General features: G+C 41.8%; 1 protein-coding gene across 2 annotated transcripts; it reads left to right on the forward strand.

Moving 5' to 3' along the window:
- The first annotated feature begins 81508 nt into the window (after nt 1-81508).
- Nucleotides 81509-221998, forward strand: RGS6 (regulator of G protein signaling 6). Of its 2 annotated transcripts, XM_061376384.1 has the most exons (17): nt 81509-81619; nt 113012-113111; nt 146623-146673; nt 148026-148132; nt 150209-150260; nt 153070-153134; nt 156116-156192; nt 160791-160872; nt 161387-161461; nt 162754-162852; nt 165692-165753; nt 170095-170205; nt 173353-173478; nt 182029-182215; nt 196256-196345; nt 203849-203902; nt 217476-221998. In XM_061376384.1, exons 1-17 carry the CDS (start codon nt 81593-81595, stop codon nt 217524-217526), a joined length of 1416 nt encoding a protein of 471 aa, XP_061232368.1. In that variant the 5' UTR covers nt 81509-81592; the 3' UTR covers nt 217527-221998. The 2 variants fall into 2 exon arrangements, with proteins under 2 accessions (XP_061232368.1, XP_061232369.1); XM_061376385.1 differs by lacking the exon at nt 203849-203902 and having other exon boundaries at nt 217476-221997.
- The last annotated feature ends 3421 nt before the right edge of the window (nt 221999-225419 follow it).

Below are 225419 nucleotides of genomic sequence, written 5' to 3' on the forward strand. Positions count from 1 at the left end.
AAGATGGCTAAAGGAACTGGTGAGGATAGATCAGTTTTAGCCTGCATAGGAATGATGGAAGGAGCATAACAAGGGAGCAACGTTTGACCTTGAAATGCTCTTGGGGTTCATGTATTTCATCTGCTGGGACTGCAAGATCTGCTACAGTCCCTTGGAAAGAAGGATTGGGTAATGCCAGGCTACTAAGTCTCGTGATCTGTTGCTAGAAAAATAATTCATGTTATGAGTAACTATTAAAATATCTTTTTTTCCTAATCATTGGAAATGTGCATCCCTCTGTCCTAGCTGGGGCTTTGCACTGAACAGCTGAACAAGCCTTTGGTGTCAGTGTGAATGGTGCATTTTGACAAACAACGGACCAACACTTGGCTCTCTGTTATTTTTGCAGAACTGATTAAGTCTTAAAGTGAAACCAGTGGTGCCAGAACTGTGTCAGAGTCTCATGCAGCAGAAACTGGAAAACCCAGGGCTGCTTAGTCTTTAATTTTCACTATGGAATTAGAAGACATGATAGCAGCAACGTCTAATGTGTATCACAAGTGGTAGTACAGTTTATCACAAATGGAAACAAACTCATTTCATGTTCAGTAGACTATGGAATGAGTCACAGCTGTTCTCTTCCTGTCACACAGTAACACACTGCTCTCATTACAGAGCACCCACGGTATGGCTCTTCAGCCACTTGCATCCCTTGCTTTGAGGCATGCTCCTGGGTTCCTTTCTGGGTACCAGAGGCAGTGGGTCAGCTCCTGCAGAATGGACCAGTGTGGTTCATTATTTTGGGGCTTGGGTAAATGGCTGAGGAAGGTTTTTTTTATAAAATAGTAATTGATGTGCTTTTCTGCTTAGAAATTTGAGTGTAATAATAGAGCTTTAAGGTGCAAAATCTTTCCAGTGAGCTTTTTAAGTCATAACTAACACTACTTCTGTAGCGTCTCGCAACCAAGTGTTGTTCCAGTGCGCTGGATGGGGAAGCTGCAGCTCCTGGAGTGGCTGTATCTCAGGATTTGTGTAGCCGCATGACATATAAAAGCCCTGGGCAAAACTCTCACTGCTCTCCACCTTTCTTGTGCTGCTGGCCCTGCCTTTACAAGATGTGGTAGTCCACAGTTTCGTATCTTACCTATGGCAGTTTTGCATGCAGACAAGAGACTCTTCCCCTTGTTTTCCTCATGTTTCTGCTGTCACAATTCTTGCACACCACCTATGCAGATCCTCCTGATGACTGGAAACTGTTTCTCCTTTCGGGGTTTATGAGGCTACTTGCTAACAAGCAGCAAGAATAATTTAGCTCTGTTACTCAGCAATCCCAGCTGCCCTGGGTCTGATCAAGCCAGTGAAGACATTAAGGTGTTATACGTTAACTCCAGCTTGTTTAAGCAGTTTTCAGTGCACAAGCACTGATTGTGAAGACCAGTGGTACTTTGCCAGAAACACTCATAGTCTCTGCCTTCTTTAATTTTGTTTCTTCCTTTAGCTCCAGCAGTCATCTAGTCCTGTTTGCCTTGTAATGAGATCAGCTTTTGGTCGGTATTGGAGGATTAAAAATAATCGCAGTGAAATAACATTCCGATTGCAGCACCTGGTGCTACATGCTTGCTCTTGGATACAGGGGGATGACAAGTATTCCCTGATTTCATATAGCTGCGCAGTTAATAAAGATGCATTATCCAAGCTGTGTAATTTTACATGAAATAGAAGCAGGATCAAGGTCCTCCTGTGTTTCTGGACTGACCATGCAATACAGAGATGATCCCGTGTTGCAGAAAGGTGCTCTTAGTCTTTAGATTCTTTTCCTTTTCTTCTTATTTGCTCCTTATGCTCTCAGAAAAAAAGCACTTGAAAATGTGTGCAATCTGGAACATGCCTCTGAGCTTTCAGCCTGCAAGGAGTCTGAAGCAAAGTGTGAAGGTGTAATCTTTCCTGGTGGTATTACAGACTTAGTAGTGAGCTATGCTGATGTTGAATGATTTTCCAGGCTATTGGGAACTGAAGATTTTGTGCCGGGGCCTGGACAGCCCCTTAGTTTAGATGGCAGCACAGGCTGCCCTCCTGGGTCCTCAGGAGCTGGATGGAAGGTTCAGTCAGGATCTAGAGTTCAGGTGGTGGCTGGGGTCCTTCAGCAGCCTGTACTGTGGGGTGAGCTGAGTGTGCCTAGGGAAGGCATGAGCTCTGAGGATGCCATCTGCCCCTTTCTCGTCCTGTAGGAAGAGAGAAGGAAGCCCTAATCTGAACTGCTTAAAGTCAGCAAAGTATAAGAATGTGTTTCTGATTCCAGTCCCTGCTTTTGCATCTCATATAATGTCTTTCATAAAGTAATCAATCTCAAGTTTAAGCCTGTTTAAAAATCCTCTTCATGTTTCCAGTCTAAGCTTCTTAATGGGCAAGCTTACACCCATTTACTTCAGTGCTGTCATTGTCCTTTGACTTAATCACACTTCCCCCTCTCCACTGGTTATGCTGAGAGAGAAATTTCTTGTCTTTCAGTCTGCAGGACTAAACAAGTCAAGTTTCTAATCTCTAGAAAAGTGCACTTCACTTCTTTGATTATCTTCAAATCCTTTCTTTGCAGTTTTTCCAGTTCAGATACTTTTTTTATGAACACAAGTGACCTGATTAAAAAGTATTTCAGATGAAGGCTTACCAAAGTCTTGCATGGCAGCATGTCTTTGGTGTACCAGAAGGTCATTTCAGGCTGGCATACAGCATGGTTTTCTTTTCATGTTGAGCAGGTATGTTATCCTCTACGCTTGATGGCTTGGGTGAAAGGTGCAGAAACAACTGCCCAGTTTTTGGAACAAAGTTGTGGTTATCAATTCCTCTGTGCCAAAAATATGGGGGTGATCAACATGGCTGGCTATCATAAGGTTAACTAGAAATCATCTTTGTGGCCAGTCAGTTGCCTAGTGGTTTCTTGTGTAATTTAGATGGGCTGTTCTTAACAGATGCATCAAGAACTGCTAGCCAAATATTGGGATTATTAAATGCACAGAGGTCTAGAGTGATGTAGTCCAAGTCACTCTACTGTTTCAAGTAATGAAACCTCAGAGCAAAATTGTACATATATATTATATGCTGAGAGCTGCTGGGTGTCCTTATAGCTTTATGCAATTGCCTTTCTTTACGAAGGTAGCTCATCTCAGTAAATACGTGGATACGTAATTCTATAAAGTTTTGAGCTATTTTTGAGTATGCGTTTATATCTTGATTTTCCTTATGCACTATCATTCCCAATATAGCACAGGATCATTAACAAAAGCACTTCATAAAAGAAATATAGAAGGATTAATAAGTAATGGCATACTCAGAATTCAAAATGAACCAAGACTGAGGACTTGCATTTCTGTATCATTAACCCAAGCAATTACAGGGAGAAGATACTGCATCAGTTAATCATGGAGAGACCCAAAACCGTACCTACAGCAGACATAGATTATTTATGTGTTTATTTTTTAAAAAGTCTATAATCCAACTTGCAGTCTGTGGGATGGCACATTTTGCATTTTTTAATTTTTCTTTTTAAGACTGCACTGCATAAAATAAGATTCATGTTCTTATGGCATTATTTACTTTCATCTTGCTTAATTATAATGTTCACAGTGGAGTAGTATGTGAGGTAGTGAATGGTGTTTGCCCATGATTAAATGCACAGTGACACTAAGATGCTAGATAATGACAAAAGCTGTTGGTTGTGATTATATTCCAGCTCTGCAAACATTATTAATTTGTATGAAGAGGGGAAAGATAAAGGTAAACTGCAACAATTTTTATGCCTTTTTCTACTGCTTATGTTACTTTCTTTTTGCCCTTTTCTTGGGTACCACTGTAAGGGCAGGTGGGTTAATTAATAAAGTATATATTTAAAAGTTCAAAAACTTACCTGACAGACTGAATCTTTCAGAGTCTGGTCCTTGCCTGAATATGAAGCTGATTCTTCTTAAGGTGTGGAAAAAAATGGCTAGTGTTAATATTCAGTAAGTTACGGTACATAAAATTTGCACATTTAGTAGGAAACTTATCAATTTCTCAGTTTTTATAAAAATCTGCATCCTTTTTACACAGTTCCATATTCACCATGCTAAAACCTGAAGTACTTGCCAAAGATAGCTGGCAAAATGGAGTGGATGTATGGTGGTATTTCAGACACAGGATGTGTATGGTGGGGCATGGTTGGGCAGAGTATGACCCTTAGAAGGGGAACATTATGAGTGGTACAGAGCTTCAGTTTAAGATGTTTGGTAATGGGATTGCTGGAGTAGCCTTAATGCTCTCATAACCATTGATTTTATTTTTTAAAAAGCTTTTTCACTTGTAGAAACAGCAATACATTATGCTGTAAGAAACGATACCTTCTATTTTTAAAATTAAAGCTGCAATTCAGCTGACTTGGGGAAAGGTGGCCTCTTTTGGTGATGCCCATCCCTTTCTGATGTCCAGATATGTACATCCCTATTTAACATTTTCCTGGTTTGACAAACAGTCCAATGGCAGCTTCAAACACTGTTGAACCATGTGAGGAGGACTGGTGCAGGGGGCAAGATGAGAAGTCCTCACTCTCCAGAGACACAACAATTTAAGTCCTGCAACCTCCACTTTCTGTGGGGAGGAGTAAGAAAAGTGTAATTTCCTGTTTAGGTGGTACCATAGTCCATATCAATCTAACTACTGTTTTGCTAAATTTGAGCCTCTTCTGCTCTCCTGTGGTTGCTGGGGTGGACATGATGGGGAGAAATACTTTTATTTCTCACTGCTCTTTCTAACTTTGATTTGGAGAGTTGCGGAAGGTTTCTGTTAGTGAGTAAGCTCTGACTTTCAATGTACCTGATGGACCTTCTCCTGACTTCTTGTGACTGTGCAATGGTCCAGTACAAACTGAGAGGAGGAGTGCTACCCATTTTTAAATATAATCTGAAATCATTATGCATCTGCTACAGATTATATTTCATTTTCAGTGTCATTGTAATGCTTTTATCCTGCATCAACCACATATGAACAGCTCATCATACCTGATGCAGTTTCAGGTCTAATACATTAAAAATAGTGGAGAGTGTCCTTACTACTTTGTTTGCTGAAGTGAAATATAAGTGGGAATTGCACTTACTGTCTGTCTAGCCCTTTTTTTTTTTTTTTTTTGGTCACAGCAACAGTGATGACACAGAACAGTAAAGTAATCCTCATTTTGGAGATTATTTTTAACAGGAGCAGTGATGCCAATAGCACAGTGGGCCTTGATCTTCAGGTATTTGTATTCTTTCACCTCCTTAAGTACTGTCCAAAGCTCTGCTGGAGGATATATTCTCTCAGCTGTAGAAATATCTCATGGAATAGGGAGTATTAAGGGGTTAGAAGTGATCACTGACTGAATCTAATTTACAGAAGGTGTGTGAAAACCATTCTCATTGTTAAAGTATGCAGATGATACCTATAAAATGGACTAGTAATAAAAACCTGTTAGGTTTTCTTCCTATCCCAAAATGCAAAAAGGCAGAGCAGAAAAATGGGGGGTGGCGGTAATGTTCGTTTTGTTTTGAGCACATCCCCAAATTTCAAATTTTTGGTTTCATCTATTGGAAAGTTTTGCATGTAGCTTTCAGTCATTCTTCTCCCTGTGCATTTCATTCTCCTTCCTAGATCTTCTACCAGATACTTAGCAGTTTCATACACTAGTGCCTACTTCAGGGCCCCAGGGAGCTTTTCGTTGAGCTCACTTACAGCAATTTCTGCCCCACCAGCCCAATTAGAGTAAGAGCATACCAAGATATAAGCAAATAATTAGTAGCATAGAGCTATCTGGAAAGTGAGATTTTTTTTCCTGTGCAGGACAAAAGTACACCTGTACCTTCTGCCCTAACCCAGGTTAAGACTGACTGCCCTCTTTAAATTAAGGTTATTAAAAATATACTGATGAATGAGTTAAAATGACATACTGAAGTTGTACATCCTTCAATAGATTATATGTTTTATTTCTGATTCTGAAAAGCAAAAAAATCCTCAGAAGAGCTAATTGTATTGATCAGAGGATAACTTTACCTTGAGACTTCTTCTGGTTTACCACCTACTTATCATTTAAAATACAGTGGCAACCTAAGTTATTTACTGACTTGTACCACAAAAATATGCCAAATTTTGGAAATTCCAGTAAATGTGTAATTTCTTACACTATAAGACTAGTAAGGGGTACGAGGTGAGATGATCTGACCACCTGTGTGTGACAGGCAAATGTGTTTTATAAAATTACTTTCTTATATTAATCTCTACATTAGAATAAATCACTCCATCCTCAGGAGATTAAACACAGGAAGAGGATAGGAGAAATGATGCTGTGTAAAGCTTGTTAATAAATGAGCCTTTTCATATACTGTTTTGGTGGATAACGTTTCTCAGGTAATCATCTCTACCCACCTTTTAATTAAGCTATTTATAAAATCTTGGAAGGGTTTTTATTAAAGCTAAAACTGTCACTGTGAATTCATTATCTCAGAGTTGCTCATATAATCCTTCCATGGAACAGCAGCAAAACTACCCAGACAGGATATATTTTGGAGGAGCTGGCACGTAGATGGACACAGAGCAGTCTCATCAGTGCCTTCTGAGTGCTCCAAAAATGTCTAGGGATGTAGCTTAACAGCCGGATCTGCTGCACTTCCCACCCATGCCATCTGGAAGGGATAGCTCATCAAATGACAGTGCTCAAAGAAAAGTCCCTGTAAAAGTTCTCACAGATGAGTAGTTTGGCCTCACCCTGGGTGTCGTTGACCCACTGCCAGCATAGGAGTGTGTTTGTGACTACTGGTGTTGCAGCAATTGGCAGTGTCACCTTTGCCTTGTATGGGATTCCTTTCAAATGGCAATATTTTGCAGTACCTGCATGACTCACTAGATCAACGGGGAAGAACCGTTTGCAATGTATGTTTGGTTGAGGAATTCCAGTGCCTTATGTCTGGACCCTCCTATACACAGTAAACCAAAATCTTCAGACACGGAAGTGGCAAGGGTGGACACACTAAATACAAGTTTTGAGCCTCTAACAGTGCTGGTTTATTTGAAACCAGTGTGGATGTTCATAAGGGTTGCAAGCATAGATAAACCTTGAGTAGCTCTGGCCTTTCAAAACCAAGTGAGTCAGTGCCTAACATGTATGAAAGATTGCATATTGGGTTAAGGGTTTAGGATTATTTAGAAACCTCAAGGGTATCTATGTGAACATTCTTTTAAAACACACAACAGTTGACCATTTCTTTCTGTAGAGAATTAGTGTTTGTCACTAGCACTTTTAATAACTCCATGATGAGTGTCTTCTGCATTTTTTAGATGCTTAAAACCTAAATAGTATTCAAATTTAACAAAGTTGTTGTCACAGAAGTAAGGGTAGGTAGAAACATCCACTGTTTGTTATGCCACAGTGTTGAAGACCATGCAGTCTGTACTGTGCATTCCTGAAGGGCTCTGCACACATGCCCACCCAGTACCTGCAGTCAGCCCAAGCAACTTTTCCTAGCTGCACTGTGAAATTAATGTGTCTTTGGGCAGGCAGTCGTTTGCTGTGGAATGACATGTCTGCTCAGGAACACTTCAATTTTCAGTTCAAAATTCATTTCATTCCACCGTGGGCTAAGCTAACTATTATAGGAATGTAATGAGCTCCCAGCAGCTACCGCAGTTGTTGTGCAGCAGAGGATGTCAGGCGTGGGTTAGCAGCTTGTGTGAGGCTATTCATCATGATCACACAGTCTATGAGCTGTGGGAGCTACAGGTCTCTTAGTTGCTGAATTTTTTCTTTACCTTTTTTTTTTTACTTTGCTTATACTGAGACTTTCTGCAGAGGTGCAGTGCTTTTGGCAGTGGCCTTTTTAGGGCTTTCAAATTCTGCAGTGTTTTCTTATTTTAAAGCTGATTTGGTGGCAGATTGAGCTCTGCTGTGTGCTCAGTCATAGATTTTGTTGTGACTTTTATTCTAACCTTTTTGTTTATTTCCAGTTGGAGAAATACATTTTTGTGCTGTTTAGTGATGGATGTTTTTTATTCTGCTGCTATAATCAATGCTTGTATTTTGATGCTGTGGAACAGTTTGAAGAGATATACAAATACTTCAGTTGCAGGCTATGGTTCTCTGAGTCATCAGAGCTGAGAGCAGTGCATGTGTTTATGCAAAGGCCACAAGGTAGAGGTGTAGGGAAAGCATCATTTTCTGTGGTGAGAGTTTCAGTAAGAAACTAGACTGGGAAAGAAAGAATCCCTACATCTCTCCTATCCTAATCCAACATATATTCAAGTCGAATCCTGCTTGTGCTGTCTGAAGGGTAGGTAAGAACAGGGTGTATTGCTAAGAATAATAAGAGCAAATAAAGAAAAAGGCTTTTTTTGTTTGTTTGTTTTTGGAAGGACACACAGTTTGACTACACAGAATTTGTCAACTGCCATTGAGTTAATTGCAGCTGAGCACAGGAACAACGAATTGCCTTCAAGGACGCATTCTGCACAAACTTTTAAATTTATTTTCCAGCTTCCCTGGCTGTCTTGGGTTGATTTAAAAATTATGCTTTGAGCTTTTCATCACCAAAAATTCAGGATTTACTGATTTTTAAGCTTTAGGTTCTGTACTACTGTGGAAACTTCATGCTAGAGAGGTCTTAAGCATTTCCACCTTAAAACTCTGGCCAAGTTGGGCTTCTGCCATGGGGGCCACTTAGTTCATCTGGTCACGGGAGTATGAAACTAAGCTTCCATGGAATCTTTCACCAACAGACCTTGCAGGCTGAATCCTTGGGGTGCAAGTGCAAGCATCTCATGACTTGAATACTGCAAGATTCATTTAGCTCCATGTGTATTTCCTCTGTAGAAGCAAGGTACTTAAGGAAAGAGGAGCAATGCTTTTTTTTTTTTTTTTTTTTTTGGTAGTTTTTCTGTTCTTTTAAATCAGTAAAACAACTGCTTGTCATGTCTAATCCTTACTGTTGGTTTGGAGTTTGAAAACTTTTATAGTCTCAATTAACATTCATATGGTAATGTTTGTATGGAGCACTAGACTTGGTGAGATGGAATATGCCTCAGTCAAACAGGATGCCTTCAGTTAGTTCAAACAGTGTTAGTTATTTTAAATAATATTTTGGGCATGAGGTATTGTCTCTAGTATGGCTATACCTGCAAGTAATAAGACAGCTTTTTCATGGGTTCACATCTCATTGCACCACAATTCCTACCTCTTTTGACCTGTACTTATTGCATGATAAAAGGTAGCTTACTCTGTTTTGAGTCTTGAATTTATAGTAGGGTAAGAGTAGGCTGAACGTTACCAGTTCACCAGCAGCATACCCAGAGCATCCCCTAAAATCTCTCAACTTTATTTCCCTTTTATCAGACTGTGCCATTATCCAGCTGCAGCAGAAACCTTAAAAAACCAAGCTAAATGAAACAGCAGCTTATAATATCTTAATGAAAGTAAATATCCTAGTCCAGACTTGAAAAGGATGTTTACAGCAGTGAAAAATACGCATGGGTAGTGTTGCACAATCAATCTGTCTTGAAACCTTTCTTGCAGACAGATATGTTCCAGGTCTGACAAGTCAGGAATAAATTTGTTTTGCCAAAACTGCACTGTCTGTAGCAGAAGCTCACTTGGTGGCTGCAACATATTAGCTGTTGTTATCATACACTCACAACTCCTCATTTCCATTCCTGGCTCCAGTGAGTTTCTGTTGCCTGGTTAAATCAGACCTTGACTAAATCTTTTAAAACTTAATTTAATAATTGATAATAATACATTTAATGAAAAATAAGATTAAATAAGAGATGTCTTGGTCTGTTTTGCTACCTCAGTTTGAACTTGGCTGTCATGTTGTGTACATTTTGGATCTGAATGAAGTAAAAATTGAAGGGACATGTTCTGGACATAAATTGCACGTTAGGTTTAATTTCAAGATCTCTCAGAGTAGACGAAATTCTGATACACACTGCAGAGGACCTTACCAAATGTGCTTCCAGAAATCACACTGAAAGCAGATGACCTACCTTGATATTTATCTATATTATTGTGGTTTCCGTTCAAAGGCTGGATAATAAATACTGACTGGTGAAAATTAATCTACACTTTCAGGTTTTTTTTTTTTTGGGGGGGGGGTATTTGTTTGTTTGTTTAACTTAAAGATTAAATCTATGTATTCCAGAAAGCCTTTCCCTCTTCTTATCCAGTATTTTCCTTCTCTGCATGTCTTCTCTGTGAAAGAATTCCAGAGACATTACTGTTCCAGTATTCCTGCCCTGCTGTTTCTTCAGAGCTGAACTCTTTTTCCTTTGGGCACAGTACTGCCCAAACACAATAATATTTGCAACAAGGAAACATGAAGAAAAAGAAAGTTATTCAAAAAAAGACTACAGATAGTTTCTAAAGAACAAGTTTGTTAATTGTTCTCTCTGATGAACTGACTGCAAAGTGCTCAGATGGTGCAATAGCAACAGCTTTAGTCAGTATGGGAAAGGACTGAAGGATGCTTTAGAAAGAGCTGGGAGAGATTAAGGATTAGAGCAGTAAAAAACAAAGAATGGAAAAAAAAAAAAAAGGAATCTGTGGAATTTACAGGTCCACGCTGCAAGCCTATGCATGTTAAATCAAAACCATGAATTTCTTCCTTCATCAGTAGCAAATGCATCCTTTGAAGAAGTTGAGAGTGTAGCAATTGTAAAAGAAGCCGTGAAGGACCGAGGACCAACATGACACAACGAACCAGATGAAAGTACGATCAGACAATCTTGTAGATAAGTACTGAAAATGTAAGGCAAGATTGCTGTACTTGAACATAGTTCTCAATCCAGACCTCATCTTGAGCACAGGACTGAATGGGCTCATGAGGTTTCTTCTGGTTTTCTGTCCCTAAAAATACACAGCAGTTGTTGATTAGTCTCTGTATTTGGCTGAGGACCTATGCTTAGTTTTAGAGGGTTGTGTGTTGGAAACGTGTGCAACTTATTCTGTATTCAGTTAATAACATCCTCTCTGTTTTCTGCTTTTCCCACAGAAATTTGTGCTTTACCAGATTAGCATCTTTCAGTACAAAAATTGAAGTATTGTAATTCTTGCCTTGCTGTTGTGGGGACAAACTCAGAGGAAACAAGATAAAGAAGTCCAGAGCTGTAAAGCTGCAACTTCTGGTCTGAGTGTTTATAGTTCTAGACTTTTTGTACCGACAGTAGAGAGAGAAATTAGCTGAAATCAGCTATATGCACTTGAATAAGATGAGAGAAATCGGTGATGAATGCTTTTGTCAGATATACATGTTATCAGAGGAACATGCAACCTTTATATGAGCACTCCTGTGTAACTTGCAATCAGTAATTAAAACTGCATTTAGCAGTAGACAAGAAAAACATTCTCTTACTAGTGAGCGTTTAGCTAATTGTACTACTGATCATTCAACTGCTTGTCTGTGCCCAGATTTTTTTGCCATATACATAAAATGTGTAGAAGCAGAGCAGCCCTACAGCATATCATTGGATGAAATACTGAATTTCTGAATGCTTACTTCCAAGGGCAGTCTGTTTCATTTTACAATTTGAGTTTGACTAGGAAGACGATTTCAATAAAATGCTTCTCCTCCCTCTCTATTAGTAGCTTTCACTGTTTGCAAAGATCTTATTTCAGTGTATTCAGAAAACATTTGACCAGTCTAAGCAGATGATTTAGTGACACATTTTGAATTTAGCTTATAAATTAAAGGTTCCGAGTTCTGCAAGAAAACTTGAATGTTTCTACAAAGGTTTAGCTTAGAGATAGGAGGACAAGTTTTGTTCAAAATGATGGCTCAGTGAAAATGAGATTTTTCATGAGGATATGTTGCTTTTGAATGTTTTTTGTTTGTTTGATTCGGTTTTGTTTTTGCATAAGATTTTGAGGTCTGGAGTGAAATACCTTCCCGGGCACTGAACTGAGATTAACCTGTACCTGTAAAAATACTTTAACTTCAGAATGATCTGCTTAATTAGGAGCCTGCTAGGATTTTGCAGATGTATTTTCTACTACTGTGGAGGAAAGTAGTGGACTTCAGGGTTAGCACAGATGTGAGGCTCTTTTTTCTGAAAGTCTGTGTAATCCTGTGGTTTAGGGTACATCTAAGTTTGCACGGGATGTGTGTGCTCCTTCATTCCGGAAGAAAAGACTTCAGAGCTTCCTAGATGTTAGATGCTAGGTGTTAGTTCCTCTTGACATTTGGGAACCTTTCAGATACTGCATACTGAAAGGTATGGGTTGGAGCTGGCTCAGAGCTGTATGGAAGATGGCAGGATGTATCTTTGTCTCCTGGAAGATGTCTGTAATTAGTGCTCTGTCCACTGATGCTCTTGTACCACCCGTGAGAGTCTTAAACTAGGCTTACCAAAAAGAGTAGTGTGATAATACAGTGGCAGTTGTGATAGAAGTGACTGATTCTTAGTCAGGCCCTACTTCCAGGTTTTAAAGCTTTCATGACTCAGAAACTGAAAACCAGGCTTCCATCTTTCTTCAGAACCAGCTGTTCTCATGGTCCTGTCTACAGAATGTAACAGCAGCAACAGCTCCTTGGGCATGAATGGACAAAGAGGCACTGAAACCTGGGTCTGCCATAAGGGTACTGCAAAAATCAGTCCTATGCCAGGGGCAATTTGATTTTCAGGTTGGCTAAAAATAAATTTACTGAAAATGGTCATTTCATGAAGATACTAATTTTTCATCTTTAGGGGCAAAACCAAAATTCTTCTATTGTTTAAATATTGCCATTCAGCACAGAAAGGATGTGCTTTCTCTGTGTGGGTTATTTTTAGGTGTTGTGGAGAAGTCTACCTAATATGGTTTATTTTCTCATGTTTTTAGTTGAAGGGGATGCTTAGCAACTCTATGACTCTGCATTCATTTTAGATGTAAATGTTGTAGAGTTCTGCTTATACTTCTGCGTATTAGCAGAAGCTGTGTTTCTTGTTTGAGTGACATCTCTAATTAGAGACATCCTCAGGTTTTATTAAAATCTGAGAATAATCTAGATTCAGAATTTTGGCCCTATTTCAGAATCTGGAGTTATATTTCTGATAATGTTTCTTTCTTTTAAATTAATTCTGAAGTTGTTTAACTATTTCATTTTAATTTGCCTTGATTCTCTGACAGCTTGCTATGGCTTTGATTTATTATTATAAAATAATTAATTTTTTCCTATAGCTCTCTGTTAACCAAATCCCAGTCTTTTCTGTTCTCACCCTGAATTAGATTTCAGTCTTGGCTTTGATAGCTTTCCTACTGTCATCATCAGTTTCTTCTGTATAGACCTATTCTGAATATATCCCTGGAACTGAGGTCAGACTGAAAGGCCTGTGGTTCCCTGAATCCTCCTTCTAGCCCTTTCATTAGATGGGCATCATATTTGCTAACCTACATTACACTGGGACCTCCCCAGTTAGCTAGGACTGCTGATGAATGATTCGAAGTGGCTAAGGGAGCACTTCCCCCACAAGTTCTTACTTTCAAACAGACGTACCACTGGATCTTTCTTTTCGAGTAGAAAAACCAAATAAAATGTGAATGAGTACTCCTGCCTCCTCCCCCAAACAAATCTAAGTGTTAGAAGTTAAAAATACAAGAGCAAAGCAGTGATTTGGGACATTTTTTTAATTAGGAAAATCCAAGGATATTTTTCTCCAGCATGTTCCATTTTCTGTATGTGCCAGCTATGTTTAAGCCAGGAGTTTTAATCTGAAATACACTGAAATTAATCCCATAGAGCAAGAAGAATCTCTCAGGCGTGAAGGGTAATAGTATTTCTTCACTGTAGAGAAAATTATTTTGTTCACTTTCTAAGGAGACTTTATAGAGTGGCTCATAAGTACTTTATGAAAGAAGCCACAACACTTGTCCTTCATGGCTGAGAAATTTTGTGTTTCCTGGGATTACTGCCTTTCGGTTTGTTATCAGCTATTGTGGGAGGAAAAGAGCAGCAGGGGTTTTGGGTCTTTCTGCAGCTGAAGAAATGCCAGTCTCTAAAGGAATCTTTCAGGCACAGTAGAACCCAGCAGCTATGGTAACGATCTGATCCTGGTTTGAGAATGGATGGGAGCCCTTGCCATCTGTTGCAAAGAACAGCCGTTTCCCATGACCCACTAATTAAGACAGCACCAGCATCATTAATGGCCCTATTTGTACAAGACAGTGGGTCTGTGGGTATGTTGGAGTGTGAGTCTGACTGAATCAGAAGAAATTGTTCCTTTACCTCTGCAGCAACTGGTGTTCTTGCAGAAATATTGGCCTTGATGACTGGTGGTGTTTCAGCCAGGTGTGTGCAAATGTTGACTGGACACTTGCGCATTGCACGGATGGTCACCCCTGAAGAAATGTTGGCAGATCTCTGAACTCCCTCACCAGTGATTCAAGTTTCTGCACACTGTTAGAACAGAAAGGCTCATGGATGTGGATGAACTGGTCTCTGAAATAATGGGCTTTTGCTGGTGATAATTTCTGTGCACATGTCTCCTTTGGATTTGAGAAGTGGGCTACCACAGCATGGAGTTTTTGGAGACACTGTCAGTGCTGTGTTCAGGGATCTCCTCTTGGACTGTTGGGGTCCAACTACTGGGAAAAGTCTGATCAATCTGTGGTTTTACTTATCTTACAGTGAATTCTAATGCACAAGAGTGGGAGGATTCTTTTAACCCTCATAAGGGAGGATCAACAAGTCTGAGTTGGATGCAGAGTCCTTAAGATACTGTTACTCCTGGAGGATTTAGCAGGAGAGCTGTCTCTTCCCTGACAGCACAACGATTAAAAAAATACAAATGTCAAAGTATCCTAGTTGGCATCCAAAGTGAATGAGTCACTTCTAATGCAACTAAAAAGCTAATTCTGCCTTGACTTCAAAGAAAAACATCAAAGGCAATTTTGCTGTTTATCCAGGTGTTAAAGAAAGAGCTTTTCCGTGCCTCTGCTACTCTAGCTGAGAGTACGGAGGAGTGTCATGCTTGCTTGCTATTGATATTGAAATCGTTACATTCAAATGAAGCTTATTGAATGTGTTGCTGACACAAGCAAGGGAACTACACCAGCAGTTTGACAACTGCTCTGTGATGTTTAAGGAAGATAAACCACAGAAGAGAAATGAGATAATACAGCAGGAAATTAGGAGGTGTTGCATGATTTTCCTGAACAGCAAAGATAATATTCTTCATGCAATCATTCCCATAACTTGCTGGTATTGCATGTTTCTCTTTTTTTTACGCCTCAAAAGCCTACTTGGCCTTCTGCATCTCTTGGTGTTTATGCATACACTTTCTTGGCTGTGTGTGGCAATGACCATCAGGCGCAGTAGTCTTGTTGGCACAGTTTCTGCAGACTCGTGGTGTGTCCTTAGCAAATGTGAGGCTCTTGAAGAGAAGATTAATTAAAGACACAAAGCCAAGTGAAAACTGGCACTTGGAAGGTTCTTCCTGAAAGGTAATACTTGAAAGGCACTGGTCAAGTAGAAAGAGATGATGATGATGATGGTGAGAGAGAAATAAAGGAGCAACTTTCTAGTTTCAGCTAGGACTTCACTCAGATGCTGGGGCTAGAAATGTGTACAAGACATCTTCCAGAAGAGACATAAATTATGAGGATATAGGAAAAAAATCTTTCACATTACCCTCCTAGTAAAAGTGATCAATTATATGAAATAGTGACTGTTCAGCAAGCCTGAAAAGAAATGAGCTGCCAGTAACATGGGCAGTGGGATTGAGTGCACCCTCAGCAGGTTTGCTGAAGACACCAAGCTGTGTGGTTCGGTTGGAACCGAGGGGAGGGAAGGGATGCCATCCAGGTGGACCTTGACACATGTGAGACGTGGGCAGATGCAAACCTTATGAAGTTCAACAAAGCCAAAGCATAGTACTACACCTGGGTCGGGGCAATCCCAGGCACAGCTACAGGCAGGGAAGATAAATGATTCGGAGCAGCCAGCATAGTGCTGGTCTATGAGAAACTGAACATGCAGTGCTCAAGGCCAGGTTGGGCAGATCTTTGGACAACATGATCCAGTGTGAGGTGTTGCTGCCCATGGCAGGAGGGTTGGAACTAGATGATCTTAAGGTCCTTTCCAACCCTAACTATTCTATGATTCTATAAGAATGAAATTTGTTTTCTTCCATAATTAACACTTTATCTTTGACTTGAATGCTGTTGGGATAAAACATGAATTTTTGCTGTTATGCCCATTTAAAGGTATTTTTAAGACTTTATTTCATGGATTTTCTTTCTTTTTTTTTTCTGATTTTTATGTCTTGAGAACTTGTGAGTAAACGTAGCACTCTGGAAGTGAGAAATTCTTCTGTTGCCTGGTGCATGTGAGCTCTCTGCTAACACAACCTATGCTCCCATTCTCTATATTGTCTCCTTGCTGAACTCTAACCTAAGATGCTGGTTTAGTCCACTAAAAGATGACCCATGACTGCCAAACTGATTCTCTCATATTAGTGACACATAGATTGATCTCATGATACCATTATTCATGTTTCCCTTCAGTAGTGACCACAGCTGAATCTGAATCTGATCCATGGGGTGAATTGTGTCAATTCTATACTCTTGTTTCTCTCCAGCCATCAGTATTTAAAATCCTTTCTACTGTGTTTCAGCTTTTTGCAAGAATTATTGTCTGTGCTTTGTATCATTAGTAATAAAGATGTAAAGTATGTTCACTGTATGAGTGGAAAAAGTAGATGTCATGGTATACAAAAGCATTTTCAGGCAGGGATTTAAATCAAGGATGGAGAAGTTCTGAAAAATATGAATAATATCAAAGCTGCCTTCATCTCTTGAAGATAAGGTAACACATGCTGCAAAAGCATTAGATTTTGGAAATGCAGCTGCGTCTTACCAGCACAGATAATAACTTTGGAAAAGTTAAATTTCTACCATGCACTTTAGCTTACTTATCTCTGGATTAGAGGATAGTATTTCTCAAATACCTGCTGAAACTTCACAACCTTTTGCAGAATCTAGGAAGAAGCTCAGCTGAAGGTGGTCTGAAAACTTCCAAATTCAGTGTCAGCTCTCACTGTTGTAAAGTCAGTTTCTATTGCTCAAATTCAGGGCCTGAGAAGGAAGATTGCATGTTAAAGTCAGGAAAAATAAAACACGGCTTGACTCAAGGGGGTTTAAAAATGTGCCTCATTAGAGAGGTTCTAAATAAAATCTGCAGAGGAAAGAGCGGAGCCAGCCGGTCTCACTGTTTAATTTCATTGTTTCTTGCTCATCCTTGCATGTATATGTGCAGACAGTACATTTTTCAGAGCTTGCTAAGCTCAGGAAGCTTTCAAAGTCCACGTACACTTTTTTGGAAATCATTGTATTTATCTATATCACATTTGTAAAGAATAGAATTACTCTAATATTTGCAGGAAAAAAAAATTCCCCAAGGTGATATTCCGTCTTTGTTCATACACATGCACATGTATATTATATGTACACTTTATGCTAATAGAATTTTCCTGCCTACATGAACCTGACCACATAAAATGTACCATAGATAACAGTTGCAAATATGGGGCTGGAAGGAAAATGACAATTGCTCTGGCCCGGCATTCAAGGCAGGATCAACTGTAACTGCATTATTCCTGATGAATTTTTGTTGAACCTTCTTATCTTGTAGTGTGCTGTATATTGCAAAGAATTTTCTAATCTATCACTTGCATTTGTGGTGACCTGCTCAGAATTTGCTCACTTGCCCAGTTTCAAGGCGGATAGACAAAGGATATGCTGGGGGGGAGAGCCAAAACACTATGGGCTTGGATGGGAGCATGCCTGAAGGGAAGGGGAGGAATGAAAGAGTATGTGTCCATGGTGTGTGGAGTGAGCAGGAATGAAAGGACATGTGGAAAGGAAGGACAGCGTAAGTGCCATGAAGGAACGCTTTGGTGTCTTGCGTGCTTCCTGTACCCACTCTTGATTTGGTAAGTCACTCAAGTGGAACTACTTAACTCAAATCAATTGCCTAAAGCAGAGTCTTCCTGCATGTAGAACATTTTCTCTGTTGGGAGTTAATTTTATAGGCTGAATAATTGATGTTCACTTTTGGTAAATTAGATAAAATAACAAAGCAGATTTTTATATAACAAAAATACTGTTCATGTGCAAACAGAAAAGCTATAACAGCAAAAGAATCAGGATATCATGATGTTTAAAATTATAAAAAGTATGTTTTGTTTTGTTTTTTTTTTTAAATCCAGGATCACCTTAATTTTGTTCTCACTCCAGTAAATGTTATGTGCCCTATTACTGTAGAGTAGAATTAAATGAAGAACACAAGGTGATGTTTATGATCACAAATGCATTTTCATACATGCAAGCTACTAACAAAACTACTATGTGTAAGAAAGAAAGCAGTATAGAAATAAATTTCATTTACTTGAATTGATTTTATCGTAGTAATACCTGAAGTGGTATTTGGCAAGACCATCACCCAGAGATCAGGTGTTTCATTCTGTTTCTGCCACTTCATATCTTGCAATATAAAGAAATACAGCCAAGATCACTGTTCATGTCTCTTGAAAAATAATCCTGGGGATTATTTTAATTCTCTTTAGAGTCTTCTGTAGAGGAATATTAATACCAGTGAAATGAGTAACAGCTTTTACTGTTCATTTATTTTTGGGTTTGGGTTTTTATTTCGAAATTTATCTATATTTTGGAAGACACAGAATGTTTACAGTAAAAATTCTAAAAAGCTGTCAAATGCTTGATCACATTTTGTGATGTTGCCAATGTTGCCAAATACTTTCTTTTTTTCTGGGGGGGGGAATAATTCTAAAGGGACAGTTAATAATTTATGGCTTACAAGTATTCCTCCCCCAACACTTCAGCATTGCCAGGGTTTTTTTCTGTCTATTTTGAAAGTAATATTTTTACAGCAGATTTCACTTGATTTTTCTATCTGTTTTATTACATTTCTCATGCTTTCAAGATTTTATGTTAATTGAAGCTGTATCGGTCACCTGTTTCTGCCTTGATTATATGGAGCTATGTGCCTACTCTTAAACGTACCTAGTGGGAGCAGCTCATGTTTAAAAGGTGAGCATCTCTCTGCCTTCTTGGCTCCAGTTTAGGTCACTGCATCTGCTGTGGGTAGGCTCTCATAAGCATCCAGAACAGTCCACCATCTTAATGCATATTGTGATAAATTCCTTTTGTAATCAGTTTTTGGGGTCTATAGAAACAACACCATAATGTTTCTGAGTCAGTTGACTCTCCTGTCCTTAGATGGGTGGCTGCAGAAGGCTGTGCTGAACAGACAGAAGGAGAAAAGGTGGAGTTTGCTGGCAGTTGGTTGTGTTCATTCTACAATCTTAGTACCATGCTTTCTGTTTAAAATCTGTGTTAGAAAGGTACTCTAAGTGTTTAGAAGCAGGAAGGAATAATGCATGTAAACCCAAAGCAGTATAGAATCCAGGTCAGTTTAGAAATATTAATAAAGGTATTTCATTCCACCACTCTAATCTTCCTATTCCTTGTTTTCTTCTCTGCTGCATGCCCAAGCAAACACCACAGACATGCCAGTGGTGTCTAGTAGGATTCACCTTGCTCTTCTTCAAAGCATTGGTACTGTTGATGCTACTACAAAATATGAGTCTTTCTGGATTAATTATACCCTTCTGGGATCTGAAGCTCTGAACTGTATGCTATTTTTTTTTGTATTTGATTTTTTAAATACAGGTTTGCAAAGAATAATATTTAGTACCTGTTCTGGTAACTGATTATTCTTGTATCTCCTGTTTCAAGTGGGTTGTAGAAAAATATAGTGTCATTACAAATAGAAATATTTAAAGAATTAAAATTGAGCAGTACTATTTTCATGCATTTCAAGTGTATGGGTATATATAAGTACTTTAGGTAAAACATTTCACCTTCTTCTTCAGAAAATTGCTATTAAGATCTCCAAGGCAACTTATTTCTACCCAAGCAGAGAGTGCTGGAATCTAACAGGTAACCATGACACAATAATCCATTACAGAGATGCAGTTCCAGGCATGTGTAATGAATTAATAGAGTCACAGGATAGTTTGGGCTGGAAGGGTCCTTTACAGGTCAGCATTCCAACCTTCATATTGCTTACTCTTTTCCTCTTTCTCGGTGTTGTAGTTTGGGGTTGGTTTCCTCCCATTCCCTCCTCTACTGCAGGAGAAATGATGTTCTGCAACACTTTGTTTTTTATCCATAGAAGGTAAAGGTTTTAGCTGTAGATGGACTCAAAACACATGGTTCCTTTGAGGTACTTCGTATGGATCATGTTGTACCAGGGATGCTTTATAGCCTGCCCCAGGGCACTGCTTTCAGTTAAAAACTTGTAACATCAGCATTTACAGGTGCTTGCTTATTTTTAATAAGGATAAGGTAGGGAAATTCTGTCTACCAGGTAGGGTTTCACACTGTACATTGTGTAAGGAAATGCTGCTGGGTCTTTCCTCAACAATCCAGTGTCAGCTGAATAGTTATTACTGGCTGATCCGTGCTCTTTAATACCAATAGTTGGAAATTTTCACTGTCTTTCCTCTTTCTACTGCTCAGCAATATATTATTATAACATCGTGTTAGTGAAAACTCAGTTAATGTTCAGATGCAATTATAATTGACACTGAGTCAGCTGTCTTATTTGGGGTGGAAGGAGGACATTCTTTGCATGTAATATCTCTTAGTGTTACTACATTAATACTCCCACTCCCTTCTATATATAGGTCCTGCATTAAACCAAGCAGCACAAGTGCTATTCTCTCTTTTGAGAGTTTTATACTAGGTGTTTTGTGAGCCATGCTGCCCATTAGCTGTTCTGATATAAGAAAATCCATTTATTCTTAGGTGTTTTTTTCTTGTTATTATTATTCTGCTATATAAATTCTGTCATATTGTCTCTAAATCCTGATTCTATTTCTACTCCCATCAAACATAAAACAAGTTCAATGACAAATTTTTTGAGAGTAAGAGAGCATTCTGGCCAGGTATCACAAAATCATAGAAGAGTTAGTGTTGGAAAGGACCTTAAGATCATCTAGTTCCAAACCCCTTCAGATACTGGAAGGCTGCTCTGAGGTTTCCACGCAGCCTTCTCTTCTGCAGGCTGAACAGCCCCAGCTTTCTCAGACTACCTTCATACAGGAGGTGCTCCAGTCCCCTGATCATCCTCATGGCCCTCCTCTGGACTTGTTCCAACAGTTCCGTGCCCTTTTTATGTTGAGGACACCAGAACTGCACACAATACACCAGGTGAGGTCTCAGGAGAGCAGAGTAGAGGGGCAGGATCACCTCTTTCGACCTGCTGGTCACGCTCCTTTTGATGCAGTCCAGGATATGGTTGGCTTTCTGGGCTGCAAGCGCACACTGCCAGCTCATGTTCATTTTCTCATCAACCAACAAACACCCTGTCCTGGCCTTTTCACTATTCCTCAGACGTTTGTGCCTGTCTTGTGTCAGAACAGTGCTACGCTGGTCAGACTCCTGCCTCCACCACAGGTGACCATTCCTGTGTTTCAGTGTTTTGATGCAACCTTTCCTCTCACCCTGTGGAAGGATACTGACTCTATGGGAGATCTGAGCCTGAGATCTAATATTTTAGATTTTTTTTATATTTGACATTTATGAATTTTACACAAATTATTGTGACTGACTTGAAAAGAAGATAAAGGAGGAGAATGGGATTTCCCTTCTCAATGAAACAAATCATTGTGCTGGACAGGTGGATTTCACATAGATCAAGGGCTGCTTGCTTTCCTGCTGAGCCTTGGAAGTTTTTTCTACTGTAAAGTTGCTCTAAACTCTTAATGTTTAAGATTTAGCATGTTAAACTAGCATTGTTTTTTTTTTTTGTTTTTTTTTTTTCACATTAAGCTTTTAAAAAAGGAAGGAATTCCAACTAGCAAGCAAGAAAACATGTTTTTTGTTTTTTATTTGGTGGGGTTTTTTTGTTTGTTTTTGTTTTTATAAAAAAACCCAAATGTCATTTATTTTGATGAATAAATGGATCGCAAAATGTTAAAATCAGATTTGACTAGTGTTTGTACCTGAGGGACTCTGAGGCTTGTTTTACCAATGGAAGAGGGGGAGGGGGAGAGAAAGTAAAAGGAGGGGGTAGGAATTATAATAGTAAAATTACTTTGCCATTTCATAAATTCACCAGTTTGGTTTTTTGTTTTGTTTTGGGTTGGGTTTGTTTGGTTGGTTTTTTGTTTTTGGGGTTTTTAATATTAATAAAGCTAATTAGGAAAACTAACTGAAAAGGATTAAAGAAAGAATATTTAGGTTGTTTCTAAGTTGCTTATGTCAGTGTTTCATCAGTATCTCTATATTCAGGTTTCTTCTGTTGCTTGTGTCAGACTTCCATATAGAAACAAGAAAGGTGTATTTTTATTTCTTTCTATACCTGCCTATGTAGTGGAACTGGAAAAGTCTGGACCTGGAGGATGTGAGCTTAGAAGGAAAGTTAGGAGCTGGGTGGCTGAAGCTCCCCTGTCAGGAATGGCATTCCATGGCACGCAGGGCTTCTGCATGTGGGAAGGGAGCTGCTGGGCCAAAATTCACTTCCCAGTTCACTGTGCCAGTCTGTCCTGTCCTGCTGCTTTCCCTGTGAGAGTTCCGTAGACATTCAAACCCAGTAAAGGTCACATTAAAATAAATGTTTTGGGGATTTTCTTGTTGTTAGGGGGTTTTGTTTGTTTATTACAAAGGAAATAAAACCTTTGTGCGCAGGCAGCTTGCACTAATCCTTGTTCTGTGTATGTTCTGTATACTCTAAACCAGAAAGTACCCAAGTAACAATGGGAGGTGAACCATGCAGAAAGTGGCTTCTTCCCCAGTCTTCCTCCATGCATGGCTACAAGAACTTCTGCATGATCAAAATTTGCTGAGGAGCTATGCTGAGATTGCTGAGCTAAAGCATAACATGTATAACAACATGTAGTTGTGTGGATGTGGTGCTACTTCCCTCACTTTCATAGTAAGCTCAGTAGTTTCACAGCACTCAGCGCTGTGAAACTGACGGGTACTGTCTGTCTGCATGAGATCATGTGTGAACTGGAATTTCTGGCATGGGGACTGCCAAATAGCTGACCAGAATATGAGATCTTTAACAGCAGTTCAGGTCTCCCTGGCTGTGCCCTTCAGTGAAGGGTTCAGATTTTGATGAGGAAGCTAGACACAATGGCTTCATGGACAGCTGCTAAATACAAGGACTTTTGCTCAGCTAAATCTCTTTATTTCCAAAAAACTGTCTAGAATCCATGATTAATATCCAGGATCTTTAGAATAAAAAAAATAAATAAGATCAACATTTGCCTCTTGTCAGAAACCGAGCTGCAGTTTAGTTCTCTGCTGTGTGAGTGCTGTCCATGCACAGCTTTTCCAAGCCATGTTCAGAATGGTTATTAGTAGGATTTAGTTAGGTCAGTGTCATGCCTGTAGCTCTAGTTTCTCTGGAGGGGTAATCAAGTTGCACAATATTACTGCTATTAGGGTTCTCTGTGAGAGTTATTTCTGCTGAATTTAAACTTGCCCATTCTTGTTTTGCCCTGAGGAGCTGAATGTCTTCTCGCCATCCTCTTGCAAGTGAATTCTCAAACCAATTTATAAATGCTGATAAATCTATGTGCTGTTATGGGATAGAAGGTTGCTATAACTGCAACACAGATAGGGAAATAAAAGGTAAAAGAAGCTTTTATTCTGAATTCCAATTTTGCATGTTCCTATACTAAGATGGTGAATATGCAAGTGTACACAGATCAGCAGTCATACATGTAATCACATAAAAGCAATTAAGTTTCTGAAACTGAAATACTCTCTGTTTTGCAGTACTGGAGCAGAGTAGGTATATCTAATGGCATTCAGGTGTGTACTATTCTCTCACTACCAGTGGCTCCATGCTATAGCCAGGTGATGGTGCAGAGCTGCATCCCATATCTCATGAAGTGAGTCTTTCCCCCTCTTCCACATGGCTGTATGTTCTGCTTTTCAATAAAGCCATTGTGTGTAAAATTTAATTTATTTAAAAGTTGTTGCTTTTAAATGGAGCCCACTGCAATTCAAATGAAGATATTAGTCATGTTCTTACGAATATTCAAACCTTTTAAACCCCTCTATTTTTTTGCCTGAATGATGTCCTTTGGCAGTGAATTCCCCTGGTTAATCCTCCTCTCTCCTAAGGTGTATTGTGGGTTTTGTCTGTTTTCAAAGTTTCTGCCTTTTAGTTTTGTTAGTGCCTCCATTTTAAGTTTTTCTGTAGAGTTGGTGTTTGACTCACCACTTCATGAGAAATCTTCTTGCCTAAGGAAAGATACTTGATTTGGCAAAGTGGATTGGGTGGATATAATGTCTAAACGGCTACACGGAGCTGTCACTGGGGCTCCTGCTACTCTGTGCAGGAGGTGGAATATTTCTTAATGAATTAAATCCCTTGAATCAGGTCACAGCAGGAGAATTTTATTTTCCTGCTGATCAGAAATGATAAAAAATCTCTATTTACTCGCAGAGTTTTTAATTTTCTATTCCTGTTCTCCTCATTCAATGGGGATGCTAATGAAGTATTTTTTAGCTAGGCAAATGAAGGGACTTGAATGGAAGTGTATCAGTCTTTTATACATCTGTAGAATAAAGCAAATTGCATACATCTGATCTGGTCATAAAATGATTCAGGTGACTGGGGAAGGGCTGGTTATCTGGAGAGCCGCTTGCTGAAGTGATGCAGAAGCCTGTCCAGAACCTCACAGGTGTTAGCTGAGATGCCATGTCATTATCCATTCCTGGGTAAAGGTTGAAAGCAAATGGCTTGAAGGCAACAGCCACCACACAGTGTGTGGTGGGAAAAGTTCATACCCTGAATAAGCAGTTCTGAAACACAGCAGCTCATTTGAGGGCATCAGAGGTCTTTGGTCAAATTTCCCTAATGTACAAATAACTGCTCTTTTAGAGGGGGAGGGATCCCTGACACATGAGGTAAATAGTTTCGTCTGTCTTCAAACATCTGTGACAGGTGTTTGAATAGTCCCACTTTAACTTAATAATTTTATTGTGTTTAAAATGCACAATTTTAATGCGTTTAAAATGCACAATGAAAATATGGTGATTCTATCACCATAGAATCACAGAATGGTTTGGATTGGAAGGGACCTTAAAGGTTGTCTTGTTCTACCCACTTTGCTATGGGCAGGGACACCTTCCACTAGACCAGGTCGCTCAAAGTACAGTCAACGGAGAGAAAGAGGCACGTTTAAGGGCTGCTCTCTCTGATACTGTTATGCTTCTGGCAGGAGGTGGGTAGAGCAGCTGAGGGGTGAGCCCCTGCCCTCACTTGTTGGAATGCTTGCCTTGCGTCCATCCATGCTTGCTGCCTGCCAGAGGGATACTGGGGTGTTGAGAAACACCTAAAGTTGTTAGGAAAAATGGAACACTAGTAGTGATCCTGAACTGGTCTGGTAGCTTCATGCTAGTGCTTCCTCCCTCCTTCCTTTCCTTCTTCTCTTCCTTCCTTCCTCCAAAGTGGTGCTGTTGTGTTTAATCACCTACTTTTGGAGATGGAGGGTGCATTTGGGAATACTTATATAGCGATAATCAAAAGAGAGGTTCCTATGCTGTGTACAGATGATGCAGCTGCAAACGCTTTCTTATGCCCCCAGTGCTTTTGTTCTTTTTTTTTTTTTTTTTTAATCTCTTTGGGTCCATGGATAGCTATAAACAAAAATCTTGTTTCTTCATACTGCACTGTTGCCTCATCAGAGTCCAATATAGATTAGTCTTCCATATCTTTGATTTGCATTCAGTTTTATTTATAGATATCTTTGGTCTCTCTCCACACAAATATGTGTGTATATGTGTGCTCGCATGCATGCTCGGAGTGTAGTGGTGCCTGACCATCTGCTTTGAATTACTGGAAAGGAAATTGTATATAAAGGCCATCCAGGGACTACTAAAGAGAGAGGCAGAGGGAAAGAGTGCTCTCTAATCAGCAGTTCATTAAATAGCAACAACTTGTGGCAGAATTGTACTTATGAGACTGCTGAGCACTTAGGTATCCTTAATTGTTTAAATTGGGAATTTGAAAACTTAGAATCATAGAATCATAGACTAGTTACGGTTGGAAAGGACCTTAAGGTCATCAAGTTCCAACCCCCTCTGCCATGGGCAGGGACACCTCACATTAGACCATGTCACCCAAGGCTCTGTCCAACTCAGCCTTGAACACTGCCAGGGATGGAACATTCACAACTTCCTTGGGCAACCTATTCCAGTGCCTCACGACCCTAACAGGAAAGAATTTCTTCCTTATATCCAATCTAAATTTCCCCTGTTTAAGTTTTAACCCATTACCCCTTGTCTTATCACTACAGTCCCTAACGAAGAGTCCATCCCCAGCATCCGTATAGCCCCCTTCAGATAATGGAAGGCTGCTTATGAGGTCTCCACGCAGCCTTCTCTTCTCCAGGCTGAACAGCCCCAATTTTCTCAGACTATTTTCATACAGGAAGTGCTCCAGTCCCCTGATCATCCTCGTGGCCCTCCTCTGGGCTTGTTACAACAGTTCCATGTCCTTTTTATGTTGAGGACACCAGAACTGCATGCTATACTCCAAGTGAGGTCTCATAAGAGCAGAGTAGAGGGGCAGGATCACCTCCTTCGACCTGCTTGTCACGCTCCTTTTGATGCAGCCCAGGATACGGTTGGCTTTCTGGGCTGTGAGCACACACTGAAGCCGGCTCATGTTCATTTTCTCATCGACCAACACCCCCAAGTCCTTCTCTACAGAGCTGCTCTGAATCTCTTCTCTGCTGACCATGTAGCTGTGCCTGGGATTGCTCTGACCCAGGTGTAGGACCTTGCACTTGGCATGGTTGAACTTCATGAGGTTGGCATCAGCCCACCTCACAAGTGTGTCAAGGTCCCTCTGGATGGCATTCCTTCCCTCCAGCATATCAACCGAACCACACAGCTTGGTGTAATCGGCAAACTTGCTGAGGGCGCACTCAATCCCACTGTCCATGTCACTGACAAAGATGTTAAACAAGACCGGTCCCAACACTGATCCCTCAGGAACACCACTCATTACTGGTCTCAGGACAGACATTGAGCCATTGACCACAACTCTGCATGCAGCCATCTAGCCAGTTCTTTATCCACCGAGTGGTCCATCCATCAAATTGATGTCTCTCCAATTTAAAGACAAGGATGTCGTGTGGGACAGTGTTGAACGCTTTGCACAAGTCCAGGTAGATGATGTCAACTGCTCTACCCCTGTCCATCAGTTCTGTAGCCCCATCATAGAAGGCCACCAAATTGGTCAGGAAGGATTTCCCCTTAGTGAAGCCATGCTGGCTGCCACCAAGCACCTTGTTGTTTTTCATGTGCCTTAGCATCCCTTCCAGGAGAATCTGCTCCAAGATTTTGCCAGGCACAGAGGTGAGACTGACTGGTCTGTAATTCCCCGGGTCATCCATTTTCCCCTTCTTGAAAATGGGGGTTATATTTCCCTTTTTCCAATAATTGGGAACTTCACCTGACTGCCATGATTTTTCAAATATGATGGACAGTGTCTTCGCAACTTCATTCGCCAGCTCCTTCAGGACCCGCAGATGGATTTCATCAGGTCCCATGGGCTTGTGTACATTCAGGTTTTTAAGATGGTCTTGAACCAGATCCTCTCCTACAGTGGGCCCAAGGTCTTCATTCTTACTAGGTTCTTGTATAGCTGCTTCTGAGTTATCCAAGAAAGGCAAGGTAAAAATCTTATCAACATATAAAAAGTGTCAGGTAGCAAACAAGGGTGAAGCCCTGTCAAAGAGAAACATGAACATTTAGGAAATTGTTTAAATGAGACAGAAAGGGCAAAAATCAGCAAGCAGAAACCACCTAAAGGATGTCCCTGATGCAGTTTTGTCTCTAGATGGATTTATGAGTTTGTGGAATAAACCTCTTTGGAGAGTCACAAAGGTGCTGAGGTGTGTAAGGGTCAGGGAACATATTTGGAGTCTATAAAATAAAAATAATCAGAATCAGTGAGGCAGGCTTTCCTGAAAGTAACTGTAGTCAAAGATGCAAAGTCAGCTGTATTTTTAAAAACACAAGTCACTCAGTCAAAGTCATAATATTTGCAGTGTTATTTAAGGAAGACGAAGATAAGGGTACTGTAAAAATACTGCTTTCAAGTTTAGAAGGAAAAAGTAGGTCAGGGGATTTTCATCCTTCCTTTACTTTTGCCTCAAAGGGATTAATCTTATTTAAGATCTAGCAATGCATATAGACCCATAATCTACAGAATATTTTATGTAGGAAGCTGTAGAAAGCGTACAAGCAGTGTTTAATCTCAGTCTTGGTGGCTTGAGAAATATATGCATCAGATGAATGCTGAGTCATTAACTCAACATTAATAATGTATTAATAGCCACCTTATAGACTTCAAATTTGCAGACATTCCTTCCAATGCTGGGAAGTCTGAAAGCTTAAACAAAACATAGAAGGAATACTGTACCCCAAAACTGCCTTAAACAGAAATCCTGAAAATAGGATTTGAGTAAGAGACAGAGTATTTTCAGTACATGAAATGTAGACAGGATGAAACTCTGGAGTGGCAAACCTAACTCTAGCTACTCCATCCTTGTTTTATGTCCTGTCCGTAAAGATCTTATTTCATAAGAGCTAAGACCAAATTTCTAAATGTTAAAGCCTGAGTAGCCTGACTTTCATGTAGGTGCTGGTTGAATGCTTTTGACTTGAATTGGCTTTGAACTGTGGAGAGACATGTGCCACTTGTTTTTCCCCAATATAGGACCACTTTCATAGGTTTCCAGAAACGGGTTTCACTGCAAGAAGCTGTAGACTCCAGACGCTGAAAGCAGGGGGACACATGGAATCTCCTCTGTGTGGTAGTAGGTTGCATTGCCTCCTGTTGCTTCCTCTTACACTCTGGGGAGTAACACAGTACCAGCTGTCACAAAGGTGGGCAGTTTGCTGAGTGTTAAGGTACATTTGGGGTAACAGTGCCCAGATTTGTCAGCAGAAGAAATTTAGAAGAGAAGCAACAGCTGGGGAAATGGAGGTCCCTGTATTTTCTGTCTAAAAGCTTTCTTCCAAATTCAAAGCTAAAAACGTGGTGATAGAATTTCTGGTATTCTCTCAGGTGCTTTGTATAGGATAGTGAAGCAGGATGTATGGGTTGTTCAGGAAAGGTCAAAAAGGATTTGAGGGATAAAAAATTGCTCCCATCCTTCTTTATAACTTGCATATTTCCTGTCATGTTTGAGAAGCTCCAACCAATTCTCAGTCTCTCTTTTGAAATATTCAAAGACTGGGAGATTTTGTCCTTATTTAACAATTTAAAATTAACAATTAACAGCCAGTATTGCTCTGGCTACCTGGCTGCCTGGCTTGAGAAGCTGGGTAGGAACATTGCTGGAGATTTTATGGCCATGATTTCACAAGCAGAATCTTCCACTCTCTGAGTTACCTTTGCATGATGGACATATGCACAGGCAACCTTGTGGTGCCACCAGTCTGATCCTGTGAGATGCTTGTGGAATGAGAAAGATAAACAAATTCAAACTGACAGGTAGGCACTTCAGTTTTCAGTTGGTGAGGGATTGTTTCAGTGCAAGTATTGATACCCAGAGTGGTAGTATGCCTTGGATTTACTTCTGAGAATTCATACCTTGCTCCATAACTTCCTGGTTCTTGACACAGTCTTTTCCTTATAAAGGAGGTCAGAGATTGGCCAGAGGGGTGAGGAGTTCCTACAGCAGAGTTCCTATGGCAGCCCCTCCTCCCCAGGGGGAAGATATGGTTTTTTATTTCACAAATGTGTTGAAGTGGTATCACTTTTTCCTGTAAAAACCTGCAAAATCTGCATACTGAGCACCCTGCTTATCATTCCCAGGTAGGGAAGTAGTTTCATGGCAGGCAATGAAATCAAACCTGGTGAGGTGCAAATAGATTGCCCTGATGATTTAACTTGCTTTCATTTTGATGGGTGAACAACACAGGTTAGTAACCCATACAGGGAAGTGTTTTCTGACAAAAATAATACACTGAGATGCCCATCATATGCTGTAGAAAACACTGAAAGTTAATTGGTCATCATAAAATGTGAGAGTTTTTATAGATCATTTCTGTCTCCCCTGAAAGATCTGGGAGACACATAACTGTGGTGTAGGTGGTCACATTGCCTTTGGGTTTTTTCCCTTAAGTCACAACATTTCACACTTGAGTTAGTGCTGTCTGGTGCTGTACCTTTGGCAGACAAGAGGTGAAAGTTGCTCCAAGCCCAGCAGTCCCTCCTTGTTTGAGGAAAGGCTGAAGAGTTTCATTGTCTGGCAGGTGGCTGCAATTTTGAAAATAGCTTCTTAAAAATTGCCTTCCCCCTGGTTTTTGTCTGACATGCTAATTAAGCTCACCAGGGAAGCGAGTGGCTTGGATTCCTCCTCTGCTCTCAGGCTTCTGCAAACAGGCAACAAATGTAGATGCCTTTATGCAATTGTGGCAAGGGGGAAGGCATCCAAATTCTTGACCTGTGAATGTACGTTTAATCTGAGAGAAGGAAAAGAGGAGCATGCTGTTCCTGAGGCACTGTGGGCAGGGCAGGGGTGCTAATGAACTGGAAAAGAAAAGCTAGGTGCCCCAGAAGAGAGTGGCAAGTGTGTGAAAAACAGATTGTGTGAGTAATTACTTTTGCATGCCTTCCTGACCGTTATCAGCAGGACTGGATTTTTGATGGGAAAAATTAATTAAAAAGTTAATATTTTTTTTCTCTTAAGAAAACTGTGTGCAAGGACTCATTGGTGGGTGGAATTTGGGACACTGATTAATTGCTTTCAAGAGATCAGCTGTGTGAATCCTGCTAAAATGAGAGAAGCAATAAAAGTTGGCAACCTGCTGGGCTAATAGTATAAATACGTGAGCACCATTTCTAAAGTTAGGCTTTTCTGGTGACTTACCCATTGTTGCTGATGCAGGTAGGTATTTGCTGGAAGAAGGGACTCTGGCATGCAAAGGCTGCACCCATTTTCTAGTCTTATGTCCCCTGATTATTCTTGTCTGATTATTTCTCTACCCTTAGTAGCCTTCCTTTGCTGTAGCCCCTGCATAAGTTGCTGTGCAAATGCAGACCTGGCATCTTTCTTCTCTGCTAATATATCACCCCCTGAGCCTTGGTATGTGGCTGTCTGTGGCAGGGGACCTTGGAGCAGGAGACAGGATTTAAATGGATGAGGTCCAGGCTGTGCTGCAGATGGATGTGAGGAGAGCCAACTCTGTCTTGTATCAGATAAAAGGAATTTGACAGATCTGTGAATACCAGGCAGAGATCTCGACTTTGAGACCTCTCTGCTTAACAGAGGCTTTTATAGGCAGAGGGACACTGATTGCAGTGGTTTTCATGTCTGTAGTAATAGAAATGTAGTAATTAAAACAGGTAATAAAGCACAGCAAGGCTGTGTGTTGTATATGGAATATTCATGACAGCATCCACTCTTGAGAACCGTGGGTTTTTTTGTTCCTTCCAGGTTTACATTTTTGGTCCATTTAAAATGCTGTGGAATCATTCACTCTTCATACAGGTTCTTGTGGGTATGAACCCCACCATGTTACAACACAGCAAGTCCAGGCCAAATTTAAATGTATTTTTCCCTAGTATGGGCAAAAGCTGAAATTGAAAGGTGTGATAGTTTACAGATGCTCAGTTTCATCTATTCAGTCTATTTCTTGAAGACATCTGAAGTAAAGTACAGTTGTCACTGACCTCAAAGTGAGAAACATAAACATTTGCCAGACTTCACACAAAGAAATTGGCAACTGTGGTCCCCTTTGACACTGGTCTCTTGCATTGCATTTCAGCTTTCCAAACTGGAAGACAGTCACACCATAGCGGGGAGGGAACACCAGTTATCTCTGTCACCTTCTGCTGCTTTTTCCTCCTCAGCAATGCTTCCTTCTTTCTCTTGCAACATATAACAGCAAACTCAGGGAGCACAGAGCCCTGGGAGAAGACAGGAGGCAGCAAGCATGCCTTTCCACTGCTGCAGCATGCTGGCAGTCGTGCTGCTCTGCTTTCTACACTGCGCTCTGTGGCTGTAATTATTGCCCAGCAGCTCCCTCCCTCCCACTCACCCTGCCCCAGCCACCTCTTGCTAACTGGGAAGGTTAATAAGTGCCTCCTATGCTGCTCCAAGTTGCTGTGAAGCAAGACCCTATCCTGTGTTATCTTCTCTCCCAGAGCTGTGTTTCCAGAATTTGCCCTCCGACACTGTTTAATTCGTGATGATTTACTAATATCTCCCACTCTCTCACTTGCATTGCTGTAGCTAAATATTTTTCTGCTTGGAAAGAGTTAATAGCACTGGGATTCAGGCCACGGTATTACAAATATTAGTGTATTTAATTCTTGCTGGTGTCTGGAAACAAGAAGAAAATCATAGTAATAAGGCATAGTTTGAAATCATGCTAATAAAGTGAGTGAAGTAAGCAGCAATCCTGATTCAGTATGTATACATTCAGAGTGTACCCTCACTGTTCTCCTACCTCTGTACTTAAGTTCCCCTTGTCAATATACATAACATCAAGAAATCCATCTCTTGTAACTGGAGAACATCATTGTTGGTTGGAAAAACCTTCCTTCCCTTATTCTGTTATCTTACTGACAGAAAATGTACTGTATCGTCAAAGTTAAAACTGTGAGATTTTGTATATTTAACTTTCTGTAAATAAAGGGTCCAGCTCACACTGTAGATACACTCTAGATCTGGCAACACACTTATGAGCACAAAAAGGCCTTTTTATATGGGAAAGGCATACTTGAATTAACTCCTCCCCCACGTCCTTTTCCATTCTTTCTTCCATCCTTTTCCTAATGATCTGCTTGTTTATAGCAAGCCCGAGGACAGAATAACAATTCCTAATGTTTCAGGGGCTTGATCTGAAATTCTAGCTGCATAGCCTCTTGTAGTAATGAAACACCTGAGTTTAAATTCTCTTCAGGATGTCAGATGAAAAGCACATTTCAGGCAAGCTTAAGGATGCAGTTACATACAAAATAAACACACTTTGTCTCCAAGTGTACAGGGAATCAAATGACAAAAGGGCAAACCTTATTGTGGCTTCCATAGGTTTAGGGAAACAGCACTGAAATAGTAATTCTCCTGTATTGTTTTTTCTTCTGAATAAATTGAGAAACTAGACAGTTCTGTAGTTCTGTTTTTCTCAGTAATTCAGAATGATCAGATAAGCCTGTTGAGTTACTTTTAGCCATAGTTACTGGATAACGAGGTGGTACTTAAAAAATGAACAGTTTCCCGTCTATAATTCCCTGCTGTGAAACAGCTTATTTCAGAAAACTGATGCCATCAATGATTTTAAGCCTGTCAGTGTTTTATTTGGTGGCTTCCCATGCTGTGAATTTGAAGCTGATGTGAATTTAGAGTCACTGCTTATAATACTTGAGTTTGTGCTGGTGTTACTTGTTCTCTTGAAAAAAAGCAGGATTGTTCCCTACCTGAAAAGTCGTGTATTGAAAACTCTCCTTGTAAAGCTGGAATGACGTCCCGAAGGTGTCTAGTCCAGCTTGCTCCTCAGAGCAGGACTAATGTCATAGTTGAATCAGATGTATCAGAAGAGACTACAGAAACAACAGTGTATAAACACATTAAGGATTGGAAAACATGTACTGACTGTGTTGACTAATCATTAAGACCCAATTTTCAGGTACTTATAATTCTTGTCACATTTTTGGATCAGGTTTTCCATGCTAATGTTTATGGGTCTGAATGGATGGCTCATTTCTGAAATAGAATTACAGAATACCTTTTCTCCCCCATGTAAATATTTTCATTAATTTACCTTTGAAGAGCTGCAGCAATACCCTGCTTTGGAGCAAGAGTATGATTTTCAGCTAAGGTTTTGGTCCTTGCGTCACCTAGGTGAAAATCCATGCAGTATGCTTTAAATTCTTTTAATTTAATAACTAAGATTTCACAGGGCTGACCATTACTGTCTGTACTTCTGCAGCCCTGGGCTCCAACTATGAGTCTCATTCTAAAACCCACAGTGAGGATGAAGCCTCCTTCATTCCTGGGTTTCCATGCAGTGTCTAGGAAAAGGCTAACTTGATTGCAGATACCACAACATTTAAACTAGAATTGGGTATTGATTTTATGCCACATGATAGAATCTTTGGGTCTCTTATAAATTCATTCTATTAAAACCCCACAGAACTTCCTAGATTGTTATGCAGGTAACAAGGTAGCTCCAATGAATATTAATAAGGCTATAAATGCCAGTGCTTACAAGACTGTGAAATCCCAGAAGGAAGGGTATCTCCATGACCCTGCTTTCCCCCCTGTTGTTTCTAACTTGTAATATAGTCTTTCTAACTGCATTCTGATTCTTCCACAATACTTTGTTCTCATTTATAGTATTGAGCAGAGGCTGTTTGCACTTCATTTGCTTTAGCAGCTGAACAGCGCACAGTGATTGAAACGAGTGACTGTGGGAAGAAATAAATTACATACAGGTGAGTGATGCCCTGGAGAGCTGCATCCTCTTTCTGCTTGTTGCATCATTTTCCTGAAGTAGCTTAAACCAAACTTATGACTCATTAGTAATGATAAGATTCTCTTTTACTGAATGAGTCTTGAGTCCTGGTTTGCAGAAAGATGCAACACCACAATGCCAAATAAAGTCATAACTAAACCAGAGAAATCATGTCCTGTGCTTCTCAGCTGAGGTTCCTGAAAATCAGTGAATATATTTTTGACCTTTATCTCTTTCTAAATTAGTCACAAATATGTAAAATAAGGATGATACAGTGCAAAAAAATAACTAAAATTTGTGAGGCAGGTGGGTTCAGTTGTGATGGTAATAAAGGCATGGTCAGCAGGAAATTAATACTTCAGGCTTCTGAGCACAATGTGGATAGTGCACAGTATGCAAGGCCTGCGGCTGAATGTAGAAGTATGATGAGAAACCAGTCACATTTAATAGTTGTCTAGTAGCTATAGAAACTATACTTTCTATGTACTGATTGAAGGAAGGACCCTGTAGAGTAAACCATATTTGAGCATTTAAAGCTCACAGTCCAAAGTATGCTTGATAGCTAGATTAAGGCTGCTGAAGCAGCTGTAAGTCTGGTATCTTTTAAAGCTTTAAAATGCAAGCTTTAAACTTTCATGGTCTTACAATGTAGGGGTCTTTTAACAGTGTTCTCATGTGTAAGACATATTTGTGAACTTTATAGAACAGTATTAATAAAAGCTGACTCTGTCCACTCTAGCTGTCTTCTTCCTATCCTAACTTTCTTTTTTCATCTATGTCAGTGGTTTGTTTTTCATATGCGTACACCTGTGCATTGTCCAACTGATTGACTGTATTGTTTCTTCCAAAACACAAGAGACTTGCACCATTTGAGACACTTACAGCAATGCAGAAGACTGTCATGTAGGTAAAATGCTGCTACATCAAAGATGTGCTTATTCAGACCATTGATATGCTTCATGCTGATGTAAATGACTGCAGAAGATACAAGGCCACAGGGAATCAAACTCCTTATTAGAACAAAACACATAGTTTTGCTCAAAGTGATTTACAGGCAGAGTTTGTTTATTCTTCCCCTGCCATAATGAATAAACAGCACTGTTCGGGATGCTCCATCAAAGAGTGTTGGAGGTATGTGAAATATTGGGCTTGATGTAACAAAAGACAGTCTCTATTTTTTATTTTAGAATAGTTAGCGGTTAGTGAGTGAGCTTCTTTCACAGGTTCATTTCACTGATTGTCTTTGTAAGTTTTATTTAAATACTTGGGGGAGGAGAGGAATTTTAGCTTGTGCTAAAATGTGCTCAGTAGTTTGTCATCTAGAGAGGGAGAAACAGTCCTTGTTCCACATTATGCATTATTATCTCCTGCTTAGGGATGGAGATAGGTTTGAACAGTGTGGGAACTGTCTCCCAACTTGACTTCTGAGAAGAAATCACTGCTCTGTCACTGTTTCCCACTTACAAAGTAAGAATTATATTGCTTAGCGCATCCTGACTTAAAAAAAGTTTGTTTGTATAAAAGTTGGTGCTGGAAAGTGGTTCATGTTGTCACTTACTTTTAGTTCCTTTAATGTACTAGACTAGCAATCTAAAGGCCTAGAAGAAGCTTACAAAATAGAAATCAGTCAAAAGAGAGTATAAAATTAACCAGGCTCTTTATTTTCTTTCTTTCTTCTCTTGTTAACACATTTCCTTCCATACTCTGGCCTCTCACACCATTTGTGGGAACTTGGTCAACACAGGTGGCCACCTGCATGCCCTGGCCAGAGCAGGGGATCACCAGCCTGTCGTAGTGTGGCATGCTAAGTTTCTTTCTGTCTCCTGGAGGAAAATACAGTTTTGGAAGTGTCCTCAACTTGTAGCTACTTACAGCATGCCTGCTGTGAAGGGAAGGGTTTGAAGGAAGGGTTGGGGCCATCTGTACTCTCTAGTCAGACTCAACTATTAATGCAGTGTTGTCCCCCCAGGAACTGGGGACTGAAATGGGGGAGCAATTTCTGAAAGAAAAATGCATCTGTTTAATTACTGCATAAATTGTATGTGCAGAAACTTAACATGTTTCCCATCTCTAGCATTTTTCATTCATAAGAAAGGTGACCTGTATGCTGCTATTCATTAGCTTCTGTTCTTGCACATATGCAGCTCAGGCATGAACTAGAGCTGAAAGGTGGAATACAAAAAACAGTATCTAACTTAGATAATTAATTACTAAGAATGTTACAGGTTGTTTCCTGGTGAGGGTGTATTTGAATCTGAAATGGAAAATTTCTCCTATTCTCAGTAATTGTTCAGGTGAGCAGTAAAGCCTTTGGGTCGAAGTAAGTACAGGATTAAGTGGTGAGGTAATAGCAGGGAAAATTTCCGAAGTTTCTGCAGAGGATAAAAGCATGCGCTGAGTTTAAAATTAGGGCAGATCTAATTAGGGTAGATCTGCTGACATGACGAAACCCATGGCTAAAAAATCTATGTCTTAAAATATAAACACGTATCTGCATAGAAACATAGCATGGTTAGGGTTGGAAAGGACCTTAAGAACATCTAGTTCCAACCTCCCTGCCATGCCCTCATTCTAGATCATGTTGCCCTAGGCTCTGTCTAACCTGGCCTTGAACACTTCCAGGGATGGAGCATTTACCACTTTGGGAAACTTGTTCCAGTGCCTCACTGTCCTCACAGTAAAGAACTTCCTTATACCTAACCTGAACTTCCCCTGTTTAAGTTTAAACCCCTCACCCCTTGTCCTATAGCTGCAGTGCCTGATGAATAGTTCCTCTCTGGCATCCTTGTAGGTCTCCTTCAGATGCAGCTAAACTTCTGCATCTTAAAATATAATTAAAGAGTAAGGGAGTGCTAACTGAAAACATGCCACTTGTGGTGTAAAGTCTGTTTTTTATCACGTAGAGGAAGCTCGTTACGTAAACATAGAACAGGCTCGCTAGCTGGCCCATTCCTGGCTCATGGAGCAGGTTCAGTGTGATGGCACTGGTGAAAGCAAGGGGAATTTAGTGGATGTTCTTTCTGTGTCTCACCCTGATGGGGCAAGAAGCACTCTGCTTGTGAGATGGGCATGGTTTCTGCTGGGCACTTTTTCTGTCAGCAGCAGTGTCACTGATGCAGAAGCAGCCTGTGGAGATCAGGCTGTGTATGTGTAGCACAGTCGAACTGTTACCTGTCTGCTCTACTTGCACTTGGAAATGCGTTCCTGCAAACTGGGTTCTGAAGTTGCATCTGTGCAAGATGTGCTCAATAGAAAGTGAATGGCACGAAAGGAAGTTGCTCTTAGCACTGAGTAAATATTAGTAGAGCAGTGCTTTGTTGAGTTTTTTCTTTTTGTCTGTTCCTCAAAATTCACCCAAGTCTCTTGCACAAGAGAGATGCAGTTAGAGTGGAGCAGAGTGACGTATGGAAAATGACAGCACTTCTTCAGTAGCAGAAAGATTTTTTTTACATGAGACTCCAAGCTGTCAAGCCTGCTTCTCCTGATGAGAGCACCGCTGGGCTATGACTGACAGGTTACACTGGGAAAACAATCATAATCAACAGCAGAAAGGAAGCTGATCTGAAGGTTTCTCCTAAACTCAGTCTTGATCAGAAGTGTTTGCCTGACAGCTACTGGAGCTGGCTACAGCTAACAAAGAGGCCTGCCAACAGAAGCAAGAGGGCTTTTGTAGAATTACATTTCCTTATCTTATAAACATTCTGGATACAAGCCTCTACTGTCTTACCCAAGAAGGATTATGCATACTTGGGGAGCTGAGTAATGTTTCACTTTCCAAATGCAGAGTTATGCGAGTCACATCTCACAAGATGGAGGAGTGTGGGGTATTGGAGGATTAGGATAGTTAAAACACTGCAACTCCTTCAAGAGTTTTATTTCAAGCTGTTCTAATTGTGAGTGTTTTTCACAGAACAGAGGATGAGAAATAGTTAGTGATGCTGTTGGGTTTGTTTTTCTAAATTCTCTGCTTCCATGACTCCCTAACAGTGCCTGTCATGTACCAGGGTATTTATTTTGGCCTAAAACTGGTTTTCCAATTTCTCTTGGATAAATAGAGTAACTTATTGACATTTTAGTTCAATCAAGTGTTCAGAATCAAGTTCACTAAAGTCTCCAGAAGGCCCAAAGAGTAGGCACTGTAGTGCTGATCATCAAGGTTTTCAGCTGTCAAAGAGACAACTCTACTATTTCACAACCATTATTGGAATGTGTTATATTAGATTACAATTCTGTTGTAGATCTGGAGACCTGGTAGACTTATGATGCTACTTAAAAAAAATGTTTCTGTTTCTGATGCTACATCGGGATGAGTGTCCTGGACTATTGGTTTGTTTGCATAGACTGGCTGTGAGGACAAGGTGATATGAACATTGGTATATCTGCGTGGCAGTTCTTGGAGGAAGGAGGTTCTTTGGAGGACAGACAGCCACAGGTGAGATGGGAAGGACAGTGAACCTGGACATCCCTGTTCAGCACATCTCTTCCAAAGCGTCCACTGGCAGTGCTTCAGGAACAGGAGGAATGACAGAACTGCAAGGGTTGGACTAGATGACCTTTAAAGTTCCCTTTCAACCCAAACTCTTCTATAACTTCATGAAATGCTAAATCTTCTTCATTCTCAGAGAGAGAGAATTGCGTTTGCATTTATTTCTTTGCATTCAGTAGATCCAGATGTTTACCTAGAGATACTATTGCCAATAAAGTCTCTGCATGCACATCTCTATAGGGGGTATTGCTTATGGAAGAGGGTTTCTATATATCTACTACATGCTTCATACTGTATATGAAACCACCTGCTTTGAAAGCTCCTGAATCTAGATAACCCTTATTTTACAGTAATACAAGAGGCTTTAATTAATGAGACAGAAAGTTTGGTGGTCAGGAAACACAGCCAATTTTCATTTCATCTCTGTTACAAAGCTGGTATAATTTAAAAAAACTGAATGCCTTCCATCTTCCAAATGCATGAAGTCTCATTATATTTTAAATATCTTTAGTGATGTGTGACTCAGAAGAACATAAACAGTATTCTGCCACTGTGCAATTTTTTGTTCCAGCTTCATCTGACTCAATTGCATTTGGCATGATTTCACCAATTTTAGTTTTGAGGTTTGATGAGCACCTAGCTAGCTAGATATAACAGTACCTCATCTCGAAACTTTGGCCTAGATACAGAATAAAACATACTTGTCTGATCTACTATAATAAAATAAATCAAGATGAGTAATGCAGGAATCCATTGTATAGCTTGTTTAGTACAATGCATACCACTTTCCAGATGATGTTATAATAATTTTAATTATTTGATGATTGCCATTAAGAAAATAATTCATCAGAATTAAAGGAATGAAAAAAAGACAAAGGTAATAAAAGATGCTGAAGCTAAGGAGTCTTACTGTCAGATGAAGGCATTTGTGTAAACTGCTGGGCTGCTTTCTAATCCTCAGGCTATAGAGCAGGGATGGAATCTTATGCTGGCAAAAGTGCCCTATGAAAATAAAAGAGTCTGTCAGGATAAAGGAGAGCATGTGGTTATGATGATTCCTTCCCTGGGCCAGCTCCCTTTTTGCTTAGGGGTAGTACTGCTGCTGCCAGGACATGCATTGGCTTTCTTAGATGCGTTAGTCATATTCCAGGTCCTAGTCTTGTAATGTAATGCCTCCAATTATATCTGCAGCTGTGAGCCACCTTCTTACATTCCTGACCTGGCTCTCCAGGCAGCAGCGGCATCAGTCAACAAAGACTGCTTCTCAGACCTGCCGTACAGCCGGAGGTTTTCCCCATGCCCATTCTGATTTTCTGCTAAGTTGTGCCTTGGTGTGTTTTTCATAGCAGCAGCCTGGCTCTGCTATGTTTTTTGGAACACCCTTAAAACCCCTGCAGAGAAGGGGGAAGAAAGGATGACTTCTCTGCACCAGCTGAAGGAAGCCAGGGACGGGAACAGCTGAGAGAGAGATGGAGGTATGGGGGTGTTTGGAGCAAGAGCTCAGGTGTATGGGTTAGGAAGTAATTGTCAGGCTAAAGAGCTTTAGGGGATGGGGCCGGTGGGTTCAGAAGCCCAGGTAGTCCTAGGGGGATCAGTAGAGTATGATGCATATTTTGGAGGCCAAAGAGGTGAGGTGATGGTAGTGTCCAGGGGGGAGAGTTACTGGACACTGACAGTGGGCACTGCCAAGTGGGATGCTGTTTGGGGGCACGGTCATGCAGAGCTACTGTCAGGTAGTGAGTAGCTAACTTCCTGATATTAATTACTAAACTACAAAAGCTTGCATAAGCCCCTAAATTAATATAACTGTAATTCATATAAATGTTTCCTGTTTTGTATTCATTGTAGGTGTTTGGGGAATTCAGGACAGCTTCTAAATAAGCAAGTCTGTCTTGAAATTTGTTTTAAAGGTCATGAACATTGGATCAGCTTTAGCTCTGTTTCAGAAATTGGTAATGAGACTTATTTGTCAGTTCCAGGATGAAATGTCTTTCTTTTTACAGCACTAGTAAGAAGTTTCTTGGTTTTAAGCAAAATGATACGCTGAGGTGATACTATGCATGAAGAACAAACTGGGTTGCTAACTGCAGGGTCTTTGGTTTTGCCTTCTGGTTAGAAGGGGAGACGGGGGAATGATGTTAGGTGTGATGGAGGCTTTAGCAGCAATAACTTAACATCTCACAATTGCTTGGGAAATCATTCATAATGAGTGTGAAGATGGATTGAGCTCATTTACTTATCACAGAGTTTTGCTTCAGTGGTCTGTTCTCTTAGATGGTGGTGGTGATAGCTATTATCATTTCAGTTCTTCTGTGTATTGATGTTGTGCTGCTGTACATCTTATTATTATCAGTGTTTCAGATAAGCTTGACTTAATCCAGCAAATCTATATATCCTGTAGTGTCCACATGAATCTATCTAGAAGGACATTTACAGATTTGCCCTCCAAATTCCTAACCAAACTTTTCTGAAGTATTTGCTAACCTTCCTTGGGTATTTGTTCAGAAAAACAGATTCCCAAGAAAACAAAATTATTTCTTGCACAATTAGATTTACCCTTCAGTAGGGAAGTTAGGATGGAGTGTGTACAGAACAATTAATTCATTGTGAATGTGGTCATCCTATCAAAATCACTAAAAAGTGGTGGAGGGAACCTCCAGCCTTCCAAAGCTGGAAATTTTCAGGTGAGGTACTATGTGGATGACCTGCATTTTGCAGGTTAATTTATTCTTTATCCGTCGAATGTATTGATACTAAATGATATACACCATGTTCCACTCCTAACTATTCTATGATTCTATGTTTGTCCTCTTTGCTGTCTGAGATCCTATTCAGACATTCACATACGTATTGAACAGATGAATTTTGGAAAAAAAAAGGAAGTTACTATCCTCATAAGGTTCTTGTTATAACTTGACCATTTACAACTTGTATATAAATTCAAATGGAAGATCACAGAATCACAGAATAACAGAATCCCAAGGGTTGGAAGGGACCTCAAGAGATCATCTGGTCCAACCCCCCTGCAAGAGCAGGGTAACCTAGAGTACATCACACAGGAACTTGTCCAGGCGAGCCTTGAATATCTCCAATGTGGGAGACTCCACAACCCCCCTGGGCAACCTGTTCCAGTGCCCTGATGAGGAAGATTTGTATGTTCCACAGATTCCATGGAGGTTAACTGCTTTCCTTCTTCAAAGAGCTCATGCCATTCAGAAATAGAGCAATCCCACTGAAGAGCTAAGTATTTGCGTCTAGCTTAAGCAGCAGCAGAATGCAAAATGTCTTGAATGAAGAAAGGTAGTGTAAGTTTGAACTCTTACCAAGCTACAGTCAGGTTTGCTTGAAGTAGATTGCTGATGTTATTGATCTGACAATAGAGAGATAAATTAGGCATTACGTTCCTGCAGCTGGCATGAGCACCTCTGAGGAGTTTAGTGAGCCAAATGTCACACTCCCTGTGAGAAGATGGAAATGTTTTCCTCATGCAGTTTTCAAGCTCAGATAAGTAGGTTTAAAAGCTGGGCCATTAACATTGTTCCAGCTTGTACATGTCACAGGCCATAAAGCTTCATGTAGTAGAACCAAGTAGAGGATTTGGGGTTTCATTTGATCTCGGAGAGTATTATGGAGATTGAGGGAGGAGTAGTTGAGTAGTCCAGTTCTGTGTGTTTGTGGACTCTTCCAAGGCCACTCACCTTGGAGCCTTTCTAGCTTTGGAAAGGGGTAAGATGTTCTTACGTTCTTACAGCTGCTAATTTCGGAATTACCATTTTTTTACAAAATACATGTGTTTGGTGATTTTCTACCAGCATCAGGAAAACATTTTTGTAGTTTGAATCCAAAAGAAATTCAGTTTTGAATTTTTTGAACACAGACCCCCATCTCTGGGTGCCATCATCCCCTTCATCCATCTGTGGATGTGCAATTCTAAGCTTTAAAACTGCTTTTTATGCAGGTAAGTCTGACATTGCCATAGTTCATCAAAGACCCTTCATTAAAACCTGGTACCTCCTTTCCCATCCTCTCCACCCACAGCTTTGCTATAAATATCAGTACATACCTGGTATGTGAATCACCTGTGTTCTGTATGGACTTCTGCGGATTTTTTACAAATGGTCCTAAATATATTCTCTGTAGTTTCAGTCATTTTTCCTTTTGCAATTTTATTTTTTATTGAACCCTGAATATAAAACGGCCCATGGGAGCACTTAAGCCCTGTACTTGTGTGGATTGAAACCTGTGATCTCTTCACACTGTGGGCAGTGTGAGGGAGAACCTTATGAATTTGATTTCACAGAGGAGACATTTTAAAGTCCTCTTGAACCAATGTTAGTAATATTGAATACCTTGAATACCTTAATGGAGTCAGCTTGCCAGCTGCTGACTGTTTTCAGCAACCTACCATCTCGCTCAGCCAGAATCGTTTGAGTTGACATGGTGCTGAAAATGAGGCTAAGGAGTCCAGATTTGTTGACATGTCTGTATATGGGCGTGCTTTAAATACATCAGGATAATCTTGCTTGGAGATTATGCACATCTAGCTCTGTGTTTAGTGCATTAGAAAATGGGATACTTGTATTGGGGTGCTTGTTTCTAGAGGCATCAGAGCATCTACAAATACTTTCCTAAGGTATTTTGAAGTATTAAACTACCCTTTGCTGGATGGGACATACCACATTGTTTATCTTGTAGGGAACTGAATTACTGGTTTCATTTCACTAGGAAGAAGTTAGGGGATAGAGAATGTATGTTCTGCTCCTGAAGACCCCAGAAATTCACCATCTAAACAACTATTTCAGCTATAACAGCTACAAGATCATGAGAACTTTTGCCAAGTGAGTTTGACAGTGAATTTCTCATTCTGTCTTATGTACAGTTTGATTATTTTATAACCCTTGTTTTGTTGTGGTTTTTTTTTTGCTAAATAGTGATTTTTATTATTTTTTTTATATTCTTACTTCAAAAGATGTCCAGTGAGTCTGCAGACTGTTTTGAATAATTCAGCATGAGTATTTTTCAAAGTATAAAGAGTTAAAAGAGGCTTTTAATATTTGGGGAGGCCTGGAATATGGCAAAACAAGCTCCGCTAGATGTTAGAAAATCACAAACGCTGTAGTCTTTCTCCAAGACATATGTACAAGGGATACCTTGATACCTGGGTGATGGGTATTACTTTGCCCATCAGAAGAAACACATAGCGTTTCAAGAAAGGGCAATTCAGAGGAAGAGATTAACTTTCATTGTTTTGAATTTCCCCTTGGAGCAGCCTCTCTGTCTTCAGTGACAAGAGAAGGCTCTCGCAAATTAACCAAAGTCATTGCAAATGCATCCATCTGTGTCCTGAACATGAGAAATGACACACACATCCCTCAGTGTGACAGTAAAAATGCTCAATTCAGCATCTTGGCCATGTTTCAGTTGTGATAACGGCATCATTGATTCACCTTCTGTTTTAATTGGGTGAATTAAATTCCAGGAAGGGTACTGAATTGTGTAACTACCTAGCACAGAGTTATAGGATCCATCATGGAAAATGGAAACTGCAGCTTATTTTACTGCTGTGTACTGACAACAGTACACATCTATCACAGGAAAGGCTGGTCTTTTATTTGCCTGGTTGTACCAGACAGGTTTGGGATGGGAGGCTTGGGGAGGTGGGAGAAGAAAAAAGGGGGAGGTAGGATGTAGCTCAGTGATTAAGATGTACATGAGTCACCCTCTTCTACCAACATCAGAGATGGAGAAGGAAACCAGTCCTTTAATCCTCTTCATAGTTTCTGTGGCCACCCTCATTCTCAGAGGTTTGAAATAAAGGATCAAATGTACAACCTGGGAATCTTTCCGGATATGATTCTGAAGCACCGTTTGACTGGTACAGAATGGGTTGTGCTATGCAAAGTGCAAACTCTCTGTTCCTGCACTAGTGAATGGACACTTCTGGCTGGAATTCCTTATCCCATCATGGATTTTAATTATTTTTCACTGAAAGATCCATGTAATTGAGTCGCAACCCAGAGGTCCTCCCAGCTTCTTGCTGTTCACCTTGGTGCTTGTCTGCTGTGCTGTGTGAGGAGATAGGACTAGACAAATACTCAAAAATCCTCTGATCAGTATCAATGCTAGATAGTTATTCATTATTGCTAACCAATAATACAGTGAGTGTTGAGATGTAACAATGAGCCTTGCTTCTACTTCCTCGTCTCTCCAGACAGGTTAGCCTATCTGGGCCACAGCTGCAGAAGGCAGCATCTCCTGCCTGAAACATAAAGCTGAGCTCTCATTAAAGAAGCCTTGTAAACAAGGAAGTTTTAAATCTACAAATGGGTTTTTCTTCAGTTTCATATTAATTTTCTAAAATCTCCTGGCACTTTAAATAAGTTAAGTTGCTCTCCAAATCTCATGTTAAGCAGCTGCATAACAGCACTCCATGTACTATCACCCTGGAAGCAATTTATTTTGATTGATAGGTGAAGTGGTACCTACACAACCTGCACCATCTATTTCAAATATACATTGGCATAATGCTTTTACATCAGCTGAGGTTGTGGATAGAAACTTGTCTATCATTTTTGTTCTCTGGGGATTTCTGTCAATATGCTGACAGTGATAGAGCTCTCAGCATAGCAGAGTGCCTTTTGTTTACCGGCCTCTGCAGCTCTGTTACTGTTCTTGCTGAGCATAATAGTAATATGCAGTTCTTGTAGCATCATTCCAGACAGTGCTAGACATAGGATAGCACTCGAATGAATACAAACTTGAATTGTTTCTTTGATGTCCTCAGACATCCCACAGGCTGCTGTTGCAGGCTTTTTCAAGGTCATCAGGTGTTGGTCATAAAGAAGATGCTAGCTTTTGTGTCTATAGTTGGCTGGATAGAAAACACACCAGTCAATGAGGTGATGGAAAAAAATAACTTTGTCTAGATCAGACACTCTTTGGGCATGAGGAAAAATACTTGAGGGCAAATGGTATCTTCCAGGTATAAATATGGCCCATAGCAAGCAACTTAGTGTCTGGAATACTTCTGGAGTCATGATCACTCTGTTGAAATGAGCTGTGATTTCAGTAAATGATGCTGCAGATGTCCCTTTAGCTTTTACGTTTAGGTGGCCTTAAGAGAATAAACGTCTTTGGCAGTATAGTCCAATTATTCTACTTGGATTTATAGGCTTTCTGCTTCAGTTGAATTTTACCACTGAAAGAACAGGAAGAAATCCAGGGTATTCATGTATTCCCAGATGTTACTGTGAGATAACTCTTGTTCCCAGCTGTTATGAATTCTAGTGAAATAGCCTTTTCATTCAACCTAGCCAACAGCCTTTAAGGCAGAGATGAGACTTCAGCTGTTTTATTCTTTCAAAAAGCACAGGGAATATGTCTAAATGTTAGTTTGAAGGAAAACAGAGTAGTTATGTTAAACCAGCAAGTGATGGTACTAAAGTACCTCTCATTCAAGTGAAATTTTGTTTGCCAGTTGTACTGGGACATAAATCCTGGGACTGCTAAACAAGAAATATGTTACAGAGAATGCATTGATATTCGTAAAGAGCTTTGTGATTCCTGGAGGAAGGGTGCATTATAAATACATGCATTATTGTCAGCAAAGCTTATATGCTTTGAACACATCATTTGTCAGAATTGAATTGCTGCAATGCTGAGTTCACTGTTCTGCCCAAAGTCACAATGAATCTGGGCACCATCATGCTGCACTTAGCCCAAGTGGTTGGCACTGCTTGGGATCCTGCTGGCCAGCTCCATTTAATCACCAAGTGTAATGTCACGGCTGAACTTGCCAAGAGCATGCTTGTGCAATGGAAGTGCCCTGTGTAAGGTATGTTGGTGTCCTAAAGTTATGTGGTTGCATAAATATCTCCACCTCTTTTTACAGAGAAGCCTAGAATTAACAAGGCTAAAAGGAGACCTTTGTGGTTTTTTTACAGACTTTAGTAGGAGGGGGTGAAATGTTTAAATACAGAATTTCTAGCTATTTCTGGGGATGTGCTGTTCTTCCGATTTTGTTGTCTCCTTCCTTTCATACAGGGGCAGCTTCTAGTACTGAACTGCGGGTAGAACACTCCAGTAATTTTAGTGGTGTTTCTTCCAAATAGATTAAAAAAAGGTATGACTTAAAACATTTCCTTTGGCTAAAATAAATTTCCCCTTTAGATACATTCCTAACAGAAAGGCCTCAGTGTCTTTTCAGTGAGATATTGAAATAACCTTTTATATGCAACATGAACAAAACTCAAGCTGTATTATTCTGATCTTTGGGAAGAAGCATAGGTGAGGATACCAGAAAGTCCATCCAAGGTATATTAAAATATACATTTTAAAGTAATTCCTAAGTCACCAAACAGCATCTTTTTCATCAAGAAATAGATGCAACTGACTCATAAGTTAGCTTTAATTGAACTCAATGTAATTGTAAACTTATGGGGAAAAGTGATTTCTTTCTTTTCTTCTTATCAGCATCAGAAATTGTTTTTTTCTGGCTGCAGAAATTTTCTCTTGGTGCATCCTGTACAGCTTTCTGGCAGTCACAATAACCAATCAGCCATCTTTTAGAATGTGTTGTCTCTTTATCTGTATTCAGCCTATCTAATTTACTGCCTTGAGAGAAGGAAATACTCATCATCTTAATTCATTTCCCTTGCTCTGTGCTGTTTGTGTGACATTAATTCATTTCTTTGCCCATTTCACATCTGATTGAGGACTACTAATTTCGGTGTAGAGATGGAGTTGAGGAGCTGGGATTTCCTTTCTTAGGAAGAACAGCCATGTAGTGGTCAGGTAGTACTTACAAGCAAGTGAATGAATTAGTTTCTGACTCTCAGCCAGTGGCAACATTTTATCTATAAATGGTAATGTAAAAGTTACTGTGTAAAAAGGACCTGAAATCGCATCCTGGGAGGCATCAAAAAGAGCGTGACCAGCAGGTCAAAGGAGGTGATCCTGCCCCTCTGCTCTTGTGAGACCTCACTTGGAGTATTGTGTGCAGTTCTGGTGTCCTCAACACAAAAAGGACATGGAACTGTTGGAACAAGTCCAGAGGAGGGTCACAAGGATGATCAGGGGACTGGAGCACCTCCTGTATGAAGATAGGCTGAGAAAGTTGGGGCTGTTCAGCCTGGAGAAGAGAAGGCTGCGTGGAGACCCAAAGCAGCCTTCCGGTATCTGAGGGGGCTTATAAGGATGCTGAGGAGGGACTCTTCATTAGGGACTGTAGTGATAGGACAAGGGGTAATGGGTTAAAACTTTAACAGGGGAAGTTTAGACTGGCTATAAGGAGGAAGTTCTTTACTGTAAGGGTGGTGAGGCACTGGAATGGGTTGCCCAAGGAAGCTGTGGGTGAGATGGTTTAGTGCGAGGTGTCCCTGCCCATGGCAGGGGGGTTGGAACTTGATGATCTTAAGGTCCTTTCCAACCCTAACTATTCTATGATTCTGTGAATCTATGATTCTAAATCTTTTTTTCAGGTTAATTTCTAAGGCAAAAGAAACATGCCAAAAGTAGTGCTATAATCCCTAGATCCCCAGGGGAAAAGGTCTTCTTGTGACATCAAAGAAATTTAGACTCAAGGCAAAATACATGTAATACTGTTAAAACTTATATTGTTTTCAGATCCTTTCTTTAATTGTAAGCTTTAACAATGAATTTTGTGTTTCCAAAGGACAAAAAGGCAGCTTTATTCTGTTGGCATTCTTCTAAATCATCTCACATATATAGCAGAAAAGAGACTTTGAGTGTTACTTTCCTCCTGCTAGTTCCTGTGCTTGAGACTGGACATAGTCATATTCTACCAAGTGATTCATACATCTTGAGATTTACAGAGTTAAAAGTTTAAAAAAAATAAAATAAATTAAAGTAGAAAATACAGCTCTTACTGTAGTGTCTTAGCCACTGTTTGGTACCATAACTGCAAGGGAAATCAAGTTAGTATTTTAACTTCATAAACTGAATGCAGCTTCTAAAAGGGCAAAAGATAAAAACAATTTCAGCCTGCCCTGAAGACCCTATGAAAAGAGCTGGAAGGTTTCTACAGTCTTCCACCAGATCTCAGCCAGAGCCACGCATGCTGGCATGAGGCACTCTCCCTTGACAAGGTCACCAAGCAAGGCCAGGATGGAGCAGCTCTCCAGAAGAAACCCGACTGCTGGCTGCACTATGCACCTCAGCACCTGTAGCAGGAGCTGGTGCCCTCTCTCTTCTCTTACTATGGTTGCTTCATTTTGTCTCACTGGAGTTGCACAATGTGGCAAGTCACACATGGACCTATCTCCATGGCAATGATTTGTACCCATACCCTGGTTGAAGGCCAGATCAACTGGAGAACAGTGTATGATAAAACTGTTTTTTTCTGGGAGCTGGGAGAAGGGCTTAGTACCCTGCACCTTTCCAGCACTTGCTTAAAGCTGCTGTTGATTCCCTTTAACAGCTGGTCATAGCTGTATCAAATAGCTTTTACAGCTCTCAGTTCCTAACTCAGCAGAATAGTGGATGTTCTCTTTGAAATTAGCTCTTCAGTTTATCACTGAGTTAAAATCTTTGGCTTAATGCACAGAGCACTGACCGTAGACCTTCACTGGTATCTGCCATTGCCATCCTAAGGTGATGTTGTTATCTACCCAACGGCTAGGGCTAGAGCAATATTCTGAATTATTTTAATGCCATGTTTACAGAATAATGATTTTTTTTTTAAAGTGAAGGCTTTCAGTGAAAATTCTGATAGTATATTAAATCTTGAAAGAAATATTTAGTAATGCACAAAGTTTTGAAATATATGTACATTACTGTCTATTTTTTTATTCTAAAGTATGAGAGTAATTCCAGGCAGTATATCAGCAGCAGTTATGAGCTGTCACCATTTGTTTGACTAATTGTTCTATTTCAAGCAAATGTTTTCAAAGTAGGTGACACAAATAACCAACTTCTGCTGTTTATTTGGAGGCTGTTTGCTTCATCACAAGTAATTCCAAGAATACACAAAACTGGCCAGTTAAGAGATTAAGACAGCTTTATTTTGTGTAAAATCTTTCATGCAAACTGTATTCCCAGATGCCTCAGGATTTTGTCATATGGTCTTTTTTTAAAAAAACAAAAAAGAAAAAGAGGAGAAAATAAAAGAAAATTGAACTTGATCTCAAAGATCTGGGTTTTGCTTTGTGTGTCTAGTTTTCAGTAGGGTGCTTTATGACAGCAGTTTAGTAGTACACTTGAGAGTAAGGGACAAGCCAGCCCTACATGCAGTGGTATCACTTTCTTAGTGATAAAAAAAGGAATTTAGTTTTGAGCAAGGAGAGATAAGATATGCTTCCAGATTTTTAAAAGCAAGTCATTTGCTGAAATGTAAGTAGAATAGTGTTCCAGATGTCAGGATCTGCAGAGGGGAAGGCTACTGCATTTCACAGCAAGATTAACTGTATGGATCAACAAGAGCCAAATGCTAAATCAAAATGGGAGCCAAGAGACTACACATGCTGAATGTACAAATTGTCATGAGTTACGACTTGAAATCACTGTCTGACTTTGAAGTTGTTTTGAGAGTTGTGCAACATTGTTGTGCTTCTGTGCAAAAGGAATAATGAAGGGAATGGCTATTTACCGTTTTAATCAAGCTGAAATCTGAAAGGGGAGTTGTAATCAAGAGTGGATGGGGAAGGTGCTGGTAAAGGCGAAGTCCAACACCTAAAGAGGTGCTGAGTTGCAAGAAGAGAAGGAAAAATAGTGGCCTTTATGTTAGGATCTCTAGGAGGACCTCTTTTCAGTTTACTTTTCAAGTAACATGTATCTCTTTGTCTTCAAAAGTCATAAGGGAGGCTAAAGGTAAGCACACACATGATTTGAAAGTCTGTGATGTTTTCCAGAGGAGCTGCCCTGTGACCAGTGCAGTCGTTGAATGAAGCCCTAACCTCAGCCCTTCCCCTCATCATTGAGATGACTCCTTGCTCATCTTAGTCGGAAGGCCCAGAGTTTTGAAAGAAGTAGATACGTGAAGTAACCAAATGTCATACCAGTCTAATGGAAGTTGTCATCTAACATCTGCAGGTCTCCCAGAATGCTTGCATAGTGTAAGGGCCAAAGCGATGGCTGCATTTACTGCAGTTGTGTTACCCTAGATCAGGGAAAGGAAGATGTGTGAATCCCTCCATCTAGCCTCCTACATTTATGCATGCACATAAACAGAAGCACAAAGTTATATATGAGAAAAGGTTAACATGTGAAAGGTAAAGTTACAATGTTAGTACCACCCAGTATAAAAGGTTCAAATGAAAATATTCAGTATTTGCATCTCTGATGTTCCCTTTCTGTGCATTGATTTTGGTGTCTGGATCTATCTGAATTGCTTTTACCCTCAAAACTGTCTCTTATGTCTGAACTATGTGTTCATGTTTACTTAGATCAAAACATGAAGTCACAGTTTATATCTGTGGACTTTCTTGTATATATAGTTGTTTGTGGGCCAGTGATCTGACCTATAACTGGCAGCACAGGTCTGTGAATTGCTATTACACTACTAACAGGAATAATTGGAGGTGGTAAGGCTGGTAATAAAAACTGCATTTTTATGTTATTTAGTAACAGCAGTGTTTTATCACTCCTTTATTGAGGAAAAATTACTAAGTATGATTCCTGCCAAAGGCACAATGTGCAGTTCACCATTTACATGTAAGTATTATGTCAATTTATAATATTGTAGAGTAAAAAGGCAGTTTAAAGGATATGAATAATCTAACAAAAGGTTTACACAATTAAAAATAAAAGCAGAGCGTAACAACAGTAAACAGTCTGAGCTGTATGTCCTTTGCACTGATGCAGTGAGCACACTTCTTCCTTATTCATCTCCATTCTGCCTACCTGTAAGCTCTGCATGTTTCAGTTCTTTGCCTTTGCAAAGTATATAATGATTTCTAAAAGACACAACAAAGCAAAGGCTTGGGGAGTTCATAGAGATGGCACGAATTTTCACTACAGGTGCTGTGAAGAATCCTGATTGATTTTATACCTCCTGCCCTCCAAGGATCGCTAACCAAATTACAGAGTAATGGCTGACAAGAATTTATTATAAGAATTAAAAAAAAATAAACTTTTATACGTGATTTTAGGATATACAGAAGAAAAGAGCTTATGATACTCATGCATTTTGCTAAAACATGGTCAAATTCAAAAACTAAATGTTCTACCTTGCTACCAAGTTAATGGCCTGTCTACAAAAATAGGGGCTGGGAAGCTCTTGTGTATGGCCAAGTTTTGTACCTCGGGAACTGTAGACTTGATTATGATCTTGTAGAGCATGTAACTATGGTGTCAGTAGTAAGAACCAAGATAATGAGTGCATTTTATGTTATATGTAATTAATGAAACATTATGCTTTTCTTTTCTCTCCCCAAGCTATGCTGTAGGTAGTCAGTTTTAGCCATAACAGCCCTATCCTTAGCTGTTACTAGCACAAATGCCCAATGCTACTGGTGTAGCAACCAATTCCCACAACACATTTATGCCTTCTTTTCCATTGTGGAAAGTCCTTGGGTTATCCCCACTACAACCTGCTGAGAACATAAATGCTGTATATGTCAACAGGTGCTCCCCTGGGGGAAGAAAAAGTGTCTGGCTTGAACAAGGACTTTGTGGTAAATTCCACCATATCCGTGGCCAACTGCATACGGAGGGAAAAATCTATGGGCTCAGTTGTTTCCCCTTTCTCTTTCCACTGAAACAAAAGCTTGCTCCTACACTAATCAGGATGAGAGGGAACAGATGTCATTGAGGACACATCTTGCTCCTGAACAAGTTTGTGCAGGAAAACCAGAAACCAGATTAACTAATGTCCCATGTCTCATGGTTAAATTATGGTGATGCCTAACATAAAGATACTATTTCAACTGCAAGGTCCTACAGGTGGGTCGAAGCAATCCCAGGCACAGCTACAGGTCGGGCAAAGAAGAGATTCAGAGCAGCCCTGTGGAGAAGGACTTGGGGGTGCTGGTTGATGAGAAAATGAACATGAGCTGGCTTCAGTGTGCGCTTGCAGCCCAGAAGCCAACCGTATCCTGGGCTGCGTCAAGAGGAGCATGACCAGCAGGTCAAAGGAGGTGATCCTGCCGCTCTACTCTGCTCTTATGAGACCTCACTTGGAGTATTGTGTGCAGTTCTGGTGTCCTCAACATAAAAAGGACATGGAACTGTTGGAACAAGTCCAGACAAGGGCCACGAGGATGATCAGGGGACTGGAGCACCTCCTGTATGAAGATAGGCTGAGAAAGTTGGGGCTGTTCAGCCTGGAGAAGAGAAGTCTGCGTGGAGACCTCATAGCAGCCTTCCAGTATCTGAAGGGAGCCTATAGGGATGCTGGGGATGGACTCTTCATTAGGGACTGTAGTGATAGGACAAGGGGTAATGGGTTAAAACTTAAACAGGGGAAATTTAGATTAGGTATAAGGAAGAAGTTCTTTACTGTAAGGGTGGTGAGACACTGGAATGGGTTGCCCAAGGAAATTGTGAATGCTCCATCCCTGGTGGTGTTCAAGGCCGAGTTGGACAGAGCCTTGGGTGGTATGGTCTAACGTGAGGTGTCCCTGCCCATGGCAGGGGGGTTGGAACTTGATGATCTTAAGGTCCTTTCCAGCCCTAACTATTCTATGGTTCTATTTCAGCAGAACATGTTTGCCAGTCTGGTGTCTGAGAGGATATGCTAGCACTCAGTAATAGCCAGTAAGGATAATATTCAGTGCTGTAAAATGCCTTTCTCTGAACCATTTCATCATTTAAATGCTCATATATTCAGTGATGCACCTCAGTTCAAGACCAACATGTTTTCAGACATGTTTCTATGAAGTTATGTTAGAAGAACACTGTCTGGTAAAATAGGATAACTTTTGCCTAAACTGTGAAGTATGAAATTAGCAACTGTAACTGATCAAGTGTTTGAGGTAAAGTTTTATTCTATGGGCTTTCTGGAAAGGCGAACAGGGTGGAAATGTTAAGCCCACTGTCACGGAGATGGTTGAAGCCCTGTTGCATGATACATTCACTTGTCTTGGCATAGGGTCTGTGCTCTAGTACTTGGTGGAATAAATAAGAAAACCATCAGTGAAGTACAGTCATTGCAACATGGCAAGTTAAAACTACCATATAGTGTTAGGCATGTGTTTGGTGGCTGAAACACATAGGTACCCCTGATCCACCAGGTTCCCATCTCTCCCGTTCCAGAAAGAAGGCAAATTTCAGAGTCAGTGCAGCCATCATCTCACTAGGAAAAGCTTGGCTCACATTTCATCTTAACTGCTTCTTTCCTGCCCTACTTGCTATCTTACACTACTGGTTTTATGATATTCTCAGTAAAATTCAGTCTTTGAAATGCCACAAGACTTGTTTCTTTTAAACTAAAAAATCTGAGCTAAAAATGGGGAGGTGTTTTGAGTCAACCTGTTTCTGGCTGGAGTGCAGGACCATTTCAGCCATGTGTTCATCATTAGAGCTTGACCTCATTTTAACCTGTCAGAGCTGCTTAATAGTGAAACTATGCCTTGGAGAGGAGCTAACGGGTAAATAAATAAAGAGATAACTGGCTACCATAAGGCAAATCTACGCAAATGCCTTCAGATACAGGTTCTATGCATGAAACAGTATTTTTCAGACTTTTACTAAAAACCTTTTTCCATGATGACAGACAGGCAGGGAATGGGTTGCCCAGAGATACCATCCCATATCCATCCTTAGAGGATTTTAAGACCTTGCAGGCTGGGGCAAAGCCCTAAGTAGCCAGGTCTCACCTCACAGCTAAGCATGGCTTCAGGAGAAGATTATACTAGAGACTTCCTGAGGTCCCTTCCAAACTGAATTTTCCTATAATCCTATAAAGATCTTGAAAGTAAATTAAACAATGAAAGGCTGACTACTTAGGAAGAGATGTGTGCAATGTTCATGAACTGCAAAATTCCTCTATAACTTGTGTAACAGCTCAAAACAGCAACTTCAGGAAAACTGTATTGATTGTGTTCAGCATCATCTTAGCAAAGCAACCTTAGAGACTTTCAATCCTTCCATTTCAGTTGCAGTGTTTCTAAAATTTGTTACTGTTGTATACACAGGAACAATTGCAGAAGTGATCTCTAGATATATTAACAGCAACTGTCTTTGTATCCCTGTGGAAATCAATGTGTTGGTCCAAGGTACAGCATGGTATCAGTGGAGAAGAGCTGAGGACTGACTTTTGATACTGGAAGTGGCTTACATATTCACAGCTTTCCTGATTTGCACTCCTCAGTTGGCAGGACATAGTGATTTGTTCTGTGATGACTTCTGAAAGTCAGGCAAAGGAAGATGCTATGAAATGGATTTTAACAATAGCTGTAGTTAACCCCTTAGTGAGGATTTTCAGCAAGGCATTTGGAGTGGAGGTGGTTTGCAGACTTTTGTGTTTAAAATAGAGAAATGTGAAAAACGTGAACCTGTCCCCTGCAAACCCCATTTACCAAGAAGCCACTTGGAACAGATTCTGGAGCTATCAGACCCCACCATTAGGAAGATTTTGTTCTGTTTCTTTCCTTGCTTCAATTCTATTTTGATATTTTTAGTTCCACATCCATGAACCATTTGTTTTCATCCTAAGGCATGGTCCATTATGTGATTCCCGTTTTCAACTTTGCTGGGTCAAACTTCACTTCTTAATTTTTAAGCTGTCCTTGACAGATGATCCCTTTCATGCCTTTAAATCATTTTTATTCTTCCTGAAATACCTCCAAACCTGAAAGCTTTTACACAAATCAGCTCCTCTACTATAAGCAAATGATAAAAGTGAAAAAGGCAGCTTAGAAATCCACAGGATATACAGGTTGTTGGTGATGGAAACAGATTAATGCTTCTCTTCACACAAAATCAAAGTTGTGTAAGTGCATAAATTGCTTGTGGTTTATGTTTGATGAATAAAATTAACAACGTGATAATGTTAGTGAGGTGATCACAATGAACGTTGCATATGATTCTGTTCTTTTCAGTTAGCAATTTTGTTCAGGAGCAAACTGGCCTTTTGAAAAGCAATTAGTAGACCTAAATGTCCTTTAAGAGATAAAAGAGCCACTGTGCCTTGCTTTGAGATAGCAGCAAAAGTTCATTGCAAGTCTGCTAACAGTTCGTATCATAGTGAAGGGACATGGGAGATAATTTTTTAATAACACAGATCTCAGAATGAAGCCAGTGTTACATACCATGTCCTGGATGCTTTGGACATGCTGCTGGATGCTTTGCATGAATAAGATGTTAACTAAGTCGTTGCCATCCATTTTGACCTGACATGGAAATGAAGCCATACTCTTTTCTGTAATGTCTCACAAAGCAATTATCCTCCTTTCTATGTGGAAACAGCATGGATTTCCTTTTCAACCCAACCAGTCTGTACAGGGGTATCATCTGTACAGCTTGGTATCATCTGGAAACTTGATGAGGGTGCACTCAATCCCTCTATGTCATTGATGAAGATATTAAACAGTACTGGTCCCAGTACAGACTGCTGAGGAACGCCACTTGTCATCAGTCTTCATCTGTACATTGAGCCATTAAACACTACCCTTTCGATGCAACCATCCAGCCAATTCCTCATCCACAGAACAGTCCACCCATCAAATCCTTATCTCTCCAATTTAGAGAGAATGATGCTGTGGGAATCTGTGTCAAAGGCCTTACAGAATCACAGATTTGGCCTGCTGTATTCTTTTAACACTGTGTTCTCAGCAGAGTAATACACAAGATTCAAGTCTTATTTTAGATTAACTTGCAATTTAGTAAAATATTGAAAATTAAGTACTGGAACTAATTTATAAGATTTTAATACATCCCAGAAGGAGAAGATGGCTTCACTAAGGGGAAATCCTGCCTGACCAATTTGGTGGCCTTCTGTGGTGGGGCTATGGAACTGATGGACAGGGGTAGAACAGCTGATGTCATCTACCTGGACTGGTGCAAAGCTTTCGACACTGTCCCACACGACATCATTGTCTCTAAATTGGAGAGATATCAATTTGAGAGGTGGACCCCTTGGTGGATAAAGAACTGGATGGATGACTGCACACAAAAAGTAGTTGTCAATGGCTCAGTGTCCGGCTGGAAAGAAGTAACGAGTGGTGTCCCTAAGGGTTCAGTGTTGGGACTGGTCTTGTTCAACATGTTTGTAGCTGACATGGACACTGGGATTGAGTGCGCCCTCAGCAAGTTTGCCGATGACAACAAGCTGTGTGGTTCAGTTGACACCCTGGAGGGAAGGAATGCCATCCAGAGGGACCTTGACATGCTTGTGAGGTGAGCTGGTGCCAACCTCCTGAAGTTTAACCATGCCAAGTGCAAGGTCCTACACCTGGGTCGGAGCAACCCCAGGCACAGCTACAGGCTGGGCAGAGAAGAGATTCAGAGCAGCCCTGCGGAGAACAACTTGGGGGTGTTGGTCGTTGAGAAAATGAACATGAGCTGGCTGCAGTGTGCACTTGCAGCCCAGAAACCAACCGTAACCTGCACTGCATCAAAAGGAGTGTGACCAGCAGGTTGAAGGAAGTGATCCTGCCCCTTTATTCTGCTCTCGTGAGACCTCACTTAGAGTATTGTGTGCAGTTCTGGTGTCCCCAACATAAAAAGGGCATGGAACTGTTGGAACAAGTCCAGACAAGGGCCACGAGGATGATCAGGAGACTGGAGCACCTCCTGTATGAAGATAGGCTGAGGAAGTTGGGGCTGTTCAGCCTGGAGCAGAGAAGTCTGCGTGGAGACCTCATAGCAGCCTTCCATTATCTGAAGGGGGGCTATAGGGATGCTGGGGAGGGACTCTCCTTTAGGGACTGTAGCGATTGGACAAGGAGTAACGGGTTAAAATTTAAAAAGGGGAAATTTAGATTGGATATAAGGAGGAAGTTATTTCCTGTTAGGGTGGTGAGGCTCTGGAAGGGGTTACCCAGGGAGGTTGTGAATGCTCCATCCCTGGTGGTGTTCAAGGCCATGCTGGATGAAGCCTTGGGTGAGATGGTTTAGTGTGAGGTGTCCCTGCCCATGGCAGTGGGGTTGGATCTAGATGCTCTTAAGGTCCTTTACAACTCTAAGTATTCTATGATTCTATTATTCTATGCTGTTATTTGTTAGATCTCTCCTAACTTTGGCTAGGTTTGTATCAGATACCTACCATGAGACAGGTTTTGAAACACTATAAGTTTCAAACACATGGAAGTCTAAAACACTAGAAAACTAACAAGTTAGAGGTGAAGAAAAATTACAAAACAGGAACAAATACTCTGTCATTTAGTTAGAAATTTTATCTATCCATTTAATTGAATTAACTCTTTTGGGTAAATACCTTTTATTTTGACTAGCATTCTTTGAAATTTCTGGTTTGGCCTTTGGAGTGCAACTTAGTCTTCCCAGCTGGTGATAATACCTTCTTGTATAATGTTCAGTACCTGTGAATTTTCTGAACCACAAATACCTGTGAATTTTGACTCTGTGGTCTTTAAAGCAAGCATGACTACAATTGCTGTATTAATTAAAATGATGCTATTTGAATATATAATTTGAAATGTATTTTTTTTTTAAAGAGGAAGACCTCCTGAAGCAATGTTGTGGGAGACTGAATCCACAAAGAGCCAGAGCAGGTGTGCAGATGGATGTGGTATTTTTGCTTTTTTATTTTGTAACCTTGCTCTGCAAACTGCTTATAACCCTCTTCTGCAGACCTTGGGAGAGGGAGTAAGTCTACCATCAGGAAGTGTTACATGAAGCTCTGCCAAGCAAGCAAAACAATCCCTGCTTCCTGTAATGTCTGCTGGTCTTTGCCTGGATAACGTATTTTGCCCAGTGGAAAGCCTCCTAATACTGGGTGCTGCTGCAAATTACTCCTCTTCACTGACTGATGATTTAGAAATAGTCATGTGAGACAAAACCTGCAAAACCTACTTTGATGGCAATTGTCCGATGATACCGAGTTTTGCATTCCCATCCCTGACTTTCCCTCAGTGTGCCACTAATGGGGCTCCCAAACTCTTGCACCTGGTCATTTATATTTTCCAAACACATCTGTAAGCTTGACATTTTTGGATACTTATCAGTCTGCTTAACTGGTTTGAAACTGGCCAATTGAAGAGTATGAGATTTGGAAGACAGGCACAGACTGGTACATAGACCATACTACCACATGAGCATTGCTTCCTCAGGAAGAATTAAGTCTGAAAATAACTCTCTCGAGGACAGAGTTATTTGCATAACTATGCAGATCGCATACCTCCACGATAAGTTTAACACATTTGATAAGATATTAAAAAAATCCAGTGTTCTGTCCTGAGTTCACTAGAAGTGCAGCCAATGGCGGAATCTCTTTTTAGGATGGGAGATTTCTGGATGGGGGTGATAATGAAAGTGAAACTGGAACAAATCTTGCTGTTGGGGGGAAAAAAAGTAAATTTTGAGTAGGGCAAGGTCTGGGGAGTTTAATGTGGAAATAAGTTCACTTTTGCTGACAATACCACCAGACTGATACCAGCTTTCCCCAAGCTGTCCTTTGTTACTTGACTGTGACCATTTCAAGGGGTGGCAGAGGAGATGTCAGTATGTTTAGTCCACTCCGTACTTCACCACCCTGCAGAGGCTGACAGGGTACCAAACATGGAGATAGATTCAGAAATATATTACTGTTCTTGAACTTTAAAGTGCTACCAAAAATAACTTGTATCCACAAGAAGTCTGATGTCTTGCAACTGGCATTTGTGACCGACCCCTTTGGGAATATGGGCTAGCAGCCAAAACTAGATGCCTGGCACTGAATGGGAGCTTCTCCCAATCGTGCAAGTGGTAAATGCACATTTTTTTCAGGGTTTCTTATCTTTAAATTTTATACATCTGTGTAATCTTCTCTGTTCTAAAACATTATAGGGAAGGCCCATTAGCAAGACCTGTGAGCACTTTGCTACAGAGATGGAAGATGAAAGGGAAAGTGGACTGTTAACATTAGAAAGCCTCATGGTTTCATGCAAGGCAGGAAATCAGGTTTGGACATAGTTTTGTGGTGTGTGATCCCATTCCAAGACTGAAATCAAACTAATTTATTTAAAGTCACATCCATTTATAGTATGGATTTTATTTTAATGTATAACTTTAAAGACGGCTGAGTGTACCAACTCATGTCACATGAGGTACTGAATAGGCTTTTACTGCTTTTTAGCAAGCATACAATCACACAGTAAATCACTACCATATTAAAGTACTATATGCACATGTATGCACCCTTATGTACCCTTGAGGATGAAATTGGTATGTAGGAAGTAATGCCCTTAAGTCTCTCTAAAGGGTGAACCTCTAAACCATTTTTGTAATAGCATTTTAACAACCCATTAAGAGCCTCCAATCTTCTTAGCAACAAAATCCATCACTTGCTCAGCATGTGTCCTTTGATGCAACAGTCTTGCTTAAAATTGCTACTTATCCAATTATTTCTTTTCACTTGATTTACAGCCAGTGTCAAAAAGTATAATGTCCACTTGCCAAGTAAATAGAAAAATCCATCTGCCCCTGTTTCCATTTGCCAGGTCTATGGTATTATCATCACATTCGGGCTTTTTCTTCTTGTGGTAATAGCAGTGTTTCAGTTTGAACTCAGGTTTAAATACAGATGTAAATTTGTGCATTTGCCAGTGTTACTCAGTGAATTCTGTCATGGTGTCAGTGTTTATTTAGCTTAACCAGCTACCTAGCAGTTAGCAAGCAGAAAAGCTTTTCCTTTTAATGTTTCCAGCAGTTGCTGGAGGAGCTGACCCACTCTTTGCAAAGAACAGAGTGGTCATATTTTATCATATTTATCTGATGCTGCCCAACCCAAACCATAACAGCAAGACATGTTGGGTGCTGCTCCATGTATAGTTCTTGGTTCTGAGATGGAAATAAAGATGGACATGATGCATGCATCTAAGGATGTCCTCCTCCATGAAGGGGGAAAGAGTGAGCTCCCCTCCAGTGATATGGGGTTGGAGGTGAGCAGTTATTACTGATCCATGCATGTGCTTGTTGTTTCACAGCCTACTGGAGGATGGTGTGGCTCAGATTAAATTTCTGTTCATAACAGGTGAATCCTATGCTTAGTGCAATGTTTAGACAAAACACTAGATAAATGATGGGGAGTGCACATGGGATGGTGAGGCTTCAAAAGTAAGACTGTGGAGTCCTCCCAGTCTCATTAAATACTTGCCTGTGAAATTGGGTACATTTATATGCATCTCTTTGCCATGTTCTAGTGCATATATACCTGTGAGATGTTGCCATCCAGCAGTGCGGTCCCCCGTCTCCCCTCTTACTGCATGACAGTTTGAGTGTCTCTCCATCCCTTTTATGTGTTATGGCTAAAGGCTTGGGAGAAAGGCTGCTATGGCAAAGCCAAAAGGTATTTTTTGCCAGCCTTCCATCATTTATTCACTGCTTTCCACCATCCCAGGTATATGCCTTTACTGTGCCCCAGGGAAATACTGTGGGATCTTGTCCCTTCTAGCCTGAGTCAGAAAACGTACCCTGTGTCTCAGGTGGCCACTTACAAGTGCTGCTAAGATGCAGGGAGAAACCCAGATGGGGATAGTAAATGGTGCAGGAGAGCAATGAACAGTTAAATAAAGCAAGGTTGTATGAATAGTTTTGTTAAACAGAAGGTGTTGGTATTTGGCTTGGAACCCAGTTTAGCTGAGAGCCAGTGCAATTCAGTAATAGCAAGGAAAAAGGGAAGGACAGGAGGACACGATTACGATAGATCTCAGTCTGAGACTACAGTAAGTCTTAGAGCCGGTTCATTTTCCTTAATCAATACCTTGCATAAGTGCCTTCAGATCTGCTCCTTCCATGTGTTAAATTAAACATTACAAAATAACACAGCATGGTTTTCTCTTTCTTTCTTGTTTTTCTTTGTTGTTTTTGTTTGTTTTTGTTTTCATTCCCCTCAATATTTTCTTATCGGTGTGCCCATACACAAGATAATGTTCCTACCTGTCAAATTCTCATATTCAGCCTTGGATCCGGAAATGAAACTGAGTTGCCATCTATTTTTCTTAAAGTGTGTATTATTGTCAGAAATAAAATTAGCTTTGTAATGTTTTGTAACTGAGTTGCAAATGATACAGTACTCCAGGTTTTATGTTCATTTGCCATCAGCATTGCTTGTATACAGGTCTAGGCGCATTCAGTTATTTCAGGTACTGTGTTTTTTCATATGTCTAAAATTAAAATAGAGAGAGGTTATTCTGTTCTATATTCAAAATGTTAAGTATTGCAGGGCTGTCTATATGATCTGGAAGCAGGCTATTCACTCAGCCAAACTGCATATCATCAGGACTGTATAATGTAAGCCAACACTTGAACCCTTGGGATTCATTGGGGTGATAAAAGTAAAAGCTGTCACTTAAGTAATAGCTATTGCTTGAGGAAATACAGTGAAGGAGAAATAAGAAGAGTGAAAATACAGCATTTTGGTCCACTATAAGGGAGAAGATAGAAATCCATCAGAAGATAAAATAATTGGAAAGGTATAAATTACAAATGAATGTTTAGCGTGCTTTTGTGTGTTTGTGTAGCTATATAGAGCTCCAAATGAGTCTTGGTTGGAAACTGGGCCTCAGCAACAGAAGGTAGGAGCTCCGTATTTTATGAGTAATTCTCATTCCTTCCTTCCTAACAGAACATAAAACCCACAGACTTTCATCCTACTTAGTACCACCCAAGTTGTAAACTGATGCAGTGCAAAGACGAATTAGGCTCCATGCCTTTATTTTTCATCTCTTTGTCAAAAGGTTTTTGTGGTTGGTAGCAGGACCAAAAAGCAATAGGAGTATTTTGGGAGCCAGAGAAGGAAAGTGAATGAGTTTGAAGAATCATTTGACATCAGTTCCGAGTGGTAATCTGTGCTCTTTGACAAGCATCAGGCAAAAGAAAGAGGTCCACTGAAAGATGTGCTACCTTTTCTTGTTCTGTTTGGGCTTGGGGTTTTGGAGTATCTTTAGATGTAAAAGTTAAAAATTGAGTAAAATGAATAGGAAATGGAGTAACTTAATTGGTTGTATCTCTCATTTTGCCCTTAGATTAGCTCATCTCTGGTTTTATCCATGTGTCACTCAAAAAATCTTAGTTCCATTGATAGTTTTGAATAATTTTCCATTTGTTTTTCTATAAAGTGCAAGATTATTTGTTTTGATGTAGATCCAAGCTAGGTGGAGGGTGAAGCAGAAATAACTGTATAAGCAGAAGTGGTTTTAAAATTAATGAACACCTGAAAAGATGGAAGTGTCAAAGATAACCAACACTCTACAGGTATGAGTATCAGTGCTTAAGACTTTGTGCTGTAGATGCAGCCCTTATAAGGAGGATTGGGTTTTGCTTTGCATGTTGTGAAGCCATCCCCTGCCTAAGCATTCAGATACCTTATTTGTGTAAGAGTGTCGTTCAGTGAAACATCACACAGCTCAGGCCACTGGAAATGGGGTTGGGAAAGAGCAGCCACTTGTGATGACATGCATTCCTTTTGCTAATTGAAAATGAAATTACAAACTCCTGTGCTTCACTGTTCATTACTACCATCTGCCAACAGAGTGGCCATTTATCTTCATATTCCAGGCTCTCTCTTGTTGTCTCTTTAAAATTACATTGCTTTTGTTCTTACATTCTTCATTTTGTTAGAATAAAACTACTCAGCAGTACATCAGACTGTCCCAGGTCTTGCACAGACCATTTTTAAGGTGATAGGAAAAGAATACTGGTCTGCCGTAGGAGCATTTATTAATGTATGCTGTAAGACACTCTAATTGGAATTGTTATGGGGTATTGTACCGTACATATTGCAGCAGAATGTTAAAAGCAAAGCTTCTATATACAGTCACACAATGGTTCAGAATCCCAGAAATTAAAATGAGACAAACCCACTAAGCCATCATACCAAGTCACCACAAGCCTGACCATTTTGTTCCCTGCAGTCTTGTTTACCCATATTTCTGTAGGCTCATCCTGCATATGTCCCATGATGGGCTTCTGCTGCTCTGTTTGGGAGGCAGCAGCAGAGCCCAGTGGGTCTCACCATTAGAGCACGTTGGATTATATTTTTTGATAACTGTGCAAAATCTCCCTAGCTACTGAGCTGCTTCTCTGCTCATTGCCAGCTGTGATTGCAGAACTTGCTGACATACTGTACCAGAGAAGTCTCCTTGTTCAAAATATCCTAGGGAGGAAAAGCCTCACGCTCGCAGGCTCTTGTTCTCATGGGTGACTTCAACCACCCTGACATCTGTTGGGTGATGATAATGCCAGGCACAAGCAATCCAGGAGGTTCCTCAATTGTGTGGAAGACAAATTCCTTCTGCAAGTAATAGAGGAGCAGACAAGGAGAAGTGCCATGCTTGACCTCATGCTCACCAACAGGGAAGGGCTCGTTGGAAATGTGACGGTCCAGGGCAGCCTTGGATGCAGTGATCATGAGATGGTCAAATTCGAGATCCTTAGGACAGTGAGAAGAGCGTGTAGCAAGCTCACTGCCCTGGACTTAAAAAGAACAGACTTTGGCCTCTTCAGGAACCTGCTTAGTAAGGTTCCATGGGATATAGCCCTAGAGTGCAGGGGGGCCTAAGACTCTTGGTTGATATTCAAGAATCAGCTGCTACAAGCTCAGGAGTGTTGCATCCCAGGTAGAAAGAAGTGCAGAAGGAGTGCCAGAAGACCTCCTTGGATGGATAAGGAGCTGCTGAGGAAAATTTAAATGAAAAAAAAAGAGGCTTATAAAAAGTGGAAACAAGGACAGGCGGCCTGGGAAGAGTACAGGGATGTTGTCCAGGAAGCTAGGGAGCAGGTTAGGAAAGCTAAGGCCCAGTTAGAATTAAACTTCTCTAGGGACATGAAAGATAACAGGAAGGGATTTTACAGGTACACAGCAAATAAAAAACAGACTAGGGAGAATGTAGGCCCCCTTAGGCAGCTCTTGGGAGAACTAGCTACACAGGATTTTGAGAAGGCTGAGGTTCTGAATGACTTCTTTAGAATCATAGAATAGTTAGGGTGGGAAAGGACCTCAAGATCATCAAGTTCCAACCCCCCTGCCATGGGCAGGGACACCTCACACTAAACCATATCACCCAAGGCCTCGTCCAACCTGGTCTTGAACACTGCCAGGGATGGAGCACTAACAACCTCCCTGGGCAACCCATTCCAGTGCGTCACCAGCCTAACAGGAAAGAATTTCCTCCTTATATCCAATCTAAACTTCCCCTGTTTAAGTTTTAACCCACTACTGGCAAAGGCTCTGACCACACCATCCGAGTGGAAGGCAGACACAGGGACTGTGAGAATGAAGACCTTGGTCCCACTGTAGGAGAGGATCTGGTTCGAGACCATCTTAAAAATCTGAACGTGCATAAGTCCATGGGTCCTGATGAAATCCATCCGTGGGTCCTGAAGGAGCTGGCGAATGAAGTTGCTAAGACACTGACCATCATATTTGAAAAATTATAGCAGTCAGGTGAAGTTCCCAATGATTGGGAAAAGGGAAATATAAACCCCATTTTCAAGAAGGGGAAAATGGATGACCCGGGGAATTACAGACCAGTCAGTCTCACCTCTGTGCCTGGCAAAATCTTGGAGCAGATTCTCCTGGAAGGCATACTAAGGCACATGAAAATCAACAAGGTGCTTGGTGACAGCCAGCATGGCTTCACTAAGGGGAAATCCTGCCTGACCAATTTGGTGGTCTTCTATGATGGTGCTACAGAACTGATGGACAGGGGTAGAGCAGTTGATGTCATCTACTTGGGCCACACGACATCATTGTCTCTAAATTGGAGAGACATCAATTTGATGGATGGGCCACTCAGTGGATAAAGAACTGGCTGGATGGCTGCACACAAAGAGTTGTGGTCAATGGCTCAATGTCTGCCTGGAGACCAGTAATGAGTGGTGTCCCTAAGGGTTCGGTGTTGGGACCGGTCTCGTTCAACATCTTTGTCATTGACATGGACAATGGGATTGAGTGCACCCTCAGCAAGTTTGCCGATGACACCAAGCTGTGTGGTTCGGTTGATACGCTGGAGGGAAGGAATGCCATCCAGAGGGACCTTGACATGCTTGTGAGGTGAGCTGATGCCAACCTCATGAAGTTTAACCATGCCAAGTGCAAGGTCATACAACTGGGTCAGAGCAACCCCAGGCACAGCTACAGTTGGGCAGAGAAGAGATTCAGAGCAGCCTTGCAGAGAAGGACTTGGGGGTGCTGGTCGATGAGAAAATGAACATGAGCTGGCTGCAGTGTGCACTTGCAGCCCAGAAGCCAACCATATCCTGCACTGCATCAAAAGGAGCGTAACCAGCAGGTTGAAGGAAGTGATCCTACACCTCTCCTCTGCTCTTGTGAGACCTCACTTGGAGTATTGTGTGCAATTCTGGTGTCCTCAACATAAAAAGGACATGGAACTGTTGGAACAAGTCCAGACAAGGGCCACGAGGATGATCAGGAGACTGGAGCACCTCCTGTATGAAGATAGGCTGAGAAAGTTGGGGCTGTTCAGCCTGGAGAAGAGAAGGCTGCATAGAGACCTCATAGCAGCCTTCCAGTATCTGAAGGGGGCCCATAGGGATGCTGGGGATGGACTCTTCATTAGGGACTGTAGTGATAGGACAAGGGGTAATGGGTTAAAACTTAAGACAGGGGAAGTTTAGGTTGAATATAAGGAAGAAGGTCTTTCCTGTTAGCATGGTGAGGCACTGGAATGGGTTGCCCAAGGAACTTGTGAATGCTCCATCCCTGATGGTGTTCAAGGCCGAATTGGACAGAACCTTGGGTGACATGGTCTAATGTGAGGTGTCCCTGCCCATGGCAGGTGGGTTTGAACTTGATGATCTTAAGGTCCTTTCCAGCCCTAACTATTCTATGATTCTCTGTTTCTATAAATGTAGAATGTTGAGGAAGGAGAAGGTCTCTAAGACACAGTGAACTCCAAAATCAAATCAGTTCAACAAATTTTGACAGAAGCTTGTCTGAATTGTTATTTAAAATCTTGCAACCTGGCCTGTTCAGTGGGTCTGTGATTCTAAGCTACACAGTCAGTGTGGTTATTGTCACTTTTATCCTCCTTATGAGCGAATGGGTCATCTTTGTGCTACAGGTTTGTGACTGTCTAGAAAGTCATTCATATGCAGTGCACTTGGGGTGTTAGTTCATTGCCACACTTCACCAGGAGATTATTAGGTAATTCACACTCCACTAATATACTGCATTCCCTTTACTCGAATAAAAGAAAGAAACAAAGACCCCTTTAACTCATAGATCAGAAAAGAAAAATTAAGGTGTCCTCATAGAAGTTGCAACTGTGAGGTACAATTTTTCAAATTGCACACACTGGTGGAAGTCAGCCTAAAATCACAAGAACATTTGATCAGAAATATGCTAATTTATTCCCAGGTTCATACAGAGCCAGGATTTTTTTAAGCTACGTCTTCATGAAGCGTTTTGATTTCTGCAACAGTAAAGTGCTCTGGAAGTGAAAAGTGCTACTTCAATTAGGCGATTGAATATCCTTGATTCACTGTAAAGCAGAATAGCTCAGGCCGCTTTCCTCACCTGTAGCAGAGATTCGTCATCTTCATCCTAGTGAGAGAAACCTGTGATGTGTGGGAAGTGAAAACCTGGAAACTGATAAATTAGGGAATTCCTCTTGTGTGTGTGTGTGTGTGCAAATTATAGAGCAAGCTCATTGTCCTGCTGTTAAACAAATGCTGCCTACCTAAAGAAATACTCTTTAACTTGTGGGCGTGAATTATCTGTAGCCCTGTGAATTATCTGTAGTCCAACTGCTCATGGCACCAGAGGTCCAAGTACAGTGACGCTCATTCACTCAGCCCATGTGCACTACCAGCACCAGGCTCTGAGGGGTAACCTTTTCCAAGGGACTTACCTTATCCATATCATCTGCAACTACATGAATACTAATTTTATCATGAATACTTATTTTATCATTTCTCCTGGCTCTCGGAACTGTCATGAGGATTAAATCTAAACATCTGTGTCTCATACAGCTACTCTAGTTTGCTGGACAAACTATCATTATCGAGTGTTATGCTGAAAATAGCTGATGGTCTGAATTCAGTCCATTGGACACAGATGAATCAGTCACAGGACTTCATTTCACTGCATGTTTTCCTTCAAGAGTTTAGGACACAGTTCCCAGCTGCAGCAGACAGTCTGTGGATTTCAAATGCCATAGAAAGGTAAGTATCATCTGATTATTATCTAACAACTGAATTGATACTTACATTTCTTTCAAAGGCTGGTAAAGAGAAAGTAGTTCCAAACGTGTGTTAGGAATACTCTGGTTTCATTTTTACTTAAGTAAAAAGATGCTATTTATAACTATTAGCAATTTTTTATTGTTAGTCCCATAAAAAACACAGGGTTTTAAATGGAATTAACCTTGTTCAAGCAGTCTTCCACAGCACACAAAATAAACCAGTCTCTGCCACTTTCCCCAGATTTTCATTCTAAAGCAAACTCTGATTTGTACATAGAAGGATACATTATAAACTGCACATACTGTGCTGTCTGAAGTACAACAGCCTTGCACAGTTCATGGAATAAGCAGCATTCGATTATCTTGAAGCATGGAGTGCTGAATGCCTGCCAAGTCTTGCTTAGTAAATGGCATGGATTTTCCCTGCTCATCAGAGGACATCATTGGTACATTGTTTTTTGAGAAAATTAGCAGTGGGGCTGTGATTCACAAAAGAAGTCTACATTTATGTGGTGTCTTTTTGGTTCCAGCGCTGTCAGTCCATCTCCTATCATTACTGATAAATATTTTTATTAACATGTGAAATTGGGCTGATATCTGTGGTCTTCACCTTGACACCAAAGAGTGCAGTCCAGACTGAGAAGGTGGGTATGGCATTGTGTCATATAGCAGTGATGAGTTAGACACTTACTTTGTGAGGTAGATCTCTTATTTTCCTCACACATTTTCCTTTATAGGAAAGGCTCACTTGCTCTGAGCAGGTTGTAATTGGCCCCTACTATGGTTCTGTCTCTCAAAGGCCTTTCACCCATGTCTGGGTCTTTTTTGGAGCCTTCATAAACTTACCAAATTGTCTCATTGAATATAGTTTGTGGAGGATGATGGCTTTATTTAATATGTAGCAGGTTGTAATTGGCCCCTACTATGGTTCTGGCTCTCAAAGGCCTTTCACCCATGTCTGGGTCTTTTTTGGAGCCCTTCATAAACTTACCAAATTGTCTCATTGAATAGAGTTTGTGGAGGATGATGGCTTTATTTAATATGTAGCTGCTGCTTTTGCAGCGTATCTGCTATACAGTACGAAGTATCATTTGGGCTTAACCTAAAAGTATGAGAAGCAGAACGATCCTGCAGGTACAGAGACACAGGAAGACCAAAAGGGGAAGAATGCTTGTTAGGCAAAGATGTGCTGAGTTGAAATTAAGGGGAATTTAAAAAAGAAAGTCACTTCTGGATATGGTCCTATTACAATGGGTAAAGTGTAAAGAGAGCTTAGGTTTTCCCAGACTTCAGTTAGGCAAAGTCTTACAATTTGCCAGTCATAATTAACTTCGTATTTCCCATTTTCACAGACACTGAAGTGCACTGGTGGGAAGCATTTTGCCCATGTGCAAAGACTCCCCAAGGGAGTGCTGAAGCTTGGCTAAGTCCACAAATTGGGCTCTGAGGAAAGGCTCTTTCTGTTGTTTCCACTCTGTTTAGTGTAGTTGTTATCACTCTGTTTAGTGTAGTTGTGCTGAGAGGCCTGAGCAGTGTGAAAAACAATCTCATTGCTGTTTTTCAAGGATAAAGAACCCTCTAAAACAGATGCTGGATTCCAGAATGGCATGGCACAATACCCATTCCCCAGAACACCTTCTGCTCCATGCCCTGGAAACACATTCCAGGTATTCCTCCTGCCTCACTCTGTGTACCTAGAGCTGGGAAATATTGGATATAGTTAGGATTAATCTGAGCATGGACAGTAAGTTGCCTAGTAGACCACATTCCTCAGTTTAGCCAAATAATATATGGTTTTACGTGACCTCCCAGTCCCTTCTCTCTTCTGTGCCAAAGGATGCCACCCCCAATAAACCTGCCATGATAAACTGTAGTCTTGTTTTAAAATCTGAACTGCTTACTGAATTTTTTGGTCCCTGAGGGATGCCTCTTTGCTGCTATGAAATTGCTTCCTGAGGTGGAAATATTTTGGTTCTGCATGATTTCATTCTGCATAAATGCAGTTTCCACTGTGCAGTGGGTCACATAGATTAAGAAATGTTCTCAGAAAGCTGAAAACCCCACTCAAACCAGCCTTTTATGCCCTGCAGTTGCTCTAAGAGCTGTTACCAACCAGGCTTACCCACGAGCATCCTAATGAAGGCAATGAAAACGCTATGTGTGTCATGCAGCATAACATAGTGACAGAGGTAGTCATACCTGATCAATACAAGTGACAACTGCTTTTTTATTTATAAGAAGGATCTGGAAGAAAATAGATCTGTTCGCAGTGTAGGCCATGATTTGGTTGCAGTCAATAAATGTGTGTTTATTTAGCCCAGGCATGCTGCTCTGCATAAGAGTGATTGTCTCATTAAGGAAAATGAGTCAGTGAGAATATTTTTTTGCTATTGATTTAAGTGGTATCACAGAGGGGTAGCTGATAGTAGTGAAATGAAAGGACTTCAGAGTATGAAAGCACAATGGAGATGCAGGGACTAAAGAAATGGAAGTACTCTCAGTGATTATAGGTACAGGCCAGTATTCCTGTTTCATTACTCTTACCTGTAACACTGATTCCCTCTGTGAGGATGGGTAAAGCACGTAACTTTTCTATACTCCACTGCAACAGCAAAAGGCAGGTGCTACAGGGTTACTAAGAGCTCTCTATGTATAGCATTTGCCATGGTTGTGGCTGAAGTACCTCACAAATATTTAAAAGCAACTGATAGTAATTATGTTCCTTTTTGTAAAGACCAAAAAGGTAGGAGTAGCAACTACCTACATTAGTACTGCAACACTGCTACTGCCAGTCATAAATGTACCTGCAGCTTCACTCCTTGATTTTCTCTGCTTCCAGGGGAAAAAAAATCCCTTAAAGGGTGTGTGTTTGTGTGAATTTGTGCATCTGTAACTGTGACTTCAGGTACAGTTAATTCAAAGAAAAAAAATGTATATCTTGTTGTTGTTATATTGCATTCTGTGAAAGAAAGTGTCTGGAAATTAGTGCACATCAGTGTACAATGTATACTGTATAATCAAGCTTAAATATTCTCTCTTGAATCGCTCTCTTCAAGAGAGCTTGAAGAAAGTCTGTAGGAGCAGTCTCCTGTGGGAGTTTTGTTTAGCCTGCACATCTGAGGAGGGACAGGAAGCAAAAATTACTTGCTTTCCCAGTTCTCCATTGACCTTCATCTCTTGTCGCTCCCTTTGCTGAGGTGTCTCCTGGAAACCCTGCAAGCTGTTTAGAAGTGCATTTGCAATGAGCAGGGCAACTCCACGCAGCACTTATAGCTTGCCCCACACCCTGACCAGTGTCTTTCCATCAGTGAAGGGTCCAGGTTTGTGGAGGGTCTTATTCAGAGTCTAGGAAAAAGGCACATTAACATCTGTAAAGGCAGGTGAGTCCTGTGCTAACACTGTACCGAATTATAATGCCAGCGCATGAGATTGCTCTTGTTGCTGAGTTCAACATGAGTGGAGAATTCTGCGAAAATCTGATCAGTGCTACCTCACGGTTTCTCGGGATAGATCCTCTTGTCACAGAAAACATTTTGTTCCATTGTATTAAACTTTCCTGCATTTACATTTATTTTAAAACATTTGAAAATAGATTATCTGTGTCTGAGGTTTTATTTTCAGGTAGTCCAAGCAGAAGAGAACACTAATCAATGTGAAATAGAAGGTAAATAAATTTTCAAACGCTTTTTCTGCCTTTTTTACTATCTCCTCTGAAAGGAGTTGACCTTATGACTTGTTGAAAATGGTGAAAATATTGTCAATCTGTATGATCATTCAGCTTCCACAGCACAGCAACGCTGTGGAAAAAGGTAAATGACAGGGGGCAGAACAGATACTGGATTTCTAGAAGAAACAAATCTTTGGTTCCAGCACAGACCTTTTTTCTATTACTGTTCTGATGAGCTAGAGAAGGTGCTTACAAATAACTGCACTAACAGCAGAAAACAAACATGACAGCCAATTTCAGAAAAGGAAATTAATTATTCTTCAGACTTTTAATCTTTTTTTTAAATTAGAAAGTTATGGGTCACACTGTAGTAATATGGAGATGTTGCTGATTTCTAAGTAGAACAGAAACAGGCAAAAGAAGGGAACATCAAAATCCTAACCACTTTTGATAGGAGATTCTGCCATAGTCAGGATTCCGTTAGTTACCTGTTTTGGTGAATTAAATGTGTTTAGGTAGAAAATATTAATATCTGTGAATTTACAGTCCTCCATTTTCAAAAATGAGGACATGTGCTAAATCAAAGAAGCTTAATGTCTTTGAGGTATGTATTTTCCCTTGGTATCTATTTAGAGATAGGAAAAAGAAAAGTGTACTTGACAACTTAAAGTTCTAATCCCAATAGTTTACAGTAAAATTCCAATTTAATAGATCTAGCGTCATGTCATACCTCTCTAGATAAGCCAAAGAAAACATGTAATTTATAAAGAACATTGTAAATAGAAAGCAACTGTGACTCATTTGATTTTAACATCACTCTGTAGGCCCTTGACTGATCTGCATGGGCTCAAAATGGGCATTTGCATGGGTTCCAAATGACAGGGCATGTAGCTTGCTGGGTTTGAAAATGCTTTTTAGAGCAGAGAATTTTCATGAAGTTTTGTTAAATATTCATTTTCCAGATGTGTGGTTGTCAGGGCATTTCTTTAGCACTTCAGGAAGCAGCAGACAGGACTTTATCAGGTCAAATACTTCACTTGCTATAACCCAGAAACAAAATAATGAGGAGAGATCTGTCTTCCTCTCTGCATGACTCTTTGCCCATCCCTTCCCCTAAAGAAAAGGTTACTCAATAAACAACAGCAACAGAGGATCTTCTGCCATCTTCCCATGCACTGTACTCACACGAATTCACTTGCACAGAAGATGGAGGATTGTAGAAATATAAAATGACAGCTATAGAGAGGCTTTTATTAATAAAGTATGAAGGTGGAGTATCTGGTATAGCCAACACCAGAGCTGTGGCTCGAGGGTGCCTGGAAGATAGTACCTAAGAAGTTATCTGGGTTTTTGAAGGATATAAGATACCAAAGTCATGCTGTTCCTTGTAAACAAATCCCATCCTGCTTCAGTGTTGGTTTTAGCCAAGACAACGATCTGTGCATAAAGCCAGCGTGTGGCCCTGCTCAGGCAGAAGATAATTGTAACATACTCTCTTATATTGTCAGGAATACATGACTTGCTTTAGAGAGCATGGCCTGAACTGCATGTGTCAGTTCTGTCACACACAGTGATTGAAGTGATATCAAACTGTAAAGGCTACAACTGGAAGTTAAAGATTCAGTCTGGGAGGAGAGGCTGGGCCATCTGACTGCATCTGCAGTGTCCAAAAGATCTTTTGTCCTCTTCAAATACCAACAGTAGTCAGACAGTGAGGAATCCCCCAGTGACAGTTTAACCTCCTGCCTCAGTTCTTTTGTTTCAGGCTTAATGAAACATTTTTAATTAGTCACTAGCAAACAAAGAAACGGATACCAAGGTAAGGCTTACAGACATGCAAACGAGATTGCATGTAACCCTGATGATAAGGAAACAATAATTAAGGTCTGCTATAAGAACGGTTTGGTTGCAGGGGAGCACAAGAAATTAAAAGCTGAAAGACAGCTCTGACTGTCAAATATAATGGGCTTGGTGGATGAGTTTTATTCCTTGTTCTCATGACATGAGAGAAGGAGCAAGAGAGAGGCCCACATGGGAGGGGAAGTCTGACACCAAGCAATGCTCAGAGTCCCATGTTAATGATACCTCTTAGATATGTATTAATAAAAATACCACTGTCATTTACACCAGTTCACAGAAACCTTCTGTCCCTATATAAGCAATTAGCTCATAAATTCAGCCTGTGTACCCAGGAGCATGAAGCTGGCTCCTGCAGTCAGAGCAGGAATTGCTGCAGCATCCATATGGGTATGGCTGCATAGCGACAGGGGTACTTCTGCATGTAGATAGAGGGCGTGAAGGACAGAAATGGACCTAGCAATGGTCTCAGTCTCTTCAGGTGCCAGAGAGACTCACCGCCTTCTCTGGGGAAACACAGCTTGCGTGAGGTGCCTTCCAGCTGGAGAGAGGTAGAGGATGAGGCCATGTCTGCTGTAGAAGCTTTTAGCTTCACTGTCAGAGTGCTGTACCTCTGGACGTGAAGGCTGAGGGCTTTCATCACAGCTTTTTGCACAATTACAATTTGTCTAATAATTGTGTGTTGCCTGCAACTCAAATCTTTTCTGCTGCCATGTCTTTGCCATTTGCTAAATATAAATCTCCTTTTCTTTAAATGAAAGATTGGCCTCTCTAAGCCTAATACAATGATTTGTGTAATGAGTTTATTTAAAATCCTCCCATGCTTTACAAAGTTGCTTCTTTATCTTTACACTGTTGTTCAGGGTTTGTATTTTAATATATTGAGTGTGAAACCGAATGGGAGGAAATTTTTCCTCTGGTTTGTTATTGCAAAGCTTTTTGGAGGGCAGATGACACATTTAAAAAACAGTGTTTAAAATATGCAGTCTTGCTTAACCTGTGTTGTAAGGGTCAGTGTAGAAAAATCTCATCTGAATTGTTATGCCTAACGTAATTACTGATTCTAGAGCTATACAAAAGCAAAGGTCCTAAATAAGAAGTATGAATAGGAGCAAAATCTCTTGAACCTCGTGTTTTGACAGTTCACATAAGTAACGTGGCTTTGTTGGTCTCCTCACCTTTGGTTGTCTTCCAGGCAAAGCTCTGGGCTTTTGATTGAGATCATAACTGCAACTGAAAGATAACCTTTAGAGAATAGTATTTTAGTTATCGGGTTGAATTACTGCTATAAGTAATAAGCGATATTTATAAAAGCATATTCTGTGATTTAGATCATAGCCATGGGTATTTTGTAGGATAAATTTCCCTTTCTCCATGAGCCTTCCAAACCCAGAAGCCACATCTAACCACTAAATACGTGTAACACAAGAGAACCACAGCACTTCAGTGCATTATTTACTGAGTGTTTATCTGTGCATTTTTATTATTATCATGTATTTTCCCCAGATTTGAAGTGGAAATGGGCATGGCAAGATGGGTTTTTTCTAAGCTGCCAGCCCTGGAGACTATTGGTAAGTTGCTATTGGCCAAAGGGTTTGCTTTTTCCCAGAAAATGCTCACTAAATGTTAATTACTGTCTTAGGAGGGTACAATAAGTGTAGATAGGGCTTATTACTTTCAAGATGTCATAGGATTGTTTGTTTCTGTGGTAGATGGACTGGAAGTGGGGAATGCAGGTGAGGAACAGCCTTGTGACAGCAAGAGGCTTGGTCAGTGGAGGTTTTGGAAAAATTCTATTCAGATGCCCTCATGTCATCTATCAACCCATAATGATTTTGCTTACTTGTAGAGACACTCACTTACTGGGAGAGGATACCCAGCCTGCTCAGGGAAATGAAGGGAAAGTGTGATGAGAGCAACAAATACTTCAAGCAAGAAATATCTGCAAAACTTGGTTTAATTTAAAGCTAAGACCAGTTTGCTGAAATCAAATTATGCCAGCTGCAGAGTGGTGGCATTCCTGTGGTGTAAAATTGTCCCTTTACAATAAACTGTAGAGCAAATATGGCTGGGTTGAATCACTTGAGAGTGCTCACTCTGTGTTCATTTTGGAACTGGGATCTGACTGCCTCTTTTCGTGGTGTCAGGCCTCAGCTTGGGAAAGCAGGTAATCCATGTTACTGCAAGCCAGCTCCTGTACCTCTGGAGACATTGTTCACTTTGTAAGTTGGTGCACTTGAAATTGGCAGGACGCTTTAACACGAGTTCCCTTTCTAAGTCTCTGCCCCACTAGAATCTGACTAATGCTAGAGCAGCTCATGCTCTGGGACTGCTGGAGGACACCGCAACCCTAGGCTCTTCCTGGCTGCTCACAAATGCCTCAGGTGGCAAAGCAGCCCTTTCCTGGAGTCTTGCAAACCTGTGAGCCACAGCTGATCACCAACAATAGCACTTGTAGTACCGGAAGACAAAGGTGGCTGTGCCTGTGCCAGAGTCATACTTTCTATGCTAGCTGGTTAGTGCCTGATTTGTGACTCCTACTCTATTTTTTTACTGTCTAAGCAACAGAAATACACCAGTGACATGGGAGGAAGCACATTACTTGAGATTATTTCCCCTGACCTTCCATGAAAGATTGCTTTAACAGAAATAACAAGCCTGAAGCCCGCAGTGGTCAGACTGTGTTCAGCAGCTTGGCAGGTTCACAGTGATTTTTCTGAGGATAGTAGTGTCTAAATGTTTCAAAACCCAACCACTGCCCTTTATGTTGTTTCTTCTTTCTTTGAAGAGCCTTCTAAACCACAGAGTCCAAGAATTGCAGGGGTAGGCTGACAAGAAATAAAGCTCTTGTAGCAGGCGCTGCCACCTTCATACAATCTGGTCTAGTGATGAGTGCAGAGCATAACTGTGGTTCTCATCCCCATGCCTGGGAGAGCGAGAACAGGGGTGCTGAGACAGGTTGGGACCATGTCACGAGTGGTTGGTGGTGTTAACATTGGTGCTACCACAACACACTTCAAATATTCCCAGTATTTCTGCCTGTGCACACAATCAGGTTTTTATCTACATGCATATACATGTAAATAAATCATGTACGAGCAGCCTTGAGGAGAAGGACTTGGGGATGCTGGTTGATCTGAAGCTCAACATAACCCAGCCATGTGCTCTCGCAGCCCAGAAAACCGTGTGCTGGGTTGCATCATAAGTATGACCAGCAGGTTAAGGGAGGTGATTCTCCCCCTCTACTCTGCTCAGGTGAAACCACACCTGCAGTCCTGCATTCAGCTCTGGGGCTCCCAACACAGCTATTTGGGTGAGTCCAGAGGAGGCCAAGAAGACACTCAGAGGGCTGGAGCACCTCTGCCCTGAAGACAGGCTGAGAAAGTTGGGGTTGTTCAGCCTGGATAAGAGAAGCCTCTGAGGACACCCTGTAACAGCCTTTCAGTACCTAAAGGAGGCCTACAAGAAATCTGGAGAGGGACTTTTCACAAGGGCATGCAGTGACAGGACAAGAGGAAATGGCTTTAACCTGAAAGAGGGGGGATTCAGATTAGACATTAGGACAAGATTCACCACTATGAGGGTGGTGAGGCACTGGAATGGGTTGCCCATAGAAGTGGCTTCCTCATCCCTGGAAATGTTCAAGGCCAGGTTGAATGGGGCTTTGAGCAAAGTGGTCTAGTGGAAGATGTCCCTGCCTATGGTACGAGGGGTTGAAACTGGACGGTCTTTGAGGTCCCTTGCAAACCAAACTATTCTATGATTCTATGAAGCATGCTAGCCAAATAAAAATAGCTGCTGTGCCTGGTGGGACATCTACCAACCATCTGTGAGCACAATATGCAGGGCTGCCATTGCAGATGAGTCTCTGATCTACACACCAGTTGTTTTATGCACAGTGGGTCAGAAGGGTGGTTCAGCCAAATCACATGGCTTGATAAGCAAATTTATCAGCATAGAACAAATTTTCTGCATCCTGAAGGAAGGTAAATTCATTTATATTGTACCCCTTGCTGCTTCTAGAGATATGTACAATATCAAAGTCCTGAGGCCTGGAGTTAGACATATTGAATCCTGATTTGTGTTTATATAAGAAAGCTGCGTGAGAGTTGAGTGGGCTGTATAGAGTTAGGTGTTTGAACTCAAACCTGAAAGAAACTGAATCTGATCAGGGGGTTGTAGATTGGACTGTCTCATCATGACCACTTAGTCATTACTTAGTTATCAAGCTGTGGATGTCATGGCCTTCTTAACTCAAAACTTCTCTACTCAAGTTGTTTATTTGTAGAGTGAGCATCTTTAAAATTATCTAGTCTTGTGTTGCTTTACAATATTGTTTATTAATTCTAAAATATTATATCACAGACGTGATAGTATTAGTATCCAATAAGCTTGCTCATCTTCATTATTGCATCCTTTCAAAGATAATGCAAATTGTTTCAAGTAACTGGAAAGCATTGAAAGCTATCCAAACATATTATGTTCACATGGTAGTAGTTTTCCTCTGTTATATATACCTAGTTACGCTTCAGCTATTTTTGCTTTGAGGTTTCTTTGTCCCTTCAGGATTTTTGAAGTGCCTTAGTGTTCATAGTTATGTTGAAGGCGATATAAACTGAAGTCTAAAGCTTACTTTTCGTGTGATGAAGTGCTTGGATTTGGTGAAGTAGTGTGCTCTACCGCCAAATGTGCTGAAATGCAATATTGTGTCAGAAGTTATAATAACATTTTAGCAAGACAAACTGTTGTGAGAACAGTTATTCTTCTGTCAGACACCTCTTCTTTGTATCAGAACAGTGGAATATTTCTGATGCTAGAAGTAAAAAATTGACAAATCCTTGTTCAGTGTTCATAGCAGCTCACTTAGCTCTGTGTCACAGATGATTATAGGTATTAGACGGCTTTTGTAGCTTGTCAGTCACTGGAGTAACTGAGAGCTTTGTAAGGATTAGCACTATACCCAATCCCCAGAATGGGAACCCAGAACTCTTATCAGAGCCTGCTTCATACAGACATAGAGTAACAGCCTCTGTTCTGTGTCAGGGAGGTAAATGGCTGCTCATCAAGAATTGGTGACATGATGATTTAGAATATTGTAGGGAAATAAACCTTCAAAATGGGTCCCTTCAGCATTGCAAGACAGAGTTATTACTATGTAGCTCTGGGCTGCTGAGTAGCTCGAAGGAACATAGCAGGCCTCTGATTTAAATAAGCAAATAAATAAAACCAAGAAATAATTCAGGTTTAAACTTTAATTCTATAATTACCAGCTTCTTTTTAATTAATCAGTTGAGGATTCACAAAGCAAAAATCCACATAATAAGCATGACAGAGGAACCTGAACATGAATTTCCTGCTTCCAAAAGGGAGAAGGCAATGGGGCTTTCAGACGACTCCTATACTTTCTATACTTTTAAAAGGTATTTTCTGTACATGTCTTCCCAGCACCTAATCAAGCTTTAACTTGTTTTCAGCTTTTTATAGTGACCACATAAAAATTAATAATATAGATTACTTTCTTGGTATTTGTATGATTTTCAAAGAAATATGTCTTTCCTTACCCTCTCACTTCCCATTTTTCTATTATCACAAGTGATTAATATTGTCCCATGGTTGCCTGACTGTCCTATATTACACTCATGTACGACACTCGAGTCAATTAAACTGTCACTTTCTTCATTGCTGTTAATTACATTTATAACATAACATTTAGCAGTTGTTTATGCTGTTGTTTTCATCATTAATCCTGTTGATAAAAAGTTCCAGTGGTAACAATTTTCACCTAGGTTTAAGCATCAGTAGAAGGAAGACATATTTACTTGAAAATAAAAGTGTTTTACTACCAATTTGGAGATTTTAGTGCTTGGATAGTGTTTTGGGAGTTAATCATTGCACTCTGCTTATGACTTCAGTTTACATAGTCATTTTCATCACTTAAGGAAAGTAATCATGCCAATTGCCTGAAAACTAATCTCTATTTTTGGCTGCTTACAATACATTTATTTGTAGCTAGTAAGCATTTAAAAGGTTTTCAGGCAGATGCTTTAAATTGGAATAATGGCAAACTCTCTGCTTCTTGCTTTCCTTGTAAAGCTTTCTTTAAAGAGGTGCACACTTTTATCCTTACAAAATGCATATATGTCTCTGGAGGGGTGTGTGTATGCATGCATGTATGCATGTGCTTGTTCATCACCTGTGCAAAGCTGGGAAGCTCATGGTATGTTCCAGGGGATCCCCTGCACATACAACCAGTTCCTTCACATCCTTTTGCTGTCCCCGTTCTTTTGTTGTTTAGCAGAACTCCAGTGTATGCTCCAAACTTAAAAAAGTATGAGGGAGCTCCGTTCTTCTCTCTATTCTAGCAGGGCAACCACACAACTAGCAATATTATGTACATGAATGTTTAGCATGTACTGGGCTGAAGATACCTTTTATTCTGCTCAGCAGCTAGTTTAGGAGGCAGGTTACCAGCATAGCTGATAAACTGGTGAATTCAGGTCACCTCCATGGTATGGTACGGTAATTATTATTTATGTTATTTTTGTGTGCCAGTAATAGCCAGTGGTTCAGCAGCTATTTAAGGCAAAGTATAATTTCTGAGAACAGTAGCACTCTTGAAAAATATGTTTAGAACTACAACCCAGGTTGCACCCTTTGTGTGAGGAATCTATCAGCATCCACACAGTTGTTCTAATTAAGCCATTTAAAAAAAAAAAAACAACAAACCCTTCTGGGGACCTGGCCTGGCCTTAGCTTGGCTACTTACCACTTCAGGACACCTTTTGGCTAGCATAGTGAGAACATCCTCCTCCAATGCTTAACCTCCCCCAGACTGGAAAGAAACATAACTGGCCAGACCATTATCATGGTCCTGAAGACACGAATGACACCAGAGTAGTAAAGGTTATTAATGTAGCAGCTCACATCTTGTCCTGGAAGGGTAAATAAATTTTGTAAACACAGCAATATTGGATGGAAAGTACACAGTGGATCCAAGTATTGTCTTCTTGTTGGGAAGATATGCATTTGATAAAGTGCTGTGTGTTGTTTGAGGTTATTATGGGGGATTTAATTCCTAGTTTAAATTTGAAACAAATTAGTAATGGAGGATTACATGCTTAGAATCGTAGGTTAGGGTTGGAAAGGACCTCAAGATAATCTAGTTCCAACCCCCCTGCCATGGGCAGGGACACCTCGCACTAAACCATGTCACCCAAGGCTTCGTCCAACCTGGTCTTGAACACTGACAGGGATGGAACATTTACCACTTCTTTTGGCAAGCTGTTCCAGTGCCTCACCACCCTCACAGTATGTTGTAAGTCCAGAAGCGTAAGTAACTGAGAGCAAGAAAATGCTGGTGTTGGTGCCTTTTAAGTACTGTCACCTTCTGTGACAGATGAATTAGGTTAGATTTAACCTGCTCTCCAGACACAGAAAAACAAAACATTGTTAAATAGCTCTTTGAATTTCAAGATGTGAAAACAGAAGGTATCCTCTGGTAGTGCAAAATTGTGTTGTACCTTTTAGGATTACATTTTAGACATTTTAAAGGTAGAGGTGGCCATTTGCCCAAATTAAAATTATTTGTACTTCATGGTTCTTGGCTGGCTACTTACAGACATCATCTCTAGGAAAGCTCCTGGAAAGCAACTGCTCAGGTGAAACCAATGCAGGTAAATGAGGCTGCCCTGTTTTTGAGTGTGGTTCAGATAGGATATTTACTCCCTTCTGCTCATTCAATTTACTTTTCTTAGGCATGCTTTGTGCACAGACTATTGGTCTGAGCTGTATTTCTTGGGATGTCAGTGGTCTGGATGGATGTACAGGTGAGAAAATTGTAGTTTTCTCAGTTTAAGAATTGACTTTCAGGCTCTGTATTTTGTAATTGTAGTTATTATTTTGAAGCTGTAGGTTATTAAAGCTAGAAAGTGTTTTAACAAACAGAAGATAAGTTTTAGCAAAGGCTGTCTGCAAGTAAGAACATGAGGAAGGACTGGAGAATATTACTATTAGTGTAGGTTGAATTTCACATTCAGGAAAGTAACCTTCTTTGTGAAAAGCTGTTGACTAACTGGGAAATACATTGGCAAATTAGCAAAATAGAGTCCCTTTAACTTGGCAATGTAAAAGTGGTCCTATTGCATGTATGTACAGTACTATATGAAGCATAAAATTCATACATTCTGTATTATGAAAGCTGTAATATTTTTATTAATATAATAATCTTTTGAAATGAAATGTTGCATGTGACAAAGTGCAGGACAAACTGTGGAAAGGAGATGAAGGAAGGAAAAAGTCTGGTAGAGCTATGTCAATGTTAGTACAGCTGTCTTGCAATTCACATAATAACACCATTCTCAGTGTCTGAAATTGGTCACTTTTGAGAGTAAGGCTGAACTTTCCTTGGCCAGAAAGGCAGTAGTTGGAAACTGGGTGTTTAAGAAGCATGCACTGCATATGTCTTAGAGTTGTTTTGCCTTTTAAATCAAGAGATGGTGGTGGCTAGTGGGGTAAATACACCTGTATTTTTGTGGTAGTAAAACACTTTTGCTTTTTCAGTGTATGAATGCCATCACTGATTTCAGTAGTTCTGAGTTAAAACTTCGTTATCATAGGAGTGACTCTTGGCTCCTTTGAGCCTGTGTTTTTTTGCAGACAGCCTGTATTAGAACATCTCCTTGCAGCTTTATTTATAACAAAGTACAAGGGAGATAATTGAAATGCCTGACAAGCAAGAGAATGGGGACATACCTCATAGCTAAGGCTCGTTATAAGTGACACTGCCTCTGTTTTTGGATCTAAATTATATACAGACCACATAAATCTACTTCCACCTAGCTATTACAGTATCCTATTATAAATCACAGAAGCAGAGACCTGCTTTTGGTTTCATTCAATATGCTTTCAAATTAAGGCAGAACCTACTTTTTTTCCCCTCCCCAAACCTATGTCAGTGCTCAAGATTATGAAGTATGGTGTCATGTTTCTAGTCTAAAAATACAAGAGGATTGTACTTTTCTTCATCCATGTAACCACTGGTAGAATGAACTTCCCACTTTGTTTCTCATCCTTTTGAGTTCATCCTTTGTCCCCAGGCAACACAGGGAGCTGTGCAAGTAACATCTGTGACAAATTTGCTGGGTTTGCATCTATGTAAAAACCCTTCTTTTCTGCTCTTTTCCTTCTTTTTTTTTTTCTAGGGCTGGGGGAGGATATAACCCATTTGCAGTTTTAGAAATCCAGCTGCATGCAATGAGGCCTTGAGAGTATTTTCACTAAATGATGTTCGTCCCCTGATAAACTACCCTCACTGCTGACAATCAGTGTTGGCAGCAGATTATCTTCATAGAGGAAACAGGGCTGGAGGGAATTACAGATTTTTGACAGATGACATGAGGCAAGCCAGCAAATACTTGTGCTCCTCATATAAAGTCTACGCAAGCTGATGTGTCTGATGTCCGCATTTCAAGGAGGACAAGGTAGAGTTCAAGAACGTATGGAGAAGGGCGACTCAAATAGAGCAGCCATCTTATGAGAAGATGCTTAAATAGTTTAAATTCCTCAGTTTTAAAAGAAGACTAAAGGAGGGTTGATCATGTTTTACAGAGTCATGAGGGTGGTGGATAAAGTCAGTGTAAAGTTACTATTCAGATCTGCATTGGTGTGTCTCGGTGGAGGGTTCCTCTGATTCCATGCACTATTTTCATGTGGCTCTGCTACCTTTATCACTCTGGATTATCTATTGAGTGATTGGATACAGATGTGCTCTTGTTGAAAGAGTACATGAAACGTTGTTGTGGACAGTGCAACAGGAAAGAGATGGTGTGTGGCTGAGTGAATTTAACTTACAGAGAAGTCAATAGTGCTCTCTCAGAAAGTGTGATGCTATAGGAAACCAAGCAATTTTCAAGCTTCCTAAAGTCTTTCAAGTGTGTTCACTTGTCCACAAAGTCCTCATTGTCCTTTTAAAATAAAATTCAGGACCCTAGACAGTGCAGGAGTTTCTAAATCAGTTGACATTGTAATTGTCTTTGGGTAATCTGTTTTCACAGGCAAATCCAGTTCAAGATGCTGAAAAGGCATTCATATAGGCTGCCAGAAAACTCATGGGAAACCCACTGTAGCTTTTCCAAAACACTTAAGCAGAAGAAATTCTCAGGCACTGGGGGAGAAACTCCTACTTGTGATTTTGTTTGTTTGGTTTTGGTTTTTGTTTGGTTTTTTTTGTTTGTTTTTTTTTGTGCCAAGAAAACCTATATCAATGGCAACAGCCCTCACCCCCAAACCAATACATACAGTGAGAAAACAGTACAAATGTACTACCAAACAGCTATGTATGTAAAAACATTAAGATGGCAAAGTTGTGTATTTGATCCTTATATGTGTTCCTTTCAGGTGTTCATAGAATCATAGAATAGTTAGGGTTGGAAAGGACCTTAAGATCATCTAGTTCCAACCCCCCCTGCCATGGCCAGGGACATCTCACACTAAACCATACCACCCAAGGCTGTGTCCAACCTGGTCTTGAACACTGCCAGGGATGGAGCATTCACAACCTCCCTGGGCAACCTATTCCAGTGCCTCACCACCCTAACAGGAAAGAATTTCCTCCTTATATCCAATCTAAACTTCCCCTGTTTAAGTTTTAACCCATTACCCCTTGTCCTATCACTACAGTCCCTAATGAAGAGTCCCTCCCCACCATCCCTATAGGCCCCCTTCAGATAGTGGAAGGCTGCTATGAGGTCTCCGCGCAACCTTCTCTTCTCCAGGCTGAACAGCCCCAACTGTGCCCACTGCAAGCATTAGATAACGTGGTGTAATAGAAGACAGGCGTAATGTCAATGAAATAGTGAAGTTGGAAAATATGAATTGTCTAGATTAGGCTGTATAAACACACTACTCAGTGTATTTGTCCTTTCAAAATTAATTTAAGAAATTCAACGTATGTAGACTGAAATGTCCATATATCATTTGTAGCCTATGAGGCAGATAAGAATAGTGTGCCTTTCTAGGTCGCTCTAGCAGAAGCAAGCATGCTGCAGCCTCAGTGGATGGTGCTGCAGCTTAAAAGCAGGGAGCTCTCACCTCTGTGCTTGCATATGCGTAACTTTGTTTCTGCTGGGTGTCATCTGGAGTGTGCAGTATTTGGGTTCCCTCTGCTGGTCTCACGTAAGGCCCTACCCTGCTAGTTTGCAGGGGGGATGGTGTTACTCCTGAAAGACTCTGAATTAATTTCCATTTGGGTTACATTTTATGATCTCATGTAGTTACTGTAACAGCAAAGCATCCCTTTTTGAAAGGGCAATAATATATACCAAAGTCCCCAAATAAGTGGTTTAGAAATTAAGCAGGTGCTTAAAGTTAAATGCACACTGAAATGCTCTACTTAATAGGAATGGTGTAGGTATGTGCTTCCATGCTTTTCTGAATGGAGACCTTGTCACTGGACAGTTAAACATGTACTCTCAAAACTTCACATACCATTACCTCGATTTTTGTCACCATCTGAAGCGTTACTGTCTATACAGCCATTAAAATGGTACTCTAACATAATAATGAGGGCAGTAACAGTCTTTATTTTCTTTAGATTATTTTGAATGCTTCACAAGTAAAATGCAAAAGTAATGATGCAATGGCTCTAAATCAGTATCAAAACTCTGAAGCTGTGAACTTGCTTTTAAATTTCTTGCTAACAGGTGACGTAGCCGTGGGCAGGTGATTCACTGTGGTGGGGGTTTTTTGTGCAGTTGTCAAAGTAGCTCAGGACAATGAACTTGTCTGAGTGCTGGAATTCATACCTTAATTATGAAGTGGCATGAAATTATTAGCTGTAAGATTACTGCATTAAAAGGGCAGATGGAGCACAGTTGCTAATTGCTCTGTCAAGCTCACACCTCTAAAGCTGATGTTCTGCATTTAATGGAAAGGAATCCTTAAAATATATATTTTTATAATGTCTCTGAAGCCTGAGTATCAAATAAAATGTCCAGGAGCCAAAATTAGCGCACAGAAGTAGATTTAAAAGAAGTATATTTGCAGTCTTCGTGTTTTTCTCTAGACATTTGCTGCTGACCACTGTTGTGAGCAGGAGTAGGTGGATTTGTGGTCTGACACAGCTCTGCTGGTTTTGTGTTCTTGCATTTTCTGTTGTACTGTTTAAAAGGCAGGAGAAGTCATTCATGGGTCCCCCTACTTCATCTAAGACATGGGAGAATGTCTACAGTGAATAGTGGAGCAACAGCATCCACCCACAAGGAAGGAGCCAAGACAGCAGGATGCAGTGCAGCACTGCAGGGCTTGCTACCTGTTCAGCCGGGCATCGTGCTGCAGGTTCCAGCTGACTTGGGATAAAGATCCCAGAAATCTCAGTGCAGGATAAGCCCAGGTATCCCTGTTCTCACCTGGTGCATATGCCCTGAGTTCTAGCTTACCTATGCTGATACAAGTTTGGCATAGTTTGGTGAAGTCAGTAAAATACTAGTGATGTGGTATGAGTGTGGTCAGAATCATTCCTACTATTTCAGTGGCTTTCTGAAATGTCATACCAGCTAAGTCTAATGAGAATGGTGCAGATAGTGTGGGGAGATTGTTCTGCTCCCATATGTTTTGCTCTAGGGGAAAAATACATTGATTCAAAGCACAGTAATTTGGGTAAGAGTGGGGTGGGTTTTGTTTTTTTTTCTAATATAGAAACTATGTTTGGAAAAGCTTTCAGTAGTTGCACAAGTTTTCCCTACAAAATTCAAACTGAAGTTGTTCAAAAGTTTTCTCTGGAGGTGTGGGAAGATAAAGTTTTGATGAAAGAAACTTCACTCTGCTAAAAGGTGACAATAGTAAAAAGAATGACCTCATTTCACAAACTCTTCAGAAAAAGAGCCTTAAAATGCCAGCTGGCCCCATGAGAGACGATCTGGGAGCTTCGACAGATAAAGAAGAAATTCTTAGAAGTGCACTCTCTCCAGAAAGTAAAAACCCCTCAATGTTTCTCTCACAGGTTTCAGTATTGGTAGACTTTAGAACAGTGTTCCCTGCTGTCTTGGATTCTGCTTAGCTGCCAGTTTAGCACTTTTTTTACCAAAAAAGTGTCTGAATTTAAATGGAAAAGCTTCCTATACAACCACAGAGGAAGGAACTCTGAACTTCAGCTTTGTGTACTATGAAATGTGTGCTATGGTTGCAACTGAAAGAAAAACCAACCCCAACCTGCATTTTAGGCCATGTTTAGAAAAATGAGGAGGATAATGGAAGGGACTTGCACCACTCATTGCACTTGCCTCTTCCTGCATTTGGAAGGTCATGTGGGGTTTTACCTCAGTGTTTCAAATGAAAATCTGCTTTACATGTGTTTTAAGAAGGTGGTGAAGAAAATCAGCCTGCTGGAAAGAGCATATTCTCCTCCTCTGAGGCAACAAATAATACGTAAACAGTAATAGTTTCTCTTGCAGCATTTTCTATGCTTGTCTTCTGTTTCTGGCAGAAACCAGAAAACAGCTTAATTATGGTCTTTTGGATCATTTAAACATCTAAAAATATGTGTTTTCAGCTATTCCACCAGAAATGGATTAAAAAAATAAAATGGACACATAAGTGTTTGGAACCAGATATGAACTTCAGATCAGTTTATGATAACGTTCAAAGTTTTGTTTTGAGCAAGCCGTATCAGTGCTCAGAGTTGAGCCCTGGGAGTTTAAGCGTGATTCCTGATCCTGTACCAAATGTAACTTTATACTTTCTTCTGTGTCCTTCTGCGTCCATCTAATAGCAACCATTGCACAGGGTTCCAGTATCCGCAAAGGTCCCATATACCTCTTATTCTAGGGCAGTGGCTTTGAAGTGGCTGTGAATTGCTTTCACATGTTTTTTCCATCCTCTTTGCAACTGCAATGTTACCCTGTCATGTATCATTCCCCACATGAGACCCTTTCAAAATTGGGTCCCAAGTTATCTACAGTATATATATTATCTACTCTCTCTCTCTCTGTATCTAATTATCTACAATATATGTATTAATTCTTTTGTATTACCCCCTTATACCTAGCACAGGAGATTTTCCCAAGTTTTGGTCAGGAAACAAGCAAATGTCAGTTATTTCTGACACTATTTTCCCTACATGATTTCATCTCATTCAGTCACTCAGATCAATGAGTGGAGAGTAGCTAGAGAACAGCAGAACCTTAGCATCTCACAATTAATATCTTCTAAGCTGATTTGACAAGTTTTTCCTCTTTGTGTTGGGGGGGTTGTTGGTTTTTTGGTTTTTTTTTTCGCCCTAGGAATTGCATCACTGGTCAGAAGTTCAATTTATCTAAGCAAACCTCTTGGCAGTTTGTATGACACAGTGCTGATAAACAGCCTGGAATAACTCTATCCAGTATGTGTTCACTACCATGTCTGGTTTTCTTTCTCCAAAATTAAAGGGATCTTGTTGCCACTTAGCTGGCAATTGAGGCAATAACTGTGGATAGCTACACAGTATTGGCATTAAAGTCTTGCTCTTAGAGTTTTAGATTATTGTGTAAATGATGGAATATTGTTACTGTGGTTAATAAAACCTCCTTGCCATATGTGCAGTGATAATGCTGTAAAGAAAAAAAAGAATAGGTGTATTTTTCTGCCCTGCTTTCATGTTATTCATATTATGCTTGAGAGGTAAAATAACTTCTCTGGGGGATGTTTCCCATATGGATATTATCTGTTAACTGTTATGGAAACCTGATAAATTTTCAGGCTCCTTGTAAATTTAGATTCTTCCACTCTTTCCTCCACAAAAGTATTTGCCAAAACTAGATATCTAGTCACAGTTTGTGCATGGAGATATTATTGTGGGAGCAGTTCCCATACTTAATCAAGCTTGTTTTCTACAGCAAGCCTGTAACCATTCCTCTCTGGGTCAGCTTGCTGAAGTACATTTTGCTGAGCACAAAGACTCTGCAAACAGAATATTCACAATATTACATCATAAAGCAGTTATTTATTAGACAATACACAAAGTAGATAGGTAGAACTTGGTAGCTATTAAGTGAAGTGGTCCTAGTAAAGTATGTGGTGAACTGAGCAGTTGTCAGCAAGTGGGCACAGGATGGGCTCTGCAGCCCCCTGGAAGTGGCTGGATCTCTGGTGCTCCCTTGTGATCTTTCAACTTCATATTTTTCCTAAAGAGCTTGATATCTTCATCGCAGTGCTTTTCCTCTTGAGCTCTTGGATGTTAAATGTTTCCATCTCCAAATCTTGGCTCTGCCTGCCATTGCACCTTTTTTACCACATTCTGTGGAGTTTCTTGCACTTTAGCAGTTCAGCTGTATGTTTCTGCCTGACTTGTTGCAGAAGGGGGCAGATGTGTGGATGGTGAGATTTATGGGCAGAAGATAACAAGGGCAATGGTAGCTCATGTAGCTGTTTCCTGCCTCTGACACAGAGTTCCTGCGTGGTGGTGAGCAAACTGCTTGAAACAAATAGCCATTAGTTGTAGTCTCCTGGTTTTCTTGAATTTCTTAATGTCAGAGAGGCTGACTTTACAGCAGGACATGCCTACAAGACAAGGCACTTGGGCCTGTTGCAAAAAAGGCATACATTAAAAAAGAAATCTAGCCTAGCCACTTGGGGAGAAAATTATAACTGAAGGTTGGCCAATACTGCCCCAGTTCCAGAAAAATCTGCTTAAAAACTTTATTTCATATTTGCTCATTTAGCAGAGGAGGATATTTTTTTAGCTGTGCCATAGGTACTAGAAATCTTTTAATGTGAGGTGAAACAAAACTTGCATGTAAACAGTTTTAATCAACAGGCTGTGAATGAGCTTGAGTTAAATGTATGGTAAAAATAGAGAAGGCAGAAACTAGAATGCTTTCCTACTGATTTTCTGTTAGTAATTCATAGAATTGCAGGCTTTCCCAGCTCTCTTTTTTGCTAAAAAAGAAGCAACTAGAAGTAATAAAAAGATTCTAATTTTTTTGTGGAAATTTGTGTCCTACATATGATTTCTCATAATTTGCATAATTTGGCTGTATTTGTAACACCTATTTCTCTTCCTGTTTTGGAGAAAGGTAAGAACAACTGTTCATAATATACTGTGGGCAAGAAGTGCTTTCTTCATCTTGTAGGCAATCATGTTATGCCTTGAAGCATGAGATTTGATTAACCCGTCCCATTGTATAAGATTGCACAGCTGCAAATTTTATTGACTATTGTACTCACTTTCTGCAGTGCCTGAATGCAGCTTGATACCATGGTAGTGGCTTTGCCAAGTGCTACATCCTGGCATTTTGACACTGAAGAGACGTGGCCATGATGTTTTGACTGTGCATAGCAGCTCTTGGGTCCTCACAAAGGACAACACTATAGCACTTCATATAGACTATATGACAACCACTGCTCCCTCTTTGCACAAGCTACTGAGTGGAGATCACATGTGGTCTCTGCTCCTCCTTTGCTGACTACTGAAAGGTCTCTTCCCTTTCCCTCTTCCCTATCATTTCTTGTAGGATTTATTTCCTCAAAAAAGAGAAGTAAGAAGGATCTCTGTTTCTCTCATCTAAGGTGTTTTGTGTGTAATGCCCAATTTTACCATGCAGTGTTCTTTCAATTCATCCTTTTTGTGTAATGGTATAATATGTCTGATATTTAAACTGGATCACCTACCAAAAGCGTAGGCTTCAGGAGAGCCTACTATGATTGCTCGTCACTGTCACAGAATTACTGCATTTCCAGATGTCGTAACCTGCTATGTTGAATTCATGGGCTTCAAGAAACTGAATTATATTTTATGGAAAATTGTGTCCATTGCCCTACTTATATGTGAGTAGAGTAAAATTGTGCTTGACCCGAAAAGGTTACAGCTTAATTAAAAAAAAAAAAAAATGCATTTAAAAGTAAAATAAGATAGGATGAGAGTAAGTAGTGTTAGAATACTGTAATAATTAACTTAAAGGATTTTATCTCTTGCAAATAAGTTTTGAAGATTCTTTTCTCTAAGCAGTCCCATTTCCTCATGTGAAAAAGGTAGAAGGGCATGATGAGCCTTTTTACCACCTGTCAAGTGTGAGGAAATTAAGTTCAAACAATACTCTTTTTCAGGCTGAATAATCTGTGCTTTGTCAGTCTGATGTTATAGAACTAGTTGTACATCATAAAGCTGTGTCTGGATACAAGAGGTCAGCAAATGCTCAGTGAGCTACTCAATTGTCCTGAAGTGGTGTTTATACCTCCCCAAGAATACCGCAAGCATGGCTGGAAGCCCTGTGTGTTACCTGCAGAGTGAATGGATGGCTCTTGCTTCAGAGTTAACAGCTGTTAGTATTAACAAAGACTGTGTCAGAATCAAATGTTTATCTACCTATGACTGCTAGATTTTTATTTTTTTGTTTGGCTTTTTTTTTTTTCCACTGATCCTAATGGGACTATATTGTAAACACTAACTATTTGATAGAAAAGATTTTTTTATTTGTGTTTAGAGTAAACAGAAGAGCTATTGGAAGATAGGCACAAGTTTGGTTGGGGTTTTTTGTGAGTTTTAATTTTTAATATTTGTTCCTTACTTGACAGTGCTTCATTACTTTGCATTCCCATCTTAAAAAAGGTGTTAGTTACTAAACAGCAAAGAACAGCTGCATCTAAGCTTTGCTTTCTAGTGCTATACATGCTGTGGGGACTGTCATGGCTGATTTGTTCTTAACACTCCCTGCTAGTGTCTATCCCTGTTCTCTTTCCTCTGTCTCTCCCAAGTTAGGGAGCAGTAAGCTTTCTTAGTGTTACCCAGATCAGATTAAGAAATATGGATGTGTATGAGGCTCTGCATCCTTCTATTTTGGATGTCCTTGTGTCAAAGGATACCTTCACCTGGTGTTGGGATTGACACGACTTCTACTGATTGCTTGATCATGCATCAAATGAGTCTGTACAGCACTAGATATGTGATCCTGGCTGGACATGCTCACTCTGCATTCAAAGCTGGTGTCTGTTACCTGCACTGGACAGCACGGTCCCATCAGGTCTGTGCCCCAGCTTTGGAAATCCTAAGGCTGGGTGCGATGGCAGATTGTTTCATAAGTTCTAGTAGGTTCATATGATCAGGGAAATGCTTTTCATTGAAGAAAGGCAAAGAGTGGAAAATGTCCTTCCTGTGCAGTCCTGCACAAGAAAAGATCCACAAGCACACCTTCAGTGCACCTTCCGTTTCCCTTCAAAATGTTTCTTCTATACAGAATGATGGGAAATAAATAGTAGTCACTTATTTACTTGATTTTTATTTTATTTTTTATAATATTTGGAGATGCCTGATCTGATACTATGAAGGATCACTTACACCAGGATTCTGCAGCAATTTGTCAGCATTATTATCTATTTAAAATGTAGGCCTGAGTTGCAGAAAGGGAAAAATCCTGGGAAATCACAGGAAAACTCAAACCCCAAACATTTTATGGAATTAGGCTATACCTGAAGGTCATTTAGCTGAAGTAATCTTACAGTATACAAGTTTTATTCTAATGTGTGTTGCTAATTGCCATGTTGTAGATAGGCCTTCTTGCATTCTTAGTGTCAAGGTGTCACAGAAAGAACAACCAAATTAGGTTAGATTGACTGCTGGCCATTCTGTAATCACCACCAAGGTAAAGCTGGGTTGCAGTGCTGTGAGTAATGCTACGAATTGCTATAATGTCCAAGCTCTTTTCTAAGTATGCGCAGCACTGCAGAACATCAGCTAAAGCATTAGCTGGGTTTTTGTTACTAAGATCTAAATATTTATTCTGAGGTGAATTGTACTGGGAAGACGCAGAATTTATGCTACCAAATGTGTATCTTCTTGAAATATGTCTAGCAGTCAAACACTGAGAGAAGAGTTAACAGATGCTATGGGTGCTGGAGAAGTGCATTTTTTGTGAAGTCCTTTTTTACTGTAATTACAGCTGGGAAGACAATCTTCAGCAAGGCATTAAATTGGGTCAACAGCTAAAAAGGCTTGGGAAGAGACATTGATGACAGCAAGTGGTATATGTACAGGAAATAAATGGCAGTGTGATGCTGGGTGTGAGAGGCTTTTAAATGCTGTAAGGGTGCCATTAACATATAAGTAATAATACATTAGAGAAAATATGGGTATCATGAGATGATGAAAAATTCTCAGATGTTAAGGCGTTAGGCTCAGCAGACTGCTTCTAATCCTATGGGACTGATTACTCCGTAGTAGCTGGATCTCCTGGAATCATCTTGTACAGTAGCTATTATAAAATATATTAGTTCTTATTATTTAAAGAAGCTATGTGGATGAGTGCTGTCATCATTAAAAGACTGCAGGTATAAGCTTTTCAGGCATTTGCTTGTCCTCCCATTGCCCCCTGCTAAGATCTTACAGAGCCAAGCTGACTCCTGGTCTATGGTTAAAAATTAAACAAAAATCCTGTGTCAGGTATTCATGTTCATGCGCAGGGCAGAGCAAAACTGTCATTTCAGATTCATGGCACACAGTAAGTGCAGGATTGGAGGAGCTGACAAGTTACCTGTTTTAAAGGTGAGGAGGAGGCTCTTGCCTTGGGGTTACCCTTCAAAGAAAAGAAGATAAGATTTTGTCAGAGGCAGAAATTTGGAGAAGCCAAGGCAGATGGGGTCTCACATGATAAGTCATTGGGGCTGAGCAGTGTTTGCCTGAGGAGCTTGATCCCTTATCACAAAAATGAAGTACTTCGCACTTACAGACCATTGACAGGCTCCACAGTGATACATGGAACAAAGGAAGCCTCAGCAGCTTCCTTAATGAGTTTGAGTGGTGGCTCAGTGTCTAGGCCCCCATCACAGCTTCAGCACATACTGTACCCCATGCTGTAGAGAGTCTGGCCTCCCACCTCTGCTCCCTGGCTACCTGCACCCTCGCTGAAGCCATGGTGATGGGCTCCCAGCACACCTCTTGGCTTCTTTGCCATTGCCAGTGTGTGTCTTGTTCCCACTGTACCATTTTCATTTGGTTACTTCCTGTAGGGTCTGGTCTTCTGTTTGCTGGTGGTGTCTGGTGTTCACTAATAAATGTAAATATTAGTGATGGGTCAAAAAGGTGCTTTCAGCAGTCTTGGGTAATAATAGGTCAAGGAGAAGAGTGCTGTGCAGAACAGCTTGGACCTCTGCTGCACCATTCGCTGCACTTCCCTCCATGGTTTATTTTTTGTGTAGATACAACAGTTAAAGGACCATAAAAATGTATTTTCTAGCACCTCTCTGCCTCTTGAGTATCTGAAACTGATGCACACTGCAGGTTTTGTAAACATTACATTCCTCCTGAAATTACTTGGAGAGGGGACAGTTGGTTACACTGGATTGGTCCAGTCACACTGATACTGTTCCACAAACAGTTGCATTTGAATAGTTGATGGATGTTATTCATACAAATGTGACTAAGAGCTTTGAGTCAGTCACAGTGTAGGCAGCCTATATGCAAAGTTTCTTTTGCAGCTCTGCCAATGCATCCCAATCCTGATTTTTAGCAATTCCTTGTGCTGTTTCAGTCTTGGACCTCCTCCCCACCATGGTCATCACAAAGCACATAAACAGATGCATATAGCTACACAGCTCTGACAGTGTGCCTCCCTTCTTATGACATTTTCTTATTCCAGCCCGGGCTTCCAAACTGATCTGCCAATGTAACTCAGATCTGATAGGCAGCACAGCTTATTGCTGGTCATAAATCACTTCACTGACATCCAGGTCTGCAGTACTGTTACAGAGGACACAACAGATTAACATGGAGAAGAAAAGGGGGTATAACCTGGTCTTATTAGCCTAAATAAGCTGGAAAGTACACACATCCTTAAAGTTGTTACAGAATCATAATCGGGAATGACAGGGCACTGTACTAGTGATGAGGTGTCCAGGAAAAATGCAATGTGGAAATTTATGCCTATAACAAAATGAAGCAGCATAGCACTCCTTGAATTCTGCACTCAGGTGTTTGTTATTTATGATTGGTGACTGTAGCACTGAAAACAGAAAATGCTGACCATTTGCAGGGAAAACAATGCCAAGGAAGAAGGCGCTGTTGAAGAGTCCAGACTAAATTTGGTGTGATTTTTGCCTTGTGTTCTGAAATTGAGAAATATCTTGTATGTAATCATGGTTCAGTTGCTCTAACTGTAGGTCAAGAGAAAAAGAGAAACGGTGGTTAGACTCAGCTGACTTTCACCTGCCAGTGAAGGCATGGACTGGCTTTAGGCTTTCCAAGTCTCACTGAGAAACACTGGGTGAAATTCCAGCTTTGATTTTTCTTTGCTTTGCTCTGAATATGACCAGGAATACAGATCCAACAAATACGCTTTCTTAGGTCACTGCTGCCACAGGAGGGAGAGCTTTTGTCAATAATTTTATGGAAATGTGTACTGCACATAAAAGGTACTTTTTTAACTCTACAATTTTACATTAAGCTTTATGTAGTTTAAATGCATTCTATTCTCCGATGGACCAGAGTTCTACAGTAGCCTTTCATGTTTTGTTGTACATTTATATAGTTTGATGCCTCATTTAAAATAAATATGAAATTTTCAGATGCTGCTTTGAATGAGAAAACACTGTTATCTAGGTGTTGAATAAAACAAGAGTGTTCAGGGTAATATAGTGCCTATGCACATTCTATGATTCTATGATTATTTCCTTTGCTCTCACTGTTGTAAATGAGTACTTAAAGTAAAAATAAAAATAAAAAAAAATACCTGCTTAGAGTGGGAAGAAGCTGAAAGTTACGGAATAGTGGTGATGAAAATAAAACCAAGGGGGAACTAAAGTGTAACAAGAACGAAATACAGCACCTTTTTCATCATCTGGGCTGTCAGGAAAGTGATGTGACCAACACTGCAGTCTTGCTGTAATCAGTTAATAAGTCACTTCTTACATTGTCAAAGACTCTTGCAAAGCTGCTAGACCTTTGCCAAAGGTAGTATGTACAACCCCACAAAACACGCAGCTAAAGAAGACAAGCAAATCTTCTGAAATTGAGTTTCTAAGTGAAACACTTGAGTTTTTTGCTAGTGCAGGCTTTTTTGATGAACGGGACAGATTATCTCTCAAGGACAAGTGCTCAAAACAAAATTGCTTAAGTTGAACAATTCGGAGGAAGTTCAGGTGGCTGAAGGCATGTGTTTTTCCAATCGCTGTGTAGAAGGAATATGCCGTATATAAGACAAGATCCTAGACATGTGCCATGGCTTGGGCTTTTTGTGAGTCTGCTTTCAGCTGGTGGGCTCTCTCCTGAGGGAGAAGACAGGTGAAGGGTCCCATACTGCAGACACACTTGTTCTGCTTTGATCTACCCAGCCTTCTGAGGCTTTCAAGTTGTTAAATTTGGGATATTTGCCACGTGGGAGCCAAAGTTAACCGACTACCATGTTTCATTGCTTAAAGGCTGATGTTTCTACAGTCACCTGCACAGTAAGATATGTATAACAGCCATCCCTGTTACAGTGTGATTGCCAGTGATTAATGGCTTGAAAAGAGGGGAGCTGAGGGTTTAGCTGATAAACTGGTGCTCTCCTCAGAAGTACTTACCAGTGCATTGCTAGAGGTCAGATCTAGAGGAGGAACAGAAGATATGTAAACAAAAATGACTGTTTGCAGGTGTCCAGTGCAGGCTATGACAAGGTGAGTGCGCTGGGGCTGAGTCTGAGGGGAACATTGCTATGGTGGCTTCACAGTATTATTACTCTGGATGCTACTCCCTGTACAAGAGAGACTGGAAGGAATTTGTGGTCTTTAGCCTTAGCTGCACTCCTTCACAGCCCAGCATAACATCATAAAGCTATTTTGAAATGGTGTTGATGCTAAGACATAAGTGTGAACTGCAGTATAAGAGGGTTAAGTATAGATTTGCTTCTGCAGACTTCGCTGGGGGGAATTTGCACCTTCTATCATACACACAGCTGGGGGCACTAATATCCTAAGCTGCTGCAGTGGTTCATTCAGCAAGTGCGAGTTTAAGCGACCTGTGTGTACAACAGCCACTCTGTATAATCCTCCTGTGAACTTGCAATCCCTGAAGCATGGTCGTGTGCTGATTGACATTTCTGAAGGGAGTTATGACTGCTAGAAACTATGAACATGATTTCAAGACATATGTGAAAGTAACTGTGGTAGCAACCCCACAGTGTTTGTGAATGTTCTTCTCTGCTCAGGGAAGATCAGGAGCTTGGAAATACCAAGCTAACGCTCAGTCAGCTGGGATGGAGACAAGGCAAGGAAATGCAACAGTTTTCCCTTTGAATCTTGGTGTTATGCTTGACGTAATCTGCCTCTTTCAGCTGGGACATTTCTTGCATGAGAAATGCCATTTCTCCATTTCTTGGAAGAACCTGTCAAAGGATCTTTGGAGAGGGGAGGGCTATGCAGAGGGCTTGGCCATGCACCCTGCAGGCAGCTGCTGCAGTGGTAGTATCAGCCATTGGTGAACTCCAGGTTTCCTCACTGTTTGTCTCCAGAGTGCTCTTGTGAAAGCAAGTGCAGCTGCACCACATGACCTCCCAAGTAACAGCATGTGAAGAAGATATTCCATTTTCATTAGCTAAGATAGTTGCTATTAATTAAGCAATGTAAAAAGCCTCCAAGTTAGGTGCAAATTGAATTTTCCTTTTAAGGATTCTTGTGAAGGTGTGCTTATAATTAAAGATACTTTGCTTGGCTAGGTAAGAGCCATTTTACTTGCTGTGTCTGTGCAGGAAGCTGCATCTGTTTCCATTAGCTGTTGCACATCTACAGGTGAATCTGACCAATTTGCCCACATTAACCCATCCAGCAGGTTTGAACAGGGCTGAGGATGCAGCACAGCCTGTCCCTGGGTCCCCAGCTTGCCTGCTCCAGCTTTTATTTATTTATCTAAGTGATGTTTGGACATTTGATTTTAAATGTGCTAGGGAAGCACCTTTTAAAATCAAAGAGAAGATGAGCAAGCAATTCTCTTCATCTCCAGTCGCTGTCTATGACTTAGAGAAAACCGCAGGTTAAATTTCCTAACCTGTGCCTGAGTCAGGGGGGCTCTGTCATCTTGGGGTTCACTTTTCCATAACTCCTCACCCAGATGTGCAGGTCACTGACTATTTCTCCCCAAACAGTTTTGCAGTCATTTCTCATTCAGTTAATTAGAGCAAAACAAAAAAGGTTCACGTCAATTGCAATTAAAAATGTCCCTGGACTATGTTTGGACTCCCGATGCTAACAATAATAGCAGTTACTTTCGCATTTGTAGGTTGCTTATGCCTTAGTGATGATATTCCCAATTCATAAACGTGATTCAGTGCAATATAAGCAGCAGAATTTGTATGAAACAGCATCCTGTAACTTGTGTAGTCACAAGTTATTTTAAAAATTGTGCAGAGAGAGAAAGCTGAAATGACAGAACATTGATTTTCCTATATTTCTGTTTAGAAAAACATTTAAGTTGCATGTCTTTACAGTTCCTTGAAGTCCTTATTGAGAAAAAGACTCATAGAAGAGAGAGATTGTGACCTGACCCTGTGCAAGAAAACTGAGTGTAAGACTGATCCCTCAACAGCATGCTTTAAGAGGCAGCATCTCAAGTCCAGATGCTGCTTAGGCAGCCCTGTTTGCCCTGCTGTGGAGGGCAACACATGCCACGGGAGAGGGCTGGCGGAGGAGCTGTGGCTTTATCCCCACTTGACCTCAACCACTGGGGCTGGTTGGATGAATAAACTGCAGGAAAGGGAGGGATTTCTCATTTTGCTCTCCACAGGAGGAAATTCTGATAAAGAATAGCAGATAAAGCAGGGCGTGTGTGTATATATATATATATATGTATACACAAACACAAACATATATACATATATATAAAGCAGATTATATATATATACATATAATATATATATATTTTTATATATATATAAAGCAGATAAAGGACGAGTATACAGGTATTAGAGCCTAAGTGCAAACTCTTAAAAATACTGGCCCAGCATTACCCCTTAGGGAGCACACTGCTCGAGTGTCTTATTCGGACTTCAAAGGGGGGGGAGATAAGGATATTTTCTGCTGCTTTAGTTTTCAGTTCCTACAGGAACAAAACAGAGGACTCCTTCAAAAAAGACAGGATTCTCTTGTGCCTTTTTTTTTATGTTTCCACCTGGGACAAAGCTATACAGTAATGAATATATATATATATATATATATATATAATGTTCGTGCAAACATCACTTGTTTGTTTTGAGCTCAGCAAGAGTTGCCTTTAGGATCATTCAGATGAAGTAAATGCACTAGGTTACACATAGCACTTTTAAATAAGTGCAATGCCATTGAAATGGTTTTAAATAACACAAGAGATCTGGGGAAAGCTGTAGTAAAAGCCAAAAGCAATTCAGAGTAATATTACTTATGGATAATTCTTTTCTGTATTTCCATGCGCAGAGCATATAGTAAGAGTTGTTGGCTCAAAGACTTTTCATCAACCAAAGCGTGGCTGTTGTCAGTGGCAGCCAGTCTAGTTCAGTGGTTTTACATGCAAGTATCCCTTCCTCCTTATTGTCACAGGTCCTCTGAACTGTTCTGTTCAGTTGGGTGATACTCAACATACTCTAAATATCTACTTATTATTTTGTCAATATGTTATCAGTATATTGGTATCAATATATCAATATATTGTTAGTTTATATCTATCATATATATTGAGATATATATATCAATCAATATATTGTACATATTGATACAGAGCTGACTTGCAGTTTGCTGTATGTGTAAGATCAACATGTGTAGGAACAGAGCTGAAAAGAGTGAGCAAGCTATGCACACAGCTCCAGGGGCATGTACTTTAATACACATGATCATAAACAAACTTTAATAAACTGAGCAATGAAATTCATCATAAAATTATTTGCAGCTGTGAATAAAAATTATACATAAAATCTGAGACTTTATCATTTAGAGTTATTTTTTAAAATAATAAAGGAATAAATTTTTAACATACTTTGTGGTGTTCTGTTTAGAAAAAACTTCATGGCCAGATTCCTACTGAAAATCCCATGTACATGAAAACCCACAAAGAATTAGAGCTACTGAAAGATACTGTGTAGGTGAGCAGTTTAAAACCAGGGAGGAGCCCTGGCTTTACTGAAGTCACCTGGAGATGTCAAAAATTTAGTGTCACTTGTTTTTAAATCTGCAAAGATGAAATGACAGTGTGGAAAGAGGCAGGGAGGAGAATACAACTGTATCAATGCTATGTGAATGGGTGTCTCAGGTGCTCAGGAATAAAGATGCAGAAAGGGGGAAGTAACCTTTCCTGAAGCCCAAGAAACTGATGATGAGCAGCTGTGTCTACTGAAATGAGGGAATCCAAATTATTCTTTTAGTATATCTGGAAGCAAAGGAAAAAATGCTTGTGGCCAGTCACTTGATGCTATCAACAGGGAAGTAGGAAGGTCAGAAATCTAGACAGGATAAGAAACAGCAAATACCAGGAAAATTAGCATTAACACACCTAAGAATGGATGAGACTTCAGAGGCTGACAGCACTGTGATTGTGTGCTACAAAACTTTGCACTTAGGTATATTAAAGAGTGCTAGTTCTTATTTCCAGGAAGATGAAAAATGCTGTTGCTGACTCCATGGATCAGGATTCATCAGGATGCAGGATAGCAAAAATAACCAGACAAATGATACTTAGAAGCTGGTGGTAAATCCTCTGTCTGAATAACAACTGTGAGCAACAGAGAATAGAGACCTATGGATTATTTGGCTTTTTGAAAGCTTTTGCAGTGTTAGGTGCCTGATCTGCAAACCTATTTGTAGCCTGTACATCAGGAGCCAAACTGTGATAACACTGTCGAATTCAGACCTCCCTGCATATGAACTCGAGTCCTGAATGTGAGAGAGGAAGAACTGGTGTTGAATTTCTGGTAGAGACTGTCCTATCTCTTTGCAAGCATGCTGGATTGCTCAGCTCTGGGATGCAGTTTAGAATAAGCCCCTTCCAGCTGCTCATTTATGTACTGCAAGACACCGGTAGATACAGGATGGCCATATGCATAGAAATGGCCTTGAATACACTCAGGAATTCCAGCTTTGCCATCAGTGTGCAGTTCCCTTTTCCTTCCCTCTGGCTGTTCAGATATGTATTATTGATGGCCTTCCACCATCCTCTCTCACCCTGCTCCTGCAGAGCTCTTGTGCACCGCTGAGCAAAAGCAGGTGCAGAGATCAGCGTGGAGCCTGAGGGGCTGATCTCCAGGCTGTCAGGTCTTGTTTCTTTTCATGCATACTTCCTAGCACTAATACAGACCACTTCATACTGGCACAGAAACTGAAGAGGACTTGCAGAGAGTCTTTCTTGTTTTCATTGTCCAGTTATTCAATCATTACTAATTTTCTTTTTAATATCTTATTGGTTGCCTGAGTAAGGAACGCAGAGCTGTATCTTACTGAGCTGATTGTGGGTATAAGACAATTCTGTTACCACCCCACCACCCTGTTTAAGTAACAGATTTGTGCAGTCTGATGTTTCCTGCCTTGGTGCTTTCAGACAAATGGCATTGTAAGACATGTTATATGGGGTTAATTGTCTAATTCCTGCTGATTTTTCACCAGTGTTGTTTTGTTGCAGTTTTCTTGGTGAAGCTGTTAGTGTTAAGTACCAAATTCTGCTCACTCACTTTTGACTTACATTGAAATAATTAGAGAAGAATCTGTTGGTACTACTTATTTCAGAGGTTTCTTAAGTTCCTCATTTAGTCACATTTATATAGGGAATAAAATGTCACTTTTAAAGGAATGCCCTGTATCAAAAATTGTAAGGAGAAATAGTACAAGTTCACCGTATACCCTTTGCATTTAACTGTGTTTGTGGAAGTGTGAATAGAAAAAGCATTCAAAGGTGGTGGAGTCTCAAAATAAATTTCAGTTCACTCCCACTCATTCATATTTGAAGTCTGATGTTTTTCTGTGTACACATCTGCACATGCATGTGTTTGCGTTAGCCAAGCGTTTTCACACAGGTGAGAATGATGTGCATGTGTTTTTAAAGAAACATTTTACTCAAGCAGGTATTCTTAGAATTATGCAATCTGCAGTATTCATGCATTAATAGAAGGTTCCACATTTAGTCTTTCTATGTCTTGCAGAAAAAATAATGGCATTTCAGAGAAAAAAAAAAGAAATTATTTTAGGCTGTAGAAAGCAAATGATAGAAGAGTTACTGAATTGCACTGAATAATTGCTGGAGCTTACGGCAAAGCTTGTTACTCAAACTACCTAAAAAATATGACTAAAATTTTAGGTTCAGGAGCTGGTCACAATGAAAAGTGTTTATCAAAGTTAGGTTTTACCTTAAACATTTTTATCTTCTCTCTGCTAACAGGTTAAAAGCCAAAGCCCCTTGTAAGTCTATTATAAGATATTTTTAAAGCTGACATCTAGTTATGGTGCTCGACTAATGTGAGAGACAAACACTTAGTTTTTGATTGCGCATCTGTGTCAATCTCCTGCTAATAGGCACAGAGAAATAGTATCGTAGGCTCCCAAAACCTATATAAGCAGTCAGTTCATGTGGCAACACAGAGCTCAGAGGCCAGTCATTTTATAGTCTCTGCTGCTCAGTTTCAGACACAGGTAACCCAAGACTCTTCTCTTGCCTTGTAATTGATGGTCAAGTGCATGCACCTTTTGGTTTTATGTACCATTTATTGTCATAGGTCCATCTTCATCCTGAGTGTTAGCAGTCCAGGAGGAAGCAGCCATCTGCTGCAGCACTGGTTTGAGCTACTGCATTTGGTGTTCAGTCTGAAAGGGCTTATGGTTACTGTACTCTTCTCCTTCCCTGGAAAAGTTTCAGATCAAAGGTTGCTGAGCTGCTTGGCTGGTTCTGATGTGCAGAAAAGATGAAGACAGCAGAGCTTAAATGTGGCACCATATTAGTGCATATAGTGCTCATTCCTTCAGAGCTGCATGTGCTGAAGTCCTTGGACAACGTGCACAAATGAGGGAGGTAGTGGGGGTTCAGGGACAGGAACTGGCAGCTGGGTGGAGCAAGCCAGGATGGAAAAATGGCACAGGAGGGTCCCTAGAAGGGAAAATACTCTGGAATAATTTTTTTGGGTTGGTTTGTTGTTTTGATTTTATTTTAGAGTAGAACTTATGGGTAAAAATATGAGAAAGCTCTAAGGAAATTTCTTTTTTACAAGGTTTGTTCTTACCAGCAAGCATTCTGCTTTTGTTTCTAGCCATTTATAGATAGATCTATAGCTATATTACTACAGAAAGGCCACTGAAAGATGAGCTTCTGAGAAGTGTGTTAGGTATTTTTTTAGTTCTGTTTTGGAGATCGTGATGGTGCTTTGCAGTCAGAGAGAGAAGAAACTTGGGAAACCATTTCTTAAGAAAATAAAGTTATGGAATAGGGAGATTTTGAATCTGCCTCTGTAGTGAGTATTTCAATAATTCAGTGCCTTCAGTAATGACCTTAGCTGGCGAGAAGATGATTTTATAGCAAAGTGAAAGCCCCTTATACTATTTTGTTAATAATTTACCATTAAGCACTAGTGTCGAACTCGAGCACTAATGTAAGATTTAACAGAATGGAAGTACAGGTCAGGCCTGCTAACAATGTAACTCATATCTAAAAATCAAAGTCATATTTCTGAGGGTTGTGTGTTTATAAAAAGTTAAAACAGAAAAAAAATTAAAACATTGTAAAATAGTGATTCCATTGTGAACCCAATAAAATGTGTTTTCCATTTGCACTTGGAGCTGTTTTCTGTTTTGGAATGAGGAAGGTAAATGATTTTAAAATGGTCTGTGATTTATATCGTGATATATGTGATGAAAACGCATGTTGTTTGTGTGCTGCTTGATGTGTTACTGTTTCAGTACATGAGATAGATACGATCCATGACCAGGCACTTGATCTGTCTCTCAGATGACATTTGACAGCTAAAAATATCCACCCTTACAAGACAGTTGTGTATTTAACAATTCCACCTTTCAGCATCAAGCAGTAAAAAAAAAAAAAAGTGTAGTGGAAAAGATGTTCTGTCTAGCCACAACTAAGACATATAGACAAGTAATGTTCTACAAGCAAAAATATACTAGTGCAGAAATCATTGCTTTGGAAGTAAGGCAGAGTGGACGTCAAGAACATATTGTACAACAGATTGATTATTGTGTAATAAGATTTAACGTTTATGGTGGTGTTACCTGTGCAAGATGTTCTCCTTCCATACTATGAAAACAGCACTGATTGAGCATGAAATCCATGAGAAAACATTACCTGTGTCATGCAAAAGGATTATTTGCTATTTATCTTTTGGAGTTGATACTTCCTGCATTTAAAAGTAGAATATTAAAAAAAATACACACACCAACAAAACAAACAAAACCCCATCTCTTTACAATTACAGATGTCACATGACAGTGATGCTTTTATTTAATGCTCTGGAGGTAGAGTGCCTGCTTATTTGATATGCTCACCTGATGAAATAGCCATCAAGCTGCAGCCACAGGATGCAGTGTCTGCTGCTTTTATTCTGTTCTGTCCTTTCCCAGTGGATAAAAGAGCAAGTTGGCATTACAGGGCCAGAGACTGGCTTTTGTGCTGTCTACTGGCAGGAGAGGCAGCTGAGAGCATCTTGAGTTTTTGATGGCTAATTCCGCATTGTGAGCAGTGTCTTCAGTTGTCTCTTACATAGGCCCCAGTAGAGAAGATAGCAACAAGCTACCAAAAGTAAATGAAACCTTTCTTTGTAGGAGTTTTAAATTTCATTCTACTGATAACTCTTCCTTGCCATCCCCCAGGAATTAAGAAAAATACTGGTTATGTGTTAAGAGGCTAAGATTTGAAAAGAAAGCAGACCTGGCATCATTTTTATTAACTGGTACAAGTTTATTGCAAGTGATGTGTTCCTTGATGCATTACTGGCAGAGGAAGGAAAACTTTGTTGGAGGGAAGAAGAATTTGACACTTCTTCTTATGTGAACAAGGAAAAAATCACTGTTTTTCCAAAGTGTTGTTAGAAATTGTTTTGCTTAAGTATTCCTTTTAGTAACAACATTATCAATTTACGACTAAGGGATAGAGTTAGCAGTAGAACCACTGAATAAAACACAAATTGGCATTGAAGCAAATAACTTCATCCATGGTGAAGACTGTAACTGTGATGCAGAAGAACTTATACCTACTGTTTGATTTGCAACATTTACTTTGCCAAAGGGAAAGCACCAGTCAAGCATAGAATAATAAGTGTAGTTATGGTGCATGAAAATGTTAATGAATCCAGTAATGATGATCAAGTTATGAGAACTGTATGTGTATTTTTTAATTCATGCCTTTAATTCGTAGCAGAGTATCAGATCTGGTTTGATTTAATGCTCAGCTTCATTTTAAATTTTCTCTAATACATTCCATTTTACTGCTGATCACTGACATATAAGCAAGTGAAGCAGAGCACTGGAAAAATGTTTTTTCAATGATTGCTAAATGCACAAACCTTATCACCTCACCAAAAAAAATGGCATCTCTATGTTGCAGTGTTTAGTGTTTAGGTCTGGTGGGTGGACATACCAGCCCTGCCTGTCACTGCCTTTTGTCCAGAACTCTTTCCCAGTGCTAATACAGAAAGTCTTACAGTGCTAAACACCTCAGTTTTGTCTCTTTGTGGACTAAACTAATCTTTAGTTTCCAGCGTTGCTGATCTTGTGCATTTTTGTGGTTATAAAATTCTAAATTTTTAATATATGCATTTAAAAGGTATTAAAAAGCAATATGGAAAAAAAGACATAGTTTGCAGAGGTATATATATATATAAAGAATCCAAATTTCCATTGTTTCACTTGCCAGCGAACAAATCTCCAATATTTTGCTTCCCTCTATTCTGAAATTCAAATGAAATCTACATTTATTTTTTTTTTTGCAGCTGTGCCTTTAAATCCTGGGTGGAAAACTTAGGGATTTTTCCATGTCTTTGCTTCTGCATTTTTTTAAGGTTTTTGTTTGTTTGGTTGGTTGTTTTTTTTAGTTTTTATGTGTTTAAAAAATAAAAAATATTGCAAGGTGACACTATGACATGGAGAGGGAGAGAAAATACCACCTTTTCATGGTGATCAACAGGGTTTCCTCTGTTTCCTCTCCAGTAACTTATAAACTGCCCTGCTTTGCATTAACTTCAAACTATTAGGAGGGTGAGGGTGGATGTATCTAATCTTTATTGTGGTATGGCACTTTTCAGTGCAAAGAGTTAAATGGTGCATGAAATGACCTGTCACACTGTATTATGTGCCACAGTATTATATGCACAGAGAACTGCTTAAAAAGAGGCAAAAATTCCAGTTCCTGAAGGTCCACCTCTATGTTGTTTTGCAGAGAAACATTTATTGTGTGTGTACACACATTTCTGCATAATTTATTTTAGCTAAGCTGCAGGAGCCCATCAACTACTGAAATAGAAGGGATGTGAGTTTCTCTCACCCATTCATTAGGGAAGATAACGGTGGAGATTTGGTTCATGTGATACAGCTTTCTGGCAGGAAACAGCAAAACCAAACCTTTTGCATCTTATTACTTGCATCTGGAAATAACTTATGAACTATTTTCTGATTGGCTCTGAGAGCCTTCATTACTGCAAGAGAAGTTAGGCACATGTTTATGAAGCTTTGCAAAATGAATAGGAAATTATGGTACTCTGCATTTATTACTAAACCATAATATTCTCAAGTTTGCACTACATAGTTTCATTCAATTTTGCCTGCAGTTGGTAGTCTTTTGTTGGAGCTCAGGCTGAAACAAGAAGCCTACACTGTAAAAGTCTTGTCTTAAGATTCATGTGTCCTGCCTTTTCACTGCAAATCCCTTCTACTCTTTCACAAGTGTATGAACACAAATCTCCCCTCAAGCACTTGGGCTTAAATCCAAGTGCAAATTTAGGCTTTCTAATTTTAAATGGAAAATAGTTACTTTAAATGGGAGTTACTTTTTCTGTTTTCTTCTTCTTTATGCAGAACATGTTCAGGAATGCAGCAGACACCCTTAGTGAGCCACCGAAGTCTGGATTTTTTTCTGTCTGGAAGCGCCTTATATTTGATGCTCCAGATGAAAGTGAACTTCCTCTGGAAGTACTGTGTTTATCAAACTACAGCTCAGTGTCACAGGGGAAAGTGAGGTGCTGCTTTCTCACACCAGGTCATGCAAAGACCACCGTAGGCTAAGATTCTTGATTAATTCATGCAGTCTGGTGTAATACTAAAACTCTTATGTGCTACTTCTAATCAGGCTTCAAAAGCTGACCTATTATCATGGAGGATTTGAGGAAATTGGAAATCCAGCCCAGAGTTGGATGATTTAAGATTTTGTCAGTTGTTATAGCACAAAAGCAGGTTACAGAATAATTGCATTGCATAAGAAAGATTAGTTGACTAGAATTCAAAGCGAAATTGGGAGTGTGGGAGCTAACCCCCAAAAGGCATTTGCCAAATCAAAGCTGCTGAGCTGAACTCTTTCTTTTGGCACCTGCCAATTCAAGCAGTTTGTGTAATGTTATTTCAAACGGCAGCTGGGTCACAGCTTCGCTCCTGGGCATTCCTGAGGATGGGCTCACCCTGGTACCCTGACTGTAGTGGGAGCAGCAAGGTGCCCAAAAGTCCATGCCCACATGGGAACACGCATAGAAAGGAGCTCTGGCACATCACATACAGTTTATTCCTTTTGCAATGGTTGCTGGGCAGGCTGCAGTAGGCATGTCTGCTCCACTCCTCATTCATCACTGTATGAGCAGTCTGGAGACCTTTGGAGTTTTACATTCAGTGCAGTGATGCAACAGAAAAGAAAACCTCTGCTGTTTCCATGGCAACTTGTGCGTCGGGCCCTGGCTGGAGCAAGGCAGCAGGATGCTGCCAGTCCCACAGCCAATGACTTCAGTAAAAGCTTGTCAAAAGAAAACACATGCTTCTCCCAAGCCCCTCTTGTTATTCACATAAGGGACTGTAATGAATACATTATGTAAGTGCAGCTGTAGATTTCCTATTATAACTTCATGTTTCAACCTGTGCTGCTGCTTTTTTTTGATTCAGCCTTCTATCTGCAATACTAATTGCAAAGCACTTCAGGATTATCCATTCAAATCTTGATGAGGATGGCGTGGTCAGAAGGAGTTAGTACTAAGTGACTGGTGACGTGTATGAAATGGTCAGAGAGATGCAGTGCTGTCACTAGCTGACAGATGCCAACAGCCCAGATGCTGTCAGCGCCAGTGACTTCCTCAGCAGCACTGTTTAGGGGAGAGGGACAGAATTTCTTCCTTTCTTCCCCCCCAAAGTGGTTCCTCCAATTCAGATTGCACAATGAGAAACTGTTTATAGATGATTCCACCCTAGATTTCCTGGCTGAATCAATCTGTGTGCTGATTTGCATCTGTGTTTGCCAATTTCACAAATTGCACAAACCCCACCACTATTCAATACACATTGTATATCAGTAATGGCATAACTTCTTACATCAAAATATGGCTTGCATCACACCTCAGTGGTAATTCTATGGCCATTTGTTTTCAACTGAAGTGCTTTATTTAAAATTCACATCATCTTTCCTACACTTGTAGCTTAATACTTCTACAGAGCAAAGTAAACATTTGGTCTAATTTGCAGCTAACCTAAGAAGGATTCTAATTAGAGTAGCCGTACTCTGAATGGTACAAGATCTCTGAAGCTGATTACATGCTTATATGTGACATGTTTACCACAACTATAGAAAGCACAAGCAAAAAAAATGCATTCCTCTGCTCACGAGAAACCTCTGTGATGCTGTAAAATGCAGCAGAGTTCCAACCATTTGCTACTTCAATTACAGTTGCACAATCAGTAAATAAGAGTTCACTTTTGGTATTTTACACAGCTTTATAACATGCCCAAATAGCTTCCTCTTAAGCAATTATAGCTTATGTAGAATTTGAGCTCTTTGGGAGTTGTCTGTTGAAATGTTTTTAATGACAATTTGAGTTTTCATAACATTGACGCACTGATGTCTTTTACTTCTGACTGTTGACATTGACAGGCTAAAAAGCTTGATTTTTTGGGAAGGGAGAAAATTGCATTAGTTGAGCTTATTTGGAGAATCTCTGTTTGCTGAATTAATTTGCTAAGCTTTGTTTTTCTGCTGAATATTAAACTCTATTTTCCAACTGTGCATACACTGCCTGAGGGGAATAACTCCCACTCTCTTTTTCCATGACTACATTTTCTTATAGCACAGCCCAGGCCTGAGTGAGGGGGGCTGCTCAGAGCTGATACCGTAGGTTGTGCTAGGGGAAGCATAATATGGTTGAAAAGCTGCTGCCTTGTACTCCCCAGACTCTGGTGTTGCACCTCGGCAGCTGAATGAGAAGTGTCACAGTTTTTTCCTAAGCATTGTTTTGCTTAATTCAATTGATGTGGTGAAACCTGTCTCTCCAAGTGATGACTTGCTGAGTAGCTAGAGCTTCACAAAGTGAGTATCTAGATTAGCAGCAGTATGCAAACAATTGTGAGTGCCTTGGTAGTTGTGCCTTCACTCCTACCTTCTTATTCACAACAGAGATATAAAAATATCTCTGAAGTATGTTACCAGTTTCAAGGTGACATTATTAGCTCTGTTTCACTCTCCCACTAAACATCTGAAGAAATTAATTGTTGTTTTCTTTCTCCCCTGAAACACACTCAAGCATTAGCAAGCTGTGTGGTATACTCTGCCTTTATCTCAAATTAGCTCTGAAATTTAAAGCAGCACAGATAAAAGCTCCATTGGGAAGAGGACGAGTTTCATCGGTGTCCCTGCCCTCATCCGTTGTTGGGAGTTACTCATGTGGGAAGCAGCCAAATGGCCCTGCCAGCTGATGCATCAGTGCTTTGTTGTGATTTGTTTTTGTTGCTGCTGTTGGGATTGTCAAAGGTTGTCAAAGACTGGGAGCGTTATCTTCCACACTTGTGTAACACCCACTGCCCAAGGCAATCCAAGTCCCTCTCTGAAACCTTTGAATTAAGTTTCACTGCCCCTGTGTGATTCGGTATTATCTCCATTATAGAGGAGGAGAGACTTGGACAGAGACAGATGAAACTGTTTGCTGAAGGTCACACAGCAATTCTCTGGTGGTGCTGCTCCGCTGCTCTCCAGCACTGCTTCAGAAGCAAGGTTGTTCTTTCTCCCTCGAGGGTGCTGAAGGGAGGTTTATTAGCCCTCTTTTTTTTTTTTTTTTTTTTCAGCCTTCTCTTTCTGTGTTTATCAGAGTGAAATTTTCTGGTCTACTGAAGCGAATTGGCTTCAGACGTTGTCAAGTTAACCTTCCTTGTCTGTGTGTCCATGGGGCTGTGTGGTGGAAGTCAGCAGATAAAGCCACAGGCATGCTGGTGGCATCAAAGAGCTTTGTCAGGGGTGCTCATGGGACCCGTAGGGATTGGCAAGGTGAGAAATGGTCTATTTTAGACTTGTATTTCAGTCGAGTATAAGATAAAATTTGTATATAATTATTGCCCTCATGCGAGCTGAAAACAAACTGATCCTTTCCTCCATGTACCATCCAGCTCCATCAGTGCTTATGAGTGCTCTCATCTGGGGTGAAGAGGATGCTTTGCATCACACAGAGCTGTTTATACAACCTTACATGTTTAATGTTGGCACTGATGAGTGATGCTCAGAGACTCTTCAGCCACAGGTTAGTTGCTGACAGGAATGCCCAAGTGTAGGGTACCTGCTACAAATAATCAGGCAGGAACCTGGTGAATACTTGATGCCTTCACCTTCCACAGGCCAGTAAAAATAATGATAATGGAAAAGAAAGTCTAATGAATACCAGCAAATCCCATACATGTGTTAAATCCCCAACACATTCTGTGTAACAGTATGTCGGTAAACTCTCATAAACTACTTGCTGTAGGGTTCTTTCTCCATTGATAACATAGCCCTGAAGCCAAAAGCCCTTTACCCCACTTTCAATGTACTGAAATGAGAAATAAAATCATTCTGGACAAATGTAGGGAGTAGAGCTGTCAGCAACTAGTCAGGAGGAAAGGTACATCTAGCTTGTTAGGCATACATTACACTGTGTAGCTAACAGTGACAGCAGATACCTAAATTGCTTTGGCTTTCTCAGGGACATATTGACCGAGAATCTACAGAGAGGGAAGAAAAACAGTTCCCTTTACTGATGCAAAATAAGACCAGATTGAAATAGCACTGACTGCCATAAAAACCCAACATTTTGTGTTCTTACTATGACTCCTGTTGGGCAGAAGTTCATTCATCAAAACTTGCTTATTTGGGAGTGAGAAAATATGAGGAATGCTTAGTTTTATTAGTTCCTGACTCCTAGCTTGATGAAATGAACTATCCAAGGATTCTTATTCCCTGCCTGCTAGATAGGGAAACCTAAAGGATATTTAATAAAATATGCAGAAAGTGAAGGGTGAATCATTTGCAGAGAAGTGTCTAACTCTTTAAAGTTAAGATGAAAAGCTTTGATGAAAGTGACCTTTGTACTTGATGTTCCCTTTTTACTTTTCTCAACACTTGAAGCTCTAATAATCACCTTTTTCAGCTTTGTCACTGTATTACTTATGTCATGAAACATTTCCATACCTAGCCAGAAATTTGGGTGGTAATATCTGCAAACATTGGGTGGAAGCAGAACACAAAAGCTAGTAGAAAGGGTCAGATCTTCTCTTTTTCATGGACTGATCAGCAAGTAACCTTGCATAAAGTTCAGGTAAAGAGGAAGATGTGGTATTAATTTTCATAGTGTTTGGGTTGGAGGAAAAGTAGAATTATTCTTATCACAAGTTAACTGTAGGTACCCAGCTCTCATGTAATTTATTGAATATCTCAGGATATTTTCGTCTTTGTGACTTCATTCCTACTGAGAATTTGTTCAGGGCATGTGTTAACTTAAAAATGACACGTAAACAAGGTGCGAACAGATCAGTTAAGTGATAGCCTGAGGTTAAAAACACAGTGATCAAATTCAGTGTCTGAAGTTGGCAGCGATATTGCCTTACCACCTTGGGAAGGCTTGAAATTAAACTTGTTTTGAAATGTAGGTGTTAAGTTTGTGGAAAAACTCACTTGCAAATCTCTAAACAAAGCTGACTTTCCAGATCTGAAGAGAGCTCATTAAGCTCTCAGGCTGCCTTTTACAAGAGAGAGGGGCTGTGCTGGCACCACACAATCTTTCTTGCTGAGGCTGTGTTTTGTAGGATATGTGAGGAAAAAATCATCTAAAATCAGAGCTGTACTCCCTTTCTGTCTGCCATTGGCCTCTGCTCCCTGTCACTAGCAGTGGGCAGGGCTGTACTATCAACTGCACAAGCTAACAGAGCCAACAGCTCTGCATTTATTTTTGTTGGGCTTTTGAGACCTTACTAACTGGAAGGAAGTTTTTGGAGATACCAGATTTCTTACATTCAGCTGTGCTTATGTTCATCTATTTTTTTCTCCCTGGCGTTGCCTTCAAGCAAATGCAGGGGGAGTAGCCTCAAGAGGAGCAAAAATCCGTTCTCATTTTAGAGTAAATGCAAGGAGGATTAAGCTCCTTCCCCCTGTAATCAGATCATCTTATTACTATGGCTTTTGAAGATGATTGTATGTTTTTCTGTATCTGATGGATTATGTGTGTGCATGTGAAGTAAAAGTTAACTTGACTGTGAAAATGTAACTATATTTTCTGTATGATAGTTTTACCTTTGGTTGTTTACTTTGTATGATGACCACAGATCATGCATCCAAGCCTACAGCATGAAGCAGTGGCAATCATTCTGAAGCTGTCCTGTCTTATGCGCTTCTCAAGCAACAGGCTATTGGTAACTGTCTGTGACCCTTTGGAAAATGGAAGGACTCCAAAGGTCACAGCACCAAGGATTCAAATGAATGTGGGATAAGAGGGGGGAAGTGGACTGGATGGGAAGCTCCTTGAGCTTGTTGCAGTATAGAGGCTAACCCAATTCACATGTGGACCAAACAACACCTTTCTGTCACCCCAAGCAGCAAAAAAAACGCACAAGTGCAATTGGATTGTCAGTTTCCAACTGACATTTTCCAAGCTTGTCTATGTTGTCTTGTGGTTTCTGGTCTCAGGGTTTAAATGTAGGAGGCAATAGCTGTGTCTCTAGATCTGTGTGTGTGCAGTAATACACATGGGATATTTGAAGTCCATCTTACCAGCAGGGCTCCAAAGCACTCATAGTATATAAGTGTTACAGTCACCATTTTGCATAAAACACTAAGTCTTCCTTCCTTTTGACAGATTGAAGACATCATTACGAGAATGCAGGATGACAAAACAGGTGGAGTTCCCATTCGCACTGTCAAGAGCTTTCTGTCCAAAATCCCCAGCGTCGTCACCGGTAAGGACCCGGGGCAACAGCAAAGAGAGCTCGAGCTGGTACTAGCTGGCTCTAACAAAACTACTAAAGCCACGAAAACAAAAAAAGGGAATGTAAGAAAAAAATTAGCCTCTCTCTGCTTATTTTCCTGCTTGCCACTGTTACAGGGTGCAGTATTGAACCAAGATTTCTTAATTCTGTTTAAGCAAACAAGCATTTATATTTTAGGGGTGTGTTATTGAAAATACTTACATGCCTTTTGTGGCTATCGCATTATCACCAGTCAGAGGAATTTGCTGTTATGGGGGTAGGATAATATCAGAGAAGAGAAAGAAAGAATATCATACCCAGGTATTCTTACTGAGCTTTAAGTACAGGTAGAGGAATTTTATGCATGTGTGCTGCTTTATTAAAGTTGTATGTACAAAAGTGAAGATGGTACAGAAACTGTGAGTCTTAAACTGTTCCAACATGTGTTTCCAGGCAGAGTATCATCCAGTGCAATAAAGAACTCTGCCATTGATAAATGAGGAGTTTATTTGGGGTGATGTAAATTGCTTGGAGGATTTGTACTTTAGTTTCTGGCACATGTTTTCACTAATTTAATACTAGTATTCACTACTGGTTTCCCTCTTCTTACCCATAGGCTGTTGTCCAGTATGAGATATCTTGTGGTATCTAATTTATGATGATGTACATCTCTGTAAATATGACATTTTTTTGTCCTGCAGAGTCTCTTTCCAAATCAGACAAGATCCACACATTGAGCCTGTTTTGGGAAGTTTCCCCTCCTATTTGAAAAGTGAAAGACTTTGTGACTGTGACTTTGTGGCAGTAAAATTCAGATAATCACTAAAAATGCAGAAGTTGTGTTGCTGCATATGTATAGCACATCAGTAACTGAGAGAAGACTGACAGTTCAAATTCTTGCTTTTGGGGTCTTTATACTGTTGTAAAATAATTGAGCAATATCTGTCAATGGGGATTCTGGCAGTGCAGCTGGTATCAAGGCATTGTTCCCTGAAGTAGAGCATATCTGAGCTGATGCACTTCAAAAATATCTTTACAGTGAAAATGGTTGTATTGGGCAGAGTTTGAGTGATTTGGGAGTGTGAATTGATATCCTTGCATCAGAAAAAATGTCCAACTTAAGCTACAAGAAGGGAATACAAATCTACAGCATTCTTGGGGATAAACAGGGAATATGGAAATTGAAATGAAGTTTCTACTTAACTGAGGTTTAGTACAATTAATCCCATTTTACTGAGCAACAGGCTCTTCTGTCAAAAATTGATGTGACTGGTGACTCAGTGTAACTGGCAGTTGCAGGATTAGGATTTTACAGTGTAAAAGACACATGAATCTAGACTGAGGTGTGAAAATTGTGTTACTAAATTGCAGGTTATGGCTGGATCAGGTATGAACTAACTGTTCTTGAAGGTTCCTGGGGAAAATAACCATTTATCTGATTTTGAAACTCATTCTATAAGCTCAAATCTGCAATACTGCTGGATGTCTTTAGATTAACTCATTTAAACAAGGTTTCTGATATTCCTGTAAATATTCATAGCATTTATTAAGCATTTGATCTAGTCATCAAGTCACCACCCATTACTCAAAAGAAAAAGGAAACAGGTGACTTCACAGCATCTTTAAACAGATTACATTTATCCTTGGGTACCCCTCTGGTTGACAGCCCCCTGGTGTGATGGAAACTGCCTTGCACTCTGCTGTTCTGGAACAGCAGCTGCTGTTGCATCATCTTTAAATGGCTAGTTTATACAGCACAGGAAACAGTAAAAAGATGAAGATAATATAAAATAAAATAAGAACAAAGCCTCCCTTCAAAGCTCATAGAAAATTCTCAGATTTGGAAGGGAACAAGCTCGGTATCATTCCCTTCAGGTGATTTGGAGGCAGCTCCCTTGTGATGCACCAGGCAGCAAATAAAGCCTCTGAGTTTGAGACGTATGGGAAAATAATGGCTCAGCTGAGAGTCCAGAGGTTTTTTCCATTTCTCATTTCTCCTTTCAGACGCATAGATTTACCTATTTGTATACCAAAACCAAAAGAAATTTATATAATATTTCAGTATTTGCCATAAATGGATAAAGAGCTGGAGCACTTGAAGAGGCAGAAACACGTATGTTTAGGCAGAAGCTGAGGACACTGGGTTTGTTCAGTATGGAGGTGGGAAATCTGGAAGGAATGAAAGGATATGGAGAAAGCACAGTCAAAGCCTTTTTCGGGAGTGCATGGTGGAAGACAATGTACACAAGCTGCAGGAAAAGAAATCCCAACTAGTTTAGGAAGAAAGTTGTTTACAATCAGAGCAGCTGAGCATGGGCCCTGTGGCCTGGAGGGGCTGTGGAACCAGCATCTGGAGGTGTTCAGAAAGCCCTGAACCCAGCTGAACCGAGCAATCTGACCTAACAGTTTTTGTTTTGGATGGAGGTTAGACTAGATGACCTGCAGAGAATCCTTCCAACTTGAATTATTCTTAGGATCATTGTATATTCAATTTGGTGCTCATCTAATTCCACTCAGTATCATGAACACAAGAGAAGAGATTGTATTTTTCAGAAACTTTGGATGCCCTCTTGCAAAGAGATTGATTTCTAGACTCTGGCATTCTCAGACAGTTTTCTACCTGAAAAATGGAACAGCAACACTGAGATGTGACTTAGTTGGCAGGCTCACAATGACTGTGATTAACGGGGGGTTATTTTTGCTTGACACTTCTATTGTAATTGCTTCTTACACAGGAGAAATATAAAACCTTAAGAAAAAGAAACATTACCGCAACACCTTGGTGCTCTAAACAGGTGGCCCTGTTTATAGTACATCAAAGTGGGTGTTTGATTTAAAGTTTGAATACCAGGGAAAGAACCACTCATCTGGTTTGCTTTCATCTCTCCTGATGCCTAAGGTGTGAATGAGGCATTGAGTAACACAAGGAAAGGAGCCTCCAGGAGTTGTCATGAATGGTCCTCTCCTGACAAGAGGAATTGGGGAAAAAGATGAAAAAAACTTTTTGATTGTATGATGAGTCCATGTAGGGATGCTGTGCCAAAGGCACATTTTAATCTGCATTAGAAGTAGATTTGTTTATCTTCTTCCCTGGTTTTGGCTCAAAGTCAGTGAGTCAAAGGAGGACACAGCTCCCTATTATCTTCTTGGTTAAGTCTCCAGTTTTATGGACAACCCACAGAGAATAAAAGTAAGATGAAACCAGCCTGCGTAACATCTGTGTGCTTGTATCTGACATTTTCCAATGGTAAGTTTAGAGTATGGAATGAAAAACTGACTGAGGGCAGGTATTGAGTAGTGTTGTGATCTATGTCCAGATTAGGCTGTCAGCCAATGCATGTGATGGCAGTTGCTGCAATAAATGGGGTTCCACTTCTAGTGAGAAAACAATTTCCTCAGTAATTACATTGTTTCTGTAAATGAATCATCCATTTTCTGTTTTTCTCAGTCATCAGACTGTTTAAGATCATCTCATTGCACTAACAAGCAACATAACTGGCTTTCTAGTCATCTCTTCGATTTGCATACAATTGCAACTTAAAATTAACCTCTTGGTTGGTTGGAGGACCAAATGTGTATTCTTTCTGCTCCCTCTGATTCAGACTTGACCTTATACAACATTGCCAAAACAAATCAGCAAGAAGTCAGTGCTGCAACAGCTGAGCTTTCCAGTGCAAAAAGCCTCCTTTATGCTTTCTAGTCTGCCCCCAAACTCATTCCAAGTTTATCCTTGTACTCTGTTGAGTTGATACCCCTCTTTCCAGCAGCAGTCCCCTAGCTGGGATCTGGGTCATGCTCCTAAAGCTTACTCCAGCACTCACTTGTCTTCTTGCTCTCCTCCCCAGGCTGCCTGTGTGGCTGTGCTGGATAGATGAGTGATGTCCCCGCTGTACTGCCTTGTGTGAAGTGGTGCCATGCAAGCTTTGTGCACACAGCCCTGCCAATGCATTTCACTCCTGACCTGCCATGTCTGTTTTATTTAAGTCCTGGACCACTCTGAGCTGAAAGTACCAGTATTACTGAAATATGCCAGATGGCCTGTCGTTACTTGAGACTCATGATCTAAACCAAGTTTAAACTGCCATGTGTCTCTGTCTGAAGAAGCCAGCATGTGTCTTGGCAAGTGCCTATGGCATTGTCCCAGAACACTTCAGAATGTCACTCAAAGAGGATGCTGGAGTTTGGAAATCCCATAGAGTTGGGAAAGGGAGACTTTGTTATTGATAGTGTTCCCTGGCAGCGTAGTTCAGGACAAAATTTCCGCTAGAGGACTTCATACAACCATTGCAAAATGAGCTCCTGTGGTGCTGCTCTGAGGGTATTCATTGCCTTTTCTCTTCAAAGGAGTTCAAACACATCTCATCTAGATGTGGCAGCCAGAAGCACAAGAGAGAAGAGCGAGTTCCTCGCATCCAGGGTTTGAAAGGTCCCTGTTCAGAGGAACTGTACAAAGAAAGAGGTCATGGTATGGGGAGCAGGACCAGCACTGGCAATGCTGAGAGCAAGCACCTATCACCTAGCAGGGCCCAGAGAGCAAGCTGTGAGGCTGAGTGCTTTGCCACAATGTTTGCTTTTATTAATGCTTTTGCAGGGGTAGAACTTGCCTTGCTGCCTTACAGGAACTACTTTCACTGAGTCCAAGAAACTCCATAAGCTGGCTGCAAATGGATTTGGGCTCCTCTGGACCATCTGTGAAGCTTACATCTCCTGACTGTAGCATTTTAACCAGAGGAATGTGCCTGATACAGATTTCCCTCAGCATTTGGGTATTTCATTCTCAGTTTAAACCACCCATCCTGAATCTGGGACAGCACTAGTCTCTGAACCTGAACAGCTAAGACTTTTGTCAAAAAGAGTGTCTGGGTCTGAACTTCTAGGCCAGGTCTATCTGTCTTCTTTGTCATTTCTCTGGTTTTGTTTTGAGAAACAGGAGACTTGAAAGGTGGTACTGGGTCTGCTTCAGACAAAGTTAGTAGATGTACATAGTCTCAAAACTAAACCAAGGTCAATCTTTCACTAAACATGAATGAGCTTATTTAGTTAAACCAAGCAAAACAAGGAGGGGAGACACCAAACAAACCAAACAAAAAAGAAGCAACAAACAAAACACCCACACAAAAACTTCAGCAAAACTTGAATCAATATCCTAACTAATTTGGGGTATTTACTGATCTGTAAATGATAGTAAGAACATGTTTATGGGTTAAAATTGACATATATGTATGTCTACAGTATTGTATGGTTTTGCAAATTTATGTACAGCAGATGCTACACAGTAAATTCAGCAGTTGTGCAGTTGCGTGGTTAGAACCTGGCTTGCAAACACTGGTCAAGCATGAAATCCGCTTATTTCTCATAAGAAAATGAATTGCTCTGAGCAAATTCCATTGAAACTAATTCAAGTCAAGACTGGGCTTCTTCATCGCAACTTTTATTTCCTTCTTTTATACATCTCTTCTTAAAATGCACCCAGTGGAAATGTAATCCAACCATCCCTCCTTAAGAAGGCTATTATACCTTTTAATCTAGTATTTCAAAGCTGCTGTGAATCACGTACCATTAGATATGTCAGCTTTTACACAAGTGATGCATGCCTTGCAATTCTTTTTTTCCTGTAGCTTTCTCTTAAACTCTCTATTCTTGTGCCAAAAGACAAATTAACCCAGTTAAGAAGCCAAAGAGTTGTGCTGTCTACATCCACAGCTCCCTCCTCCATCCCTTATTTTTCTTTAACTGCATTCAGCTTTTTACCTTTCAAAGGATGAGAGGGATGGAGAAGAGAAAGACAAAAATTAGCTGCCTGAAGTGTAGCAATTCTTTGCCTGTTGTTAAGATGCAAGTCACAAGTTTGTGGAGCAAAAGTTGAAAGGATTTGATTTTTTCAGAAGACAAGGGTCATAGTAGATTAATTGAATAGGATCTAGTTGTCAAATAAATATGAGAAAGTAACCAAAATTTGTATTTTAGAGTGTCTATTCAATATATCTCTGCATCTGCATGTGTGTACACTTAAAGACACATAAAGAACCTGCAGTTGTTCTTAAGGATAAGCCTGAGAGTGGTAAGAATGCTGAAACTAAATAAGGACAGGCTTCTGCATTTGGAGGTGCTATGCAGAATGAGTGCTGCTAGTGTTTGTGTGTCACTGCCCTCTGCTGCAATCAAGCTACCGTTCAGCCTGTGCAGCTTTTCATCACAAGCTGTGCTAGGTTTACGCTGTATGTTCCCAGCTCCAGTGGTTTGTGTAGGGCATTTTGTGTGCAGCTCATCATATAATAGTGGTCCTCCCTACCTGTGTGGCATGAACCTATCCCAGTTATTTGGATATGTGTGATTTAACAGCTACTCTGAGCTTGGAGAAGAAAGGTAGGTTTCATAGCTGGTTGTTGATGCCACTTCTCTGTGTCACCTTCCTAGTTCTCCATTCTCTTTGGGGCTGCTCATCTCTGCATAAGTGTGCTCATACATCACATGAAACTTGCACATCCCTTAAACATGTGTGCACACATTATGGAATAAATCCTAGATGCTTTAATGAAATTAAGTATCACTTAGAATTAGCAAAACTGGGTGTTTTCCATAACCATGTACTTTCATATGACAGCATTTAAAGCAGTCATTCCTGCAGTGGAAAATCACATCACAGCAGTGGATGCATTAAAATTTGGCTTATGCCACTGCAGAACACTTATGAAACACCTTCTGAAGCCTTAGTATACAGTCAGTAAAATGACCTCTGAAGTGCTATCTAAAAGCCCTGAATATTATGAGGAATTTAATTTTCTTACATTAGAATTGTGGAGGTCCTTCCTGGTCCTGCTTGTTCTTGCTGTATTTGAGTTTCAGCATCTGTCAATTGAAGCTATGATAAATTAGTTTAGATATTCATGTGATGTGGGTATTCCTGTGGGCAATAAAAATACAATGAAAAATCACCAAAATCACCAAAGATAAGTGATGTTGTCAAAAGGGAAAGTAAAACCAAGAAGACCTTCCAGCTGCCTAGGCAGAAGTTAGAACAACACAAAATTATAATTTCTCTTATTGAAGAATCTGAGCATGAAAATTACTGGCCCGGAAGGCATTAAGTGAAAGCTATGAGCCTGGAACAAAGCAGATCTATTAAAACTGTTGGGTTTGGTTTTGTTTTGTTCTTCCCAAGAATTGCTTGTAGGCCTTTCCAGTCTTCCAGTTGAGACTAAAAGCTGGAATAGAGACAGATTTAATAATAAATTACCTGCTGAACTCCAGTGTTTAGATGAATTGGTAATTCAGCCACAATAACAAAAAAATTTTACATATTAAGAACATTCTTGTTGCTGACTGCAGTTTTATTCTGAAACACAGCATTTAGCTGAATGAATATTGTGGCTAATGAATAAAGCATTAAAAAGAAAAGTCAACAATATTTCAATGCCTGTAGAAATTCATAGGAATGAATGATTCATGCTTTTCTGCATTCATCTTGCTATCTTCAAAAGCTCAGCAGTATTACAGAAGTTTGTTTCCAGATCTGAATGACACAGCAAAAGAGCAGAGATTAATTATAAGTACCGTGTGGCTTTCATTTTTGGATGTGAGTGTTGAGCAGACTGCACTCAAGCTGCAATACTTCACTTCTCTTGTCTTCACTTCATAGCAACCTGTGAGTTGCATGGTGAAAGATCTACCAACACAGTTCTGTTTTTTTCACACCTCTTGCTTTGTTTCTGCCCTGCCTCCAACACTAATGTGGGCTGCGAAGCATCAGATACACCATGGAGCACCTTTGCTCCCACTGTGCCCAAAAAGCCATGTACCCACCAAGGTGTATGTGGAGATCTGACCCTTTAGACAAACTGTTTTTATCTTGAGGTACTGCAAAAGCAATGATAGGTAAATGCCCAATGGTAACCAATATCAATGTGAAAGAGCAAATCCTCAAATCTGTTGCTTTAATTTCATGCCATTCCAGCCAATAGAAAAATAAACCCCTCTTACTATTTGGTGAATACATCTGCCTCACTATTCCATGCATATATTCTATTCATTCTTATATATTGTTCTTTGGCTTTTTAATGAAAGTAATTTTCAGGGTGGTATTTACTGAGCAGATTCTTGCATTTTAATTAAAGGGCCTGTATTGCAAAACACAAGTTTGTTAAATTTCCTGTGCTGTTCTAGTGAAATGCACAAGTTAACTCCAGTAATTGTAAATCCAGACTCATGAACTAGTAACTGTAAATCTTGTAAATCCAGTCTCATTGTCGTGGTTTAAGCCCAGCTGGCAACACAGAACCATGCAGCCGCTCGCTCACTCAACCCCACTTCCTCCCCCTGCTCCGGGGAGATGGGGAGGAGAATTGAAAGAATGTAACTCCCATGGGTTGAGAGAAGAATAGCCCAGTAACTAAGGTATAACAGAAATCACTACTGCTGCTACCACCAATAATAATAATTATAAGGGAAGTAACAAGGGAAGAGAATACAACCGCTCACCACCTGCCAGCTGATACCCAGTCTGACCTGAGCAGTGATCTAGCCCTTCCGGGTAATGGCCCCCAGTTTACATACTGGGCATGACATGCTGTGGTATGAAATACCTCTTTGGCTAGTTTGGGTCAGGTGTCCGGTCTCTGCTTCCTCCCGGCTTCCCCTCCTCCCTGGCAGAGCATGAGACTCAGAAAGTCCTTGGTCAGAGTAAACATTACTGAGCAACAACTAAAAGCACTGGTGTTATCAGCGTTGTTCTCAGGCTGAGAGTCAAAAACAGAGCACTGCACCAGCTACTAAGAAGGAGAAAAATGACTGCTACTGCTGAATCCAGCACTCATGAATTATTTTCTAGTCTTTTACACATACATTAGGTTTGACGGGTAAATGACTCTTCCATGTATATCTCAGTTACAACATTGAAGTTACCATTAATGTAACTGTTGGAGGTGGGGTGAAGAAGAAAGGGTTGGTTTTGGTTTTTTACTTTAAATAGTAGTTAAGAATTACATCGTGCACCAGCTGATTTTTACAGAAATAAATAGCACACCAGTCAAATCACTGGTGCTCAAAGCTGCACTGGGGACAGTTAGACTACATCTCCAGAAGAAGCTGTAGCTGAGGGGGGTTGGCACAGTGCTGGAGTAGACAAACTGTTACTTGGTTTGCATGAATACACTGAATGGTTGATGAATAACTTGGTTTATTCTGCCTGTTCCAGTAGAAACACTCAGTTCTTTGGTCTGTTAAGTATTTGTACTACGTAGCACCTGAGAGTGCCATACATTTGGCTTTAGAACTTTCTGCTAGAAGTGGCAAACGGGAAAATGAAAACACTTCCAGGCTCACCAGGCATATCCTTTATTACAAATAATACACATTCATGTGTTTTCTGTAACTTTGTGTGTGTGTGTGTGTGTGTGTGTGGAGAAATCTCTCAAAATCACATGCTGGTTTCCCATGGATTTGTTTTGAGTATGGTGTGAATTGATGAGCTTGGGTATTTTTGATGTATGATTCACTACCACATGCAGGGAAGAAAATTATATTTTGGTCCTGCCGAGAAATAAAACTAAGCAGTTAGATCTTCATTCAGTTAACTCCTTTTTGATGGCCGCTTGCTTTGGGAGAGAGTCTCAGCATTCCCTTGAATTACACCATCACTTGCACAATAAGGATTTTCTCCATGCAGATATCTCCACAGTATGGCCAGGTTTGCAGATAACCTTCTACCTAGAAATGAATAATAAAACGTTCATGAAGCTTTGAGAAGTTGGTCAATGTAACATGGTAATTATACTCACAAGAAAAAAAACAAACAACCAAACATAGATTGATAAGAAAGGTAACATACGTCTGTAGCAGTGGAAGGTTTTATATCCAGTTATTGCAGGGGTGGAGGGGAGGGAGACTTTGTAGTATCGCATAGAAAGTCTTATTCTGTTGGTTTTGTACCTATTTTTATTGTGAATAGGATTGCATCTTCTCCCTTCCCTCTTGTTTTTTTATGGAAACTTGATTGCTTCCCTATTGGTGCCAGAAACATTGTCAGATTCACCTGAGTGAATAATTTTTGATGGCTGTTTCTTGTTTGATGTTTTTACCTTTGCCCTAAGTATTCAGTAATTTTTATTCCTATTTCCTGAACAGGAAAACCCATACTTTTTTGCAAATGAGATATTTGCTATATTTCCAGAGTTAAATGGTTTTGTTAAATGCTGCCTATGTTTTTTCTTCTACCACAGGCACATTGATAGGTGAGCTTTCAAATGGAACAGTAGCAGCCACAGAAAAGAAATAAAGGTTACTGTATTCTGATAAAATTTCAATCACAAGGCAATTGAAGACTCTTGCTACTGAAAGCAATGAGTTGGACAGTGGCATATTCATCCATGTTTATTTCTTTTGTCAAGTAGAAAAAACAATCAGAAGACTGAATCTTTTAAAACTTGATTATAGTTTTGCATTGTAGCATCTTTTATTTATCATTTACATCATTGCTACATGGATATTGCATTATTGTTGTTTGGTTGGTTTGTTTTATGTAGGAAGAGCTTATTTTATTTCTTGAAAGAGTGCTGGGCCCTGCACACAGTGCCTTGCTTTCTTGGAGAGGTAGAAGAGGCTTGTTTGCCTTGAAATTGAAAACACACAGCTTGAAACTGTATTAAGAAACAAACAAAAGAAAAACAAACACACAAAGCCCACCACCGACAAACAGCCAAAAAGCCAACAGAAACAGTTTGAAAATGGGCTTGTCAGTGTGCTGCCTTTTACTGATTTAAGAAACTTGGATGCCGTAAGTTTGGTGTGTCTGGGCACTATGTTGTGCTCAGAGGAGGCTTAGACAGTGCAGCCATGTGCCCAGCAATAAGTAACAAGGTGTAAAGGCTCACAAGTCTTGTGTGTCCTCAAACTGTTGGGAGTGAAACACATGATCCCTTGAGGAGGGGACTGATTGTGGGTGGGGAGAGGAGGAATAGAGACTTCTGCCTGTTGCAATGATCTGTGCAGCACTAGGTTGTGGTGGTCCTTTGGTTGGGTCTGCTTACATACTTGCTTCCCTGCCTCAAATCCTGTTTGCAACTGTAGACCTTATAGGAAACTATCCAATTTTAAAAGTGCCTCACGTAAAAAAATCTGCCATAACCTTTAAAGAAGTTGCTGTCACCTGTAAAGTAGTAATATGCCCAAAAGTTATTCCTTGTTTCTGGTCTGACTTCACCCAGATCACCTGCTAGTATTGAGCCTAGCATTATGTTTGACAGTGAAGGTACCTGTTTTCCCCAAAAAGTTATTAAGTCACTACAGTGAAATAGCCACTTCACTTTCTGTTTGTGAACTTTTAGTAAATTGTGTCCCTGGAAGTGTCTCTGACTACAGAGCGCTTCTCCCAGGCCTTTAATTCCTCTTCCACATTTTTCCCAGACTCTTTCTGAAGTTTGTAACAACCTGTTTGAACAGTGAGCACCAGAACCATTAACTGTTGTGCTACTGCCAAGTGTAGGGGGTAGCGTAACCTCCACAGTCCTGCTCCACAGCTACCTTCCCCCTCAGACATGGAGCACTACACTGACCAGTCATGGTACTCATCTGCCTACTGGGTGCAAATTCCCAGCAGGAAGTTGCCTATCAAGAAAGGGTCTGGTAAGTACTATATCTTTGTTCTTATCCATGATATATATAAGTAAACTAATGAGTTTCCATGTTTTACGTATTATGCTAGCATATCTCAGCACCATCTCTGTCAATGACTTCCAGTTTGTATGTTCCCTGTTCAGCTTTTTGCTTCTGTTGTCAGCAAGGGTCCTTGAGCATCAAGATAAAAAGCATGCCTGGTCTACAAACGTTATTTTGTGTCTTGGTTACAATAAGAAAGAACACTGACACATTACACTCTTTCTTTGGAGCTCTTCCCCGTTAACTTGTGTGGGCTATCCCATGGGGATCATCTCACTCATTCAGATAACTGAAGATCTCTGTGGGTTCCCCTTATTTTTGTAGAAGATAGCTGAGCAGACATCCATGAGTGTATTCCTCTTCTGTATTTGGATACTTGGATACTTTTATTTAAAACCACGAGGAACTATTTCTCTGCCCTGGTGGGGAAAAAATAAAATAAATATAGCCAGAGGTTTTTTTCTTGCAGAGTGATGTATTTAAAAAAAATTTTGACTAAGCATAGTTAGCTTTCACAGATCCATTCTTAATTAATGTGTTGTTACCTGGTATTGTTAATCCTTTTGGTGGCTTGGAACTTGGCTCCGGATGCTTGTTCTGTATGTGAACATAAACAGATTCAAGACAGTGGTGTTTAGGTTTTGCAGATTCCTCCATGTTCCACAGTTTTCTTTCCTTAAGTGCTTTCTGGGGATGCAGGGCCCATTAGGCTGAGGTGTTCAAGGCAGAAGGGTTATCATAGCCAGCATTGCAGAGGGGTATCATTCTCCTTTCAGCTCCTCAGTCCCTCTGACTGGTTGCTGGCTCAGAGCAGGTCAGCTGGGGATGGGCACAGAACCTTGAGCTCTTACCTCTATGTGCTGGGGGAAGCTCTCTGGCAGCCTTGACACCCCCTCGAAGCTCACAGATGAGGTTCTTTGCCTTATTATTCTGTAAAGCTGCTCTCTCTGGCAGCTTTCCTGGCAAATTTGTCAGGGTTGTGACATTAAAGCTGAGGAAGAGTGAGGATATCAGAACAGTATCTAATGCAATCAGAGCAATAAACTGAGGAACGTGTCTCATGCAGCCTCTCCAATGTATTCAGTCAGCCTGTTTCTTGAGCCCTGTGGAAGTCAGATTGGAACACAGCTTCTAATCAGGTATCTGGGTCATGTCTGACACACTCTTCGTTTCAGCATTGCCATTTCTGTGCTCCTACTTAGCTCTAAATTTGCCAGCTGTTTTCCTTAAATAATTCCACCTTCAATTAAAGGACTGTGCATCTAACGTAATTACACCCACAGTAGTGTGAGGGCAGCCATAGAGACATGGAGGTAGAAATAGCTTGGAGTTTTCCACCAGCCTTGGCATTCTTCAATTTAATCATGTAAAATTTGGGTTTCTACCTCTGCTGTGACAAACTTCTTTAGCTCTGGTGAGCTCTCATTCATACATCTAGACTCTGTCAGCTTAGGCACACCTTGGGAAGGAGCTGTCCTCTGTGCCACTGAGTCCTCTGGCCCTTGTCTGTCAACTGTTTAATCTAGAAATGTCAAGACTAAATTCAATTTCATTGCCTATCTTCAGCAATCAAAGGATTTGTTACTAGTTTGGATAGATTTGGGGGTTGGTTACAGAAATTTTCTTGAAAACAGTCTCAGGCCACAGAGCATTTTCTGAAACAGAGACATTACATGAGTTAAAATAGTACCACTACTAGAGAAGCAGATTGAGAGCACTGCAAAATCACTCTGGTGACTGGGGTATAGAGTATGAGACTAAGAAAAAAACCTCTTTGCATATGCAAGTGTCAGGATGAAAGTTTCTCAGTCTGTGACTGATGTTGTTAAAGTGGCGTTCACTCTATTAGGGCCGATGCTGTCAAAAGAAAAGATCTTGACATCTGGTTTTGTCATCCCCCACTCATCTTTCCTGGGATTACTGGCCTAGTCTGTTCATGGAAAAGGGGTTGTCTGTGTTAGAGACAGTTTGTTAGAGACTCGTGTCTGTGTACTGCAGTAGGTGCCTTACTAACATCTTTAAAAAAATGATTCATTTTTTAAATTAAGAAATCCTGCTGCTCCTCCTTCTAGATCACCCTTCATTCCCTGTCTGCTCTTTCTGAACTGTGTGTGGTACATCAGCAGGTTCTGTGCAGCCTCATCCACTGTGGTCTGCTTAAAGCCCACAACCATTTCATTTTGCACATGATACTATTAACCCCCACCACCTACTGGTGTCATCTTCTGCCACACTTTCTTCTCTGCCATCTCTTGGGCTCAGAGAAGCCCCTTGCAACCTGCATAACCAGATATACTGATGATAATCAAAGGGGTGCTTTCCCTTCAGGCTACCTCTGGGTAATGGAGATCATACATATGGACCTGGAGGTTTGCCCTGTAAACCAGGAGGGGTGTCCTTTGCAGGTGGTACTGAGATAGACTAATAGATTGCCTCAGTGAGACATAAAACTGACAGCTGGTTTGTGTCATGTCTGCATGGGTCTGTTGAGCCACCTTGCTGGCTTTACTAAATTAAAGGAAGATAGCATCTGCTCTTCAGCTGTGTCACTTGGCAGTACCTGATCAGCCAGACTGAGACTCTAAGCCTGTTTCTGCCTCTGTTTGCTAAAGGAGGGAGTTACTCACAAAGTTCATCCTGTCATGTCTCATTGCATAGCAAACTTTATTGCATTGGAATTTTGTCTGGGGTTGACATCCTTTATAATCAAAAGATATAACAAATCTATCTAGTGATAATTCTCAATGGTTATTTATTAGGCTGCCATGGCCCAGTGATAACCCAAGGGAAATGTCCATGGCTATGTATTCAGGGAGGTGAAGGGATGCAAACAATTAGATGGAAGAGCAGTAGGCAAGGAGGTGCATTGTTTTGCTCTCAGAATTACTACTTTACAATACCAAATTACAGACAGCATACAAATACCCAACAATTTAGTTTCATAAAAGGGAGCATTCTAAATCAGCATAATCCATATAATTACTGTAAAATAGATTTAAGACAAAAATGTGCATTTAATAACCAGATGATAAGGTTGAAGATATCTTACTATAAAAAAAAAAATAATGTATTTGAATCTAAGCCAACTGGGGACCGGTTTATCTCTGTTCCTGATAGCTCCTGATTATCCTTCCTGCAAAAAGGATAAAATCCCTATTTGTTGTTGCTATAGATCAACTTTTTTTATGTTATTTTTAATGCTAAGAATGCAGTTAAGCCCCATCGACAGTATGGCTGTTTTCATTGGCATGTACTTTGGCAGGGATGTTGTAGCTTTGTATGGAGCTCTTGGTCTCCTCAGGATGGAATTTATTAACAGTCAAACTGGTCTATATTTATAGGTAGTTATATTCTTCCCGAATACTGGAAGTTAGGCCAAGCAGGTATTGCCCAGCCAAGTACAGCTTGGTGTGGTGGCAGGTCAAAGCGTTCACAGTGCTAGATAGGCAGCTCTGGTGCTATGGAGTGGGTAGACAGGATTACAACAAAAGACTGGAGGCAGCTAACTTCCTGACCACACTTTGTAAGCTTCAGAAGTGTGAGAGTTGGAAGAATAACTAGCAGGTAGAAGTGCCCATGACCCACATCCCTGTGCTGGTTCTGATGACAGTCCAAAAGGGTAGGCACTCTTTCTCCTGCAGACAGTGATTTGGGTGATCTAGAAGCTCCTGTGCAAGGGAGTCCTCCAGGGTGGGAACCGTACTTGGACTTGGGGGTGCTGGTCAATGAGAAAATGAGCTGGCAGTGTGCGCTTGCAGCCCAGAAAGCCAACCTTATCCTGGGCTGCATCAAAAGGAGTGTGACCAGCAGGTCAAAGGAGGAGATCCTGCCCCTCTGCTCTTGTGAGACCTCACCTGGAGTATTGTGTGCAGTTCTGGTGTCCTCAACATAAAAAGGACATGGAACTGTTGGAACAAGTCCAGACAAGGGCCACAAGGATGATCAGGGGACTGGAGCACCTCCCATATGAAGACAGGCTGAGAGAGTTGGGGCTGTTCAGCCTGGAGAAGGCTGCGTGGAGACCTCATAGCAGCGTTCCAGTATCTGAAGGGGGCCTATAGGGATGCTGGGGATGGACTCTTCATTAGGGACTGTAGTGATAGGACAAGGGGTAACGGGTTAAAACTTAAACAGGGGAAGTTTAGATTGGATATAAGGAGGAAATTCTTTCCTGTTAGCATGGTGAGGCACTGGAATAGCTTGCCCAGGAAGGTTGTGAATGCTCCATCCTTGGCAGTGTTCAAGACCAGGTTGGACACAGCCTTGGGTGACATGGTTTATTGTGAGGTGTCCCTGCCCATGGCAGGGGGGGTGGAACTTGATGATCTTAAGGTCCTTTCCAACCCTAACTCTTCTATGATTCTATGATTCTATGAGTGCCATGTGGCCCAAAAGGCATAAGCTGGTCATGTCTGTAAGTAGTATTTCAGATGGGCATTACCAACAGCTGTCCTGTTCCTGAGCACCTGCAAATGCTTGAAAACTTTCATTGTTGCCATGGGTAAGTTTGCTGTATGCTTTTCTGCTTTGCTGCCACTGCTCTGCTTCCTGGACTTGATTGCATATCCTGAATCAGTGAGTCTTCTGCAAACTTACATCTGAAATAGCCATGGAATAAGCACATCCTTGTTATTCTGTGTTTACATTTCAAATGATAGGAAAGTCTGTTCTCCTTTGACTTCCCTGTCTAGACTGAGGGGCAGAGTTCTGTCTTTCATGGGCTGGAGTAGAGCAGAATAATTTAGCCATGTTAAAATCAGTATTTTGCACTGATTTTTCATACAATGTTGAAATTTTGTGCCTTTTTTTTTTCTTTTTGATATGTTGATGGGTTACTCATGATATGCACAGTTACTAGGGAGAGGCCACAAATTTGTTGGCCTTTCTTGTATTTTTCTGCAGGCTTCTGTGATGTCCATTTTGACTGGTATCGTAGCAGGTTGACCCAGGTTGGAGGTGAGGTGCCCGCTAAAGCTGCTCTATCACTCCCACTCCTCAGCTGAACAGGGGAGAGGATGTGTAACAAAATGCTTGTGGGTCGAGATAAGGACAGGAGATCACTTGCCTAGTACCATCACAGGTGGAATGCTCTGGACTTGGGGCAATTAGTTTAATTTATTACTAACCAAATCAGAGAAGGATAATGAGACAGTACCAAACAAATGCTAAGTAATATCTCGTAATGATAAAGTTACTTCTTTGGGATCTTGATTTCAAATTTGCATGGCCTTGTAGATCGATGATATTTGCACAGGACAGTCTGTGAGTAAGCTGTCAAAAGGATGTAAATATTGCCTTTCAGTTTGTTCTCTCTGATTGGAAACAATATTGTGAGCTATGCGCCTTGGGACCTACTGTGGTTTGTTCTGGGCATAAGCTAGCAAAAGTTGCAAAGCCCTGACGGGTTTCAGACTGTGAAAATAAACCCAAAAATGAGCATTTACAGAGAAAGGACTCTGCACAGGGGGGTAATACTGGGGAACTCCATTGGCAGGAATTAGTACTCATAGTGTTCAACACACTATGTGTTCATGTGTTCAACACACTATGAAGTTGTATGGTGGTTTATGTTTTCAATTTATTGTAATTTATTTTTGCATACCTACCATTGTTTTCATCATCTATGTTTTTAATCCTTGTGGCTGTTTTTAACAAGCCTGTACTCTTGCTCCTTATATGTTTTCTTCATGCACTTCTACTCCGTCTCTGTTGTAACTGCAGGGGTGGAACAACCTGAGCAGATGGAGGAGAAAGTGCATATCTGTGGATCTGTACTTGCCTTTGTACATGCAGGATACGCTAAAGCTATTCAGTGTGAAAAGGCTGAGAAGTTTATTTCAGAATGAATCACTGAGTTGGACAGAATCTACTGTGTTATGAGATACCATGACTGTAAATATTGACCAACCAAGCTTCTGACTGGCTTCAGTAGAACTGTGACAGTGCCATTAGCGGTGAAGTTGGTATAAAACCCACAGTGAGGGAGGAGGAGGTGCAGCCAGCACTGGTGGGGTGGTGTGATCACAATTGGCTAAAGAAAATTGCAGGTTTTGACCAAGGAATATGAGGTATTGCCAGAGGGTTATTCTACATACATCACCAGGGGAAGGAAGAAAGACAGGATAGAAGTTGGCTTTCCTAGAATATTTTATCTCAGATTTTTTCTCAAAAATTCTTTCAGGATTGCTAGAGTGTGTGCTGATCCATGGCTTGCAATTTAACTCTTTAAGGAAAAACACGGAAAAATTGCAGTTGTTGGCACTCTCCTTGGTAATGCCAAGTGGCCAAGAGGAGGTATGATCCCAGTCTCTGTGGGGTTGCTACAGGGAGTTTTGGCATAGGGGTAGTCTGGGAGAATTTTTGCAGGGTTCCTCCCTGTGCTTTGCTTTTAGCTGGAGCCATAGGTATCGTGTCTCTCTTACCCTTTTTGTCAGTAAATATTGATAATAAAATGTGCAGCTGATGGGGCTAAGAGTAAGGGAAGAACGGTCAGTGCTAGCTGACTTTTAAAAATAGCGTAAGATCCTTTATAATTTCTCAATTATACTTCATTTTGTGGTTGAGGTATCTAGCCTGGGAGTCCTGAGAGGACAGATCCAAGAAAGGATTATGGAAGGCAGTTCTTTTCCAGTACCACTCTTGGTTTGGGACTTGGTAATCATGTTTTGCTGGAAAACACAAGGCCACTTGGCATCCCTTTGCTACATCAGAGTTGATTTGCTTTGTGATTTATTTATTTTTTATATGGCCTTTGGAAGGGTATTTTGTATTTAGATCTGTGTAATATTTGTAACTTTGATACATATAGTCATTATATTTAGCATGTGTCATGATTAATTATCACTGAGTTTCCTTGCTTTTGTACAGTGGGATTTTTGGTTTCGCACCTTCCAAACATCACTTGCATGCTTGTTCTTGCAGTGGGAACCACACAATGAGCAATCCAGCAAATTACTCTCTAACCTGTGCTCCTGAGGAAGCATTGCATTTCTGAGACCCACAGAAAAGATTACCCTTTATCTGCCCAGTGATACACTTTTTATATCAGGCGTTAATATGTTTATAAAAGGCAAGATCTATAGCACAGTGATCAGCTTTTGGCATTCCCACTTGGGCTCACAAGAACTTCCATGTGTACCTGTCTTTATTCTGGGGGAAGGCTGGTAAACTGGTTGCACTGGGACAGATTCTGCTGGGATTGACAGTGGAGTGACTGGAGCTCCATGCCCACCCTGTTGCCATCTTTAATAAAATCAACTGCGTTAGAGTCATAGACTTGACTAGTTCTCAGGCACTACTGGTGCGAGATGATGATGGCTCACTAAGGGAGAAAAGCTGTATCACACATCTGAGTGGGCTTTGAGCAACCTGGTCTAGTGGAAGGTGTCCCTGCCCACTGCAGGGGCTGGAACTAGATGATCTTTAAGGGCTCTTCCAACCCAGATAATTCCCATGATTTCTTGGGACCTTTTCATCTCACGTCTTGTATACACTGTGAGTAACTTCAGCTGACATGGTGTCCCCCTCTCTGCTGTGTTTCTCCCGGGACGGGGAGAGGACGGTGCCTGCACCTTTCCTCCTGGAGCCCGTGTTTCCTGTCATTACCTGCAAAATTAGTGGCACCTTAAGATCACTGCGGCCTCCGTCGGATTCCAGCATCCGCCCCTCCCTTTGCACCGCCCGGTAAGCTGCCGTCCAGCGGGTTTGGGGTCAGGCCCGCTGGCTGTGACCACATGAGGGCCGGTGGCCGTGGCTGCCCACCCCGCGATGCTGCCGCCCGTTCGCGTCCCCGTTCCCGTTCGCTTTCCCGTCCGGGCGCAAGGCAGTGAGCAAGCCTCAGCACGCTGCCTCCCATTCCATGGGCAACACCTCCACCTCCTGGCCGCGTTGGGACGTGCCTGCCCGAGCCCAACCGTGACCAGGTATGTCTCAGGGGCTGTGGAGGACCTTGTTCGGCCCTCCAGAAGGTGTCGGGACTGATTCTCAGCCTCCCCGCTGCTGCCCAGGGGCCTGGGCAAGGGAAATGGGGTAAGGTGAAACGAGGAAAGGAGCAACATGCGTTTCAATGAGAATGTGATCTGAAGGTTTTTTAAGAATGTTTGTAATCTCGGAAAGATTTTTCATTGTAAAAAATGCTGTTTAGCTGTGAAATCCCTGTGGTGTGGTCCCTGTCCTGTGGCCAGTGTACTGTATAAAGTAGGTTTCTAAAGTAGATATTCTGGCATCTGCCACACCAGAGTTTGCTTTCCATCACTGCTCGTTGAAACGAAACTGTTGCTCTGACAGCCCTGTCAGTCATTTTACTCCTGATGACATTCAGAGGCAGGACGGGCTCTGGATTTGCCCAGCGCCTACTGGTGGGCCCCTGAGGATGTTACAGTGCAAATGTGAAACAGTTGTTATTACTGGAAAGCAAATCCAAGAGTCTTGTGAGCACAAGTGAAGTGTATTTGTCTTTTTTTATTATTATTATTTTAATATTTATGGAATATTTTTAATAAGGTATTTACATAGTTCTAGTTTCTCCAGTCACTTGTGAAACTCTGCTCTCTTGAAGATATTTTAAGACTCCTCTCCCTAAACTTGTACTTCCAAGACCTTACTGAATGCAGTGTTGCTGGCTTGAAAAAGAGCTTTGCTTTACATTGAGATGATTTTGAGTTTTACCTATGTGGAAACTAAAAGCACCAGAATGTGCATCGCTGTATTATAAGGCTGTTTTGTATAAATCTGCCAAGGCAGACTGTACCTGCTGAGAAACCCTGTGAGCTCTGAGACCTTTCCTCTGTGGCAGGGCTGATTTCAGAGTGCACAGAGGAGCTGATGTGTGTTTCTAGAGCAGTACCAGACTGGGTTTTGTCAAGAATCAGTGGTGATAGCTGACAACGTACCCTTACCCTCTTGAGGTTTCCAGAAATAAGTGAGTGAAGCTGCTGGGCCTCAGTCCCAGGCACTGCTGGATGGGAACTGGAAAGCAGCAGCACTGTCTGGTTTGTCCCACTGCTGTCGGGTGTTGCACCACGGAGTCCCTGAAGTGAGAGCTACCTTGAACAAGGCTGATCCTCCCTGCCGGACGAAGGGCTTTATGAAGCAGGTCCAAAGAAGGGCAACAAAACTGGTGAAGGACCTGGAGCACAAGTGTGATGAGGAATGGATGAGAGAACTGGGGCTGTTTAGTCTGGAGAAGGCTCAGGGGGGACCTTACTGCTGTCTACAAATACCTGAAAGGAGGCTGGAGCCAGGATGTGGCTGGTCTCCTCTCCCAAGTAGGAAGTGATAGAACAAAAAGCAATGGCATAGGTTTAGGTTGGATATTAGGAAAAATTTGTTCATGTAGAGGGTGATCAGGTAGCTGCCCAGGGCAGTGGTAGAATCACTGCTCCGGAGAGCGTTCAAAAGCCATGCAGATGAGGCCCTCAGTGACATGGTTTAATGGTGGACTTGGCAGTCTTGGGGTCATGATTGGACTTGATGATCTTAAAGGTCTTTTTAACCTAATTGTTTCTGAGGTTCTATGATACTGTTCTGTGAAGGCTGTGCTTTGGGATCCTGCTTGGGTAACAACCAACTGTGCAGCTGTGTCTGCTCTGAGCCTGTCCCACTTTCAGGGCCTGTTGCTATCTGAAATCATGACTGCTTCAGAACAGCCCAACAGCTTTTCCAAGTCCAAACCCATACTTACATTGAAAGGAGTTAAATAAAATGTTGGTCTTCAAATTCTTGAAAAGAATGAAAGAAAGGAAGGAAAATAATTTCCTAGATTCCTTCTGTCATAGCATGGAAACAAGAATGACTTAAGAAATTCATAAGCAGGTATTTTGCAGTTCTACGCTACACTGTTTTGACAGTAGATTGAATTATTTAAACTGAATGATACTTGTTTAGTGCAGCTTTCAGGTTTTCAAAATGCTTCTTACTTTCAGAGGTCATTTGGCAAAATAAACTTGAAGGCTTTTCAGACAGGAAATGCGATTTTATAGCACAGGTATTTAGGAGAAGCTGATTGTTGCATTTTCTGCTTCTGTTATTATGTGCAGTCCTGTGAAATCAATCAAATGCAAGAAAGAACAAATAATTTGCCTATTTTGAACTTGCTACTTAATTATGAATGCTAACAGATTTACGCCTGTTGGTCGTTTCAGTATTACCATTAAACCATTCTGCACACTTAAAATTCCCACTGATCTATATCTCTGCCCAAATTTGAAATGCAGGAATGAGCTGTTGCCAGCAAAATCAGTTGCTCCTTGCCAGTTTAAGCACTTTTAACACATGGTTTGGGAAGCCCTGTTTAAAATACAGTCTCTAGTGTTAGTGCCAATACTGTCTCTTTGTTTAGCACGACAGAAAATAAATAATCAGCAATTGCTTATATGATCTTAATTCATCTGGCATTACCTTCGACTAAAATAACTTGCATGTATTGTAATCTTGCCAGAGAGTTATTCCTGGTTCCTGCACCGATACAGGGCTCCAGTGCACCCTGCATTATGCACTATTGAAAGGCCCAACAGGGAAAGGGAAGGGGGAAGCTATGCAATGCCTATTATTTAATTTTAAGCACAATAAACTCCTGGATGGAAAATACCTACAGATATCAGGTTATTTAATTTTCCACGTGATGTGACTGTCATAAAAACAAACCGTGCATGTGGTACTCAGCCTTTCCTGAATAGTAAGAAGGAAAAGAGTAACAACATGTCAGGATGAAGCTGATCTCTTAGAGAATTTGATTATGCTAATTATCCTTATCTATAATAAAGAACACAGGCAATAATGCCACAGCTTACATGGAAGTGTGTGATTCTGTGAAAGACAGATCTGCTGTGGCCAGAGCTCTTTAGAAGGTTTAAATATTGAGTGCTACTGCAAACAGAATTACTGTGGAAATTCATGGGAACTGGCTGTAGGTGAGGACTAGAAAGTCAGATCTCCTAGTAAGCAAGCCTTGTGCCAAAATCATTAAAATGCTGCAGCCTTCAGAGCGCTTCACTGTCTTGCACCAGTTAGTAACATTTACACCTTTGCAGGGAAACTGTTATGACACTGGTGAGGGCAAGGAGGACCTTGACGTGACAGCCTTTGAAAGCCACACTGTGAATGAGGATTCAGTGTGAAGTGACCTGATAGTCACATGCTGAAATACACCACTTCCCTTCTATGTTTTATTGATCTTCCTCTTTCCTGGAGAAGAAAATTTGCTATTAAAAATACTAAAATATGATTGAAATGTCAGAACGGTTGACTTTGATTTAAATGCTGTGCACATGAATTGCATAGCAGTACAAATGTCTCAGCCCTTAACAGGATCTGACGTGTGAATCTTCAAAAGCCCAGTTTCCAGCAGTGCTCGGAGTTGCTTCTCTTGCTGTTGAGTTGCCGAATCATTTTGACAGTGTGAGGAATGGCATCTAAACACTACTAAGTGGCAGAGAGCCAAACTGCTAAGCTGCAGGAGCCACTTCAGTAGTCGGAGTAACACAAAGGCAGAGCAGCCTGAAAAGCAACTGCAAATTTATGATCAATTGTAGGTGTAAAGGTACATCTTGAGACACCCACCGTTCTTAGTAATTTGTAAAAGGAAGTAACTTCTGATGCTACAAGAAAATGCTTGTAGCTCTTTCTTGTAGCAGTTTCTACTGCTGCTGGGAGGCTAGGCCTGCAAGGTACAACTTTCCTCATCTTGTGTACCTTTATAATGGCTCTCAAGGCAACATGCTCATATTCTGTGCCTGTTACAAGAGAAGCAGGTACAGGTTTTGATGATGTAACGGATGGAATTGTTATTTCCTTTATTTTGGATTTCCTCCCATAGTTGTACTAACAACCATTTGTTCAGAGTTGCATTTGAGGACAGAACAAGGTCTGGGCACAAGTCACACAATGTCTTTAATTTAGAGCAGACCAAGTTCTAGCCAAGCCAAGCAGCAATGGGGGAATTACACTGGGGTTATGGTATAATCTCAGTTCTGGAGGGTGCTTGTGTGTGTGTACTCGGGTCTATCAACATGCTTATTGATGCCAGGCCTGTCTGTAGATAGCACTGATAGCAGCTCAGTTTTTCCAAGGCAGGTGAGGAATATTTAGCACAATTAATTCAGTGTGGTTTCTCCTGTGGTAAGGCTACTGAGTAACGTGCTGAGCATCGGGTGTGAGTGCAGGGCTGACATGACACAGCTCTTTCAAAGTGGAGTGAGTGCAAGTCTGGAGCTGGTGTAGCACCAAACATTTGTATAGGTGCAGGTCAACTGGAAAAAGACCTTTTGCTGGTGTAACTTTTTTTTCCAGTTGACCTGGTTTAAACTGTCCTGGCAGACCTCTTCCATTGGGATTAGCTGTGCATCCATTAAGAGGGTTGCTAACTCAGCATTACTAATACCACTGTAGAGTGATCATTTTAAATCCAGGGCTCTCAGCTAGTGGCATCCTTCTGCTCCTTGAAGCTGAATGCCTGTTTTTAAACGGTGTTGATGGGAGGGTATTACAAGTCAGAAGCCTGTCTTTGGGTCTGTCTTATGCTACTTGCTTTCACACCTTGTAAAGTTACCTGAGCTATTTTTAGATGGTCAGCATTGTAACAGAAACAGTCTGGCCATGATATCTTATGATCTAATTTATCTTTACCTGGATAAATTAGCCCGCACGTCGCTCTGCACTGTCATGTCTAAGAATTTATATTTTCTTGCCTAGTGAAAATCTCCCTCTATGAGTCTGCATCATAGAGGATACGTGCACTGTGGTAGTCTGGCCAATATGATGAGAAGGCAGAAGTCTCTCCAAAAAGCAGTTCAGAAGAAAGAGCTACAAACAGGGTACACAGGGAATTTTGATTTTGCAAACCCAAATCTCCATCTTTCATCTTTTATATCCATCTATATTTAAAATGTAGGCAGGAGTGATTTTTTTTGGTGTATGTTACACATATATGTTGGGGAGAAAGATCAAATTTACACTGCGGTGCTGATGGTTAAATTGTGAATTTGCAGCCCATTACTTTGTAAGCTATTTCAAAGTGCATTAACACTCAGTTGCTAGATATTCCTGTTCAATTCCTTGTGAGAGCACACAACAGCTCTGGGACTCTGGTGTATTGACCTCTGACTGGTCTTGCTCCCTGCTGCTCATCTTCCTACCCCATCACAACTATAGAAGCCTGTGGCATTTTCTCTCTCCTGGGAAGGTTATCTTCTGTCACTCTCCCCACACCACAAGTGTCTGTCAACACCTTGCAGTGCAGACACAAGTCTGGGTCATGACACCCTTTTGTGAAAGAACTTATTAATAGACTTGCTGTTAATTTTGCTTTAGGGGCCCATTGTCAGGGGATAGAATGTGCATGAATCAAATACCAGCATTATTATTATTTTCAATTGGCTTTTGATAAATATGATTCTTATATGGTTTTGTTGTTTTTTTGTTTTTTTTTACACAGATATGGGCATCTATGGAGTGGAGGTACAGAGTGCTTCCTAAGTTCACAAGCAACACACAAAACCAAATTATTAGTATTTATATGGGACTCATCTGTGAAATGCCAACATTTGGTATAAATGGGCAAGCATACTGGACAGCTTTCTATAGATAACACTTAGTAAAAGAGACAGAGGAGGGATGGAGAAATGGTTGGAATGTCATATCAGCCCAAACACTGAGACAAATAACACTCTTGTCAGGAAAAGGCAAAGGATCAGAGATTGTGAACCTGTTAAATTTACAAATATTCTGTCCTTATCATTGTTTTATCATCCTGGAATGTTCACACATAGCTTACCTCCATGTGGTGTTTTCCAACTTCCCATCAAGTATCGTTCTAACTTCACACAAAGTATTACATTTTCAATGGTTTTATTGCAAGAAAAGTAAATTATAAATTCAAGCACTCGAAAGTCACAATGAACAAAAAGACCCCTCAGAAACTTTGGCTGCTTTGATCAAAAAGGGGTAACGCTCCTGCTGCTAATGATTGTTAATAAGTCACAAACAACATTTAAAGGGAATATAAGGTAAAGGAAAATTGCTAGAAGCTCTAAGCTGTTGTGACTTTGATGATGCTCCTTAAGCTGTTGTAGCTTTGATGATGCTCCTTGCTGACACTGAGTGGTGCAATTACCACATGCTGATGGAGGAGAGCTGCAATTACCACAATTTCTGAGTCAACTGCTGAGATATTTTTTTTAGATGGCATTGGTATTTATTTATATGCTTTTTGCAGGCAAATTCGATAAGGTGCTTCCCCAATATTTGTAACAGATACCAGAGAGACACCAACTTAATTCTTTTTCTTTTTTTTTTTTTTCCCTCTACCATAAAAATTGGCACTTTGCGTTAAATCCCTCCTACGAGCAGAAGTCTGTACTTTCAACCTAGCTGAAATCACTGTGGGAGTCAGTGGGGGACTCTGTAAGAGATATTGTAGCAGGGAGTGCTGGAGGCCATGAAAAAATTTGTTACGAAATCTTTTTGCCCCCTGAAATGTTGTTCATTTGTTTGTTTGTTTTTGCAAGCCCACTGGTAAAAGTGCAAATAATTAATTAACTTTTTTGTCCCAGATTTATCAAGGACTCAATGATGTTTGGGTGGGGCCAAAACACATTATTTCCATTTAATATGTGGTTGCTGTTATTGGCAGAGTGAAAAGCAGCTTGAGCAGCTGCTCATACACCTGTGCATGTATTCTTATGTCATTTTGACTGCTTGTGATTTAATTTTTTTTCTCCCAGTCTTGCTTTTCTGGTAGAAATATTTAAAGACTGGCCTGAGTTCAGGAGCAAATTGTTTGGAAAAATTGGTGCTAAAATTTCTTTTTGAGAATGAAGTGACAGGAAGGAGAACACATTTTCACCCTTGAGTGGAAAGACTCTGTACCTTGAGTTTGGAAGTGACTGATGAGAGAAACTAGAGTGTGTCATGGAGTGTGTAGGTAAGGTCTAGGGAAGAGCTGAACATTTCACATTTTTATTCCTGTTGTAAAATAATAATAGTGAAAAAACATTCCATGCAAAAATACAGAGTATTTTTTAAAGCATTAAAATATGTTCAGATAATATAATGCTTACACTAACTCTGGAAAGAGTCCGGAAATAACTAAGCAATCTTATGTCTCTTCCTTTAGATATATATTTATGACATTCTTTCATAACATGATCAGAAGGTGGTTTTAAAGTATTTTTTAAGACTTTACTTTCTTCAGTGTTAGTGTTTGTCAGTGCGGTGTGAGGCTGTAAACAGTCTGAGCTCCAAAGCTGCTGGTTAGCATCCAGTGATCAGGGCTCAGCTTAACAACTCCCATGAGAAAGGGCAGATTTTACTACTTGGTCATTGTCATAGTGGGCATCATGAGATAAGGGCAACAACAGATGGGAAAAACAGGACATCCCATGTCCTGTGTATGGAGTTCCACACGTCTGTGCTTGCCAGCTCAGGACACTCAGCCAAAAATGCAGTTGTCTTACCAGGCCTAAAAAGAAATGCAAAAATGCGTATTCACTGAAGTTTCAGAAGCACTCTTGTGCTTTTTATTTGTATTCATATATGTGTGTGTGTATGTACATGTATGTGCCTTGACAGGGACATGCCCAGTCCACTGGATGGCTAACAGACCCCAGTGGTCCTAGCTCCTTTGCCCAGAATAGTGGCATAGGCTACATTCCAGATAGCTGATCTTTAGAAATTGTTGTTCTGTCTGCCTTTGCCATTTCACACAGCTTGTGGAAGATGGGTGAATCTAGTTATAGACGGCTCCTTGTTTTCCAAGTCCTGGATTTTCTGGAAGAAGTAGAACAACATGGATTGATTAGAAAAGGTATCAACTACTGTGATGGGGACTCACCTCATTAACTGTATCTTGCCAATGTCCACACACCCTGTGAACTCTTTTTTTAATTCACCTTTTCATGGCTGGGCATTCATTTGTCATGGTGACAGGCTGTGGCTGTCTGAGAACACTAGCTACTATTATAGGATCACTGAGGCCAAACAGAAAACTGAGAAAATAGCAAGAGGTGTAAAACTGCTAGTCTGTCTCTAAACCGGCTAGCTGGATAAATGCTCATTGTGAATCTGTTTGCACATAGAAATACAGCTATTCTGTTGGTATTAAGCAACTTAATCTATTTCAGCTTCAAAGAAGAGCCTAGAGAAATAAAGGCGCTTTTTGTTATAGGTGAGGAGGAAATAGATCTTCACAGACTACCCTTGAACTGATCATGCTGACTCAGAGGAAATGTAGATGTACAGAGAGGAGCATTGAGGAGATGGCAGCTACTCTTCTATCTGGATCCAGCAACACTTTCTGTTATTAAAACAGGTCCAACTATTTGTTCTCAGAAGGTCTCAAATGCCCTGTTACTGTTTAGTGGAAACATGTTAGAGTCAAAGGTTTCCCTTGAGTGTCATCTGAAAGAGCTTGTGAAATGTGGATGCTGAAAATCAGCCAGAAAAGTTCTTCTGGGGAAATGAGTTATGTGAGGAGCATCTGTCACCTACAGGAGAGATTAAGATGAAGTTTTCTGGAAAACTGGATAAAGGAATCTGTGTCTTGGTCTGACAGGAGAATCTGGTAAAGGATTTACTCAAGTCTTCACTGTGGCTTATAAGGATAAACCTGAATTTTCTCATCTGAGGAAAGGCATAAGTAGTATTTCTAGGTGGGCAAAAGTAGGTTGCAGTGATAGAAGCAGCTGAAAACAGAGGCAAAACCAATGTGTGAGGGTAACCCTAAAACTGGTGGTTTTATGGGAGATGGCAGTAAAGAGATTTCATTATGATTGAATATTAATTAGTGACATGGCTACTGAGGATGACAGTAATTAACAGAGGAAGGAAAGACTTGTCATTGTCCCCAGGGTGAGTAATTGGTCTTGGCAGATGATAAATAATGGTTCAGCAAACTCAGCAGAAAGATAATCTGCCTCAGGACAACTGGAGAACAACTATAACATCTTCCAGGCTCTTGGCAACATTCAGGAATGATTTCATGTTTTTAACAGAGACAAATTAAAATCCCTGATCTCAAGTGCTGCTTATAGTCCAGAGTGACTGATCACAGGAGTTCTGTTTGAGATGATGTTTACAATTTACTTGAACCTTTAAAGCCTCTCTTTTTAAATCTTAGCAATAGGGGCAAGAAAACTGGGGAACCACGTTTCAAACATTACATGACTTTTTCATTGTAGTTTGATGAAAAATTAATAGATTCCTCAAAAGAGGCCTAGAGCCGGGGAGATGATTGTTGAATGTTAAAATGGGATGGGACTTAATCCTGCATTAAGTATTCCTGTATATCTGGAAAGGGATCATGCAGAATGAACTACACCTCCTCGGAGCAAAGCAGTGCACTGCTCTAGATGATTTTAAGATATCAGATGTCATGTCACTTGGCAATAAGATGCCTAAAAGATCATAGAATCATAGAATAGTAAGGGTTCAAAAGGAGCTTAAGATTGTCTACTTCCAACTTCCCTGCCAAGGGCAGGGGCACCTCAAATTAGACAATGTCACCCAAACCTCTGTCCAGCCTGTCCTTGAAGACTGCCAGGGATGGAGCATTTACTACTTCTTTGGGCAGCCTTTTCCAAAGGCTTTGGATTACCCTCACAGTAAAGATTTTCTTGCTTATACCCAATCTAAACTTCCCCTGTCCTATCATAGCAGTGCCTGATGAAGAGTCCCTCCCCAGCATCTCTATAGGCCCCCTTCAGATACTGGAAGGCTGCTATGAGGTCTCCACGCAGCCTTCTCCAGGCTGAACAGCCCCAACTCTCTCAGCCTGTCTTCATATGGGAGGTGCTCCAGTCCCCTGATCATCCTTGTGGCCCTTGTCTGGACTTGTTCCAACAGTTCTATGTCCTTTTTATGTTGAGGACAGCAGAACTGCACACAATACTCCAAGTGAGGTCTCAAGAGAGCAGAGTAGAGGGGCAGGATCACCTCCTTTGACCTGCTGGTCATGCTCCTTTTGATGCAGCCCAACTCATGTTCATTTTCTCATCAACCAACAACCCCCAAGTCCTTCTCCACAAGGCTGCTCTGAATCATTTCTCTGCCCAGCCTCTAGCTGTGCCTGGGATTGCCTGACCCAGATGTGGGACCTTGCACTTGGCTTGGTTGAACTTCATAAGGTTTACATCAGCCCACCTTACAAGCATGTTGAGTTCCCTCTGGATGGCATTCCTTCCTTTCAGTGTATCAACCGAACCACACAGTTTGGTGTCATCGGCAAACTTGCTGAGGGCACACTCAATCTCACCATCCATGTCACCAACAAAGATGTTGAACAAGACCAGTCCAAACACCGGTTCCACTCATTACTGTTCTCCAGCTGGATATTGAGCCATTGACCAAAACTCTGCATGCAGCCATCCAGCCAGTTCTTTATCCACCAAGTGGTCCACCTATCAAATTGATGTCTCTACAATTTAGAGACAAGGATGTTGTGTGGGACAGTGTTGAAGGCTTTGTACAAGTCCAGGTAGGTGACATCAACTGCTCTACCGCTGTCCATCAGTTCTGTAGCTTCATCATAGAAGGCCACCAAATTGGGCAGGCAGGATTTCCCCTTAGTGAAGCCATGCTGGCTGTCCCGAAGCACCTTGTTGTTTTTCATGTACCTTAGCATGCCTTCCAGGAGAATTTGCTCCAGGATTTTGCCAGGCACAGAGACAAGACTGTTCTGTAGCTCCCTGGGTCATCCATTTTCCCCTTCTTGAAAATGGGGGTTATGTTTCCCTTTTTCCAGTTGTCAGGAACTTCACCTGACTGCCATTCTTTTTCAAATATGATGGACAGTGGCTTAGGAACTTCATTTGCCAGCTCCTTCAGGACCTGTGGATGGATTTCATCAGGGACTCTTCATTAGGGACTGTAGTGATAGGACAAGGTGTAATGGGTTAAAACTTAGGAGAAGTTTAGATTGGATATAAGGAAGAAATTCTTTCCTGTTAGGGTGGTGAGGCACTGGAATAGGTTCCCCAGGGAGGTTGTGAATGCTCCATCCTTGGCAGTGTTCAAGGCCAGGTTGGACGAGGCCTTGGGTGACATGGTTTAGTGCGAGGTGTCCCTGCCCATGGCAGGGGGGTTGGAACTTGATGATCTTAAAGTTTTTTCCAACCCTAACTATTCTATGATTCTATGATTCTATGACTTGTGCACATTCAGGTTCTTAAGATGATCTAGATCATTGCAAGCCTGTAATCTGTGACCAAATTCAGAAGAAAAAGTAAACTTGTAATTTGGAGGATGAACAGAAAACTCAATAAAGATTCTGGTTTAGCTTGAACCGTTTTGTGAGGTTTGATTTTGTGTCCAACAATATAGAAGTACTTCAGTTTGGGTCTTCTTGAAGTAGTTTTATAACCATAAAGGTTTTGTTCTATCTTTGGGATATTTTTGTTTAGTGGAAAGGAAAAAATCATGTTTATAACATAGACTATTTGATTAATAAATGTCAAACAACAGTTACTGGCTCTGAACATCTTCCCCGTATGTTTTTCATTTAGCAATGCTTACTAGATGTGTTCTCACATAACAGCCAGTTTTGGACCCCTCATACATCTTTTTCTGAATAAATTTACTGTTCACAAAAAAAATAATAAATTATGTGATTTAGGATGCACGTGGTAGCTGGTTTCAGGTGAGACAGAAAAGTGCTGGGACTATTGCCAGAGGCATTGGTTAGATGTTCTGCAAGGTACTGCCTGCGGTTCTGGTGATCCCAGTGCAAAGAAATGGAACTTAAACTTGAAAAGTTGCCAAATGGCCAAGTACAGGGAGAGGCCATCATAAGAGGACATTAAAATTTCAGTTGGTTTAGTGAAATGGAGGTGGGGAGGCAACGTGTCAGCCCTCTGTAGAAACACTCAGGAGAAGCTATTAAGGAAGAAGAATAATTATTTCCCTTAAATGGTAATTCAAGGATGATATCAGATGCATATAAATTGCATATTAATAAACATATAATGGAAGTTACAAGAAGACTTCCATCTATTAAAAAAAAAAAAAAGTTTTGGAATAAATGTCTAACTTGGATTGTGGTAACTTGAATTGCTCCTAGGTGGATTTGAGGGGTTTGGAGAATGACCATAAAGCTAAAAATACCAGCTTGTGAGACTGCTCCTTCAGTTTCTGGTTCATTGATTCTTTCAAGGCAGATTGAGACAATGCCCAGCTGTTGCCTTTTGGTCATATCTGTCTGCTCAGTATTTAAGTCAAAGCAGATGCTTCCCTGATTTTCAGGAGCTCTGCTGATTACCTGCAGGCAACAACCAAGTTCTTTCACTTGCCTTGGGTGGGGGATGAGGGAGGCCAGGTTTATATTTCCACTTGTTGCTGAAGCCTGACTGAAGAGGATTTGCTAGTGCTTCTTGTGGAGGTGGGGGTCAGCTTGCATTGCCAGGGGGAGCAGAAGCTGCTATCACTTTCTGTGTGAAGTAAAACACACAGTTCTACTGGGAATTTCACCTGTATGGGAGAGTCAGTCAGACCTGCAGATATTGCAGGAACCTGTGACACTAGCAGTGCTGTCATCTGTCTCTGTGGCACATCATAATTGTCATGCCTGTCTTTTGCAGTATTTCAGGTTTGCTGAGGGTGTGGGGATGCTATGGGTCTACGGAAAGTAAAATGTCCTTCAGAGTTTTCTGGAACAGGCATCATGTGGGTAATGCTGTTTCTTGAAGAACCCATCATGTCTGAGTCCAGAAGTGCTCTATGCAAATAAGATCCTCTGGGGTTTGTTCAGTAAGCCCAAACCATATGGTTGATTGGTTCCTTTTTGTATGCTATCTTCAAGTGATGTATCACAAAGCATAGCACGAAGTATTACCAGGGCTATTAACCTTCTGTATGTGAATGTAAATATTTCCCAACAAATTGACTGTATGCTGAGAAGGTATTGGTGTCATGCCTGCAGCCAGACATGGCATTGTTAGGTTGTACTGCACACTGCTGTAATTTGGCATGGCTTTTCTAAATTAACTCCAAGTGCCTTTGCTGATTGCCTTTGAGTTTGGACAGGTCAAGCTAGTGGACTTGTACACACGTTAGTTTCATTTTAAGCTCAACTTTCTGAGTATGGGGTTTAACTAAATTTTGCTGTCCTGTCATGTTGTGTTTTGTTAATAAAAGGCTTTAGCTTTTATTGAAGAGTAACAAGTTTTCCACTTCTATGATTTCCATGCAAGCAATAGAGAGCTTGTGTACATGCAGAGGACCAAACCTAGAGATCTTCATGCTGCTTGTAAGATAGCAACAACCTTTGTACTACCTGATGGGCCCTGAAGACCTAATAAACTATCTGATGGGCTTTAGAGCCTTACTTTTCTGCTCCTGGCCACCATCTGGCTAATGTGATCACTGGCATGTGACAGCTAAGCCAGTGGCTTTGTTACAGGCACACTGAATGCTTGTCTTCAATATAAGTGAGGCTTTCCTTTCTTTTATGACTGATAACTCACTTCTGTACTTTTATATTATTGCCTCTCACATGACAGTTGCAAGGGGCCAGTAAATGTTCCTTTGCCTCCTTGCTAGCAAATGTTTGCATATATGCACCTCTCTGTGTGCTGAGGTGGGAGAGAGCAACTGTGAGAGAACAAGTTACATGGAACCATTAATGTCTGACTTCAAGTATATCAGGTCTTGTATCAAACTACTTAGGACTTAGTGCCTCTCTGTAACTGTATAATTACAGTGTGACACAGGAAGGAAAAACATTCTGAAACTTCAGTGGAGATTAATATTAACCTACTTCCCTTTTTATGTCAGTTTTACTCTATCTCAATGTTATTCCTCTCTTGGGGTCTTCAACCCTGTGGTCTCAGTGCTTAATGCTTTCTTCACTATTTTTCTTCAGGTGCTGATATTGTGCAGTGGCTTATGAAGAACCTCAGTATCGAGGATCCAGGTAAGGTGACCATAGCTGGGGAGGAACAGATACTCCATCTGTATTGTGTGTGCCATTAGACAGTAGATGTTATTTTGCTGCAGTCTAAAATACCAGTAGATCAAGGTTCATTTAAGGATTGAGGTGAAGGAGGAGTGAAAGAGATAAAAATCAACATGTGAAGTCTAATGTTTTACACTGCAACACACCAAAAGCACCTTGTAGGAGCCTTAGCCTGTCCGTGAAATTATTGCTACCCAACAAAGACTGATTGTTTTCAAAGCTGTTCGCAGTCTTAGAAAAGAAATTGGTGGATGTGTGTAGTTAAGCAGGCAAATGAGGTCCAGGTTTCATCATGTGGAGAAAGGTAACCGTGACTGACAGGACATACTGGCCAAGGACAACACAGGTACCATCATAGAATCAGGTGATGGCTGCTAATTTATCACAGCAGATAGATAAATGGGTAATCAGCCACAAACAATGATCAGGGCTTGGGTACAGTCCAAATAGCTCACTCTTCAGAGAAACAAAAATCGTTAATGGCACACATAAGAGCTGTTTGGAATAGAGGAAGAAAAGGTCTGCAGTTCCAGAAGTTTCTTTTCCTTTTCACCTCCCAGTTTGTTTACTGCTGCCTACTGTCACCATGTAAAAGCAGAGATATAGGCAATGTTGCCTCACCCAGGGCACCATATACACACATCCCTTCTCGTGAGTCTAGTCAAGTCCCAGACCTGAATTTCAGCTGCAGACAATAGCTGCTTTATCTGCCTGGGGGTGCATGAGCAGCTGATGTGTATTTTGCAGCTCTGAGAAAGTTGATGCGGCTTTTGAGAGCTGACTTTGGTTGAAAATCTGTGCAGATGTGCTTCTGTGCTGGTGAGGATTGCCCTGGCAGGGCTAGGATATGTACTCCCTTTTGCCTCTGCACATTTCCGGTAATGAATGGCAATGCTACACTCTCAGGACTTGTCTTTATGAATAAACACGCTGCTAGTGACCTGGTGTTGCAGCTGTTTGCTGGATTTGGTAAAGGCAAGTGGGGGGTTCATGTCTTCCTGTCACCTGTCACCTGTGGTGGATAAAAGGCTTTGAATTGAACTTCAGACTAGAACTGATGTGTGACATTTTGTAAACATAAAACCAGCAAGTTAAACATTTGAACAGCGTTTCATCAGTATTGCAAGCCTGATTCCTGCTCCTTCTGTTTGGCATGGTTTGGTTGGGAGGCATAAAGATGCGGTGTGGGTACAGACAGGCATGTGTGCATCAGGTCTTTGCACAAGTCATCACCAGAGCCACTGCTGAAAGCAGAGGAGTGTGTGGTGAATGTCTTCCTGACACATCCCTGTTTTTTTTCTCTTTCACAGGGGAAGCAATACACTTGGGAAGTCTTATTGCTGCACAGGGTTATGTCTTTCCAATCTCAGACCATGTTCTTACCCTGAAAGATGATGGGACGTTCTATCGTTTTCAGGTTGGTGAGCTCTCTGTGTCCCTTATGGCCCCGTCTACTGTCCCTGCAATAATACTCTTGAAATCACCTGCTCTTTATCCCTAAATACCCATTAGGTCTCTGAAGCCAGGGGCTGAGACTATCTAGAGACCTTAAGAAGTGATAAAGCCCTTTCAAAATGATCTGCTTTAAAATCCCAAATTACTGCTTTTCTGACCCACAGGTTTTACATAAATGAACAGATATCCTGTGATTATTTTTGATACATCAAGGCTGTTGTGCTCAGATTTGAACTAAACCAGAGAGAAAATGGCTTTCAGATTTTAACCTTGGCAAGAATTGAGGAGCCACCATCCTGTGCAAAATGGCCAAGGGCAAGCTTTGGAGCTGGGCACTCAAGCTCTGACACAGCAGAAGATTCAAATTTTTGTCCTGTCCTGGTTACAGCTTGCAATGGGAGAGGGCAAGCTTCAGGCTTTGGCTCTTTTGCAAAGGATGTGTAACCTTGGCAGTCACCTAATCTGGGACATCTCTATCCCTCAGTATCCTTGTGCCTCCAGATGCATTAAATTTTTAAAGCCTCCTGCCTTTGAGTTCCATGCCCTGTCCAAAATCTGCTCCTGTCAACTTCTGAGATAACTGAGTGTTTGTGGTACAACAGCTTTTAGACAGATTTTGTAACTTTAAATGGAGCAGTAAGTTCAGACCTGGAGTCTTGCTGCCTAATCCTGCTGGCTGAATTTGTGTTGCTCTGCTACGTGATCCCAGCCAGCTCCCTTATCTTTCCTATGACCTCTCTTCTGTTCACCCTCCTGTTCCTCCTTCACTTTTTTTCTTTCTCTTTTTTTAGTTTTTATTTGAAAAGCCTGTTCTTGCACCTGATGTTGCTGCTGCTCATCCTCACTGTCCTACTGTTAATGTGATATTGTGTTATCATATAAGACCAATGGTACAGTGAACAAAGCAGCCCAGGAGATCACAGAACTCCTCTTATCTCACCCCACCTTCTGGTTTCCTGGCTTCATTCAAACTAAGATTTTTCATTACAATTCTCTTGCTTTTCTGAAAGTCCTGCTCCCCTGTCATGTAAAACTTGACAGAAGCAAGGGTAATAGTGATTGCCCTTTCAGTTGTATTTTTCTCTGTTTGAAGAATGACACCATAAGTTGTTGTCCTGTGCATCTCTCAGTACCTAGATTTCAGTGTAATTTACTTTTCCTTATTTTAAGCCTGTGTAAACCACATCATCAAGTTTTGGTTATTGCTTACTGACTTTTGTTTCCCTTATCTTTTCCTACAACTTTTGCTTATTCTTTGCCTGTTGTCATTTCCTGCGACAGTTCTCCTCAGCCATTTTCTGGAAAAATAACCTGATAGAAACATCTTTCTTTTCCATTACTCTCTCCTTGTCACTTTCTACCTGAACTTCAGTCCCTCCTTTAACAGTAGCTCCTAATCTTGTGAAGTTCCTAAGATGTGTATTAGCAAGGGATGTTGAACCCAGATTGCCTGATCCCTCAGTTTTCTCGTTGTACTTTTGTACAAGGAATAATCTGTGTGTAATATCCTATGCCCATTTGTGTCATTACATCAGTAATGCAAAACAGTGTTCTGTAATTTGGACACAGACATTATTTTTCATTCATGTTAAAACTGAAATACAGCTATGGGTAGTAATATCTTGTAATTAATTGTAGCAACTGCAATATGGAGGCCTGGATAAAAACCAAAACCAGTAAGCTTAGCAGGACTTCTCTTTTCAGAATGATTCTAATCAGCTGAGTTTTGACCTCTGGCATCTGTTGTATTTTAAAACTAATTTTTTTGTTAGGCTGCCAACCATACTTTGCATGCTTGTATTTAGCATTTCTATTACCTGCAGTGAGGAATGCTAAAGGTGGTATCATCCTGGAAAAGCATCCTCACTTTTGCTGAGATCTGTAGCAGTGTTTCCTCTGTTGGCAGAGACTGGGCCATAGACACTGTGATTCTTCTTTCTGCACCTGTATGATTCTTCTTTATGCATTTGCAATGTTTTTCTGCATCTGAATTGTTTTTCATCCCTTTCATTATAAAAATGCATATGTTCTTTCTTAGGCACCATATTTTTGGCCTTCAAACTGCTGGGAACCTGAAAATACAGATTACGGTGAGAGTAGAATCATTTCATTGTAGAAAGTTAGTATGGAAAGCTTGTGATGGAAAAAATTGTCCTTAATTACTGTTGGCCATTAAATAAACCCTTCATCAGCAGAGTTACTTGTCAGACTGCAGCATCAGAGGCAGATACACGCCCATCCCAAATACATGAAGTCCTAAAGTGTCTCAAGCCCATGGAACTGTAGCTGTTGAGTCCAGTGAGGCCAGGGTTTTACCTACCATTACCTTCATTCATCCATAGCTCTGTTCATTTTGGCAGAATTTATGGCAAGCAGAATACTGCTCCTTCGGAATCTTAAATAATACCAATATTGCTTTTGTGGGAGAACATACTCTGATCTGTAGCTGAATCTGATACATTGATCAATAAAAAGTTACCTCATGTGGGCACTCATCTGGTTGATCAATAAACCAGTATAACTGATGGCAACTCATAGTTAAAGCTCTCTGATATATGACTCCAGACTTATTTTTCCTGGAGCTGGTAAAAAAGAGAAGATTGGACGTGGTTTATGAGCTAATAAACTGCAACATGATGTGTTAAACATGTGAGTGCCTGCAGACAGTTATAATACATAAAGAAAATATGTCAGTGTTGTTATATTTAGCTGTCTACATGCAACATCGCTGTCTCTTCCAGAACTGCCCTTCTTTCACAGTTAAATGATGAAATCCATTGCTGCATCCTGGTGTGGCACTGGGAGAGGAAGTGAATCCACACGTGTGCTCCTAAAAGAGGAGCTCCTGCAAGTCCTTCTCTTGAAGTATCTCACAACCTAAGATCAGTTTAGAACTCCTCCCTGGATAATCAGATTCTTTTCATTCCTGGGCAATAATTACTCATCATTATGGATTCTGGGAATCATTTGCTAGGGTGGAGAAGTATCCTGCAATGGTATCTGTCATGTAATAGTTCATTTGCAGTCCCTTATCTGCAAGAAAGCTAGCACAGTGGCTTATGTGTTTATCCCAGCGAGGGGAACTGCTTAGGAGAAAACATGATGCTGTTCATTATATGCAAAATAATTTCCAGATTTTACAGACACCATATATAACTGTCTGAACTGCACCAAATATCTGTCTGTAAACATCAGAATAACAATGTGAAGAGGGAAGTTCTGGTTTTCTTTTTTTTCTACAGTATCTCTAAGTAACTGTTTTTGCAGTCAGATTTGTGCTGCAAGGGCATTGAGTGGACCTGTGCACCTTAAAACAAAGTACTGTATGAGCTGGACAAGCTGCAGCTGCATTAGTCCTGAGCCCTGCAGTGACAGATTTTCATCTGTCCCAGAAATCTCTAACATATGCTTATAATCAGTCTTTGCATATCAGAGGTCTGTGCAGATGGAGTCTTCCCAGGAATTAATCCCAAACTAGCAGTAGACCCAAATAAAACTGAAATCCCAGCAGCACTTCATACTTTTTTTTATTTGCATAGATCCACTCAGAGGACAGGAACTAAGTTGCTAATGGCAGGTCACTGCTTAGTGTGAAGAAATACTGTGAGATGACTGCCTTTAACTTTATTTGGTGTTGCAAATGGCTTACAGAAGAACCTGCCCTTGAGATGTATAAACATACAGGAACCGACCACCTCTGGTTACTATGCATAATATTGGCCTATTATATGAATGTTAGAATTATAGGAATAGAATCACACGAGTAGAACTGGTTGGTCTGGGTTTTTTGTTTGGGGTTTTTTTTGTCATATATTTTCCATAGAAGGTTAGTTCTCCAATGAAAAACATTTATCAGGATGTCAGAAAATTATATTTACCAGCAAACCAACCCACCAAGATTTTCAAGGAAAAGACAAAATTTTCTGAAAGAGATTTATTGTAGTTTTCTGTAGGTGATGCATTACCTTCCACTCAGCTCCAGTTTGGTATGCTGTTGGATAATAAGTACCTGGCCCTGGAGCATGAGAAGAGGGCAGAACAGAAGAAAGCTATAAAATTCACATCTAGATTCATCCCAAATGAGAGCACTGGACCTCTATTAAGTAGTTCAGACCTGACTGTATACCCAGGCTGTGCTGGGGACCATGTGTTTGAGCCTGCAATGGAAATGGGATGAGCAGGTCCAGCTGAGGCTTTACCAGAAGGCAGCCAGGGACTGGTTTGGTATTGTGCACTGAGCTCATCTTGACCCTCAAAATCCCAAACCACATCAGTTCCTGCAGTGTCTGCCTATGATGAAATGTGAGAAGGCTTTTCTTAACCATTTGAATGTGTAGCATGAAAAGCATATAAATGTGTAGGATGAAGCATATGAAAAAATTCTCATACCTTTAAAATATGGCCCATGTTTCTATTTTCATTTCAATATTCTGATTTTTTTTGGTGGTTTTGTTCACTGTTTTTTGTTGGTTTGGTTTTTGTTCTGTTTTTTGGGGGTGCATGGTTGGCTTGGTTTTTTGGTTTTGTTGGGGTTTTTTATTAACAAAAGGGGAAAAGTGCAGAGCAGCTTCACTTTGGAAGGGATATTCCCAAGGTACTGAGGGGAACAGGTTGCTAAAGGTAAATCTTTTACCAGCCCCAGAAGCAATTGTGCCTTTCTCAAATATCTTGCTAGGTTCTGGCATCTACCCTCAGCACTTTTAAATTAGATGTCCCAGATGTTTAAGGCTTCTAAGATTACTAGTGGGTAATGTCAGCTGGGTATTCAACCCTCTCATTCCTTGACTCATGTTGCTTTCTGATTAGAACAAATAGTGCACTTTTTTCCTTTTTTTTTTTTTTTTTTTTTTTAGGATCTAATGCTAGTAATCTGTAATTATTTTCTGTTTCTCTCTTTAGCAATCTATCTTTGCAAACGGACCATGCAGAACAAAGCTAGGCTGGAGCTGGCAGATTATGAAGCCGTAGGTACACTGCTGCTACAGCTTAAAGCTGGGGGGTGCAGGGAGAGCTTTGCTTGCTTAATTGAATGCTGCCGTTTTGTGCTTTGGGATCAGCAGCTACTGTGTCTCTTGTCAGAATTGTGTGAAGTTTGATCTGGACACGACATCAGGAACATTATTAGGGAACATAACTGGCTTTGCAGTGTCTTAAAGCATCTTCTCTATAGCCAGACTTTCGAGACTGGGGAAATTACACAGAAGTTTACCTTGGTTTCCTGTTAACTGTTCCTTATTAATATATGGTACATATTAATGCACAGAAATTATGGATTTTCAGGTGCGTTGTTAGTCAATTAAATTGCTGATGACCATATGATTCTAGTTATGACAGTTTTCAGATATCAGACTTGGACTGTTTTCAGTATGCCTTACAGGAAAAACTATTACCCAAGCTTACCCAGGTCAAGTTTTCTGTTATAAAATGATTATCCATAAAAGTATCACCAACCTTGGCTTCAGATTGTGCAGGGTTTGAGTAGAGTGGAGTGGGAAGACAGAGGCAGGAAGGACAGGGCTGGTGTGAATTTCTTTGAATACGAGCAGTGTAACACTCTAACCAGCTGAACTTTTCATTCTATCGTATTGACTTTGTTGTTGTTTACTAGCTTCATAATGTAACACCTGAATTTCAAGTGTGAAATTTTTCACTGGAGGGTTTGTTTGCAAAACTGGTTCCACTGGACTTCTATGTCTGTGTTTATTTCAATGAAAACATTTATATTGCATATATTTTTGTTGGGTTTTTTTTTTTTTCCCAAGAATGGACTTTTCCTTTCTTCCTTACCTTCTGCGTTTTGGGACTTTTATGCACATGGATATGTCTACATGACGTTTGGTCTTTCAGTAAACAGCATGCAAAAATTGCCACTTATCTAGTCCACCCTGAAAATGCATCCAGAGTTCCCAAGAGTTCTAATCTTGAAGTACAGGCATAAAGGAAGGAATATAATAATCTGCATGCACTTCCACATCCTTTTGCTGAGTTTTCTCTTCTGCATATTGCTGATTTCATCATTAAAAGCATTAAAATTTCTCACAGCCAACCAATTAACTGTAAGTACTCTAAAGGTCTATCATAAAGCAACAAAAGGCTGTTCAGCAGTGTGCACACTCCCACACACATGCAGTAAGGCTTTGGCTAAGTACTTTTGCACGTTGTTGTCTACAGAGTGTAGCAATGCTTCAGTAATGACAAATAATTAGACCTTGGCAGTATCTCATTTTTCTTGTGAATATTGCATTGCACAATTAGAGATTACTTCTGCATTCAGACTTTGTTCTCTTAATTAGAGACAATCAGATAAGAATGGCTCTGACTCTACTTAGTCATTATGGGAGCTTGAAGTGGATCCAGCAACGGAGATGTAAGCACAAGTGAGAGAAACAGGCTTACAGGAGTGGAAGGAGCTCTGTCCATGTAGAACACATGTTTGAAGATGTAGCACGAGAATGATTCTCTGAAGGCATCAGCACTGACCTGGAGTTTCCAAAAAGAATCTCTACAAAGCATTTCAGGGGCCATCTCATGTTTAGATTCTGCTTGTAGCATTCCTAGATAACTCCCCACCCCCAATTTATACTGTTAGGGCAGAGGTGTCAATGATATGATTAAGGTTACATATTCTAATTCAGTTTTGTTGGTAATCGGCCAAACATAAGCATGATTCAAATATTGCTTCAGTTGATGATGTTTCATTGGTTTCAGCATATTTACACCAGAAGGCACATGTGAACATAATTTAAAGCAAAATAAAAAAAAAGAAACCCGCAAAAATTGGTTTTGCAGATAATTACAAGTAGTTCTTCCTTGTAGTCATAGTTAAGGAAATCACCACAGTTCAACACAGCTGTAAATCATTTGTTTAACTGTTTTCTTCTGTGTATACGGACTTGAAATCTTACATGGACTTGGTGGTAACAGGGCCAAGCTTTATGCCTTGTGTTATACAAGAGTTTAAAGTAAATAATAGGAATATCTCTTCTAGCATTGAAATGCATGCACTTAAGTACTTCCTTGAAATGAAGGGAATAGGTTTAAAAAAAACAGCAGTAGAACTAATAGTGTTCATTTTCAAAATGAAAATTTCCAACAGTTGAACCAGCTGTAATGGAGAAGGGTGTCAGGTTAATGGTCCCGTAGACCTCCTTATCAGGGTGGGTATGGATATGTGACTTTGGGGTGCCATTTGAGCCTGAAATTCTGGCCATGTCCTGAGTTTGACCTTGAGCTGCGATGAAGTCACATCTACCTCCAAATGTACAGATCATGACACTCTCTGTAATGGGTCTGGACCAGAGCTCTTAGTTCAGATGTAGAGCAAGGCTGCATTTGGACCCAGTCTTTGCAGTCAGCTATATCCATTGTTCAGACAAACAAGCTGTTTCCTTTTGTGAATCATCCTGGCAGTCCCCAGCCTTCAGTGCTGTGCAGCTGCGTAATGCTCTCAGCGGTGACCAGGGCTGAGCAAATCAAGGGATGCTCAGGCTTTGCACCTCAGCAAAAGCCTGAAGAGAAGAGAGCAGCTGGGGGAGGAAGGGAAAGTGGGGATGAGAGGGAAATGTGCAGGTGGCAGCCATCTGCTATCAGAAATGAAAGTCGTCAGCTTCACAAAGCTTCTCGGTGTTATCTTTTGGGAACAAGTCCATCATTATTTTCATAGTAGAGCTCAAGCTGTCTTCATCACACTCCATTACTTACCCCTGACAGGGCTCTTTTGGCTGCAGCTATAGGACTGCAGCCCAAAAGGATGCATTACAGCCTTGCTTTGCCTGCAAGATAGTTCACTCAAAATCAACACTGACTTCTGTGTCTTGAGTTTTCCAGCTTAGAAAAAAAAAAATAAAAAAAAAGGAATAAAATAACCACCCACTCTGCTAAATGTAATCTTAAGCACTTGTAATTGCAAGGATTAGTTGTTCTTACTATTTTCATCTTTCGTCAGGAAAACTTAGCAAGACTTCAGAGAGCATTTGCAAGAAAGTGGGAATTCATCTTCATGCAAGCTGAGGCCCAAGTGAAGTGAGTAATCCTGGAGTACTGAACTGCACCTGTATTTAGAGCTGCGAAGGGAAAGGGATTCCATACAGATGGAATTTCTTTGTCAAAATCTTTACTGTGATAAAGCTCTGAAGGTGTTGGTGAGTTTTAATTGCTGGCAGCCTAGAAACGATATAGAGCAAATTCTGAAAGTTTGTGCTAGAATCTGAACGATGGGTTTAATCATCTGTACTTGGAAATGTTGGTGAGGAGCTCCTGGGCCTGTGTTCACCATGGGAGCTTGGGATATTCACTTGCCCATTCAGCTTCTACTTTTGTGAAGTATTTTTGTATTCCATTCTTTACAAATGGAAAGAACTCTGTCTGTGTTACTGTATGCTAGTAAAGTGTGTAAATCTAAAACTATTGCCACTTCAAAGTGATTGTAAGGGTGGTATTTACAGCAGACTGGATTTGGTTTTTTCATTTATACCAATCTCCAGTTGACTTTATTCTCTCCCCTCTGCAGTCTGACTTGTGTTACTAAATTAGAGTGGAGAATTGGGTACCACTTACATGAAACTTTCTCAGATTCAGTACTGGGATTTTTCTATCCTCTGCTCATAATTTAAATCTGCCTTCCCCCCCCCCCCCCCCCCCAATCTTTCCTTTGTGGAAATAGTTTGAAGCCTCTTAATGTTTTGAGCATGTTTTCATTATTGCTGCAAAATGGGTATACTTACCCAAACTTTGTAGTCTAGTGTCTACAAGCTAGTGCCTAAAACTGTACATGTCCATTTTGTACAGGTCCATTTTGTACATGTAGTTGTCATCTATAAGATGGAAAAGCTGGTAAAGATGGCACATGAAAACACCAGTACTGACACTGTACCACAAGAAAGAATTTGCACTTTCAGCATTAGATGCTAAAAAGTTAAGGAACATAATTCCCTGAGGGTGTGGCTGAGGCATGTCTTTATCTTTGATTAACCCTTTGGATTTTGATTAATTCTTTGCTTAATAACATTGTAATTATGCAGTATTTAAGTACATTGGTAATTATCCTTTATATTACAAGGTAATTAAGGGATTTTTTCTGACCACAATACCAGTGTTTTGTTTGGAAAAGAAGATTAGAAGTTACAATAGCAATTGTGCTTTCAGTTACTTAAATGTTTATTGCCAAGTTAAAAAAATAAAATTAAAAATCTGAATGTGCACAAGTCCATGGGTCCTAATGAAATCTATCAGCGGGTCCTGAAGGAGCTGGCAAATGAAGTTGCTAAGCCGCTGGCCATCATATTTGAGAAATCATGGCAGTCAGGTAAAGTTCCCGACGACTGGAAAAAGGGGAATATAACCCCCATTTTCAAGAAGGGGAAAATGGATGACCCAGGGAATTACAGAGCAGTCAGTCTCACCTCTGTGCCTGGCAAAATCTTGGAGCAGATTCTCCTGGAAGGCATACTAAGGCACATGAAAATCAACAAGATGCTTGGTGACAGCCAGCATGGCTTCACTAAGGGGAAATCCTGCCTGACCAATTTGGTGGTCTTCTATGATGGGCATACAGAACTGATGGACAGGGGTAGAGCAGTTGATGTCATCTACCTGGACTTGTGTAAAGCGTTCGACACTGTCCCACACGATATCCTTGTCTCTAAATTGGAGAGACATCAATTTGATGGATGGACCACTCAGTGGATAAAGAAGTGGCTGGATGGCCACACACAAAGAGTTGTGGTCAGTGGCTCAATGTCCAGCTGCAGACCAGTAATGAGTGGTGTCCCTCAGGGATCGGTGTTGGGCCAGGTCTTGTTTAACATGTTCGTTGCTGACATGGACAGTGGGATTGAGTGCACCCTCAGCAAGTTTGCCGATGACACCAAGCTCTGTGGTTTGCTTGGTACGCTGGAGGGAAGGAATGCCATCCAGAGGGAACTCAACATGCTTGTGAGTTGGGCTGATGGCAACCTCATGAAGTTTAACCGTGCCAAGTGCAAGGTCCTACACCTGGGTCGGAGCAATCCCAGACACAGCTATAGGCTGGGCGGAGAAGAGATTCAGAGCAGCCCTGCAGAGAAGGACTTGGGGGTGCTGGTTGTTGAGAAAATGAACATGATCTGGCTTCAGTGTGCACCCATAGCCCAGAAAGCCAACCGTATCCTGGGCTGCATCAAAATGACCGTGACCAGTAGGTCAGACGAGGTGATTCTTCCCCTTTACTCTGCTCTCGTGAGACCTCACTTGGAGTATTGTGTGCAGTTCTGGTGTCCTCAACACAAAAAGGATATGGAACTGTTGGAACAAGTCCAGAGGAGGGCCACGAGCATGATCAAGGGACTGGAGCACCTCCCGTGTGAAGATAGGCTGAGAAAGTTGGGGCTCTTCAGCCTGGAGAAGAGAAGTCTGCGTGGAGACCTCATAGCAGCCTTCCAGTATCTGAAGGGGGCCTATAGGGATGCTGGGGAGGCACTCTTCATTAGGGACTGTAATGATAGGACAAGGGATAATAGGTTAAAACTTAAACAGGGGAAGTTTAGATTGGATATAAGGAGGAAATTCTTTCCTGTTAGCATGGTGAGGCACTGGAATAGGTTGCCCAGGGAGGCTGTGAATGCTCCATCCCTGGCAGTGTTCAAGGCCAGGTTGGACAAGGCCTTGGGTGACATGGTTTAGAGCAAGGTGTCCCTGCCCATGGGAGGGAGGTTGGAACTTGATGATCTTAAGGTCCTTTCCAACCCTAACTATTCTATGACTCTATAATTCTACGATTCTAAGTCAAAACAAAATTCTGTACTCTATTTACAGCATACAGTTAGTACCTAAGAAAGAAATGTAAATATCAGATTCTTTGTGATCACTGTTGCTTATTCATCTTCATTCTGTTTTCTTGGAAACATAAGAATGTACTGGCCACTATCAACTTTTTTAGCTGGCTAGTTTCAGCTTCTTGATTGGCAGTTCCTGCGATGGCTTAGTGTTCAGGTTTCCAAGAAGGCAGGGCTGGAATACACAGTGTAATTCACAGCCCTGCATTAACTAAAAAGGAAAACAACCCAAAACACCTGAAAATGTCCCTCCTCCTTATCAAGTTCCACTCTGCCTTGCATGTCTTTGCTTGCACACAGGATTACCATTGCTATACCTACACTGCTCAAAAAACATAGCCGTAGACCACCTAATATGTTACATCTTCCTAGTTTAAAATGTGAAATACTGAGTTAGTTTAGGGATATAAGCTAAGAACCTGGTTTGAGCACAAAGCACCTGTGAAGACAACTCAGGAAGCCCTCAAAGAGACCCTCCAGTTTCTATGTGCTGTGTGGTGTGAGATTGGCAGAGGACTCCACCTTTCACTTTGGCCTGGTGTGAAGGACTTGCTCACTAAAAGTAGTTTTGGACTGGATGTTTGCACTAGCTCGTCAGTGCAGTACAGTGACTGCTGTCTGGTGGCTGCTCTGTCTATGTGTGGGGTGGTGCAGTGCTGATTTCTTGTCTCAGCCTTGCAGGGGAATATTCAGAGAGTGATACCAAACTGTGGAGGACTTGGACTTTTGGTGGGAAGGGGTGTTCAGAAACTCCAGCTTCAGTCTTCTGTTTCCTGTCCTTTGGTGCATTTCTAATGGAGGCTTAACTGAGGATCACTGCCCCTCCAAAAGGAAGTCAGAAGGGAGAGAACCTGATGGTCAGAAGTCCCACCTGGTGTGGGTTTTTTTCCCCTCACTGCTTTGATTTTTCTGGGTGGAGAAAATGGAGCAATGTGGGAACCCAGCCGAGGGACAATGTCAGCTTTTCAGTTCTGCTCTTGAGGTGGAGGCTTTCCTCCTTCCCTGTGCCTCATCCAGCCTCTGCAGGTGGATCTTGCAATCCAGTGGTGACTTTGCTATGCTCACGTGCAGAGCTGGGCATGGGAGTGAAGCACCAGACATGAAGTGTTCAGCGTTGCCAAGAGATAGGGTAACAGTTGCTTTGAACAGCCTCTGGTGTCCTTTGATGCGTGTGTTTTGAGTGAGTCAGTTCTCTGGCAGCAGCAGAGCTGAAATTACGGAGTTACTGTTGTGCCAGCCCGATCTTGTGTCTCTTGGGTGAGTGCTGGCTTTCACCCTTTGCTCTCCCAACACCAGGGCATACAGCAGAGCCAGTCTAAGGGTTGAAAGCTCTGAGAGGGGTAGTCATGAGTGCTGCCCATGCAGCTGCTGGGAATGCCTGGGAGAGCTGCCACTTTGCAGTCTGGTCATGCCAGTGGTGCTACTGGGGCACCAGGGTGCAATGATGTGGAGCAGCATCAGCCAAGAACTTCACCTAGTGTAAAGAGGGTCCCTTTTGAACTTTCTGTCCATCAAGTCAGGGTCTGGGAGCAGAGTATTAGGAAAGGTTTTTTTCCTCAGCAGGTAAAAAACACATGTTAAATTTCCCATGTTAATAGGAAAATCTCTTTTGACGCATACTGGAGTAAACACCAGTGATATTTTGTTCATGGCACATGGCCTTGCAAGTGGGAGTGTGACAATGCTGTACAAAAAAAAGTGGATTCCTGTATTTTTTTGTCATGGGGTCAAAAACCCCAGCTAGGAACTGTAACAGAGAAGAAAGTGTTTCTTGTACATCGACTCATCTGTTTCTGTTTTTCTTTTCAGAATTGACAGGAAAAAGGATAAAACAGAAAGAAAAATCTTGGACAGCCAGGAAAGAGCATTCTGGGATGTGCACAGGCCTGTGGTAAAGCTTTTTTTGAATGATGAGTCTTTCCAGGTTTTGACAGAAAAGTTTTAATATTAGTAAACTGCACTATGCACAAAGATATTGCCTTCAAAGTCACCACATGGGTTTTTCTTACAGTCTGAAACACACCAAGTGTCTACAAGATTATTTTAGACATTCTAGCCTTGTGCGTGCCTGTAACTATTGATTTGGAAATACACAATAAATGTGAAGTTTTGAAGATTATTGTGCATATGAAAGAAAAGCAGCTTACCAGATTTGTCTCAGACTTCCTAGAAATAGCTCCTCTCTTAGCTGAGATACTTCCTTTTCGTGCCAAAGGTATGAGTAAATGGATTGGATATTGAGATGCCAATATTAGGTGTATGCAGTCTTTTGTTTAGCAAGGGTAATTTATGGGGCACAAACCTCAGGAAAGAATGTTGGAAAAGATCTAATTGTATATTTTAGAAAGATAATGTAGCATGAATATTGTAAACATAGCAGTAACACAATTACCATCTCTTTTCAGCCAGGCTGTGTGAACACCACAGAAATGGATATTAGAAAGTGTCGTCGTATGAAAAATCCACAGAAGGTGAAAAAGGTCAGACTGGGTTTCTGGAATATGAACAGAAAAAAAGTGCCTTGCACGTATCAGTTCCATTTTATTCTAACTGGTGAATTTACTAATCCCATTTTACCAGCAGAGCAGTGTAGACTGGGTGATAACTGAGAAGGGCATTAAGGAGCTGTGTCCCAGATGTCTGCTGGCTCTGCACTCCCATAAAATTCAATCAATTGGCAAAAGTACCAAGATCCCATATTAAGAAACTATTTGGGCACAGATTTTTCAGAGCTGTTTACCAGAGTTACTCATTTCAAAGGCTGGATCATTAACAACCTGGTATCTTGGACTTCCAGCAAGTTTTAGCTGTTCTGTGCATATAGAATCACAGAATCATTTAGGTTGGAAAAGACCCTTAGGATTACCAAGTCCAACCATTAACTGAGCACTGCCAAGTCCACCCCTCAACCATGTCCCTAAGTGCCACGTCTACACATCTTTTTAAATACCTCCAGGGATGGCAACTCGACTGCTTCCCAGGACAGCCTATTCCAATGGCTTGACAACCATTTTGGGTTTTTGGGGAAGAAAGTTTTCCTAGTATCCAATCTAAAACTCCCCTGGCACAACTGGAGGCCATTTCCTCTTGTCCTGTCACTTGTTACCTGTTTTGAAGAGAACACCAAACTCCTGAACTTCCATTCGTAGTTAAATTGCAGCAGAGATATTTGTATGTCTTTTACATGTGAATTTGAAATGAAAAGCAAAAGCACTAAATGAAAGGGGAGCTGATATTACTTCCAGTGCAGGCCTATGTCCTGAAAGTGAATGTCAACAAGTCAATCTGAAGGTTTTTTGTTTAGAGAGGTTCACATGAACTTGAACCATTGACAGGCACCTGGTTAAGCACTTTCTTCAATGTGTATTTTTGCAACAAGAAATTGGACCAAGTGAAAAAATGTGGCATGGGATGGGGTTCTAGTCTTTTCCTCCTCTACTCTGTTCACCACGGTGACCACTCCTAGTGTTCATCCTACAAGTGTTGACAGAGCTCCTAAAAATTATCAGCTGCATTTTAACATTTAAAATAAACTCTTTTTTTAACATGCCTGTGAACTTTCCAAGTTCAGGTATCTGCAGGAACAGTCTGATTTGTAAATTTTGCTCCAGGCTGACTGATTATTGACCTGGGTGGAGATAAACACAGGTCGATAATCAGGTGGGAAATTGCTGATTTGTTACCTCACTGTTTTGCATACTGCACTTTTCATCATTGCTAATAGAGAAAAATTCTGTAATTTCTGTTCTGTTTATTTATTGGTTCCTCACAGTCAGTATATGGGGTTACAGAGGAGTCTCAGCCCCAAAGCCCTGTACATGTGCCCTCCCAACCTGTACGCAAAACTACAAAAGAGGATTTCCGGAAACAAGTAAGTAGATGGCTGTATGGCTGCTCTTCTGAGAACTGTTATCTGAAGGGGAAAAAAAAGCACGTAAAGCTACCGAGATCAGCAAAACCAATTTTATGCTTTACCTGTCCTTGATCCTCACACGCTTCGGGTAAAGCAGTAAGTATTTAAAGACTAAAGTAATTCTATGATAATATGGCTTATGAGTAATACTAACTTTTGAATTGACTACTATTCTGTCTGTGGACCAGTGTACAGATTCAGGTTCACTGAGGATATCTAAAAAGTGGGCACTGACATAGGCTAGGGAAGAAGCCAGCATTCTGGAGCACAGGCTGAAGATGGCATTGTTCAGTGCATTATTGTTAGACTGTACAGTCAGAGCTTTTAGGGAACTAGGAAGAAGTTATTTGCACAATCATTCCAAGGAGCAGCCAGCCGACTCACACATCCTTGCCCCGACACAGGGAGCTCTGCCTCAAAATTCCTCTCCTGCAACAAGCAGCGCTCACTGAAGCACAAGCAGGAATCGCTAGGTCAGCATTTTAGCAAAGGCAGCTTTGAACATGTTTCTTAGCCAGTTTTAGGGAGGTCTTCTGAATTAAAACTGAACACAAAATTGCTTGAGCTTTTTCCATCATTGCCAACATAGGCTGCATAGTACTGTGAAGAAGTGGCTCATAGCAGAGTGAAAATGTGATAAAAAACTGTTATTGGTCTTGTGATGCCAGTCAGAGAAATGAAGAGTGTGGTATAAAAAGGGGATCATATTGCATACTGAGTAGTCTACAGATGTCGGTCCCAAATACGGGCCTTGCCTGCTTTTAATAATGCCTTAGAATCACAGAACAGTTAGGATTGGAAAGGACCTTAAGATGTAGTTCCAACTTTCCTGCCATGGGCAGGGACTCCTCACATGTCAGCCAAGGCTCTGTCAACCCAGCCTTGAACACCACCAGAGATGGAGCATTCACAACTTCCTTTGGCAACCCATTCCAGTGCCTCACCACACTCATAGTAAAGAACTTCCTTCTTATAGCCAATCTAAACTTCCCGTGTTAAAGTTTGAACCCATTACCCCTTGTCCTATCACTACAGTCCTTAATGAAGAGTCTAACCTCAGCATCCTTGTAGGCTCCTTTCAGATACTGGAAGGCTGCTATGAGGTCTCCATGCAGCCTTCTCTTCTCCAGGCTGAACAACCCCAGCTTTCTCAGCCTGTCTTCATACGGGAGATGATCCAGCCCCCTGAACATCACCATGGCCTCCTCTGGACTTCCTCCAACAGCTCCATGTTCTTACGTTGAGGACACCAGAACTGCACAGAATACTTTAAGCAGGGTCTCACGAGGGCAGAGTAGAGGGGCAGGATAACCACCTTCAACCTGCTGGTCACGCTCCTTTCGATGCAGCCCATTACACTTTGTTTCTGAGCTGCGAGTGAACACTGAAGCCGGCTCATGTTCAGTTTCTCATCAGCCGACACCCCGAAGTTCTTCTCTGCAGGGCTGCTCTGAATGTCTTCTCTGCTCAACCTGTAGCTGTGCCTGGGATTGCTCCAACCCAGGTTTAGGACCTTGCACTTGTCATGGTTAAACTTCATGAGGTTGGCATCAGCCCACCTCACAAGCGTGTTGATGTCCCTCTGGATGGCATTCCTTCCCTCCAGCATATCAGCCGAACTACACAGCTTGGTGTCATTGGCAAACTTGCTGAGGGTGCACTCAACCCCACTGTCCATGTCACCAACAAAGATGCTGAACAAGATTGGTCCCAACACCGATCCCTGAGGGACACCACTCGTTACTGGTCTCCAATTGGAGACGCCAGCCCCTTGCGTGTGGCCATCCAGCCAGTTCTTTATCCACCGAGTGGTTCACCTATCAAACTGATGACTCTCCAAATTAGAGACAAGGATGTCCTGCAGGACAGTGTCAAAGGTTTTGCACAAGTCCAGGTAGATGACATCAACTGCTCTACCCCTGTCCATCAGTTCTGTAGCCCCATCATAGAAGACCACCAAATTGGTCAGGCAGGATTTCCCCTTAGTGAAGCCATGTTGGCTGTCACCAAGCACCTTGTTTTTCATGTGCCTTAGCATGCCTTCCAGGAGAATCTGCTCCAAGATTTTGCCAGGCACAGAGGTGAGACTGACTGGTCTGTAATTCCCTGGGTCATCCATTTTCCCTTTCTTGAAAATGGGGGTTATAGTTCCGTTTTTCCAGTCATCGGGAACTTCACCTGACTGCCATGATTTTTCAAATATGACGGACAGCGGCTTAGCAACTTCATTCACCAGCTCCTTCGGGATGCATGGATGGATTTCATCAGGTCCCATGGACTTGTGCACGTTCAGGTTTTTAAGATGGTCTCAAACCAGATCCTCTCCTACAGTGGGCAAGACTTGGGTGGTGTGGTCAGAGCACTTGCCAGTGAAGTCTGAGACAAAGAAGTCATTGAGATCCTCAACTTTCTCCAAAATCAAAGGTAGCCAGTTCTCTGTTTCCTTACAGATAGGGCCCACCTTATCCTTAGTCTGTCTTTTGTTTGTGACCTACTTATAGAAGCCTTTCCTGTTATTTTTGACATTCCTGGTCAGACTCAGTTCTAACTGGGCCCTAAGTTTTCTGAGCTGAAGAAGGCTTTTATCTGAAGCTTTCCCTGGGCCTCTGCCATAGAAAATGGAGACTCCTATTGGAAGCAGTTAATAAGCTTTCTCTAATACCAAGGGAAGGGTCCCATTTCCTTCTGAGTTGCTTCTAAGCTGTTTGGAAACAAAAATCAATAGTTTGTTGGGATATGATCAATGTATGCTCTAGAGCTCTTTGATTGTTGATGTCCTTGTCATATCTCTCCTCAGATAACTTTTCTGAACATGCAGATAGAGAGACATTGTTTAAAGATGTCCAAAGTAGCAGAAAGGTGAGTGTCATGTTTGCATGATTTCCCATTAATTTCTCGTGCCCGGTTTAGTATTTCCAGCAATAGAGAGTGGACAGTCATACTGTAAAGGCAAAAGAAATATTATTCACAAAAGGAAGAACAGTTGTAGTACTTTCGTTTCCCACTCCTTCACAACCCTAGAGTTTATTTACAGAAAAGTCATTCCTGTTTCAATTGGAAAATTCCCTTTTTTCTTGTGTGGATGAACCCTCAGAGCTCAGCTCTTGTTAGCCTCCCACAGATCTGGGGAAGGAGCTGCATTTGCACCTTGTTGCAAGTGGTGTTCATGTCCATATTCATACGGGAGTTGTAGGGCCAGTTTCTGCTCCCATTTACATATATGGAACCCTATGGGAGGTACTGGGGTTGTACCTGGACTACTCACAGCAGTGTTTTAAGAGGTTGATTTCTCATAGAGGCAAATTAAGTCACTATTTGACTTGCAGAATATTTAATTCTGGTCAGAAAATGTGAACAGGTAAAGAAGAAGCTCAAATTTAATTGAGAGTAACAGCTCCTCAGGTACTTTCAAGTTATGCGCATTTGAAGAGGAATCACTGAGACAAGCACAGGGATTGACACGCTCTTCAGTAACATCGCTTTTAGAACAAAACCGTGGTGGACATGAAGGATATGATAAGGGCTGGTGCCTTCTAGAGGCATAATAAAATAATATTTATTTTGCCTTCTAGAGGCAAAATAAAATAATAGAGTATTTTTTATTTAAGCAAGTTAAAAAGAGATTACCCTATGAAATGTGCATTGCAGTGCTCACATCTGTAATTAGCACGTGTGTACTAAAATAAGCAAATTAAATGGCAAGAACCACAAAGTAGATTCCTATTGGCTTATGAAGTTTAATAATTAAAACAAAAATTTATCCAATTAAATAGAAAATATTCAGAGGCTCTTTGAAATCCTGAATTCATGATACTGTATCATTGAAATTAGCATGTTCATATTTATGTTCTGGGCTTTCTGGTTCTTTTTCATTAGGAAGATACATTTGTGCTTCACCAAAAAAAAAGTAATTTTGTACTGAGTTTACCTACAATGACCTCAATATACTGAGACAGTAATAATTTCCAGGCTGGTAATTTACTAGCAAGCAGATTTGGTTTGCTTGATTTTTTTCTATGTAGGTATTTATTCAATAAGAGGGACTCAATAAAATTCATTCATTCCTATTCATCAAAGTCCATTCACATAACAGACCTGTTGCTCAAGTTCATAGAAGCTACTGACCTTATAAATGTAATGTCAATGTTAAAAAAAAAATAAAAAATATTCGTTTTCAATAAAATTGGACAGAATTTTTTCCTGATTTGAAAGGGCTTTGGTGGGGTTTTTTTATTGGTCCCAAATTGGAGAAGAAAATGTTGCTATCGAAACCTATCACATTGATAGCCAGGATAAAACTAAATAAAATGAGAATAATCAAGAAGTTCTTTTATTTTGTTTTGAAAGTTTTATTTGAAATTATAAAGAATGAAAATCATGGCTGTGATATTTATATCTTGTGAAGAAGTGGTTATGTGCTGACATTTGGGTGGCAGCATTGCTCGATGGTCCCAGGTCTTGGTGCAAAGAGTGGTGGGAGGCGCAGCCTGGATGTGGAGCATCATAGAGCAGGCAGGAGAGAAACAGGTGGACTGATGGGTCCAGTGGCTTGGCAGGGGTTGGGATAGGTGAGAAGGAATGAATACGGATGACCCGAGTTGAACAGGTGCCTGAAATAAAAACCTGTGCAGCCTGAAAGCCCAATGTAAAGCGCTGAATAAAACTTCCAGGAACAAATCTGCTGTGTGAGGAGGTGCTGTTATTAGCAAGTCACTTTTCAGGCTGGACCCTGCTTTCAGGACTAGCTTAAGTGGCAGTGTGGCAGATCAGGGGAGCAAGAGATGATTTATTGGCATGGTCCTTTCAACAGCCAAGCCTGACAGTGGCGTCACCTGCCATTTCTTTCAGTACAGCACAAAGGCATTTTCAGGCAGGATGAGGAAAGTAACGAGGAGAAAATAAGGCAGGGGGTGGTGGGGAAACAAGCTGCTTTCTAATATGTTGTAGGAATAAGGTGTAAAGTATTGTAATAGTGATAGACCAATCACATGCATTTTCTATTAATGCAAGCTATTCTATGGGAGAGCCTTTGTTCAGTAGAAGAGGAACGGAAAGACTCTCAATAGGTTATCCCAGCTCCTATGAAGTATCCATGCCCAGTCCTAAAGATTTACTTCCCCCCCCTTCCTGTTTTCCTTCCAAGAGTAGATCTGTACCAACTGTGGGAGCAGGAATCCCTCAGCCACGCTAGGCACCTTAGAAACTGTTTTCTTCTCCTTTCTTCTCCTTTCTTCCACATCCTCTCTCACTTGACACCTGCACACTTTCAGGTTTAGGGTTTAGCAATAAGGTTTGAGAACTGTTGAGCAGAATGATCAATATATTCTACCTACTCTTTTCCCTGACTGCATTGTGCAGCATTAATACAATTCTGCTACATGTGGCATCACAGAAATGGGTGGGAAAATTGGGGCATTGGAGCATTTTCCTACCAGAAGCAATCTCAGTTCCCTAGATGAAAATCTGTGTTATCCTTTCAGATCCTCAAAGTTACTGTAAAGGCTGAACAGAGCCCCCTCATTGTGAGACACCTGGCTTCTTCAGGCAAGCTCTGCCCCTTTAGTGAACTCTTCCCACCACCTCTTCTAACAGAATTACAGTGCATCACCTTAAAACCCAAAAGCCCAGGTCTGCATTTTGTCAGAAATGCTTTTTCCCCATAGGAGTCCCCCTCCTGTAGCTTCCATTAGACAATGAGACAATGATTCTGCTGCTGTCATTATACTGAATCAGCAAAGTGTGCTTAGCAATTCCCCCTTGTTTCATTTAATTTAGTTTTTCCCCTTTTATTTTTGCTAGTACTTGTACTAGCACCTCTGATGCCTTCTTATTATTTTATTAGGAGTAACTCAGATTTCACAGCAGATACCTCCTGATTGATCCCTTTTGTTGGTTTTTTTTTAAGCAACCCTCTCTCTCATTGATGTCTCAGGGATTGCTGCTGCTCTCTGAAATTGGACGCTGCTCCTTCCTCCAACCCTTGACCCACAGCGGTCATGAAATGTAATTAATGAAATGAGATGAGACAGCCCTCAGTGCCCTGAGGGGCAATGGGAACCTGCTGTGGTTACAAAAATGTATGATTTTAATGCCTCATGATAAGAGCTAGGACAAACAAAAAGAAATAATTACTGTAGAGCAGGTCAGGGAAACTTTCTGCCTTTTGCGACCCTTTGTTTTACAGAGTCTTTTCATTCTGCCTTTTTGAGATACTGAAGACCAGAGGTAAAGTTTAGCATGGACAGTCACAGTGCAAGTAGATTAGTTGTTCAGTTTGATGAGACTCAATTAACTTAGTTAATTACTTGGCAGGCCTAGGCAAAAAAATTAAGAAGTGCCTTAGAGTATTTCCAGTATAGACTAGGATAAATTTCTTTTGGTTTATTTTATATATGCTGTCTTTCTTTTGTAAAAAAGTGCCCCTAGCCCCAGCCCCAGTGGAATTCCTGAAATCACTTATGCAAGCAGACACAGAAAGCTCTTTGAATCCCATCCTAGTGAGGATTGGACACTATATGTCTTACCTGACTCATTATGAAAGAGGCCAGTAGAAAAAACAGGTGTTTTTCCAGCATGCAAATAATTTACTGTATCCTAAGTTAACTATTATAAACTGCCATTGAATTGTTTTATAATAATGCCGTTAGACTAAATGGTATACCAAAGTAACAAAAAAAAACAAAGATCTACAGCCTGAAGTTTTGATGCTCAGGTCTGTGAACCCCAGAAGATATAGGTATATTAGCTACAGCCCATGACCCTATTTAGATGTGTTGCTCATAACACATAATGTTAAGTGGGTACAAAAGTGTGCAAAAACCAAAAAAGCAAGAGGCAATAGCAACACCGAGTAAATGAACAGGACACGCATTTCATAGTCATCCCTTGGCTCTCGGGGGGAAATCCTACCTTAGCAATCCAGTTATTGCTTCATGGGGCTCTTTGTGGGCAGAGGCAAGCTTGAGGAACATCCTGCAGTGAGCTGGTGGGTGTTTGCAGAGAAATCCTGGCCTGCATCATCCCTGGGAAATGGGACTCCTGTGGTGGCTGAGAAACTGGCTAATCCCTACAAAAATAAAAGGAAACAAATAAAAAGAAGAGAGGCAAAGCTGTGCCTCTCTGATGTGTGACTGAGCATTCAGGCCCTGATTCTTTTTGATTCTTTTCTCTTTTTTTCTTTTCTTTTTTTATACCTGCCAGTTTAATAGCCTACACGGAGCAGTATGTGGAATACGACCCCTTTATAACACCTGCTGAGCCTTCCAATCCCTGGATAAGTGATGATGCAGCATTGTGGGACATTGAAATGAGGTAAGAATTGGTAGTTTTAAGTAATTTTAGAGTTGTCTTGCCATTTTGTTTGCTTTGTTTCCCCACTGCTCTATTTGGGTAGGAAGTTGTATATCTGTGGCTTGACAAGATACGAGTACATAGTTAAAGTTTAAACAGGAGCTTATGCTTTATCACTTCTGGGAATTATTCAGCCTTTCCACTACCATATGACTTAATGTGTGAAATGCTGTAAGTCAGGTAACAGACATTCTCATGCCTGTTTAAGACACGCAGACTCAGGTCTTAAGAGTCCACAGATAAGACACTGTTAAAAGATATCTGTTCCAGCACATTTCCTTCGACCCTTGAGATCCTTCTCTCTGATCCTCCTTCTGCTGTGGTGCTTCAGCCCTGCTCCTGTCCTGGGGTCCCATGAAAAATACGGGACAGGTTATAGGGCAGTGGCCATTCCTGCTGTGCAGAGCTGTATCTGACACAGGAGCCAGAGGAGTTTAGGTCACACATAATGTATGAGACCTAGCAGGTCAGAATTATAATAGATTAACAAAGTGAGTTGAGGCCACACCTGTTAGTGAACAAGCTGGCCTGTCTCTGTTATGGTGTCTAATAGATGAAAAGGATATTGAAAGACTGTAGGAACTCCAGTGTCTGGCACCTCAGAGAGTTTCTCCAAAAAAAAAAACAAGCACAGCACTGCAATTTAGGTCATCTTTTGCCCATGAGGTGCTGGTGCAAGGGAAGTCTGCCCAGTGTCTACATCTCTTGGTATCACAGGCTACCCACATCCTTGTAGTGGAAGTAAAATTGTCCTGCCTGCCCTTTTGCCTAGCAGCTATCACAGCAGGTTTGAATGGAATCGCCATGCTATGTATCACCATGACTGCTCACTTGCATCCTGTGGCCACCTACTGCAAGTGTTCAGTGGCTTCTCGTTTGCTGCTGTTCAGCACCAAATCTGAACTGGGACTTTTCTTCTTTGAAAAGAGAATGCCAAATTAATCCTGTCTGGTTTTGAATAATATTGTAAACTTGAAGATGCTACCAGCCTAAGAAAGCAAATTCACAGTGAAACAGTGTTCCAGGAAAAGGGCAAGTTTTTCCCTGTTTAAAAACCACGTGGTCTAGGATGTGAAAGATTTTCACCTGTTTTTCTGGTAGTCACAGAAATCCATTAGTTTCATAATCTCTGCCCCTCTTCATATCATTTTAGTATCTTAGATTTCCTATTTAGGCAGTATCTCTCCTTTTCTCCATCCTCCCCAGCAGGGCTAGAACCAGATACAGTCCCTGCAAAATACACCTCTGTAGGAACCCTGACCCACAAAATAGTTCAGGCATCCATTATTTTTGCATCTGTTGAGGTAGCTGGAAATCCCAGAAAAGATGTCCATGTCCCTGAAGAATACAATTAGCCTGATGTCATGGCCTTTACAGGAATTTAAAATAAATGCTTGGCTTCTGCTATGATTTAAGGGTTAAGGAAGGTGATTATTCTGCTGATGAAAAAAGAGAAAGTTGTATTGTTGGAAGATAGAAGAATAAACAGCTCTGTATTTCTATTTTATTCCCTATTGTAAAAGAACTCACTGCATCTGCATATAGTTCCAACTTGATGAATAATTAAATGATTCCTGAGATCCCTTTGCGTTGCCTGCTAAGCTGTTTCCTCAGTTAGGAGAGCAGAGCCTTTGCTCAAGAAAACAAAGAACCTATCACTTCTAATAAGACAGGCTGCTGAGTATGGACAGCCCTGTGCCACTGCAGTTCATCCTTTGTGGCATTTTGGATTCAGAAAACACCATGGAAAGCTTTCCATTTTAGACAGTGCATTGGTGAGGGTTTTTTTCATGCTCAAACATTGTGCAGCAGCAAGAAGAGCAGCAACTAATCTCTGGATTCAGCAGGAAATTCATGGCTTTCATGTCCCCATGTCCAGGCTGGCTCATTTAACAGGTAGGCTGGCATCTGCAGTGCTGGCTCCTGGGAGAGTGCAGAAGGAGCCATCCTGAGTGCTCTGCACTTCAAGTGAGGACATGCCCATCAATTTTGCTTAGTCTTTACACCAAAAGGAAATCAAAGCAGGCATTTTATTTACCCCTTTGGCTTATTTGGTCTTCAGCACAGATCGCCACTGTCCCCTAAGGCTCTGGGATTAGGAATCACTGTGGACATGATGGGACATGTAGTTTAATAGATATGTACTGTTAACAATGGCTCCACTGTCACAAATGTGAGCAGCTGAGCTGTATTTTAATGGTTGTCTCGTAGTATGATGCCATCACACCAGAAGCTTTCAAACACTTTGTGAGCCAGATTATGCTCTGATGTGGACTGTCTCATACGATCCTTGTGATTCCCAGGCATTGCCTCTCCCCATAGGCATCTCTGCAACATGTCTGGCAATTCACACAATGGCTTATGTAAGTGGGAATGCATTAAGAAATAATTCAGGAGAAATATTTTTAGTGATTTTGGGTGCCTTGCATCTCAGTGTCCCAGCTGAGATACAAAATAAGACTCTGATTAACATGGAGAGTAGAAGGCTTTTTAGTCTTTCAAGACTTAGGCATCCAAAAATCAGAGGCACTGAAAAATAAAATACCACAAACCAGTAATCATTTTTAGAAACCTTATCTGTACTGCTTCTTAGTATAACTGCTTTTTTAATGCAAATGTGGAACTGAAAGTCTGAAGCCAATTCCAAGTGACCAGCCAGCACTGTGTGGGACACAACGAGACCCTCTGGAGCATACCAGCAGTGAGAGGAACATTCCTGGCAAATTTCTGCCTTGACATACAAGAAATCCCAGGATACATTTAGGAGATATGTGAGAATTGTGTAATGAATAATTATTCAAGTATGATGTGCTGTTCTTCACATGAAAACTACTAGAAATTACTCTGCATATCATTCACTATTTCTCTCATTAGCCTTATACGTAGCACCCAAATAGTACAGTTGCTTTAATGATGGCCCTGGTCTTTATAGCTTCCTTTGTGTGTTATTTGCTAAGTTGTAGTTCTGCAAAATCCTAAGAAAAAAACCCCCACCATCTCATCTGATGATCTTCCTCCCTTTGCTGCTTAACAGAAACAGCAGCAGCTGCTTGGACAGCAGGCAGAAATGCACATTCCATCTGGCTTTTCCCTTTTCTTTCCAAACAGCAAAGAACCTAGTCAGCAGCGTGTGAAAAGATGGGGTTTCTCCATGGATGAGGTGCTGAAGGACCCAGTAGGACGAGACCAGTTCCTTCGTTTCCTGGAATCAGAATTCAGCTCCGAAAACCTGAGGTAAAATCTTTTTTTTTCTTTTTTGACTTGAACTAAATGAATGGGACAAATCCTACTCTCTTGCATAGGTGAAATGCAATGCTTTCTCTATCTTGAACTGCTAAAAATGCCCATTTGAATCAAGCTGAGAATGGCAAGATTTGGCCCATAGCACTGCTATAGATGCCTATACCAGAACTATGTCAGTAGACTCAGGAACAGTGTTTAGCAGAGCCAGTGCTGTCAAGCAGCATGTGGAAAAGGCTTGCAAAATTGTAATAATGTGGTGAGACAAAGCTATTAATAGTGCTATTAAGCCCCCTAATAATATATAGGATTTACATATGCATTTATGTCAGAGGTCATGTAAGGGAAACAGTATGGTGATCATGTGGCTAAAACCTGTTGCAGTACTGGCACTCACTAAATCAGGTTTGGAATAACTAGTTTTAATTCTGGCACCTCCCAAGTATCTGAGAGCTTGATTCTCACCTTAATAGCACTCTCTCTGTGTGGGGATTCCAAGTACTTGGCTTCTTATGTTGTTTGGAAGAGAAAACTTCTATTATGAAGCATTATGCAGACACCCACACAATCCTACATCAGACTGAGAGTCTATAAATCTATTGTGCACAATTCTGCTGCCTCAACTACAGCAGGACTAGGCAGAAGTAGTTGCCAATTTTTTTTGTGAACTAACACTAGATGAAGACAAAACCTTTCCTAGAAGGTCCAGCCCCTCTGGCCTTATCCATAATACTGTTCTAAACCCAATCTCTGTCCCTAACACATTGCTCCAAGATACAGTCCCATTGGAGAACTGATGAAAAGACACTGGAAGTGCCAACAGCATGCTTCAATTCTTCAAAGGGCATGCCTGTTTCTTCAGTCCGCACAGCTGCAAAACTAAGTGCTAAAGTCAGCATCTTAGGATTCATTTGTCACCCCTACATACTCCAGAACTAATGAATTAAGTCATTTGCCTTTATTGATACCAGTTATCTTCTCATACTGACAGAAAAAGAGAGGTGTAGCTAGATACTCCCAGAGGCACTAAGCTAAACTCAGCCCTGTCTACATAGCGAGGATCTGAGTCCCCTGCTTGCCCTAGAATTAGTCAGGATACAGCCACAGGTTTTATAATCCTTGTCTTGAATCCTAACTCTAATTCCAACCCTAAACAAGTAGTTCATCTTAGGGAAAGCAGCTCTCTTGCTGTGGAGAGGGCGATGCAGATACAACCAAGCCACAGTAGGTCCCGTAACAGAAGCAAATGCACTGCAGTGAGCTCTGAGAAACTGAGGTCCTCAGGATTATGCTTGGAACAGGGCTGGGGCTGCAAGGTCCAAAGAAAATAGGAGAGGGTTTGTACCAGCCAGAGATACCGTCTGAACAAACAGGTAGAGTTTGATACTCAGCGGCTGGAGTTACAGTTCAGATCCTCACCTGTATGTGACAACCAGATTTACTGCCACATTCACCCATTTGTGCAGGAGCAGGAAGATGGTGGTTTAGCAGCCAGGTGGTTTGCAGCAGGGCAGGCTGCAGCCACCAGCCTGTGCTGCCAGTGAGGGTTTGAGTTGGTGTCAGGGTGCCAGTGTGTGCTCTTGTACTCTTGTATGTAAGGCCCTTCACCTTGCTCTGTGACTGAGGTACAGCAGGTCAGAGGCACTACAGAGATAACTGCAACAGTCCTCACCTGCTTCTTCCCCTCATTAGTCCTGGAGACACAGAAGGATCTGACAGTAATGTAATTTGACTGCCCTAGACGTGGCAGTATCCACAAAAACCCATTTGTTTTATAGAGCCTGAATTACATTGCAGAGGCTTGTTCATGGTGCTCTGGTGCCCTCTCAGCACATGCATGAGCACAGGGACCAGTCCTTTGGGGCACTCCTGTTCCCCGAGGCCCAGTTATCATTGGCAGGAATGGCCAGAGAGCTCACAATTTCACTGGCAAAACGAGCCTGCTCCCCAGATGAGGAAACCTGCTGTAACTGAGCAGGCGGTCAGTTGGGTTTTGGTCTTTACTGGTACTGAGCTGGTTTGATGTTGTTCTGACTTTACACCAACTAAGAGCTTGACTGTATGGCCTTTTAAGTTCATGTTTTGTTTTGGTTTGTTGGGGTTTTTTGCTTAGAAAAATCAAATACATTAGTAAAGCATGTGAACAATCACCCACCCCAGTGCAGTCCACTAGCTTGTGAGTTCTGAAAGGGAAATTCCCCAGAAAGTGACTGTAAATGACATTGTAACTGACCATCCTATTTATCAGATTTGCCTGTCCAGAGAGAAATACAGGGAACATGCCAGCAGCAAAACTGAAAAATCAAGGCACCATTGTTTGTTATTTTTAAAAACCTGAGAGTTAACTTGTGAGATAAACAAGGGAGTGTTACTAAATTACATAAATGAGCTTGAAATTTTATTGCTGAGCTCATATATGTTAACTGCACTTAGGTACAGTGGTGCTCATTTGCAATTCAGTTGTAGTGATGAAGTGCAAAATTAATATACTGCATTGAAATACTCCTCAAATGGGTTTTCTGAAATATGTCTGGGGTTGTGCTAATGAAATCCATCAGGTTTTATGACAGGTTTTGTGGCATGTGTCCCCCACATTGCTACTACTCAAATAGAGAAAGAGAAGGCAAGCATTTACCTTCCTTGGTCGCAGAGCTGCTCCTCCTGCTGACGGACGTTCTCTTTGGGTTTGAGATGGCTTGTAGCAAAGGGAGACTGCAAGTCAGGGGGCTGGGTTAGAGTTTAAATCCCACATCCTTCTTGGGAGATAGTGGTATAATATGGGAACATTGCTATCATTCTTACAGTGTCCTTAACATGGTATTGCCTTATGTGGTATCGTTATTGTCTGATACTGGATCAGTATTAGCAAGCTGCTTAAAGCTTTAAATAACAAAAGGATGTAAAAGCAGAAATATTAATGAAGAAAACTGGAACAGCATGGATCATTAGCAGTGGTGCTAGAGTGCAGAAGGTGGCTCTCCGGGGTTCAGGTGTGGTGGAGAAAGCTCCTGAATTCTCATTAGGCATGTGTGAGAGAAAGGAAAGCAATTGCTGAGTTCTTTGACATGCAGGCAAAATTTAAATTACACCCAAGAGCAAAGTTGGGGTTTGTGTCTCCTAAGTTGGCAAGTTGGAAGCATGTGCTTTCTTCTGTATCATCTACTGTCCTTTTAGAGTTCAAGGAGGGAAGCTGAAGAGGAGTCAGTGAATCATCCAGGAAGGATTTTTTTCAGCTTTAAGTGCAAACAAAACTAAAAGCACCTAAATTATTCTGTAAAGCACCCATCCCTATCTACCACCTATAAGCCTCGAGAGACTGATTCAAATTATAGCTTCTGCATGGTAGATATCTACAGTTAAGTGAGATGGATCCTGCCCAAACCCTGGGAAGCTGTAAGGAACTTTTGGGAGCACAGCATATAGCATATTTGCAGTTATTGATTAAGGACTTTCCTCCCAGTTATTATGCAGAGATTTGGGACCTGCTTCAGCACTCTTCTGGGAGTGTCAGGAGGATCTTCATTAACACTGACAGGAGTCCTGGAGACCCGTGGTGTCTTCAAGGCAGATCTGAGAAACTGCTGGAAAGTCTAAAAATTCCTGGTAGTGCTAGAAAAGATTCCATGAAGCATGCGGTTAAGAATGCCTTGACATTAATGTAATTCCTGCTATGGCAAGGGGACCAAATTCTGCTCTTGTACTCAATGGTGGAAGTCCCAGATCACAGGTTGACTGTGGTGAGGTATTTCCATATCTTCCTGGCTGAGAAAAATTGGTCCCAGTGTGGATCTTGAGTGAGGCACTGCCAGAGATAGCAGCAGACTGGACTCGCTGACCTCCCGGGTGTCCTTCCAGCTGTGTTTCTGTGTTCTAATAAACTTGCAGGATCATGTCCACCAAGTCTCCTGGGCTCAGCTGAGCCCTGTAACTTACTTATTTACTGGCTGTCCATTATTTATGTGAGAGCAGGGAAACCAGTTGGTTGGGTATTTTTTCTCTCTGTTTTCATTTTAACTCTTTTTCTTGCGCTCTTTTCTTTCTCCTCTCCATTGCTATCTTTCATCTACAATTTGTTTTGACTCTGTTGGTTTTTGAAGTACCCAAAATAGAGCAGACAAAATGCCAAGCTTCAATTAAAAAAAAAAAAAAAGAAAAGAAAGGAAAAAAAAAAAAGGCCAACAGGGAGTTGTTTTACATTTTTATGACCTGGAAATCTCCTGAGACATCTCAAGATTGCTGAGATGTTCATCTATCTGGTGGATTGATTGGGTGTTTTTTTTCCCCCCAGCTTCAAAGAGTGTCAGCTGGAAAGAGAAACAACTAAGTGGGAATATGGGACATGGGAATTTTACCCAAAGGGGAGGCAGATTGCACACCTGTTTATAGACCTAAATAGAGAACACATGACACTGCATAGGAATGCATGGCAAAGCTTGCAGTGCACAAATGGAGGAGTTTTATATGTTATTGTGCACATATGTTCAAACCAGAGTTATCCAGAAAAGGACTTTACCTACAGAAAAGGTTTATTTCTTACATGATCCCTGATGGCTGCAACTTGTTGCCAATTTTTAAAAATTCTTTTTGGCCTTTATTAGGAAAGGAAAAGTTATGGCCTTGAGGAGAGCATGTATCTTAAGCAAAACCCACCCCAAGCCCTTTCCCTAATAAAAACCATTTACAGAGGAAGTTTCCAACCACTTCCAAAGCCTCCCAAAGGGCAGGCAGAGCACTGAGCATTCGGGCTGGTCGAACGGGGCTCTGTGCGAGTGTCACCGTGTGTGCGGGGGGGTCGGGGGTCATCTTAGGGGGGTCCCGGTGGGGATGCATCTATCGCACCGCCGGAGCAGGGCGGCAGGGCTCCTGCCCGCCTGGACAGCAGGCGGCGCCGCTGCTCCGCGGCGGAGCGGGCGCGGGCGGGCCGGGGCCGGGTGGCGCTGCCAGCGGTGAGGGGCCCTCGTCAGCCCGAGCCGGCCGCCGCTCGTGAGCAAATGGGCATCTCCCGACCCAGACAGAGAGCTAAAAGGCAGCAGGAAGAGGGGCTTAAGAGTTTGGAGGTGGCCAGTCGGAGGGCAGCTGTCGCGCGCCCTCACACCGTGGTCACCTGGGCAATGCGGTGCTAGTAAAGGACTGTGTCCTGAGCACGCAGTCTCGCTGCAGGCATCTGTCCCCAGTGTGCTCCTTGGAGGACAGAGTGCAGCTCACTGTACCAAGGGTCTGGCTGTTCAGCAACACACAGGTGTAACTGTGTGTTACACAGGTCAGAACCACGTGTTGATTTATACCTATTACTTTCATTCATTTCCCCTCCCACCTGTGATGTTAAAATGGTATTTTTTCTCTCAGTGAAAGGTAGTGGGAGCAAGATTGTGAATGGCTGGAGATGTGAGACAGGAGGTGCACCAGATACTTGCATGGAGCCACTGAGGCAAGGAGGTGACTGCGTTCGTGTTCTAGGCTCAGTCACTTGGGGATTTCACTGACAAGCCAGGAGTATTGTGTCCTCCTCAATGATGGGGATACGACACTGTCCTTGTGTCGACAGTTGTTCCTCAGTCTCTTCATCAGGTGTTGAAATGAAATCTTTTACAACCTACTTCAGAAGCAGCCTCCTGCCCTTCCCCAGCAGCCTTTTCATGACAGGGCTTCTGCAGTGCCTTGTGGGGAGGCAGAGCAGGCACACTGAGGCCCAGGAGCTCTCTTTGCCTTGAAGGGCTGCATAGGAAAAAGTGTCATTATGGGATATCTTCTGCAAATGACAGCAGCTTAATTAAAAGCTGGATGAGGCTGGAATGGTTTATTCCTCTGACAACAGTTTAGAACTCCATATTATCAACCTTCTCCAGAGCTTACATGCTGTTTGATAAAAGGCAAAGAACCTGTGATCAATGCTGCTGTTCTCTCTGTGCAGACAGTCCCTGTGCCAGTCCTGCTGCCCTTATAGGGCACCTGCAGAGAGGACACAGGAGGACATCTCGCTCCTCCCCTTCCCTGTGCCAGAAGAATCCACTGGAGATCTGCCTCCCAGAGAACGGGAGGAGGCAATGTAGGATCTTCTGACGCCTTGTGAACATGGGGCTGGCCTTGTGCTTCAGAAATTGTGGATCTGACTCAGGGAATATAATTAAGCACAAATTCCAGCACAGCCATCGTGTGTCTGCTCCTTTCCTGGGAAGAAATACCTGCTTCTCTCATGTAAAAGCTGTACAAATCTGATAGCGATGCCCTGCTTAGGCACTGGCTTCAGGATGATTCCTTGTGGCACAGAATTTGCCTTGGAGTTGAGGCTGCGGGGCTGAGTACTCCTCTTTGATGTTCCTCGATTTTCAGATACCAGCTGTAGTGAACAGCTTTGAAATTTTTACCAAGACAAAACTCCCCTTTGCCTTGAAGAGGACATCCAGCCTTGGGCATGAATTTGCAATCGCTTGCAGTAAAAAGAGCTTGTTCTTGTTAGTGTCAGGTTGGTCTGGTTGGTTGGTTTTCAGATTGAGCCAAATGGTTATTAAAATGGATGGTGCTCCTGTTCTGGCAAGCTGTCACTTCACAGCGCACCCTGTTCTCTCATGAGTGTGCTTTCCCAGCCCGCCTCCCCAGCTCCAGGGGCAGAAGATAAGCCAGCAGAAAATGTTCTCTTTAGCCAAGTGTTTGTCTGAAATGTCCCAGCTACTCTGGAACGATTAGCATCTTTTCTCTGTGTGCCTTTTCTGCATTCACATGTTCCCATGGCATCTGAAATTGGAAGATAAAATATTTTCCAAGTAAAGAAAGCCACATATGGCATCAGACTGTTGCACTGAGTGCACCACCCTTTATTCTCTGTGTGCATGCGATAAGTGAGGGCGTCACTTATGGCTCAAATAACAGGGCAGGACATCAGGTGCACCTAATGAACATGGAAGTAGAAAAGGGTCAACCGTGCACACCCCTCTGCCAACCCTAAATACTCTATTTCAGTTTATAAAACCAAATGCTAATGTGTGAGCACCACTAGTATGGGACTTCACAGGTGCTGATACAGTGTCTGAGCATACCCCACTCCATTTTACTGACAGCCTACCACGGAGCAGGGTAAACCATATGAAGGAATACAATCAAGTGACTTGGCGGAGTCAGGGCTGTGGCATTAGGCCTGGTAGGGGAAGAGCAGAGGACAGGCTAGGAGAATTGAACCTGTCCTTGCATCCAGTGAAGATGTTTTTTTCCTCCCAGATTGCCTGTTTTCCTCTATTACAGGAGGAAGGGGGGGACCAAGCTAAATGGGTTAGGGGCCTCATTTGATTACAATAACCTCAGTGTTTCTGCGGTGGTTAGGAACTGATAAAAGTAAGGAAACAAGGGTCAGAAACAGCACAGGAGTCACTGTGCTGCTGGCTCCTCCACCCACCCTCACTGCCAATGGGATTTTGGTTTGGGAGAGACTTTTATCTTCCTCCTTCCACCATGGAGGGACATTTGCCTGCATACCAGCATGTTGCCACCATTAAGTCATTAGGGGTGGGAAATCAGACTTTTCAGTTAAAGTTCAACTGGTTCATTTAGTAGTCTCCCTTAATGACAAAGGGGAGAGCAGGACTGTTCAAGTTGTGCAGCTCTTGCAGATGTCCTGAGTAAGCAGTGACCCAGACAAACCCTGTTCCCACTGCACAGTTCTGCCCTTCTTGTCACCCCTGGGCAATGGACTCCTTTGCCTTCGGGTAGGAAAGAGCTGGTTATTGCAGGTGGCTGCAAAGGTACCTTCTGTACCTATTTGCCCTGTAGCCCTCAGCAGTCCCCACAGAGCACTACTGTACCCATTCAGCCATGTTGCAGGACCTGGGCACCCAGAGCGGAGGCCTTGGGGCGTATCTTCTTGCTAGAAAGTAGAGTTGACCAAAACAAATGGCTACTGGGGGGTATGCATCTTCTGAATTGATAACCTGAAAGAACATATTTCTGTCAGCAATACATAATACCGGCACCACCAACAAAATACCCTTTTCTTTTCCCTAGGGTAAAAGACAATCAATGCATGTCTTGCAAAATATTCTGTGTGTTTGGTTTCACAGGTTGAGATTTAAATTATGCCCTTGGCCATCAAAGATAGTATCTTCTCAATGTTTATGATGGTATTTTAGTCTGTAAGCGTGGCCCAATCAAGAAAATATCCCCCTAGAACTGGAGTGTGGCCATGACAAGATTCGTCTCTTCCCACAGCAACCATCTGAATGCTCTTCAGTTTACAAGTCAGAAAGGCTGCACGATTCTGGAGGTTTCCTGTTTGCATATCCAATGTCACACCTCTGCAGGGTGATTTGAATAAGAATGTATCACTTCTCTGTGTGTCACTGTTCTGATCTTAGCCGGAGTGTAAAGGTCTGATGTAAAGTATATTACACCTTGCCCTGAAATCGTGCTAAGTGGAGAGCCGTCTGTGAATTTAGCTAGATGTGGGGTTAGGCTCTATATCTGTGCCTGAGGACCCTGCCCAGGCATATCCATGAAGTCTTATATAGATTTCTCTCTTTTTCTCTTTCCCCCTGTTTTAATTTTTGCCTAGTACAGGTTTTGGTTGGCTGTCCAGGATCTCAAGAAACAACCTCTGCAGGATGTGGCCACCAGAGTGGAAGAAATCTGGCAAGAATTTCTAGCTCCTGGGGCTCAAAGTGCTATCAACCTGGATTCCCACAGCTATGAGAAAACAAGCCAAAATGTCAAAGACCCAGGGAGATATACATATGAAGATGCACAGGTTTGGTTTTGATTTTATGCAACTATTGCTAATAAACCTTTCAGTTTTTCTGTGATATTCCACTATCACATTGTCACTGCTCACTTGTAAGAAAAAGGAGATGCACAGTTTGAAGTGACTTTGAGGATATCTGTTCAAGCTGGGTAAATGATATTTTCTTTGAATCTGTCCGTTCTAACAGGCTAATGCTCCTCTGGGAACAAATGTTCCAAAATTTACAAGTCTGCAAGGCGCAGCAAGCTTTAAGAAGGGCTCATTTGGCAAATATTACCGAGGACACAATTAAAAGTTACTGTCCTTGTAATCATTTTTATCAAAAGCATGTAGTAAAACCAACAGCAAATGAAAAAAGTCACTGTTCTTATATAGTCTTTAGATTGGTGTTCAAAGGCAGTTCTTCAAAATACTCCACTAACAAAATATTTCAGTGTCTGGGGAGAAGTTGTGGACCACTTATACAAGGTTAAACAATGAATTTTTCAAGCCAGCATCAAATACTATATTTTCCTGAATGCATCTTGCTTCTTTGGGCCAGCATAGAGGGAATGTGTGCAAAGTTTCAATGTAATCCCCTGTGAACATCAGGCAGCTTAAATGTTCTTTTTAAAGCCGAGAAACACAGGAGTATGAAGACATTCTGGCTAAGATGTAGTTTTTGCTTTGCAGTTATAGTGAACATGAACTTTCGCAAATTTGCATCACCTAAAAAAATGATGGTGGCAAAATGCAGGCTAAAGCAGATAGGTGAATAGTGGGGGGATTGATTAAATTGATAAATCTAAGTACTGAGAATAAGATGGAGGTTTAGACAATGAGTATTTAATCAGAAGAAGACACAGGATTTAGGCTTGAACTGAGCAGTTCACAGTGTAATTGCTATTCAAAGGGGAGTTGATGAAATCAAGCTGGAGCTCTTGCAGTTAGACTGCAATTTTAGCTCCTTGGGTTAATTTTATTTTAAAGGATTTTTATGCTGACGGATGTCCTCAGTTCAAGTATGAGGCAAAGGTATATCTTCAGGCCCAGCTATGGTCCTTTTGGAGACTGAATCTGTGGCAAGAGAAGATAAGAATGTAAAGGTGAACCCAGTTACCTTCTTGTGCAGTGGACAGCTCTAGTTGCTCTCCAAAGGCCAAGCAAGCTGCCTCTGACTGCTTGACCAGATAGCTAAGAAGGCTGCCTAACAAAACCAGGGAGAAACAGGACATTGCTGAAGGGTATAGTGCCCTTGTGAAGCTGGAGCAACATTGTCTTTTACTGGCTCATCCTGGAGAGGGCGTGTTTTTGTTTCCTCATCCACTTCACAGAGCCAGTGTAGGTCCCCCCAGTGCTCTCTGTGTCTCCCAGGTATTGTCAAGGCGTCTCCCCCAGGTCAATCCTGCCACAATGGGGGCTCTGTTGTTCATGAATCTGCAGCAGGTCACAGTCCAGCTGCCTTATCTTGGCACCCTGGCATCAGGAGCCCATGAGAGCTCCTGCACATCCCACATTCCTAGGAACTCAAGCAGACATAACCAGTCAAAACACCTCACTGTGGGAAGGAAAATGTAAGTGTTGTCCTGCCCTGTGTATCTTTAGCACAAAGAGGAAAACAACTGTAATGTCCTTGTGAATAAAGAACAAGAAAAAAATTAGTTTACTGAGCAGCACATTCTTTGAATGCCTGCAGCTCTGAGACACTAAGACTAAGAGGAAAGAAAAGGGTTGGCTGAACTAAGAAAATGAAATCGCTGCTCCTGCATTGGAAAAATCGGAGAAGGTGAAGCTGACCTGGGAGACCTGCAAAATGCCAGTTCTGTATAAAAAGTGCTGGAAATGAATACACTGCTGTGCTTGGGAAGGGGAAAGTGTAGCAGAACACAGTCTACAAAGCATTGTCTGTTATCAGGTGCTTAACGGTCTACATCAATATGCTGCTTTGTACAACCTTGGCTCCTAGCCCCAAGGAGCTCTTCCAGATGATGGATGACCATCTGATACGGCAACTGGCCTGGAATAAAACAAGGAGAGAAGGGGGCTTCCAACAAACCATGTCTCTTGCTTAAGACCTCTTCATCCCAAGGCCATTCTGGAGGGAAATGGATTCCTGTATTACAGAAGCAAGTGTTTTGCCATTTTCCCATCTCAGTTTAAGATACTTAGCCACCATTGCTGCTGCTGCTGCTTCACCCTGCAGTCTTGCACCACTCCACTTGCAGAGAGCCTCCTTCTCTTGCTGCATCTCCTGCACATGTCTTTGCCCACCCCATGTCCCACTCAAGCTGTGCCACCTTATCTCGGCTCCAAGCAGAGCATGCTGTGCTGGGTTGGGCTGTGCTTGCCTCCCCCAGCCAGGCGGTTTGCTGGTGCCCCCCCATCCTTAAGCAGCACAGCCCCTGCTCCTAGCTCTGTCTTGATTGACAGCTGCGCCAGCTATCTTGATCTGCATCACTCTTGATCTGCATCAACTATTCACTGAGTAAAATATGATTATCAAACCATTTTCACTGGGGAGTAAAGCAGCTTTTAATACAAGGGGCACCATCGGGAAAGGTCAGTTCAATTAAACAGTGTACTACTTAGCAGGATGTAAGCTCCCACAGGAGTTACCAGCATCATTGAACAACCAATGTGGGGCCCTGCAATATGAAGCAGGCAGAGCCAGCTCTGGAAAGTAAATAGGTTTGGGTCCATCTGAATGTCCTCTTTTGGCTAACAAAGCTACTTACAGCCAAAGGAATTCATCTTTGACATGGGATCCCAGAGCTGTGACTGTGACAATTACAGCTCATATGTACAGCACGTTACTGGTTTTTAAACATTTCTCCCTCTCGCACCTTCCAGTATCTCCTTGCCTTCCCTGAAGTGTCTTTCTGCCTTCAGAAAATTTTTCTTTCCTCAGTGCCTTGGCATTAGGAGCTAGTATCAAAAGAATGCATTGTGTCTCCTTAATGTTTACTTATAGGGACATTTACTGGTAGGCTTCAGAGCCAGGTATACTAGAGTAAGGTAAACCACATACCTGTCTTCAGAATTACTTTCCTGTTTCCTTTATTGTTTTTTTTCTTTAATAGATAAAACCAGAGTTTTATATTTACATTCCTCTACCTGAAGGAATTCCTTTACCTTACCAGGTCTTCTTTCTGTGACGATGATTCAGGGAAATTCTGTTCTAATCCAGGCTCAGTTAGGGATTTTAACTGTACTGTGCAGATCCTTGGCTTAGTACCAGATCAGATTTAGACCACAATGCCAAACTCTGCTCAAAGCAGGAATGTACCTGGCCCAGATCTGAGTCATAGAATACTTTGGGTTGGAAAGGAGATTCAAATGTCATCTGGTCCAACCCTCCTGCTATGAGCAGGGATATCTTCAACTGGATGAAGCTGCTCAAAGCCTTGTCCAACCTGGCCTTGAATGTCTCCAGGGCTGAGGCATCTACCACCTGCCTGGGAAACCTCTTCCAGTGTTTCACCAATCTCAACATAAAAATTTTTTTCCTTAACTATAGTCTGAGATTTAAGATTTGGGTCCAGTGCATGCTTTCAGCTGCCCCAGGTGTTGGTTCAGTTTGTTCTGGACTGTGACAGAGATATGAAGCCTTGTACGATTTATAAGTGATCAGTCCTCAGTTTGCAGTCTGCTCTCATCAGGAAGCTGGGAGCACTGACAGAGCTTGATAGGATCCTCTTGAATTAAAAAACAAACTCCCAAGTTAAGCAAGGATCTCTTGGAAGTAGGATTTCATATTCTAGCAAGAAGAGAAAACAAAGGGTGACTTTCTTCCACTGACTTTGTCTTTCCAAGAGTGCACAGGATGTGACAGCAAGCACATAGAGGAGTGTGTGCCTGGTGCCTATTCAGTGGGCAAAAGAACTTTTGTCTAGAGCAAAATCACAGCATGGAAGGAAAGCATGAAAATAATCACCCATTGAGCATCTGTATTGTTTTTCATATAAGAACTTGAAGAAATATTATTCCTATTTTCTTAAAGTCCCACCTAGTCACCCCAGTTGCATGGAGGTCTGTAAAGGATGGTGGCTAAGGATGGAGTATCAAGTTTTAACAGCAAAGCAGCTCAGGCTGGCAATGCAGGCAGCAAGGGGGCATGGGGCAAACCCACGTGCTCTGCCTCGAAGGGAGGCTCAAGTCCACCTGAGCCAGCACTGCTCACTGCTCAGAAACCTGGCACTTGCACTATGGGAATTGAAAGCACTGCAGTGCTGCATCCGTAAAGTACAGATGGATGATACCCAGGCCTGGGTATCCTGGAGGCTTTTGACAGTCCGTACCTTTCTGCGAAGGTCAGGAACTGCATGAGTGCTTCATCTTTATTCTCTTCTCCTTTGGCTTTTATTCTGTGGGACTGAAGGAGGAAATCCTTCCTTACACTGCACTCCAGTTGTCTTCTCTGTATCTGGGTTACAGTGACTGTAGAAACAGCTTTCATGTGAAGCCTCCCTGTTTCTGTGTCTTTGTTACACACACAAAAAAAATGCAAGCCCCTTCCCTTGTGGATTTCACAAAACAACCTGCAACCAAACAGAATATAAAAACAAGAGCCCCACATATACACCCAGAAGAGCAATTGGATGTCTGCAACAAAAATAGGGAAGTGATGGTGGAGGCTTGTGCTGGTGTACCTGGTGCTGTGCAAAGCAGGAAACAAAAGACTTGAAGCAGAGCTCTATGTAAGAGCAGATAGTGTTATTATTTTCTTGGGGTTTTCAAAATGTACATACACACCACACATCAGAAAGTTCTCCTTTTATCCTTTGCCTTTCATTTTAATCTGTGGTTTAGTAATCATGCTATATGAAAAATACCTAACATTCGGCCTTTGTCTTGCTGTTGCCTTTCTGTCTCTGAAGGCATCAGGGACCAAACTGCTGTCTAAGCTAATGCCCCTCTGTTACACATGGGTGGAAAAGGGCGAGGAAAAAGTCAGGAGCAAGCTCTGTCCTTGCACACATAGTGACAGAAGACAGCAGATCTCTCCAAATGAAAGATCATGGGAATGGGGTGACAAGAACAGTCAGCAATTCCCACAGGACAATAGTCTGCCTGTTATTCAGTGTTGCTCCTGCCAAGCTAGCTAGAACGACATGCAAGAGCAGTAACAGTGCCTTATGTGCCAGACATTTCCTAACTCAAAAAAATACCTTTAAATGGATTACATGGGAAAGTCTCTAGCTTGCTTAAAAATTGAATTCAGCATTCAGACTCTGGGACTCTTGTGCCAGTTAGTGTGCACAGTGCTTCCTGAATGCAAGAAACAACTGCATGTCAAATGCAGAGCACTTCATGTGAAGGTCAGGAAGCAGCTGACACTGTTCTGTTTCTCCCAATCAGGGAGTGAAAGTGTTTGCAAGTGCATCCTTTTCTACCTGAGAAGACAGGACTCCAGGAGTCCACTTCTCCTGGACAATGGGTGAATGTTCTTGTGGATGAATCACAAACCCGTGTGCTGCAGGAATACTGTGGTCTTTAATTTTCCTGAGGGTTTATTATCTCTGAGGATGTTCAACCTTCTAATTTAAAAAAAAAAAAAACAAACTGGGGAGATTTATCAGCATTGCATTTTGTGTATCCCCTTCTCAGCCCATAGCAGGTATGACTGTTTTGTGCTGTCAGGATGGGGTTCATAGACAAACAGTTGTAAGTTTCAATATGCATTGTAGCATAGATTCCAAGAGCTGGAGCTCAACCATTTAAAGGCAATCTAAGGTGGTATTGCAGCAGATATCTTACAGCCAAAATGTTGATGAGGCATGGAAGGCTCTTTATGCATCCAAGTAGGGCTGGTGGTCCCTATCTGAGCATAGCCACCTTTACTCAGAAGCTGTCTGCTGCTTGTTTCTGTAGGGTTGCATCCTGCTCTGTCACTCTCTCCTGTGGGACACGGATTGCCCCAGTGCAACAGAATCTCCTTTCTGCTGTGTGAGGGATTCTGCATGTTCCTCTCCATGGCACAACTGAGCTTTTTGGCAGGATTTTCTCCAGAGAAAACAAAAAGAGGAAGCTGCAGACAGCCCTACAGGGGTCAGGGTGTTATCCAAAAACTGTGTAGTTACTTCTCATAGCTATACCACAGCATGTATAGGAGTGAAAGAAAAAAAACAAGTCTTCATTGCTGCAATTCCTGGATATTGTTCGTAAAAGAGATGCCAGTCCCTCACATGCCACACAAGGTTGTCCCCTCCTCCCAGGAAAACCTGTTTACTTGGGCTTTTTGCCAGTAGCCAGGATTTGGTCCATATTGAGAGAATCAGCCTCTTAGCCATGATCATTGTTCTCAAACCCTAAAGCTGCTCATATGGCGTTAGACTCCCAGCAGCCCACTCGTGTCTCCCAGGATAGCCCTTGCTATATTTAGGACTAAATCCTCCTGCAGTTCCAGGCTGACCCCTTTGCCTCTGTAGTCCTCCTCACCGTGCCTACCATAGGCCCCCCAGCAGCTTTGCCTTTCCATTTGTATGTTTGAAGGTATGAAGCAAACCAGTTGTCTCATCAATTTACAGAGGAGCCAAAGCTAAATTTATGTGTAAGTTTTATCAATGCACTTTCCCACAGAAGATTTACATTGTGTTTCCAACTATGTATCTACAGGGCTAAACAAAGGATTTCTGTGTATTACTCAAAATGAGCTCTCATTGCTTACAGTTATCCCTCCTGTTAAAGCTCTTTCTTACATTCCTGTGCCTTCAGCCCTGTGTAATTTCATTTGTGGCCTGAAAAGAGGTTTTATGCTTTTTAGTTTAGCAGGGAGGTTAGTCTATATTACCATATAATTATCCATCTTTTTTCCCCCTTTTTTTCCCTTAGTAGCAGAAACAACTTCGTTGAGTGTGAAGAAAATGCACCAGCTGAAACTCTGGGTGTAAATTATTATGTCACTTAAATAACTTGAGAGTGGCCAAGAAGATATTGCTCAGATTTTCCAGAGCAATTCACTCTCAGGTCAAGACCCTTACATGCCATTTACCAACCTGAAACATTTCTTTTTCAAACCATAAATCAAGGAAAGCCAAGTGCTCCCACAGCAGCCAGAGCACCCATTTGCCCTCACCCTGCTAGATGGCAGTACTGCCAGGCACCAAAAAAGCTTCTGAAGGGGGCTGGTTAATGCGTGCAGGCAAGACAGCATTTTTGAGAAGTGTAAAATCCTAAATGCAGGGGCAAGAATAAGCAGATCCAGAGGCGTTCTTAGCAGGCATTTGGACCCATTACAGGGAATTGGAATAAAACCCCTGCGTTTCTCTGCCTCCTCCGCCCCACTGGTGTTTTCCCATCAGGTTCAGTCAGGGGAAGTGTGAAGGTCTTTTCTTCTGCAGCTTCTTCACTGCTTGCCTCATCTCAACTGTGCCTGATACTTCAGCTCCCAGAGCTGGTGCAGCATTTTTTCCTGCTTTCTCTGAAGTGCATTATCAGTAAGACTGAATGGCAATTGATCATAATTGATCCAAAAAACTGTTGCATTCAGTAGCAACACAAGTAACTGCTAAAGAGTTTCCTCTCTTTGGCTTTCTTGAAGACCCTGGTGGTGGTGTGGTAGAGGGTCTTGCTGGTCAGGCAGGATTCCTGAGGATAGGCTGGGAAGAGTTCAACAAGGTGAATAGGATACATCTCCAAAAGCCCCTGAATACCAGGTTTTGCTGACTGCAGCATGCATGCGTGCTGGCACGGGTTAACCTCACCTCCTCTGCTGCAGATGTCCATGCAAAGTAGAGGTGCCAACAGAAAGATATTAGGCTGCTGCCAAGTATAATTGGAAGGTGGGGCAGTCAGTGTGCTCAGAGAAGCATCTCTCTGCTTTCTCCTTCCCACGTCCTCTTTTTGCTATACACACAGCTCTTGAAAAGCAAGCTCCAGGCAGGGTCTCAACTGGCATCTGTAACCATCCTTCCAGCGAAGGCCTGAAGGTGTTCACTGAGGCAGATCTTCAGTAGATTCTTCCCAGTGCCCAGCATACAGGTAGAACAAACATTAACATTCACTGTGGTTTGCTCTTGTTTATTTAGTTGTTTAATCTACTGCTTTACGTTGCTTGTGAGCTTTTCTTCTAATGGTTTTGCCTGACATTCTGCAAATCTCCCTTTGAGTTGGCCAGACAGGTGGCTGCTGGTGTTCACGTGCTTGCAATACAAAAGGGTCTCCAAATCAGCTCTCACTAGTTTAATACCAGGTGTTGGTGATGGACTGAAGGGGTGTTCCAGAGCAATCCAAAAGATGTTAGTGGGATAGCTACAGCAAGGAGGCTTCTGACCAGCTTATGAAGAGCAAAGAGGGCCTTTGAGGCTCAAGTGAATTTCAACAGCTGTCTACCTTTAGTGTAAGTCCCCTGTTAATGGGCTAAAAATGTCCTGAATGGGATACCTATGTTTGAAATGATTCCCCCTACTTCCCATGATCAGTTTAAGCTGGTTTTAGGCACAAACAGATAAAACAAGTCCGGCAAATTAAAATTTAAGGGTTTTCTGGAATCTAACTGGTGTTCAGAGCTCACAATGGCTAAAATACAGATGGGTTTAGAACTGGATGTTTAACCATCAACATTCCTCTCATATACATGATTCAGAGGAAAGAACCAAGATTTTCTTCTAAAAAGAACTGCTCTCAGTCCCTGAGATGCGCTGGGTGCCTTGTGCAAGTCAGGGGTTGTTTCTATTTTTTATCATTCATTTTTTTTCCCCACATATTGTCAGGTGTTCTCAAGGTCCTTCTTGGCTCCCACCTCTGCCCTCCTCAGGGTCACTGCACTTTGACTGCAAGGGGGGAGGCAGGCTTGAGATTCCATTGCAGCACATTGATTTGAAGCAGGTGCCGCTTTGAGGCAGTTTCTGCTATCTCAACCACCTCCCACGTTCCCGTCTGGATTGCAAACTTTTTTTTTATTCCTCCCCCTTCCCCTCTTGTCAAGAAAATTTACAGAGCTTGTCCTTCATCACTTTCCAAAGATAGAGCTTGTGGAAGTGAAACAGCCAAGAGATGCTGAACCTTACTGGGGTTTATTTCCCTGCACTTAAGTTGTCAGCTGTCAGGGGCGGGATTTCCTGGTGGTTTCACGTAACTGTAGAAAAGGGTGTTTTTTGTGATTTACCTGTCTGGTTCCTTTGTTTTCTAGTTCACAGAAGTCACGACATTTCCTCCATTAAATTTTACTCTTTGTTCTCCTTTATATATCTGGCAATGGCAAGTGGGATAGTTATGCTGTCTGAGGTGATACAAGCCCAGGTACAGAGAAGATTCTCAGTGGACCTTGATAGCCCTCAGGACTGCTGCATAGTTCTTCCCACTATGGAGGAGATGTGATTCAGGTGCATAAAACACAAAAGGGGTCTACCTTTTTCTCAAGAAGATATGCACTTAGACCCTGTTGCCTTGGTTTAGGGTCTGGGGAACAGTTTTGGGGATATTGAGAGCAAATCTGCTCTGCTTGCAGCAGTTTTGTAAGGGGAATTGCTCGCTTCCTGGTGACAAAATGCACTGTAATTACAAAAGCAGGTTATTGTGTTACCCTCCATGTTAGACTGACATTTCCAAATGTGCATCCGTCCTCGCAGGGAATCACCAGTACAGCCAGCACTCATCAACAGCAGACTGTGTGAAGGAATAAGTGACCGGTCAGCTCAAAAAGCCAGCTCGCCAGGGCTTGCTCGCACATGTCAAGTCAGTCCCTGTCTCCACTCGCAGCTGCCACTGCAGTGGCCTGAGATGGCAGCTTGGTGCTCAGAGATAGCTGGCAAGGCTGCAGGGGAGACCAGTGGGATGTGTGATGTCTGTCAGCTCCTGGCCAAATCTTGAAAGACTTTTTTTCTTTCCCCCTCTGCTTTCTATTTGGCTTTAGAAGCAGGGTGTTACCTTCTTTAATGGTTTACTAGATCACTTGGACAATTCTGTTATACAACTGTTTTACATTTTTGCTTTTGCAATGTGACTCCTTAAAGGATTTCTGTCTTAAAGCTAGAGCAGGGAGCTGAGAGTCTGAGCCCTACCTGAGAAGCGCTACCCAGCAATAGCTGGGAGATGCTGCACTGTCTAGATGTAATGTATCTCCTGCTGTTGTGCGGGTGTGGTACAGGAACTTCCTGTGGCACTTACAAAGTGTCACAGTGATAACTCTGGCCAGATTGCTCACACTGCAAGAGACTGTAATGCCCATAGCTGCAGCTGTGTCGTTAAGAATTACACAAGTAGTGCATTTGCTTTGTGTATTCAGGGAGCCAGTAACAATGAGTTATTTACCCTGTAATAAAGAACTTTACAAAATGCTGAGTTCTCTCAGCATAAGGATGGGAAGCCTCAAATTTCTTGCCAGCAGTGTCAGGTATGTCAGGGAGTGTGCATGTATATACAGTGCATTACTAGAGATGCTGGCTGCAGTTGGAGGTTTCAGTCTTTTGGTGAGGCTATGCTCCCTCTCCACCATGTGATAAAGAGGAGGAGCAAAAGCAGCTTCTCAGTATAATAAAACATGAGAGACCAGTGGGTCACAATGACCAAGTGAGTTAAAAATCCATGATAGAAGGGGACAAGCCAATTTGCAGAAGTTGCATAGAGCAGCTAAGTCCATGCACACACCTCTGTTGATATGCCCTGTTCTCAGGCTTCTGCGAAGAATAAGCTCAGTTCATAGAATCATAGAATACCAGGTTGGAAGCAGCTTCCAGGATCATCTGGTCCAACCTTTCTAGGCAAGAATGACCTAACTAGGTGTTCCAGCATCCTGTCCAGCCAAATCTTAAAAAAAGTCCAGTGTTTGGGAATCCACCATGTCCCTGGGGAGATTATTCCAATGCCTGATTGTTCTCATTGTGAAAAATTTTCCTCTTGTGCCCAGTCGGAATCTCCCCAGGTCTTAACTTGCGCCCATTATCCCTTATTTTTCATGTGACTCCTTGTAAAAAGGGAGCCTCCATCTTCTTTGTAGTCACCCTTTAAATACTGAAACTTGGTGATAAGGTTTCCCCTGAGCCTTCTTTTCTCAAGGCTGAACAGATCCAGCTCTCTCTCTCAGCCTTGCCTCACATGGCAGGCTTCCCAGTCCTTTGATCATCTTTGTGGCCCTCCTCTGGACCCTTTCCAGCACATCCATGTCTTTTTTGTGTAGTGGGGACCAAAACTGAGCACAGTATTCCAATTGCTAGATCTCCAGGAGCTTTCAATGTATTTATAAAATGAGGAACTGCTAAACACTAGCTGTAAATTCTCCCTAGAAAGCTGCAGATTTTAGAAAGTATAGCAGAAAACAGCTTGGTGGCGAAGAACAGTGTAGGCTAAAGATCAAAACAAATGTCCTAGCCACTGGCATTTCCCGTCCTGCAGCTAGATTTGTTGTGTAACTGGGCTGAACACACACTGCAGCCACAATTTTAGCAGGAACCTTCATGGTGCAATCTCAGTGGGGATTTTGGCTGCAGCAATGTAAGCTGTCCTGTACTGTTGCAAATTGGAAGGCAGGCTTTGCTGACCTGAGCAACCGGCTCAGACTTCCAGTAGGTGCTTCAGAAAGGCAGTGCTGTAAAATAAATGATCAGAGTATCATTTGTGCCTCCAGTCCAGAGCTTTTTCAAAGCAAGCCCTTTGAATTCTAAGCAGTGAAGTTGCTTCTGAAGCTATACATGTCCCTCACTTCCCCTATGCCGAGCCTTCTTTCTTCATTAGCATTCAAAGCCTAGGAATAGTTATTCCCTGTTTGATTATATCTTTGGTGAGCCACTGAAAAGTAGCAGTGTTGCTGTTCAGTGATTCCAAGATGTGAAAAGCAGAGAAAATGTTTCATTCCAATTAGCTAATCACAGTGGCAGTTGGGCTGTGGGTGTGCAATAGTTCTGTTTCTTAGGGAAGGGCTTCAGTTAAGAAGTCAGCTTGTGGTTTATTTCATCTCAGGATCGAAGTAATTTTTTCCCCTTCCCACAGCCAGATATTGAATTTACACTGTTTTAAGGTCAAGCACATGAAGTCGTCTTGACATGAGCAAGAATGATAGTTGTCACTGGCGTGCTGGCAGGTTGTATGGCCAGCCTTGGAGTGTTCTCCTTGGCCTGCAAACAGCTCATGTGACCTGCCTGTGTGGCAATGGATGTTATTTTCAGAAAATGTTGTCATTGTTTTTCAGAGCACACTCGGTTGTCTGACCACAGATAAAGAAACCATTTGGAGTCCAAAGGCACTGAAAAACCAACAGTAAAATACATGTCTACCAAATGTTAATTGAAGTACGTCTGTCACCCATTACCTTACTCACAGCACCTTCCTGCACCCCTCAGCACTTCCTTCCACCAGCAGCCTTCATGTACTGGTTGCTGCAAGGGAGGACCACTAGGAGGAGGAAGGCTCTGGAAACCCCCCAGGCAACCTATTCCAGTGCCTTACCACCCTAACAGGAAAGAATTTCTTCCTTATATCCAATCTAAACTTCCCCTGTTTAAGTTTTAACCCATTACCCCTTGTCCTATCACTACAGTCCCTAAAGAAGAGTCCATCCCCAGCATCCCTATAGGCCCCCTTCAGATACTGGAAGGCTGCTATGAGGAATAAATAAAGCAAATGACCCACAGCTGGATGTGAAATGTCAAGGCAGTGCTGTAGGTGAGAAGTACGAAGATATGGCCTCCCTTGTGTTTTTCTGCAGCAAGGAAGGGTGACAGTTGCTAAAGTGCGTTATTTGAGCATTTCTATTGCAAAATCTTGTGCTACCCTTCAGCTAGATAATGCTACACAAATGAACTGTCAGGTCGACAAGCAAGTATGGAAATTAACCAGTAAAGATTGTTCTGTACCAGGTTCTAGCTCAAAGGATATGTTTATGCTGTGTTGTAGGAAACACCGTGGCAGTTATGTCCCTCTTAAGACTATACTGAATAGTGCAAGAAAGCTGAATTAAGCAGTTCTTCTGTGTATAGACAGGTCATCACTAATTACCCGTGATGGTGAAGATAAGGGAATTCTGCTCGGCTTGTTAATACTGTGAAATAACCTATGCAACTTCAGTCTGGTTTGGCTGTTCTAAAGTTTCATGCACAGTGGCTTTAGGGCAGGAGAGAATATTTCACATTGTGTAAATCAGTACAGATAAAATTGCTCATTAACTCTACAAAAGTGCTTCCCTGGGCAAAGTCTAAAAGAAACACCCAGGGTGCCTGTTTTTTCTCTTGAGTTCCTTTAGTGTGTTCTCAGTCATTATTTAGTCAAAGTATTTTGATTTTGTTTTCTTGGTGTTTGGGGTAATATCTATTAGAAATCCAGGGACAATTAGAAGAAGAGCTGACTGTTAAGGGATTATTAGCAGGAAAGCAAAACTAAGCAAGGACATAGGTAGGAAAAGGGCAGGCATTAAGTTCTGCCACAATGAGACACCACTTTTTAAGTCTGAAGGTGTGCATAGTAAGTGCTCTCAGAGCAAACTGGTAACAGTAGTTTGACTTGCTAGGAGAAGAAAAGAGCCTGTGAAAGGGACTCATCTGACATACCTTTATGCATATGTTATAGCCATCCACATCTGATCTAGTTGTATAACCACCCTGCATAGTCACCAGAAATACAGGCTTTTTCAGGATGTTAATAGGCTGGCTTACTTTCAGTATGTATCTTCAGTGGAGATGAAATATGCCCAAGTACCAGTTCTACTCTGTGAACAGGAAGGGAGTGCTCCATGAGAGTTCAAGATCTGTGAGTGGTGAAATGAAACCTAACCTGTGGGACAGTTTCTGGTGTTTATTTCTTCCTTCTTGAGACATCCCAGTAGTTTCAGCCTGGCTAGACACCTGCTGATAATCTGGGGGCTTCAGACAGTAACACTGATTACTAAACAGTGTGTGCCAGTTTAGAGGGTGAGGGCCATCTCTTTATTTTGTGCTCGTACAGCCCCAGGCACAGCAGGGTCCTGCCCCAGGATGGATCTCCTGTACGCTACCACAACACAGATAATCAATAATAGCAGACTTAATTAGAACTTTGATTGGTCTCTCTTCTTTCTAATTCGCTGTGTTTTAAATCCCTGTGATGTCTAAATGAGGTTTGATAACAATTCTCTGTTTCTCATTTCCTTCCGTCCCATAGGAGCACATTTACAAGCTGATGAAGAGTGACAGCTATGCGCGCTTCCTCCGTTCGAATGCTTACCAGGATTTATTGCTGGCAAAGAAGAAGGTATCTGTTGGAAAGGACATGCTTGCATCTCTTAACACTTCTTGATTCTTGCCTGCTGCTTGCTGCTAGTGTGAAAATTAAAATATTGCTTATTTCTTTTTTTTTCTTTATTTAAGAAAGGAATGAGCACTTTTTGTTTTCTTCACTGGGGGCACAGGGTACAGCATCCGTATGCACAGCCTCAATGTGAGTTTTGGGGAAAACATGGTGACCCAAGGTATAAATATGGAAAATGTTTGTCTTGCACAGCTGTTGCTCAAACTCAGTGCAGGCAATTAAAATTGCATTGCCTCTTCCTCATGACAAAGATGGTGTCTGGTATGAGAAACAGAACCCAGCAGTTATTCATTACTGGTCCAAATTTCACCCATTCTGGTTCTCATGTCCCTAGCCTCGCCATGTGATCTTCCCTTTGGATGCCTTACCTATAGACCCTGAAGTGATTCCCATGCTCCTTTTCTCCCTTTCCTTTGCTTTTGGCTCCCCAGAGATGTTTCCTTTTCCTTGGAGATGAGAACTCCCATGGGAACTCCCATGCAGTAATCGAGAATTCCAGCCACATTGTCTTACAGAAGAACTGGGTTTGAGCTCTTCTTAGACTGTTTGGTTTCTGCATGTGCTCTGCCAACACCATGTTTCTGCCAGGAACCCCCAGGTCAAGGTAGGAAGGGAGTGGTTAGATAGAGTTACGGCAGCTCCTGTCCAAGTGTCCCTTCTTTCTGAAGGGGATGGGAGATAAACTACTTGGTCTCTGCAGTTGTGGCTGTGTTCAAATGCTTTCTGCACCTCCTGACTTATTCCTATTAGTCTATGTGTCCTTCTGTGTGCATGTGCATGCACAGATGTGTGTACATGTCCCACTTACATTTGGCTTCCATGACTGTACACGAACTGACTGCTGACTCCTGCAGCCTGAGTGTGTGGTTTCCCATCACCATCTTCCCTGCTGTTTTTCTGTTGCATTCTCTGTGTGCTGCCAAATTACATTGCATCGGCACAATACAATGAAATCCCAGTGGTATTTTTGTCCTGATTGTCACTGTGCCCTAAAAGCATGCAAATGGTAACAAAAGGAGACAAACCCCTCTCTTTGCTGTGCGTGGGACTACTGGCAGGTGGATTAAGGGAAGGTAATGAGGGCAGCCATTGATCATCTGTTTCAAAATCTCTGGTTTGAGACAGCATAAACCAGTGCTGCTTACATTTGGAAAGGTTAGATCTGGCTTAGAGTTCAGAGGCTGTGGGAAAAGAAGGAGGTGCAAGGCAAAACCTTTGATGGTAAAAAGCATAAAAACCTTTGCCATTTTCCTGTCTCTATCAGTTAATTATTCTCCTTTCCCCAAAACTCCATTGAGCCCGTGAAGGTTCATGTGCCTAAAATCAAGAGAGTTTTCTTCTCCCAGCTGAGCCCATTCAAACCGGAGGTGGTTAAGGGGGATTTTTTTGCAATCCTTGTTTCCTGTCAGATCAAGCCCTGGATGTGACAGCGTGACATCCTCATCCCCCTGCAAACTGCCAGAGGAGCAGGTTTTGGTGTCATGTTAACACAGCCATGAAAGTAAGAATCAAGTTTCTTTTGGAAGGAGCTGTGGGTGCATGAGTAAACATAGCAAGGCACAAAAAATCTCAGGAGTAGATCTGTGCAGATGCGTTGTTCACCAGGCTTCACACAATGCAGATAGGGAGTTGATATTACCCCAGAATCTGTGAGGCTCTTTGCAATCACATTGCATTGTGTTGTGCAAGTGAACATTTTGGAAACAGTTTATGTACAAGAGATGCTGACAGAAAGAACATGAAGTTTCTGTGCTCCTAGATGCATGGTACGATCTTTGTTGCAGCTTTGAGAGGCATCCCTTTAAAATTCCTCTAAATAGCTGCAAAGGGAGGGAAGGGAGAGAGAAGCCTGCATGGATGAAGGATTTGGTTTAGAGCCTCCTGGATTCACTGATGTGGGTAGAAATTCACTGCAGTTGCTTAAGACTTGATGAGTATATCTCTCTGGGGCATGAGTGTGTCTTGTCCCGAAGATATTATCTTAACATTGCCTGTATAGCGCAGTGATATGGCATAGCCTTACTTTTATTATTGAAAATAAGTTCTGTCAGAAGCACAGCATGGTAGGCTTGGACTAAAGGAGCTGCTTGCGCAAAGCAAATGAACCTCGCTATGGCTTGAGATTTACACATTGAATATTTTGTGGAAAAGTTTATGTCAGTTGGGATCTTTTGCCCTCCAGCTGTGGGTTGTGGCAAGGTGAGAGGGCAGGATAAAGGGAAAGGTTGACTGTGTGACTGGAGCCACAAAATCCATGCACATCCCCTGGTTTTCCCACTTACTTTCTTGTGTGACCTTGGGGAAAAGAAGGTTCAACTTTGCATACCTCATATCCTCTTCTCTGTTGAATGGGAATGATATTAGCAACCTGCACAGTAGAGAGGTGGCAAGGCTTGATTAGTGCCTCAAAACATGCTTGACATTTTTGAGATTTCTGAGATACTGTAGGTTTGAAGAGTTACTTTTTTTCCACATGGTACAGTAACCACAGAAGTGGGAGCTTCCCCTCCCTGCTCTGGGAGAGCAGTAATGGAGGGCAGGAAGGGAGGAGAAGTTATGGGTCAGGACTGAGATACAATGATGGAATTATGAGGCAGGGACCAGGGAGGATAAAAGGAACATATTGTTCACTAACTGATGCAAGACAGTGGACGTAGTCTGCGTACAGACAAGCATACATGATTTCTTAATCCATTTTAAACTTTTTTCGCCTTTCTTCCCAGTGTCATTATTACAAATAACCACAGCATTATTGGCCTCAGTCCTGCAGATTCATGGTGCTCAGCGGGGAACATGAGGTTGGCCTCCAGCAAGGGTGTGATTGGAAGCAGTGAGCTTCAGAGGGGGAAAGCTGGGTGTAGCTCCCTGACTCACACAGAGGTCCTCCTCCCCTGCCAGGCTGGAGAAGAGGAGGGATGAAGGAAGAGCCCTGTCTTCAAGAGGAATGGCTGTACACCTGGCCTGATTCAAGCTCTCTGCCTCCATGCCCTGTCTTCCCCCTGCAGCAGGTAGAAATCATGAGGCTGCTCAAAGTGGTCAGCTCAGTGGTGAAGGACTATCCAGATGGTGCTGAGATCCCAACCAACTCATTGTGGTTCATCTGTGTATGTGTTCAACACACCCCACATGTGCTGGGCAGTCAAGTGTCGACCTGTATGTAGATAATGCATCTTGCTGCAGACTACAGCAGGTAATCACCACTGTGCTGCCACCTAGCCCTCCTCCATGGTAGCCAAAATAGTGGCTGGCTATCCTTAGACAGCAGCAAACCTCAGAATAAGTGCCATGACAAACCTCCTTACTCAAGGCAAGGAGGTGTTCAAGTTGGATGATGTGACTGAAGAGCCAGGGTTTATTCCCTGGGGAAAGAGCAGCATAGATGAGTGAATGCACCATGAAAGGGGCAGCACAGGAGCTTTGTTAATGGTGAAGGAGCAGCCTGACACATGCTCTGTTGGTTATTTTTGAGGAGAGGGAGAGAAGGGAACAGAGAAGACCTCAAGGCACTTCTCATTATTCCCTGTAAAGGTGAAATAATGACATGGGTGGGCATCTCTGCATTAGCTGAAGCAGCAGCTGAGCTGTCACAGCACCAGCATTCATGTCAGCCTGGCCCAGGATGGCTTCCCATGATCCAGCCCTGCCCACAGGCCTGCCCACAGGCAGGGGAGCATCCTGAAAAGGCTGCTGTGGCTGCAGTGCAGGTGGGCTGCAAAGCCATGGGAGTGAGCCCCATCACACCGGTGGAAGAGAAGGTTGGCTTTGCTTGGTTTAGAGCATTGTTTTCCTCTCCAGCTGGTTCAGACAAGGGTCAGTTTTCCATGGTCCTGCACAAAAGGTCACAAAACATGCAAAATACTGTTCCAGCCATTTGGTAGCACTGTACATGCCCTTTGCTTTCTCGCTTTGCACAGGTGTACATGTGTACAGGGAAGGAGAAAGATTTTTGCAGATCTGCAGTGCAGAAGAACAAGTTTCTGGATGTATTTTCCTACCCCTTTTCATATCCCTGGGAAAAAGTGTCAGCAATGGAACAGGCTCCATTTTCAGCATAAACCTTTTGAAGCATTGCTTTTATTCAAATCCTTTGTCCTGACTGCTTTATACTGTCAGGAAGGTTCCTACTACAGATTCTGTTCCCATCTCGGTCCCGTCAGGGTACACATGACCACTTTGATTCAGTGGCAGGACTTGGCTTGAGTGTTACAAAGATGCTGAGCAATTTTCTTATAATTACTTTTAATAATCAATGCCAGCTGGTTTTCATAAGTTTTTTTCTACTTACACTGCTCTGTGCCAGCAGAATCTACACAAAGGAACTTGAAATTGGGATGGCTGGGTAAATAATTAATCATGGAAAACAGGAAAATTTGGAGGAGACAGTCAATAATTAGAGAACAGCTCCTAAGGGGTGAAATCTATTTTTCTGCACCTACCTGATCTGAGAGGTTTTAATCTGCAGCAGGGGTGGTTGTTTCCATCTTTATCCAAATGCACACATCCAGAGCACCTAGGAGTACTGCTTGACCTGGCACACACACATTTCTCTGCCTTTCCCTTTGCAGTCGTAGTGCGTGTTTGCGCAAACACAACTGTGGTGCTGCAGCAGGCACAGCCCTAGGGCCCTCAGCCTTGCCACACAGGACCCCAGATATGTTCACAGGACTGAGAAACGTCTGACTCAGTCTCTTTTCTTGTTTTCACTTTGTTATTTTTACATTTCCTTCCTCTGCTGTGCATGTGGCCACACTCCACACCTCCAGCCGCACTGGAGGGATGCGGGCAGGCAGTTACCTCCGCAGCAGGCTGCCAGCCATGCGGTCTGCAGGCAAGCAGGCAGGAAGAGCCAGGGAGCTGTGCAGCCAGCACCCACACCCGCTGCCATTTAAGCTGCTCAAACCAGCTCATCACTCTGCAGCCAGCCTGCCTCAGCTGCTTCTTATTTTACTAGAAAATGTCACGCTTTGACTCAGAGCTAGATGCTATGGGGATGAGCTTTCCACGCATTCAGCTGATCCCAGCCTGCCATCCCCATGCCAAATGTGCAGAATTGCTGCAGTCTGTACTTGCAAGGCGCTCTGGTGGGACACTATCAGTGCTCTCTGTGCCTGCTCCCCCACGCATGTCTTCAGCTCTTGCAGGGAAGGAGCCTTGTGGGTATCCCCTCTGTGCTAGAGGAGCTCTCAGAAACCCCAGCAAAGTGTTCATCATCTTTGGAGACCATCATCCTGCCTTCCTGCTGGGTGGAAAGCTGCAACACCTTGCAGGTAGCAAAACCAGAGACACTAAATTTTGACAGCAAGCGCAGGTGCACAACATGGTCTGTTTTCAGCAGCTTACTTTTTTGCCCCCAGTGCATGGCAAATCTCCACTTAAAATGCAGTCAGGCCAGACGCTGATTTTCAGTCCACAGCAATGGGATGCCATAGAATCCAAGTGCCCCCAGGAGTCTTGCAGAACCTTCTGTCTTTTCTTTAGGTGCTTCTTCTCCTGAGTGAAATTATGCCTTTAATTTGGCTGCTGGTATGTCTTGCCACTTCTGCAGGAGTCCAGCACAGAGGCCAGCACATGGCTGTGCACTGCTGTCCTCAGTCCTGCTCGTCCTGACATGTTCAGCCAAGGCAGTAGGATTGCAGCAATTCTCTGTCACCTCTGCCAACCCAGGTGCAGGGACACTTCTGAGGCTTCTTCAGAGAGGGGATCTGTGATGCTCTGAGCACTCGCACCGTTGCCATGCTCAGCGGAACAGTGAGGCTGACGTTTCTTTTCTCTTTCTTCTCCTCTCACATGCAGGGAGAGGCAACTAATAGTGCATGATAAGTACACTTTGGGGGAGCATTGGACTGGGTACATTACTGCTTTTCTGTGAGATAGGAAACCTGCTTTGTTGCTTGGTACATGCTCCAGGACCTTGGCTCCACTGTCAGTGGCTAAAATGCAGTTTTCACTATTGGTTCAGCTTTTGGGACATCAGAGCTGGTGATGTGTCATCCTCAAATGGTTATAAGTGGGGAGGTTGCTTGACTCTTTCTTTTGGACAAAGAATATTGCTTTGGACAAAATATTTGCTTGTCTTAAAAGAGCCTTATGTTCTATTCTCCTCTCTGATGATGCAGCGAGGACAATTAGCCCTTGTAGACATCAGAGAGCTGTGGCAGCTGTGATGAACGTGCAGAAGCATCAAGAGGTTTTGCCTAGACTCACCTACACAAGTTCTCATCCAGTTTTTCTGATATGCTTTGGCTTCCTTACATCTTCTCTATCTGAGTTTTGTGCTGGTAGTTTGTCCTGGGGGTTGTTACTGCAGCTAAATCTGTGGCATATGATAGGGCAGGTAGGTGCCTCTGATGAGCACCTCCAGTGCAATGCTTATTTCCAGTGCAGTGTCAAGCACAACCATTGCTTTGGCTTTCCGTATATGTAGCTCCTTATCCCCCTTGCTGCAGTTTTACTTTCATCTTATCACCTCCATTTCACTGGCTCACCACATTAAAGTAAGTTTCTCTCCTGGTAATCAGCAGCTACCACAGCTTTGTTCCTGCAATGAGCTTTCCTTCATGTTACTGAGATTCTTCTCTTCTCTATAACATTTTTTTTCTCTTAGATATTCCAGCAAACATGCCAATAAATTATTTAGTTCTTCCCTGTTAGTGACAATTACATCTCCCTCGTGCCAAGTGAATGAAGCGCTGCGGTGAGCAACCTTCTCAGGGATATGTTAATAAAGCCATGATGCACACGCTTGTCTTCTCACAGTGAAGTTGAATGTTTTCTTGCATATGAATAGTCCTGTACTCCAGATACAAAAATACCAGTGCCCAGATCTGCCTGTATCTTTCCGTGACCTTTCACAGGCATACCTATGCTGTCATATGTTTTGATGTAGCCAAAATTACTGGAAATGTGCTTCTGCCTTCTGGATAAATGGAGAAGTGTAAGTTCCCTGGCAATGAGTTCAGTGGCGGTTTTCCTCCAGCACTGTATTCACTCACACATTGCTCTTTAATACTGTAAAAGTTGCTGTGTTTTTTTTTTTCCATCTCTCTAAACCAAATGGATGGGAGCCTCCAATCAGCTGTTTGGCAGATGTTAAGCAGAATCAGAGGTCCCAGCTCAAACAGCCACAGAAGGAAAATTCAATGAACAAGAAATCAATACCAATAGCTGTGAGATGCAGCAATGCACAGACCTGTTTGAACTGATCAAAAAACTCACAGGAGAAAAGGTGACATTCTCCGAGAGTAGAAGTAGCGATGTCTCTCATTCTTTAAGGGGTTTTGGTTTCTTATGTTTGCTCTTGCAAACATTGATTTCTGCTTTTTACATTTCTTTACAACATTTTCCCCTAGCTGCTTCTTTATATTTTGCTGCTGTTTTGAAAAACTGCATTTGAGCTGAAGGGTTTTCTTCTGTATTTTTTTTCTCTGCACTTTTTTCCCTGTTAAGCCAGAGAATGAGCAAGGTCGTAGAACTTCTCTAGAAAAGTTCACTCGCAGTGTGGTAAGTTCCTTTTCTTTTCCCTCCTCCCTCTCCTCAGAGTTTCATTTTCAGTTGGGGGGAATCTGGATGCTTGACTTTTTATTTCATCTTTTATTTTTGCAGCTAGCATTTTTGCAGCTTCTTTTCTTAGTACTGTAGCTCATCTAAATTGTAGCTGTAAAGAAGGGGGGAGGTGGGTGGGCAGGAAGCAGAATTCCATAATGCTCATTCTAGCTTATCATCACTGCAAAAGCAGATTGACTTTTGTCTAGAATTAAATGCAAGGTTGCCTTCTTGCTGTGCTCCCACTACAGTAATTGTTGTGGCTTTTCCTTGCGCAATGAAGTAGAAGAGCATGGTTCTCATAGCGCCATTGCAGCAGTATCCATATGGTTATATAGTGCATGGTTAATGATACCATATGCATATACACATCCATATCCACCCACAGCACTGCAGCCTCTTCCTCTGTTGCCCCCCTCTGCCAATGCTTATGTAAATAGTGATGAGCAATACCCTTTGACTAGTTCATGGTGCTGATACCAGAAATTGAGTGCAGTAACAGCAAGAAACATCACACTGTTAAACCTTTATGTAAGGGGACAGTGGAATCTCAAGGGCAGTCAACAGATGTCCTTTCCTCTCTTGTCCTTTACCAGTGTCCAAACTCCAGACACTCTTTCCAGGTGGAGGAAGCTGGTCCAGCTGGGAAGGGATGCTGCAGCACAGGGTGGCATTGGGCACCTGCCAGGGCTGCTTCTCTCCATCCCCCCAAGCAGGACCCCAGAGTTTGGGCAATACCCACTTGTCCCACTTGCTTTCAGAGATCTGCACGTGCAGCAGATTTTCCAGAGAAAGGAAAGAGCAGGGAGAGGAGGCAGGACCAGAGGCAGATGCTGCAAGTGGGGTGGAGGAGCAAGGATACTGGACAGCACAGGGTGGGACAGACAGTGTGCATGGGGCAACACAGGGCGATCACAGATCTGAGGATGAATATGCAGCAACTGGCTCAGTGAGAAATTACTCATGTGTTGCTTAGTATCAAATAGTACACTTTGACTCTGTATGTCATATGATTTTGGCATAATGCTATGGTCTTCATGTATCACCCATCATTAGTTGCAAGGTGATACTAGGATAGCAGACAGTCATCAAGTGGTTGATTCCCATAGAAGCTACTGTACAGAACAATATTTCATAGAAAATTCATGAACCTTGTTATGGCTCTACAACAGCTTTATAATGAAGGCATGCTAGACTGGACAGGGCCTTGAGCAACCTGGTCTAGTGGGAAGTGACCCTGCCCATGGCAAGGGGGTTGGAACTGGATGATCTTAAGGTCCTTTGCAACCCAAACCATTCTATGATTCTATGATTCTATGTATATATATGGTACATATATTTACATTTGTGTGTGTATGTATGTATTTTTATATATACACTAGATACATACACATGGCATATAAATATAAAATATTTGTACATACAGATCGAAAAGGGGAAACTGCTCAGGTAAGTGTGAGCTCTTGTAGAGCAAATAAGCCTATAGGGGTTCTTTCTGATGCTGTCATGCCACTGCACAAGCAAACCCAAATGTAACATGCAGAGCTTTGTAGTATATCCACTGGCAGACTTCCTGGGGAATGTATTTATATAGCTAATGCATATGCACACATTTAAAATATGTTGATACAAAATATATCACTATGCCCATCTGCATATTTACTACTTTCCAAGAGTCTGCCAGAAAGAGGAATAGGCAAGATTTTTTTCAAAACAAACTATGCAGAAATATTTACACCGAGTGGTAAATTCTGCTCCCAGATTTGCCAAATACATGGAAGAGTAACTCTCACTTTACTAGACTGGCTGGGTTTATAGTAACACAGCCAAGGATGGATTTTTCTCTTGCATTTGATTTGAAGGGTAACTTGACAAGCTCTGTTTGGGATGGTAGAATTATAATCTAAGTACCTGTAAAGAAAATCACTGTAGATTGGTCTTCTTTAGCTCATTGATGTTTTACTAGCAAGCATACTGTAAACATTTTCTTTCATTTTTCTTAATACAGATATAAAATGTCATCTTCCAGTGGCATGGTAGCTAACAGAACTAGGAAGGGTCTGAATTTTTCATACTTTGCATTACGGCAGTTTGTCACTACCGTCAGATGAGAAAATAGTCACTCTGTTGGCACGTCAGAATGTCCTCAGAGGACAGCATTACCAAAGTCATAATTTCATGGCATACTCAGAGGACTAAATTAAGACAAAGTTAATTCTGCATGCTCTAGTTCTCCAAAGTCCACTGCAGTTCCCCAGCGGTGTAGGAGTAGAGCAATACAGCAGCCTTCATTTCCAGAGCTCCACTATGCTTTAGTGATTCCTCATTACAGGATCACATATTCTAGCTGACCCTGCAGCGCACTGAAGTTAAGCATATGCTTAAGGTTTGGCTGGAAAATCTTTGGCAAGATTTTCAGTGATGATTCATCTTTTACTTCCAGGTCCTTTCAAAGTACAAGCTGATACCTTTATGCAATAGCCAAGAAGGGGGTTGTGTCCACCGCTGGTTGGGTCCTCCTGTAGTAAAGGGTATAGCTTGCAGTGCCTCCCTGTCTGGATTCCCCTTGGAGCAAGGGACATCTGTCTGACCTAGTGCCCAACATGCCAGACATCCTCAACCTCCTCTGCTTACCTGCATGAAGCGTGGCATCAGTATGTGTTTCCTGGAAGCTTGTCACAACAGCCTGGACAGACACCAAAGGGCTGCTGCTGGAGCAGAAGGGCAACAGATTTCTTTTCTCCCCTGTTAAGGCTTTGAAGATTCCTCAAAAATACATGGGCAGCACAGTGGTAGGATAGATATCACCCCTTTGGCCCTAAGCTGGGTTCCTATGACATGAAATCACAAGTATAAAGCTAGACTGGTTCTTCCATGATCTCCATGGGGGCCCTGTGGAAGGGTCAATCTCAGTGAGCAGCAGATCTGAGAGTCTATTCCGTTGGAGCACTTACTAATCCGCCTCATTTAAAAAATGACGGCACTGCACATAGTGGCAGGTTTATCTTATTACAATTTTCCTTTTGAATACAGCAAAGATTGACATTATGAAAGCAGAGTTAGCCTGTCGTCTCTCCCAAGTGAAGATAAATGGCATCATAAAAATCAGACATCATGTATCATATATGTTATAAATAATACCTGGTATTGAGGTAATAACTTAATTTTAAAGACACACATACACACAAATCCATATATCTACATCTCTCTCTTCTGTCATATTTGATCGTCTTACTAATTAAAAGGAGCCTGCTATACTATTTTTAGCCATGCAGTCTCAGCCTAGCTGTTTAAACCACTGTATTTCCCCATCTGCTTTAGAAATGATTTAATAATCAGATAAGCAGAAGCTTAGTTCTCATAAGCTGAGATGATCCTTCAGGGCCGGGAGTAGTAGGAAAATATATTTTAATAAGTGCACTTATAGAAGCCACTACTGCTTCTGCCTCACAAAGGAAGCCACCAAGTCTCTGCTTAACTTGTGCTGGTGGACATACATATATTTAATAAAGGGGGAAACAGGAGGGAGTTCCGCTGTTACGTCTTACAGCATCTTGAGTATTACCTCTAAAAGCAGCAATGGTCACTTCACTAATAACAGGGATTTTACCTACAGATACCAGCCTTGGTAGGTAGATTAGATAAGCCTGGACCATGATACTCAGAGCTGAATCCAAACTTTTCTAAAATTGCTATATTTCAAGGAAGGAATTTCCCATGTAAGAAAACTGGCGTTAAAATTCCTGACTCAGTATCAGGGTGGTGACTCAAAGCTGAGAAGATTTCTGTGTTTTATTCCCAGCTGACACTTCCAAGAACAAGAGGTGTGCCCACATGTACAGCTTTCGAGAGGATCAGAGCTCTCAGTCTTCAGGCTTTCAAGGACAGGAGAGTGGCCAGAGCAGTGATACAGTTTTTGTTCAGAATTTTCACAACTTCTGTCTGAACCAACTGACTTGGCCTAGTGTTTGTTATTATGTTAGCATAGAATGGTTTGGGTTGGAAGGGTCCTTAAAGCTCATCTAAATCTACTCCCCTGCCATGGGCAGGGACACCCTCCACTAGACCAGATTACTCAAAGCCCCATCCAGCCTGTCATTGAACACTGACAGGGATGGGGTCAGCCACAGCTTCTCTGGGCAACCTGTGCCAGAGCCTGACCACCCTCATAGTAAAGAATTTATTCCTTATATCAAATCTAAATCTGTCCTCTTTCAGTTTAAAGCAATTCCCCCTTGTTCTATTACTACTTGCCCATGTAAAAAGTCCAGGGACTACCTGAAGAAGGTAAAGAAGTTTTTGTGCCTCTCTTTCTGAGGACAGAGAGAATAGTTGCACTACCTGGGAGCAGTGAGAGGTGTTTGCTGGCCAGAGCCCCTTGTGAAACTCAGCCCAAGCAATGGCAGCACCTGGCAGCTCCAGGCAAAAGCAACATCCCAGCAAGAGAGTGCTGCACAGGACAGGGTGGGCAAAGATGCAAATGCCATACTTTGGACTGGTTCTTGGAGTCTGTGGGAAGTCCTTCTCCCTGTGTTTTCCCTGCCTTCTTCCTCAAGCTATAACAGTACAGTGCAGCGTATGCAGAGGTGTGATGTGCACAGGCCTGTCATGGCTGCCTACATCCTACACTTGCACGTGGTGAGCTACAGGCTTCACTTTAGCTTTTATTGTTACAGTTGGTAAAGAGTGTAATACTTGACAGGAAAAGGAGCCCTCGTGTTAAGTCTTAGAGGAAATGTAAGTAAGTCATGAGACTAAAAGATTCAGATTTATTTTAAAGTCAGCATAGTAGAAGACATCAGATACAGAGGTGTGAAATGTAGCAAGCAGTCAGGTATGAAAAAGCAGGGAGCTTTTCCAAGTAGTAAATTCAACTTAGTGCAGAAAGAGAATAGAGATGGTCTGTGTTTGAGCTGCTTGGGAAGTAGACTAGATTAAGAAGATCAAAATGAAAGTTTTCTAATGAGCTTACTTTAAAGAATCCTGGACATTATGGAACATTTTGTATGGGACAGCAAGTCAATGAAGACTCAAGATTGTCTCAGTTCCCAGGCATAGTGAATAACTGAATTGGCAGACTGGCTCAGCTTCATTAACCATAGGAGACAGCGCTGCAGTAACCAGAAGCTGGTAAGCAGGAGCTGCTGTAGTCCTTGCATTAGCAATAGCAGGGTGGGTTTGTATTCCTATCCAGAAGCACTGTAGGTTTCTCATGCAAGAATGATTTTTCCAGGAACAAGAATACAGCTGGAGATCTTGTATTTGATATAGTTATAATGCTTAGTGGCCAGGATGCTTTCTGTCTGGAACCTGAAACACCCTCTTTTTCCTTGCAGTGCTGCAAACTGGCATTTTCATATAGCCTTTCCTCTGCTTTAGTTTTCTGGTATCTTTTCTTATTTTGTACTGAACTATCCTTGGCTCAGGACTGTAAGTGCACCTCAATTCACTACCTAGACAAATCTGAAGTCCTACATTTAGTTTCAGTCCCATGTGTATCTGTTCATTTGCATTATATAGTATGAAAGTCTTGGTGTCTACCCTGCCTGCCTGTCTGGCTGTCCCTTCCTAGATGCTCTTAGTAGTCTTGTCTTCAAGTTCTGTGTTTGTTACCCTTGCTCTTCCCTGCCATCCTTTTCTCATTTCTTGATCCTCAGTTACATCCTTTGGCCACAGCTACTGCCTTATGATGGTTTTTACATCCTCTCAGTTTGTCTGCTGTTGAGTCAGAGTCCAAGTCACACTTGACTGTCCTGGTCCTGTTCTTAATTCATGAGTATGGTGTCACACATTAAAAGTGTTGGTGGGATATTATCTTTCTCAGGTGAAGTGTGTGATATTTTGCACAGCTGTGTGTCACTGTGATGTGTTACAAATACTAACCATGAACACAGTGAAGAAAGCATAAGGCTGAAGAAAGAATTGCTACCTGATATCACCAGGACTCTCTTTTTATCTGTTTCCTTGATAATCTCATAAAACTGTCATACATTTAGCAGCTTTCCCACTTTTCACTTTCCCAGCTCTACCAGCTTGCATAAATAGATAACAGCATTTGAAGGCACGGAAAGTATTCACTACCTCCAACATCTGAAAGACAAAGGTTTAAGCCATTGTGGGTAGAGAATAGTGTTTGCAAAACTGGAAAGTATAAAAAGGTGATACACTGAGATGCTGGTGAAGTAGATATCAGAACAGACAGCTGGAAGGGAAGGCTGTAGGAATGCCAATGTTTCTTAGGTTTGACACCAAGGAAAGAAATCTGGGAAAAGGGTTATTTTTGTCTTTGGAAAGATTCTTTAAAACAAAATGTGCTTGCTGCACTACTCCAGTCATTAGCAAATACTGGCTTTTACTGGGAAAAGGTACTTGCATCACGTAGGTGGTGGAAAGCATCAGAATGTATCCAGCATGTGAGGGGATCTAGTCAGCATTTGCAGCTTGTCCTCTGACTATTCTCTTACCTGCAATAGCCAGTCAGTGTCAGTACCTAATGCTGGAGAGGACCGGGTGCATGGCCTGTATTGACCAGTTGCTGCATGCTCCAGTACGTCACATCTGTTCCTGGTATCATCACATTAGCTGACTTGGTTTGGTAAGCAGTGGGTTCCATATGTTACATGTATGCTGTTTAGTCTGTTCTGTATACAGGGGCTCCTTTAAAAGATAAGTATTCATCATTTCTAATGGGTAAGTTATTCTTCCCTTCCTAAAAACACTGCTGTGTAGTGCTGCTGGTGCAGAATGGCAGCTGCCTTCCAGCATTGGGTGAGTGATCCCTGTATGTACAGTCTGCACAATGCTTTGGGATCCTTCTGGATGAAAGGCAGTATACAGAGTTCAGGATATACTTACTGTCCTTTACACACAAACTCTGGAAGATAAAAGTCAGCAACCACTCACTACAGAGAGTTCTAGCTGCTAGCTGCAGATACCAACCCAGGACCTTAGGCAAGACATTTGGGAGGGTGGATGGGCTAAGACTCTGCTGTGATTTCAGCCAAGGTAATTCTGACACTGCAGAGAGGTTTGATATTTCAGTGGTGTTTCTGTTTTCCTCTGACTATGCAAGATATTTACACATCTGGTTCCCAGTCCCACTGAAGCCAGTTAAACAACCCGAGTCCACTGTACACAAAGGGAAGAACAGAATCACATCCTGCTGTGAGCTAGACCTGCAACATGTAATGAGGGCCTTTTCTGAGGTGGCTTGAAACTGTACCATTATATACTGGCTGTAGTGATCCATCTGTGCCTCAGTCTTCCCATTCTTATTGTTGGAGGGAGGGACAGGTCCTGCAGCCACAGGCTGCCCAGCTGGCAGGGCTGTGCTGAGGTGCTTTCCTTCAGTGTGGTAAGGGCAAGACGTCCATAAGCTGCTTCAAATGATGCCACAATTGGCTCAGACACATTCTCAGATGCAAAGAGCACAGGTTGCTCCACAGCAGAAGAGGATCTTCCTCATGCTGCTGATGGAATGGTGGAGGAAAGCTCCAACCATTCTGAAGCTGTTCTAGGAGTGGGCGAGTATGGTGCTTGTGCCTGGTTTGTGCTGAATGCAGTGGTGTGCTGGTATTTCTCAAAGCAAAGTGCAATGGCCCACTTAGGAAGCACAGGAAATCCCTACAAAATAAAATGGGTATGGACAATACCAATTTTAATTGGACTGCAGCTCTGAACTGTTCCCATACTGATATAAGATGGAACCCAGCCCCCGGCTGCTCAGCTCCACTGTAAGTAGTAATGGCAAGAAACTCAGGTAACTTGTCAGTCAAGCCTTACAAGGGGAGTGGCGCCCAAGGCGGTAGCTTGTGGGACTGTGCTGGTGAGAATGGGTGAGCATTCTGCATGCTCCCCTGCTTACCCTCTTCAGCCACTTTGCCACTGCTATTTCCAGTCAGTGTCAGTGCATAACCAGTGGTATTGCCCACTATATTTTGTGTGCTGATTTATGTTATGTTCATAGTTTATGTGTCTGTGTTTATTTTGCATTAAACTAAGTTATTTTTCTGTATTGTTTATGTTTTTAACTCTGTTTCATATTTAACTTCATTAATTTGTTACTTTATCTTATGTTTGCAATGTATCTTTTAATGAAAAAAAATCTAATAAAAAAGATAATTTTAAACTGACACAAAAATTAAATTTCCCAAAGATCTGAAGCATAATACAACATTGAAAACCAGACAGTGCTGGTAGAGCTAGTGCCATGGCAATCTCTTTCTTCAGAAGTAAGGTTTGGTGGCAGGACATTGCCCACTGCCAAAATTCTGTTAGCTAGAAGGAAATCTGAGCAGTGCTGTCACCATGTGGAAAAACTTAGACTGAAGCCAATGGGCTTTGCTCATCTCCAGCGGAGATGCAGACCAGCACCAGGCTTCTACTGAAGGTCTTACAGAGGGCTGCAACAACACAGATCCCCATGAGATGGCTTCTCCTTCAGGAAGGTGATGCTTCTGGCTGGGGCAGTTTGGGCAGCATGCTGGGAAAATGGTAGCCCTGAGCACAAAAGAAGGCTAGAAAGCAAGAAGTGGAACCAGCTAGACCAGAGAAAGTCCTAAGCTGGTGGTTGGAGAGCATGGAAGTGAACAGTCAGCATGAAAGCACTTTGGTCTTTAATTGACATGGCAAAAGGGGAGCCTGTGCTGCCATAACAGAAGCTCCCCACATACTCCCTCTTCCTTGTCACTGTATCCACAAAGCTCCCTATGGAATAAATCCTGTCTGGGTCTTCAGGTAAGTTGTTGATGGCATGCATGGGAGTGCTGGCTTGTGCATATTGGTGGTGGTGAATGCCCGCATGCTAGATACACGAACTGCACTCTGTGCTGGGCAGAGCACGTTAATGTTGTGTGAAACCACAGGCACTGGATAAAACTAAACTTTCTATTTAAAATTATTTTTAAAAGCTAGTTCACAGCCTTTGCCTTCTCTCCCAACTGTGCAAAGTGCTGGTTTTGGTAGATAAAAGCAAAGAGCAAGATGGAAACTCCGTTGGCTCGTACAGGAGGTATGAAAGGAATGCTGTCTTCCTTTTTTGTGTCAAATCCCAGACATATTTTTATTCCTCTTACTTGGCTTCTTGCCTATGTTAAATTGCTGAATTCTGCTTCATTAAAATAATTGCTAATTGCATTTTACACTTTAGTTTAGTAGCTGCTCAGCAAAGGCTCAGCCATCAAAGATGCTGAGTATCTCCTGTGACCTACAGGTTAAACTTCACTTCCCTGTGCCTCAGTGAGAGCCCTGATGGTCCGCAGGTGCTGAGGTCTGGTCCTCTGCCTGACATGCAGCCAAGCAGTAGGATGCACCACATATTTAGAAATCAGATTGGGGGGGCAGTTTCGTAAGGTTTTTTAACAATTACCTTAGGTTACTCGAAATTCAGATTTTACACTGCCTCTAAAACCTGAGGCTCCTATCATGTCAGTGCTCAGGGGTAAAAAAATAATCATTCCTTCAGCTGCATAAAGAGAACTGGACATTACCTTTACCAAGACATAGTGAAGCTGCACGTGATCCTTGCCTAAAAGCTGTGTTACAGCTCAGCTGCTTGCAGGGAATGAGAGAAAAGAAAGACTTCTTGCATCCAACAAGACACACAGCATATGCCCTACAACATATGCCCTACTGCTTGTGCTATGCTGCTTGAGTGACAACAGTCTGGGGTTGTAATTGTTGTAACCCTAATTAGTAGTGACAAATATTTTGCAGCTGGGGGGCTGGGGGTTTCTTTATAAGCTTTAGACCCCATGTAAAAAGTTTACTCCTTACATCCACTCTTACCTTGCCTTAAGTTGTTCAGCATATGCATACGACAAAGTAAAAGAAGCGCTGTTGTGTGCTGAGCTTGAAATCATATGCTTTCCAAATCCCCTGCCAAAACACCTTAGATGAAATTTCTCCTGGAAATAGGGCAGGAGTTGTTGACATTTTCCTTCAGTGGGGAAAGGAGAGGTAGAAATGTGTGGGTAGCCACTGGTTTCATGCTAAACAAAGATGTGTGGGAGGAAAAAATCATGTATTCTGGTTGAAACTTTCTAAAGAAACTAGGTGTTCTTAGTGCCAAACTTTCACACTGTAATAATCCGAAACTTCCTCACTCCATCAGAATTCCCCCTGAGGGAATCCCAGCCAAGTGTCAGATGAGACCCAACATGGCTTCTCAGGTCTGAACTTGTTTGGCATGTACTGTGCCCAACTATGAACTGATTTAGCCATGGCAAGCAGGAGCAGGGGGCTTGGACAGACAGGCTGGGGTCCTGGGGTGGGTGCTGGCTTCTGGGGGTAAGCTGCCAGACCATCCCAAAGGAGCTGCCACGTGTGCTATGCTTTGACTTTTATCAGTCAGCTAGCACAAACCTCTTGTGTCTCCTGCTGGACTTTGTGCCCAAGAAGCCCTGGAGGGCTAAACCTGAAACAGAGATGCCCACACCAGCCGCTCAACTGATGTGAATCAGCAGCAGTTCTGTGGAGGCAACTGAGTCATGTTGATTTACCTTGGCAAGTGGATCCTGGAACCCATGCAGCATTTCCACCTGTAACACAATGTTTTGTTCCCTTGTTGTTCTTTTTAGTAACAGGAAACAGATACCAGTTTTTCCTAATGCAATGCATTTTTTCCCTGATCCTGTGATTCTATGATCCTCTTTAATGAGGATATCTAAAATTAGAGAATCCCAAACTGAGTGTCTGCATCCCACTCACCTCTACCCTGCAGATACTGATATTGCTCAGACTCACGCTGTGAGGCTGATGCTTGTCTCCGCATTGGGTAGAAACAAAATCCCCCTACATCAGTGTGCCTATTTGGTAGCAAAACTGGATCTTACACTTATTTACAGTCCAGTGCTCTCTCACTTGCAGGCAAAAATTTCACAGCTTTAATCCCTGTATGTGATTCCAGGGATCCTTTTGCCATCTGTCATATCACAGAGGTGGACACAACAGCCAAGCAGACAGCATCACTGCCTACTTCTCACTGTCTTGAAATGGAGCTTCTCACACCCATCTGTGCACACGAAGCTGATTTGCACCTCACATTTCCCCGGTGCAGTTATCCTCCCAGACAGCCAGGCTCCGTGCTTGGGATTCATCCCACCCTGCAGGCAGAAACTTTGCTGCAGAGCCAGCCATCAGATCTGTGTTCCCGGGCTTACACCTTTCCCTCAGGATGGGGGGGCTGCAGATGAAGCCCTCCACCTTTGCCCGTGACTGGAAGCAGCTTCCCACTGGGAAACCTGTGAGCGAGGTTTTGCTCTGCACAAACCACAGCCATCAGCTCTGCCCACCTTCCCCAAGGCAGCCTTTCTGCCAGCTGTCCCCTCAGCCCAGCCCAGCCCAGCCCAGCACCAGCATTACCCTGTTCCCGCTTTGAACACGTGCACGTTGAAACGGGCTTGTTGTGGAGCAACGTTTACTCCTCACCCCGGTTGGACCCTGATGAGGGAGCTGGCGTACCCCCAAGCCGCCTGCCTGTGAGGAGATAACAAGAGGAACAGCGTGCCACAGATTAGTTAGTCTGCCTGAACAGTCATTATACACACCCAAGGCTTACTTGGGTTTTTTTGTTCCTAAGGATGTACCCAAATTTAGGTGAAAACTAACATCTTTTTTTCTAAAACCAGCCACGTTATTCTAAAAAAAAAAAAAAAAAAAAAAATCCACATCTTTCCCTTCTTTTTTCATATAAATGGGATTCAGGAATTGATAATTCCTTACCATTCTTTCTCTGGTGTTACTCAACAGCAGCAAAATGACAGCCACAGTTGCAGCCCCCCAAGCACTGCCATGCTGCCCCACAGACTTGGCTACCTCTGGGGCAGCACTGGGCCAAGCTTCCCAGAACTACATATAAAAATAATAATAGTGAAGGATTAGATTTATAGTGAAAGCAAGCACGTATGCCTTAAATGGCAGCGGTACTGGCATGTCTGTGGAGCTCCGGGAGGCAGCTGGTTCTTCGTGAGCCATGCCCTTGGTGTGAGCTCTGTTGTAGAGATGGAGCAGCCACGGAGCTGTAACTGTTGCTCTCTGGTCCTGGGCATGACAGTCTGAATGATGACAGTGTTTCCAGCAGCCAACTTCTGATGTACAGAATGTGGCCAGATCAGGTCATGTGTCTTTGTGCAGCTGAGCAAATTATGTGACAAAAGGTGCACGTCTGGGTAACGAAATGAGGCTTCTGTAGGGAACTGTTACATCCTGCTGGAACAGCCCTAAATGAGAAGAGATTAGAAATCAGAGTGTGGGGTTTCTTTTTTCTTAGAATGTTAACTTGTTAAATAAGGCTTATTTCAAATAACCTGGTAAATTTAACCTTTCAGATTTTCCTGCGTTTTGCATGTACTCATTTTCACTGTATCGTCTGTTTTCGTTGCTATTTTTGTGGCTCTTTCTTTCGAACAGCAATTATTAAGACTTTCTATTGCAAAAGAAAGCTTGGCTAAATATAGTAACATAGAGGAGTTTGTTTAAGAGCTCCTAGGTATTCCACAGCTCTCTGGTATTCCCTGGATGTTTATTTCAACCAAGACTTCTTTTTCTTTTAAGAAAAACAAATCTTCCTTCAAGAGGAAAGCTCACTAAAGGAACCTAGCAACTGCTGCAGTACTTGAATCAATTTTTCACTGTTACATCAGTAATTGCAAAGCCATCAGTATCCCCTGTGGGGATATACCCTTCCTATAGTCTGCAAATGGAGAAAACCAGCTGTAGGTCCTGCCTTGCTCCCAAAAGCAGGAGCTGCATGGCCTAAGCCAGTGAAGGGATCCAGACGTGAAGGTGACCTTCTCCCTGTTTCTTGTTCCTGCCAGTCAGTGACAAAGCCCGTGTGGATGCCAGCAGTATGCAAGCAAGGCTGCCACGGCCATGAACCTGCGGTGGTAGCTTGGGGGAGATCTTGAGGAAGACAGGGAGGCCAGGCAGGAGTGGATAAGCAGTGACCAAGACACATGAAAACAAGGAGAGGTCAAAGTGGGGTGGTGACAGGACAGGCACAGGCTGAGCTTTTTCTCCAATAGATGTATTTCTGATGGATGCTGTGCAGGTGATACTGATTCACAAACTGTGGAAGGGACATCCCAGCTTTCACAGCAGTTTGACTTTGCAGCTCTTCTGCACCTGGAGTAGTGCTCTGCATGGGAGCTGTGGCCTGGCACTGGCAGGACAGCACTGGGCAGGATGAATAGCAGTGAGTGTAGGACAGGGCTTTGCTTTTACCAGTTCCCAGGTAACTGGAGACAGTGTCGCAGGAAACAGCATCCCAGGAAACAGCTTTCAGCTATAGCCACCTGGACATCACTAGCCACAAGCCCTCCTTGCCAAACTACCTGCCTGAGGCAAAAATCACAAGCACCCAAAATGCTGGGGGTCTGCTCATTCCCCATCACCTGCCTCCCTGTTGGGAGAGCCAGAATGGGCAGCCCTGGGGGAAGGCACCTGCCTGTTACTTGCAGTCAAACCATCCACAGCATCACTCACACCTCCTGGTCTCTTCTGTGTCTGTCTGTCTGTCTGTCCCTCCCTCCAGGGAAAGTCTCTGGCGAGCAAGCGTCTCACGGGCCTGATGCAGTCCTCCTGACGGCTTCAGCCTACCACCCCACGGGAAGGACACTTGGGACCGCTGCTGGGGATGGGGCATTCCAGGGAGAACAGATCCCTGCAGGGAAAGAGCCTGAGTGAGCACAAGCAGAGCCATGCACCAGGGGAGCGCCTCTCGTCACAGTTTACATCAACGCTTTCCTGCCTGCACAGGACACTGAGCTCTGTGCAGGTACTTTGTTTCTGACCAGGGTTTGGAGGAGCACACTTCACTGTACACAGAAGGTCAACAAGGCAAGGGCTTGCTGTCTTGTTATTTAAGGGAACAGACCCAACCACAGCTTAGGGAAAGAAGAGTTGAGAGAGACAGGTACTTTTCCCTCATCTCTTCTCTTCATTGCACAAACATGGCTGCAATCTCACTTGCTCCCTTTCTTGCGGCCGTCTGGATCCAATAAAACATCTGCTGAAAGCTGCTTCTCCTTCTCACAAAATCTCAAATTAACTTCTCCTGAAAATTCATTGACTTTAACTTTGTTTTTCTTTCGTATATTTCTCCTCCTTTAAAGCAACGGAAAAGAAAAAGGCACATTTAAGTTCATCACTCACTGTCCTTCCAATAGCATGTAGCATGCCCAGAGATGATGGCCAGATCCTCAGCTGAAGTCAAGAGAGCACAAGTGGTTTTCATCACCTGAGGATCTGCCCCATTGAGTCAGACTGATCCTGGTGCAAATCCTCTGTCGGTGGAATTGCTCTGCATGTGTGCGTAGTACAAATGTGGTCAGACTCTGCCTGATGCTCAAAAAGTCATGTTTTCAATGTGTAATGTGCACACACACACACACGCATAGTATTTAAAAGTGAGTTGTTTTATACTGTATTTGATTTTTTATTTATTTAATGTTTTACATACTTAAAGATGGATGTTCAAGCTTTACTCTGAGTAGATAAAATTAGACTCCAACTCCAATCACAGAGGGCTGAAATCTGCTCACGTGTGTACAGGGAAAGGAAACTCTGATGTGGGCAGGTGTTAAAATTCACTCTGCAGTGAGAAGGGAATTGGTGGAGATGGCATCAGCAGAAGCAGGGTGGGAACAGGCAGGGCACTGGGTGCCAGGTAGCCCTTCCTAAAAAGCATCACAATCAGCTGTGGTATAATGTTCAGGTAACTGAGTCCCCCGAGAAGCACCCTTGTAAGAGTGCACTTGTACCACTGGAGGAAATGAACTTCCGCTAAAACTCATCTGACCTACAGCCCATGAATACAACTGCAAGTGATGACCCAGTAACTTGTTTCAAACTGTTGGGAGTATGGAGGGTAGAATGAGAACAGATGTGAAGTGACTTTAATTTAAAAAAAAAAAAACATGTATCCTAGCTGCAGATAGGAAAATGGACTGTATTTACATGCAGTGTATTGCCTACATATGAACATTTCAAGACTCATCTGACTTAGTGACACAAAACCTCCTGTAATTTGCAAGCAGTTAAGATCCGAAGCGCATGTGAAAACAGACATTTTTTCTTGGTTGACATTTCACTCATGCCAAGGCAAATTGGCTTTTTGTGCAGGTGGTAGAAATTGCTATATGGCTACAAGTCTGCATTCCTACCTAGGCAAAACCATCTAGCTAAGTAGACAGCTGGCTATTGGCAGTATTAACTTCTGAAGCAAGTATTAATCTAATATCTTGGGCCTATATATGCACAAAATCAGGCCAGCATAGTTTATCAGAAGAAGGACCTTCCTTCTTTACCCATAACATTTCTTGTTTGATACCTGTTTTGTTTTTTCCCCCCCGAAAATTTCTACCTAATAAAATACCTAAGGTCCCTAGGACCCTCTACACCTGCATGAATGTACAGTAGAATACTGAGTATTGTATTTGCTCTTTACATACGCCTATTCCCATGAACACTGTTTTCTGAGGTCTTTAGACCAAATTCATCCTACACATACATGACACACAGTGAGCTCCAGGACTGCAGCACCATCATGGATGTACCTGTACATTCGTGTGGTGTCCTGCCTCCCTCCAAACTGTCACTTTGCAGGGCACATTTGTCCTCTGTTACCCACCCAACCAATGGGTCCCCTTGGGTAATAGCAAGTCGGTGCATAACAGGCTCATTCATGCGCATTCATATGTGTCCCTGTACATTGTCCCTAGGAAAAGGCAAAGGCTGGCTCTTCTCAGAGCCTTGTTGATGTTATCTGTGTCAAACCCATCATTGCTATCCGTCACTGGAGCTCTGTAAACCAACAACTGCTCACACCACAAGCTAATCTACTGCAAGTGCTGCCCAGCTTCTAAGCGGAGGCATATCCCATGGGAGGTCTGGCCTACAAACCCTGAAACTGGTCTGCAGAGCATTCCTGAGGGGGCTGTATACATAGAGCAAAGAACTCTGATGTGTAGCAAGGAGCAGAGACAGTAAAGTTACCAGGGAGTCTCTTCTTTGCAGTGAGTTCCTGACATTGGACAGGTCTCTGGGGGAAAGATATGGGGTAGCTCCATGGAGTTACTCCTCAGTGTCCTGCAGCATGAAGCACATGTGTAGAGGGCTGGAGGATCATGCAGGTGCATGGGACAGGTGGAATTTGGGTTATGGTCTGTGCGGGGAGCAGCAATGTCAGACTAACTTGGAGCTGTGCCACTGCCCCATGAGCAAAGGACCCTGCTTTGTCTTTCCTGCTCCATTCCTGCAAGACAGTCATGTTGGCTGCTGCAGTGTTTTGTCTGTTGGGAATATGCTGTGTTTGAACTGTTGAGTACATGAAGGGAATTCTTATGGACAGAGAGCATGCATATGGGCGTACATCATGGGGCCTGGATGCTGAACAGCTTGCCATTTAAATGCACACTTGTGCAAGCTAATCTGCTCAGTAATGGCTAGCTGAGCGGACAGAGATGCATATTCTCTGGAGAGAAGAAAGCTCTGCTCCTCATTTCTCTAAAACAAGTATGAGAGTAGACAAGACCTCCTCCTGGGAACACGAATGAACTGCTTTTCACATGTCCTTTACTTCACATATGATGATACCAACATGTAACTACTTCCACTTGAGCTGCATCCTTGAATAATTGCTTTCTAATGACATTGTTTTTTCCAAGCGATGCTACTCTTGTACACCCACCAGTATCCCACTGAGTGTTGCAAGCAGTAATCTGCTGCTTTATAAGAGTTCCATGTCTTCCAACTACCTCATTGTCCTGAAGATGAGTTAGGAAATCAGCTTTCCACTTCTATGTTCGAAATGGCAAAATGGCATTGTTTCAGGGAAAGGCAGTCTGGAAAGCTTTTACAATGTCCGTGCTGTGCAAGCTAGCTACAAAGCTTCTGATACTTAACAGGGCTATGGCTGTGAAATATGGCTATACACTGTTATTTGGATAATAGAGTATCCAGAGCATTCATGGCTATTGTGGTGAAACAGCACCAGGACACACACTAGTAAGGTTCAACGAGCCTGTGCAGACAGCATTAGGCTAAAGCAAATGGATTAATGTACTCTCAGTATAACTCAGCGCTAAGGTCCCATAGAGTACTGTAATAAAATGGTAGCAGGGCAGCCATAAAAAGTGGCAGTAAGCTGACATAATAATACCAGGATAAATGTAGCAATAAGGTAACACAGGCCACTGCAGTAAAGTAGCATTTTGATAGTGCAGCAATAAGGCACAACAGGACGCTGCAGTAAATTAGTTTGGGGAATAAGGCAGTAATAATGGTGTGTGAGGACAAACGGAGGTACATTTGTACCAGGTACTGCAGCAATAAAGATAACATAAGGTGTCCCAGTAATAAGTTACTACAGTAACATGATGCACTGTAAAGTTACATTGGGATGCTTCCATACTGCAGTCAAATCCTACAAGATGTGGTAGTGAGACAATGAAGACAAAATATGCCCCATTTCAGACTGCAAAACATGAGGCAGCTTTCTGCATAGAAACCCAAATTCTGTAATGACCTCAGCAATAACAATCCTATCACTCCCTGCTTTCAAGGAAGCTGAGGCAAGAGTGTGCTCCCATCCACTCTGTTCTTGTGATATGAAAATACAAAGTTGACTCATTGTCTCTTCAGCCAAATTGTCACAGACTGCGGGGAAGTTCTTTTATTAGTCCTTACTCAGGTGAAATCCTGGTGAGTCCTTTGCCTTGGGAAGGATTTGGCTCTCTCATCTTCTGGCATGGGTGATGCTTTTAGCATACAATTATTTCTGTTTTGGGGTGGGAAGGGGAACCCAGGTACAGAACATCTGACTGTACTGGCCTGTTTCTTGAAATGCACAAATAAACTGAGCATCCTGGAAAAGTGAAAGCAATAAGGACCAAATCTGTTCTGTCATGCATGCATGTGCACACGAATAATCCTGCTGGAATTGGTGTGAGTCCTGGATCCATCTACAGGCAGGGCTTGGCTTAACCCATTCTCAGTGTCTCCAGCTGAGTGACAGAAGCATTGTGTCTTCTCAGGTTTTATTTTTTTTGTATGATCTCTTTTCCTGCTTTTCCATTTATTTATTTAATATTTTATTTAACGTCACCTCTGAATGAAATTTCCTTTGGAAAAATCAGTTTATCATAAGACAATATGCAGCAAGGTGGGCAGAGAACACATATGTCCTATTCTTTATACCCTTCAGTGGAGAGTAAAACATTCTGGAAAATAACCAGCAACCACTGTTTCACTCAATAATCATCAGGCATAAGGGTTTAGTCAAAGCATCTATGTCAATAGCAAGGCTTGAATGGAGTGTGTGTGTTAGATAACAAGATGGTCTCCTGGGAAAAGGATGTAAATAGGGCACCACTGCAGACTCCTGACTAACAGGAGCAGCTCACAGCTGGCTCTGGCTCCTCCAACCAGTCCCAACAGATAGGAATTTTCTGCCACATCTTTCTGACCCTTCGCACAACAGCTTTGCTACCCCTTTATGTGGCTTTCTCTGTCTCTAGCTAACAGTGCTGAGTTCAAGTTTTGAGCAGTGCCCTGATACGCCTTGGCTTGGCTCTCACCTTCTACTTCTTGGCTTGCTTTTATTGTGATTTAATGATTAAACAGGATTATTAAAGTAGAGCTCACAGTAGGGTAAGACAGGGTAGGTTATCATGATTTTGTCATTTAAGCTGTGAGAAATTTTTCAGCTTCTCAGCAGTGTTTATAACCTGAGACAGAGAACAAGCGAGGCGGCTGCTCAGCAGAACACTGAGCTGGTGAACAATACGCTATCTTCATGCCCATATGTACTTTGAACTTACTGGTGAGGAGAAATGCTTTGTAGTGAGAAAAGTAATCTCAGGGCAGGAGAGAGTCAGACCTGATCAACTTTTTCATGTGATACAGATTTTGCTTTGCCAGCCCCTAGCATCTGCAAAGCTCACAGTTAAGAGCCAGCAACCTTCTAATCCTGCTGCTAAGCATTTGGAAACATGCTTCTCAAAGGCTGTTTTTGCACAGCATTGCTGTTACTTGAAGGCTTTTACTGTGAATTGATGGCTTTGCCGCAAGTATGGTTGCCCTCTCGAATTTGCAATAGGGAACTGCAGATTCCCCACAGAGGGTGGATAATAGTGGGCAGAATTTAGGGAGCCATTTGTAGGCTTGGGGCTCAAATGAGTTGCATGTGAGTGAGTCCAATGCTGTTTGAGATGGTCAAAAGTGCACAAGTCATTCAGACAGTATTGGCAGCAATGACCAGAACACTCCTGTCTGGGGATTCAGAAAATAGCCTGAAACGTCTCATGTGGCAGAGGACAACTTTCTGTGGACAACCATACAGCAACAGAATCAGCTACCTTGGAAAAGACCAACCATTACCCCAGGACTGCCAGCACCACCACTAAACCATGTCACTAAAGGTGTTTGAACACTTCCAGGGATGGTGATTCCACCACTTCCCTGGGCAGCCTGTTCCAATGCCAGATCACCCTTTTTGTGAAGACATTCCTGCTAATAACCAATCTAAACCTCCCTTGGCACAGCTTGTGGCAGTTACCTCTTGTCCTTATTACCTGGGACAAGATGATGTTACTTGGAAGAGATGGCATTGATACCTGAATATTGTTATCTGTCAGCAGAGATACTAACAGAGCTGCTCTGTTTCACATTTCATGACATCCTCCCATAAATAATAGGTGACAGCTAACCTGAGCAGCACATTCTGTGGGTGGACTAGGAAGCCCTCTTCGGGACTGGGATTTTAGGAGTAACCTTTTGGATCCTTCTTAAAATTCCTTATGTCCAACCACATGCAGGTTGCTCCCACATGCTGCATAACTTCATAGGCCAGCGCTGTGGTGTCTGATTCTCGTCACAATTCAGCATGAGCCTGATGCCACATGGATTAAGGCACATCAGATAAAAAATTCAAACGATGCTTTATATAACACATAATTTCCCCTAAAAGCATCTGGGATTCCAGAATGCCACATTCTGTGCTTCAGAGGCCATCTGGGGCCAAACATGGAAAAATGAGGCACTGGGGGATTTTCCTCTGCAAAAAAAATACCTGAAAGGCCTCCTACCCCCATGGTGTGATTGAAGGCATCCAAACCACAGCAGCACACTGTGTCCCTGGGCACAGTAACCCCATTTCTCTCCAGGGCCATGTCGCTGTGCTGGCAGAGGGCAAGCCCTGGGGGACGGGTAAAGGAGAGTCCATTGAGGGGGGGTCAGGGAGCTGTGGTGGCCATTGCGTGCGGAGCACCAAGGTGGGTGGAGGTGATCTCCCCGAGGGTAGATGGGATCTCTATCGCCACTGCAGGGGACATGGAGCATCATTTACCAGCACTCCGGTAAAGCAGCCGGGCAGGGGAGGTGGGAAGCAGCATCCCCGCATGTGAACTCGCTGCCAGCTGCTCTCCCAGTGCAGCAGGAACGTGCAGTCACTCTGGGCACAGGGGACAGTGCTCTGGGTTCCAGGCAGGACCAGGCACAGCTGCACCCGCCACAGGGCTGCAGGGAGGGAGCTGGGTCAACCCTGGCCAAGGCGCTCCCTGCTTTGGCAGACAAAGGCTTCGCTCCCAGCTTGGAAGCTCTGTCAGATGCCGGTGGGGGGGTGTGTGGAGAAGCCACCTGCCTCCCCTCAGCCCACAGCCCTGATGCTGCTGGCGGCTGCGTTCTTCTCTGTGGCACTCATCCCTCCTCCCAGCACCAGCACCCTGGGAAAGGCTCTGCTCACCCCGAACAAGCTGGGAAGGGGCCTGTCAGTGAGCTGGGTGAACTGCCTTGCTGGAAAGCAAGACCTGCGGCTCCTAGGTTTGGAAGGTCCCAGGGCTGAGAGGCATCTGCAGCCCAAGCTCTCCTCTTTGTCAAGACCAGCCCATGCACACCCGTGCAAGCAAAGCTGCAGAGCTATGAGACACGACTGTACCACTCCCTAGATCTGCTTGTGCCCCCCCGCCGCTCCATGCCCAGCCCTGGCAGCTTGAGCCCGCTGGGCTAGAAGGGAGATGCATGCTCTAATCCTTCAGAGCATCTCTGTTTTCTGTGTGCCATTTGTCTCTGCAGGGCTTGTAACCTTTGATGGGTTTGAAGCAAAGGACCAATGCAGACCAGGGAAACCGATACCTTCATCAACTAGACCCCCTGCTTAGCACACACCAGAGTCCATCTTTAATATCTTTGGAATGAGGCTGAGATTTGCCACGTGCAGTCCTTTGTCCTGAAGGACAGGCTTAATTGCTTTGCTTATTTACCTTCAAGCCATCCTGCAGCTCTGCTCATCAGAGCATCGACTCGCCTCTGTGTGTCATGCTGCCAGCACACCACACCGCCATTACACTGGATCTTCCCTGCAGCCCATTGCTTCAGCACCTGCAGTTCTCAGCTGCCTTTCCCCCTCATCACTTTTCACTCTCATTTCCTTTGACCCCGTCTTGGAGAGGCTGGTCTGTGCAGCTCGTTGAAGGGGTTG

The sequence above is a fragment of the Neopsephotus bourkii genome, unplaced genomic scaffold (assembly GCF_033783945.1).
Source record: "Neopsephotus bourkii isolate Nb327-2 ecotype Australia unplaced genomic scaffold, CSIRO-AGI_Nbou_v1 NB_1707, whole genome shotgun sequence".
NCBI lineage: Eukaryota > Metazoa > Chordata > Aves > Psittaciformes > Psittacidae > Neopsephotus > Neopsephotus bourkii.

Coding starts and splice junctions, on each gene's coding strand:
- RGS6 (XM_061376384.1), top strand. CDS start 81,593: ATGTCAGTGGTCTGGATGGATGTACAG. Junction 146,674..148,025: donor CCTCAGTATCGAGGATCCAG/GTAAGGTGACCA, acceptor TCTCTTTCACAG/GGGAAGCAATACACTTGGGA. Junction 203,903..217,475: donor AAAAGTTCACTCGCAGTGTG/GTAAGTTCCTTT, acceptor CCCTCCCTCCAG/GGAAAGTCTCTGGCGAGCAA.